Consider the following 227,035-nt stretch of genomic DNA (forward strand, 5'->3'; position numbering starts at 1 on the left):
GAGTTGTTGCTATGGAGCTATATCGATACACTGATTATCAAAGCGCCCCACAGCATTGTGTAAACTATACTTTGCCATCCTTTGGGTATCTGTTATTCTGCAGTCATTTCAGAAACATTTTTTTCCTTCGATGCATTTTTCCAACTACGTATAATACCTGTACGTTTTACAGCGTTTTTTTGTGTGAAACTGTATTCCCATATCTGATGGATCAGTGTTTCGAATAGCTGATGCACAAATTGTTTGGCTGGCTCTGTGTGGCCATGAGGTAAGGCTATATGTCACCAAGGAAAAAGTAGGTTAAGTTTGATTTAAGTAGCACGTCCGTGATGCTGTGTCTTCAACGTCAGTTGTGTATCATCAACGTCAGTGGTGTTGTGTCGTCATCGTCAGCGGTGTTGTTTCGTCAACGTCGGTGGTGTTGTGTCTTCAACGTCAGTGGTGTATTATCAACGTCCGTGATGCTGTGTCTTCAACGTCAGTAGTGTATCATCAACGTCAGTGGTGTTGTGTCTTCAACGTCAGTGGTGTATCATCAACGTCCGTGATGCTGTGTCTTCAACGTCAGTAGTGTATCATCAACGTCAGTGGTGTTGTGTCTTCAACGTCAGTGGTGTATCATCGACGTCCATGGTGTTGTATCATCAACGTCAGTGGTGTTATGTCTTCAACGTCAGTGGTGTATCATCAACGTCAGTGATGCTGTGTCTTCAACGTCAGTGGTCTTGTGTCCTCAACGTCAGTGGTGTTGTGTCTTCAACGTCAGTGGTGTTATGTCTTCAACGTCAATAGTGTATCATCAACGTCAGTTGTGTTGTGTCGCCAACGTCAGTGGTGTTGCATCATCAACGTCAGTGGTGTTGCATCATCACCAACTTGGTGTTGTATCAAGGTCACTAGTGTATCATCAACCTCAGTTACGTATCATCAACGTCACTGGTGTATCATCAACGTAACTGGTGGATAATCAATGGATATATCATCAGCGTTTTGTATTAACATCAGTGGTGTACGCATAGCGTCAAGTCCATTTTCCGTGTTGAAAATGTGTTTTCGTTTGTATATATGCGACCTTAAAACTCACTCATTCACTCACTCCCAGCCAATGATTTTCCCTTTTGTCATGCTTCGATGTTTTAACCGAACAGATCTATACAGACTACTATCTGACTGACAAAGAGATCCGTGCCTTCAATCACCGAGGGCGTCTCTGGGGTGGTAATTGGGTGTGGGGTTGAGATGTGTGGCGGGATTTGCAGGAGAGACGACGGTGGACAATCGGTAAGTACACCCACAGAAATGTATAGACATGACTGATCTTGAGTGATACTGATTTTTAGAAAATGACTCAAAATGGTTAATTTGAGATGTGCGACGATGATTAACATACTATTAGCGTGATATACCTGTTAGGAAACAACCCAAATAACTGAGTTGAGATGTGAAAAAACGATTGACCTAGCGTGACACACTTGTTTGTAAACAACTCAAATGACTGAGTTGTGATGTCTGGTGACGATTGACCTAGTGTGACACACTTTTTTGTAAATAACTCAAATGATTCAGTTGACATGTGTGTTGACGATTGACCAAGCGTGACACACTTTATGTAAATATCTCAAATGATTCAGTTGACATGTGTGTTGACGATTGACCTAGCGTGACACACTTTATGTAAATATCTCAAATGATTCAGTTGACATGTGTGTTGACGATTGACCTAGCGTGACACACTTGTTTGTAAACAACTCAAATGACTGATTTAAGATGTCTGGTGACGATTGACCTAGCGTGACACACTTGTTTGTAAATAACTCATATGACTGAGTTAAGATGTCTGGTGACGATTGACCTAGCGTGACACACTTGTTTGTAAACAACTCAAATGACTGAGTTAAGATGTCTGGTGACGATTGACCTAACGTGACACACTTGTTTGTAAATAACTCATATGACTGAGTTAAGATGTCTGGTGACGAATGACCAAAGTCTCAAACAGGTTAGTAAATAATCCCAACAATGTTATGACTTCAGCAAGCGTACCCAACTGGTTGCTGAACATAAATGTCAACACAAGGGAAGGGACAACCCGCAGCAGTGGGAACACACGGGACATTAACATCACGACCGGACATTCTCATGGCATCTACCTCACAAACAGGATCAGACGCCCGTGCACAGTGGTAGGTACATACTGCTTAACAGGTGTTGGCTAAGAAGGTTTGGGGTGAATAAATAAATGTTGAGGATATCTTTTAAAGAATCTGGCAAAAAGTAATTTGTTCTAAGGATATATATATATATATATATATATATATATATATATATATATATATATATATATATATATATATATATATATATATATATATATATATATAAAGCGTAAAGTTCTAACTCTCAGGCACAATATAGTAATAAATATTATTTATACATATATATATATATATATATATATACATACAGACGTGGTAGGCTGCATGTCCTGAAAACTTGTGTTGTGACATAAATGTTCAGATCCTTGCATGAAACAGTTGACCGTCTCTACACATCTCCCAGAAACCACCTGCACCCACACCTAGAATAATACATGATGGGTCCATAACGGAAATAAACGTCAGCATCTGACTTAATCTCCCAAACATTTGTGATTTCTGAATACAAATTTTGCATCCAATATATGGCATCGTGTGGACCTGGAACTCGCCGCGCCGTGTGAATGTCGTGTTGCATGAAACTTCAGTGGGTCCAAATAACTACCACATGTTGGAGATACTAGTTGCAGTGTGTCAATGCACTCTAATTCCACGTGTTGAGGGACTGAATGTCTGATTAACATTTCATTACAGGAGATTCCGTATCCCTTTCTTAACGTGAATACCCGAGACGGAGTCTTCCTTCACGATGAGCGGGCCAAGTTGGAGCGTCTCGGACGGCGGTCACCGTTCTCTCCTGCTGTCATTGCAATACACCTGAATCTCCCCGATGAGGAACCTTTCAGAAAGGTGTTTCTATTTACACTGAATTACCAGCAACAAGATCCATATTTTCATTTATTTACTGATGACTGTAAATTAAACTTACCCGTCTCGAATATACCTTCGAATGGGTTTGGTAGCAGAGAGGGTCGGTGTAGCAAAGAGTTTGGCTTATTGAGGGCCTGGTGTATTGAGAATGTTTGGATTGTTTAGATGTGCTCGTGTAAACATTGTTGTTGGTTGCCAGAGTGTTGAGTTACAAGGGGTCTTTGTAGAGAGAGGGTTGTTTGTATGGTCTCTTGTGTAGCAATAGTTTTCAGATCCCAGAGGGGCCTGTTAGCGAGGGTGTTATATTACAAAGGGGAATGTGTAGCGAGGTTAAGGGTGACGCGGTGTTTTGTGTCTGGAGAGTGTTCAGTTTGAGGATTGAGAAGGAGTGTTTTGTTAACTGAAGTGTAGAGGAAGATGTAGCGAGGCGTTTGGGTTACATTGGGGTCGGTGTGGCGAGAGAGTTTGAATATAGTGATGGCGTTTTAACAAGAGTGGTGGTTTATTGAGGGGTTTCTATAGCGTGAGTCGTCACTAGTGTGTTGGATTACTCAGGTTGGATTAAAGGGTACACACACAACTGAACAAATATCCAGCCATATAACCGCTTTTTTCGCCTTTATAAAAATACACGTTTCAATAGCAAAGTCTTTAACCTCCAGTTTAAGGACTTGTCAAACCATCTTGCCCGTGTGGTGGAAGAACCGGATGATAGAGGGTTCTTCTTCTGGTTCATCAAACGTCAGAGAGGACAATGGTATACACCAGTTAAAGACTCATCTCTGTATTTCATAGATTTCAACGGGAAACACTTGAAGGTATTTATATTTAGTGAGGATCTTGCGTTGATACTTAACACCGGACACTATTTCACCTGTATGATGGCGGTTTGTAAATAGTCGTGTGTTCGACCCTGCAAGTCAGTCATTGATATTATCAGCCATGATCTTAAAGGATAAAAAAATGATATGTAAAAAATGTACAGCTAAGATCTATCGAAGATGAGTATATTTTTTTATTTGCCCCAAATACAATATTACCCGTGGTATATATCTCGAGTAATATTTCAGAAAAGCCCAACATATATCAATTTATTTATATAACAGTAATGTCCACATTAAACTTTAAATATACCACAGGGGGCATGGGTGGCCCAGTCGTCTAAGGCGTCGCGATTCGCTGTGTAGAGTTGCGTCCCTTGGGCACGCCAGAAACCTATGATTGTGGGTTCGAATCCCGGTTCGCCCTGATTATGTTTCTAGGTTTGTCAGCATCATACCCGTACTTGTGGGTTTCACCGAAGTGGTAAAACTTCTGAGACCTGCATCACTTCGAGCTTTCCTCCCACATTAAGCTGACACGCCGTGATATAACTGGAAAACTGTTAAAAGCGGCGTTAAACCCAACTCACTCACTCATATTTGCCCCCCAAAACGATAATATCCGTGTAAACCACAATATATGTAAATTTATAACAGTAATGTCCACAGGTCTGTATATTGCACAGCTTATCTATGTATGTCTGTCATGCAGTGTTAAGCAAAACAACGTAATTAATAATCAACCGCCACCAGTGAATTGTAGTGTATACTATAAGCTTGTGGCCTTCCAGTAAAAGAAGATACATGATTGACATTGAATCCCTGGGTGACAAATATATTTTCTATGTTTACAGTACAAGATACACGCTGGGGATTGTATCAAGTTTGAAGTAGTGTGAGTAACAGTAGTGTGGACCATCTCTCTCGACACTATAGTGGGATGACACTATACATGCATCAACATGGTCTATCCTGGTATTATATACACACCTGGTTTCATTCTCGTGAGTTGAATCTACTCATAACATACATTCAATCACTTCAATCTTCTGAGATACATTAAACGATACTGTAGATGAGCTTCATGTTTCTTTAAAGGATCAGTGAGAGAAATCCTTTGTCTTCTCAAAGCTTTTCATCGACGCCTTCTCCAACTTCTCAACCTCGTCGTTCCAGGTATCTTCATCTTGTCTTCATCCTAAATCTGACGATGTGTATGATAAATCAAGCCGTATTTTACCTCACCTCCACTGAAGGTTTAAGTGAGCGTAAATCAGGGCGGGTTTTACTTCATCTTCATTATTGTTAAGAATTTTGAAATTGTCCCGTTAACCTCATTATTTCACACATGTATCGTTGTGCTGATTAACTACGGTCTGCATGTATGTAGTGTTAAAAGATGTGATATCACGTATTTGATATTTTACTCTTTTATGACCCCTTGCTCTGATGCGGCCCCTTTGATCGAGTGACGATTTAGCAACCATGCTTGTCGTAAAAGGCGACTATGCTTGTCATAATAGGCGACTAACGGTTGACTTGGTTGATGTATCGCATCGAATCCCAATTGCGTAGATCGATGCTGACACAGAATAAATCACTGCATATGGATAAAGAATTTTTGATTAAAATGAAAATATTTTTAACGATTGAACCTTTATGTAAATTATAGTGATTATAAGTTTCTGCTATAGTAACTATCATTTGCACTCATTATTGGTCTCTTTGTTCACTATGTCGGGACAACACATTATCTCAAATCCCCAAAACTGATCTACCAAATGGGATGATACTGAGAACTGATGTATAATATTTGTCTTCTCCTGATGCACATGATGAGCAACAGTATGTGCCACGACGGCCTATTTAATACTTTCTTATTTACCATTGTATGCCCTTTATGATTTACTTTGCAATTAGACTGGAAACACTTACATTTCTTTTATAAAGGTTGTAGCCGTTTAGGAGATGTGACGATTACATGTATTAATATATTTAGTTATTCTTTCCTTCGACCGCCTCCGTGGTCTAGTGATAGAGCGTCCGCCCGGAGAGCGGAAGGTCCGGGGTTCGATCCCCGGTCGCGTCATACCAAAAGACGTTCAAAGATGGTACTTGTTGTTACCCTGTCTGGCGCTCGGCATTAAGGGGCTCTAACAAGGAATGGGGTATTCATGTTCAACTGCGGCATGATATCTCAGTGGCATCAGTCCGGACTAGTACAAGCAGCCACACACACATATACACACACGTACATGCACGTCGCTATATAAGTGCAATAATCTTGGACAAGACGTAAACCCAATTTCACCTCACCTCACCTATAAAGGTTGTAGCCGTTTAGGAGATGTGATGATTACATTTATTAATATATTTAGTTATTCTTTCCATCATATTTGTTCACAGCTTGGATAAGAGGCATTCTTCACCTTCTCCAGCAACTTCTCCAGCACCTTCTCCGCACCCCCCTCATTCCCCTCATCCTCCAAGGTAATCATTATCTTGTCTTTATCAATACCCGGACAATGTTTATGGGACAAAACTCAGTTGAGTGTTTGCAAATGCTGGTTGATGAACAGTAGCCCTGCTTCCGTTTGACACAACCTTTTCGCCAGCGCCAAAAATTAGAACAACACGTTCAGTTTATACGGGTGGCCCAGTCGTCTAGAGCGCCACATTTCTCTGTGCAGTGTTCCGTGCCTTAGACGTGCCAGCTATGATCGTGTGTTCGAATCCCAGATTTCACTTAGTGATATTTCTAGGTTTGATAGCACGGCACCCGAAATCGTGAGTTTCGCCAAAGTGGTAAACGTCTAAGACCCGTATAATTTCTGACTTTCCTTCACACCATGCTGAGAGGCCGTGGTATATGATACTGTTCAAAGCGGTGCTAATCCATACTCTCTCACTCACCCACTCAGTAAGTCAGGTCTCATGAATGTTTCTAAACCTGACTAGTTTGCTGTGAAGTATCAAAGTTGTATGATTAATGTTGCAGTGCGTCATTTGTGAAAATGAATCAATGACATATGTAGATATGTCCAATTAGATATTTACAAATTGAAATTCGAGATATGTGAAAATGGAGAAGAGGTGATGCTTAACTTTCGTCCTTCATCCTTTATCCTTCATCCTTTAGGTGTATAATTCTACATGTATGTGTTGTGTTGCAGATCTCCCACACGGGACATAACGGTTCAAACTGACCGGTACGTCGAGACGTATCTAGGCCTTGATAATAGAAAATATACTTCAAGTTTGTGCGACACAGATAGTGATCGTTTGCTAACTAACGCATGATGTTTTGAACTCAACAATTATTGTTTATTTTATTCTATTACTTTCTACTTAAGACCTAATTAAGTAATCATTATGCTTTATGGGGTTTTTTTCATGTTGCAGGATAATTACAAAGACCCTACAAAATCAAACAACAGAGGAAAACAGGTGTACTGTTTACTGACGAGTCCCGTTTCCTACTCACACGTGCTGATGGGCGCGCACGTGTCTACGTCGGGGTGAATGTTACGCCCCCAACTGTGTGCAGCAGGTTGTCCCATTTGGCGGGAGTGTCATGGTATGGGCCGGAATTCATCACGGTGGTAGAACGCCTCTCGTGCATGTGGCAGGTGCATTGACAGGTGTGCGTTACAGAAATTTGATCCTACAGCCTTACGTTCTTCCTCACGTCAACGTTCATGGCGGACAGTTCCAGCAGGACAACGATCAACCGCATATTGCACGTGTTTGTCAGGACTTCTTATAGCACAACATCCAGACATTACCTTGGCCAGCTCGGTCACCAGATTTGTCCCCGATTGAGCATTTGTGGGACGAGTTGGATCGACGCGTTCGCAGAAGGAATCAACCGCCCCAAACACTTCCGGCGCTTCTTGATGGACTTCAGCATGAATGGCAGCACATCCAACAGCGTGTTATTGACAACTTGATTGCATCTATGGGTCGTCGGTGTCAAGCGGCGATTGATGCACGTGGTGGGCACAACCGATACTGACATTTTCTGTACCCCTGTGACATTAACTGTATCGTGTACGTGTGTCTGTCTAGGTGACACAATTAATGTTTTGAACATTGTGTACATTGATCTTCAAACAGTGTTTCAATTATGGTTTCTGTGTCCTATTTTGAAACAATAGCATTATATTACATTTTGAAAGTCAGTGTCAAGTTTCTTTTTTTGAAGAGTATAGATTTGAAATCTTGTTTTCTTATCGTGATCAGATTCAAATGTTTAGTTACGGATTACCATCATCTAATAACTTCATCACTTCATCGTCATCATCATCATCATCATCATCATCATCATCATCATCATATCACATTTTCTTTCTCAAAATCGGCCGCCATGTTGTACGAACTTTTCGCCGAGGGATCGGTCCGTGTCTCTACACCATTACTGCCCGAGGTATTATGTAGGTGACGTAGTTTGCCGAGTGGAATTGAATGGACTATACTGCTTGTTAAAACATCTTCTTCTCTGTTTCATCAACGAGTTGTTTAAATGAAACACGATAACAATCGTTGAAGAGCAGTTCCGTTTATTTACATATGGTCAACAGTACATTTGAGAGTATGAACATATCATTGCTACTTCAATCAAGCGGGGTGGTTTTTAAATACAGTAAACTACGGTTATAACGAACTCAAAGGGACCACTAATTTTAGTTCGTTATAGCCGTCAGTTCGTTATAAGCGTGTTCGTTATAAACGTAGATTACTGTATACCAAGTGCTGATAGTATCATAGACAATAAAACCCCGTTAATCCCGACAGTGTGGACTCTAGAAAAAACAACTACAGTAATCTACGGTTATAACATACTCAAAGGGACCACTGATTTTAGTTGGATATAACCGTAGTTCGGTAAAAGCATATATACAGCAAATGCCTGGGACCAACAATATGTTCGTTATATCCGTCAGTTCGTTATAAGCGTGATCGTTATATACATTAGGAATCTTTGGTACAGAGAAACATATCTATATGTTGACGTTTTTTACAGTCCGGTTTACGGGGGGTTCAGTTTATACTTCAGCGGTAGTCATTGGTACAAGGCTCTGTGATTTTAGCCAACAGACTGCGGCGACACGAATGTGGTTAAACTCTGTTATATATACGGCTATTTTATGTACGCTAGGTTTCGTTCTGTCGACTAACCTTCTGAAACCCGAAACCCTCTGCTCTGCTGGTGTTAGTTTGTATATAACTTCATAGGTAGTCTGCAACTTGTGTCATTCGATACCGAAGACCAATGAAACCCATGTTTAATGCCGACCAATCGCATTCTCCAAGAAATAGGCCACGACCAGTTTTACTGGTTGAACTCGTTGGTCTACTGGTAGAGCGTCCTCCCGGAGCGGAAGGTCCGGGGTTCGAACCTCGGCCTCGTCATACCAAAAGAAGTTAAAAGATGGTACGTGTTGTTACCCTGCCTGGCGCTCGGCATTAGGGGCTAAAACAAGGACTGCTCTGCTCGGAGTCAGTGTCTGAGTGGGGTATTCATGTTAAACTGCATTATAGCATCTCAGTGGGCTAGCACTATAAAATCGGCACACACACACATGGTTGTATGCACGTCGCTTTATAAGTGCAATAATCTTGAACACGACGTTAAACCCCATTTCACCTCACATCACCTACTGAGGTAGACAGGAGCCCAGTCAAACAAGCGATGACGCATTGTGTGAGAACACAATGGCGTTGAAGAACTAAAACTGTAGTGATAAATATAATTTGCCAGCCGTGGTAAAACACATTCACTTATTTTAAATATTCTATGATTCAGAGACCCGTGAAGATCTGGATTAGATTTGATCTTCAGCAACCTAGCTTGTCGTAAGAGGTGACTAACGGAATCGGATGGTCAGGCTCGCTGACTTGGTTGATGCATGTCATCGTATCCCAATTGCCTGGATCGATGCTCATGATATCAATCACTGGATTATCTGTTCCAGACTCAATTATGTATAGACCGCTGTCATATAGCTAGAATATTGCTGAGTGTGGCGTTAAACAACAAACAAACAATTCTGTGATTCAATATCATTATCTCCTTTTAACTATTTTTGTTCAGATATTTTTATCAGGTAAATCAGGATCGTGTCTGATGATAGTTGCAGCATTGTTAAGAAATTATCATTGGTGTTAAATATGACATGATGTTATGTATTTTTTTTAAATTTTGTAAAGAAAAATAATAAATTGGTACAATACAGTTTAAATGTTGATAAATGTGTCTCATGTGTATTTTCTTCTTTTTCCATCAAAGTGAGTGAGTGAGTAAGGTTTTACGCCGCTTTTAGCAATATTCCAGCAATATCACGGCGGGGGACACCACAAATGGGCTTCACACATTGTACCCATGTCGGGAATCGAACCCGGGTCTTCGGCGTGACGAGCGAACGCTTTAACCACTAGGCTACCCGACCGCCCCTCCATCAAAGAGGTAAGAGGCGACTAACGGGATCGGGTGGTCAGGCTCGCTGACTTGGTTGATTCATGTCATCGATCCCAATTGCGTGGATGATGCCAATCACTGGATTGTCTGGTCCAGACTTGATTATTTACAGACCGCTGTCATACAGCTGGAATATTGCTGAGTTCGGCGTTAAACAACAAACCAACCAACCAAATCTTAAAAGAGCCCGGGATGGGAGTAGAATAACTGCGTTTAGCGCCGCTTTGACCAGTACTTCCGTCCAATCAGAACGTGTCAGATTAACGTAGAAAACCAAAGTGACGGAGCCCTTTGGAATTTATAGTGAGGAGACCTTGTTTCATAATCGGACAGAAGCAGGGATTCACAACATGAAGCTGATCCTGACTGAAAACTGTTATTGTATCAATTATTGTTATTATTACACGCACAGCTATTAATTTTCAATAGTTATCAAGAGTGTATGTTTGGAATATACAAAGGAAACAACTTTACTGTTGCCCTTACCGGTGTGTACTTGTTTCTCGTCGATCGGTCATTTTTGTTCTACACAATCAACCTATATATACGCCGCTTTTAGCAATATTCCAGCAATATCACGGCGGGGGACACCAGAAATGGGCTTCACACATTGTACCCATGTCGGGAATCGAACCCGCGTCTTCGGCGTGACGAGCGAACGCTTTAACCACTAGGCTACCCGACCGCCCCCTATATATTGAACAGAATGACGATAGAAGGCAACCGCTAGAATTGCAAAACAATTTCTGCAAGAAGAACATCCCAAACCGCCTGCTGTGTAAGTGAAGGAGTTAGATTAACGGCAATATGAACAGTGTCCAAGTAAAATCACGGCGTGTGAGTTTATTGTGTGAGTGAGTTGGGTTTAACGCCGCTCCAGTTACATCACGGCTCGTCAGCTTAATGTGGGAGAAAAAGCCCGAGGTGATGCAGGTCTCAGACGTTTACCACTTCGGTGAAACCCACGAGCACGGGTATGGTGCTGGCAAACCTAGAAACATGACCTGGCGTGCCCAAGGGACGCAACTCTGCACAGCGAATCGCGACGCCTCAGACGACTGGGCCACCCGTGCCCCCGGGAACTGGATTAACGATGACGCGGCATGTGTATGGTGCTGACAGATAAAGGATCCTAATTAGTGTGTATATGGGATTCAAACTCGTGAACAGAGGATCCTGGTATGCTGAGGGACGTAACTCTCCAAGACAACCTCTTTGAGGAATGTGTTTCTTTCAGGGTTAATTCTCAGAAATGTTAGAGTTGCAATTGTTGCGAGTTGATCCCCAAATTGACACACGAAGGTCAACACAGACATGGGTACGCACAGAACTAGCTGGTTCGATTCCCGACATAGGTACAATGTGTGAAGCCCATTTCTGGTATCCCCCGCCGTGTTATTGCTGGAATTGCTGAAAGCGGCGTAAAACCATACTCACTCACTCACTCTAGACGATACTGCCTGAAAAGTAGTTCCTGCCGGAAGTTGATAGCTTGAAACAAGTCAAGCTCATCAGAACGGAGCTCTCCATACCGGTAGGGTAACGGAAGTGTCAAGCGGTGAAAGGAGCTTGCAAGGTCAAGGTCACTATCAACACGTGACATTTAATGAGCGCCTCATTAAATTACTGTTCGTTTCATTCATCATAAAATAAACATACAATATACACTGTCACGCGACACAGTGTATCAATATGGTAATTAAATGTGACACAATCTTTTCCATATTAAAAGAAATCTCTGCAAAACGTACAGTCAATTGCACTAGTCTATCATAAAGACCCTGAAACAAATATATAGATGTTAGATTCAAGAGCACATGTTCATGAATGACTATCAAAAAGTGATGACACCAGGTGTTCGCGAAAAGCTGAACGTATCCAGTCCCAACGGTGGAACACGTCACAAACACATGCAAAGGCAAGTCAATCGTTCACCTGATATAAAAACACGGGAACATATGGTATAAGTCAAAATAGGTAATTGAATAGAGCATCCACATATCCTCCACGTGTCTACCATAAAACGATTGGAAAACTTTACTGGTGTTTTGAATGTTGTAATCTTGATTAAACAACTTTTGAGCAAGAGTCGTGTGACGCTCTTGGAAAACACGCCTGATAAAATTGCAAAGAGGATTGTTATCCCTTTTTCTGCGAACGCTTTTACCAAAAGGTTAAACCACAGCCCCGTTCTTCCTCGTCCGTAACGTTTTACTCTACTCACTATTTTTTTGTATGTTAGGATAATCTGAATGTCTGAAATATATATTTTGTGGCATGATGCTTTTGAAAAATAGTTATGATCATAGTTATAATTAAACTACCTCGGTATGTACAGGTTGTTCGTATGAATTAGATATTAAAAAAATATTTCATATGGAGGCATTTTTAAGGGGCACGACGCCTACCATATTATGTCATAGTCACGTGTATTGTGAAACTAGTGCATCTAGTTCTAATATGGATTCCTCTAGAGATGCTTTCTGAGAGGACATACATGGGATGGAGATGAGCCGAGTGCAACCTAGGCTTAACGAGAGACCTCTTCCTTGTCACTACTGTTGGGGTGATGCTTCAGAAACACCTTCTTCGCCTCAGTGTAGGCCATTTTATTCATCCAGTAACTATCTGTGGAGAGGGCATCCTTTGACCTGAAACCAGAATCAGTGAGTGACAGAGTAGGTGTGTACGCCTCCATACAATACTGCTGTAGCCCACGACGACGAACCTCCCTGTCTTTACATATATACCCATAGAATGGTTAGAACCCTACAGCATGGAGGACGTTTTAAAAGAGGACTTGGCATGGGCAAATTGGCAGTTCCAGCAATGTATTTCAAGTCCCTCGACCCCCACTGCTGGCGTCTCCCAGAAATCAGCAGTCAACAACAGGAACTACACAGAGACAATGTCTCAGTTTCTGCAGATATTAATTACAGAATCTAGAACTCAGCAGACAATGTCTCAGTTTCTGCAGGTATTAATTGCAGACTCTAGAACTCGGCAGACAATGTCTCAGTTTCTGCAGGTATTAATTGCAGACTCTAGAACTCGGCAGACAATGTCTCAGTTTCTGCAGGTATTAATTGCAGACTCTAGAACTAGGCAGACAATGTCTCAGTTTAACGTTATGTCTTATTATAATCAACGAAGGCAAATATGAATTCATTTTGGCTCACAATTAAATTAAAAATCCTTGGCGGAAATAAAACAGCCTTGTGTTTCTGACAAGGAATGTAACTTCACATTGCAAGCGACATTGGTCATGTTGAGAAGCAAACAAGCAGCATCAAGTATTCACATAAAAAAAGAGAATCTATTTGCTGTGTTTTGATGAAGATAGAACTGAATCCGTTATACATCTTCTAGTAATACCTTTCCCTGTTGACAAACAACACGTGGAGCCTTTGACCATCTCCATCTTCGTGGACCCTTGTCACTTCAACCTGCTCGTTCTCCAGTATACGTTACATGAAGCAAATGTTTTAATCTCTGATCCATGAACTTTGATTTGCCTGACAGACAAAATAACCAAAAACATCATACATGGAAATAAAAAAAAGCAGACAAACAAATAAATAAAGAAATACCTTCGGTCGTCGATAAAGACGACATCGAGTACGTCTGCATCTTCACAGGTTGTGACCTTCTTGACCTGACCCGGAAGGAAATGCGCGCTGTCGCTGTCAACGAGTGCCAGGATGTAGCTGCCGACCTTGAACTTGATCATTTTGGTGTAGGTTCCATAGATGTGGATGGACATCTGTTCCCCGCACTGACCATCCGGCCATGTTACGGTGTACCTCTGCTGACATCCTATCTGTTTGTTTACTCTACCTAGAAACGCAATGGTATTTGTTTATGAACCGCCGATCAGTTCGTGGCACTAACAAGGCGCCGATCAATACTGATGTTCTACTCGATAGATCTCTGGGGATCTACCCAGTCTGTGCACCCCTTACTCGTCTCTGGTGACCTACCCAGTCTGTACACCCCTGACGCATTTACTGGTGACCTACCCAGTCCGCACATCCCTGACTCATCTCCTGATGACCTACCCAATCTGTACACCCCTGACTCGTCTCTGGTGACCTACCCAGTCTGTACACCCCTGACGCGTCCCTGATGACCTACCCAATCTGTACACCCCTGACTCGTCTCTGATGACCTACCCAATCTGTACACCCCTGACTCATCCCTGATGACCTACCCAATCTGTACACCCCTGACTCGTCTCTGATGACCTACCCTATCTGTACACCCCTGACATGTCCCTGATGACCTACCCAATCTGTACACCCCTCACTCGTCTCTGATGACCTACCCAGTCTGTACACCCCTGACTCATCCCTGATGACCTACCCAATCTGTACACCCCTGACTCGTCTCTGATGACCTACCCTATCTGTACACCCCTGACGTGTCCCTGATGACCTACCCAATCTGTACACCCCTTCCTCGTCTCTGATGACCTGCCCTGTTTGTACACCCCTGAGGCGTCTCCTGATGACCTACCCAATCTGTACACCCCTGAATCGTCTCTGATGACCTACCCAGTGTGTACACACCTGACGCGTCTCTCGTGACCTACCCTATCTGTACACCCCTGACGCGTCTCCAGTGACCTACCCAATCTGTACACCCCTGACTCGTCTCTGGTGACCTACCCAGTCTGTACACCCCTGACTCGTCTCTCCTGACCTACCCAGTCTGTACACCCCTTCCTCGTCTCTGATGACCTACCCAGTCTGTACACCCCTGACTCGTCTCTCGTGACCTATTCTGACTCGTCTCTGGTGACCTACCCAGTCTGTACACCCCGAGTCTTCTCTGACGACGGCCTCCTTCCCCTTTCAGTGACCCCTGACTCATCTCTGGTGACCTACCCAGCCTGTACATCCCTGACGCGTCTCCAATGACCTACCCAATCTGTACACCCCTGACGCGTCTCCAATGACCTACCCAGTCTGTACTCCTCTGACTCTTCTCCTGGTGACCTACCCAGTCTGTACACCCCTGACGTGTCTCTGGTGACCTACCCAGTCTGTACACCCCTGACGTCTGGCGATCTACCCAGTCTGTACACCCCTGACGTATCTCTGGTGACCTACCCAGTCTGTACACCCCTGACGTCTGGCGATCTACCCAGTCTGTACACCCCTGACTTGTCTCTGGTGACCTACCCGGTCTGTACACCCCTGTCTCGTCTCTGGTGACCTACCCGGTCTGTACACTCCTGACTAGTCTCTGGTGACCTACCCGGTCTGTACACCCCTGACTGGTCTCTGATGACTTAACCGGTCTGTACATCCCTTACTCGTCTCTGATGACCAAACCGGTCTGTACATCCCTAAAGTGTCAGGTGACCTATTCTGACTCGTCTCTGGTGACCTACTCAGTCTGTACACCCCTTCCTCGTCTCTGATGACGGCTTCCTTTCCCTCCCAGTGACCCCTGACTCATCTCTAGTGACCTACACAGCCTGTACACCCCTGACTCGTCTCTGAAGACCTACCCGGTCTGTACACCCCTGACTGGTCTCTGATGACTTAACCGGTCTGTACATCCCTTACTCGTCTCTGATGACCAAACCGGTCTGTACATCCCTAATGTGTCAGGTGACCTATTCTGACTCGTCTCTGGTGACTTACCCAGTCTGTACATCCCTGACTCTTCTCCTGGTGACCTACCCAGTCTGTACACCCCTGACGTGTCTCTGGTGACCCACCCAGTCGGTACACCCCTGACGCGTCTCCTGGTGACCTACCCGGTCTGTACACCCCCGACTCGTCTCTGATGATGGCCTCCTTCCCCTCCCAGTCTTTCTCTCGCTGGCGAATGTCCTCCACGTCCTTGAGATGTTTCTCCCGGTTCCTAGCAGGATACACGTTCCATTTCTCGATGTTTGTCTGATTGTTGTCATAGAACCGGACAGTCAGTTTCTGACCAATCGCTTCTATGACGCTGCCAGGGGCGTAGCTCCAGTAATATACAGGATGGGGGGCCAGCACATGGACACGGTCTCTCTGTAATAGAAAGGGAACTTACGTACTTTATGTTATACTGCATATCACATGCATGCTGCAGATCAGGTTCAAATGAAACACGCAGAAATTACTAAGTAACGGCAAAAAAGACATTTTCAATATGGCTACCGTGGTCCAGGAGACGCCATAGATGGGATTATCCATGCAGCCTCATCAGCACAGGCATTGTTGTCTTAGAGGAGCCGGATGGACGTGCAACCGACAAGGCAGACAATGGACAAACCGCAACGACATAAGCTCACTTGAATTTCAGTATGGTGAGCTAAACACGTATTTGCTCACAACAGACAAATAGATATCACATAGAGGCATTCGCACAACCGGAAGGACAGACATAAGACAACGTACAACGACAAAACCTCACATCAGACAGATACGCACGAACGCTGCACAAAGGAATTATCACATACAGGCATACGCACACATATAAACGGTCACCTTGCATGTTGCACGGGAATAACCCTTATTAAACCCGTCGAGGTATTACCTTGACCGTGGACCCAGCGTCGTAATGGTCAGTTGTCCGGATGATGTGCTTACTACTAATGACGTCACGTCGGCCTGTGACATCCTCCACATAGTAACAGTCCTTATCATGGCGCTGGACAATCTTCCCTGTTTAGATGAAGAGTGAGTGAGTTGGGTTAAACTCTGCTTTGAACAGTATTCCAGTTATATCACGGCGTGTCAGCTTCATGTGGTAGAAAACCCCGAAGTGATGCAGGTCACAGACGTTTACCACTTTGGTGAAGCCCACGGCCATCTGGGCGAATCTGGGACTCAAACACACCATCCTAGGATTCTGGCATGCCTAAGGGACGCAACTCTGCTATGCGACGTTTCAGTACAGATGACAGTATCTTTATCAAGTGGGTACGAAATGGTTAAATAGCAAATATTACATATACACAGAGATTAACAATAGTATCAAGAAGGATGGCAAAATGACAAGGCATGAAGTTTGATGATGACGTACATAGATTAACAAAAGTAGCAAGCAGGTTGGAAAAATGACGCCAAGGGATGAAGCTTGAAGATGAAGCACGGAGATTAACAAAAGCATCAAGCAGGATGGCAAAATGACGACAAGGCATGAAGCTTGAGGAAGAAGCACAGAGATTAACAAAAGCATCAAGCAGGATGGCAAAATGACGACAAGGCATGAAGCTTGAGGAAGAAGCACAGAGATTAACAAAAGCATCAAGCAGGATGGCAAAATGACGTCAAGGCAGGAAGCTTGAGGATGAAGCACAGAAATTAACAATAGCATCAAGCAGGATGGCAAAATGACGACAAGGGATGAAGCTTGAGGATGAAGCACAGAGATTAACAACAGCATCAAGCAGGATGGCAAAATGACGACAAGGCATGAAGCTTGAAGATGAAGTACAGAGATTAACAAAACCACAAGCAGGATGGCAAAATGACGACAAGGGATGAAGCTTGAGGAAGAAGCACAGAGATTAACAAAAGTAGCAAGCAGGATGGCAAAATGACGACAAGGCATGAAGCTTGAGGATGAAGCACAGAGATTAACAACAGCATCAAGCAGGATGGCAAAATGACGACAAGGGATGAAGCTTAAGGATGAAGCACAGAGATTAACAAAAGCATCAAGCAGGATGGCAAAATGACGACAAGGCATGAAGCTTGAAGATGAAGTACAGAGATTAACAAAAGCATCAAGCAGGATGGCAAAATGACGACAAGGCATGAAGCTTGAGGAAGAAGCACAGAGATTAACAAAAGCATCAAGCAGGATGGCAAAATGACGACTAGGGATGAAGCTTGAAGATGAAGTACAGAGATTAACAAAAGCATCAAGCAGGATGGCAAAATGACGACAAGGGATGAAGCTTGAGGATGAAGCACAGAGATTAACAATAGCATCAAGCAGGATGGCAAAATGACGACAAGGGATGAAGCTTGAAGTGAAGTACAGAGATTACTAATAGCATCAAGCAGGATGGCAAAATGACGACAAGGGATGAAGCTTGAGGATGAAGTACAGAGATTAACAAAAGCATCAAGCAGGATGGCAAAATGACGACTAGGGATGAAGCTTGAGGATGAAGTACAGAGATTACTAATAGCATCAAGCAGGATGGCAAAATGACGACAAGGGATGAAGCTTGAGGATGAAGTACAGAGATTAACAAAAGCATCAAGCAGGATGGCAAAATGACGGCAAGGGGTGAAGCTTGAGGATGAAGTACAGAGATTAAAAATAGCATCAAGAAGGATGGCAAAATGACGACAAGGCATGAAGCTTGATGATAAAGTACAGAGATTACTAATAGCATCAAGCAGGATGGCAAAATGACGACAAGGGATGAAGCTTGAGGATGAAGTACAGAGATTAAAAATAGCATCAAGAAGGATGGCAAAATGACGACAAGGCATGAAGCTTGATGATGAAGCACAGAGATTAACAAAAGCATCAAGCAGGATGGCAAAATGACGACAAGGCATGAAAGTGGAGGATGAAGCACAGACATTAACAAAAGCATCAAGGTAGGATGGAAAAATGACGACAAGGCATGAAGCTTGAGGAAGAAGCACAGAGATTAACAATAGCATCAAGCAGGATGGCAAAATGACGACAAGGGATGAAGTGTGAAGATGAAGCATGTAACAACACGATTGTGATAAGGTGATGTTAAGATTCAACGGCTAAAAGTGAGTGAGTGAGTGGGTATGGTTTAACGCTGCTCTTAGCAGTACTCCCTCAGTATCACAACAGGGGACACCAGAAATGGGCTTCCCACATATAATCATTAAGGGAATGGAACCCGGGTCATCTGTGCGACGAGCGATTACTTTAACCGCTATGCTATCCCACCAACCCCCGGCAGCTTATAAATGATACCTGACTATTGCAAATAATTGATTTTTCTTTCTGTATTAATGCGTTCTCCGATATGCTGATAGTTGCAATGAAAACAATATGGTAATTACAAAAGGACGCCTAACTAAAAGTACAGAGGAGAATTGCATGCTGCTTTCTGCAACATCGCTGCACCATATTTACAAATGCACTCAGATGAGGATTCGAACTCAGACATTCTGTTTCAGGGCAAAAGGCACATCCACTATGTTTCCCAAACGTGTTGAAATCAGAACTAGTATCCCTTAAAGATAATAAATTATACAAATGACAACAAATTTATTTAAGGTAGTTTCTGTTCCTGCATAGAAAGAAATCAATCAGGAGTGTATATGTTTCTGTATATGGTGATCATCAAAATATATTTATGTTAATAGTATGATAAACGAAAAAAAGGATGAGTTTTTGCTTCACCTTTTCAAAAAATATGTCATAAAATAACATAAACAGACGGACTAATAATCTGATGGAATTGAGATGAAACATGCAGCATTTTTTATGCTTATGGCATAAATAACAAGTTCACACACACAAAAAGTTAATTTTATTTCACTATTTGACGACAAAACCTATAAACCTAAAAGTTGACTTTTACATTAAGATATGTATATATTTTTAAGATTTCATGTTTTACAGAAATTGAATCTGAATAGAATAATGGTTATAGCTTATCTCATGCTGATGCCGCAATGGAGCTAACTGTTTGCTGACACCAATCCTAACAGCCATGCTTCATACCTTTGTAGTACCATCGGTCATCCTCCCAGCGGGCCAGAACTACCTCATCATCATAAAAGGTGGGATCAAGTACGACAATTGACGGTTCACTGGTTTGTACTTGTTTGTGGTTTTGGATCCTGGAACAAATGATATATTTTTAGAACATGAATTTTTTTTAAAGAGACAATCAGTCCAAATATCCCCACTAAATCTTATCACAATGAGCCATGGGTGAAAATGTCCAAGGAATTATTGACATTAATGTGACACCTCGCACCCTCCATCGTTTTTATTTGTTCTCTGATTTTGGTCTGTATCCTTCTTGTTTGTTTGTTTGTTTGTTGTTTAGCTCCACACTCAGACATGGGGGTATGGGTATGACTGGATGGAAAAATCAATAGATACACAAGGCCGTTTTAAACATGCTTTAAGACATACCTTACACGACATGTACGTTCAGAAATGATATTCTGCTCACTCGCTTTCTAATCAGACAACACATTATTTCGATATCAAATAAACCGGTACCATCGAGTAACAGCCTGAGATCAATTTCGTTGAAACAATTACACAAAGACTAATATTTTCTTGACCCCATATTCATAAATTCTACATTCTAATGACAAATGACAGATATATGATTATCAGAAATTTAGCAATGCACATCTTCGATGCCTTTTGAATTTGAGGATATCGAAACAGCGTTAATAGTGTGTCTACTGTATATGTCACAGTCAAATGGACGCCTTCTACTAGTTATTATATAATAGACCTATAGCTTCTTCAGTATTATGAATAAGTCATGATTGAGAAATAACTTTAAACAGTGCTATAAATATTTTATCTCACACCTGTTTTCCTCTGTCGTTTGATTTTGTAGGGTCTTTGTAATTATCCTGCAACATGAAAAAAAACACCATAAAGCATAATGATTACTTAATTAGGTCTTCAGTAGAAAGTAATAGAATAAAATAAATAGGAATTGTTGAGTTCAAAACATCATGCGTTAGTTAGCAAACGATCATTATCAGTGTCGCAGAAACTTGAAGTATAGTTTCTATTATCAAGGCCTAGATACGTCTCGACGTACCGGTCAGTTTGAACCGTTATGTCCCGTGTGTGAGATCTGCAACACAACACATAGAATTATACACCTAAAGGATGAAGGATAAAGGATGAAGGATGAAAGTTAAGCATCACCTCTTCTTCATTTTCACATATCTCGAATTTCAATTTGTAAATATCTAATTGGACATATCTACATAGGTCATTGATTTCATTTTCTAATGACAAATGACAGATATGTGATTATCAGAAATTTAGCAATGCACATCTTCGATGCCTTTTGAATTTGAGGATATCGAAACAGCGTTAATTGTGTGTCTACTGTATATGTCACAGTACAAATGGACGCTTTCTACTAGTTATTTTATAATTAACCTATAGCTTCTTCTCTATCACGAATAAGTCGTGATTGAGAAATAACTTTAAACAGTGCTATAAATATTTTATTTCACACCTGTTTTCCTCTGTCGTTTGATTTTGTAGGGTCTTTGTTATTATCCTGCAAAATGAAAAAAACACCATAAAGCATAATGATTACTTAATTAGGTCGTCAGTAGAAAGTAATAGAATAAAATAAACAATAATTGTTGAGCTCAAAACATCATGCGTTAGTTAGCAAACGATCATTATCTGTGTCGCACAAACTTGAAGTATAGTTTCTATTATCAAGGCCTAGATACGTCTCGACGTACCGGTCAGTTTGAACCGTTCTGTCTCGTGTGTGAGATCTGCAACACAACACATACATGTAGAATTATACACCTATAGGATGAAGGATAAAGGATGAAGGATGAAAGTTAAGCATCACCTCTTCTTCATTTTCACATATCTCGAATTTCAATTTGTAAATATCTAATTGGACATATCTACATATGTCATTGATTTCATTTTCTAATGACAAATGACAGATATGTGATTATCAGAAATTTAGCAATGCACATCTTCGATGCCTTTTGAATTTGAGGATATCGAAACAGCGTTAATTGTGTGTCTACTGTATATGTCACAGTCAAATGTACGCCTTCTACTAGTTATTATATAATAGACCTATAGCTTCTTCAGTATTATGAATAAGTCGTGATTGAGAAATAACTTTAAACAGTGCTATAAATAGTTTATTTCACACCTGTTTTCATCTCTTGTTTGATTTTGTCGGGTCTTTGTAATTATCCTGCAACATGAAAAAAACACCATAAAGCATAATGATTACTTAATTAGGTCGTCAGAAAAAGTAATAGAATAAAATAAACAATAATTGTTGAGTTCAAAACATCATGCGTTAGTTAGCAAACGATCATTATCTGTGTCGCACAAACTTGAAGTATAGTTTCTATTATCAAGGCCTAGATACGTCTCGACGTACCGGTCAGTTTGAACCGTTCTGTCTCGTGTGTGAGATCTGCAACACAACACATACATGTAGAATTATACACCTATAGGATGAAGGACGAAAGTTAAGCATCACCTCTTCTTCATTTTCACATATCTCGAATTTCAATTTGTAAATATCTAATTGGACATATTTACGTATGTGATTGATTCATTTTCACAAATGACGCACTGCAACATTAATCATACAACTTTGATACTTCACAGCAAACTAGTCAGGTTTAGAAACATTCATGAGACCTGACTTACTGAGTGGGTGAGTGAGAGAGTATGGATTAGCACCGCTTTGAACAGTATCATATACCACGGCCTCTCAGCATGGTGTGAAGGAAAGTCCGAAATTATACGGGTCTTAGACGTTTACCACTTTGGCGAAACTCGCGATCTCGGGTGCCGTGCTATCAAACCTAGAAATATCACTAAGTGAAATCTGGGATTCGAACACACGATCATAGCTGGCACGTCTAAGGCACGGAACACTGCACAGAGAAATGTGGGGCTCTAGACGACTGGGCCACCCGTATAAACTGAACGTGTTGTTCTAATTTTGGGCGCTGGCGAAAAGGTTGTGTCAAACGTGAAGCAGGGCTACTGTTCATCAACCAGCATTTGCAAACACTCAACTGAGTTTTGTCCCATAAACATTGTCCAGGTATTGATAAAGACAAGATAATGATTACCTTTGAGGATGAGGGGGATGAGGGGGATGCGGAGAAGGTGCTGGAGAAGTTGCTGGAGAAGGTGCTGGAGAAGGTGAAGAATGCCTCTTATCCATGCTGTGAACAAATATGATGGAAAGAATAACTAAATATATTGATAAATGTAATCATCACATCTCCTAAACAGCTACAACCTTTTATAAAAGAAATGTAAGTGTTTCCAGTCTAATTGCAAAAGTAAATCATAAAGGGCATACAATGGTAAATAAGAAAGTATTAAATAGGCCGTCGTGGACCATACTGTTGTTCATCAAGTGCATTGAAAGTGAGTTGAGCCATCAGGAGAAGACAAATAATATACATCAGTTCTCAGTATCATCCCATTTGGTAGATCAGTTTTGGGGATTTGAGATAATGTGTTGTCCCAACATAGTGAACAAAGAGACCGATCGTTAGTGAAGATGATAGTTACTATAGCAGAAACTTATAATCACTATTATTTACATAAAGATTCAATCGTTAAAAATAATTTCATTTTAATAAAAAATTCTTTATCCATATGCAGTGATTTATTCTGTGTCAGCATCGATCTACGCAATTGGGATTCGATGCGATACATCAACCAAGTCAACCGTTAGTCGCCTCTTATGACAAGCATAGTCGCCTTTTACGACAAGCATGGTTGCTAAATCGTCACTGGATCAAAGGGGCCGCATCATAGCAAGGGGTCATAAAAGAGTAAAATATCAAATACGTGATATCACATCTTTTAACACTACATACATGCGGACCGTAATTAATCAGCACAACGATACATGTGTGAAATAATGAGGTTAACGGGACAATTTCAAAATTCTTAACAATAATGAAGATGAAGTAAAACCAGCCCTGATTTACGCTCACTTAAACCTTCAGTTGAGGGGAGGTAAAATACGGCTTGATTTATCATACACATCGTCAGATTTAGGATGAAGACAAGATGAAGATACCTGGAACGACGAGGTTGAGAAGTTGGAGAAGGCGTCGATGAAAAGCTTTGAGAAGACAAAGGATTCCTCTCACTGATCCTTTAAAGAAACATGAAGCTCATCTACAGTATCGTTTAATGTATCTCAGAAGATTGAAGTGATTGAATGTATGTTATAAACAGATTCAGCTCATGAGAATGAGACCATGCGTGGCTATACTACCAGGATAGATCAAGTTCCTGCATTTAGAGTGTCAGCCCAGTTACGTCAAGAGAGATGGTCCACACTACTGTTACTCACACTACTTCAAACTTGATACAATCCCCAGCGTGTATCTTGTACTGTAAACATAGAAAATATATTTGTCACCCAGGGATTCAATGTCAATCATGTATCTTCTTTTACTGGAAGGCCACAAGCTTATAGTATACATTACAATTCAATGGTGGCGGTTGATTATTAATTACGTTGTTTTGCTTAACACTGCATGACAGACATACATAGATAAGCTGTGCAATATACAGACCTGTGGACATTACTGTTATAAATTTATATATATTGTGGTTTACACGGATAATATCGTTTTGGGGGCAAATAAGAGTGAGTGAGTGAGTTGGGTTTAACTCCGCTTTTAACAGTTTTCCAGTTATATCACGGCGTGTCAGCTTAATGTGGGAGGAAAGCTCGAAGTGATGCAGGTCTCAGACGTTTACCATTTCGGTGAAACCCACAAGTACGGGTATGATGCTGACAAACCTAGAAACATAATCAGGGCGAACCGGGATTCGAACCCACAATCATAGGTTTCTGGCGTGCCCAAGGGACGCAACTCTGCACAGCGAATCGCGGCGCCTTAGACGACTGGGCCACCCGTGCCCCCTGTGGTATATTTAAAGTTTAATGTGGACATTACTGTTATATAAATAAATTGATATATGTTGGGCTTTACTGAAATATTACTCGAGATATATATTGTATTTGGGGCAAATAAAAAAATATACTCATCTTCGATAGATCTTAGCTGTACATTTTTTACATATCATTTTTTTATCCTTTAAGATCATGGCTGATAATATCAATGACTGACTTGTAGGGTCGAACACACGACTATTTACAAACCGCCGTCATACAGGTGAAATAGTGTCCGGTGTTAAGTATCAACCGCAAGATCCTCACTAAATATAAATACCTTCAAGTGTTTCCCGTTGAAATCTATGAAATACAGAGATGAGTCTTTAACTGGTGTATTCCATTGTCCTCTCTGACGTTTGATGAACCAGAAGAAGAACCCTCTATCATCCGGTTCTTCCACCACACGGGCAAGATGGTTTGACAAGTCCTTAAACTGGAGGTTAAAGACTTTGCTATTGAAACGTGTATTTTTATAAAGGCGAAAAAGCGGTTGTATGGCTGGATATTTGTTCAGTGGTGTGTGTACCCTTTAATCCAACTTCTGAGTAATCCAACACACTAGTGACGACTCTCGCTACAGAAACCCCTCAATAAACCACCACTCTTGTTAAAACGCCATCTCTATATTCAAACTATCTCGCCACACCGACCCCAATGTAACCCAAACGCCTCGCTACATCTTCCTCTACATTTCAGTTAACAAAACATTCCTTCTCAATCCTCAAACTGAACACTCTCCCTACACAAAACACCGCGTCACCCTTAACCTCGCTACACATTCCCCTTTGTATCCTAACACCCTCGCTAAACAGGCCCATCTGGGATCTGAAAACTATTGCTACACAAGAGCCCCTACAAACAACCCTCTCTCTAAAAAGACCCCTTGTAACTCAACACTCTGGCAACCAACAACAATGTTTACACGAGCACATCTAAACAATCCAAACATTCTCAATACACCAGGCCCTCAATAAGCCAAACTCTTTGCTACACCGACCCTCTCTGCTACCAAACCCATTCGAAGCTATATTCGAGACGGGTAAGTTTAATTTACAGTCATCAGTAAATAAATGAAAATATGGATCTTGTTGCTGGTAATTCAGTGTAAATAGAAACACCTTTAGGAAAGGTTCCTCATCGGGGAGATTCAGGTGTATTGCAATGACAGCAGGAGAGAACGGTGACCGCCGTCCGAGACGCTCCAACTTGGCCCGCTCATCGTGAAGGAAGACTCCGTCTCGGGTATTCACGTTAAGAAAGGGATACGGAATCTCCTGTAATGAAATGTTAATCAGACATTCAGTCCCTCAACACGTGGAATTAGAGTGCATTGACACACTGCAACTAGTATCTCCAACATGTGGTAGTTATTTGGACCCACTGAAGTTTCATGCAACACGACATTCACACGGCGCGGCGAGTTCCAGGTCCACACGATGCCATATATTGGATGCAAAATTTGTATTCAGAAATCACAAATGTTTGGGAGATTAAGTCAGATGCTGACGTTTATTTCCGTTATGGACCCATCATGTATTATTCTAGGTGTGGGTGCAGGTGGTTTCTGGGAGATGTGTAGAGAAGGTCAACTGTTTCATGCTGCAAGGATCTGAACATTTATGTCACAACACATGTTTTCAGGACATGCAGCCTACCACGTGTGTGTGTGTGTGTGTGTGTATATATATATATAGATATAGATATAGATATAGATATAGATATAGATATAGATATATAGATATATATATAGATAGATAGATATTAATAATTATAATATTTTTACTATATTATAAGCACAGTAAAGTATATATATATATCTATATCTATCTATCTCTCTCTCTCTCTCTCTCTCTCTCTCTCTATATATATATATATATATATATATATATATATATATATATATCCTTAGAACAAAGAACTTTTTGCCAGATTCTTTAAAAGATATCCTCAACATTTATTTATTCACCCCAAACCTTCTTAATCAACACCTCTAGAGCAGTATGTACCTACCACTGTGCACGGGCGTCTGATCCTGTTTGTGAGGTAGATGCCATGAGAATGTCCGGTCGTGATGTTAATGTCCGGTGTGTTCCCACTGCTGCGGGTTGTCCCTTCCCTTGTGTTGACATTGATGTTCAGCAACCAGTTGGGTACGCTTGCTGAAGTCATAACATTGTTGGGATTATTTACTGACCTGTTTGAGACTTTGGTCATTCGTCACCAGACATCTTAACTCAGTCATTTGAGTTATTTACAAACAAGTGTGTCACGCTAGGTCAATCGTCACCAGACAACTCAATTCATTCATTTGAGTTATTTACATCAAGTGTGTCACGCTAGGTCAATCGTCACCAGACATCTTAACAGTCATTTGAGTTATTTACAAACAAGTGTGTCACGCTAGGTCAATCGTCACCAGACAACTCAATTCATTCATTTGAATTATTTACATCAAGTGTGTCACGCTTGGTCAATCGTCACCAGACAACTCAACTCAGTCATTTGAGTTATTTACATCAAGTGTGTCACACTAGGTCAATCGTCACCAGACATCTTAACAGTCATTTGAGTTATTTACAAACAAGTGTGTCACGCGAGGTCAATCGTCAACACACATGTCAACTGAATCATTTGAGCTATTTACATCAAGTGTGTCACGCTAGGTCAATCGTCAACACACATGTCAACTGAATCATTTGAGTTATTTACATCAAGTGTGTCACGCTAGGTCAATCGTCAACACACATGTCAACTGAATCATTTGAGTTATTTACATCAAGTGTGTCACGCTAGGTCAATCGTCACCAGACAACTCAACTCAGTCATTTGAGTTGTTTACAAACAAGTGTGTCACGCTATGTCAATCGTATGCACACATCTTAACTCAGTCATTTGAGCTTTTAACTTACAAGTGTATAAGACTATGGTCAATCGTTTTTTCACATCTCAACTCAGTTATTTGGGTTGTTTCCTAACAGGTGTATCACGCTAATAGTATGTTAATCATCGTCGCACATCTCAAATTAACCATTTTGAGTCATTTTCTAAAAATCAGTATCACTCAAGATCAGTCATGTCTATACATTTCTGTGGGTGTACTTACCGATTGTCCACCGTCGTCTCTCCTGCAAATCCCGCCACACATCTAGACCCCACACCCGATTACCACCCCAGGGACGCCCTCGGTGATTGAAGGCACGGATTTCTTTGTCAGTAAGATAGTAGTCTGTATAGATCTGTTCGGTTAAAACATCGAAGCATGACAATAGGGAAATCATTGGCTGGGAGTGAGTGAATGTGTGAGATTTAAGGCCGCATACACAGAAATGAAAACACATTGGAAAATGGCCCTGACGCTATGCGTACACCACTGATGTTAATACAAAACGCTGATGATATATCCATTGATTATCCACCAGTTACGTTGATGAAACACAAGTGACGTTGATGATACGTAACTGACGTTGATGATACACCATTAGGATTGATAATACGTAACTGACGTTGATGATACATCATTAAGATTGATAATACGTAACTGACGTTGATGATACACCATTAAGATTGATGATACGTAACTGACGTTGATGATACATCATTAAGATTGATAATACGTAACTGACGTTGACGATACACCATTAAGATTGATAATACGTAACTGACGTTGATGATACACAAGTGACCTGATGCAACACCACAGCCGTTGATGATGCAACACCACAGACGTTGATGATGAAACACCACAGACGTTGATAATGCAACACCACAGACGTTGATGATGCAACACCACAGACGTTGATGATGCAACACCACTGACATTGATAATGCAACACCACCGACGTTGACGACACAACACCACTGACGTTGACGACACAACACCACTGACTTTGACGACACAACACCACTGACGTTGATGGCACAACACCACAGACGTTGATGATGCAACACCACTGAGGTTGATAATGCAACACCACTGACGTTGATGATGCAACACCACTGACGTTGACGACACAACACCACTGACGTTGACGACACAACACCACCGACGTTGATGACGCAGCACCACTGACGTTGACGACACAACACCACTGACGTTGACGACACAACACCACTGACGTTGATGACGCAGCACCACTGACGTTGACGACACAACACCACCGACGTTGACGACACAACACCACTGACGTTGATGATACACCACTGACGATGACGACACAACACCGCTGACGTTGATGATACACTACTGACGTTGAAGACACAGCATCACGGACGTGCTACTTAAATCAAACTTAACCTACTTTTTCCTTGGTGACATATAGCCTTACCTCATGGCCACACAGAGCCAGCCAAACAATTTGTGCATCAGCTATTCGAAACACTGATCCATCAGATATGGGAATACAGTTTCACACACAAAAAACGCTGTAAAAAGTGCAGGTATTATACGTGGTTGGAAAAACGCATCGAAGGAAAAAAATGTTTCTGAAATGACTGCAGAATAACAGATACCCAAATGATGGCAAAGTATAGTTTACACATTGCTGTGGCGCGCTCTGATAATCAGTGTATCGATATAGCTCCATAGCAACAATTCTCACATCGTAAACAAACCTTTCAGCTCACACAAACTTCAGCAGTGCGTGTTCTAGTGACGGCTCGAAAAGCTGAGTGAACATAAACATCCCATAAGAGCAAAGCTGAGCGATTTCATCAATGGGCGTTTGTGATTTGGGTTGTACGCCCACAAATACGTTTAACAAAACAGTTCAGTTCTTGTTGTACGTTCCTCGCGAGTTACACGGCTCTGGTTTCGTGGGCTTGGAAAGAGGAACACTACAATGCGAACGCTATTCACCATATACACTGATATGAAATTCGCGGAACTCGAGTATCTGGTATTGCTCTAAGACAGCTAAAGGACTCGTGACAAAACGGTTACGAAACAATCGGACTCGGTTCGTCCCGTAGTTTGTTTTCGCAACTGTACCTTATATACCGTTAGAATCACTCGTCCTCTATTTTATACATGAATCTTATTTTAACAAGCACATGAATCAGTATACTACAGCTCCCAAATTCGTTTTGTGGAGTTACGTCCCTTGGGCATGCCGGAATTCACTGATCGTGGTTATTCGCCACAATTATAATTCTTGGTTGGTCCGGACCATAACGATGGTGCAAATGGGTTTCACAACAGTGGCGAATGTCTCGTTAGGTTTTCCGCCTTTATAACCATACTTTTCAAAGCGGCTAAAAACTCGACTCACTCACATACTCATCATTGCATTAAATACCATGTAGGATTATTGATGTTGACCACGGACAACATACTCTCCTCTGGATACAAAACACGGGAACTATTCCACAAGAATACTCACTGGCGTTCTCGAGTGCGTCCATATAGCATGGGAGTACAGTCTGACATCCACCATGATGTAGTCTGTGAACAGTTAATGTCCCCCTTTTCTTCAACGCATCTCCTTCGTACAATGAAGCAGCCATACACCGTTTCTACATGTCTGACATCTGTCAGTATCCACAGTACGTTGTCCTCTACAATGACAGATGAAGGAGACAGACCAAGGTGCTCAAATGATTGGATGCAATATTCCGAAACGCCACCCGGGATCTCCCTTCTGATACGAATGAGACCCGTTAAGAAGCCTCATTCCACTCTGTGTTGTCGATAAGTTTAATCGAACAAACAGTATTTCCCCTATTAGACGCCGAGACTCAAATGCACGCCTAAATGTTCCGAAACGCCCACCCTGTTCTGATAAGCATCAGCTCCGTGAAGAAGGCTCATTCGACTGTGTTGCTGCCAGGCTTAATAGAAAAAAACACAATATAGATTTCTACGTTAATAATTGAAGTTGGAACCATGCATTCACAATAAGAGGTATGGAGCAAGGTTGCACAACGTAAAATATAGTATTGATCAGCTCGTTGCGTTGCATGTGATACTGCTGACTGAGCATGTACAAGGGATTTGCTATGACAGGTTTTAACACAATCAGCCCGTCTAAACAAATACATGTCCCCAGTCGAGAGTCGGGTCTTGCATTCTTCGACGGTTTAAAGACTTTCAGACCGCTCCGTGGTCTAGTGACAGAGCGTTCGCCCAGAGAGCGGAAGGTCCGGGGTTCGATCCCCGAAGGCGTCATACCAAAAGACGTTAAAAGATGGTACTTGTTGTTACCCTGTCTGGCGCTCAGCATTAAGGGGCTAAAACAAGGACTGGTCGGCTCGGAGTCCGTATGCTGGTCGGAGTCGGGTATTTATGTTAAAAATATTTTACTTTAATTCAATTATTAAACGGTGGCAATATAAGTGTGTATGTCTTGTTGTATTTAGACAGCACCCAAGTGTCGAAAGTACTTGTGCAAAGATCCTTAACCGACACCGAACTGTCGATAGTAGTTTTGTGCACAAAATTCAAGATCAGCTCTGAACTGAATAATCACAAAATTACCGCCTTTTTAGATTTTAGACACTTCGGGTCGACATCGGGAAACAATAATCGTGGGTTCGAATCCCAGCTCCCCCTGATTATATTTCTAGGTTTGTCAGTACCGCATCATTGGTCCATCGTAAACCTCCAAGACCCGCATCATTTCTGGCGGTCCTCCCACATCAAGGTGACACGCCGAGATGTAACTGCTGGAACGACACGTATTCTTCCAGGACCAATCAAATTAAGCGGCTGCTCAAATAAATACTTAAACAAATTTGCGTACTACTGACATCTTTGTGCATTTTGGAATTGATATAATCCCAGTACTGATGAACAACCATCTCCAGTGTGATGTGGGGTTATGTGAAATGTGGTTTCAAGATTATTGCACTTATAAAGCGACGTGCATGCATGTGCGTGAGTGCGTGCATGTGTGAGTCTGTCTGTGTCTTTGTCTGTGTCTGTGTGCCTGTGTCTTCATACCATCTCTAAACTTCATTTGGTATGACTCGACCAAGTGATCGAACCACCGACCTTACGCTCTCCGGGCATACGCTTTATCCATTTCACCACGGAGACGGTCTATCCATTGAGCGATAGTGTGGGAATTTAGGTAGATTAGTTTCAGGGGGTCACAAACACAATCAAAGACGTGACGTTATTGTCACACAGTTATTCATGTATACAAACTGTCAGAAAGGCACCAGATAATGAAGCGACTATCGATGCATTATGCATTGAGACCCGTACGAGCAGACTTGCGTAATGTATTGATCAACAACGAAAGCTAACAATACCATTTCTTGGAAAACAAGATTCCCTGGAACCGATAACATATTGATTAACGATGAAACATTTATTATCAGGCTGTGGCCACTTCCGTCATTTCCTCAGTATTGAAATAGTTATTTTGTTGAAGCTATTGGGTACTCGCTATTATATTATAGAAAAGTTTATTTTATATGTATGTAAATGGATTTCAAGGTGTCCCCCCCCCCCCCCCCCCCCCCTACACGCAGCCCTGACAGCGAATGGGACTTCTCCCAGGAAGTGCTGCCTGGTCAAACTTTTTCACCAACACTCTAGCCTTCTGCGGGGGCACGGGTGGCCCAGTCGTCTAAGGCGCCGCGATTCGCTGTGCAGAGTTGGGTCCCTTGGGCACGCCAGAAACCTATGATTGTGGGTTCGAATCCCGGTCCGCCCCGATTATATTTCTAGCTTTGTCAGCACCATACCCGTAGTGTGTCAGCTACATCAGTAGTGTGTCATCTACGTCAGTTTCACCGAACTGGAAAACGTCTGAGACCTGCATAACTTCGGGCTTTCCTCCCACATTAAGCTGACACGCCGTGATATAACTGGAATAATGTTAACAGCGGCGCTAAACCCAACTCACTCACTCACTCTAGCCTTCTGCAATACCCAGGTTGTCTGTCAAGCTGTATTCCTGGCAGTAAACCCGGGCACTCTCCCAATGTCAGCCAACAGATTGGGAGGTACCAAACCTAAGGCACCGAAAAGAATGGGGAGTCGGACAACTTGGTACTTGGGATGCAAGCGTGACATTTCGAAAGCGATATTTGCCATGTTTTTCCTCAATCTTGTCAATCACATTAGTGTCAAAAGGGACAGAAAATTCATTTCAGTGACATATATTATTATTTCATTGGACTAATGTAAAAGGATAAGATCCGGTTTGTTGGCCTAGAGAGGTCTGAGGCTGTATACGCGCCTATTCCAAAGAAGTTTATGTTTATCATTTTCCATGACGCCCTCTACATATTCTGGGTCGTATCATGGATGGACCTCTGTGTCAAAACCACAAGCATGGAGAAGATGGTAATAAAAAGATCGAGCTTCGCCATCATATCGCTTAAGATACCTTGTTTGTGCCAAAGTTGGGTATCCACTGACAATGTGTTGGAAAGTCTCATTAAATTCATTGCATAATCTTCATTTCATATTACATTTTGATGCAAAATCACACATTGACGGATAAAAGTGGGAGGTGACTGGTCCCGAGCAGCAAAAGAGTGTTTCACTGTTCAGGCCAGCCGACTTCATCCCAGCGAAGGATTCTGCAGGGTTGCTTTTCATCTAAATGCACTGTACATAACTCGATGCAGTGGTCGTTCAGTAGTGTGTCAGCTACATCAGTAGTGTGTCATTAACGTCAGTAGTGTGTCAGCTACATCAGAAGTGTGTCATCCACGTCAGTAGTGTGTCATCCACGTCAGTAGTGTGTCATCCACGTCAGTAGTGTGTCATCCACGTCAGTAGTGTGTCAGCTACATCAGTAGTGTGTCATCCACGTCAGTAGTGTGTCATCCACGTCAGTAGTGTGTCAGCTACATCAGTAGTGTGTCATCTACGTCAGTAGTGTGTCAGCTACATCAGTAGTGTGTCAGCTACATCAGTAGTGTGTCATCCACGTCAGTAGTGTGTCAGCTACATCAGTAGTGTGTCATCTACGTCAGTAGTGTGTCATCCACGTCAGTAGTGTGTCATCCACGTCAGTAGTGTGTCATCAACGTCAGTAGTGTGTCGTTAACGCCAGCAGTGAGTCATCAACGTTATTAGTGTGTCATTAACGTCAGTATAGTCATCCACGTCAGAAGTGTGTCATTAACGTCAGTAGTTTGTCATTAACGGCAGTAGTGTGTCATCCACGTCAGTAGTGTGCCATCTACGTCAGAAGTGTGTCAGCTACATCAGTAGTGTGTCATCCACGTCAGTAGTGTGTCTTCCACAGCTGTAGTGTGTCAGCTACGTCAGTAGTGTGTCAGCTACATCAGTAGTGTGTCATCTACGTCAGTAGTGTGTCAGCTACATCAGTAGTGTGTCATCCACGTCAGTAGTGTGTCATCCACGTCAGTAGTGTGTCAGCTACATCAGTAGTGTGTCATCCACGGCAGTAGTGTGTCATCCACGGCTGTAGTGTGTCATCCACGTCAGTAGTGTGTCATCCACGTCAGTAGTGTGTCATCCACGTCAGTAGTGTGTCATCCACGGCAGTAGTGTGCCATTAACGTCAGTAGTGTGTCGTTATCGCCAGCAGTGAGTCATCAACGTTATTAGTGTGTCATTAACGTCAGTATAGTCATCCACGTCAGAAGTGTGTCATTAACGTAGGCAGTGTGTCGTTAACGTCAGTAGTGTGTCATCCACATCACTTTTGTATCATCCACGACTGTTATGTGTCATCAACGTCAGCAGTGTGTCATCCGGGTCATATATGTTGTATTATCATCGAAAGTGCTGTATCTTCAACGTTAGGAGTGAGTGAGTGAGTATGGTTTTACGCCGCTTTTAGCAATATTCCAGCAATATCGCGGCGGGGGTCACCAGAAATGGGCTTCACACATTGTACCCATGTCGGGAATCGAACCCGGGTCTTCGACGTGACGAGCGAACGCTTTAACCACTGGGCTACCCGACCGCCCCTTCAACGTTAGGGATGTCATAATCATCATTGGTGTATCACCAACGTCAGTGTCGCTGTATCATCTGAGCCATTGATGTATAATAACGTCATTAATGTATCATCAAAGATAGTGGTGTATCATATCGTCAGTGATTTTGTGTAACCAATTTTATTTGTGTATTATCACGGCATGTTATCATTGACCTCAACGATGTTGTATCTTTGATGGAATGTGTATCATCAACGTCAACGGTGTTTTGTCATTATTTTCATAGGTGTATAATCAACTTCACTACTGTAAAATCAATGTCAGTGCTGTATATTAAACTTCAGTACTGTATATTCAACGTCAGCGCTGTATAATTAACGTCATAGCTGTATAATCAATGTCAGCGATGTATAATCAACGTCATAGCTGTATAATCAGCGTCATAGCTGTATAATCAACGTCAGCACTGTATAATCAACGTCATAGCTGTATAATCAACGTCAGCACTGTATAATCAACGTCAGTATTGTATAATCAACGTCATAGCTATATAATCAACGTCATAGCTGTATAATCAACGTCAGCGCTGTATAATCAACGTCAGTATTGTATAATCAACGTCATAGATATATAATCAACGACATAGCTGTATACTCAACGTCAGCGCTGTATAATCAACGTCAGTGTTGTACAATCAACGTCGGTGTTGTCTACGCAATTGGTGAATCGACGTCATTATAAATCATCTACGTCAATGATCAATGTTGAACTCTGTGGAATAAGTGTTATATCATCAATTAAGACAACACTCTCCAGCCCCCAGCCCCAAGCCCCAAGCTTAAATCACTTGTATTATCTACATTATATATTCGGCTATCATTATTTTGTTTGAATCTAAATACATGCCTCTGTACCCATTCGCTGCCTGGGCTGTGTGTAGAGGGGGGCAAGGGGCCCTGAACTGATGATGAGCCTAACCAGCCTGACTGTGCCAGGGTCACCCAAACCCAAACTCACTCAATAATTCAGTTTTTGAAAATGTTTAAAATACTTGACTGTAATTTAGTGGAAATTGACAAAATAGTATGATAGATTTTGTAGTTTGACATTTGTGAAAATGAAATTGATATGATGTGTAGATAATTCCACTTACATATGTCAAAAATGAAGTTGGAGATATATGAATATAAAGAAGTATAGATGCTTGACCTTTATCCATGTGTTTGGTTCTCTGTGTTGTGTTGCAGACCTCGCACAAGGAACAGGCCGTGGAGACCAGGGTTTGACGAAAGAGAGTAGACTGCATGTACTTTGTTTTTAATTCTTTTGCAGTTTGTTCCAGAAGTACCGTCAGTTGGGTAGGGGATATTCGATTATCTGATATCGTTCAATAACCATCAAAGAGTTAATTCCCTTCCACCGATTTACCCACCTGAACTTGAGGGGAGGTGAGGTGAAATGGGGTTTAACGTCGCGTCCAAGATTATTGCACTTATATAGCGACGTGCATGTACGTGTGTGTGTTTGTGTGGCTGCTTGTCTTGTACTAGTCCGGACTGATGCCGATTTATAGTGATACCTCAATGAGATACCATGCCGCAGTTTAACATGAATACCCCACTCAGACACAGTATACTGACTCCGTGCCGACCAGTCCTTGTTTTAGCCCCTTAATGCCGAGCGCCAGACAGGGTAACAACAAGTACCATCTTTTAACGTCTTTAGTATGACGCGGTCGGAGATCGAACCCCGGACCTTCCGCTCTCCGGGCGGACGCTCTACCACTAGACCACGGAGGCGGTCACCTGAACTAGAAATACAGGAGACCAGTGAGACCGCCTCATCGGTTTCATATTTAGATCTGTGCATACTGATTCAGAGTACAAGACTGTGTGACAAGAGGGATGACCTCAACTTTCCAACAGTCAACTTTCCCTTTCTGACGAGCAATATTCCAGCAGCTCCAGTCCTTGGTGTCTTCAATTCACAACGTTTGAGGTTCATTTGAGCGTGCACTTTCTACAAAGGTTTTAAAGAGCTTTATGCGACGCTTCCTCAAAAGTTGATCAAGGTTAAACATTCAAGGCTTCAGTAAAGTTGGAAAAAGTTGTAGGGTAGAAATGTGGAGGACGTTTAAAAAAATGACGCATCAGTGACAACAATGTTACCCGATGCAATTCCCTTTTTGTGACTTGTACCATATGATCCCGTGTTTTGTCAGGTGCACAATCGACTTTCTTTGCATGTGTTTGTGACGGATGCTATTGTCTATTTCTAATCTTGTACAGAATTCGTACAAAGAAGAAAGTTGCTCAAAGTTCCAGGTAGGTTACTGACAAATGCTTTGATTGCATGGCCTTTTATATTGTCATTTGGTAAATAAAGCAAGAGGTTTTGAACTCGACAATTCCTGTTTAATTTATTCTATTACTGTATACTGAAGAGCTAATTAAATTATGCTTCATTATGTTGCAGGATAAGAACAAAGAACAAGAAAAATCAAACAAGAAAGGACAACAGGTGTGACATGAATATCAATAGCATTGATTTATGTTATTCCTCAATCAATATTTATGTATGATGATGAACAAGCCATGGGCCTTGCTGTACCCTGGCACGGGTTGACTGTGACGTATACAGGTGGACACACTGTTTCAGCTGCTTCGATATCTTCACATTCAAAAGGCATCAAAGATTTCTTATAACCACAATTTCTGTCATTCATGATTGAGATGTAGAATTTATGAATATTGAGGTCAAGAAAATAGAATTCTTTGAGAAATATTTACCCGAAAAATCTTAATCTGTTGTTCGATGGTACTATTACATCTGATATCAAAATCATGGGTTGTCTGATTAGAATACGAGAGAGAGAGAGAGAGTCTCAGAGCAATACCATTTCTGAAAGTACTTCTCTTTTGAGACCTGTGTTCATTCATGTGGAAAACGGCCTAACTAGTGCATCCATCGTTGGTTACATGCAGTAATAAGCGTAGTCACATGCCTGGTGTCTTGTAGTAACGTAAAAAACATGTAATTATTTTTGCGGAGTTCAAACGGAAGAGGGAATGAGGTTGGGCACTTTTCGACGTTTTTTTCTTATGACCCATGGTGATAAAATATTCTCGAATTCAAGACATTAACGATTGACATGGATAGATATTTTTATTTTTACATTTTCTGTCATTTGTCATGAAGATATAGAATTTATGAACGTGGAGGTCAGGAAAATAATATTCTTTGAAAAAAAATATTCGAAATTTATCTCCGTCTGTTTTTCGATGGCACTACTACATTCGATATAAAATGGGTTGCCTTCAAAGTAAATGAAAGAACAGAATTTCTGAAAGTGTTTTTGTTCTGAATTGATAGAACATTTTAAAATTTTGGAACTGTTTTAAAGTGTTGGCAATATAAACATTCAAATATTTTCTCACTTCTTTTGAATAAATTGAGGGGACACGGGTGGCCCAGTCGTCTAAGTCGCCGTGATACGCTGTGCAGAGTTGCGTCCCTTGGGCACGCCAGAAACCTATGATTGTGGGTTCGAATCCCGGTTCTCCCTGATTATGTTTCTAGCTTTGTCAGCACCATACACGTGCTCGTGGGTTTCACCAAAGTGGTAAACATCTGAGACCCGCATCACTTCGGGCTTTCCTCCCACATTAAGCTGGCACGCCGTCATATAACTGGAATACTGTTAAAAGCGGCGTTCAACCCAACTCAATCACTCACTCACTGAATAAATTGATCCTTAACACTTCTTTCGACCTTTGGAACAAATAGGTGAGTATATGAATACTCCTGTCAGTCCGACATTTTTACCGATAATAACTAATGATGTAGTTGCAAAGCTCATTTATGTTTGTTTGTTTGTTTGTTTGTTTGTTGTTTAACGCCGCACTCAGCAATATTCCAGCTATATGACAGCGGTGAGTAAATAATCCCGTGATTGACATCATGAGCATCGATCCACGCAATTGGGACCGATGACATTCATCAACCAAGACAGCGAGCCTGACCACCCGATCCCGTTAGTCGCCTCTTACGACATGCATAGTCACCTTTTACGGCAAGCATGGGTTGCTGAAGACCAATTCTACCCCGGATAGCTCATTTATGAAAGCTGTTTTGATAAAACGGAGATTAACATAACAAGGCTTACCATGTGCATCCTGGTGAACTTAATGTCGACTTAATAATCTTTTATTTGTATACTAATAAGTATACATGTCCAGGTCTGGTTAATATACACTGTGCGCGTGTGTGCGTGTCTGTGCGCCTGCGTGCGTGCGTGCGTGCGTGCGTGCGTGTGTGTATTAATATGCAAAGTGAACAGGATAACGATAAAACCACATTCGTCACCACTCGCCCCTTTCCATAAACTGCAAGAAGACTCGTCCCCTATCGATGAATGTTATGTGCGAAAATACGACAAACCAATCAGAATGCGCGTATGACTTCAAGTTCTTCGTCAAAGAATCCCTCAGGAATAATTTTTGATTTTACATATGTCTTGCATCTAAAAACATACCCAAGAAACAGTTAAATGTGTTCAATCATACTCTATAATTCCGCATGTCCCGATGTGCTTTAAATTGCATCTGAAATATATATGATATATGGGGAAATATGCGTGAACTATTTTGCAACGAGTTGACAATTGTTTTAGGTATGCCCGTTTGCGCTAAGACGGAACCCGGTCACAAAAATGGCTCTGAGAAGGGCACGAGTCGCTATTCGGCTTGTCCCGGAATAACACGAGTTGGTCACGAATGGATTAAACCAATGGGAATAAGGAGGGGGAGAACAAGTAAGCTGTGGTGGAAATATAGTGACTGGAATGGGTGTGACGACTAGGAGATGACTGGGGTAACAATATAACAATAAAACAAATGTGAGGAACAAAGTGTCCATTGAGGTGGGGAGGGGGGAGGGTGGAGGGGGATGTTATCATGATTGATGATGGTCTACACAATAGTTGAGTATATACCAGGTACTGACTGATCAATGGGCTATGGTAATACTATTACAAACATGTGACTATCCATATTTTGGTTAACAGATACTAACAGGCAGAATATACTACATGCAGAAAAAAATATTGATTGTTTTTGAAAACTTGAAGCCATTTTGTTGTTGAGAATACGACTATTGTGTGTCAAATTATGTGTAAGAATGTTTCACATTGAAATATTGGCTTCAAGTGTTAAAAAGTGGTTAGTAATTTTGAGCATTTTCCAAATGTGCATTTCTCCGTAACTCAGTTCATAGTTATTGTTGTATATTGTAGTGCAACAGTTGCTGTTTAACCAGAAAAAAAGGAGAACTTGCAAAACAGTAAAAATGAACACGTAGGAAGAGTTGCTTCCCTTTTTCGAACACCGACAAAATAGAGAGGACTACGTTTACGAAAACGGATTTTTTGACATTTTTTTCCAGTGCGTGATGATAAAATTAAATCATGCAGGCGCACGTATTTATAGAAATTCTTGTTCTTTTTAAAAAAAAGATGCTGTAATTTAGGACTGTCGGGATATGAGGCACTAAACAAAACAGAGTAATGGTTCTATACTAGTTGCTGTAAAGAACTCAGAAATATTTCAGATACATGTACATGTATTTGATTGCGGTCTGAAAATACTCGAATCTGAGCCAGACAATCCAGTAATTGACACAATGAGAACCACGCCTCCGGGTTTCAATACGCGCAATGAACAAGCCTGACCACCCGATCCATTTGGCCGTGCCTAATACAATTATAGGTTGCTAGGAAACTATTCTAACCCCTGGAATCCCCCGGTACTTTGAGAGTGATGTTTGTGAGGCCGCACGCTCTGTGTTTAAATTTCTTCGTATAAATCATTTGATGTTGTGTCGGACGCTCCGCGTGGTGGTAGGCATCTGTTCACATACATCTGACTGTCAACGGGTTCATACATGCTATTTTCGTCCGTCACAGGAGTCTGTATAGAACAATATGCTTCTTCCCCAGGACCTGTGTCGCGCGAGTTCACATCAAGTGTGTCGTACGTCCTGGCTTCAGGTTGACTTCTGTTGGTCCGAGGTTTTGTCTTTTTAGGTTTAACCTTTTTCGATAGCCCTGCATTGTAGTACACAGCTTGGTCGGGACTCTCCGGTTGGCGTCTGTAATAAATAAACATCAATATGTTCAAGGTAGACCACGAGGAACTATTGTCCAATCATTGAAATGGTCAGTTGGACTCGAACTGACCATTTCAGCGATTACACCCAATGGTCATGCAATTCAGCTAGTCAACGTACGGTCAAATATAATGGAAGCATTGAGTAATTTACATTACATCGCGTTAAGATCCCTGTACTTGTTTGAAACAATATATCAAATGTTTGTCCATTTTGATACGGATACAAGCTGGAATTGTATCTGAGATATGAAACTGCAGCTGATTTCGGAATATACCAATAAAATTCAACTCTGGTCTTAGATTAACGACAGTAGATGGTTGACATTTGATATTCCTTTCACAGTATGTCCGATTTGTAAAACAGCGAATATAAGAAGAATATCTTTTCGTCTTCCTTTGCTCTCTTTACAAACAATATCGATCAGATAATTCTTGTAATCGTGTTAATTTAAGATGTACAAATTTAAACATTATCATCAACTGTAAACACCGATTTGACAAGATAATCTCAGTATTTTTTTATTATGCTTTTTTACGAACCATGTCAATTTTTAAAGCAGTCTGTTTTATATATTGTCTAACTTTCACTGTAACCAAACGTGAAATTCTGTACGTGGCTGATGAGTGAGTGAGTGAGTATGGTTTTACGCCGCTTTTAGCAATATTCCAGCAATATCACGGCGGGGGACACCAGAAATGGGCTTCACACATTGTACCCATGTCGGGAATCGAACCCGGGTCTTCGGCGTGACGAGCGAACGCTTTAACCACTAGGCTACCCGACCGCCCCTTCGCTCAAAGAAGTAGCTGTGGAAACCTTATATGACTACAACTGAATCAACCGTCCCTTTATCATATATTTGCCAATGACTTGCAGCCATGTTTGTCTACAAAATCACCAATACTACGTGAAACCCATAGCTAACCTATTAGGGGTATTTAGTCGATACGACCGCCTCCGTGGTCTAGTGGTAGAGTGTCCGCCCGGAGAGCGGAAGGTCCGGGGTTCGATCCCCGACCGCGTCATACCAAAATACGTTAAAAGATGGTACTTGTTGTTACCCTGTCTGGCGCTCGGCATTAAGGGGCTAAAACAAGGACTGGTCGGCTCGGAGTCAGTATACTGTGTCTGAGGGGGGTATTCATGTTAAACTGTGGCCTGGTATCTCATTGAGCTAGCACTATAAATCGGCATCAGTCCGGACTAGTACAAGCAGCCACACACACGTACATACACGTGCATGCACGTCGCTATATAAGTGCAATGATCTTGGACGCGACGTTAAACCCCATTTCACCTCACCTCACCTCACCTCACCTCACCTCACCCGACTAAGTCGAAAACACATTATATTAAGTCAATAGCCATTATGTGATAAATACGATTAGTAAACAGGTCAAGGTTTATAACATGCATTTCAGGAGAACAGAGAACCTTTGTTTCCTCTTCCAGACAACAACTCCAACGATGATGACAGCAACTGCAACCACGGCGGACCCAGTCCCCGACAGAATCAGTACAAGGGTTTTTCCGACCAATGGATTACCTGAAGGGAAATGAGTGACGTTGAATACCTTGACCTGGTATTTTATGTGTATAGTCACACAATATTCTTATCACGAATTCACGCAGTCAAGATAACAACAATTATTCTCTCATGCCTAATTGGCGTTACATTTCTTGATTGTTGATTGGTAAGATTGGATGAGCTTAACACTTAACACTGCTAATAGAAAATATTTGCAACCATATCCGTAAAGAAAAGCCGACGTTTTCTATGAACAATCAAGCAATACTGTGAACAATATTTTTGTAAGGTTCCATCCGGTTTAAACCATTTCATCATTGAACTTTCATTGAAAAAGCCTCCTTTTGAAAATCGATTCATAGTTCCAAACACAACAAATTATCTACACACGCTTTGAATTATCGTCATTCTAGTGAATGTTTCCTGGAAGTATTTATCAATTTTGCACAAAGTTTCCACTTTCTTCATAATTTGTTTTCTGAAGAAAATACTTGTGTTAACAGTGAATTATGTATTTGATACACATTCAACTGAAAAACCCCTCTTATGGATCCAGACATCTTTGTTGAATTAAATTGCATATGGTGCAAAAACTAAATTAAGAAAAAAAATAAAGCATCGTCTTCGGCACTAAGAGTGAAGATCGATCTCGACACCCTGAACAGTCGTGGATGTAGGAATATTCATTATCTGTTTCACCTACATTTTAGCTGTGTATGATCATCTTATATCAGCCAGCTTGAAAACTGACAGACCACGGACAATCAGGCCATGGCATACGCTCATTGACATTCAGCCAGGCGAGCTACCAATAATAACAGAAGTCTAGACCTCAAGGAATTGGTAAATAGACTGCAGAGAGATCAGGTTTGACATACCTTCGGATTTACTGGGGACAGGAGTGTGGTTACACGTCTCCACTCCATCAGAACAGACGGCATCGCTTCTCTGCTGAGCTCCATTATAAGCAACTACCGTTACATAAAACGTTCCACAAGAAGGTGCTGTCCATGAGACCTCGGTAGAGCGTGTTGATTCCATCTGCCGTTAGAAAAATAACACCATATAAATTTCCGCTGTACATGTATACCATTATCGCTGACATGTTAATGCAAAAGTATATATTTCCATTACAATAAATTTCTACATTGAACGATTTTCATAAAATAGCTAGAATATTTTATATGTTGACTGTATTTTTATAGCTACCATTATTACAATCAAACAATGAAGGACTGACGTTTTTGGTTTGATTAAGGTCAAACAGGTCTCCCTGTAAACATCTGGGGCCGAAGGTGTACTGATAAAAGGCGATTGCGCTCTCCCTGTCAAAGAGCCCGTCCCAGTGGGCATGGAGCTGTAGGCTGTCCTGGTAGTCCACTTCCGGTTGTCCAGACTGACCATCGTGGACAATGCCAGAACGAGGGGGGCTCGCATCTATTGTGATCTAAATAAAATAGTTAAAGGTCCATTTTCACCAGCCTATCATGCTCATAGGAAGATATGCTTACATAGCCAAGAATGCATTTTCAGAGAACCTAAGAGCATGGTCAAAAGACAAATCATATGAATTCAAAATACCAAAAAACAAACAAACCCAACCTACTACTATGCTACATGTATGACGAATTTCATTAACCTTAAAACAGTGGCCGATGCATGGCTATAAATTAGATTTGAACCTCTCTCTGTGCACCTTATCGTGATGGTATTATTACTCCTTTTAGTGTAAATGCTAATCCGTATTAATTACCGGATTAAATTTCTTTACAAACACACTGAACATCCTTGGCTCGGGGTGAAGGATACTCGGAGCAAAGGGGCCTACTCGGACGTCCGCGCCTTGTCGCATCTCAGCTATAAAAGTTTATTTCGACTCCTGAACTTCAGTTCGCACGTGCCCCTATTCAAGATCAAAGGCTAGAGTCTGTGAAGACAGCAGCTGGCTACGTAACAGGTAGTTTGAGGCAATGTCTGTGAAACCTGGTTGGACTGGCATCATGGCAGTTGTATAGCTGTGTTAGATTTAACACCTGTGCCAGTTTGAGTTCAACTTGTAACTGCTTACTAAAAGCCTTAAAGCTTCACCTTGGTTTTTTGCTTAGTGTTAATAAATATTAAACTAAAAAAACAGTTTATCTTTGTCAATGCCCCTTGATGCAATCGGTCTGTCTATTTATGTTTTTCTCAATGTCCCAAGTACGTGCGCTATTGATGACCTTTGTGACAATGACGAATCGGTTCCTCTGTAAGTGAAGCGTTACTCTACTGCAGTCTGCGTCATCGTTAGCACAGAACCGTGATATGCGTCATTTCAGCTATGGCTACTGGGGTATACAAGCAATTCAATTAAAGGTGTACTTCGTTTAAGAACTTTGTTAGCCATTTACCTTTACTTCCTGTTCATTTTTCAGTTTAGCATGATTTGTAGCTTTGACCTCAAAACAGTAATCCTTTCCATCAGCTAACTTGACTTTCTTCATCTCGGCAGGGGAGGGTTTCACTTGGAAGTGGGGATGATAGCATCTGGCATGGGGCGTACAATAACAGCTACCATCCCTTGTGTCATATCTGGTGTTACAGGCACCCATAGTCTGAAATCATCATACAAACATTAAATATGTTATCATTTCGTTATATTTATTAGTTCATATTGAGTTCGAAATACAAACATTTTTTGTTCGAAATACAAACGCTAAGAGTACCAGTGAGTGGGTGAGTACAGTTTTACGCCGCTTTTAGCAATATTCCAGCAATATCACGGCGGGGGACACCAGAAATGGGCTTCACACATTGTACCCATGTCGGGAATCGAGCCCGGGTCTTCGGCTTGACGAGCGAACGCTTTAACCACTAGGCTACCCGACCGCCCCTACCCACGCTAAGAGCACATAGAGTTGTGGGGCAAGGTTAGTTAAACTTTGTCATAAATGTCATTTTTTTATGTCATTTTACCATTGACTACCTGATTCCGGATACCAACAGAAAAGAGTGACATACTCGATAGCTTTTAATAGAAATGCCATGAACAGCCAGCACTATGTCTTCATCTTGTTGTTTTTCTACGATTCTCCATTCCACCGCCTCAATTCCACTGTCTCCATCGTATACATTCCACTCCATTCTAGGATCAGAAAGACATGCTAGGTAGATAAAATGTTTCAATATCAATCTAAGGTAGGGTACAGGAATACAATTATTTCTTGAGTTTTCTCACCTATTTGTTTTAACACAATGGTAAAACCTTCAAAACCGTCGATGTTTATTGTGCAGGTCCCTGTTCCACAGAGAGATCTTAGCGCTAAGTCGATCCATTCCCATTCTTCAACACTGAGGGGCGGTCGGGTAGCCTAGTGGTTAAAGCGTTCGCTCGTCACGCCGAAGACCTGGGTTCGATTCCCGACATGGGTAAAATGTGTGAAGCCCATTTCTGGTGTCCCTCGCCGTGATATTGCTGGAATATTGCTAAAAGCGGCGTAAAACCATACTCACTCACTCACTCTTCAACACTGACTAACGACAGTCGTAGCACTAAGATCACTTTGTGGAACGGGTCCCTGTTGTTTAAAGATTAAAATTAATAACTGAAGTGACAAATTGCACATGGGTGAAACTACAATAACCATTCTTACATGACATCATTGAGTTCCTTCACATCATGTACGCTGACGTTGAGGCTGCCGTTTCTGGTGAGCCACAGGCTCTCTATGACTGGGGGTGATGTGTCGATGTGGACTGTCAGACTCTCTTCTTTCGTGCCCGACATTATATCATAGGCACGCACCCAGAAGCGCACAGTGTCCCCATCCACAAGAGAGGGTGTTATAGTTTGTGACTGACTCAGACCTTGACTGGTGAACACCGCTGGTGGACCGGTGATGGACGATCCTCCTTTATGGTCGACTTTGTAAGAAGTACGGAAGCTTGTAATACCTAGGTTAAAAAAATCCAATTTTACATTTGCTCTGGCTGTTTTTCAAGTAGAGTAAACTACGTTTATAACGAACACGCTTATAACGACCTGTCTTTTTTGGTCCCGGCAATTGGTTGTATACATGCTTATTACAAACTACAGTAAAGTACGGTTATAACGAACTCAAAGGGACTACTAAATTTAGTTCGTTATAACCGTAGTTCGTTATAAGCATATATACTGCATTACTAAAGCAAATAGTCGGGACCAAAAAGTAAGTTTGTTATATCCATCAGTTCGTTATAAGCGTGTTCGTTATAACCGTAGTTTACTGTACGGTTATAACGAACTAGAATAAGAACTCCCTTTGAGTTCGTTATATCCGTTGTTTACTGTATCACCAATGCATAGGCAAGACAGAAAACATGGTCAAACCGCCATCTTTAGTTGTATAACTTGACAACAACAAAATCCGGGCAATTACCGTCCACTGTTACTCGTCCTTTGTTATTCGGGCTAAAACCGCAATTTGGCAACGAAACTTCTTGACAGCCAATGAAATCATCATATTGAATTATTCGCTTTTATTGAGGGAAAACCTGTAATCAGTATTGGCTAAGGCACAGTATGATTCTCTCTAAAATTAAAATTTAATGGATCACCTAAGCGAACCACATACCAGCTGACATGCCTCGAATACTATTTTATCATCCAAAACTGGCTCCCACGGGAGATATCGCTGGGATGAGATCAAGCGATATCTACACTGTAGATATCACTGCAATGAAAATGCATCACAATGCTTTGCAGACCATTGTGACGTCACTGGTTACCATGACGTCACAATCAAATGACATCACTAATGGCTCTGCTACTGAAGCTGTTTGCAGTACTTTTTACACTGAAGACACTCCTAATTACTGTCTACAAATTGGAAAGGTTGAAAGAATGATGTTGGATGATAAATAAAATCTCACCCTCGTGTCTTTTGATATCAAATATATCAACACTCGTTGATAAAAGTGGCCAAAATCCTCGGCAAGCCTCGGATTTTTTCACTTTTATCAACGAGTGTTGATATATTTGATATCAAAAGACACGAGGGTGAGATTCTCCATATCCCACATACCTTGAACATTACTGACTTCATCTACACCTCTGCTTCCCTCCTTGTCATCATAGCCAGAGCCGATGTCAGCAAGAGGAGCCACGCTATGGAGCCACTTCTTGTTGTGATGCACTGTGTTGATGTATCTGTCGGTCCAGTCCACTGTCACTGCTGATGATGTCGTTTGCCACACTGACGTTGCTGATGCTGCTGTCGTCACACGGAGTTTTTTATTAGCCTGAGTGGTTACAGACGAAGTGCCATCATATATCAGGATCCGTCTGGCACTCCTGTAATTACCTGCCTTGTCATAGGCAGACAGGACAACAGAGTAAACCCCGGATGTCGACAGACTGAACTTGTCGGTTGTCTGAAATAAGATGCCAGTCAGTCTGAAAAACACGTACAAGAAATCTTTCTGCATCTTTATATGGGCAAACCAGTGAGTGAATGGGTTGCGTTCAATGCTGTTTTAAACAATTCTTCGGGCTTTAAAGGGAATGAATGTGCTGCCAAACGAAAAATAATAATGAGGTAAATTCTGGGGTTGAAACCAACGATCAGCCGATTCTGGTACAGTTGAGAGGACCCGTAAAGATCCGGGGTAGAATAGGTCCTCAGCAACACATGCTTTCCGTAAAAGGTGATTATGCTTGTCGAAAGAGGCGACTAACGGGAACTGGTGGTCAGCCTGCTTATTCGGTTGATGCATGTCATCATATCGATGCTCATGTTTTCAATCACTGGATTGTCTGGTCCGACACGATTATTAACCGCGATCCTATAACTGAAATATTGTTAAACAATAAACAAACAAACAAAGAAACAAACAACTGAGGGATGCAACACGGAGTGTGGCGCGTTAGGCGGTACGATTGGGGCCCCATCGGTATAAATCTGCTCTTATTAAAATTCAACAACACGTTAAAGATGTAAGAAATTAAGCGATTAGTCACTGACATATGGCATGCTACTACCGCCATATTGACGAAGCGCTAACAATTCATTCATCAGATTCAAAACAACCTACATATACAGAACTCCCCACAGAGCTTGTCAACGTCTTCCTGTCAATCCGGCGTTTATCTCTGAGTACATCTCCAACAGCGTGGAGTTCAAACACATCCCTCACAAAGTGGTCAACACCTGCATTGGCATCTGACCAGCCACTCCAGCGGAGATTCACTGTTGGCTGAAAGAAAGATGGAATATATATTTACGAATGCAAACAGACAAAAAGAAGGTTGTAAGTAAACTACGGTTATAACGAACACGCTTATAACGAACTGACGGATATAACGAACTAACTTTTTAGTCCCGACTACTTGCTGTAGTTATGCTGTATATATGCTTATAACGAAGTACGGTTATAACGAACTAAAATAAGTAGTCCCTTTGAGTTCGTTATAACCGTAGTTTACTGTAACTTAATAAGTAACACTGAGGAATACGTACTGTAGTGATGACATTGGGAGCTGTCAACATGCTGCTGATACAGGCAGTATTACCAGTACAGTGATAGGGAGCCACCAGGTCAATGGTCATTGTAAAGGTGCGGGTCTGTGTGGCACCGCTGTAGTAGTGGGTCACTAGGTTCTTTGTCTCCTTGTTCCGTACTTTAACATATCCTCCATTACTGGCCTTATAGGAAAACTCAATACTGGGGAAGAAAAATATTCATTCATTAAAGACAATTATGCTGCTTGTGATATCTTAGAGGCCTGCCCAACAATCTCTACTTCTTTTCTACATTTCGATTCGGAAACGTTACTTTCATATGTGATTGACTTTACCATATTCTAGACCCCACATCAATCACCTTATCCTCAAGTGTGATCAGGGGGCATGGGTGGCCCAGTCGTCTAAGGCGCCGCAATTCGCTGTGCAGAGTTGCGTCCATTGGGCACGCCAGAAACCTATGATTGTGGGTTCGAATCCCGGTTCGCCCCGATTATGTTTTTAGGTTTGTCAGCACCATACCCGTGCTCGTGGGTTTCACCGAAGTGGGAAACGTCTGAGACCTGCATCACTTCGGGCTTTCCTCCCACATTAAGCTGACACGCCGTGATATAACTGGAATACTGTTAAAAGCGGCGTTAAACCCAACTCACTCACTCAATTGTAATAACCCCCCAATATGCATCTCTTCTACAGCATGTTTACTAGCCCCTATTTGTGGCTAAATATTTTGTTCCCTCACACATCTTTGTGTTGGAAGGGTAGAGGTAGGACAGGCGCCCCTTCACATGTGTACAGGCCTGTGTCTGGGCTGCTTCTGCTGGCTCCCCCACAGTTATATCCCTTGGTTGAGACAACACGCAACCCTGGAAGACAAACGGGAACAATAAGTCAACCTGTACCTGTTAATGTATGATTGCAGCATGACTCAACTACTGTAATGTGTATGCTATTGATATTCAGAATGGTACGTAATGACTTACTTCTTTTAAGTTTGAAGGATGCATAAGCGCTGACAATGCCCACCCTGAAGCCTTCAACGAAGGCATGTCTGGATGGAGGTGTTATTTTGTATTCTGACGTAAACTTGTAGTACATTTTTGTTGGAGACTTGATGTTGGACCAGACGGTGGACTGAGATGGGCCACTGTTGATGCTGGGAGGTGCTTGGGCCGTGTCCCCATTGCTGGCAGTCAGGCGAAACAGGTTCAACTTTATTGTGGGTTTCGTTGTTACTAGAAGGTCAAGTAATAAAAAGCACAGAATGCACACAATCCCTGTGATGACATAACAAGAAGTGAGTGAGTGAGTTGGGTTTAACGCCGCTTTTAACAGTATTCCAGTTATATCACGGCGGGTCAGCTTAATGTGGGAGGAAAGCCCGAAGTGATGCAGGTCTCAGATGTTTACCACTTCGGTGAAACCCACGAGCACGGGTATGGTGCTGACAAACCTAGAAACACAGAGCTCCAGATAAGCTTTTGGTGTTGTGGGTATTTTACCCATACATTTTAAAATCATTGGGTATCAGTAATTCTACCTGCGTATTCAAATTTCTGTTACCCACTAGTTTTTACACATGTGGGTATTTAAGTTAAATATTTAAAAACACTATTCATCTAGTCCCTGTAAACTGGTGTCGTGTGGGTTCGAGAGCTTTATAGGACTCAAAAATACCACGATACTTCCACAAAAAAGTGTGATGGCAAATGATCATGATGTAACTGTCATCGTGGAGTTTGGCAAGGTTGACGGAATGCCCCTTTATAATTTCAAAATAAGTTGCTGATTTGCTAATCGAATACGCAGGGTTACTTCACAATATTTTGATGATACGCACAAGTTTTATTTTTGTAGCGTATCTGTAATGTTCGTTGCGTATTTGATACGCTTGGATTATATTTTACTGTGTATTTCTGCATTTCTGATGCGTATTTCACGCAGATACGCAGCTTATCTGGAGGTCTGGAAACATAATCGGGGCGAACCGGGATTCGAACCCACAATCATAGGTTTCTGGCGTGCCCAAGGGACGTAACAGAACAAGAAGGAATGTAGAACTAGAATATACAAATATACGGTAACGTCTTATGCACTGCGATCGCACCATCCACGTCCCCCTTTGATCAAGTTAAAAGCTTACTTGTCTGGCAGTGTTGTCCAGTAAAGCCACTTGAGCAGGAACAGCTACTGGCATACTCGCCCTTGCATGTTCCTGGATAACACCTGGTGCTGTCACTACGCCAGGAACAGGTTTCTGGAAATGGAACAATGCATTTGTGCTAACTGCAAACTATATTTCAGACAAAATGATAAAACCATGGAAGCAATTCCACATTTAAACGGGGCAAGGAAGGTAAAAAGGAGATAATAACGACTGAGGGAGTTTGATGTGCTATTCGTAAATAAGCAGAATGACAGCATACAGATGTAGCAACATGGAACAAGCATTTTTGACTTTGTTTGTTTGGAATTAATATATTCACATTCTGCTTCATCCTGATTGACTTGAAACTTACTTGTACATGATTTCTTGTTTGTGGTAAGGAGATATGCTCTTTTCCCCGGTTCGTGAGACACGACTCCATCACAGCGTGTGCACACCTGGTCTCGATTACTGGTACATTGTTCTGCTTGACAGTTGCTGATGGCAGTGCACTCTGAAGAGGGGGCAATATATGATCACAGTTCATGAGAACACTGCTGGAAAAATATTAACATAAGTGCGGTATTCTAGTCAAAAAGGAAGTATTGCAGTACATCCCATGTGGTGTACAAGCTTCTATCAATGTACACTAGACATACTGTTTTATTGTACCTGCACAGATGTAGATATTGTGAATAGTGGTTATTGCTGTTAATGGATAAATGTGTTGATTCTTTTGCTTTACAATTGACCGGTGATGACAAGTTCATCAAAACAGCCGAAGGCGGAACAAGCGAAACCACTCTACTGTTATCCCGGGTTCGGAACAAAGAATCAGTCAACGAACACTCGCTTCAAGAGTCTGGGCAATGATTGACCATAGATCAGTCAATGAACACTCGCTTCAAGAGTCTGGACAATGATTGACCATAGATCAGTCAACGAACACTCGCTTCAAGAGTCTGGACAATGATTGACCATAGATCAGTCAACGAACACTCGCTTCAAGAGTCTGGGCAATGATTGACCATGGATCAGTCAACGAACACTCGCTTCAAGAGTCTGGGCAATGATTGATCATAGATCAGTCAACGAACACTCGCTTCAAGAGTCTGGACAATGATTGACCATAGAACAGTCAACGAACACTCGATTCAAGAGTCTGGGCAAAGAATCAATGATTGACCACAGATCAGACAATGAACACTCGCTTCAAGGGACATACAGCAGGAAGAATGCAATTATTATACTATTCCAGACACTTCCGTGCTCCAGGAATAGAGCAGTGAAACTACCGAAAAGTCAGCCAGTTGTGATAGGACCACACAAGTGTCACGCAGACCAAGATGATGACTGTGACAGTAACAAATTACATTTGCAAATTGGACAGATATCATTGATCATTCTGACACAAGTACACGCCTGGAACACCACTCAAAAGATAGGTTGTGATACTCAGATGTGTGTCCACGATTCGTTACCATTATTCACGTTTATTTTGTGCTGGTAATGACTGTAAGCTGCGGAAGCCTTTTAGGGTCATTTGTTTGTTTTTTTGGGGGGGGGGGGGGGGGCGGGCGTGGAGGTTTCTTGAAATTTTATGATACATAAGATGGATTTTCAAGATAATGAATTTGACATTTCAACTTAGTATCAAGATCAAGATGTAACGTTGAATTTTAAAGATACATGCTAAGTTGAAATTTCAAGATGAGTTGAAAATTTAAGATTAAAACTTGAAATTTCAACTTAATATCTTGAAATTCCAAGATACCAAGTTGAAATTTCAAGATACTAAGTTGAAATTTCAAGTTATAATCTTAAAATTTTAAGAAAAAAGTGGCCCTAAAAAGCTTCCGTAGTTAGCTTCTTAACTCTTATCTTTGCATGATAACAATTACATGTAACTTCAGATAAAATGAACTCTAATAGATTTTAACATCCAGTTTTAACATAACATTTATCTTCATTCATCAATCACTGTTTCTTGTAAGAAGTGACGCTTGTATCCGAAACATTTTGTTGGATAGCTAGTTTAATGCACAGCAATGATTAATTACAAACATCACAAAACTGTATGAATAAGGAAATTCCTTAACATTTTTTTGGTCAAGAAACTATTGGCCATATTGTAACCTCTTCTTATCAGTGGGCAAGAAAAGACTTGGGTAGAAGCACGTCCAATGTTACGTGGTTTAACATTTAAGACACTGAGCTGAAACAGACTGGTCGTTACTATCACACTCTTCACATTGATTTCACTTGTGTGTGGTGTGGTAATTCCTTTTTCGATTAAGGCCCGGGCATATCATGCTTGTTATAGAGCCGACTTGAATTTGGATAGGATTTTTAGGCTCTGTGATTGGACTGATTATGTGTCATCGTACCACGACGACGTAAGGACCCGTGAAGATCCGGGGTAGAATAGGTCTTCAGCAACCCATGCTTGCCGTAAAGGGCGACCATGCTTGTCGTAAAAGGCGACTATCGGGATCGGGTGGTCAGGCTCGCTGACTTGATTGATGCATGTCATAATCCCAAATGCGTGGATCGATGCTCATGATGTCCATCATTGGATTGTCTGGTCCAAATTCCAATATTTATAGACCGCCGTCATATGGCTGGAATATTGCCGAGTGCGGCGTTAAACAACAAACAAACAAAACGACGATGTAAGATGTTGATCGTGACATCAGCCACTGGTTTATCTGAGCCAGAATAAAATAATGGCATAGCGCCATGACCCGGAGCAGACTTGCTTGAATCAACGAACCGACACTATTTTGTGATGTCCCTATCCTTACAAGGAAGTGAATAGATCTAATAACCGGATGTACAAATTATAAATGAGGGTTGCTTTCGCTCTATCTATATTTAATTAGGAATCCACGCGTGGACGGACTTAAGTCTAGCATTCATCGGACATAAGAAGGAAGTCATGCCGTTGTCCAACTCTGTTACAAATGATGATCACAACCACTGGTGTCACCGGAAGCCGGGCTCACTCTACTGTGTGAGGGCCAAAGTCCGGTTGGTTAAATCATTATTTCTCTGCATCCAAGTATAGTAGATAGTTATTTTGTTGTGAGGCCATTGCAACGCCTTGTCTGATGGTTGGCAAATGTAATGTGTGACCGGTTCATTGGGAGTCACGGTCCCCTGACATCGGAGTTCATTGACTACACTCTTCTCCAAATAAAGCAACTAACCCTTTCCATATCCAATAGAAATATCTGCATAAAGCAATATCGATTGTACGATTCCGACTATATCATGAGCATGGGTTTATGAATCACTTTCAAATATTAATGAAACCAGGTGTTCGTGAAAAGGTGAGTGTATCCTGCCCCACCGGTGGCACCCGTCACAAACGCATGCAAAGGCAAGTCAATTATTCACATGAAAAAGCATGAGCAAGTAAAAATAGGAATTTGCGACATCATTTTTGTCACTGATGCGTCAAATATGGAAATGTCCTCCACATATCTATCATAAATCAATGTGAAAGCTTTACTGAGGCCACGAATTTTGTAACCTTGATCAAACAAATTCTGAGCAAGAGTCGCACGAAGCTCTTTGAAATCTTGGTAAACCATTGGTCCAGAAAGAGTTAACTATTATAGTTCGCCGTGATTTGAATGAATTTGTTTCTTACTATGGCGTAAAACAAGATATGCCCAATGACTTATTGGGTGAGTGAGTGAGTATGGTTTTACGCCGCTTTTACCAAGATTCCAGCAATATCACGGCGGGGGACACCAGAAATGGGCTTAACACATTGTACCCATGTCGGGAATCGAACCCGGGTCTTCGGCGTGACGAGCCAACGCTTTAACCACTAGGCTACCCGACCGCCCCTGTCATACATAGTACTAGCACTGACAAATACACTTTCACATTTGCCCAACACTCACTCAATTGTGAACGCTTTAACCACTAGGCTACCTCACCGCCCCTGACTTATTGGCATTTTATCCTTATAACATGTAGATATAAAAGAGTTGCCTAACTCAAGTACGTTCAGGGATTTTGTGGACAATTGAGTGAGTGTTGGGCAAATGTGAAAGTGTATTTGTCAGTGCTAGTACTATGTATGACAGGGGCGGTCGGGTAGCCTAGTGGTTAAAGCGTTGGCTCGTCACGCCGAAGACCCGGGTTCGATTCCCGACATGGGTACAATGTGTTAAGCCCATTTCTGGTGTCCCTCGCCGTGATATTGCTGAAATATTGCTAAAAGCGGCGTAAAACCATACTCACTCACTCACTATGTATGACAAGTTAATGACGATAAGCTTTGTAGTGTTTCAGAACAGAAGACAGAACTCACTGTATGGACATCCTATATCATCCTCTGATCGATACCCTGCCTTGCATCTGGAAGTCCTCCGCGAATACCGACTGGAATGAAATCGTGTTAAATCTTCATATATCCTATATATGATTTCGTTTGTTGTAAATGTGTATTTTACGTTACGAATACGTTAATATCGGTTGTTCTATATACCATTGCAATAATTGTACAGTCAGCAATCCATGCTTGCCTAAAAGGCGACTATGCTTGTCGTAAGAGAAGACATCTCCTGCCCATGGAAGAGACAAGTATGCGAATCACATCCTCTTCATTCCGAAATATCTGTATTGCGTTTCTTTTTTATATATATTTTTTATATATATACGTTGTTATCACATTAATTCTAAAAAGAAAAAGAAAGGCATTAAAGAACTTAAGGACATTCTCGGCATTAGCATGAATTTGAAGTGATATCAGATATCCACGTCCACAATCTTTTAATGGCAAAGTTACGCTTAAACTTTTCCAAATGACTTGTGTCACAATTACAAATAACATGCATGATGTACATAAATGATGCCTTTTAAATAGAATGTAAAGGTATGACTCTGAAATATCCTCACCTGTATCTGGTACATCGACCAAGCCAAAGGAATCCACATTCAGTTGTGTAACGCCCTTGAGTGTAGGTATACGTTGTTATCACGTTAATTCTAAAAATAAAGGCATTAAAGAACTTAAGGACATTCTCGGCATTAGCATGAATTTGAAGTGACTCGATTCTGATTGGTCAATCAGTGGTATCCTCTCTCGACCAGTGTCGGTAGGTATGGCCAATGAATGAAATGAGTGAGTATGGTTTTCAGCAATAGTCCAGCAATATAACGGCGAGGACACTTTGTACCCATGTCGGGAATCGAACCCGGACGTGACGAGCGAACGCTTTAACCAATGGGCTACCCGACCACCCTCAATGAGATGACAACTATGGATTACAAAATTTCGTTAACTACAATATTCAAAGTATGCTGGCAATATATATTGGGAAGAAAACACAAAAGAAATCGACTGAAGCATTTCAAGATTTGTTTGTAATATTTTGCCCATTTCCATATCCGACAGTAACTTCAGACAATGAGCGGTGTGACGTCATAATTCTGACGTGGAGTGAAACACTGCCTGCAAGACTTGTTTCATTTCCTTTAGGGGTGCCCAGTGCTTGTAAGCTAACGAAGAACACGTGGCTGTGCTACACGCCTTTAATGGCTGTAGTGTAGAAGTGAGGTGTTATGATTGGGGGGGGGGGGGGGGGACAATGTTTGAGCATATCTTGTGTATTGGCTACTGAATATAATCGCCAACACCAAAGAGCTCGCGTTTTATTTTTCCATGTTCATTTGGAGATAGACCTACTGTGTTTTCACTTTAGAGCCAGGTCACATGTCGATTTAACCGTGTTATATTTAAGTGAGTGAGTATGGTTTTACGCCGCTTTTACCAAGATTCCAGCAATATCACGGCGGGGGACACCAGAAATGGGCTTCACCCATTGTACCCATGTCGGATTCGAACCCGGGTCTTCGGCGTGACGAGCGAACGCTTTAACCACCAGGCTACCCGACCGCCCCTTATATTTAATACGGGTAACCTCACGATGCAAATTCGGTTCCAATTCAATTTAGCTCGGTTGAATCCTCAGGTAACTGAAAGGGTAAAAATAACTACCTCTCAGTCGTATCGCCTGCGCCGTTTTAATTAGCCCGCGTAATCACCAGATGTCAATTAGCGCTGAACACACGTCAAACCAGTCAAGATTATAGTCCATGATAACCAAATATTGAATCCGTGATAAAAAAAAACATCCATAGTTCGCCCTTTGATTCTACATTGAAATGGCAGTAATATACAAAAATCAAGCAACTGTGACTAAATGAAAGGTAGCTGTTAAAGGTAGTCATCGACCTCTCGTTTCAATGGTTGTTTGATCTCCAAAAGAGGCTGATATCAACGTGTTATTTTTGGCGGGCGGAAATTGTCTCCACAGCTCCTATCGGCTACTTATATCACGGGTGTCCTGTGCTGAAGGGATTTACATTGTGGCATGTTCCAATATTGAATCGGCCGTGGGAACCACGGATAGTGTAAGATCTCGAAAAGTCTCTTAAGGCACGTGATTTCGTTGGAAATGTTTCTCAATTTAACCCAGCAACGAATGCTTGCCATGGATGACCCTAGCATGCACATTGTTCCGTTAGGGGCGGTGCGGTAGCCTAGTGCTTAAAGCGTTCGCTCGTCACGCCGAAAACCCGGGTTCGATTCCCGACATGGGTACAATGTGTGAAGCCAATTTCCGGTGTACCCCGCCGTGATATTGCTGAAATATTACTAAAAGCGGCGTAAAATCATACTCATTTACTGATCCGTTACTAAGGTGATAATGCCATGCGCTCTGGACATACCTCTCCATCGTGTTGTGTTTTACTCTTTATAGGTGGCATAGTATCAATAAGTCGTCCCAATTAGCTCCATGATTACATTTGGTTTGTTTGTTTGTTTGTTGTTTAACTCCGCACTCAGCAATATTCCAGCCATATGACGGCGGTCTGAAAATAGTCGAGTCTTGGCCGACTATCCAGTGACTGATCTTATGAGCATCGATTCACGCAATTGGGTTACGATGACATGCATCAACCAAGTCAGCGAGCCTGACCCCCCGATCCCGTTAGTCGCCTTTTACGACAAGCATAATCGTCTTTTATGGCAAGAATGGGTTGCTGAAGACCATTTCTACCCCGGATCTTCACGGGTCGATAACATTTTTAAATCTGTGAATGATGATATACTAAGTGTATATAACTTAGAACACGGCCGTCGTTTGAGACATGTTATCATATGCATGTATCACAAATTAAATGGTGAGATAGAATATACTTACGCATTTCGTTGTAACCCTGTTGTAAATTCACACGTAGTTAACAAACAAAGCCAGAGTGAAACAACATTATACACAGACATCATAGCGACAAACACCTCGGAACACGTCTGAACGCATACAACAACTACATGTAGTTTAACTCGACAAGGAAGTCAATTGCTAGTACAGTTAATTTTAACTACAAATGGCCTTGTCAAATAGCTATTCGCGATAGCTAAAACTGTGTATGAATCATAAATTCTATTTATCAACATACGTTAATTCAAAGAAAACCCAATTCAGAGGAAATTATAAACGTATTGAAATTCTATAAACAGTAAACTACGGTTATAACGAACTCAAAGGGACTACTTATTTTAGTTCGTTATAACCGTAATTCGTTATAAGCACATATACAGCATAACTACAGCAAATAGTCGGGACGAAAAAGTTAGTTCGTTATATCCGTCAGTTCGTTATAAGCGTGTTCGTTATAACCGTAGTTTACTGTATGTTATAAAAAACCTAAATAATGGAGGGGCGGTGGGGTTAGCCTAGTTGTTAACGCGTTCGCTCGTCACGCCGAAGGCCTGGGTTCGATTCCCCACATGGGTACAATGTGTGAAGCCCATTTCTGGTGCCCCAATCGTGATATTGGTAGAATCCTGCTAAAAGCGGCGTCAAACCATACTCACTCACTTAATAATGGATACTTTACCCGATGCACACAATTTTGTGTTTTTGTTAATCAAGAATAACAATATTTGGAAAATATATAAATTCGAAATTGTGCTTTTTGCTTCAGTTGAAAGTTTTATACGTTTACTTGGGCTTGATATGGGTGAGTCAGAAAACGATGGAGACTAAACAGACGAGGATATAGCAAGGAAGAAGTTCCGTTCAGACAGTGGTTGCATTGACAGACAGATACAATGCTGATGTGAAGCACTGAGGAGGTTTTCTCACTATTTGGACCACACCCATGCTCGCTGGTTTTACCAGTGTTACAAATGTGTGAGGTCTGCATCACTATGGACTTTCCCTCACGTTAATGTTAAGCTGGGTTGTGCTATAACCTACAAAACTGGCGTTAAAGCCGACAAACACTCGGGAACCGGATAAAGCAGTTATGTGTGACAACAAGAACTGACTTATCTGAATGTATAAATATCTGTTATCACAAATGCTTGTTTCCTGCAGCAGTTGAATTCTTCTTCCGGTGAGTATCAAACAACTCTCTAGTCAAGTTAAACGGTGGAATAGATAAATTATGTATAACTCCTAAGATGCTAGGTATCTGTCAGTGCTAGGCATCTTTCCAAATCCGACGCCGAAGACCCAGGTTCGATTCCCGACATGGGTACAATGTGTGAAGCCCATTTTTGGTGTCCCCCGTCGTGATATTGCTGGAATATTGCTAAAAGTGGCGTAAAACCATACTCACTCACTCCAAATCCGAATGAATCCAAATGTATCAGGAGCAAAATGTCGAGCAATATGCCACCAAACCCTGCATTTGGTGTTTACACATCAGGCCTTAAGTGATCCATCTACGAAGACGTCAAAGAGTGTCATGTGACTCTTGCTAGTTATTTGATCAGGGTTATAACATTCAAGGCTTTAATACAGCTTTCAAAGGTGGGACAGGATACACTAAGCTTTTCATGAACACGTGGTGTCATCACTAGTAGTAGTTTATTGTTTATCACACGAACTTGTACATGTAAAATATGTATGAATACACATTAATATACAATCCAGCCATGAATTGGTTTATGAGACACTCATATTTGTACACGTATAGAATGCATTAAATAGTAATTAAAACGGCTTTAATAAGAAATACCTTATGACATTGTTTAACTTCTTTAAAACATATTAAAAAGCGTTGAAGCTAAAAGTTTAATATCATTCATAAGGCATATAAGCGTTCTTCATCAATAAAATGACAAGATTAAGGATTCTGTACCAATGCTACATTCAAATGTTCAGTGGAGTTAGATATGACATCCATCTTCTTCTATATTAATATTGTTGGGTTAGATAAAATGCAATATTTACAATGCCTCTCGACATGTTGTACTGATAGCCTGACATGTACGACTGTGGTCTCTATAAATACTTTTCACCAGTGGGAGTTACCTAATATTTTCTATTTATGCAAAGCTTATTTCCATTTAGTTTTTCCTTATCCTACTACAAAGAGATGGGCCAATTACATTAATCAGAGTTCATAAAAAACCCATTTAACATCATCAGCACAACGTTGAACTGCCCATTCATTATACGACATTCACAACAGTGCTGTGATAACCGGCTAAAAAATACTGAAGAACATATTTTACTTTTAGACCATTTATGAAGTAACTCTTCGTCTGCTAGGTGTCAAAATGACTGAATCCAAGCGTTTATTACATACCTTGTAAAGTGTGTTTATTACATACCCTGTAAAGTGTGTTTATTACATACCATGTAAAGTGTGTTTCTTACATACCTTGTTAAGTGTGTTTATTACACACCCTGTAGAGTGTGTTTCTTACATACCCTGTAAAGTGTGTTTATTACATACCCTGTAGAGTGTGTTTATTACATACCTTGTAGAGTGCGTTTCTTCCATACTCTGTAAACGGTTTCTTCCATACCCTGTAAAGTGTGTTTATTACATACCTTGTAAAGTGTGTTTCTTACATACCTTGTAAAGTGTGTTTCTTACATACCCTGTAGAGTGTCTTTATTACATACCCTGTAAGCTGTGTTTATTACATACCTTGTAAAGTGTGTTTATTACATACGCTGTAGAGTGTGTTTCTTACATACCTTGTAAAGTGTGTTCATTACATACCCTGTAAACTGTGTTTATTACATACCTTGTAAAGTGTGTTTATTACATACGCTGTAGAGTGTGTTTCTTACATACCCTGTAAAGTGTGTTTATTACATACCCTGTAAAGTGTGTTTCTTACATACCTTGTAAAGCGTGTTTCTTACATACCCTGTAAACTGTGTTTATTACATACCCTGTGAACTGTGTTTATTACATACGGTGTGAACTGTGTTTATTACATACCTTGTAAAGTGTGTTTATTACATACCTTGTAAAGTGTGTTTATTACATACCTTGTAAAGTGTGTTTATTACGTACGCTGTAAAGTGTGCTTATTACATACCCTGTAGAGTGTCTTTATTACAAACCTTGTAAAGTGTGTTTCTTACATACCATGTAAAGTGTGTTTCTTACATACCCTGTAAACTGTGTATATTACATACCCTATGAACTGTGTTTATTACATACCTTGTAAAGTGTGTTTATTACACACCTTGTAAAGTGTGTTTATTGCATATCTTGTAAAGTATGTTTATTACATAATTTGTAAACTGCGAACCTTCTTTGACTATAACCTAGAGTTTATCCACCATGACACTGTCTTGGACTAAGGCTACTTCAGGTGAAAATCAGTTTGAAGATGTCAACTCAATAGCACATACGCAACATCATGAATAGGGCAACTGTAAAGATGTAAGTGGGGTACAATGGCAGTCACTTTAATCAGGATAGCAAAGGCGGAATACAGATTGTAAAGGAGACATTTATGTTCTGACGAGGATGAATTAATCTGACGAAGATGAATTAACTAGTCAAACACTGTTGTGTCGAAGTTGAAAGGACCTTCCTAGATACTTCGAGTTATCCGAGGTTCGACACAACCGAAAATGATGAATAAAGAAGGGAGATTGTTTAAGGTCGACACATCAGTGTTCGACTGTATTTGACAAATAGACCCAGCGTCATGGGTCCTGCTCCACGAAGCTACCCCAGGACTACTTGTATGTTATATAATGTATAACTGAAGATGTTATAGTGAGGATGCAACTGGTTCGGTGGCATATGTCATCCGATGCGGGCGGTCGGGTAGCCTAGTGGTTAAAGCGTTCGGTTAAAGCCGAAGACCCAGGTTCGATTCCCGACATGGGTTCAATGTGTGAAGCCCATTTCTGGTGACCCCCGCCGTGATATTGCTGGAATATTGCTAAAAGCGGCGTAAAACCATACTCACTCACTCACTCACCGATGCAATGCTCGATGTCCCAGGTTGGCTGTCATGTTTTACTGTTTACTATGGGCTGAGGTTTTAGTGATCTTCGTCATCATTTTTATGCAATGTTCTTTTCCATAGGAAACTGACTTTGTTTTCTAGCCGCGAATATCTTGAATATTGCTGATGCGACAACATTTAGTCACTCACTCACTCATTGGCTGTGATGGCTGTCACCTGTACCAAAAACATCCCTGACATCCCTGACATCCCCCCCCCCCCCCCCAAATGGGTACAACCAACACAACCAATAGTAAATCTCACAATACTAGGCCAGTCAGTCCCCGACCACCTTAATTTTGTTTGTTGTTTGTTTGTTTGTTTGTTGTTTAAATAATCGAGTCTGGACCAGACAATCCAGTGACTGACATCATAAGTATCGATCCACGAAATTGGGATACGATGACATGCATCAACCAAGTGACCGAGCCTCCCCTGACATAAATATGTAATTTTAATTATAATCCTGGATATGTTGATCGATCTGATCACGTGACTAATCTCGTACCGTAACAGTATGTCGCTGTACACAATCCTAACAACAGATGATCTTTGGGTCTTTCGCATATGATTTTACAGGAGTATTGGGGAAAAGAGTTGTCATGGATACCTGTGGCGCATTTGAGGCCATGTGTGAGATATTGACGTACGGGACTTTCACGTGTCAACACCCCGGAGTGTCGGTAAACATATTGTTATATCATGAATCGTGCCCATGCTTGAATTTACGCACAAGAAAATTCCTTTTGTCACACAAGCAGAGCCTTGGATACATTAGCTGCACATCACATGCTTGTTTTTTGCAAATTGATAGAAGCATATTTCAAATGACGGAGTAACGGGTGTTTTAGTCAAGGATAGAAGACTACTCCGAGATTGTAAGACCCGAGGGTTGCAGACGCGGGCTTGTAAAGCCAAGAGCCAAGCCCGAGGTTTTACAAGCAAGGTCCATGCCACCCGTCAAAATAATTTAGTCCTGAATCGTGATGTAATCTTGCACATTATCGGGGTCTGACTGAAAGTGAAGCTGTGTTTCTATACAGCGATGCGCGGTATAAGGAGAGAAGCTGCTACAGTGAAGCGGTGTCACTTCTCTAAATGCACGAAGTGCGTTTTGCACGTGCTGATACCGGTACAGTCACGTTCCGAGAAGCACATGGCATTTCAAGCAACTCAGAATGTCCGACGTTATACTATGTTTTTGACCCAAAATAGCTTTATTGTGCTGAGTGACAAGACTGAGCAAGAAAGTCAAGGAAGTAACTTCTAATAACTAATATCTGCGTTTTTAAAGTCCGCTTCATATGAACTGTATGTATATTATTACTTAATTTGACAATAGTCAACCTACTTTATTATAGACTTAATCGGGCAACGCGGTACAGTGAGTGAGTGAGTTGGATTTAACGCCGCTTTTAACAGTATTCCAGTTATATCACGGCGTGTCAGCTTAATGCGGGAGGAAAGCCCGAAGTGATGCAGGTCTCAAACGTTTACCACTTCGATGAAACCCACGAGAACGGGTATGGTTCTGACAAACCTAGAAACATAATCGGGGCGAACCGGGATTCGATCCCACAATCATAGGTTTCTGGCGTGCCTAAGGCACGCAACTCTGCACAGCGAATCGCGGCGCCTTAGACGACTGGGCCATCCGTGCCCCCCACAACGTGGTACAAATGTCTTCAACAAAATAACTATTTCGATACCATTTACTCTTGAGACGACAGAGGTGTTTAGAGCCAAACAATCAATATGTTATCAGTTCCAGGAATTACATTTTCAAGGAAAGGTATTGTCACTTTCGTGTTGATCAATACATTCCGCAAATAGATCTCTTAGTTCAAATACATCGATAACAAGGTTCTGTGTCAGTCAGTGTGCAAAATCAAGCGGACAGGGAGGGTGGTCTGTACTGATGTAGGCGAGGTGGAGAGTGGTGGTCTGCACTGATGTAGGCGTGGTGGAGGGTGGTCTGTACTGATGTAGGCGAGGTGGAGGTTGGTGGTCTGCACTGATGTAGGCGAGGTGGAGGGTGGTGGTCTGTACTGATGTAGGCGTGGTGGAGGGTGGTCTGCACTGATGTAGGCGTGGTGGAGGGTGGTCTGTACTGATGTAGGCGAGGTGGAGGTTGGTGGTCTGCACTGATGTAGGCGAGGTGGAGGGTGGTGGTCTGTACTGATGTAGGCGTGGTGGAGGGTGGTCTGCACTGATGTAGGCGTGGTGGAGGGTGGTCTGTACTGATGTAGGCGAGGTGGAGGTTGGTGGTCTGCACTGATGTAGGCGAGGTGGAGGGTAGTCTGTACTGATGTAAGCGAGGTGGAGAGTGGTCTGTACTGATGTAGGCGAGGTGGAGGGTGGTCTGTACTGATGTAGGCGAGGTTGAGAGTGGTCTGTACTGATGTAGGCGAGGTGGAAGGTGGTCTGTACTGATGTAGGCGAGGTTGAGAGTGGTCTGTACTGATGTAGGCGAGGTGGAGGGTGGTCTGTACTGATGTAGGCGAGGTGGAAGGTGGTCTGTACTGATATAGGCGAGATGGAGGGTGGTCTGTACTGATGTAGGCGTGGTGGAAGGTGGTCTGTACTGATGTAGGCGAGTTGGGGGGGTGGTCTGTACTGATGTAGGCGTGGTGGAAGGTGGTCTGTACTGATGTAGGCGAGATGGAGGGTGGTCTGTACTGATGTAGGCGTGGTGGAAGGTGGTCTGTACTGATTTAGACGAGGCGGAGGGTTGTGGTCTGTACTGATGTAGGCGGGGTGGCTGTGGTGGTTCTTTCGCGTAGGTGGCACAGCCGTATGAATCTGTCCTGTGCTCTAGTAGTGATACGTGGTTGGCCGGATCTGGGAAGGTCCCATGTTGTCCCGTGTGTCTGAAAACGGTTCCACAGTCGTGTAATGGTGCTTGGTGCTACGTGGAAAAAAACCTGATTCTCCAGTTTACAGTCGGCCGACGGCGTCGATGCGTTGGGCTTCCGTCAGTCGTGGCATGTTTTCATTATTCACTTACTGTAATATTGTGATGACATGCCAACGTTTTTTATAGCACAAGAGGTGATATAGTTAACTTGATAATATAAGTGAGCGAGTGAGTATGTTTCTTACGCCGCTTTTAGCAATATTCCAGCAATATCACGGCAGGGGATACCAGAAATGGGCTTCACACATTGTACTTGTTGGGAATCGAGGCCGGGCGTTCGGCCTGACGAGCGAGGGTTTATCGTACAATTAAGCACCACGGGGAGAATAAACCAGCCTTTTTTGGATGTTAATTAAATTTGGAGACTTTTTAAACTGACAAGTGCACTCATTCTTGTTTTCGCCTTGGCAATTATTACTGAGCAAAAGTTAAAAATTATCTCGTATCTTAGGACAAATGTGCTCCAGACAAAGTATGTCGAGGGGGCCTATTGGGCTAACGGGGTCTGCACAAAGCAAAAAAAACTTAATGTAAGACTAAAACGTGCTGAAAAGGCTGAATTTGGAGGTTTTCGTGAAGCAAGTCTTTGACCAGGCTTATTTTCTTCGGAGAGCAGATAAAGGAGAGTGAGTGAATGAGTATGGTTTTACGCCGCTTTTAGCAATAATCCAGCAATATCCCGGCGGGGGACGCTACCCGACCACACCAGATAAAAGGAGAGAACAAAAATGTGGTAAAAAAATTCGGACTTGCTCATGCTTAGTTTTTTACCTTGAAATGGAAAAATCGTTGTGTATTTGCTGAAAGTTAAACCTTGGAAGTGTTAGAAAGAATAAAGATTAACTACCAATTATTTGAAAATGTCTGATGATTTCATTTTAAAATAGCATTATCACAAAGTTTTCCAAAACATTAAAATTTGACTTTTCCAGCGGGGTAAAAAGGGAACTTATCTTACATCAGGGTTTTTGTCCTTACGAAATATTTCTGGATGAACGATTCCTGGAAGGTTTTGTATGGTAATATCCCACGTGTTCTGGTCTAACGGGGTTGAACTGTTTTACAGGTTCACAAAGTCCACCATATACCTACTCGGGGCATCTTATGGAAGCGAAAAGTCCCCCTAGCTGTGGGATGCGGACATCATTGTGGACGAAGATGGTGGGGTGGGGTCGGTGAGTATAGAGTGGTCTGTACTGATATAGGCAGGTGGGGGTGGTGGTCTGTACTGATATAGGCAGGTGGGGGTGGGGGTCTGTACTGATATAGGCAGGTGGGGATGGTGGTCTGTACTGATGTAGGCAGGTGGGGGTGGTGGCCTGTACTGATCTAGGGTGGTCTGTTCAACATTTTCTCATCAAAACATGTTTGATATCTGCTATAGCAGTATTGAAAACCTCATATTTATCTACTTTTTCATTTTTAAAAATTTATTTCCAATGCATAATATATCATTAAAATTAGTTTTCATTGTTCTTCCTTGCAGCGCTTTGTGCAACCTTTCTCGTCTGGATTAAGCGCAACATAAATGACTGTACATTAGTAGTAGTAGTAGTAGTAGTAGTAGTAGTAGTAGTAGTAGTAGTAGTAGTAGGTGTGGTCTGGATATGTGCAAGTGGTCGGTACTGGTTTAAGCGGGGTCTAAGTGAATGGTTAAGCCTTAAAGAGGGAGAATAAATTAGTACCCCTTTAATAATTCTGTCCTCGCCAAAGCATGTGTTTAAAATGTATTAGGAGCGGTGCCCTGCTGCTGTCAAAGAATGCCGAGAGCCACAATGAGGATTCCGTGGGACATCTATCTGAACAGCCGTATAACGAGGCCGTGTAGAACAGTACGTACATTATCCCTGAACTAAGTGTTATATCAACTGAACAATAATCCATATATTGAGGATATTCCGTGTGTCGGGTGAAATATCATGTTTCTCTCATTGAGTAACTGGGTGGAAGGAAATATCTTCTTTTTCCCTGTCACGAGATGAGAAAAACATGATATTTCACCCGACACAGGGAATATCCTATTTATTATATACTTTTCGTGCAGTTAAATAATAAAACATTGAAACGTAAGTTCTCCCTACCTAAAACACAGGGACGGTTCACAACCCCTTGTATTTGCGACTTCAAAGGTAGTTTCGTGTTTCCAAAATCTAAAAAATATATAAACAAAAGTATCAAAAGATATTTAGGGTTACGAAAATTCTGTATCATACGTTTGATTAATATGATGATATACTAATTCAGCTTTAACCAAAAAATATTCTTGAAAACTAGGAGACCGCTATTGGAAGCAAAAGAATACACGCTGGTCAAGTAACAAAAATAGCGCTTTATGAAACGAACAGTCTCGATTGACGAGTTAAGTGAGAAATTTACAGTTTGTAAGGAAACATTATCGAGAGAATAACAAACGGCAAGAAGTGATATTAATTCAATAAATGATCATCTTTCATTATGTTGCCTTGTCAAAGTGGAACTAACGTAAAAAGAACGTCAACAGTTTGTGTACGGGTCAGACACTTACGATAAAAGGAGACCATTTAAGGGGAGGTAACTATTGTATGACAATAGTTCCGTCAAAGTGTTATGTTCGCTGCAATGTAATATCAAGTGTTATGTTCACTGCAAATAAAATATAACTTTTCCCAACTTCAGAAAACTCAGTCTTTCACTCTGAGGTATATAATAAATATTTAAACGTAACAAACTTCATTTGATACCGACCGTCTCCGTGGTCTAGTGGTAGAGCGGCCGCCCGGAGAGAGGAAGGTCCGGGGTTCGATCCCATCATACTAAATGACGTCATAAGATGGTACTTGTTGTTACCCTGTCTGGCGTCCGGCATTAAGTGAGTGAGTGAGTATGGTTTTACGCCGCTTTTAGCAATATTCCAGCAATATCACGGCGGGGGACACCAGAAATGGGCTTCACACATTGTACCCATGTCGGGAATCGAACCCGGGTCTTCGGCGTGACGAGCGAACGCTTTAACCAGTAGGCTACCCGACCGCCCCTCAATTAAGTCAGCGAGACTGACCACCCGCTCCCGTTAGTCGACCTAACAAACACTCCGTCATTTACATGTCGCCGTCATATACTGAGAACGCTGAAAAAAATAATATGAATTTCTTTATTATCCCTTTGTACAGGAGGTGTGGTGTCCCTTGTCACGCGTACATCCGGGGCACGGAGAGTTGTTTTACAAGGGTCCGACGACCACGTGCACGGTGAAGAGTGTTCCCAGAATGTCCAGCCTTCATCCTGCCGTCATCTCCATTCATCTGGACCTCCCTGATGAAGAGCCTTTCGTTCATGTGAATCCTATACAAATTTATTCCTCTATGGCATACTGTAAGGGACATGATCTTCTGGTGGCGTATAGCGATCTCGATCTTTGTGAACGAGCTAAAGATGCAAAAACTACGAAATTGGCCAAAATCTCGCGTTTTAATGTTCAAAGGACATGTTACTTAAATTACTTCATGTTATAAAAAGTAGAGGCCACGCTAAAGCGGCATGTGGACATGATGTGAAATTCGAATTATCGACTTTTCAAATAGTAACAAAAACACGAAATCTCGAGAAAACTACCTTTCATTTACTCGTGTTTGTCCAAATTTCACGTTCTCTACAAAGGTCGAGATCGCGGGAACTCCAGAATGTCACTTACAGCAATCCATACATTTTAATGCCAATACGTGCTGTGTTGCTAGGGTCAATTCATGTGTATATTCCGGATATATTTGTTTCGAATACCACTGATTGCTTTGCAAACAATCTAAAAAATACGAGTTCGAACAATATTCTGTTCACTGGTAAAGACTCATTCTTCTGTAGGCATGACTGGTAGGTGTCATTGTTGATGTTTCAACATTAAGCTTTCAGATTCACCAAGAAATGACAGAGTCCGTTGAAATGGCAAATTGTATGAAAGCTGTGACTTGATATAATTGTTATCGGACGTTCCGTGTCTTGACAAAACCTTTCTTTCTATCATTAACAACTGTTGAACGTATAACATGAGATAAACTGTCAGGCAAAAGGTGAGGTGAAATTGGGTTTAACGTCGCGTCCAAGATTATTGCACTTATATAGCGACGTGCATGCACGTGTGTGTATGTGTGTGTGGCTGCTTGTACTAGTCCTGACTGATGACGATTTATAGTGCTAGCTCACTGAGATACCATGTCGCAGTTTAACATGAATACCCCACTCAGACACAGTATACTGACTCCGAGCCGACCAGTCCTTGTTTTAGCCCCTTAATGCCGAGCGCCAGACAGGGTAACAACAAGTACCATCTTTTAACGTCTTTTGGTATGACGCGGTCGGGGATCGAACCCCGAACCTTCCGCTCGCCGGGCGGACCACAACCCACGTAGGCGGTCGTCAGGCAATAGAAAGTATACACTTGAAAATTGGATTTGACTTTAAAAAATAACAAACGTTATCGAAACTAGCCTGAAATCAGTCGCCGAAATACTGAAAACCTAATGTCCAAAACAACACTGTGATAACCGTATCAAATACATCCCCAACGGACCCGTGAAGATCCGGGGTAGAATAGGTCTTCAGCAACCCATGCTTGCCGTAACAGGCGACTATGCTTGTCATAAAAGGTGACTAACGGGATCGGGTGGTCATGCTTGCTGACTTGGTTGATGCATGTCATCGTGGATCGATGCTCATGGTGTCATTCTCTGGATTGTCTGGTTCAGACTCGATTATTTACAGACCGCCGTCATTATCTGAAATATTGCGGCGGCGGTAAACAACAAAGAAACAAACAACATCCCCAACAATGAAGCATTGGTTTGTTTCATTTTTAGCCACCACCAAACATGGGTGTATACTTTCTGTGGGGCCCGTGCAGATCCGGGTAGAGAATAGGTCTTCAGCAACCCATGCTTGTCATAGAAATGCCACAATGATCTTCGTAAGAGACGACGGAATCGGGTGGTCAGGCTCGCTGACTTTGTTCATGCATGTCATTGTATCCCATTTGCGTAGGTCGATGCTTGTTATGTCAATCACTGGATTGTCCGGTCCAGATTGATTATTACAAACCGCCGTCATATAGGTGGAATATTGCTGAGTGCGTCGTTAAACAACAAACAAACAAATAAAAATAAACATTTCTTTGGCCCGTCTGAATTTGGGGCAAAAGGTTTGATTTGGATCTTCTGATGAACTTTTACCTATGAGTGAGTGAGTGATTATGGTTTTACGCCGCTTTTAGCAATATTTCAGCAATATCACGGCGGGGGGCACCAGAAATGGGCTTCACACATTGTACCCATGTCGGGAATCGAACCCGGGTTTTCGGCGTGACGAGTGAACGCTTTAACCTCTAGGCTATACGACCGCCCCCCCCCCCCCCCCCCCCCCCCTTTTACCTATTAGCAGGTCCACTGCCTAAGAACTATTTCCCCTACTACACAATCTGCCCTTAAGAAAATGTATCCGAGCTTTTTTCTGAATTCTTTACATATAGCTAAAATTTAACTATTTTCATAACAACCTGCAGTTTAAGGAATTATCCAATCACCTAGCTCGTGTAGAGGGGGAACCAAATGGTAGAGGGCTCTACTTTCACTTCGTTCGGTGCTTGACGGGACGACAGTATGTACGGGTCAAGAACACGTGTCTCTACTCCATCAGTCTGCAAGGAGCACACAAAAAGGTATTCACATATATGTACTTATATATGGAATCATCGATTAGCTTTTGACTTATTGTGGAGCAGATAACAGGTGTAAATGTCCAAATGATGATAGAAGCACAAATTTAATGAAAACACTAAATCGGATAATTCAGTGACAAAAATTACATCCGATGCAATTTCCTATTTTGACTCAATTTTGACTCTATAGTGATTCAAAAACACATGCTCGTGATATAGTCGGAATCGTACAATCGACCATGCTTTATGCAGAGATTTCTATTTGGATAAGGAAAGGGTTTTCGCTTAATCATTATTATGATTTTTATCATCATATTATTATTATTATTATTATTAATTTATTATTATTATTACTATTATTATTATTATCATAAAATTTCTCTGACACAAATAGATAATGAATGTGATAAACGGCGGCCATCTAGAAAATGTGGCGGTCAATCTGGATTTTCGGATGGCTAACGTTTTTTTGTCATGGTATAAGCCAGTAAGAGTAAAAAAATATATGTGATATCAACTTCCATGTTTGTATCATCATCCTAACAATTCCTATGTTTTGCACTTTATCTGCACTACTGTTATGCAGTATCGAAATATAATCAAAATAAAACAGCTTGTATTAATCACTTTTTACATTTATTCAGCACCTTTCTACCGATGACTCATACGTCATATTCCAGCGCCTAGATTTTCGAAACGATCGTTGCCATTCGTCACCACTCGCCCCTTTCCGTAGCCTGCAAGAAGACTCGTCCCCCTATCGATGAATGTTATGTGCGAAAATACGACAAACCAATCAGAATGCGCGTATGATTTCAAGTTCTTCGTCTAAGAATCCCTCAGAAATATTTTTTGATTTTACATATGTCTTGCATCTAAAAATATACCCAAGACACAGTTAAATGTGTTTAATCATACTGTATAATTCCACATGCCTCGATGTGCTTTAAATTGCATCTGAAATATATATAATATATAGGGAAATAAATGTGAACCATTACGCAACGAGTTGACAATTGTTTTAGGTATGCCCGTCTGCGCTAAGACGGAACCCGGTCGCAAAAATGGCCATGAGAGGGGCACGAGTCGCTATTCGTCTTGTTCCGAAATAACACGAGTTGGTCACGAATGGATCGTTGCCTCTAACCGTTGGCGGTGGAATGCTTATTACACTATTAATACAACATTAAAATGCACACACATTGAAGGCAGACAGTTACTGTATAAGGAACACCGTATGGCTTCATTTTGTAAATTGCGAGAGTTTTTGTACATTTATCACCTTTCGTAAATGTTTCAGATATCTTTGCATGTTTAGCCATTAGTATTGAATACTGAAAGGACATTGTCGCGTTCTCGACATGTGCGACTTTTCTAAACAGTTGAAAATGTCAAGTGTGTGAAATGACCAAATTGTCTTAATCTCGCGTTATCGCGTTTTGAGAAGACTGTATTTTTCTTCAATGGACGAGAACGAGTGAATGCGTACATTATGTAAATTCTTGGAGCTCGCATTCTCGCATTGTGAAATCATGCGACTGAACAAGAAATCACAAGAACGCGATATCTTATTTCCATGTGTTAAGTCCAATCCTTATCGAACTGTTTGCATGTTGTACTTTTCTTCCAATGTCGAGAAAGCGACACGCGAAATCGCGAGAAATCCGAAACGTCCCTTGCAGTATTCCCTACATTACACCTTTACGTATACCTGTCATATTTCAGCATAAAGTCCGCAGAAAAGATTTCATCAAAATCGTCGTAAACCTGGTGTAAGTATTATTTCATGGTGCTTGATGAACCATTGATCTAAGACGTCACAGCCTTCAGTGCTGATATGCGTTACTTATCCGCCTGGCCCGTTTAGCAATTTAGCAATATTCCAGCAATATCATGGCGGGGGACACCAGAAATGGGCTTCACACATTGTACCCATGTCGGGATTCGAACCCGTGTCTTCGGCGTGACGAGCGAACGCTTTAACCACTAGGCTACCCGACCGCCCCCGTGAAGATACGGGGTAGAAAAGGTCTTCAGCAACCGCGTAAAACAGTAAACCAACAACTCAACAACAAAATATAACATAATGCCGATTACTTTTTTCCCATGGGATTCCCAGTCATTGTGATGATACAGACACGAACAGGGGAAAACAAGAAAAAACGTATGAAATTTAAGAGAAAACGTATGTTTTTTCCAGCTTATTAAGGCTTTTAAGACACCTTTGTGTCAAAAGGTCATGTTATTCAGTCTGTTTGTGTATTTGTTAATGTAGCCATTCTTTAGATTGTGTGTTGTGTCGTCTTGTTTGAACATTTTGTTAAATGTACACTCTTCAAAAAAAGAAACGCACAGGTAGATTTTTAGAAATGTATTGTACCTAATAAAGTCGACATATTTAATTCAATATCATAGATACAAATATGACAGTTTGGACCTCGATAGTCACATATTGTCGTTGTACAAAGGCATTGAAAACTGTTCATTGTCATGTCACATAAGGCCACAATGAACTACATACTACCTGTGCGTTTCTTTTTTTGAAGAGTGTATATTGTATGGCATTTCCTCATAACACACTGTGTTTACAGGAGCAACGCAGACGACAATAACCATGACGACGATAACAAGTATGTATTCTGTTAAAGTTTATAATAATGTTAATGTTAATAACTACATACTACCTGTGCGTTTCTTTTTTTGAAGAGTGTATATTGTATGGCACTTCCTCATAACATACCGTGTTTACAGGAGCCACGCAGATGACAATAACCATGACGACGATAACAAGTATGTATTCTGTTAAAGTTTATAATAATGTTAATGTTAATAACTACATACTACCTGTGCGTTTCTTTTTTTGAAGAGTGTATATTGTATGGCACTTCCTCATAACATACCGTGTTTACAGGTGCCACGCAGATGACAATAACCATGACGACGATAACAGGTATGTATTCTGTTAAAGTTTATAATAATGTTAATGTTAATAACTACATACTACCTGTGCGTTTCTTTTTTTGAAGAGTGTATATTGTATGGCACTTCCTCATAACATACTGTGTTTACAGGAGCAACGCAGACGACAATAACCATGACGACGATAACAAGTATGTATTCTGTTAAAGTTTATAATAATGTTAATGTTAATAACTACATACTACCTGTGCGTTTCTTTTTTTGAAGAGTGTATATTGTATGGCACTTCCTCATAACATACCGTGTTTACAGGAGCCACGCAGATGACAATAACCATGACGACGATAACAAGTATGTATTCTGTTAAAGTTTATAATAATGTTAATGTTAATAACTACATACTACCTGTGCGTTTCTTTTTTTGAAGAGTGTATATTGTATGGCACTTTCTCATAACATACCGTGTTTACAGGAGCAACGCAGACGACAATAACCATGACGACGATAACAAGTATGTATTCTGTTAAAGTTTATAATAATGTTAATGTTAATAACTACATACTACCTGTGCGTTTCTTTTTTTGAAGAGTGTATATTGTATGGCACTTCCTCATAACATACCGTGTTTACAGGAGCCACGCAGATGACAATAACCATGACGACGATAACAAGTATGTATTCTGTTAAAGTTTATAATAATGTTAATGTTAATAACTACATACTACCTGTGCGTTTCTTTTTTTGAAGAGTGTATATTGTATGGCACTTTCTCATAACATACCGTGTTTACAGGAGCCACGCAGATGACAATAACCTTGACGACGATAACAAGTATGTATTCTGTTAAAGTTTATAATAATGTTTCAATATGGATGCTGGATATGCATCAACCAAGTCAGCGACAAGCATAGTCGCCTTTTACGGCAAGCATGGGTTGCTGAAGACCTATTCGGCATTTGATTCATCTGCATTCATGTTGGCTTAAAAGGTGACTGTGCTTGTCGTTAGAGGGGACTAAAGGGATCGGGTGGTCAAGCTCGCTGACTTGGTTGAAGCATGTCATCGTATCCCAATTGCGTGGATCGTTGCTCATGATGTCACTCAATTGGTTGTCTTGTCCAGACTCGATTATTTACAGACCGCCGTCATATAGCTGGAATAATGTTAACAACAAACAAACAAACAAACACAATCTTGGCTTACTCTTCGTAGTTAAAGCACAAAACAGTATAATTAGCGAATCTTGTCCGTTAAATATATGCATGAACGATCAATGCGCTGTAGTGGTGTATCGTATAATACTAATTTTTTTCAGTTGATTAAATACGTTTTTTAAAGAAATTGGATATGTTGTATCAATTTCACTTTTAGGTTATGAAACGTATTACAGGCACCCCGAAGTTACAGTAGGGGGTATTCATGTCACTGTTTCTGCCCTATAACAGTTTTTTTTAACTGATTGATTATTCTCCATCTTATTATTATATTATTTGTTGTATTTTTGTTTGTTGTTGTTTTAGGGAGGGGATTGGAGGTGTTGGGGTGGGGGGTAGTGGGGTGGAGATGTAAAGCATGAGGCAAAATTATTCTTTGAATAAATTTCAAAAATATCGAAATAGTTGATCCCTCATCAATAATTGATAAGTGCCACATAAATATATGCATGTAAATTAAGTAATTCTTCGATTCATGATCGATAACACTCTATTCCATGCATGTAATATTGCTGAGTGCGGTGTTTAACAACAAACATACAAACAAACAAATGTATCAACTTTATCACGTCAAATTGACGAGGGTAAAGTGGCACGTTTCACGGCATCCATGGCGCGAGGAGAGTGACCACTAGATGGCCATCGGATTGTTGTAGTGAATGAAACTTGTCTTAATTGTGGGTGGGTGTGAAGCGTAGTCCGGGTGTCTATGTCTGGCACGTGTCTGTCTGTCCGTATCTGTAAAGTGTCTGTTTACATATCTGTGTCTGCGTCTGTGTCGTGTCTGTAAAGTATCTGTGTACGTATCTGTGTCGTGGTTGTAAAGTATCTGTGTACGTATCTGTATCTGTGTCTGCGTCTGAGTCTGTGTCGTGTCTGTGAACCGTCTGTATCTTAGAAGTGTGTGTTTTTAAGGTTTCTGTGTCAGTGCCTCTGTTTATATATATGTGCTGTGTCTGTGTTCGTATCTGGCGTAACTATGTAATTGTCTGTCTGCGAAGTGTATGTCATTCATCGTTGTTACTTTGCTACTTTTTTTTTCAGCGAGTTTCAATCACCAAACAATGAAGTGGGTATGTATCCAGATTATAAAATCCAAATATTAACAAGAACTTCTCATTAATAAACAACAAGACCCAAACGTTCCTGAGATTCGCATTACCGTATTCGACGTAATAAACGCCACGCTCTAATGAGCGACCATAGCGATAATTGCTTACATATTAGCTAGTGAACAATCCCAATTAGCACCCCTTCCGATTGATCAATGTACACACGACTTATTTATTCGCGTATAATACGCAATTGTGTGTTATATGCACCCTTAATTATGGGCAATTAAATTATGAAAAAATATATCTGTCGTACATAAACATTTCAGGCTGTCTGCATAAACCTCGAAATGTATCTTTCAACTCTGTTTTTTCCACCAAATAATATTCTGATAAGAGCCCCCTATTTGTAATAGAGCGTCCTGGGCGCTTATTACGTCGAATACGGTATGTTAAATGCGTTTAAAGTGAAATATTTTAATACTGAATCACAATTCATTGCAGAGTAACTATTAAACGTCAATGCAAGAGAATAAAGGGTAAAATAGCTGTAAGAATTATATGAATGGAAAGATTATATGACATATGAAATTATATGAATTATATGAAATTATATGAATTATATGAAATTATATGAAATTATATGAATTATATGAAATTATATGAAATTATATGAATTATATGAAATTATATGAATTATATTAAATTATATGAAATTATATGAATTATATGAAATAATATGAAATTATATGAATTATATGAAATTATTTGAAATATATGAAATTATATGAATTATATGAAATTATTTGAATTATATGAAATTATATGAATTATATGAAATTATTTGAATTATATGAAATTATATGAATCAAAGTAACAAGATATGATGGTTGAGAGACATAGGTGAGGATGGAGAGGATGAGAGACAGGTTGATACATTCGTACAGCATGTAGTCTACGGTTCTTTTTGTTGTTTTTCATAAGGATATATTTTTTATTTTTTTTTTTTTTTTTTTTTACATGAGGTGCCACGATTTTACAAACGACCCTACAGGATCACGTGGTTGGCCTAGCCTACAGTTAGGGTGACATTCACCGTAATTTTCATCAGGCTTTCTATAGTAACGTACACATTATCCTTGTTCTTGTTTCATTGGGACATAAAGTGATTACATGTCAGTTGCTCACGAAGAAATCAATATGCGTTTATTGCTTCAATAAACCGAAATTAAAGTAGACCACGCCCACTAGCGGACTACTGTTTCCTGATTGGCTGATCAGAGTGGGTTGGCTTGTGTTGCATTAGTGCGCTGAACGATGTTATTGATTTCGTATCATGATCTACGGTTCTTTTGTGTTCCTGATTAAATAAGCAGTCTCTGAAATTATTATTGTTCACTTATTTATTCATAAGAATTTACTTCAATATATGTTTTGCGTTTACGTTTACTGATGTTTAAACTTCCGTAAATACAAAACATACTAAAGTCAATGCTTAAATAATTGTCTTGTACCTTAAAAACTAAACTGAGTTAACAGAATGAGTAAAGTCTATGGAAACATGATTAGCCCACGCCCACGCCCACGCCCACGCCCACGCCCACGCCCACTGACGGACTTACAGTGTACACACCGTTTTTACGTTAATATCTTGATAAACGCAAAACATTAAATACTTTTAGTCAATTCTTAACTTAGGGACCTGCCACTTAATATTCTCAACAGTTTGAAGCATAATTGGGTTTGTTTTTTAAAAACTATCGGGGACAGTTTATTTTTTTCGAAATAAAAAGATCCCACACACCACACACCACACACACACACACACACCACACACACCACAAACCACACGAATATCAAATGGTCTGACCCTTATTGAAACACCAGCTTACCTTAACGTAGCGGGCGGTCGGGTAGCCTAGTGGTTAAAGCGTTCGCTCGGCACGCCGAAGACCCGAGTTCGATTCCCGACATGGGTACAATGTGTGAAGCCCATTTCTGGTGTCCCCCGCCGTGATATTGCTGGAATATTGCTAAAAGCGGCGTAAAACCATACTCACTCACCTAACGTAGCTTATGACAGGTGTACTGAAAACCGCACAACAGGCAAACACATTTATGTATTTGAAACATACGTTTTACCTGTTACCCAGTGAGCGGCATGGAGGTTCTAGCACGTTGTGATACATGGGTACAATGTGTGAAGCCCATTTCTGGTGTCCCCCGCCGTGATATTGCTGGAATATCGCTAAAAGCGGCGTAAAACCAAACTCACTCACCTAACGTAGCGTACAGGTGTACTGAAAACCGCACAACAGGCAAATACATTTATGTATTTGAAACATACGTTTTACCTGTTACCCAGTGAGCGGCATGGAGGTTCTAGCTCGTTGTGAGGAAGACGGATGGTACTACAGAGGTGAGTCATGATAGTTTGGAACGAGATTTCTCAAAAGTCGTGTCAACAAAAAGACATTCGGGACATGGAAAATGCTTCCAGGCAAAAATATTCTTCCCACCCTAAAAAAGTAAAATGGGTATCATATTAATCACAAAAGCAAATATGCATGCAGTCTATTAATTTTCAAAACTGAAGGGAAAAGAAAATATATTCAGATAACATTTTGAAGAAGAAAAAATTCTTAAATGTAGCTTCCCACCTTGTGACGAGCATTTCTCGCGAGAAAATTAATAAAACCAAAAAATAATAAAAGTGTGAGAGTATTCAGTTGTAACATTCCGAGTCCAGTAGATATGTGTATTTTGCAAGTCAAATGCAGAAAACACTTACGTTCCAGAGTAAATGTTATTTTATATTAACCGCCGTCATATAGCTGGAATATTGCCGAGTGCGGCATTAAACAAACAAACAAAATATTATATATTATTATATTTCCAGGAAGGATACAACAAAAAGAAGGAAGGAAAATCTATAGCGTCATTCAGGATTTCACTGGACGAACTGAGGTTGTCACTGATGAGGACATTCACCCTGTGACAGGATACCTTGGCGATCCTTCGACTACAACCACGGTAATGTGTAGCCTAATGTTGGAACTATTTTCACAAAGATCATAAACGACTTTCTCCATCATTTGTCACCAAAGTCACTTTTTTGTTAAGTGAGTGAGTGAGTTGGGTTAAACGCCGTTTTTTATCGGGTTTTATCGCTTTTAGAAGTATTTCAGCATATCATGGCAGTGTACTCATGCGGTATGTTGGGTATCGATTTGAGGTCTTCGGCGCAAATGTTTTGAGTGAGTGAGTTAGTTTAACGTCGGTTTTAACAGTATTCCAGTTATATCACGGCGTGTCAGCTTGATGTGGGAGGAAAGCCCGAAGTGATGCTGTTCTCAGACGTTTACCACTTCTGTGAAACCCACGAGCACGGGTATTGTGCTTACAAACCTAGAAACATAATCGGGGCGAACCGGGATTCGAACCCACAATCATAGGTTTCTGGCGTGCCCAAGGGACGCAACTCTGCACAGCGAATCGCGGCGCCTCAGGCGACTGGGCCACCCGTGCCCCCTCAACAACCAATGCTTGCCGTAAAAGGCGATTAGCGGGATCGGGTGGTCAGGCTCGCTGACCTGGTTAATGCATGTCATCATATCCCAATTGCGTGAATTGATGTTCATGATGTCAATCACTGGATTGTCTGGTCCAGACTTTATCATTTACATACCGCCGTCATATAGCTGGAATATTGCTGAGTGCGGCGTTAAACAACAAACAAACATGCAAATTTGTACATATATGTCTGACAAAAATATGAAAACCATTCTTCAACAATGACTTTTTGATATTTTATGATCTTTAGAAAGAGTATGGGCGATACGTTTTGGCTAGACATCCCATATATCACTGGCTCTACGCACCAGGGCTGGTGATTGGCGTTCAGAGACATTACGTGAATGTGAGGTTCTATGACGACCAGGAGTCAGTCATTCCCAGACACAACGTGTATCCTGCCAGGAACCGGGTGAAACATCTCAAGGACGTGGAGGACATTCAACAGCGAGAGAAAGACTGGGAGGGGATGGAGGCCGTCATCAGAGACGAGTCAGGGGTGTACAGGCTGGGTAGGTCATCAGAGACGAGTCAGGGGTGTACAGACTGGGTAGGTCATCAGAGACGAGTCAGGGGTGTACAGGCTGGGTAGGTCATCAGAGACGAGTCAGGGGTGTACAGACTGGGTAGGTCATCAGAGACGAGTCTGGGGTGTACAGACTGGGTAGGTCATCAGAGACGAGTCAGGGGTGTACAGACTGGGTAGATCATCAGAGACGAGTCAGGGGTGTACAGGCTGGGTAGGTCATCAGAGACGAGTCAGGGGTGTACAGACTGGGTAGGTCATCAGTGACGAGTCAGGGGTGTACAGACTGGGTAGGTCATCAGAGACGAGTCAGGGGTGTACAGACTGGGTAGGTCACCAGGAGACGGGTCAGGGGGGTACAGACTGGGTAGGTCACCAGGAGACGAGTCAGGGGGGTACAGACTGGGTAGGTCATCAGGAGACGAGTCAGGGTGGTACAGACTGGGTAGGTCACCAGGAGACGAGTCAGGGGTGTACAGACTGGGTAGGTCACCAGGAGACGAGTCAGGGGTGTACAGACTGGGTAGGTCATCAGAGAAGAGTCAGGGGGGTACAGACTGGGTAGGTCACCAGGAGACGAATCAGGGGGGTACAGACTGGGTAGGTCATCAGAGACGAGTCAGGGGGGTACAGCCTGGGTAGGTCACCAGGAGACGAGTCAGGGTTGTACAGACTGGGTAGGTCATCAGAGACGAGTCAGGGGGGTACAGACTGGGTAGGTCACCAGGAGACGAGTCAGGGTTGTACAGACTGGGTAGGTCATCAGAGACGAGTCAGGGGGGTACAGACTGGGTAGGTCACCAGGAGACGAGTCAGGGTTGTACAGACAGGGTAGGTCACCAGGAGACGAGTCAGGGTGGTACAGACTGGGTAGGTCATCAGAGACATGACAGTGGTGTATAGTTTGTTTGTTTGTTGTTTAACGCCGCACTCTGCAATATGATAGCTTTATCACCACGGTCTGTAAATAATCGAATTTGGATCACAAAATCCAGTGATTCACATCATGAGCATCAATCAAAGCAATTAGGACACTATGACATGCACCAACCAAGTCACCGAGCCTGACCACCCGATCCCGTTAGCCGCTTCAGCATTGGTTGCTGAAGACCAGTTTAAACAGGATCTCCGCGGAGTCAGTGACTGGGTAGGTTACCAGACACCTCGGGGTGTATTAACTGGGTAGATCACCAGACACCTCGGGGTGTATTGACTGGGTAGGTCACCAGACACCTCGGGTTGTATTGACTGGGTAGGTCACCAGACACCTCGGGGTGTATAGACTGGGTAGGTCTCCAGACACCTCGGGGTGTATTGACTGGGTAGGTCACCAGACACCTCGGGGTGTATAGACTGGGTAGGTCACCAGACACCTCGGGGTGTATTGACTGGGTAGGTCACCAGACCCTTCGGGGTGTTTTGACTGGGTAGGTCACCAGACACCTCGGGGTGTATAGACTGGGTAGGTCACCAGACACCTCGGGTTGTATAGACTGGGTAGGTCACCAGACACCTCGGGGTGTATAGACTGGGTAGGTCACCAGACACCTCGGGGTGTATTGACTGGGTAGGTCACCAGACACCTCGGGGTGTATAGACTGGGTAGGTCACCAGACACCTCGGGGTGAATAGACTGGGTAGGTCACCAGACACCTAGGGTGTATTGACTGGGTAGGTCACCAGACACCTCGGAGTGTATAGACTGGGTAGGTCACCAGACACCTCGGGTTGTATAGACTGGGTAGGTCACCAGACACCTCGGGGTGTATAGACTGGGTAGGTCACCAGACACCTCGGGGTGAATAGACTGGGTAGGTCACCAGACACCTCGGAGTGTACAGACTGGGTAGGTCATCAGACACCACGGGGTGTATAGACTGGGTAGGTCACCAGACACCTCGGGGTGTATTGACTGGGTAGGTCATCAGAGATGAGTCAGGGATGTACAGACTGCGTAGGTCAACAGACACCTCGGGGAGTATTGACTGGGTAGGTCACCAGACACCTCGGGGTGTACAGACTGGGTAGGTCACCAGACACCTCGGGGTGTACAGACTGGGTAGGTCACCAGACACCTCGGGGTGTATAGACTGGGTAGGTCACCAGACACCTCGGGGTGTATAGACTGGGTAGGTCACCAGACACCTCGGGGTGTATAGACTGGGTAGGTCACCAGACACCTCGGGGTGTATAGACTGGGTAGGTCACCAGAAACTAATTTTGACCGTGTTGAAAAATGTACCTGATTGGATTGGATTTTGTGATCGTTTTGTTGTGTCACGAACGAAATGGTGGTCGATAAACAAATACTATTACCTTTCCAGGTAAAGTTGGAAAACAGATAGGACGTCAGCAGAGGTACACCGTGACATGGGATGATGGCCAGTGCGGTGAACAGATGTCCGTCCACATCTATGGAACCTTCTCCAAGATGATCAAGTTCAAGGTCGGCAGCTACATCCTGGCACTCGTTGACAGCGACAGCGCGCATTTCCTTCCGGGTCAGGTTAGGAAGGTCACAACCTTAGGAGATGCAGACGTACTCGATGTCGTCTTTATCGATGGCCGAAGGTATTACTTTATTTATTTGTTTGTCTGCTTTTTTTATTTCCATGTAGTATGTTTTCGGTTATCTTGTCTGTCAGGCAAATCAAAGTTCAAGGATCAGAAATTAAAACATTAGCTTCATGTAACGTATACTGGAGAACGAGCAGGTTGCGTTAACGCCGCTTTGAACAGTGTTTCAGTGATATAAGCACCCCTTCTCTACTGGTAATCTGTGGTTTGTGATCTTATCATAAACATAGGAATACAGAGATATTTAGGAAGTTACATCAAATAACTAATTATATTTCATCTTTGATTAATTCATAATATACTGCCTTACGAGAAATTTCTACTACACTTGTCCATGTCTGACTAAATTAATCCAAGGGGCGGTGTTTGACAAGAGATTCGTAGATTTTCTTATTTTGTACAAGCTTTTGAGTCCATACATTAAACATATCCCATCCATTGAATTTGTAATATAGCTTATCCACACAAGCAACATTATCTTTTTGACCCGTGAAGATCCGGGTCTTCAGCAACCCATGCTTGCCGTTAAATGGCGACTATGCTTGTAAGAGGCGACTATCGGGATCCGGGTTACAAGGAATGGGAACATCCGGGTACTGCCTTGGTCAGATAAACGTCCGAACCTAACCCCATCTATGACGCAACGTGTGTCGTCGCCTTAAGCGCCTCAACAAACTGTACTATCTCTTTACAAATGACGACCGCCTCCGTGGTCTAGTGGTAGAGCGTCCGCCCGGAGAGCGGAAGGTCCGGGGTTCGATCCCCGGTCGCGTCATACCAAAAGACGTCAAAAGATGGTACTTGTTGTTACCCTGTCTGGCGCTCGCCATTAAGGGGCTTAAACAAGGACTGGTCGGCTCAGAGTCAGTATACTGTGTCTGAGTGGGGTATTCATGTTAAACTGCGGCTAGGTATCTCAGTGAGCTAGCACTTTAAATCGGCATCAGTCAGGACTAGTACAAGCAGCCACACAAACACACACACTTACATGCACGTCGCTATATAAGTGCAATAATCTTGGACGCGACGTTAAACCCCATTTCACCTCACCTTTACAAATGACATAGAACCCGTGAAGATCCGGGGTAGAATTGGTCTTCAGCAACACATACTTACCATAAAAGGCGACCATGTTTGTCGTAAGAGGCGACTAAGGGGATCGGGTGGTCAGGCTCGCTGACGTGGTTGATGCATGTCATCGTATCCCAATTACGTGGATCGATGCTCATCATGTCAATCACTGTCTGGGCCAGACTCAATTATTTACAGACTGCCGTCATATAACTGGAATATTGCTGAGTGCGGCGTTAAACAACAAACAAACATTATCTTTTTCCTCTGATTGTCGATCAGCAAAAAACAAAGGTCGCCTTTAAAAATGACTTCAGCAATGAGTTGTTACTTCCACACAGAATACATTATAATTAGTACTGCTTTTGGTTGGTTTGGTTTGTTGTTTAATGCTGCACTCAGCAATATTCCAACTTTATGACGGTGGTCTGTAAATAATCGAGTCTGGACCAGACAATCCAGTGATTGATATTATGAGCATTGATCCACGCAATTGGGATCGATGACATGCATCAACCAAGTCAGCGAGCCTGACCACCCGATCCCGTTAGTCGCTTTTTTACGACAAGCATAGTCGTCTTTTACGGCAAGCATGGGTTGCTGAAGACCAATTCTACCCCGGAATCTTCACGGGTTAATTAGTACTGGTCATATGGTTGACTGGGCCACACGCGACCTGGGTACCAGCTACAAGATCCAGGTTTGTATGGTTGTAACTTCATGTAACTTCATGTAACAATACAAGTTTTGCACCTCACCAGGCGCAAATCAAACAATATGACGTGAAAGTCCTGCTCGGTACAAGAAGAAAAATCGTTGTATATTTCAATGGATGTACATTTAAAAGACATATAAATCTTACACAAAATCATCCAATCACAGCCTTCAGATATCTCTCGATCTGCTACAAAAACGGCACAGTCACAACTGGTTTTGATTTAGTGTAGAACCTTAATGTTGTACGAGTGCCTCACGTGAGGCAACTAACAATTACCCTCCAACTATATCTACTGCCACACAGCACAAAAAGCATAAATATATAATCTTGGGCTCTATTTCCAGATCCAATACCATCTCCACGGACAGCTACTTGATGAGCAAAATGCTCTACGATGAGGCGGTGGCCTTCTATCGAGAGAATCACTCCGATATGTGAGGGAGATTCTGTGTTAAGACTGAAGAGTAACTTTTATGCCTTGACCGTGCGTCCTTGCTCACCTTTTTCTTAAATGCAGGGTTCCAGTATATACTGAAAAAAGATCCTTTGGTTCTAGCAGAACAAATATTGTTTACTACACATACTAGATGTCCTGAGAAAAATTGGTGTGGTCTCCTGAAGATGCGTGGCTCTGCCTCAAAGAGAAAGAAATATTTTTTGAAGTTCTCAAACAATAATACAATGGGTCTAAACACTCGGATCTGACGGAATACGCAATACAGATTCAAACTCTCTAGATAAGTGTGATGTTAATTTAAGATATTCGTCAGCTATGAATGCATTGCTGTGTGGTGTGTTTTCTTATTATCAGAGCCTTCAAGTTAGCGGTTTCAACTCATCCTTGTGGAATAAAGTAGATTGACACTGGTGACAGAAGTTGGGAATATATCTTTATCCCAGGTGAAAAGGCAACTGACTACGCTTGTCGTAAGAGGCGACTAACGGGACTGGGTGGTCAGACTCGCTGACTTGGTTGATGCATTTTCATCATATCTCAATTGCGTAGAACGATGCTCATTATGTCTGTCACTGGAATGTCTGGTCCAGACTGGATTATTTAGACCGCCGTCATATGGGTGGAGAATTTCTGAGTGCGGCGTCAAACAACAAACAAACAAAAAGACAAACCAATTATCCGATGTGACAGAAATAGTGTTGGGATTAATCCAGGTGACAGAAGTAGAGAATATAATTACCGTTATCCGATGTGACAGAAATAGTGTTCGGATTAATCAAGGTGAGAGAAGTAGGGAATACATCCTTATCCCATGTGACAGAAATAGTGCTGGGATTCATCCAGGTGACAGAAGTAGGGAATTGATCCTTATCGCAGGTGTTTGAAGTAAGGAAACACGAATGACTGACGAGGTGACTATGTTAAACACACCGAAAGGAAATTCTAATGATTGACTAGGTGCTGAACACTAGGAAAGGAAATTCTAATGAATAACTAGGTGCTGAACACTAGGAAAGGAAATTCTAATGATTGACTAGGTGCTGAACACAAGGGAATGACTAGGTGCTGAACACAAGGAAAGGAAATTCTAATGAATAACTAGGTGCTGAACACTAGGAAAGGAAATTCTAATGATTGACTAGGTGCTGAACACCAGGAAAGGAAATTCTAATGAATGACTAGGTGCTGAACACAAGGAAAGGAAATTCTAATGAATAACTAAGTGCTGAACACTAGGAAAGGAAATTCTAATGATTGACTAGGTGCTGAACACTAGGAAAGGAAATACTAATGATTGACTAGGTGCTGAACGCTAGGAAAGGAAATTCTAAAGAATGACTAGGTGCTGAACACTAGGAAAGGAAATACTAATGATTGACTAGGTGCTGAACGCTAGGAAAGGAAATTCTAATGATTGACTAGGTGCTGAACACTAGGAAAGGAAATACTAATGATTGACTAGGTGCGAAACGCTAGGAAAGGAAATTCTAATGATTGACTAGGTGCTGAACACAAGGAAAGGAAATTCTAATGAATAACTAGGTGCTGAACACTAGGAAAGAAAATTCTAATGATTGACTAGGTGCTGAACACAAGGAAAGGAAATTCTAATGAATAACTAGGTGCTGAACACTAGGAAAGGAAATTCTAATGATTGACTAGGTGCTGAACACCAGGAAAGGAAATTCTAATGAATGACTAGGTGCTGAACACAAGGAAAGGAAATTCTAATGAATAACTAAGTGCTGAACACTAGGAAAGGAAATTCTAATGATTGACTAGGTGCTGAACACAAGGGAATGACTAGGTGCTGAACACAAGGAAAGGAAATTCTAATGATTGACTAGGTGCTGAACACTAGGAAAGGAAATTCTAATGATTGACTAGGTGCTGAACACAAGGAAAGGAAATTCTAATGATTGACTAGGTGCTGAACACTAGGAAAGGAAATTCTAATGATTGACTAGGTGCTGAACACAAGGAAAGGAAATTCTAATGATTGACTAGGTGCTGAACACTAGGAAAGGAAATTCTAATGATTGACTAGGTGCTGAACACAAGGAAAGGAAATTCTAATGATTGACTAGGTGCTGAACACAAGGAAAGGAAATTCTAATGAATAACTAGGTGCTGGACACTAGGAAAGGAAATTCTAATGATTGACTAGGTGCTTAACACAAGGAAAGGAAATTCTAATGATTGACTAGGTGCTGAACACTAGGAAAGGAAATTCTAATGATTGACTAGGTGCTGAACACTAGGAAAGGAAATTCTAATGATTGACTAGGTGCTGAACACTAGGAAAGGAAATTCTAATGATTGACTAGGTGCTGAACACAAGGAAAGGAAATTCTAATGATTGACTAGGTGCTGAACACAAGGAAAGGAAATTCTAATGATTGACTAGGTGCTGAACACAAGGAAAGGAAACACCAGGCGGCTACAGAGGCGTGTACTTGTTAGTTGAAACATCTGACAGCCAAATCAGAATCGTCAGTTCCCGAAAGTCATGGTAATATTACAGTTTATGATTGGTTGGTTGGTTTGTTGTTTAACGCCGCACACAGCCATATTCCAGCTATAAGACGGAGTTGGGTAAATAATCGAATCTGGACCAGACAATCCTGGGATAAGATAACATGGATCCAAAGGCGGATTTTTAAAAAGGTGGGGGGAGGGGTCCAAAATATCAAAATTCTTTCTCGCTGGGCGTTTGCCAACAACATACTACATTTGGTGTTCAAAAGGAGGGTCCCGGAGCCCCTGGACCTCCCTCTGGGCCCGTCTATGCGTTCATCAACCATCAGCGACCCTGACGACCCTATCCCGTGAGACGCCTCGTACGGCAATCACAGTAGGGCAGGGGACAGTATAAAGGGGCATAACTCATGCAGGTCTATAGGATGAAGTGCACACTATTCATTGCTGCGCATCAGGGCGATAAAAGAATCACTGCCTACAAATGTCAAACTTCAGACAACCAAACGTAAACCTGATACATCTCCACTAAAAACACATTGGAACACACGTCAACTAAAGTACACCTGTATACGCCAATACTTCAATGAAAGTACACAACTGTGTACGCCAACACGTCAAGTAAAGAGCACATGTGTACGCCAACACGTCCAAAAAAGTACACACATGTGCTCTTTCTGCTAGGACTGCCGCGTGACCCGAGCCTAGCTCATAGTCCCCTTTCTCATTCCGTCTCGTAGAACGGCGTTCAGGTGACAACAGATAAATATATGGTGAGTGAGTGAGGTTTAACATTATTCCAGTTATATCACCCACGAGCACGTGTATTGTGCTTACAAACCTAGAAACATAATTGGGGCGAACCGGGATTTGAACCCACAATCATAGGTTTCTGGCGTGTCCAAGGGACGCAACTCTGCACAGCGAATCACGGCGCCTTAGACGACTGGGCCACCCGTGCCCCCTTAAATATATGGGTATTTGAAGGTTGGTTAAGGTTAAATAATTATATGAATGTTATTTTATGCTATTGTCGGCAGATCTCGGCTACGTCAAGACGTCCTAGAAGAGGACATAACAGGAGATTTAGGGGACAGTTTTAGGTTTGATGTCAAATGCAAAGATTAATTCATTAAGTTGAGAAAAATCCGTGTAGATCCGGATAAGAATTGCAACCCATGCTCGTCGAAAGAGGCGATTATCGGGAACAGGTGGTCAGGCTCGCTGACTTGGATGATGCATGTTATCGATCCCAAATGCGTGGATCGATGCTCATGATGTCAATCACTGGAGTGTCTGGTCCAGACTCGATTATTTACAGACCGCCGTCATACAGCTGGAATACTGCAGAGTGTGGCGTTAAACAACAAACAAACAAATAAATAAAGTCACAGATGAATTTGGGTCTCTTAGTTTTTCACCAACCCAAATATCATTTAATCGAAACCATTAAAGTGAAACCATAAACTACCGAGCAGAAGAAAGTATACACCCATGTTTGATTGTGGCTAAAAGTGAAATAAACAATAAATGGGTGTTCGGTGGTGATGTATTTGCAACGGGAGTCATGAATGTGTTTTTAACCTAAGGTTTGCTGTGTTTCGGCAACTGTTGTCAGCCTTGTAACGTTTTGATAATTTGTATTTTTTTGTCAAATCCAATTTTCAAGTGTATACTTCTTTTGCCCAGCATTTTCAGGAAAGAGTCTACATTTATCTAGAGAATGCCGTGTAACGTGATAGATGTCACTGTCAGTGAGTGTTTACCACAACAGTTTTAAACCTATAAAAGCCAGATGACGTCATACCCTTGGAACAGGTTTAGAGAGGACGCGTTGACGTGTGTTTAAACCAGGGTAGTAGATACAGGCTCTTGAAAATATGTCAAGTTTGAAAACAGCGCCACAAGCTTGGACACAGCTACGTTGCAAGGTGGTGGGGTAGTCTAGCGGTTAAAGCGTTCTGTCGTCACGCCAAAGACCCGAGTTTGATTTCCCACATGTGTACTATGTGTGAAGCCACTTCCTGGTGTCCCCTTCCCGTGAAGATCCGGGGTAGAATAGGTCCTCAGCAACCCATGCTTGCTGTAAAAGGCGACTATGCTTCTCGTTAAAGGCGACAAACGGGATCAGGTGGTCAGGCTCGCTGGTTGATGCATGTCATCGTATCCCATTTGCATGGATCGATGTTTATGATGTTAATCACTGGATTGTCTGGTCCAAACTCGATTACTTACAGACCGCCGCGGCGTTAAACAACAAACAAACAAATAATAGAATTATACCGTTACACAGGACATTAACGCGTCCACATTTTTTCTAAAGTAACACTTTCATGTCATATGAAATTTCATTTCCGAAATTATTTTGTCAACGTTTAAAATAACTTGCCCCCGGATTCTTCACAAGAAACAGTAAAAATGCGACCTTTACAACGAAATAAACAAACAACGTAAATTAGTGAAATGAAAACCAAGGCCCCCTGATCCTATCGTCCAATAATCAAACACGCACCTTCAGCGATACAACTTACTGTCACCTACCCACCTCTGTCCGACTCACGCTATAACAACCTGATGATCTACTCTGTCTGAGTGACACGCACCCCATAGGACTGTGCTGTCGCTAGACAATTTCAAACCGAGAAACAAGAGATTAACTAGCAACCGCACGGTGATAGGCTGAGAGGCGTGCGCTATGCTAAGTATCGCGAGAGTGGATTTAGCGATATAGCGATACAGCACGCGTTGTTTGGCGGTGGTGCTGGATTGAATTAGTGTGACAGCGGGGTTCTCGTCAATCGTACTCTCCACCATAGCGGGGGACAGTTGGAGATTTGCGTTCGTTATTTTACAACGTTGTGTGGGAATTCTGTGGATCACGTGACAGTGGAGGAGTCTTTATTGTTTTAATTCGTGAACATTGATTACAGATTTCATTTAACATATACGACTTGAATTGTGTAAAATTACAGAAGCCGGTTCAAGTTGTGGGACTGTTTGTCTTAAAATAACGTTGGATAATTCACAAGGCTGTGTCAGAATGGATTTCGTTTGGAACAATATTTTGGACATCCGACAAAAATATCCGATGATTGCTGGTAGGTTGGACCGGAACTAATTAAACACAACACTGTGACTTTGGATAAGATTCTTGTGTTGAGGTTCGTTGTGATTTCTCAATCAGTGAATACTTGTTGACTTAGACAACTTGGTGAATTGGATTCGCTCTGGGTTTTATGACATCTCCTTTGGCGTCGTTGTCATCGCCGTGTCAAATCCGGTTCCTCGGGTCGTCAACATGACAAGACAACGCTCCTACCGTTGAATACACAAGCGACAGATCGCCTCACATCAATTATTTCCAAGTGCCGAGTAAATACATCAAATCTAGGAGTGTCGTGTTTGTATATATACTGACGAGAACTCGCATAGTCACTAAGTTGGGGATCCGGTTGGCAAAGACGCACGCAACAAACAAACACAGCGAGTTGTTTTTCTACTGGTCAGTATTTGTTTTTTAAATATATTTATCTAGCAGAGGATTTAATATATCATTTGATCGCACGTCGCCCCAATTCCGATAGTTTATATTTACCAGTATTGGTCGTTAACGTATTGTTCGAACGTGATGTCAACACCAACACCACGCGCCGATTGGCACCGGGAAAGGTCGACATGTACCCCTACGCCAAGGCGTCCTAGACGCCAGGGACTGGTCAGTCTTAGACGAGGGGGGTCAGCTCTCCGGACCAAGAGGCCACGGACAGCCACCGCAAGAAAATCCGACGTCTCCGACACCACAAACTCCACCAATAACACGACGTCGTCGGAAGGGGTGCGTGCCGCTGCGGTAGAAATCAAATATGGCGGCGAGAGGACGCCAACGATCGATAAATGTTTACGTTGGATGGAAGCGCTTCCGGACAAATTTTCAGGAATGCATCTCGTGACTCAACCCCTTGTTCACGTGGATGACTCTTGATGGTGAGATTTGCTGGGGTGTGATGTACTGATGCGCTATGAGATGTACTGAGATGTACTCTAAGCGTCTCAAGGTTGGAGTAACCCTAAGATTCGAGAACGGGAAAGTACACGGATTTGTACTTCGTGATAAGCAATAATTCGAGATGTTGATAGAGTTGAATAATATTTCAGCCATATCGTGACTTCGAGATATTCAAAATGGTATGGAAGTGTAATCGGACATCGGGATAGAGACTGTTCGTATTAACCGATTTCGAGGATGGAAGATGCGGCTTTTTGAAGAGAAACAGCTAATCCGACTTAGTATAATCATCACCCAGTGACCCTGGGTATACGTTATGCTAATAACCCACCCCGTACCTACATGTGAGTAGTGCTATCACATTAATGGCGTCCCAGCAAGACAAGGCACGGGTGGCCCAGTCGTTTAAGGCGAAGCGATTCACTGTGCAGAGTTGCGTCCCTTGGGCACGCCAGAAACCTATGATTGTGGGTTCGAATCCCGGTTCGCCCCGATTATGTTTCTAGGTTTGTCAGCACCATACCAGTGCTCTTGGGTTTCACCGAAGTGGTAAACGTCTGAGACCTGCATCACGTCGGGCTTTCCTCCCACATTAAGCTGACACGCCGCGATATAACTGGAATACTGTTAGAAAAGCGGCATTAAACCCAACTCACTCACTCACAATCCAGCAAGAAAAATGTGGCAAGGACACTAAGACACTAAGACGTGTGATTAGTTTATTTGTACGTGTAAGCATGACTCCTCTCAGCGACGTTCCGGACATGTAACCGAGTACAAAACACAAACACAATGTTGTTCAGAGCTTGCCACTTGGAGTTTGAGATCCACTAACGGATGACTTGTTTGCGACAAGTAAACATGCCTCGTGACATATTAAAGACACCAATGGACAAATATCTTGTTGATACAGACAATGGCTCCCGGAGACGTCTCAACTTATGAAGAAACATCCCGTTGCAATGAATAATGGTTATAGCAACACCAGGCGTATACAGACGATGTATTATCAAGGCATGTCAATGCATCATTTATACAGGTATGTTAGGCTACAAATGCCTATACGCTTCATATGAATTGTGATTTATTATTGAAACGGGTATCGTAAACTAAGTACTGATTTGCGCTATATTGACAATCTTTCCAACAAATGGTTCCAATTTGGACTTCTTTCAGAGAGCTGTTTCGGGTAAGCCGTTGAATATAACCTACCTCAGTTATACAACAGTAGGTGCTCTCCATACGTCAAGTGCCTATAGAACAGACTATCTATGATGGGCGTGTGTTCCTAAACGCTTTCGTGACTCTGATTGATCCGGGCTTCCATAGAATACAATATTCAAGGTTCTCTTTGGCGAAGGGGCGATCAGGTACGTTCGTTACGTCGAAAACCCGAGTTCGAATCCCTTCGTTGTTACTTAGTGTTAGGACTATTTCTTGTCTCCAGACTTGCATAGTGCTAAAGGCAGCGTTAGGGCTTACTCGCTCTCTGCGGTTACCTCGAATCACTGATGTTATGAGGTGAGGTGAAGTGAAATTCGGTTTAACGTCACGTCCAAGATTATTGCACTTATATAGCGACGTGCATGCACGTGTGTGTGTGGCTGCTTGTACTAGTCCGGACTGATGCCGATTTATAGTGCTAGCTCACTGAGATACCATGCCGCAGTTTAACATGAATACCCCACTCAGACACATTATACTGACTCCGAGCCGACCAGTCCTTATTTTAGCCCCTTAATGGCGAGCGCCAGACAGGGTAACAACAAGTACCATCTTTTAACGTCTTTTGCTATGACGCAGACGGGAATCGAACCCCGGACCTGTGAATATGGAAAGGGTTTAGTCGTTTTTATTATGATTATCTAAATGAGGAATACCCTTGCCCGTGGGTTTCACCAACGTGGTAAACGCCAGACCTGCACCACTTCGGGCTTTCCTCACACATTAAGCTGACACACTGCAGTATAACTGGAATACTGATCAATGCGGCGTTAAACCCAACTCTCTCACTCGGGTGGCCATGATGACATTGTGTGACCTGGCATGCATCATCATTGTTCATGCTATCAACCACTGGTTCGCTTGGTCCAGACTGGAGTTTTTACATATACCGAGATATACCTGGACTAGTGCTGACCCACTATGAACACAGTATAGGGAGCCAAAAAACAACAACACGGGAGTCTATAAGGACAAACTGTTACTTTCACATTCGTCACACAAATATCTTAATAATTTTTAAATAATGTTTACCTTTTTTCCATGTGACTAAACTTATTGATTCTGTGCAATGGTATTCAACAGTGCCGTCCATTATCAGTATTATGTGAAAATATTGGCGATTGTAAACAATGTTTTTTCAACGCTACCAATGTATTATATTTTGGTTCAGATTATTTCGCCATTTCCTAAGATCCAATGAAGGATAGAGATTACTCGATGTCACCTCGTTCAATCAAAATTTTTGGTACCATCGACAAAATATACTGAACCTAAAACGTCATGAATATTTTTGGGGATATTTTTCATGAAATTGTGTGCTCAGTCTTTACTGCAAAAATATCCCAAAAAATATTCATGATCCCTAACTTATTTTGTTCAGTATATCGAGTTATCCGTATTTGGCAACGATAATTCCAATAGATGCCCTGTCTGGGCCATAAAGTCAGATCGTCTTCACTTACTTGTATATGTACAGTAAACTACGGTTATAACGAACATGCTTATAACGAACTGACCAATACAACGAACTTATCTATGGTCCCAGCCATATGTTGTATATATGCTGCATATATGCTTATTACGAACTACGGTTTTTACGAACTGAAATTAGTGGTCACTTTGAGTTCGTTATAACCGTAGTTTACTGTATGTCGATTTCGAGTTAACGAGGTTTATTTGTACTTAAATACATTATAATTAACAGGTATTAAATGCTAATTTATTTATTAATATTCTGGTTGTATATGTTCTCTTGTTATCATTTGTGTTATTAATTATGTGTATATAATAACCTGAACTTTTAAATGCTGTTATTAAACTTTTTATATTGTATTTGTATTCTATATATCACTGACTCGTCTTTATTTTTTATATGATAGTTTTCATGCATGTTTAAATGTTGATGTTTGCTGTACGTGTCCTTTCGTAAACTGTATCTGTTATTTCAACTAGACATAAACAAATTATAATCCAAATTGTTTAAGTATTCTTTTATTACTCGTATTTAGGTATGGTTTGTGTTAGCAATAGTCAAATGACCACTTAATCTTGAACACGTGAAGATCTGCGTTAGAATTGGTCTTCAGCAACCCATGCTTGTCGAAAGAGGAGACTAACGGGATCGGGTGGTCAGGCTTGCTGACTTGGTTGATGCATGTCATCGGTCCCAATTGGATTGACTGGTCCAGACTCGATTATTTACAAACTGTCGTCATATACCTGGAAATATTGCTGTACGTGCTGTAAATAAGTGTGGCGTTTATCAACAATCAGACAAACAAACACTTTACCTTGAAAACATCAGGTCTTTTCCAGAGAAGAATTTTTATTAATGAGTGAGCTTTCTTTGAATGATTTCTCTCAAGAGCATACTTCCGCTAAATAATAAAATACACACTGTAATGAAATATTAAACGTTTTTTGTAAGTTTAGACAATAAGTCAGTACTCGTTCATGCTCAGAAATGGTAGAACAGAAGATACTGACAATATTTAAGACATAATCCCTGAAAAGTCTCTATTTCGATGACACGGAGAATAATTTCCTTACCATAAAAATAATCATTGAATGATTGCTTGTTTGTTTGTTTCTGTATTTGTTTGACGCCTCACTCAGCAATATTCCAACTATATGGCGGCGGGCTGTAAATAATAGAGTCTGGACCAGACAAACCTGTGAGTGACATCATGAGCATCGACCATAATATATAATCATAAATCAAGCCACCGAGCCTAACCACCTGATCCGGTTAGCCGCCTCTTACGACAAAAAACGAATTGCTGAAGATGAGTTCTAACACGGGTCCATAAGCATTGTAAAAATCATTATAATCATATTTCTATCGTGAGTCATTTGTCAAATATCCCATTACAGACATTCTATATCATTGTTCCTCCGAATGCATGAATGAATGTATTGGTTCGACTTTCAAAGTTTAATATTTGAGGTGAGTAGGAAATAATGGTTTTGCGCCGCTTACTGCAGTATTCCAGCAACAGCGGATGGACAGCAAAAATGGGCTTCACACGTTATTCTGCATGAGTGAGTGAGTGAGTGAGTATGGTTTTACGCCGCTTTTAGCAATATTCCAGCAATATCACGGCGGGGGACACCAGAAATGGGCTTCACCCATGTCGGGAATCGAACCCGGGTCTTCGGCGTGACGAGCAAACGCTTTAACCACTAGGCTACCCGACCGCCCATATTCAGCATAAGGCCGCCGTGGTCTGTTTGTAATACAATGTAGCTTCCTGAAAGGTCTATGGAACTTGGTTATTGAATAGAAAGTACATGTATGTCTAAAACAAATGGCATATTTGGCCTATATCATCTTCTCATAATCTCGATATGTTAGTTTATCTGTTTTATTTAAGACTAACATGCATGACATTTGTAGAACGTTTACCGCAATAATGGGAGGGATACAATGCTGGTTGGTTAAAACAGATATCTCGGCGACCATAAGTCTGTATAAGCTACTGTCCTCATTAACTATAGTGAGTGAGTATGGTTTTATGCCGCTTTCAGCATTATTCCAGCAATATCACGGTATACCCATGTGGGGAATCGAACCCGGGTCTGCGGTGTGATAAGCGATTAAACCACTCGCCTACCCCACCGCCCTCATTTTCTTAAGAAAGACCGTGTCAATTTTATTTGTTTACTGCTTAACGCCGCACTCGGCAATATTCGAGCTACGTGACGGCCGTCTGAAAATAATCGAGTCTAGACCAGACAATCCAGTGATTGACATCATGGGCATCGATCCACGCAATTGGGAAACGATGACATGCATCAACCAAGTCAGCGAGCCTGACCACCCGATCCTGTTAGTCGCCTCTTACGACAAGCATAGTCGCCATTTTACGGCAAGCATGGGTTGCTGAAGACCCGGATCTTCACGGGTCAAAAAGATAATGTTGCTTGTGTGGATGAGCTTTATTACAAATTCGTTTATCAATTTCAGAATTGTAGTCAAAACATGGTGTAAAATGTAAAACAGGGAATGATTTGAAACAAATATTGTTCATATTGTTTTAAACATGCCTGTGTTAAATAAACATTTTGAGGAAATTATTTTATTGGAAATTTGATTTGTTTGCCATTTTAATAACATGATAACTTCTTGCTACTGTGTCGATGACTTGCATCAAAGTTTTCTTGTACTTCATATTTGAATTGCAACGTCAGAGGGACCTTGACCCCGAGTTGCACGCGGCGGGCGCGTGACCCTGGTTCCCCCATACCTACGACCCTGCTCCATTAAACCAAACGCAGCTAATCTGTGATTGTCGTAACATGAGTAATGTTGAACACGGGACATCCATTAGTACTTGTGGTCTTGTTGATCTTGCCGTCTATAGTTACTATGTATAGGAGCTATACGCTGACAAATGCTTGTTTAAATGTGTATGTTTGTTTATATCACTACTGATTGAAGAGAGGTGAAAGTCAATGTTTAATTTAATACGAGGCAATGTGGTGAACAAAGCTCGTTGAACAACCGCCGTATCGTGCGTCGGTGGAATTAGATGTATTCAAGATGGAGATCTCTTCAGGTGTGTTTTAAGTGTAATAAACATGTGTTATGCTTTGTTTTTATATTAGATCTTATAACTTGCTTTTGTCATTGTCTTAGGTATATATGGGGGTACGTTGTTTCATAGATAGAAGTTTATTTCAGTATAAGACCGCCTCCGTGGTCTAGTGGTAGAGCGTCCGCCTGGAGAGCGGAAGGTTCGGGGTTCGATCCCCAGCCGCGTCATACCAAAAGACGTTAAAAGGTGGTACTTGTTGTTACCCTGTCTGGCGCTCGGCATTAAGGGGCTAAAACAAGGACTGGTCGGCTCAGAGTCAGTATACTGTGTCTGAGTGGGGTATTCATGTTAAACTGCGGCATGGTATCTCAGTGAGCTAGCACTATAAATCGGCACCAGTCCGGACTAGTACAAGCAGCCACACACACACACACACACACACACACGTGCATGCACGTCGCTATATAAGTGCAGTAATCTTGGACGCAACGTTAAACCCCATTTCATCTGACCTATTTCAGTATAAAGGCCACAGGCCCAAGTACAATATAGAAACATGTATTATATACAATGTGGTGGTACAATATCAAGAGGTACAGAGTGCAATTAAAGTACAGATAGGGCATCTTTAATGTATTTAGCACATAATGACAAGGTTCAATGTTAGAAGGTTGTAGTAAAGTTCTGAGGGAGTACTCATTTCTTAAGTTATTATTCGGAAAATGTGTGTCTTAAAATAACCGTTAATTGCTAAATTGAACTACACAAAATACATACATCAATTTGTGTGGTGTTTGAGGGGGAATAGATTAAATTTGCTGGGATTTCAAACAGTCCGAACCTAGTTGTCCTTTTAACCTCTGAAGATTCCTGTCAATCGCATCGCATCGCATCGCATCGCATCGCATCGCATCGCATCGCATCCACCGCATCCATCGCTTAGCGTCGCATCGCATCGCCTCCATCGCTTAGCGTCGCATCGCATCCATCGCTTAGCGTCACATCGCATCACATCCATCGCTTAGCGTCGCGTCGCATCGCATCGCATCCATCGCTTAGCGTCGCATCGCATCACATCCATCGCTTAGCGTCGCGTCGCGTCGCATCGCATCGCATCGCATCGCATCGCATCGCATCGCATCGCATCCTGTTAATGCCTTTCGACAGACACCATGCTTTGCATCTCAATACACCTCTCAGTAGCATCTAGATAAAGCTTTACAGAACCAATCATACATAAATATTTTTCACTCGGTGTGTAGAGGTACTCGGTCCGACTGCTGACTCCTGCCTGCTGTCCGGATTTCTGTTCCGAGTTGCTGTTTAGTGGTCCCTCGGGATCATGGCCATGCAAGTGCGACGACACTCGTTCAACAGTTCCAGCACGCCCCTGTTTCTAGCACGTGACCAGAACGTTCTATAATTATCAATTAATAACATCAAATACATAATCAACAAAAACACGTATTAATAGAATGATGACGTAGTGGTTTAAGCCGTGGCTCATCCTGTCGAAACCATGGGTATAATGTGTGGAGACTATTTTGTATGTGTCCTGTCGTGTTATAGCGGGGTAAATCCCTACCCACTCACTCCATGTGTGGTACAGTGAGGTAACCTAGAAGTAAAATCGTTACTCGTCACGCCCAATGCCAAGTTCGATTCCCCATTGGGCGCAATGTGTGAAGACCATTTCTGGTATCGCTCGACGTGATATTGCTGGAATAGTGCTAAAAGCGGCAAAAAATAATACTCACTCACGCCATGTGTTTATCAATGCGTGTGTTAACCTGAGTATTTGTTAGTGGTTGTGTCTGACAGTGACAATGGGGCAGTAAATTTACCTGCTTACACAACAACAGTGATAGTACAAGCAGGCTGCATGCCACACACTAGTCACATCGCTGATTTATAGACGTGATAGTCTCTGTTACCAATTTATAAGTTCGCTCATAGTTCAGCGGGTAAACAGAGCACACTATTAAGCCCAGTATGCTTGTTATGAAGTGTTATGAAGAGATAGTTGGGTTTTTAAACCAGGTAGTGAAAAATATTGGCATTAGCATTGGCATTATAACGAACGTGGCATTATTACCAGTGAATCGACCACGGCGGAAATCCGTTCTGAGAAAAACATGGCATTATAACTAGGGAGGACATATTAATTACATCGTGTGCGTGCGTGCGTGCGTGCGTGCGTGTGTACCAGTACTGTCTAAGTTGGTTGGTTGGTTGGTGTGTTGTTTTATGCCGGACTCAGCAGTATTCCAGCTATATGACGGCGGTCTGTAAATAATCGCGTCTGGAACAGACAATCCAGTGATTAATATCATGAGCATCGATCCGCGCAATTGGGATCGATGACATGCATCAACCAAGTCAGCGAGCCTGACCACCCAATCCCGTTAGTCGCCTTATACGACAAGCATAGTCGCCTTTTACGGCAAGCATGGGTTGCTGAAGACCTATTCTACCCCGGATCCTCACGGGTTAGTACTGTCTAAGCACCTGGGTAGATGGGTGTCGATGTGTGTACTACTCTAAGACACCTGAGGCAAATGAAACTTTTTTAATGGGATTTTCCCAAACATGACTATGGTACCCGTATCAAACACATCACGTCAAATAACCATTCCCTGTTTGTTCCTTTTCAGAACCATCAAACCTGGGTGTATAATTTCTTTTGCAGTTTTAACACACGGTTGACATTAACGTCGATTTCTATATGAGACGAAGTTACCCAAATCGTAGATGGATATGCCTTTCATGATAAATACTGAAGCATCATGGGATTGAACCCACGACCAGCGGTTCCGGGCAACAAAGGGACATAACTCTGTACATTGGGTAAAAACGCCTCAGACAACAGCGCCATCGGTGACCCCGTTATCGAAAATACGAACGATAATTTATTTCTTTCGTGGGTACTAATCAATTGGTTTTATAATATTTGACACTATTATATATTGGTATACATCTTTCAAGTATTTAGGACGATGTGGGGTAGCCAAGTGGGCAAAGCATTCGCCACGCCACAGACCCGGGTTCGATTCCACACATGGGGACAAACTGGAAGCCCATTTTGGGTATTCCAGCCGTGATAATCTGATATAGAGGCGGTAAAAACTCAACTAACTCACTCACTTTTAATAAGGTGCGCGAAGGAGGCCGGGTAGTTTTGCTCGTCAAGAGTGAGTGAGTTGGGTTTAACGCCGCTTTTATCAGTATTCCAGTTATATCACGGCGTGTCAGCTTAATGTGGGAGGAAAGCCCGAAGTGATGCAGGTCTCAGACGTTTACCAGTTCGGTGAAACCCACGAGCACGGGTATGGTGCTGACAAACCTACAAACATAATCGGGGCGAACCGGGATTCGAACCCACAATCATAGGTTTCTGGCGTGCCCAAGGGACGCAACTCTGCACAGCGAATCGCGGCGCCTTAGACGACTGGGCCACCCGTGCCCCCTTGCTCGTCAAGAGAAAGACACGACTTCGATTCATATCGTCCATACGTACCCACGATACAAAACACAAACAGATCATGCCATGGCTAGAAGTCTCTTTTGACCTCGGTGACCGGTATAACCCAAGCTGACTTCTAATTGATACGGCTGTTAATCTGCGTATTTACATACACGTATTTTCCACATGACAATAACCTATTGACAGAGGTCAGCCACACACTGTGCAAGTATATGGCAGTACGGGAGAAATCCTTGCGACATCAGACTACTTGCTGAGGCGGCGTCGGGATTAATACCACCAAGTGGATTAGTATAATCCGATCGTGTTTATTTTCTCGTGATTATTTACGAGGAACATATTGGATTATTGTATTTGCATAACGCATCAATGAAATCATATTACTTGTCTTGGTGGTTTTCAAAGTAGACAAAGGTTTATGGGTAACGACGTCTTATTACACTGTTATACCGACAGTTCGGTATTGATCCTTATACCGCTGTATAACGAGGTATAGAAATATATTTGGTAGGTGAAGGGTCAACAGTAACAATAATTATCATACATGATTAGTGAGTGAGTATGGTTTTACGCCGTTTTTAGCAATATCACGGCAGGGGACACCAGAAATGGGCTACACATATTGTACCCATGTCGGGAATCGAACCCGGGTCTTCGGCGTGACGAGCGAACGCTTTAACCACTAGGCTACCCGACCGCCCCTACAGAGATTAACATGAGGAGGTTAACTGATAGCAACAGAAGGATAATTCTGTAACACAGAGAACACACGATGAGGAAAGCAATGAACAGGGGCCAATTAAACCGGATTAGATACTTGGGTGGGACGATTGACAAAACTACAGCTTGATGATGAAATGTCCTTGACCTCAGCTGATGGAAGGCTTATGGTGGAGCGCTTCTGTTTCTGCTTGTTTACTTTTAGTGAAGTCATGGAGGTTGTTGGGGAGGATTTGGACGTTTTCCCAATTGATGTTGGGATTGGACAGTTGCTGATATAGTTCGAGATGGCTGATTTACTGTCTGATTTGATGGTTGAAGTTTGTGCTCTTTGACTCTGGTGTTGATGGGGCGGGATGTTTCACCTTCATTAGATTGACCAGTTAGATTCAGTTTTATAAACTACACCTTTGAGTAGACCTAGAGCTATTTTTATGCGGCCTTATGGATTCGGTCTGTGCATTAAAACATTGGATTTTTTCAAGGTTATTGTAAATATAAATGCTTACAGTATTGTACAGCGAAACCCTCTTTTACTGAATACACCGCTTAAGACGATGTAAAACTAACGTCAACGCCAAGGAACTAACAGGTCTCGACCGTCCGACGACACAGATTCCACTGAGCGCAAAAGGCAAAACAACGGTGAAAACAATACGAATAGGTCACTGAAATCAGTCATGACACAAGGTGTCCGCGAAAGAGCGAACTTCGTGGTCCCAGCAGAATCCAACAATCGGCAATCTGCTTGTCTCGAACTACGGGTAAGTCGAGGTGTGTCATTTCCCAGGGCTTATATTTAATGAGGTTGCACTGTGTGTATGTGTGGATATTTATTAGACGCACCCGCGAAGATCCGGGGTAGAATCGGTCTTCAATAACCCATGCTTGCCGTAAAATGCGACTATGCTTGTCGTGAGAGGCGACTAACGGGATCGGGTGGTCAGACTTGATTATTTACAGACCGCCACCATAGCTGGAATATTGCTGAGTGCGGCGTTAAACAACAAACAAACAAACAAACAAAGATTAGGCAATTGTGAACTTTAATGGTTCAGCTGAGGTATTTATCATGATACTCAAACTCACACGTTCGTACCCATTTGTACCCGCGTTTAAAGGCTTGTGACCATGTACGTTGTAAAAAGGTCAGATAATTCGATACCAGATCACATAGTTCGACTTCTGTTTTGCTACCAGACACAACTGACACGAGTTCATGACAAAAAGAGAGAATATATGACCTCTCCTCAAACGTATTCCTACAAATACTGTAAAAGGTTCAAAATCAGATGATTGCATTTTGCTTTTGAGAGCCCACTTTCAACATACTTATATATAATTTTATATTTCTTTACATCTGCAAAATCTCATTTTATGTTAATTATACATCTGATCATTGGCTCGCGACATTAAAGTCTGGACAACGACCATTTAATTTCACTTTCCTGAAATATCAAGACAGTAGTATCGTCAAAGTAGCTGATTGGTGCGACGCGTGTTTCTGATTAACTGAACAGTCGAAATTCTTGCGCTCGTCAAGCCCAACCCTCGACGATACCGTTCCCCTGCAAACTGAAAACACCCCTTGTAGACTTCTTGAGAACTATTACGCCTCCCTAACAACTAGTCAGAAGTAGCTGCAGAGTGACAGGCCCGGAGACGAGTGAGATAATTGTATGTCAAGATGTCTGCAATCACCTCCATGGGAGCCGGCATATCCAAGACGTCCCCGAGTGTCTGCACCCATACACACTCCCAGACACGGACAGACACGGACAGACACAGTATGCCTATAGAATGCAAAGGCTTGGTATTCATGAATGGTTAATAGTTGCTTGAACGAACAGGGAGAGTGGCAGTTCAAGGATAGGTTTCAACGTGTAGGTGTCTGTGTTGAAACATGACAAAGACAAATGTAGCATTTGTTGTCAGACAAGTAGCACCTGTAGGAGGTTTTTATTGCAACACAGCAGGCTAATCACGTTCTGCTCTTGATGTCAATAGAGCAGTTGTAATTTATAACCTTGTGAGGTGCAAATAGAGAATATCGTTAGTTCTTACGATAATAGATAATTCACGTGTGTGAATAAAAAGTAACCCTTGTACGACCTTTGCAAAACACAGCATAAGACCTTCACACAGGATGACTACTAGACAAGATGTGACACCACGTATGGGACAATATAGGTTATTGTAATGGGAAACGTTGGATTATTTACTTGGATAACATATGATTATGTTCCGGGACAATCTATCTTTATGTTCTGGGACAACATATGATTATGTTCTGGAACAATATATGATGATGTTCTGGAACAATATATGATTATGTTCTGGGACAACATATGATTATGTTTTGGGACAATATATCATTATGTTCTAGGACAACATGTGATTATGTTCTAGGACAACATGTGATTATGTTCTGGAACAATATATGATTATGTTATGGAACAATATATGATTATGTTCTGGGACAACATATGATTATGTTTAGGGACAATATATCATTATGTTCTAGGACAACATGTGATTATGTTCTAGGACAACATGTGATTATGTTCTGGAACAATATATGATTATATACAGCAACAACATATGATTATGTTCAAGAGCAACATTTATATATGGGCTAGGATAACATATGTATTTGTGCAAGGACAACATGCGATTATGTTCTAGAATAACAAACGCTTATTTCCTTTGAGTGAGTCAGTGAGTGAGTGTTTAGGAACTGAGATAAAACATGAGGGCAATATATGATTCATACACCAACACAATGCATAAGCATGTACATGACACTGTACAGGACAACATATGGTTATATATATTTAGACAACACATGATTATGTTCTAGGTCAACTAGACAACACATGATTATGTTCTAGGTCAACTAGACAACAGATGATAATATATTCAGACTGTGGGATATTGCGTTGCGATTTATCCTCAACATTCCCGCAGAAAAGTCAAGTATCCAAGTACATGAACATGTAAACATCACTTTGGGCTGTCGTACTTCAATTCATTTCCTTTAGGAGGTGTGGGGGTCCCAGTCGTCTAAAGCGTCGCAATTCGCTATGTGGAGTTGCGTCCCTTAGGCGTGCCAGAACCCTGTGCTCGTGGGTTCGAATCTCAGTTCGACCTGATAATGTTTCTAGGTTTGACGGCACCATACCCGTGCTTGCGGGTTCACAAAAGATGTAAACGTCTACGACCTGCATCAATTTTGGCTTTCCTCACACATCAAGCTGATGCGTCGTGATGTAACTGGAGTAGTTTTAAGCGTTGAAAACCCAAATCACTCACTCATTTTAGACCTCATCAATTTCCTTTGTTGATCCGGATGAGGCGCTGCCGGGTAGCCTAGTGGTTAAAGCGTTCGCTCGTCACGCAGAAGACCCGGGTTCGATTCCCCACATGGGTACAATATGTGAAGCCCATTTCTGGCGTACCCCGTCGTGATATTGCTGGAACATTGCTAAAGGCGGGGTAAAATAATACTCACTTACTGATCATGATGAGCGTGGTCTTAGCGCCAAAATAAACAATACTTTATTCTTTTATCGATAGAAAACACAGACGTAAATTACATTTGTAAATATGAATACACACTTGGAAAAACGTTAAGTACCAACATTCCATATTTTCATACATCAGAACTTCTTTTGGAAAGGTGACATACGTAACATTGTAAACAAATATAAATGTGTTTGTCAACATCTAACAAGAATACAATTTCAAAAATGGCAAATGATTTTGGAAATGTATAAAAACACGGGCAAAAGAAAGTATACATCAATATTTGATGGTGGCTAAAATTGAACCAAACAAGAAATGGTTCCCGACGGGGATTTATTTGATACGGGTATGATAGCTGTGTTTTGAACCTTAAGTTCGAAGTGTTTCTGCGACAGTTTTCAGCCTAGTAACGTTTTGATAACTTGTAATTTATTGGTAAAATCCAATTTTTAATTATATGTTTTTTGCCAGGCAGTTTAGTAAGCTGTTCTTAGTTATCCAGGTATATACCATGTCACAGGCACACGGGGACCCGCCCATATTTGTTTCCATCGCACACAATTCCAGTTAGTGTTTTGTTTACGGAGGCCGTGTTGTTGGCATGCATTTTAGTGGTGTAATCAACTGAGACGAGTCAAACAAGGATCGCCTGCAGGTTGGCATTTAGAACACACCTGAGATCACATAAGCGTACGTGCGCTTAATTTTCAACTCGGTGTTTTTCCACACAGTTAAACTACATTTTCAACCGGATACCCTCCAAATGTGATTTATTACAAAGTCAAATGAGAAAACAAACCGAGCAGAAACATTTGTTACAAAACAGGGTCAGGGTCAAGATAAACGCTATAAATTAAGTACCAAAGCTTTATATTTTTATCTGACTTCCAATGGAGAGCGGCGAGTACGGAATTCGACCGTGATTAGTTTGGCGAGGATTGATAGGCACTGATCTGATATAATTGGCTAATCCGTGGTATATCGAAAAGATATGGGGTTAACTAATGTCTCGCTAATGATATATGTTCTTACCTGGCTTTATCTAGCCTCAGTGAGATAATAAAGTTTAGGTTAGTTTGTTTTGAAACATTTAGTTCACCTTGACCAAATTATGGCGAGTACTTGTTGAAACAGTAGTATTAATGTTAATATCACGATTCTAGGATATTTTAATGTTACTTCAAAATAAAGTGTGTTGATTTAAAATATTTACATGTTAAAAAATGTGCCTATTTGTATTTATGGGTGAGGGGTGAGTTTGGTTTAACGCCGCTTTTAACAGTATTGCGGTTAGTCTGGTCGTTGATATTGGAGTGAGTGAGTGAGTGAGTCCGGTTTAACGCCGTTTTAACAGTATTTCAGTTATATCACGGCGTGTCAGTTTAATATGGGTGGTAAGATCTACGTCGTTGACGTTTACGACTTTGGTCAAACAAACAAGAACGGGTATGGTGCTGACACACCTAGAAACATAACCAGCGCGCACCGGGATTCCAACCCACGGTTATAGATTCCTGGCACGTCAAGGGGCGCAACTCTGCACAACGGATTGCGGCAGTTTGGACAACAGCGCCAATCGTGCCGCATTGTGTTTATGAGTAATGTCGTCACACATTCACATGGGTATATAATAGAAATATTTTTATCAATGGAAACCCAAAAAGCAAAAGAATGGGCCAAACTAGTACAAGTGTGTTTCTTATCAGCGCCAGTGAGAGTGTCTGGATAATTACGGGTGAGCTGACGCCCAGGTGAGACGAGACGGGTAATTCGCGTTGGTCCAGGTATGGATCAGTAGTGAATGTACAAATCTATCATCGATGTTATCTGAGAACTAATTACAGGTGATGTGTGACTTGTCCTGACGGTACCCCAGTGCACGAAAACAATGGCGACATTATTTTACTGGACGTCGCAATTTATTTAAGTCAAAGCAGCTAATTCTAGAAAGCGTCTCTCGTAACATAATATGTCTGTTTGAAATCTAGGCCAGTGATATGTAATATGTTTTATCAAAGGTGTATACACATTTAAAGAACACTAGCAAATCATATAAATAGGTTTTCGGTTTTTTTTGTTTTTGGTTTCTATAGTTTTATTTATTATTTTCCGATGGGCAAAAGAAAATGTACCTAGTTTTGTTTTTTATTAATTGAATTAATTGAAGAACTGTTGTCAAATTTGATTATGTCTATTTAATCATCAATCATTCCTGCAACGTTTTGTAGAAAGTAATTTGTGGTTGGGTCATTTTGTGTAAAAGTAGAATGGTTCAATGAAGACGGGTAAAAATTGAATTTGCAACCACATGACCCCTATGATGTTTGCAGTGTTGTAAATGTGTGCCGGAAAAAAAGCAAATTTAATTGTTTTCAAAGATATCTGAGATACCCATTTTTTTTAAATTTTCACTCAAATTATTTTTTTTTTAAATAAAAAGTATTGTTTATGTGCAGACTAAGCGCCAGTACAGTTAATTTGTTGGAAATAATATCGCAAATTTAAGATATTTTCAATAGAAAATCGAACATATGATAAAATCAACTGAGAGGTAAAGTTTCTTATGTTCCTCGGTTTATGTCCGTTACTGTCATCGAACATTTCTCTCTTTTTTAAACATTAAAAAACGATAAATAGAATTCTTTGTTTTATTAATGATTTGCAGTCTACAGTAGTGCAACCTTCTAACACGAAATATACTGCCAGGGCATTTCAACTTAACGATTTTATCAGGGATAAAAACAAGAAGGCCTATATGTTTGGCTGATAACTTCTTTGTTTGCATTTATACAAGTGTTCATTATTACGTCACCCAAATTTTAATCTGTCAATCAAAGAATTCACCAGGTACTTCAAGAAAAGTTACGCCTCGTCAGTTAATACGTGGAGATGTGGGCGTTTCAGTAAACGGGGATCATTTCCATTTGAGTCAGTGCGCCCTACCGATAGATTATAGTAAATATAGCTAAATACAGCAGAGTTACCTCCCCTAGCGAACTTCCTTTTCACCCGGCATCCCTTGCAACTTCCTTTCAACACATTGCCATCCCTTCGATACTAGGTATATTCACCAACTCAATCTCAAATCTGTTCCCATCTCCACCAATAAACCTATTCACCACAGGGACAAGACCGATAAAGCAACAGTGGTCAATACTGCATTCAATAATTGTGATATTTGTTATTTTTAATCGTAGATTGCTAAGAAAAATACTGACCATTGGACGGTATGTAGCTTACATCTATCGCTAGTACAGTAATTGTAAATACATTCCATAACAATGTTACACACAAGAGGTATTTACTGCCCGTAAAACATCGTTTCCGTTTTATGTACCTATAAGGCTACATGAAAATGATAATTTTCTTTGGCGTAGCTCGAGATTTGTCGTTCAACTTAGAGACAAATCTCAAAATGGCCAGCTTGTTCATTCGTCGCACAGTTCAGGCCTATCAGTTTGTTATTACTATTAATTAAAGTCGCGATTTCACGCAATTTGTGTCTCCGAGTCTAAGGCCTAAATGTATTATGGCCTACAAAGGAACGAAACTGCCCACACGATTAACAATTAGGGCCTACTGGCTATCTACTATTTGTATGAAGAATGATCAGATATGGAGTTCAGTGTGCTAAGCATTTAGTCTTATTTTATTTGGAATGTGTATCAAGATACATGATTGTAACAAATGTTATATTTGGGATAACACTTTCTAAGTAAATTACTTTATATTTCTAGTACTTTATTGGGCTGAGTCCAATCAGGGATTTAAACCTACAATGCCGGAGTGAGGCACCAAATGGCCAGCACACAGTCAGCCACAGAGGCTTCCACAAAATGAAAATCAACAACTGGTAGTCCAGATCACGTACTTTGTGTACCCCTCTGACAAGTGTAAATTGGCACGGCTCCCATGGCCGAAAGCTATTCATACACATTAGGGCTGTTACGATTCACTCGGGTATTCGGTGAATCGAACCGTATCCATTCATGAATTGAATTCGTTTTTTGTTGCCATTAGAATCGAATATTTATGAATATACAAGTATGTGCATTTACATACCCTGTACATAAAAATATCCATAAGAACATATTATATGCATAGACTTCTTCAAAGACAGCACTCTTATAATATTTGATTTAACAGTATTGAGGTCACTGGTCATTGTCGCATTTGAGCAGATACTACTAACTTGATAAGTGCAGTATACAAATGTATAATATATTTATAATTAACAAACCATGTCGAAAAAATTTGTTAATGTTTCACAGAATATAAAAAATAATACATCAACTGCTGACTTGTTATTGTATTCGTGAATTAATATTTGTATCCGTTACCCTATATTCATGATACAAATCGTATTCACCTAATAGTGTATTTGTTGCAGCCCTAATACACATAGCTTTCAGCCATGTCCCATTAGTGGCCAAAACTGACTATAGTTTTCAATTACCTTAGTTCTGAATACATTAACTATCAGCTATGTTTACTGGACTTGTTCATACTTTCTGCAGTCCATTGGACTTGAGGATTAACCTCTTTGGGGGCAGTCGTGTACCCTAGTGGTTAAAGCGTTCGCTCGTCACGCTGAAGACCTGGGCTCGATTCCGGACATGGGTACAATGTGAGAAGCCCATTTCTGGTATCTGGTGTTCTGGTGATATTGCTGGAATATTGCGAAAAGCGGCATAAAACCATACTCACTCACTCATTAACCTCTTTTGACTTGTGTTCCAGAAAATGGCCCCACCACGCAGAAGGGAAAAGAAGAAGTCTGTGACAAATGAGGTGATCACCAAGGAGTGCACCATTCATATTCACAAAAGGATCCATGGCATGTAAGTTGATGGAATGTTCCTTATATAGCTATGGTCCAGACACCTTTGTCATTTTCAACATGTTCAACACATCTTTTCTTAACACCGTGGTGATTCCAGTTAGAAAAGTTCCCTAGCAACAACCTATGCTGGTTGTAAGAGGCAACTTAATGAATGATTGACCGATTGGTTAAGCTCAGTGTCTTGGTTGATTGCATGCCACCATACCCTGATGATGGGATTGTTGTTCATATCAATCGTTGGATTGTGTGGTCCAGACTTGTGCACGTACAGGTGCTGCCATACCTTATTTGTAAATTTTGTAATTTAACTTTCCTTAAGCTTATTTTCAATTTTCAAAGCAGTAGATTTAATGGATAAACTTCCATGTTCTAATTTTATCAGTTCACTTGTTATCAATTAACATACTAAACTTGAGACCGCCTCCGTGGTAGAGCGGAAGGTCCGGAGTTCGATCCCCGGCCGTGTCATACCAAGAGACGTTAAAAGATGGTACTTGTTGTTACCCTGTCTGACGCTCAGCATTGAGGGGCTAAAACAAGGACTGGTCGGCTCGGAGTCAGTATACTGTGTCTGAGTGGGGTCTTCATGTGAAACTGTGGCATGGTATCTCAGTGAGCTAGCACTATAAATCGGCACCAGTCCGGTCTAGTACAAGCAGCCACGCACGCACAAATGCGCGCATGCCCGTCGCTATGTAAGTGCAATAATCTTGGACGCAACGTTAAACCCCATTTCACCTCACCTACTAAACTTGAACAAGTTAGAGGAACATTTTGTCACCAAAGTGAAGTTTGATGTAAGAGTAAATTCAATTATTTCATTGCTAGCATTGTTAAGGGGATAAGAATGGTATGCTAGAGCTTGGAAAGGGGTGAAAATTGGTGAAGGGGATATGACTGTTCAATAAAATATATTCTCAAGACAAGGGTCTGTAAGAGTCTACTATAAATTCAGCAACATGGTAGTTACAATTACTTTACAATTTACAGTGGCTTCAAAAAGAGGGCCCCCAGATCCATCAAGGAGATCCGTAAATTTGCTGAGAAGATGATGGGAACCCCTGATGTTCGCGTGGACACCAGGCTGAACAAGCACATGTGGTCTAAGGGCGTCAGGTAGGTCAACAAGCACATGTCAAAGAGAGTCAGCATGCGCAGCAACCTATGCTTGTCATAGAGGCGACTAAATGGATCGGATGGTTGGGATCTGTGGCTTCGTTGATGCCTATCATCGTATCCCAGTTGCGTTGACTTATGCTTATGTCAATCACTGAACTGTCTGGTCAAGTCTCAATTATTTATGGATAACAACTTCTTTATTTACTGTAAAGGCAGCGTTTCGGTATAGATCCTTAAACCATTGTCAAGCAAACGTTTTACAGTAAATAAAGAAGTTGTTATCCATAAATTGTCTCTACTTTGTCATCTATCAACTTTCTAAGTAATGCCTATCAAACAATTTATGTCATACAGCTGGAATATTGCTGAGTACCGCAAAAAACAACAAAACAAATTATCAGTTGGGTTGGACAAGCCCTTGCTAAAGGAGTCTGGCATGTTGCCATCTTATGAGACAGACTTGGTTTGATTCTCAACAGGGTACAATGTGTAGATTCCATTTTTCATGTCCCCCTGATTTGGCTGGCATAATGCTGAAACAATCTTAAACCCTATTCACTTTCTTGTATTGGGGGAACGAGTGGCTCGGTCGTAAAAGGCACTGCAGTTCACTGGGCAGAGTTGCACCCCTTGGGCATACCAGAAACCCACGATAGTGTGTTCGAAACCCAGATCACCCTGATTATTTTCCTAGGCTTGTCGGCACAATGCCTGTGTTCATGTGTTTCACAAAAGTGGTAAAATTTCACACATAGCTTTTTATTTAATCTATTAAAATTAAATTAATTAATTTTTTTCCCTACAAAACTGTTGAATATTTCTAGATGATACTGGGGACACGGGTGGCCCAGTCGTCTAAGGCGCTGCGATTCGCTGTGCAGAGTTGCGTCCCTTGGACACACCAGAAACCTATGATTGTGGGTTCGAATCCTGGTTTGCCCCGATTATGTTTCTAGGTTATTCAGCACCATACCCGTGCTCATGGGTTTCACCAAAGTGTTAAATGTCTGAGACCTGCATCACTTCAGGCTTTCCTCCCACATTAAGCTGACAAGCTGTGATATAACTGGAATACTGTTAAAAGCAGCGTTAAACCCAACTCACTCCTTCACTCTAGATGATACTTACTCTACAGATCAGTCGAGTGGTGAACTGGAGCCTTTTGATGATTTGGGGATTTTGAAACATTGAACGGCATTTTTCTTGTTCTTCACTGAACTGAAGGTGTCCAATGGCAATGAACCAAAAGTGGGGTAATAGTAGCCAAACTACACCAGACGGAAGAGGGCAGAGATATGTCATCTCCTGAAAACTCTCGTTCACAGAATTATGGCCCTTGCTCCTTGCCTTAGTGCATAGTGTGTGCAATGGGGACAAGTTTTCTCAGAAACCACTGGAGTCATAGACTCTTATGAATTAAAGTTTGCATGTTTATCAAAGTGATACTTGCCAAGACTGAGTTTGAAAATTGGTGCCGTAAATTATTGATGTTTGCAGTTACGGCCCTTGATCCATGTTATTTCACTTAGTGCACATTGTAAGCAATGGGGACAAGGTTTCTCAGAATTTTCTGATGTTACATCCATGAAACTCTGCAAGCTTTTCTAAGACAAACTTATCAATACTGAGTTCGAATTGGTGCCATAAAGTATTTTTTTCCAGAGTTACTTCCCTTCATATGTGTTTACATTTTGAGCATACACAGTTATGACCCTTGATCCATGTTATTTTACAAAGTGCATAGTGTCAGAAACTACTGAAGTTATCTTGTCTAAGAGATATTTATCTTGACTAAGTTATTCATTTCCAGAGAAGGGGCCTTTTGTGTGTATTAATTTCACATTTAATTAAAAAAAATTGACAAAGCGACCCTAGTGCCTCCATGTTCTTAAAGCTTTATGGGACCCTTTTTTTATATTCCCTACTATATGAACAAAAACAATTCTAATGAGCCACATGGCAGGGGATAGTGATAGTTGCATTTGTACTGTGCATCCCATGTCACGTGGGATATTATTCTTGCAACATGACATGCAATATTTCATCGACAGCAACGCCATGTAATGCTCTCCGCAGAACACTGTTACAGAATCTAGTGGTCATGGCTTCAAATCTGTGACTGGCCCCAATGATAATGCTTGGTCTGTCAACATAACACACATGCTCAAGGGTTTCACCACAATCCCACATTTATCTGACTCTGATGGAATGAAATAGAATTAAAAGCAGAATTATAACCAACTATCCCACAAATTATGTAAGGATAGTCACAGGGTTACCAACAGTACCCACGACAAAGAGTCATTTGGTTTTGTCATTGATTTGTTACTTTTCTCAATTCTGCATGGATTTCCTGCAAATGCTACATGTGCATGTGGCTTAAGCAGCTGCTCATCACTCCATTGCCCATTTCTGGTGTCCCCAAGTTGTGATATGATGGGATATGTATAACAGCTGCGTGGAACTTGACTCACTTGCTCATTCCTGGAACTGTCAGGATCCCTGGTTAGAACTGGTCCCCACCTTGTTTGTTGTTTAACACCTTGCAATATTCCAGCTATGTGATGGCAGTCTGCAGTCCAGACAATCCAGTGATTGGTATCATGAGCATCGATCCACAGAATTAGGATGCAATGACATGCATCAACCAAGTCAGCGAGTCTGACACCCGATCCCATTAGTCACCTCTTACAACAAGCACGGGTTGCTGAAGACCTATTCTAACCCGAAACTTCACAGGTGTGCAACCTATGCTGGTTGTAAGACGTGACTTAATGGATTGGGTGGATAGGTTTGGTTGGCAACAGTGTTGACTCTCTTGGCTACTTTACATCACTGCGTGCCAGGTTCAATTCCCACAAGGCTACAGTGTCTGGAGCCAATTTTAGGTGTCCCCTAGTCGTTAGTTGCTTGAAGAGGTGTAAAATCATACTCCCTCATCTGCATGTGCATCTTGATGACTAAAACTCTTTTGTTTCTGTATTTTAGGAATGTCCCATTCCGAGTCCGAGTCCGCCTTGCCCGTAAGAGGAACGAAGATGAAGACTCCACTCACAGACTGTACACCCTTGTCACCTACGTACCCTGTGTGGAGTTTAAGGGTAAGACTTCACATGTGGAAAGCTTGGTTTTATTGTAGATATGTTTAATACATGAAAACATGGAAGCATTTATATTGGGACGGCATGTTAGGACTTCAGTTTATTGACAGATTGATAAACTCCCTGACCACACAATTACATTACTGATAAAAATGTTGAAAGCCCACTCTAAAGGGAAGTAACTCTTCAGGGCTTATTTTCAAAATGGTGCCCCAAATCTTTATTCAGAGTTGTAACTTGCCAGGTTCTGCTGAAGATTGCAGGGTTTTGGTTTGTTTTCAGGGGTGTATTTTTGGTTTTGTTGCTGTTTTTGTCCTTTTGGGGGTTGGTGGTGGGGGTATTTTATGAGTGGAGCTGAAGTGAGAATTGTTCTGTTCATCAAGAAATCTATGAACAGTTAGCACACTCATCCTTTGGATGGAATAATAACTTCACTGAATATCATGTTATCCCATATCCAGTGGTTAAATATTAATTTTACATACTTTGTGTATCTACTATTGCTAAATTTTATAATTCATACAAAAGTTTTGTGGGCAACAAATGCTAAATACGCTTGAATGTAAACTAGTGAAGATTTATTTATATGTTTTTGCATGTTACTGGTAAATAATCATCCTAATAGAGGACATTGTGTGTATTCATAGTTTAAGGGTTTTCCCAGTTATTATGAACTATCAGCAAGTTTTAAGAGTGTGCACATGATATACTCGCCTGTAACTTGTTATTTCTTTGTTTACAGGTAAACAGACCATCAATGTGGATAACGAGTAAAAGTGTACATTTGGGTGAATAAAAAGAAAAAAATCTGACAGTTCTTGTGTTTTCTGCCTTGTGAAATTAGTTGTGCAAGTTGATTGCTGCCCAGACCTAGGGGTGTATAACAGATGAGTGTGAACAATTGTGTTTGTCATCATTCACTCACACATCCTGGGTAACCTATGCTTGTCGTTATAGGCAACAAAGGTCAGTTAATCAGTTTTGGTGACCTGGTTTATTGTGTCATCCAAACAGGAGTGTGTAACAGTGCTCATATTATCAACTACTGTTTGTTTGTTTGTTTGTTTTTTTGTTTAACGACACACTCAGCAATATTCCAGCTATTGATCGTGGTCTGTACACAATCAAGTCTGTAAATAATCAGGGCGCTGGGGTAGCCTACTGGTTAAGGCGTTCGCTCGTCACGCCGAAGGCCCGGGTTTGATTCCATACATAGGTACAATGTGTGAAGCTCATTTCTGGTGTCCCCCGCCGTGATGGAATATTGCTAAAAGCAGCGTAAAACCATGCTCACTCACTGTAAATAAACGAGTCTGGACCAGACAATCAAATGATGAATATAAAAATCGATCCATGCAATTGGGATACGATGACGGATCGGATGTTCAGACTGTAATACAGCTCAAAGCATTGTTCAACCGGACTTGCCCACCCCACCCAGATGGCCATGCTTTGCAATGACGACAAGGAGTATTCGGAAGGAACGCCCTGGAAAGAGGGAATGAGTGAGTGCGAGGTGGGCCATGTTGACTACTGATAGATGATGGCATGGACAACGACCCACGCCATCAGGGCACGGTGACACATAGTCGGTCAGGTCACATGTCCTTGTCAGCTTTTACCCATATAGGGTATTCTCTCGCCGGACGCGCACCACAATCTGCGTCATATATACTCCCAGAAAAAAGTTTAGCACCGAAAACTCTATATGTCGTTATATTTCCATCGCCGATATTGGGACCAGAAACATGACATATGTTTTTAATTTTGAGCGGGGTCTAGTATTCATTTAATATCATAATTGGTGATTGGTGTTATTAACATTACAATAAACCTAAACCAGTGTCGTGTGTTTTAAGGGACCCAGATTTCTGCTGGATCGCTCGGCGCATATTGTTTGTGACATGGTGTCTGACGAATACCAAATATCACAGAGAAACACACTCCTACTGAAATAGAACTCGAAATTGATAATTTAATGCTATGTTTTGTAACTTCCTTATGGCAGTATGTATCGTGATTACTCTTTCATTCAATCATTGCAGTTTTAATTACTCAGTACTTGAGTCTTCTTGGAGAATTTGTTGTCGTATGAGGCGACTAACGGGATAGGGTGTCCAGGCTCGCTGACTTGCTTGATGCATGTCATCGTATCCCATTTGCGTTGATTGATGCTCATGTATTAATCACTGGATTGTCTGGTCCAGACTCGATTATTTACAGACCGCCGTCATAAAGCTGGAATATTGCCGAGTGCGGCGTTAATCAGCAAACAAACAAACAATCCTTCATCAAATGCTTCTTTTGAGTAGTATAAAAGAAAACAAAAAGGGCGGTGCTTTGCTTATAACCAGGTTTACAGCTGATATTTCAGACCGACGCACAAACCCTGTCACCAACTCTAACGTGTCCCCCTTAGTATGTTGGTGACTTTAGACGTACAAAATGCACGCAGACTTGAAATCTCTTCGTATTTGTAAAAAAAAGCTCGGTGACTACCTGACAATGAAAATATTTATCAATCACAGCGGCCAGGTAGATTACACTATTCATAACACAGAACATCCAGGTCGAATTCTATTGATCAGATAACGAGTTTTTTATTCATTTTTATTTCAATTTCAACAGAACCAATTAAGCTTCAACCATTGCGTACAAACACATCACACAGCTCTCAATTGTTCCACAAGTACACAAAACACTAGTCTCTCGCTCTCTATGTGAACAACGTTACCACACATTATCCACCAGACAATATATATTGTACTTCCTAATCTCTTAAAGCTTATGCTTCAATCATATCGATCCCAGCATGGATTACTTATGTCAATTTAATATAGTACCTCGCCCCCCTGACTGGGCCGATGAATTGGGACAGCGCGTAACGCCGGCTCGCGGTGACACGGGGGTTGGGCGGAATGCACAGCAGTGTGGTATAATTGTTTATGACAGCACTGTATGGCTTGAACCGCCCTATAAACGTCATGGATTGTACGATGTTAGAGTTTATGTTTGTTTAAGTTATTGTTGTTTGTGTGGAATAGTTCGGCGTGTTAGACAGCTCTCATAAGATGTCGACATGGCCGCCATTATGTAGGTATTTCAATATATTCGTTTGATTTGATTTTTTCTTTAGCTTATTTGTCTTGTGTATTGATAAAAATGTTAAATTTCAATATATGTTATATCGTATCTATGAAGTAAGCAGTCTAACTGACTCTCGATGAGATTAGATCTGGTAGCTACGGTTATAGAAGTCGATGGCGGCAAAGACTGTCGCGGTAGTCAACGTTGTGAACGAGGATGTGGATGTTAGATGTCTTGCGTCGGTGTAAGGAAATTAGTTATTTCACTTTTCTCCTGAAATACTTTTAGGATCGGTTAGCCAGTTGTATTTAACACTTATACCAGCCAGCTTGTGTCACTAACACACACATTACCCTTAATGAAGGAAACTCTACAACATATCCAGCCACCATTAACTCTACAGCCGAATGTTGACTTCACACATAAACGTCAATTTCAGAGATTAACCAGTCTCGATTATCCCCCGAAAGAGATTCCTGTGGGCGTAAAAGGCAATATAACGGTGAAAATTATATGAATGGATCAATGATAATCCATAGTGACACCTGGTGTTCGCGAAACGGGTAAGCATGTCCTGCCTTGCCTGTAGCACTCGACACTCACACATTTTGCATAACATAGTAAGCGTTTGTTTCGTGATCGAAAACATGTAGTAAAGAGGGATTAAATTATTTTATGCCCGGATTAGAACTACTTCAGCTGTATCAAAGCGGCTTGGTTGGTCCAGGTAAACCATCGGCTAAAAATTCGTAAATTGCCTAAGTGAAAATTTCAGTCATTTGACACTGTAATATATATATATATATATATATATATATATATATATATATATATATATATATATATATCTGTGTGTGTGTGTGTGTGTGTGTGTGTGTGTGTGTGTGTGTGTGTGTGTGTGTGTGTGTGTGTGTGTGAACAAATCATAAAGTATTATTCTGTCTGTGAGCCGTGAAAAAAATGAGATCAATGCAAATATTTTTCTGATTTAGTAAAGGGAAGTACCTCCAAAAGATTAGCTACACTGTCATTTTTTTTATCAGCATTTAAAAACAAATGGCATAATAATTATTAACCAGGGAATTGGAACAGGTATTTTTTCGAAAAATATTGGCATTGGCATTATAACGAACGTGGCGTTATTACCAGGGAATCGACCACGGCGGAAATCCGTTCTGAGAAAAACATGGCATTATAACTAGGGAGGACATATTCATATACATTATATTTGTGTGCCCCGTGAAGATTCGGGTTAGAATAGGTCTTCAGAAACCCATGCTTGCTGTAAAAGGCGACCATGCTTGTCGTAAGAGGCGATGGGGCGGTCTGGTAGCCTAGTGGTTTAAGCGTTCGCTCGTCACGCCGAAGACCCGGGTTCGATTCCCGACATGGGTACAATGTGTGAAGCCCATTTCTGGTGTCCCTCGCCGTGATATTGCTGGAATATTGCTAAAAGCGGCGTAAAACCATACTCACTCACTCACTCGTAAGAGGCGACTAATTGGATCGGGTGGTCAGGCTCACTGACTTGGTTTATGCATGTCATTGTGTCCAAATTACGTGGATCAATGCTCATGATATCAATCACTGGATTGTCTGATTCAGATTCGATTATTTACAGACCGCCGTCATATAGCTGGAATGTTGCTGAGTTGCTTTAAACAACAAACAAACAAACAAACATTATGTATGTATGTGTGCGTGTGCGTGTGTGCGTGCGTGCTTGTGTGTGTGTGCGTGCGTGTGTGTGTGCGTGCGTGCGTGCGTGTGTGCGTGCGTGCGTGCGTGTGTGCATGCGTGCGTGTGTGCGTGCGTGCGTGTGTGCGTGCGTGCGTGTGTGCATGCGTGCGTGCTTGTGTGTGTGTGTCGTGTTGTAAGTACATACTTATGTTGAAGAGAGAACATTAACAAGTGTAGAAGAAATATATCTCGTTATAAATTACATAACCATAGTCAAGTCACGTCGTCACGTTAGCCGATCTTACTGTACACACAAACCACGTGACTGACGAAGAAGGTCTGCCTGTATTGGGCCTTAACATGAAACGGGTGGTCTAGACGCCTTGCTTTCGAGGAATTCTTTGCTGTTTATTCTGGCATATGAACCTTTTTCACCCCAGGCATACTCATGGTCAGTGGTAAGTGGTTTTAAGCTTTACCTGTTTCTGTATGTCTGCTTGACATGGGACGAAAGTTTCACGTGTCACTGATCGTAGGCATTTTCAAGTAGGAGCCACGGGTGGCCCAGTCGTCTAAGGCGTCGCGATTCGCTGTGCAGAGTTGCGTCCCTTCGGCACGCCAGAAACCTATGATTGTGGGTTCGAATCCCTGTTCGCCCCGATTATGTTTCTAGGTTTGTCAGCACCATACCCGTGCTCGTGGGTTTCACAGAAGTGGTAAACGTCTGAGACCTGCATCACTTCGGGCTTTCCTCCCACATTAAGCTGACACGCCGTGATATAACTGGAATACTGTTAAAAGTGGCGTTAAACCCAACTCACTCACTCATTTCCAAGTGCTGAAACCACGAGTAGTGTTATGATGCTGCTGAGGGTCTTAATTGGGATGAATCTTGTCTTCGAACCCATGATCGGGTGATTAGGGCGTAGCTAAGGGACGTAACTCTGCACTGCTCGTTGTGGCGCAATATTCAGTTGTAAGGGACTAACACGTTCACAATGTGCCAATGTTTCCCTGTTAATTTCGTCACTTTTGATAGGTCTATAGTGTTTTAAACTGAGGAGTAAAAGAAACTATTCATCTCAGTTGGTTTAAAACAATGTTAACTTTTAAATACAATATCTTAAGTTAGCGATACTATCCAAAACATTAACTGTACTTTCCCTCGGTCAGCACTCAAAGACTACACGGTTGGGTTTTTTAAAAATATAATTTGATTTAAAACTTTTTAAAAAATAATAAAGATTCGCATAATACACACCTGGTATGGGCATGTTAGACATCTTACCTTTGAAAATCAATAACTTTGTTTGTTTTTCGACTCAAATTTACAACATTTCAAACATGGTAGTGGTCATGTGTTTGTAACTTCTTTGATAGGCATTTAGAAGTTGGAGTACTAATTAAGGATAAGAATTTATGGATGAACAACTTCTTTATTACAATTAAGAGCGACGTTTCGGTGTAGGTTCTAACACCGTTATCAAGCAAGTGACGACTTGGTGTTAGATAACGGTGTTAGAACCTACACCGAAACGTCGCTCTTAATTGTAATAAAGAAGTTGTTTATCGACAAATTTGTATCCTTACTTATGTGTTTGTAAATTCATGTCTTACCTCAGTCTTCATTGAACCAATGTATATTTACGCAGAATGTCCTTCCCACAAACTGCAAGAGTGAGTGATGGTTAAATAAACATAATCAAATGTAACAACAGTTCTTTCAATTTACAATACATAAAAAACAAACTCGGTATACTTTCTTGTGTCTCGTAGTTTATATACATCACCACACGATGAAAAGAGACTCTCTAAGCCCCCTGGAAAATGTCGAATGTGACACCTCGTCAAATGCCACACAGTAATTATTCCTGTGCTCCCAAATTTTTGCAATGCTCCAGGATGTACATATAATCTTCAGAAAGCTCCTCACACTGCGTGTGTAATGGGGCAATTATCCTCACCCATAATGGTAGATTAATGTTATATGTGTCCACTGTACTTCATTGTCACCTTGATCTACGCTGTTATGAGCTCTGGTGTGTTGTCGGGAGTAATGAAAGAAAGTGAACGGACAAACCCACAACAATGATGGCGACGCTGGAATTCATTAAACCCCCCTTACTCCGGGGGATTAGCCATGGCGCTCTCAATGTCCCCATAATCAAATTTTATTATATCTGTGATATTTTCATATGAGATTTGATAGCGGCATGTTGACACAGTCACTGGGCTGTTTAATGGACAGTTACAACACGTCTAAAGAAATGAAGCTGGATTATTTGAGTGGTTAGTGTGTATATTGATATGCATTTTCTTTAGGGAAGTGCAAGGGGACTTGGTTTTAACACAACTATGTGTGTTTGAAGACGGGGTAGCCGGTCCTCAGGGTAAGTTTCTATTACATATGTAGTTCAAGAGTGGTGTCGGGACGCTGTTTTCGGGTGAGGTGAGGTGAAATGGGGACAGTTTTCAACAGTGAGGTTGATGTCAATCATTGAATGCGCAAAATCATCATTATGACCATCACCACTCCAATCACATCAGCTTTAACATCTCATCGCATATATCACACATATATATGCACTATGCACCCACACACACATGGGTGTATGGGTGTGGGTGTGTGTGTGGGTGTGGGAGAGTGTGTGTGTCTGTGTGCGCGTGTGTGTCTGTGGTGTGGATGTGTCTGTGGTGTGTGTGTGTGTGTCTGTATGTCTGTCTGTGTGTGGGGGTGTGGTGTGTGGGTGACAGGGTATGTGTGTGAGAGTGTGTGTCTGTGTGCGCGTGAGTGTGTCTGTCTGTCTCTCTGTCTGTGTGCGCGTGAATGTGTCTGTGTGTGTGTGTGTGCGTGCGTGCGTGCGTGCGTGCGTGCGTGCGTGCGTGCGTGCGTGTGTGTGTGTGTAATGCTACTCATAGTATCAATCTCTCGATTGTCTGGTCCAGACGCGATTATTTACAGACCGCCATTCATATTCAGTGAGGTATTCAAGTGGTTAACACGTTGGTTTGCAATGCCGAAGGCCCGAGTTCAATGTCATACTTAGGTGCGACGTGTGATCTCCCATCTCCCTATCTATCTACGTCATTCATTCATTCATTCACTAGTTCGAGGGAGTGGGGGTAGTGTTTGCTTCATGTTCATTTACTTATTTAACGCACCCAAGTGGGTAAAAACATTCACAACGTCAAGCGCATTTTTGGTGTCCCCCGCCGTGACGAGGCTGGAATTTAGTTTAAAGTGTTGACCATACTCCTTCACCCGTCCATCCGATTATATCGACGTATTCCGCATGTTTGACAATGTTTAAGAATTCTGTATACATTTTTCATTACACCAATTCATAGTCGGAGTGGTCCTTGCGAAAGATAAAAAAGGTACTCCATACAAATTCTTAAAGTTTACTAACAACAGAACTGGATTCCCCTACATAAGCAGATATGTCAGCATGGAGTACATTAGCCGTGTCGCCCGGTGTGTCGACTAGTGTTGACTCCGGGGGTCGGGTTACATGTCTGTATAAGCATAAAAGGGGTTGTTGTGTGACGGACAGGCAATAATATATATGGCATTCTATAAGGGACATTCTCGCGATTTCGCGATCTCGACCTTTGAGAAACAACAAAAAAAAGCCAGATCGAGAAAACGCGAGACTTCAAGAAAATCTTGCGTTTTATAATTGGGGAATACTCTAATGAACATTATCGCGTTCTCACGATTTTATGAATTCGCGATTTGGACCTATGTAAACAAGCCAAAACTGCAAAAAGTCAGCTAAAAACGGCCATACTGGCGCCTTTTCGCGATCTCCATTCTCATACCTTTAGCATCTGTAGCTCGTTTCGAAAGAACGAGGAAGAGAAGTGAACGCGATAACGCGATAATGTCCCTAAGGGTTATATTTGCATTGTCGCATTTGGTTCATTTCTATATGTCTTCCAAATGCCGAGATCGCGATATCGCTAGAATGTCCGTTACAGGTGAGGTGAGGTGAAATTGGGTTTAACATCGCGTTTTTTATTATTGCACTTATATAACGACGTGCATGCACGTGTGTGTGTGACTGCTTGTACTAGTCCGGACCGATACCATGCTGCAGCCGAGCCGACCAGTCCTTGTTTTAGGCCCTTAAGGCCGAGCGCCAGGCAGGGTAACAACAAGTACCATTTTTAACTTCTTCTGGTATGACGCGGCCGGGGATCAAACCCCGGACCTTCCGTCACCGGGCGGACGCGTTACCACAAGACCACGGTGACGTTTGTCCTTTACACGCTTCCATATATAACAGGTGATATCACATAGTACAATATTCCAATACACACGGAGCTTGCCACAAGCACACCTACTTATAAGATATTCCACGTCGTACATGTGCCTATGTGTTACGAGCGTGCTGAGAGGCTCAATAGACGGTCGCGGCCCAGCACATCCCATTACGATAATCAGAAACTCAAACTCGTGCTACCCCTTGCTCGAAATAGTGGCTTTAAAACTACGCTGATCTTTGTACAGCAAATACCTTTTCAAGTGTCGCATACGATAGCTGTTTTATTGAGCTCTGAATGAACCTGACGAAAGCAATCAATACTGAACTTAATGTGTTATCAATATGGCCATTGATCCAAGGGGAGATAACTGATGTTGAGTGTCATGTGTTTTCTAAACGTCTTTGATAAATGTACGGTGGGCTGTATGTTATCCTATGTCAGACCTGTCGGTGGTGAGTTGAGTGTTTATAGTAGGAATCTATATATGACAGAACATACATTGGGTGCAGCGGAGGCCAAGGTGGGGTGGTACTTTTACTATCTTATCATTACTTTTATCATTATTATTATTACTATTAAGTGTCAATGGTGGTATTTCTCATAATGATCATATATTTGCAGATTTTCATGATTTATGTTTGGTTTTGACTAGTTTGTTTTGTTTGTTTGTTTGTTTGTTTATTGTTTAACGCCGCACTTAGCAACATTCCAGCTCTATGAAGACCTCGTCGCCGATGCGATGAAATAATGCCGATGCGACGTTACATTTTACTCTCTCACTCACTCAAAATATGACGGTTTTCTGTAAATAATCGAGGCTGGTTTTCCCAAGTTTACTTCATCTGTGAGGTTCAGGTGGCTGCGATGTGTGGCTGATTGTGTGACGCCATGCGCCGATTGCGTAGACTATTGCTCTTGCTATCGGCCACTAGTTTATCTAACCCAGACTCGATCATTTTCCGTCCGCCGTTCTATCGCTTGGATACTGCTTACTGTGGCGTAAAATAACATTAACTCACTCGTTATTAGTTTTGACCCGTGAAGATTCCGGGGTAGAGTAGGTCTTCAACAACCCATGCTTGCCGTAAAAGGTGACTATGCTCGTCGTAAAAGGCGACTAACAGGATCGGGTGGTCAGGCTCGCTGACTTGGTTGATGCATGCCATCGATCCCAACTGCATTTATCGTTGCTCATGATATCAATCACTGGATTGTCTGGTCCAGACTCGATTATTTTACAGACCGCCGTCATATAGCTGGAATATTGCTGAGTGCGGCGTTAAACAACAAACCAACCAAACAACGTTATTAGTTTATATTTGGAATAGGCATTTCACTGTTGATTATATGAACCATCTGATAAATGTCTCACCGAATGAGTCAAAAAGTATGTACATTTACACAATGTTAGATATTCTGTACTTGCGTTGCGTTCATTTATCTGAAATAGATTGGTTTTTAAAAGTTAAAATGACATCACAGAAATAATCAATATTAGATTTATAGTCCAGATATATTCAGTCAAATATACTTTACAGATACAATGATTTAGTCTTAACAACGTTGTACAAATACAATATTTTTAGAAATATGATAAATTAGTTTTAACATTAACTGTAACGATACAATAAATACAGATTGGCATACACTGTATCAATACATTGACCCAGTTTCAATATACAATTATAGAAGAATGTGGTTCATGTTCTTAGTATTCAATGTCAGAACAGAAAAAGAAAGAAAGAAAAAGCGTGCAGAAATAATACTCAAACTTTGTAATATTTACGCACCTGCCAAACAACAAACTGAAGTTGTAATCTTAAATTACTCAAATCTCCTTATTGTACAGGCGGTGGAGAAGCGTAGTTGTTAAAGCGTTCGCTCGTCACGCCGAAAACCCGGGTTCGATTCCCGACATGGGTACAATGTGTGAAGCCAATTTCTGGTGTCCCCCGCCGTGATATGTAAGGTTGCTAAAGCGGCGTAAAACCACATTCGCTCACTCTTTCTTGCATGGAGGCTGTGGGTTAGCTGTATTCCCTAGTCATACCAAACGCCCCGGTTCGATTGCCTACATGTGTGAAGCACAGTTCTCGTGTCCCCGGACAAAATGCGGCGTAACACTATATTCACTCACTCATGTTAGTCAGTATGCTTCTATTATTGAACGTTTCCTGTTTGCGGGTCTAGAAGCCACTGAATGTTGATGTCAAACGGACTGGATGAGAAGAAAGGATGACAGCTTACACCAAACTCAAGCAACTCCAACTGGAGAGCCTCCACGAGGAAGGTAGGTTGACGTGTGCTATAACCAGACTTATAAATGGTTTATCAACGTGTTTCTTCTTACAACATTACTATTTGTACTTCAAGTTTTAAAAGATTTACAGTTAAAGAATATTTAGCTAAAAAGATTCTTCAGTAAAAATACAGAATTTTGAATTTTAGATTTGAATTTTGAAAATTATGTATAGATCTAACAAATCTTCATTTCAGCCTTGCACTATAATGTAAGATTTAGATGATTGCGTGTATGTGATAAATATGTATAAATTGTATGATATATATATATGTAGGCTAATGGGAAATAAAGGGTATTTAAGAGTGTGTCTGTAGTTTGTTTTTTTTCATTCTGGCCGAAGGTATTTCAGAACGAAATAGTATGCCATTAGAATTTATCCGGTACGATTTGGAAGTAATTTGGTGTTTTGTGGGTCCCTAGTACCCAAGGGAATGTTTGTTATGATTATTCGGTGACAGAACAGGTCCCCAGTACCCCATGCTTGTCACAATGATTTAGTGACAGAGCAGATCCCCAGTACCCCATACTTGTCACAATGATTTGGTGACAGAGCAGATCCCCAGTACCCCATGCTTGTCACAATGATTTGGTGACAGAACAGATCCCCAGTACCCCATGCTTGGAACAATGATTTGGTGATAGAACAGGTCCCCAGTACCCCATACTTGTCACAATGATTTGGTGATAGAACAGATCTCCAGTACCCCATGCTTGTCACAATGATTTGGTGACAGAGCAGATCCCCAGTACCCCATGCTTGTCACAATGATTTGGTGACAGAACAGGTCCCCAGTATCCCATGCCTGTCACAATGATTTGGTGACAGAACAGATCCCCAGTACCCCATACTTGTCACAATGATTTGGTGACAGAACAGATCATCCCCAGTACCCCATGCTTGTCACAATGATTTGGTGACAGAACAGATCATCCCCAGTACCCCATGCTTGTCACAATGATTTGGTGACAGAACAGATCCCCAGTACCCCATCCTTGTCACAATGATTTAGTGACAGAACAGGTCCCCAGTACCCCATGCTTGGAACAATGATTTAGTGACAGAACAGGTCCCCAGTACCCCATGCTTGGAACAATGATTTAGTGACAAAACAGGTCCCCAGTACCCCATGCTTGGAACAATGATTTGGTGACAGAACAGGTCCCCAGTACCCCATACTTGTCACAATGATTTGGTGACAGAACAGATCATCCCCAGTACCCCATGCTTGTCACAATGATTTGGTGACAGAACAGATCCCCAGTACCCCATGCTTGGAACAATGATTTAGTGACAAAACAGGTCCCCAGTACCCCATGCTTGTCACAATGATTTGGTGACAGAGCAGATCCCCAGTACCCCATGCTTGTCACAATGATTTGGTGACAGAACAGATCCCCAGCACCCCATACTTGTCACAATGATTTGGTGACAGAGCAGGTCCCCAGTACCCCATACTTGTCACAATGATTTGGTGACAGAACAGATCCCCAGTACCCCATGCTTGGAACAATGATTTAGTGACAAAACAGGTCCCCAGTACCCCATGCTTGTCACAATGATTTGGTGACAGAGCAGATCCCCAGTACCCCATGCTTGTCACAATGATTTGGTGACAGAACAGATCCCCAGCACCCCATACTTGTCACAATGATTTGGTGACAGAGCAGGTCCCCAGTACCCCATACTTGTCACAATGATTTGGTGACAAAACAGGCCTCCAGCAACCAATGTTTATCACACTAACCGACGGAAATAGGGAACGAGTAAATGATCCGAACTCAGTGGGTGCCCAACTCGGAAGACTGCTGTCTGACCATGTGGTCTCTTCCCGACGGCGTGGCCATGTTCACACTAAGGAAGTCTTGGTACAGCTGCACTGATGTAATAGAGCTCATAAATCTCAACCACGTCCTCAACTTGATTTACCAGGAAATTACGTCAATATCATTTGAGCCAAAATTGTAAAGTCATGTTTGGGTCATGTGATCCCGATCATTTTCATGCCTGCTTTGGTTAGATTTGAATCACCTACGAGGCTGATCAATTTATTGATTACGAGAAATATTAAACGTTCTCCAGAAACGGTTCTCACAAAAACGACACTAAGTCGGAAAAAGCAATCAGTAATGAATCATTCGCGAAGTGAAGTGATCTTGGGCTTTCGGCGTCAAGAGGCATGCCACTACCAATTAGACAACAATATGCTGCCATGTATGCGTTTGTATAATCGAAACTATACGGACATTGCGAGATTCAAAGCCATGTAAGATCATCTTGGTTGGGAGATTTATAATATATGTAGGATATGGCATCGTTTTGAAACACTGTGCTTCAACGTAATGATCAATATCTTTCTGTGGAGTGTGTATTTGTGTCGTGGCAGTGTTAGAGGTTGGTGTCCTGTGATGTGTTGTGAATAGTGGTCCGAGTGCTGCGTGTTTGTTTGTGTCGTGGCAGTGTTAGAGGTTAGTGTCCTGTGATGTGTTGTGAATAGTGGTCCCTGGGCCTGCGTGTTTGTTTGTGTCGTGGCAGTGTTAGAGGTTAGTGTCCTGTGATGTGTTGTGAATAGTGGTCCCTGGGCCTGCGTGTTTGTTTGTGTCGTGGCATTGTTAGAGGTTGGTGTCCTGTGATGTGTTGTGAATAGTGGTCCCTGGGCCTGCGTGTTTGTTTGTGTCGTGGCATTGTTAGAGGTTGGTGTCCTGTGATGTGTTGTGAATAGTGGTCCGAGTCCTGCGTGTTTGTTTGTGTCGTGGCAGTGTTAGAGGTTGGTGTCCTGTGATGTGTTGTGAATAGTGGTCCCTGGGCCTGCGTGTTTGTTTCTGTCGTGGCAGTGTTAGAGGTTGGTGTCCTGTGATGTGTTGTGAATAGTGGTCCCTGGGCCTGCGTGTTTGTTTGTGTCGTGGCAGTGTTAGAGGTTGGTGTCCTGTGATGTGTTGTGAATAGTGGTCCGAGTGCTGCGTGTTTGTTTGTGTCGTGGCAGTGTTAGAGGTTGGTGTCCTGTGATGTGTTGTGAATAGTGGTCCGAGTCCTGCGTGTTTGTTTGTGTCGTGGCAGTGTTAGAGGTTGGTGTCCTGTGATGTGTTGTGAATAGTGGTCCCTGGGCCTGCGTGTTTGTTTCTGTCGTGGCAGTGTTAGAGGTTGGTGTCCTGTGATGTGTTGTGAATAGTGGTCCCTGGGCCTGCGTGTTTGTTTCTGTCGTGGCAGTGTTAGAGGTTGGTGTCCTGTGATGTGTTGTGAATAGTGGTCCGAGTCCTGCGTGTTTGTTTGTGTCGTGGCGTTGTTAGAGGTTGGTGTCCTGTGATGTGTTGTGAATAGTGGTCCGAGGCCTGCGTGTTTGTTTGTGTCGTGGTATTATACTGCGTCAGTGTTATGAAGAGATGTGTCTTGCACTATACATGTCTGTGCCGTGGTATTAAGTGGGGTTATACTGCGTCAGTGTTGTGAACTGTTGTGTCTGGCACAATACATGTTGTGTCGTGGTATTAAGTGGGGTTATACTGCGTCAGTGTTGTGAAGAGATGTGTCTTGCACTATACATGTTTGTGTCGCGGTATTAAGTGGGGTTATACTGCGTTACTATGGTGAATAGTTGTGTCTGGCACTATACATGTTTGTGTCGTGGTATTAAGTGGGGTTAAACTGGTTTAGTGTTGTGAATAGTCGTGTCTGGCACTATACATGTTGTGTCGTGGTAGTAAGTGGGGTTATACTTCTTCAGTGTTGTGAACAGTTGTGTCTGGCACTATAAATGTTGTGTCGTGGTATTAAGTGGGGTTATACTTCTTCAGTGTTGTGAACAGTTGTGTCTGGCACAATACATGTTGTGTCGTGGTATTAAGTGGGATTATACATCTTCAGTGTTGTGAACAGTTGTGTCTGGCACAATACATGTTGTGTCGTGGTATTAAGTGGGGTTATACTTCTTCAGTGTTGTGAACAGTTGTGTCTGGCACAGTACATGTTGTGTCGTGGTATTAAGTGGGATTATACATCTTCAGTGTTGTGAACAGTTGTGTCTGGCACTATACATGTTGTGTCGTGGTATTAAGTGGGGTTATACTGCGTTACTATGGTGAATAGTTGTGTCTGGCACTATACATGTTGTGTCGTGGTATTAAGTGGGGTTATACTGCGTCAGTGTTGTGAACAGTTGTGACTGGCACTATACATGTTGTGTCGTGGTATTAAGTGGGGTTATACTGCGTTACTATGGTGAATAGTTGTGTCTGGCACTATACATGTTGTGTCGTGGTATTAAGTGGGGTTATACTGCGTTACTATGGTGAATAGTTGTGTCTGGCACTATACATGTTGTGTCGTGGTATTAAGTGGGGTTATACTGCGTCAGTGTTGTGAACAGTTGTGTCTGGCACTATACATGTTGTGTCGTGGTATTAAGTGGGGTTATACTGCGTCAGTGTTGTGAACAGTTGTGTCTGGCACTATACATGTTGTGTCGTGGTATTAAGTGGGGTTATACTGCGTCAGTGTTGTGAACAGTTGTGTCTGGCACTATACATGTTGTGTCGTGGTATTAAGTGGGGTTATACTTCTTCAGTGTTGTGAACAGTTGTGTCTGGCACAATACATGTTGTGTCGTGGTATTAAGTGGGGTTATACATCTTCAGTGTTGGGAACAGTTGTGTCTGGCACAATACATGTTGTGCCGTGGTATTAAGTGGGGTTATACTTCTTCAGTGTTGTGAACAGTTGTGTCTGGCACAATACATGTTGTGTCGTGGTATTAAGTGGGATTATACATCTTCAGTGTTGTGAACAGTTGTGTCTGGCACTATACATGTTGTGTCGCGGTATTAAGTGGGGTTATACTGCGTTACTATGGTGAATAGTTGTGTCTGGCACTATACATGTTTGTGTCGTGGTATTAAGTGGGGTTAATCTGCTTTAGTGTTGTGAATAGTTGTGTCTGGCACTATACATGTTGTGTCGTGGTATTAAGTGGGGTTAAACTGGTTTAGTGTTGTGAATAATTGTGTCTGGCACTATACATGTTTGTGTCGTGGTATTAAGTGGGGTTATACTGCGTCAGTGTTGTGAAGAGATGTGTCTTGCACTATACATGTTGTGTCGTGGTATTAAGTGGGGTTATACTGCGTTACTATGGTGAATAGTTGTGTCTGGCACTATACATGTTTGTGTCGTGGTATTAAGTGGGGTTAAACTGGTTTAGTGCTGTGAACAGTTGTGTCTTGCACTATACATGTTTGTGTCGTGTTATTAATTGGGTTAAACTGCTTCAATTACTCATTCATTGTTGTTGGTGTTGTTATCATCATTAGTAGCAGCAGTAGTAGCACCACCATCAGTAGTAGTAAGCTTATTATTGCTAAAAGCGGCGTCAAAACTATAATAATTCTTACACTCAGAATTATTATTATTAGGTTTTTAATGCCATGACATTACATGAGCTAGTTTTATTCAATGTTGTGAATAGCGGTTCCTTCCCTACATAGGAATATTTATAAATTTAAATGATTTAGTTTGTAAATTCTTATGTGATCTGATATGATTGTTTTTCAATGTTGTCCTTGGACTTCCTTTTTTATTGGGCTTCAACACAGGAAACAGAGGATCTCCAAGTAAACGTCCACGGTTCTGTCACTTCTCGCCAGGTGAACAAACATCTCCACCATTAGCGTTACCGCCTCGTGTTAATACCCTATCAGACGCCGATAATAGAAAGTCTGTCTGTTTAGTTGACTGCTTGAGTGGTTCTCATTGCTCCCTTGTTTTTGTCAAGAATCGCTGATCGAAAATCGATTATCGATTTCGCATTTAGTAAAGAAGTACTCCGCCAGTGAACGAGGTGTAGGCATGGAGGTATATGACCAATTGTGTTTTGTTGTTCGTGCCTGTGATTCGAGGATTATATTAGCCGAATTACCCGAATCACTCTCTCTCATTAAATGGGTCATAAACAGTTCACCTGATTTGGTTTTGTTTGCTCAATACGAACTGTTCAAAGGACACTTGAAATCGTGTAATGGCACTTATATAGGCGGAGGAACTAATCGTACTGAATATCACGTCGCATTGAATGGAACATATTGTTGAACTGGATGTCTGTCGTGCATGAGATATGGTTTCAGGCACAGTCGGGATTTTACTGACGCTCTTACTGCTTGTGTTGTCCGCATTTGTCCAAGCGTATTAAATATTGAATATATCGATTTATGCATATATATTGATTTTCAGTGTGTGGTTTAGGAAACTACATTTTCTTGTTCATTTGGCGAAGAACTGATAAGTACGAAAGCCTAATGGTGGCATTAATATATGTTTTTAATCGAAATTTCGAGTTCTTTTTCGTTACTTCGTTCTTTCGATATTCTGTTATTTTCTCGTTATTTCAATTATTTCTCGATATAACGAGGTTTTCCTCGGTACTTCGAATATTTTTCTCGTTACTTCGAATAATTTGACGCTATTTCAAGTATATCTAAAAAAATAAATTCGAATTTTTCTCGCTGCTTCGATTTTTTTCTCGTTATTTCGGTTATTTTCTCGAGAAAATAAACTAATTTCGATTTAAAACAATATATTTGCTACCAAAGTGGCACCAACAGGCCTTCTTAGGTAAGTGATGTTTGTTTCACCACCAGGGAGGAGACTGCTCTTCACATTATCGACCACTAGCCGTTTATTTAGCTATGCTATCGTTGAGATATACCTTGGATATAGCCAGGTTACTGCTGAGATATCGTTTATGTATGACCCTCTTATAGCTGTAACATAGCTTCGATGGTATAGTTGTGACTTAACCTTACAATCGTATGCAGTTTGTTGTTTGTTTTCTCGTTGTTTGACGCGAAGTTCCGCGTTATTTCCTGTTATATGACGGAGGCCTGTAAATAAGTCTGGACCAGACAAACCATTGATTGATATTATGAGCAACAATCCACGACGTCGGGGAGTATGACAAGCAATCAGTTAAGTTTCGGGGTCCGATCCCTTGACTGCGTATGGAAATTTCATACTTATTTTTCCATTATCCATTATTTCTAAATATCACATTGGCACACGTACAAAACAAAATAAGCCTTTGTTTTAAACTGACATATTCCCTTTCGGTACGTCGTCACTACTTCCCATGAAGATCGGGGATAGAATAGGTCTTCAGCAATCCATGCTTGCCGTAAGAGGCGACTAAGGATCGGGTGGTCAGGCTCGCTGACTTGGTTGATGCATGTCATCGTATCCCAATTGCGTGGATCGATGCTCATGATATCAATCACTGGATTGTCTGGTCCAGACTCGATTATTTACAGACCGCGGTCATATAGCTGGACTATTGCTGAGTGTGGCATTAAACAAAAAAACACTACTTCTTGGCCTTGAATACATTACGTTCCTCCAGGACTAACGGTGCTTTCTGTGCGGTGTAGTGTGATGAAGGACCAGTCATCCTCCAATAGAAATGAAGAACTCATCCCAGATTCATATCCTGTTTCTGTACCCCATCCCACGACCGAGTGCATCTTCCATTCTGAAACCAATTGTCCCCGGGTCACAACTGACTGCGTCTTGGAGAAGATCCTGGGTGTACAGTCTATGACAAACGGTCCATTAGGCAGACTCGTCTTCTTGCCATTAATATTTTAGAGGTTTGGAGGAATTCCTGACATCGCGTGTGGAGTTGATAATGTAAAGATGGCCACCTCTCGCAGACAATAGATTAACTGGACAGATAGTCCAGCATGTAATTGTGTTTTTGCACACAACTGATTTTGCTCGTGTTGGGATGGGTAGACAGACTCGCACTCATCTGCCATGGAGTCTATAAATAGTGTGTAAGCGCATGGGGCACGTTTCTATGTCCAGAATAGTGAGTGAGTATGGTTTTACGCCAATTTTAGCAATATTCCAGCAATATCACGACGGGGGACACCAGAAATGGGCTTCACACATTGTACCCATGTCGGGAATGGAACCCGGGTCTTCGGCGTGACAAGCGAACGCTTTAACCGCTAGGCTACCCTATGTCCAGTATAGGAAAATGAGAGTGGTTAAATTTTAACTCCACTTTGAACAAAATTTCAGTTATATCACGACGTGCCAGCTTCATGTTGAAGGAAATGCCAAAATGATATTGGCACTAGGGGAATACCGCTTTGGGGAAGCCATACTAAGGATCATCCTCATCATCAATACCCACAATCTGAGGTTCCTGGTTCGTCTAAGGGACGTAACTCAGTAGCGCGAATAGTTCAGTACAGGAATATTAAGGTGACACTAACAATAGTCTTCATATGTTATTATACTGAGAAAGTCGAACGTAGTCTCATGAGATACGATCGAACGCATTAACCGCTACGCCATCCACCACTACCGTATCTAGAAGCTATCGTTTCTGGTTCAACTGCTGGAAGTCAATAATATTGAAAACCACACGACTTCATATAATCCTTCAGACTAGCAGGTGCGTGTCAATGTAGTCACGCCGACGACCACGCTTCCCAGGCATGAAGCCGTCAATGTCCCAGCTGAGACAGCGTTGTGCTGTTCCGAGTCATTATTGGCCACACGGAGACGCGGGTGATCCTGTTGCCTGTCGTCTGCTGTGAGAGGCAGCAGACGTCGCATGTCTCACCTGGTGGCCATGTTGCCGGGCAATCAGCCGAGCCAGTCACTTCGATCATCGCAGGGCAGTGTCATGTTTTACTAATTCTAGTTTAGTTAGGTCCTCTGGATGATGAGGGAAGAGGTAGGGTAAACTGTCAATGGTGTGTGTGGTTTTCATTCCTGGGAACAAGAAACTGAGGAGGATACTTATCGTGAGGGAGGATCTCCTGCTGGTTAGGTACCATCTATCTATCTATCTATCTATCTATCTATCTATCTATCTATCCTGTCTTTCTGTCTGTCTATCTTTAAGGTAACGCCTGTCTATATATCTATCTATCTACCTGTCTATCTATCTACCTAGCTTTCTACCTTTGTATCTATCTATCTATCCTGTCTGTCTGTCTATCATTTAGGTACACCTATCTATCTATCTATCTATCTATCCTGTCTGTCTGTCTATCATTTAGGTACACCTATCTATCTATCTATATATCTATCTATCTATATATCTATCTATCTATATCTATCTATCTATCTATCTATCTGTCCTGTCTGTCTGTCTGTCTGTCTATCTTTTAGGTACCGCCTATCTATCTATCTACCTAAATGTCTATCTATCTACCTAGCTGTCTACCTTTGTATATATCTATCCTGTCTGTCTGTCTATCATTTAGGTACACCTATCTATCTATCTATCTATCCTGTCTGTCTATCTTTAAGGTACCGCCTATCTATCTATCTATGTATCTATCTATCCTGTCTGTCTGTCTGTCTGTCTGTCTATCTATCTTTAAGGTACCGCCTATCTATCTATCTATGTATCTATCTATCCTGTCTGTCTGTCTGTCTGTCTATCTATCTTTAAGGTACCGCCTATCTATCTATCTATCTATCTATCCTGTCTGTCTGTCTGTCTGTCTGTCTATCTATCTTTAAGGTACCGCCTATCTATCTATCTACCTGTCTATCTATCTATCCTGTTTGTCTGTCTATCATTTAGGTACAACCTATCTATCTATCTATATATATATCTATCCTGTCTGTCTGTCTATCTTTTAGGTACCGCCTATCTATCTATCTAGCTGTCTATCTATCTACCTAGCTGTCTACCTTTCTATCTTTCGATGTATCTGTCTGCCTGTCTATATCTAGCTATCTAGCTATCTAGCTATCTAGCTATCTTTATGTCTGTCTGTATATGTGTGTGTGTCTGTATGTGTGTGTGTGTCTGTCTATCTGTCTGTCCATTCTTTGGATTATTTGTTGAGTGGGTTTTGTTTAATTATTCATGTGTACTTGTTTACTTACTTCATTTGATGATTTGTTCGGGTTAAAATATTTCTTAGTTTGTTGACGGGGCTGCAGTTGCGTGGTAACCGCTCGCAGTACCGTTATATTAAAGTGTTAGTCTATGTAATAGCCCCACATAAAAACATACACTCACGCACACGCACATGCACACGCACACGCACACGCACACACAGCAGTCCATATCATGAATTTTTATAAGGACAGTACATAATTGATTATTTCATTACCAAGTTATCGATATTGGTTTCATCTGAGACGTTTCAAATGTTTCTATCAGTCATGGAGCCGTAAAACGTTATTTACGATCGTTTTGCCCACAAACCACAACAGAATCAACCCAATAGCGCAGAGCCGTGCTAACGGGACAACGTCCCTGACGTCACTGCCTGCATCAAGTGTAGTGTAATTTACTCAGGTAATGAAAACATTCGCCAGAGTACATTTTTTATGTCTCATCGTCTAACAAAAACTATAGATTTTATGGTCATGTTGAAACTATTCATCAAAAGTGAGATTTTTTGTTGCTGTCGTCTTATCAACGTGCAAAATCAATTTCAAACGGCCCACTGGCTATAGACTGGTTTTTAAGTCCTTAAATAGACTCATGTTAAATTGTTCATTAATCGCACTCCCGCCGAGTATAAGGAACAGTGCCCCATTGCAGTGAAGGAAACTGGATCTCAAGTCTACAATACACCTACATTAAGTAATCACTGGCTTCAAAATAAGAACGTCGTGTGTTGAGGGTCGTTCGCGGAACCATCAGACCAAATCCCATCTCAGAACATAAATTACAGTCACTCTTTCAGATTTACGACAAGTGTATTAGGCAGAGCCAGTCAAGCTGTTGGTCTCCTGGAGTGCCACCTACGCGCTTGTATGTCAATTACCCACCCCTGTCACGCTGATTGCACTTAGTCTCAATGTAATGACTAAAACTACATAACTGTGTCAAAAAAACATTACCACTTGCCACTAATGATCTCAGGGCGAGGTTTATTTTTGTCATCACCAGTGTCAAATCATTGTGAAAGTCTGTTGACGTACTGGTTGCTATGGACATCTACAACATACTAGATTGTCGTATGAAGTAATTGTTTTGCATCATTGTTGTGTTTATTCCAAAAGTTGCTAAGACAAGGTCATGCCCCACGCAACCTCCAGTAACAGACCTCCTCTGTGCCGAGGAGTGTCAGAGCGCTCCCATTTACTCTGTGCCGAGGTGTGTTAGAGTGCTCGCATTTACTCTGTGCCGAGGTGTGTCAGAGTGCTCGCATTTACTCTGTGCCGAGGTGTGTCAGAGTGCTCCCATTTACTCTGTGCCGAGGTGTGTCAGAGTGCTCCCATTTACTCTGTGCCGAGGTGTGTCAGAGTGCTTCCATTTACTCTAGGTGTGTCAGAGTGCTCCCATTTACTCTAGGTGTGTCAGAGTGCTCCCATTTACTCTGTGCCGAGGTGTGTCAGAGTGCTCCCATTTACTCTGTGACGAGGTGTGTCAGAGTGCTCCCATTTACTCTGTGCCGAGGTGTGTCAGAGTGCTCCCATTTACTCTGTGCCGAGGAGTGTCAGAGTGCTCGCATTTACTCTGTGCCGAGGTGTGTCAGAGTGCTCGCATTTACTCTGTGCCGAGGTGTGTCAGAGTGCTCGCATTTACTCTGTGCCGAGGTGTGTCAGAGTGCTCCCATTTACTCTGTGCCGAGGTGTGTCAGAGTGCTCGCATTTACTCTGTGCCGAGGTGTGTCAAAGTGCTCCCATTTACTCTGTGCCGAGGTGTATCAGAGTGCTCGCATTTACTCTGTGCCGAGGTGTGTCAGAGTGCTCGCATTTACTCTGTGCCGAGGTGTGTCAGAGTGCTCGCATTTACTCTGTGCCGAGGTGTGTCAGAGTGCTCGCATTTACTCTGTGCCGAGGAGTGTCAGAGCGCTCCCATTTACTCTGTGCCGAGGTGTGTTAGAGTGCTCGCATTTACTCTGTGCCGAGGTGTGTCAGAGTGCTCGCATTTACTCTGTGTCGAGGTGTGTCAGAGTGCTCCCATTTACTCTGTGCCGAGGTGTGTCAGAGTGCTCCCATTTACTCTGTGCCGAGGTGTGTCAGAGTGCTTCCATTTACTCTAGGTGTGTCAGAGTGCTCCCATTTACTCTAGGTGTGTCAGAGTGCTCCCATTTACTCTGTGCCGAGGTGTGTCAGAGTGCTCCCATTTACTCTGTGCCAAGGTGTGTCAGAGTGCTCCCATTTACTCTGTGCCGAGGTGTGTCAGAGTGCTCCCATTTACTCTGTGCCGAGGAGCGTCAGAGTGCTGGCATTTACTCTGTGCCGAGGTGTGTCAGAGTGCTCCCATTTACTCTGTGCCGAGGTGTGTCAGAGTGCTTCCATTTACTCTAGGTGTGTCAGAGTGCTCCCATTTACTCTAGGTGTGTCAGAGTGCTCCCATTTACTCTGTGCCGAGGTGTGTCAGAGTGCTCCCATTTACTCTGTGCCAAGGTGTGTCAGAGTGCTCCCATTTACTCTGTGCCGAGGTGTGTCAGAGTGCTCGTATTTACGCAGCTTTGTGTTCAGTAATGGGTGTATTGTGTCAGTGTGGGGGGACTATTGGCTTGAACATATGAAATGGACCCCATTGTGTTTAATAATGTCTGACCCATTCAGTTAACACCCATGTCCTAAGTGTCCATGTGGCAGCAAGTTAAGATCTGTTCTCCTGATCAGTGTCCTGGAGTCACGACGCCTGGATTTCGCAGCCAGTTCCTAAACCTCCCAGGTCTCGCTGTTCAAGATATCCTCTGATCAATCAGTTTAGGACTCCGGACCATAGATATATTCTCCCTCAGGTCAAGATTCCGGACCATAGATATCTCCCCCCTCAGGTCAGGATGCTAGACCATAGATATCTCCCCCCTCAGGTCAGGATGCTAGACCATAGATATCTTCTCCCTCAGGTCGGGATGCTATACAATAGATATCTCCCCCCTCAGGTCAGGATTCCGGAACATAGATATCTTCTCCCTCAGGTCAGGACTCCGGACCATAGATATCTTCTCCATCAGGTCAGGATTCCGGACCATAGATATCTTCTCCCTCCGGTCAGGATTCCGGACCATAGAAATCTTCTCCCTCCGGTCAGGATTCCAGACTAAAGAAATCTTCTCCCTCGGGTCATGGTTCCAGACCATATATATCTTCTCCTCCCTCAGGTCAGGATTCCGGACCATAGATATCTTCTCCTCCCTCAGGTCAGGATTCCGGACCATAGATATCTTCTCCCTCAGGTCAGGATTCCGGACCATAGATATCTTCTCCCTCCGGTCAGGATTCCGGACCATAGATATCTTCTCCATCAGGTCAGGATTCCGGACCATAGATATCTTCTCCCTCAGGTCAGGATTCCGGACCATAGATATCTTCTCCTCCCTCAGGTCAGGATTCCGGACCATAGATATCTTCTCCGTCAGGTCAGGATTCCGGACCATAGATATCTTCTCCCTCCGGTCAGGATTCCGGACCATAGATATCTTCTCCCTCCGGTCAGGATTCCGGACCATAGATATCTTCTCCCTCAGGTCAGGATTCCGGACCATAGATATCTTCTCCCTCAGGGAGAATAGGTCTGCTTGTCTACAACTACCTCTACTACCATTAATTCAAAGACCAAACCCTGGACATTGTTTTCTCCCTAAATCCAGGAACTCGGACTAAGTATCCCCATGATCAGATCTCCCTGTCCAGCATATCAACCGGTCCCTTACTTTTTAATTAGGACCTCAACCCTTGTAATATCCAAGATCTGATCTCTCTAAGACAGGCTCCACTTTCGATAATTCAGGATACCGAACTGTGGAGATGATTTTACCATCTCATTACCCGGACCCTCAACACGAGGGACGGTGAGGTAGCCTAATGCTTAAAGCGTTCGCTCATCATGGCGAAGATCCAGGTTCGATTCCCGACCTGGCTACATTGTGTGAAGCCCATTATTGGTGTCCCCCGCCGTGATATTGCTGGAATATTGCTAAAAGCGGCGTAAAAACCATACTCACTCACTCACTCACTCAACACGCCCACATCCCTAACCAAGATATCCTCCATTCCTGTTCACGGTACCGGAGCCCACAGATAGTCTATTCTCCTACTTCGGGGGTTCTCAAAGACACATTCAACACTCCCAGAATTAAACGAGAACCTCGCATACCAAAGCTACCTGGGACATCACATTCTCTCCTTCCTCGGTTTAGAAGGATCAGACCCTTTCTACTCTGTTTGACTCCCCATTTAAACCCACAGCGTTAAGTTCCTGCCTCTTCGATGTCCTAGTTTTCATGTTATCTGCTGCCATGCTACTTACTCATCTTTAGTTTTTCTTGCCCTCTCTGTAAGGCATACAAAAACACAATATTCTCCTTGCCAGGGCCAGTTCAATCTTTATGACAGTCTTTTGTTTGCTTTCCTGCTCATTGTTGACATGTGGAAATTCTTTCATATAATATTGTTTTACAATGCATTCAAAATTGTCCTAGATAAATATGCCCGATGTAATCTTACTGGCGTCGCTTGCAATTTGATCAAACGTGTTTTTATGTTGTCGTAAAACTTTGTCCCAATTCCTTACAGCAGGTTTCCAGCGGGTTTCTCAATCACGACACTGGAGGAACACGCAAGTCAATCATAGATCTCATAAAACATTCACCAGTGGATTATTATTCAATACGATATAAAACATGAGAGAGAATATGCAAGCGTCATCTCAAGTTACCGGTTGTTTCCTGTGATGTGCACATGAGAGGCGGATTGTGCAGATTGCCAATGAACTTGGTCACACCTAGAACAAAAAACACCATAAGTAGTTTATTATTCTATACGATATATTACGTGTGAGAGGATTTAAAAGCGCTATGTCAATCAGCCCATTGTTACCTGTAATCAACAGGTGAGAGGCGTGTTGAACAGAGCGTTAAGGAACCGGGTCAAACCGATGAGGAAAACATTCAGAAATGGATTTTTATAATTTACGATATTCGTTGGGATAATACATCGGTTGTCTGAAGTTACCTGTTGTTACCTGTAGATACCTGTTGCACAGGTGAGTTGCGTGTTGTACAAAGTGTTAATGAACCAGGTCACACCTTGGACGAAAACATTCAGTTGTGGGTTTATATTCTTTACGATTTATTACGTTAGACATTGTAAAAAAGGGTTGTCTGAAGTTACCTGTTTTTACCTGTAGATACCTGTTGCACAGGTGAGAGGCGTGTTGTACAGAGCGTTAATGAACTTGGGCACACCTGTGACCGGTAAGGGTGTGTCCACTGTCTGGTCATCTGGATGTGATGGACATACAAACTTCACCTGCGTGTGACAATCCCTTGCCTGACGGCACGAAATACTGGGACCCGTTTTCAAAGACAATCCTGAGCGTTACGTGTGACTGATTAAGATCAATATGCGCTGAACCGGCGGCGCGAAACAATAACAGTTACTTGGATCCCGTGTCGCTTCCCTCGTGTTGGACCAGGTACAAATCACGTTACATATCTCAGGGTAACAATCACAGCACGTGGACGAACGGTGCAGAGAAATCGAGCCCTGATTAATAATACCCGGACTTGATTAATCCTATGTGTTATTACGCCCGATTTGTCCGTGAAACGCCGTTGTTGTGTAGATTAGATATACGTAATACAACAGCGAGCTGACCCAGTCAAACGGTTCGTCATTGGATACCGAACCCTTCAGGGAGAACAGACACCAAGCCATGGCGACTCTACAAGACCGCGAGTTCACGTTACCTTTGATTAAAAGACAGGGATCGGTCAATCGAGTTTCTTTAAGCAGTTCCAATTTAAAATCCTTGGATCTTGGAGGTATATCTTTTGAGGGTGGAGGTGAGAAAGGAAGCTATGGCCACGCGTTGTATGCTGGAGCTGGGGAGATGGAAGAGAGGTTCAGTGAGTTTGGGGCGACGGAGTCAACAGCGTCTTACGAAGACGACACCGCGGAGGGTGGCCGACGACGAGCCGAGAGGGCTGCTGAGTTTGAGGTGGAGCACAACTGGATGCTGAAAGAAGCTGAGGAAAGGCAGTATAAGAAGTTTGACTCTTTGAAACGGAGAGTGGCTATCTATCTTCCAGATGAGGATCCTATCGAGAACATCAACCACCGTCTGGCGGAGATCCAAGCGATGGTCAAGCCACGGGCTGAGATGTCCAGCTTCATCAAGGACTTGGATCCTCAACAGATGGAAAGAATACTGGTGAGTACGATTTTCTTTTAACGTCTGCAAGATGCAGCCTGGTTGAGTGAGTGAATATGGTTTTAGGCCACTTTTAGCAATATTCCAGCAATATCACGGCGGGGGTCACAAGAAATGGGCTTCACACATTGTACCCATGTCGGGAATCGAACCCGGATCTTCGGCGTGACGAGCGAACGCTTTAACCACTAGGCCACCCGACTACCCCTCAGCCTTGTTGAAGGCTGTAGGGTAGCCTTGTGGGGAAAGCGTTCGCACGTCACGCCAAAGAACTAGGTTGAATCTTTATTGGTACAGTGTGTTAAGGTCATTGTATTGGGATATTTATAAAAGCGCTGTATGTATCCCAGCCTACGCAAGGGGACATGTTCTATCTGCAAACGGGTTAGTGATTAAGGTTTACGCCGATTTGGCAATATTCCATGTAGGGATTCGAACCCAGATTTTCGACGTGATGAGCAAACACTTCACCCATGGCCCACTTTTATCGCCCCTGAAACATTTAAGGGAAACACCTGTTATTAGTAGACTGATAGTCGTGTTTTCTTCTATTTTTGAAGTTAATAAATTTAGTTTTGAAAAAAAAAGTAAACACTATTGACATGATACACAAAAATACACTGAATTAATAACTGACCCGATTATTAATATATGTTATCACTACGTGTATCATTTGCATGATGATGTCAATAAAAAAAATCCGACATCATATTTTTTAACAATTATATCAATTATAAGACAAAGTGTACACGCCTGTACACTGTGTTACCGATTTTAAATGTTTCATTTTCGAAGACACTCCAACACTTCTTTGAACTGATGCATATGACGAAAACCTGAATTATTATTGTAATATTACCAAATATGTAAGTGTAAATACAAGGTTCCAGGTTGTGGATATTACTAATCCTTTAATCTGCTAACGATAAGCGCTTAATACAAATCAGATCAACTCTGTCTGGGGTGACTGTCAGATTATATGGCTCGGTGCTATCTACCACTGCCCTGTCCAACCTTTAGGAAATGAATGGTTCGGAAAACGTATAATCAATATCTGATTGATTAGTGATTGGCCCTGCCAATCAGCTGGTCGTCTGAGGTATAACACCATGGTACAATGAAGGTCCTGGGGTATGTGGTATTTGTGTACACAACGTGCGGTCAGAATTCGACCTTTGCGAAACGGCTGGTTGGGTGAGAAGGGATAATGTGTTTCTCCAGAATTTGGATGGTTCCTTTAGACAATTAAAGGGTGCGTTTTGGTAAAAAAAATTATATTCAGAAAGAATAAATCTATGCTGATGAACAGTGTTGTTATTGAAGTTATCCAACGAAAGCAACTTCAAAAATATATTATGTAACAAGAATTATATTATTGTATTTTTACGAAAACAATACAGCATTTACGAAAGATATAAATCACCGGTTTTATTGTTTCATACGTCATCGGATATTGGTGAATTTTGTCATATTTTGATAAACGTTCTCTTCTCCACATGCGGTTTTTTTTTTTTATAAAATGTACCATTTAAATCATTAGTGTCATGGTTATAGGTTCTAATTTTCTTAAATTTAACATAACACTTCAAAGCTTGCAAAACAAGTTTAGAATTCCCATCAACCTCATATTTCTAGAATTAATGAGTAATCCTCAAATATTAGTGAACTTTAATCTTTAATTAAGTGAACTTTATTTCCCATTTTTGTCCATGTAATCGGTCATTTTAAACATACATTTTGTGACAGTTTTCAAATTATACATACCTTTAAATGGTATACAATTTGGCATATATTTGAAGGTTATCATCAATATGTTGGTAAATTTAGAAGAATATTCCTTAAATATTAGTGCTTTTTTCACTTTAATAAGCACATACTTGCACAAGTTAAAATGTAGTGACGAAATAATATGAACGTACAATATCACGTGTATAGTATTACTAAAGCTGGAGGGGGCACGTGTGGCCCAGTCGTCTAAAGCGCCGCGATTCGCTGTGCAGAGTTGCGTCCCTTGGGCACGCCAGAAACCTATGATTGTGGGTTCGAAACCCGGTTCGCCCCGATTATGTTTCTAGGTTTGTCAGCACCATACCCGTGCTCGTGGGTTTCACCGAAGTGGTAAACGTCTGATATCTGCATCACTTCGGGCTTTCCTCCCACATTAAGCTGACACGCCGCGATATAACTGGAATACTGTTAAAAGCGGCGTTAAACCTAACTCACTCACTAAATGGGGTGGTCGGGTAGCCTAGTGGTTAAAGCGTTCGCTCGTCACGCCGAAGACCGGGGTTCGATTCTCGACATGGGTACAATGTGTGAAGCCCCGTCGTGATATTGCTGGAATATTGCTGGAATATTGCTAAAAGTGGCGTAAAACCGTACTCACTTACTAAACACCCCCCAACACCCTTCTCCAGTCTCACTAGCGTCCCTCAATCAAGCGAGAACCCATGAAAAGGTTAAGTCGTCAACATTCCCCGACAACAAGCAGGCATGAAAAAACGAGCTATTGGGTCCGCAAGGCATTATCAAGGACTAGCGTCGGCTTACATTAATGAGCTTATTCCCGATTCATTTATCACGTTGAATGCAAGACAAACCCTGGGAGATCAATGGAGACAAAAACCTTAAGTTGTTGTTATGCTGATAGTTTCCGATACCGCGATATAACGGGGGAATACCGTCCGCGTCGTATAGAGGAAGACACCTGACACTGTACACAACCTGGTGAGTTGTGACGTCATGACAACTAAATACCTGCACTTTAACACACCGTCTTTGAATGTGAATGTTTTTTGGGTAAATTCGAAAACATGATTTAGGAACTATAAGTCCAGAAATGCTTACCAAGTCTGTGATTCGCTGCATATACCGATGACATTGAGTGAGTGAGTGAGTGAGTATGGTTTTACGCCGCTTTTAGCAATATTCCAGCAATATCACGGCGGGGAGCACCAGAAATGGGCTTGTACCCATGTCAGGAATCGAACCCGGGTCTTCGGCGTGACGAGCGAACGCTTTAACCACTAAGCTACCCGACCGCCCCCCGATGACATTGCAACTGTTCTGTGCATATGCCTGTATAAAAAGGTACCAATGTCCAAGTTAGATATCCCGATGCTATTGAAGCTTTTCGATAATTATCCTGATCAAATATTTTGAAAACGATGTGACGGTTTCATAAATATTCCGATAATGATGTTGTAATTCGATAATTATCCCGATAAAGATGTTCTGATTCGATACATACCCCGATAACGGTTTTGACATTCGATAAATATTCCGATAACGGTTTTGTTTTTTCGATAGCTATCCCGATAATGGTTCTGTTATTCGATAGATATCCCGATAACGGTTTTGTGGTTCATTAAATATCCCGATAACGATGTTGTAATTCGATACATACCCCGATAACGATGTTGTAATTCGAAAAATACCCGATAATGGTTTTGACATTCGGTAAATATCCCGATAACGGTTTTGTGGTTCAATAAATATCCTGATCAAATGCATAGTTTGAAAACGGTGTTTCGGTTCCATAAAATATCCCAATAACGATGTTATTCGATAATTACCTCGATAACGATGTTGTAATTCGATAAATATCCCGATAACGACGTTGTAATTCGATAAATACCCCGAAAACGATGTTGTAATTCGATAAATATTCCGATAACGGTCTTGTAAATCGATAAATATCTCGATAACGGTTTTGACATTCGGTAAATGTCCCGATAAATGTTTTGTGGTTTCGATAAATACCCCGATAACGACGTTGTCAGTCGATAGATATCCCGACAACGGTTTTGTGGTTCAATACATATCCTGATATTTGTTTTGTTATTTGGTGAATAGGGAGGAATTCAATTAGTTCAAGGCTAAGTCATCCATTGCAGCCATGGCGACAACAGCCTCATGCACAGGTGCATTGTCCTAATGGAACAACACACCTTCAGTATATATAATAACATTGATATATCTCACGCAGTTGCCTAAGCATAATAATGACCATTAATAGCCTGACCTATCGGCGTCAGTCCACCAGTGGGATTCCTTTGGAATCTCCAAGAAAACCGAATCTATCATCTTGCGCAGCTGATGGAACAGGAATTTGCCTTCTTCGAAACGCCAGATGTTTCCACTGTTTTGACTGTTGTTTGGTCTCTGGAGGAGATGTACCTGAGAATTACCCATGGTTACAAAGCGCTCTGCAAAAAAACAGCTGGGTCTGCGTCAAACGACTCAAATTCTCACGGGGGATGAGGAACCTGTTGAAACCTTGAAACCCACGGGGATGAAACCTTTATCATGCCCAGTTAATTCCTCAGAAAATGCTCAATTTTCTCATGAGTTGTTGTTTTACGCCGCACTCAGCAATATTCCAGCTGTATGACGGTGGTCTGTAAATACGTTTACCACTTCGGTGAAACCCACGAGCACGGGTATGGTGCTGACAAACCAAGTAACATAATCGGGGCGAACCGGGATTCGAACCAACAATCATAGGTTTCTGGCGTGCCAAAGGGACGCAACTCTGCACAGCGAATCGCGGCGCCTTAGAAGACTAGGCCACCCATGCCCACCCCCCCCCCCCCCCCCCCCCCCCCTCGCTAAGCTGAGAAAAAGATACAGGTTGAACAAATGTAGTAACGGGTATGTGACTGACTTGATACATGATGAAATGTCATGATGACATATATAGCACCTCTCGTTCTCATGCCATAACGGGAGCTCACGTTATTTTGGTTCTGGCAAAATTCAATTATGCAACGCGAATGATTTGGTGAATGCCCATTCATCGGTCAGTCAACGCTTAGTTATTATTACGTCCGAAAAATACGAGAGCGTCTTTTAGGGGCAATACGGCATTCATCATAACAGAAATACATAAAAATATACTGCATTATCGAGGATGCGCCAAGGTCAAGGTCAACGTGTTCAGCCCATCATCCTCGCCCGCCTCCGTGGTCTAATGGTAGAGCGTCTGCCCGGAGAGCGGAAGGTCCGGGGTTCAATCCCCAGCCGCGTCATACCAAAAGTCGTTAAAAGATGGTACTTGATGTTACCCTGACTGGCGCTCGGCATTAAGGGCTAAAACAAGAACTGGTCGGCTCGGAGTCAGTATACTGTGTCTGAGTAGGGTATTCATGTTAAACTGCGGCGTGGTATCACAGTGAGCTAGCACTATACATCGGCATCAGTCCGGACTAGTACAAGCAGCCACACACACACAAACACGTGCATCCACGTCGCTATATAAGTGCAATAATCTTGGACGCGACGTTAAACCCCATTTCACCTCACCTCACCATCATCCTCGAAATCCGCACGTGATCGGTGTCCTACATACGGGTACGTGTGTGTAGAACAACACGATCATTTCGTGCTGTTGTTAGCTGACCCGAGTTCACCTCATCAGCAACACATTTACTTACTCTCCATCTTGTTTAACACTACAATTCACAATAGTCTTTACCTCGCTGCTTCTGCTGGTCATATTGTATTATCTTCACGCCTGATTCATCTTAATATTCTCAGTGAGTTATTATTAGCTGTTATCTTCATTAATCAATTAATAGCAGTCCCTGGGCTGATCTGCCTGGGTAAATATTGCGTGATGGACAGTAAACTTCACAACCTGACTATACGACAGCATGGCTGCTTTGATTACTGTTACCCACTCCGGCGATCTTACTAAGAGATTCGAGGGACGGTGGGGTAGCCTAGTGGTTAAAGCGTTCGCTCGTCACGCCCAAGACCCGGGTTCGATTCCCGACATGGGAACAATGTGTGAAGCCCATTTCTGGTGTCCCCCGCCGTGATATTACTGGAATATTGCTAAAAGCGGCGTAAAATCATACTCACTCACTAAGAGGTTCTCGTTTTTCGTCGCTAAAAAAATATAGGGATTGGTAGGTCTAATTATGGTTTATTTTTTATTATTTTCTGAACGACTCAGAACGTATTCACAATCGTGCTAAATGAAAACAAAGATGTAGTTAAGTAGTAAATAGGTCTATGTGGCTTCTGTTAGAAAATATATCAGGAATGCAATGACTTTTTGCCATGACGGGTTACGACAAAAAGTGCAACTTCGAACATATTGAATGCGAAACCGGATTAAGAATGCATTATGTTTTTAATCTTTCGGGTCGGTCGGTGACGGGAAACAAAAAACTGTTGATATGGAATCAAAAACACTATTACAGTGCGTGAGTTGGGTTTAACGCCGTTTTTAACAATATTCCAGTTATATCACAGCGTGTCAGCTTAATGTGGGAGAAAAGCCCGAAGTGATGCAGGTCTCAGACGTTTACCACTTCGATGAAACCCACGAGCACGGGTATGGTGCTGACAAACCTACAAACATAATCGGGGCGAACCGGGATTCGAATCCACAACCATAGGTTTCTGGCGTGCCCAAGGGACGCCACTCTGTACAGCGAATCGCGGCGCCTTAGACGACGGGGCCACCCGTGCCCCCCGCTATTACAGGAAGAATACACTCTCAAGCACGCACGCATGTGTGTTTATTGTACACATTCCATTCAAGATGACATTACAATTATACTGTTTGATTTAGCCATGTCTCCAGTTGACAACGACAGGAAGTAATCTCGTCATGATTTATGACGTGTACACAAGACATTGAACATGTATCACCTGGAGATGGGTTCAGCCTGTTGGCTGGATAGGCGCCGCACATCAAAGTACACAGCTATTTAACAGCACTTTACCGTCCGATCTAAGCCTTGTTAAACTGACGTCATGTGAACCTACTCATGAAACCTTGGTGATTTTGCGTGCTTGATCGTTGGTTGGTTGGTTTTTTGTTTATCGCCGCACTCAGCAATATTCCAGCCATATGAAGGCGTTCTGTAAATAATCGGGTCTGGACCAGACAATCCAGTGATTAATATCATGAACATCGATGTACACAATTGGGATCGATGACATGCATCATCCCCTCTGTACAGGTGCGCGTCTTAGATTTCGAGTGACTGACTTTGGTTTTTCGCCGCACTGAACATTATTTCAGTTATATCGCAGCTTGTCAGCCGTTGGAGGAAAGTGATACAGGTCTTAGACGTTTACCACTGTGGTGAAATCCACTTTGTGCTAACAAACCTAGAAACCTTATCATTCAGAACCTGGGATTCGAACTCACAATCATAGGCTTCTGGCAAGTGTAAGGGACGTCTCTTAGACCAGTAGGCCACACGTGCCCCATTGTGATTTAGGGAATTAAAGGAAGCTATCGATCGATACCAAAAGGCTTGAAGACATACATTGACACCTGATCTAAATATCTGTTTCAGAAGGTGACAAATACAGACGCGCAGAAGATACGGGAGGAGAGACGCAAAGGATGGCGGGTGAGTGAGTGTGGAAACGTGTTTCACATAACGTTATGTGAAGGCGACGTACTACCTACATTTTTCCCGTGTTCTAATAACAAAACGATATAGATCTGTGATAATCTAGTTGTTTTACTGTCCCTTGTTTTTTATGATCAAACTGTATGCTTTATTACTGTATAACTTGATTTAGTCATGATGTGGCTGAAATTTTGCCGATGTGACTATAAATATTCACTCACACACTTACTAATAACAAAGGTAGTCAATTCAATCACTGGATTGTGTGGTTCCCCCCACCCACCAAACCCACCCACCAAACCCACCCCCCTTACATGATCTACACTACCCCACTGAGGCGGCCGGGCACCAAAAACAACGTAGACCTAGAATTCAAATGATTACCGTAAAAAAACAACTTTAACTCAAAAGGAATCGAATGTGTCAATTCATAGATACCCTTTCTTTAACTACATCTAAATTAATATATTCAATGTATATATATAGTGTGGTGTTTTTAGTATAAACTGTAATTTGAAATAAAAGAAAATGAAAATTGGAATTCTATTCAAATGAAGACGTGTATGTGTTTGCAGCCCGTGGATCGCTTGGCCTATGCCGTCAATATGGTGGGACTGATAGCGCGGTCAGCCGTCCCCAGGAGGAGGTACGTATGTACTGTTATGTGTGCGTTGTAGTCTAGTTAAAAGAAGCCATTGAGCTCGTGTATAAAGCGCTTAATCCACAAACGATCCTTTCGTTATTTTTTGGTTTTCTTGGTGCGCGTAGTTGTGGTTATAACACCGTCTATTGTGCAGAAAGGGATTCCATTGTGACGTATTTAGAACAGGTGTTGCTTCAGGTCTTCTGGCCTTTTGGTATCGATGGATGTCTTCATTTTACTATCCTTTCCTTTACCTCTGGTGTATAGTGTTTTGTATAAAAAAATAATGGTCGCGGCCAAGATTATTGCACTTATATAGCGACGTGCATGCACGTGTATGTGTGTGTGTGGCTGCTTGTACTAGTCCGGACTGATGCCGATTTATAGTGCTAGCTCACTGAGATACCATGCCGCAGTTTAACACGAATACCCCACTCAGACACAGTATACTGACTCCGAGCCGACAAGTCCTTGTTTTAGCACCTTAATGCCGAGCGCCAGACAGGGTAACAACAAGTACAATCTTTTAACGTCTTTTTGTATGACGCGGCCCGGGATCGAACCCCGGACCTTCCGATCTCCTGGCGGACGCTCTACCACAAGACCACGGAGGCGGTCTGGTTATATATAGAGTGGATGAAAGAGCAATAAACGTATGGAGTGAGTGAGTGAGTGAGTTGGGTTTAACGCCGCTTTTAACAGTATTCCAGTTATGTCGTGGCGTGTCAGCTTAATGTGAAGGAGGAAAGCCTGAAGTGATGCAGGTCTCAGACGTTTACCACTTCGGTGAAACCCACGAGCACGGGTATGGTGCTGACAAACCTAGAAACATAATCGGGGTGAACCTAGATTCGAACCCACAATCATAGGTTTCTGGCGTGCCCAAGGGACGCCACTCTGTACAGCGAATTGCGGCGCCTTAGACGACTGGGCCACCCGTGCCCCCTATACGCATGGAGATAAGGCGCATTCACATATTCAAAATACGCTTTTATTCAATAAGGTGATGTTACCTGTTGTGATTGTATTTATACGTGTTGTGATGTTGTTGTTTTCGCATGGTTTTGCCTGAAGACACACAGCAATAATGCCCGGTCATCTGTTCCGAATAGACTCTGACATTCTTCGCCGTTTCATTTGCAGACATTTTAACGACAAGGATCCGGAAGTGTCCACTTCAGTTCTCAGACGAATGCGACGGAAACAGGGCACTAATGGCCAACCGAAAACAGCGTTCAAGTCTAGTGTAAGTAACAGTCCCATGTTCCACGAGTGAGTGAGTGAGTTGGGTTTAACGCCGCTTTTAACAGTATTCCAGTTATATCACGGCGTGTCAGCTTAATTTGTGAGGAAAGCCCGAAGTGATGCAGGTCTCAGACGTTTACCACTTCGGTGAAACCCACGAGCATGGGTATGGTGCTGACAAACCTAGAAACATAATCGGGACGAGCCGGGATTCGAACCCACAATCATAGGTTTCTGTAGACGACTGGGCCCCCCGTTCCCCAGGTTCCACGAATCAATCCTAGTACTAGATCTAGTGACCCGTAAAGATCCGGAGTAGAATAGGTCTTCAGCAACCCATGCTTGCCGTGAAAGGCGACCATGCTTGTCGTAAGAGGTGACTAACGGGATCGGGTGGTCAGGCTCGCTGACATGGTTGATGCATGTCATCGTATCCTAACTAGTACGTGGACCGATACTCATGATGTCAATCATTGGATTGCCTGGTCCAGGATCGATTATTTACAGACCGACTTCCCGTAGATGGAATATTGTTAAGTGCGGCGTTATTGAACAAACAAACATATAGCTGGACTATTGCTGAGTTTGGCGTTAAACAAACAAAATTAGGACTAGTACTGACTTAAGTCGTAACAGTCGTAGAGCTACGATCGCTTTGTGAACCAGGGTCCACGGTACATGACAGTCTGGCATTTCGACGGTACCATAGTCATATGTGCTTTATCACATTATACACAGAACGCGGTATGACTTTCATAAGTACACTCCCGGGCAAAAGATAGTTACACACACATGTTTGATTGTGGCTAAACTTGAAACAGCCAAGGAATGGCGAAGGCCTTGAGCGTCTACCTTGGTGAAAAAGACGAGCACGGATATGAGGCACACAATCAAAGTGAAACTGGGATTCGAACTCACTCATAATCTTAGGATTCTTGCACGTCTAAGGGAGACAACTGTACACAGTGAATTGCGGCGCTATAGACGAATGTCCCCTTCTTTTGTAGAAGAGCAATTAACATGGTAAAACCTTGACATGTATGTAAACAATATATTTTCGCTTTTGTTTTCAGCTCAGTTTTGACATGCAGTTAGCTCTTACAACACAACCCGAATACAGGAGTAATTACCACCTGAAGAGGGTAAGTTCACAATCCATCGCATTTATAGAGTTATTATCTATAGTTGATATCAGTTTAACGCTGTTTAACGCCTCTTCTGAAGCCTTCCAGTTAAATCGCGGCGTGTCAGCTTAATGTGGGAGGAAAGCCCGAAGTGATGCAGGTCTCAGACGTTTACCCCGTTGTTGAAACCCACGAGCACGGGTATGGTGCTGACAAACCGGGACCCCAAGTCATATGTTTCTGTCGTGTCCAAGGGACGCAACTCTGCACAGCGAATTGGGGCGACTGGGCCACCCGTGTCCCACAATATCATGTGGATGACAATGGTGACTTTGCTAATTCTGTGGCAACGTACCCCAGCGACGAGTAGCGTTGATCACACTATACTTTCAAGCACAGATGTACCTGACGACACCCGATTAATTACAAACTGCTTAACTGTAGCAGAATTATTGCTGACTAGCGTACATGTTTAACGTCAACGCCAGATATTACAAGCTCGTTAATCAGGCGAAATCACTGGGCGTATAAGGCAAAATTGGGATGAAAGCTATCTGGGTGTATCAAGCTAAAATCAACTCACTAAAAGCTTCGTCAGTATTAGGAAGACTTACACGATGGGTGCACCAAGCCTTGTGGGTCTCTTACCACTTTGGACACGTCCATTATTTCACAACATGTGACCAACCCAGAGATAAGGGACTTTATGGGTGAAAAATAACATTGTGACTTCTAATTATTTTTTAAAATTACATTAAACCTCTGCTACCACAGAAATACAATTCATAAGTTTCAATTCACATTTATTACAGCGTAACATGGTATCAAACATTTGGACTCCCAAATGCAAAGTCCCATTTTCACACACGTTTTTATAATTGCATCTTTTAGATATAATGTTTGATTATTGAAAGTAGACATATATGCTGAAATGTTTTGAAATATTGTTATTACATTACGATCTAAGGGGTGAAAAATATAATAATTTTGTGCAGTCTGCACACATTTTTTAACGGAAGTAAGCTGACGTCACACGTGTTTCTTAATGACGTCATATCTCAATTGTATCCCAGCACCCATAAGGTTCCTTTTTGCCTGGTCACGAATTATGCCTGTCAGTCAAATAGAAGACGTCCCTCCCTCTCTCAGGGGCGGTCGGGTAGCCTACTGGTTAAAGCGTATGCTCGTCTCGCCCAAGACCCGGGTTCGATTCCCGACATGGGTACAATGTGTGAAGCCCATTTCTGGTGTCCCCCGCCGTGATATTGCTGGAATATTGCTAAAAGTGGCGTAAAACCATACTCACTCACTCACTAACTCACTCCCTCTCTCAATGCAGGTGTCGTGGGTGCTGCGCGCCACCAAGGCCTTCAAGCATCTGTTCCCATCGGAGATGGAGAGGGAGCTAGCCCGAGTTGTCGCATACGAAAGGTGGGTGTCCCTTGTCCATTTCCCTCTCTGCCCAAAGAAGGGACAAAAAAGAGTTGTAAGCCTTTAATTTAACTAAACAGCCGGGCAAAAGAAAGTAAACACTTGGAAATTGGATTGGGCCAAAACCGCACCAAGCCGAAAACTGGCCCCGAAACACTGCTCAAGGTTCATAACACAACTATATTACTCGTATCAAATGCATCACCATCGGGTAACCAATTCTTATTTGTTTCATATTTACCACCAACAAACACGGGTGTGTGGTTTCTTTTGCCAGGTATTTGATCGTGATAGTGATTCATAAACACATGCTCATGATATAGTCGGAATCGTACAATCAACTCTGATTTTAGCAAAGATTTCCATTGAATATGAAAATGGTTTTGTTGTTTATATTTCAGTGATCTACGCAACACATACACTGTCGGCGTCAGCGTGTTGTGTTGATTTTACGTTTATGTTGTTTTGTTTTCACGTTTATGTTGTGTTGATTTCACGTTTATGTTGTGTTGATTTCACGTTTATGTTGTGTTGTTTTCACGTTTATGTTGTGTTGTTTTCACGTTTATGTTGTGTTGATTTCACGTTTATGTTGTGTTGTTTTCACGTTTATGTTGTGTTTTATTCACGTTTATGTTGTGTTGTTTTCACGTTTATGTTGTGTTGTTTTCACGTTTATGTTGTGTTGATTTCACGTTTATGTTGTGATGTTTTCACGTTTATGTTGTGTTGATTTCACGTTTATGTTGTGTTGATTTCACGTTTATGTTGTGTTGATTTCACGTTTATGTTGTGTTGTTTTCATGTTTATGTTGTGTTGTTTTCACGTTTATGTTGTGTTGATTTCACGTTTATGTTGCGTTGTTTTCACGTTTATGTTGTGTTGTTTTCACGTTTATGTTGTGTTGATTTCACGTTTATGTTGTGTTGATTTCACGTTTATGTTGTGTTGATTTAAGTCCTTCTCAAACATGATCGATGTATTTGAAAGGTATTTCATGTTGTGTCAGTTATGTACGTTTATGTTGCCTCGTATAACTATGCTGAAAGTAGACGAGTCGATGTATTGTTGAATATTGATATAATGATGTATCACAGGTACGATGACAATCGCCATCTCGCCTACCAGGGCCGGGCGCCGGAGAGATTCTACTATATCCTGTCTGGAAGAAGTAAGTTGGTTATAAGGTTTATAACGATGGTGATTTGATCACTGGGCTACCTGTGTCCTGCTTGAAGCTGGAGTCTCGATGGGAAATGGCACATCATCATATAAAACATGTTTCTCTTTCTAGTGAGTGAGTTAACAAGTTTTGCGCCACTTCTAGAAATATTCCAACCATATGTTGGTGTGGAGGGACACCAGAAATGGGCTTCACATATTGTACCCATGTGGGAATCGAATCTAGGTCTTTAAAAGATTACGAGCTAACGCTTTTACCAGTCCACCCCTACCCCCGTTTCTCTTCAATCCCTGAGGTTAGTCCAATTGTTAATGTTTTGCCTTTTAAAATAGTCCGAGTTAGATTTTTTGGTATGAGTTGCGACACATGCCCCCTCCCCCAAACCTGTCTAAAATATGAATGTTTCAGCAGATGAACGGGAGATGAGCGAGTGGGGGGATAATATGCATGTACATCTAAACACGCAATGTTTCAGCAGATGAACGTACTCAATGTTTCAGTAGATGAACGGGTGGATGATTGAATGGGTGGATATTATGCATGTACATCTAAACACGCAATGTTTCAGTGGATGAACGGATGGTTGAGTGAGTGAGTGGATATTATGCATGTACATCTAAACACGCAATGTTTCAGCAGATGAACGTGTGGATGAGTGAATGAGTGGATATTATGCATGTACATCTAAACACGCAATGTTTCAGTAGATGAACGTGTGGATGAGTGAATGAGTGGATATTATGCATGTGCATCTAAACACGCAATGTTTCAGTAGATGAACGGGTGGATGAGTTGAGTGAGTGGGTGAATAATATGCATGTACATCTAAACACGCAATGTTTCAGTAGATGAACGGGTGGATGAGTGAGTGGGTGGATATTATGCATATACATCTAAACACGCAATGTTTCAGTAGATGAACGGGTGGATGAGTGAGTAGGTTGATGAGTGGGTGAGTGGATATTATGAATATATATTTGTGAGGGAGTGTGTGGATGACATTTTGGGATAATCATAATAATCACAATAATTCATATTGCGCTATAATTCAACACCACACAGGAGTATGCTCAAAGCGTTACACTATTATTATACCGGTCACTGGAACAGTCTGCACTCGATTGTATTTTCAGCTCCCTAGGGAGTATGATGATTGTAAGGCAGTGTAATGAGGGTACATGCTGAGTTCGTGGGCATGCGTTTATAAAAACAACATGTGGTTCGTGTGTGTGCGTGTAGGTATAAATATAGGTGTGCACATGCATACGTATGTATCTAGGTATGCGTGTGTAGAATGTATAGTGTGCATGCATACATCCTTATATGCAAGTATGGAATGTATTTGGGTTTTTGTATATTCTATACAGTGTTACTACGTTTATAACGAACACGTTTATAACGAAACATGTTTTGATTCCGTTCGTTTGCTGTATATATGCTGTATATATGATTATAACGAACTACGGTTATAACGAACTAAAAGGAGTGATCACTTTGAGTTCGTTATAACCGCAGTTTACTGTACCTATATTCCAGTCCAGCGACTTAGGGAGTACCGACTGACGTCAGGCTGTATAAACAAATCCATGGGTTTCCTCAGCAAGGGAATGACGTCAAACGTGAGTATTAATTTTATGAAACTCCATCCTCGTAGATCGCGGGTATGTTTGTCTTCGTCCTGATTACTACCCTTAGATCATGTTGACAGCAGAGTTTTACCACCGCCATGGCTAGAGTTTGGTTTATATATTATACGAAATAGACGGCAATGCAACAAAATACAAATTAATCGTTTAATTGCGAAAAGAAAACTGTTTTAAGTTCCACTTTCATCACGAAAGCAGAAAACAAAATATGAATGTAAAAAAGAAAAGTAAAAGCGACTATTCTAATGAATAAGCTATCGTTCCTACACATTGAAAGGAAATGTAGCTTAACTCAAACCAAAATCGAAGCCCCGTTAATCAAGTGTGGTGGAATGGGGTTTAACGTCGCGTCCAAGATTATTGCACTTATATAGCGACGTGCATGTACGTGTGTGTGTTTGAGTGGCTACTTGTACTAGTCCGGACTGATGCCGATTTATAGTGCTAGACCATGAACATGAATACCCTACTCAGACACAGTATACTGACTCCGAGCCGACCAGTCCTTGTTTTATCCCCTTAAAGCCGAGCGCCAGACAGGGTAACAACAAGTACCATCTTTTAACGTCTTTTGGTATGACGCGGCCGGGGATCGAACCCCGGACATTCCGCTCTCCGGGCGGACGCTCTACCTCTAGGCCAGGGAGGCGGTCCCGTTAATCAAGAGTATCGTTCCTATAGAAATGTGACGGATTAACAATGTAACAAACAAATACTTACGTGCCCAACGTGCTTTTCCAAAACGTTAATTGTCCGGCCTAACGGGGTTTCGCCCGATAAAGTAACGTAGTTTACACTTTTGTTGTTCATATTACGATCCAGGGTGCCGTTGTACAAAACAACCTTAGCGCTGCGACTGTCGTAACTCTAACCTTAAGGCGTGGGAGTTCCGATCACCTTAGCGCTAAGATCGCTTTGTACAGCTGGCACCACCATATACAGTGAAACCTCTTTTCCCAGGACCCTGTTAATCATGGACGATCTTGTTGGGAACATATGTGCATATACAAGGGAACATCACCCCCATAGTCGTGATTCGTTCATCCGGACATTGGTCTAACCAGACGATTACAATGGCAAGGTACCGTCCAGATTAACGAGGTTTCGCCGTAATCACGTGTCATGTGCATCATTGCATCTGTGCTCCTTTGTTTTCAGCCTGAGGATGTGGAGGGCACCTTTCCCAGTGAGTTTCACCTGGTTGCCAAGGGACCCGTTGAGGTTTTGATGTTACACAGAGATGTGAGTAACCATAGCAACACAGTACATGACTTTTGATCCAAACAGCTACCCATGTCAGAGTCGTTTCTAATACAACTGGGTTTGACTCTGAGATACTGAGAAACTCTGGTCAATGTAAATTCAAGTAGGCGAGTGAGTCGGCTTTTACCAAGGTATTGACAGTATCCAGATATTGATCCCTCGTTTCAGGGGTGTTAGTATGTGCATAATGATAAAGCTCTGTATTTTTTATCCGAATATTAACATTGCTTCCATAGAAAAATAAACAGAGATGTTTTACTTTCAGGATTTCATCCGACTTCAGCACACAACCCAGAGCCCACCTATAGACTTTCTATGGTAGGTTACCAGTAGCATACCCGTAACGTGCACGTACTATTCCCGCAACATACCCGTTACATACCCGTAACATACCCGTCACGTTCCAGTAACATACGAGTAATATTCCCATAGCATTCCCGTAACATAGCCGTAACATTTCCCAGACATAGCCATAACATTTCCTTAATATTCCCGTAACATAGCCGTAACATTTCCCAGACATAGCCGTAACATTTCCCAAACATAGCCGTAGCATTCCCGTAGCATACCCGAAACATTTCCTTTATATTCCCGTAACATAGTCGTAACATTTCCCAGACATAGCCGTAACATTTCCCAAACTTAGCCGTAGCATTCCCGTAGCATACCCGAAACATTTCCTTAATATTCCCGTAACATACCTGTAACATTTCCCAAACATACCCGTAACATTTCCCAAACATACCCGTAACATTCTCGTAACATAACCGTAGCATACCACTAGAATACCTGTAACATACCCGTCCCAGTAGCTTACTGATATATCTGCATACAGCTGCCAGGAAGAAGTAGCTTCAGCTAATCTTGTTAAGGTTGCCATATACATAACAATATATGAAACAAACATATAGTCAATGTCAATAACATAAATACACTTTATTACGTCATGCGACGATGTTAATTTTGTTATGAATAAGCTTCCTAGGATTTGCTGTCATTGATTATCACCACAGTCAATATTCATGGTGACATGTTTCTCTCCCAGGTCACTGGACCTGTTTAAAGAGTTCCCCTGCGACCAGTTCCTGCACAACCATGACGCCATAGAGTTCACCTACTACGGGTAACACAAAGTCAGCCAACTGAGGCTTATTACATGAGACCTTACCGGTGTAGATCCGGGTTAGAGTAGGTCTTCAGCAACCCATGCTTGTCCTAACAGGCGACTAACGGGATCGGGTGGTCAGACCCTTTGACTTGGTTGATGCATGTCATCGTATCCAAATTGCTTAGTTCAATGCTCATGATGTCAATCACTGGATTGTCTGCTCCAGACTCGATTATTTACAGACCATCGTCATATAGTTGGAATATTGCTGAGTGGGGTGTTAAACAACAAACAAACAAACATGAGACCTAATCGGCCTCATTGACCTGAATAAGTTAGTCAGTTGGGTTACTGTTGGAAACGTCAACTTCTATACAAGGGGGCATAATTCCCAACTAAAGATTTGTTATTTGGGAAACAGTTAAAAAATCGATTGATTTGTGTGGACCGGATAAACGTTTTTATTTCTATTTTCGGGGCAGAAAACTGAGGCCAATGAGGTTACTGAAATGTAAATTTTCTATATATTTGCTATGTACAATCAACGAATATCATCAATGACAGTTTTATTTCGGGGGAGGGGGGTATATATATATATGTAATCAGACAATCAAGTCACTGAGCCCGACCACCCGATCCATTTAGCCACCTCTAACGACCAGCAAATAGTTGTCTTCTAATGTGTCTTATCAGAGAGTTCATATTAACAGCACGTTTATGTATTTTCGACTTGCCAACTTTTTTGCGATATAACCTGTTAAGGATTGAGTGAGTGTAGCACGGCTTTGAACAGTTTCCCAGTTATATCACACCGTGTCAGCTTAACGTGGGAGGAAAGCTCTAAGTGATGCAAGTCTTAGACGTTTACCACTTCGGTGAAACCCACGAGCACGGATGTGGTTCTGACAAACCTAGAAACATAATCGGGGCGAACCGGGATTCGAACCAACGATCATACATTTCTGGCGTGCCCAAGGGACGCAACTCTGCACAGCGAATGGACCTATTAATGATGTGTATGGTAATAAGCATGTGTAAGTATCGCCCACTGAAGGTCATTTGTTCGTGTTTCAGTCAGAATCGAGTAATAGCGAAGGATGCTCACAATTCACCTTGGATTTACGTTATAAAATCGGTAAGTACAACTTCACATAGACTTTGTTACGTTCAAGGTTAAACACAACCAAATATTTTCCCATAGGCTTCTATAGTAACGTTAAAATTTTTTTTAAATAACTAAGCATTCAACAGCTATTACCTGTACGTGTGTTCACAGTTTGGCCTTAGAGCAGCAAGAAAAGAAGAAAAAAAATGACTAGCTTAGCCAGCTCCTTTTCCGAGTACAGGAAGCTAAACACACCGACCCCAGTTTCGCACCAAATGTCACATACTTGAAAATAGCTGTGGTCACATTCAGCATAAGTCATCATGTTGAAAAAGACAGTACTAAATAAAGAAAAACATGGTCAGTTTTAATAACTGGATGGATGTACATTTAAAAGACATAAAAATCTTACACAATATCCTCCAATCACAGCCTGCAGATATCTCTCGATCTGCACTGAAGGCTCGAAAACCGCACAGTCACAACTGGTTCTGATTTGGTGTAGTAGAACCTCAAGCAGCTTTCAACAATATTCAGTAATACCACACTGTGTTAGCATGATGTGGGAGCAAAGCCCCAACTGATGCAGATCTAAGACGTTAACCACTTTGGTGAAACCCACGATCTGAACGATCAATATTCAGGGAAATTCTGGGACTCCAACCCACGACCTTAGGTTTGTGACATGCGTATAAGGGACGCAACTCTGTATAGGAATCGCAGCGCCTTACCCGACTGGGCTCGTGATCAAAGCGAATTTTGGATTCGAACACACGACAGCGGATCCCGTCACAGTGATCGCTTCGTTTTAACGCGTTATCATTTGACTTCATATCGTAATCGTCAATATTTCAGCAATACAACGATGGCTTCCACTTTGATCACTAGCGACCCCCACTGTGGTCTAGTGGTAGAGCGTCCGCCCGGCGAGCGGAAGGTCCGGGGTTTCATGCTCAGCCGCGTCATACCAAAAGACGTTAAAAGATGGTACTTGTTGTTACCCTGTCTGGCGCTCGGCATTAAGGGGCTAAAACAAGGACTGGTCGGCTCGGAGCCAGTGTACTGTCTGAGTGGGGTATCCATGTTAAACTGCGGCATGGTATATCAGTGAGCTTGCACTATCAATCGACATCAGTCCACACTAGTACAAATACCCACACACACATGTGCATGCACGTCGCTAGATAATCTTGGACGCGACGTTAAACCCAACTTCACCTTACCTTGATCGCTAGCAAACTAGCCCCGGCATCGGTATTGTTATTATGAAACCCCCGATTGCTGTAAACCATCCACGATTTACCAGGGTGTTGTACCTTCATTCTGTTACGATATATTCTCTGGACCCATTCAGAAGTGACGTCACTATCTTTATATGCAGCTCTCTGTCAATGCCTCAGCACAGAATTCGGTTCGTTTATTTTATCATCGTGTTATTCAAATCGGTCTCAAAACGAAGCTCTGGGTCCAAGGTATATATCGTAATTGAATAGCGATATAATACCCGGGACTATCGAGGATGGCTGTGCGTAATGGTGCATCACCAGATCGTTCATCGGCGGATGGGGAGCCTTGTGGTTAAAGCGTTGAAATTCATTTATTTTTTATTTTTCAGGGGAACGTGAAAGTAGTTCGTGTTCAGTTCGTGGTGGACGTGCGGAATGATACAATGTTCGCGTCACAGAACACAGAGGAACTAGGTTGCGGAAGGGCATTTAGCCACGCCTCTGGTAAGAGTGAGTGAGTGAGTTGGGTTCAACCCCGCTTTTAACAGTTTTCCAGTTATATCGCGGCGTGTCAGCTTAATGTGGGAGGAAAGCCCGAAGCGATGCAGGTCTCAGACGTTTACCACTTCGGTGAAACCCACGAGCACCGGTATGGTGCAGACAAACCTAGAAACATAATCGGGGCGAACCGGAATTCGAACCCACAATCATAGGTGTTGTGATACCTCGGATCTTCGAAATCAAAATGAAAGAGGCATGATTTGGAAGACAACCCGCGTATCCATATCAGATATCGATGTGCCATGATACCCGGGATGGGTGAGAGAGTTGTATTCAACTTTGCTTCTCACAGTGCAATGTTCTAGGGATTTAGTTAAGAATTGTAAATATCTGCTCGTACAACATTGCTGCTGTATATTCGTCAGATATGCTTGGACTACTGGCTAAACAGCGGAAACTGAAGGGTCAGAGTGACATCAATCTGCCCGAGGTGAGATGTCAGGCAGTGAGGGTGTGTGAGTGTTGTTTTACGCCACAATATTTGATATTACGTGGTGGCACGTGGTCCTGTGTACAGCGCATAGTTAAGCCACGTTGGTGGCGGTGAGTGGTTGGATGGGTGACGGCTTGACTCTGAGAGTTTCTTGAGCTTGGGCCCTGCCCCACATATGTAGCACATGTGGTGTCTCCTTAGGCAAGTGACTTTGTTCGAAATATGCCTATGTTCGTGCAGTTTTGAATGGGTACCAGGTAGGATGACGGTTAACCTTCTACCGCCTCACAGGCAGCTTGAGTTGCATACATCCGAGGGAGCTGAGAATGAAATCGAGTGCACACTGATCCAGTGACTGGGGTAATAGTGTAGCGCTTTAAGCATGCCCCTTGTGGAAATATAGCGCAATATAAATGGTGAGTGAGTTGGGTTTAACGTCGCTTTTAACAGTATTCCCGTTATATCGCGGTGTGTCAGCTTGATGTGGGAGGAAAGCCCGAAGTGATGAAGGTCTGCAATATAAATGGCCTAGTAGTAGTAGTAGCAGTAGTAGTAGTAGTAGTAGTAGTTTTATTAATGATGTTGTGGTTGTTAATAATAATAATAATAATTATAAATGTTGCTATTGTTGTTGTAATTATTGTTGTTGTTGTGCCCACAGTCATCACACATTGTGAATCTCTGATACACATTATAGTTAGCTTTTACAAGCACAGGACACGCGAATCCGACTGTAATTCTAAGCTATAACTTCCATTTGGAGCATGTATACACGCACTCAAGTAGGTAAATAGTCAGTAATGTGAAATTAACTTTTCACTTTGAAATCTTAAATTACACTTCTTAAATAGGACACATTTAGTGGAGATTTGCGAGTGAGGGAGTGACTGGGGATAGTTTTAAGCCGCTATGAACACCATTTCTATAATGTCTCGAGCACGGTTATGAGTGAGTGAGTATGGTTTTACGCCGCTTTTAGCAATATTCCAGCAATATCACGGCGGGGGACATGAGACATGGGTTTCACACATTGTACCCATGTGGGGCACGGTCATGGTACTGACAGACCAAGTATCAAAAAGCTGGATCTGGAATTTGAACCCACAACCAACTGATCCTGGCTTGGCTAAGGGATGCAACTCTGCGCTGTGAATTGCGTCGCCTTAGACTTGTAGGCTGTCCTGCCCCATGTCTTGTGACACACGGGACAGTAAGAGAACTGTTACGTGCGCTTCTCGTGACGCTGCAGTCCCCAGCAGGAATACGCTAATGTTGAATAAAGTTTGAATACGTTTCAGAAGCTTGATTTGTTTTTACATTCACCCATCTATCTTTGTAGTTGATGAAGAGGCGGAAGTTGAATGGACGTCTATCAGCTGGGTCTCTGACTGACAGATCACACAACCGCAAGAAATCAAAATCAACCACTTTTATGGAGAAAGGTACAATTAAGGATTGCCTGTGTATTTTGTTTCGGTTCATAGAGGCATGAATCGTAAAACCGATGCGCAGACTGAATGTTTGTTTGTTTGTGTTTAACGCTGCATTCCAGCTTTATGACGACGGTCTGCAAATAAGCGAGTCTGGACTAGACAATCCAGTGATTGGCATCATGAGCATTGATCTACGCAATTGAGATACGATGACATGCATCAACCACGTCAGCGAGCCTGACCACCCGATCACTTTAGTCGTCTCTTACAACAAGAATTGTCACCTTTTACGGCAAGCATCAGCCTGGTTCCCTGAGTATGCTGCGCGGGCGCTACACTGGGCCAGCGCAGCATACCCAGGGAACCAGGCTGGGCGAGCATGGGTTACTGAAGACCTATTCTACCCGGGTTGCTTCTTCACGGGTCGCAAACTGAATGAATCCCCGTAGAAAGACAATAATACAATGACGATATAATACGCTAGATGATCGAGGTTAGTATCTAAAACATGTGCACTGATTATATTTTGTTGAGCACATTTTCTTGAGAAGTGACAACCATGATAGCTAACTTTATTACTCCAGAGGCTCCTGCTGCTGAACCTGAACACGTGACATCCAGCCCCACCTCAGCCTGCCCCACCCCCGGCTCTACCACTCCCTCCACCACCCCAGGGGGACAACGGTCTCCGGGGTCCTCACCCACAGACTCTCCAGAAAAGGTATTAAGCTTTCAAATAAATGTAGGAATGTATTCAATCAATCAGTCAATAATGTGTGCATACAATAATTATTACTGACAATTTTCCATTTTTCTGCTTGTTTATATTTGTCTTCATATTTTGCGAAATATTGATTGAAAGACGGTTACATAGAATAATCTTACACGTTGGGTAACTGTACTTTTTTCACAAAGACTTTTACTGTAATGTTATTGCATTTATGTCCAGATGCTTTTCTTCATTGCATATATGTATACATATTCTACTGGAATAGGACCGCCTCCGTGGTCTAGTGGTAGAGCGTCCGCCCGGAAAGCGGATGGTCCGGGGTTCGATCCCCGACCGCGTCATACCAAAAGACGTTCAAAGATGGTACTTGTTGTTACCCCGTCTGGCGCTCGGCATTAAGGGGCTAAAACAAGGACTGGTCGGCTCGGAGTCAGTATACTGTTTCTGAATGGGGTATTCGTGTTAAACTGCGGCATGGTATCTCAGTGTGCTAGCACTATAAATCAGCACCAGTCCGGACTAGTACAAGCAGCCAAACACACACACATACACGTGCATGCACGTCGCTATATAAGTGCAATAATCTTGGACGCGACGGTAAACTCTATTTCACCTCACCTCTACTGGAATAAAGGGCACGGGTGGTGCAGTCGCTACGCAGAGTTGCGTCCCTTGGACACGCCAGAAACCTATGATTGTGGGTTCGAATCCCGGTTCGTCCCAATTATGTTTCTACGTTTGTCAGCACCATACCCGTGCTCGTGGGTTTCACGAAGTGGTAAACGTCTGAGACCTGCTTCACTTCGGGCTTTCCTCCCACATTAAGCTGACACGCCGTGATATAACTGGAATACTGTTAAAAGCAGCGTTAAACCAAACTCACTCACTCTAATGGAATATTAATTCATTGTCTTTATCATATATATAAGTGGCTATATAAAAGCAATAATCATGGATGCGACGTTAAACCCCATTTCACCTCACCTCACCTCACATATATAAAGATCTAGGGTAGAATAGGTCTTCAGCAACCCATGTTTGCAGTAAAAGGCGACTATGCTTGTCGTAAGAAGCGACTAACGGGATCGGGTGGTCAGGCTCGCTGACTTGGTTGATGCATGTCATCGTATCCCAATTGCTTGGGTCGATCTCATGACATCAATCACTGGATTGTCTAGTCCAGACTCGATTGTTTACAGACCGCCGTCATATAGCTGGAATATTGCTGAGCGCGGCGTTAAACAACAAACAAATATAAACTGCCAGCAGAAGAAAGTATTCACTCATGTTTGACGGAGGCTAAAAATGACACAAACAAAAATGTTTTTTCGAGGATCATGTATTTGATTCATAAATACTATATGGATCTTACGTTTACAGTGTTTTGACACAAATAATTCAGCCTAGTAACCTTCTGAAAAACGTTTCTAATTTTTTGCTCAAATCCAATATTCAAGTGTACACTTTCTTTTGCTCGGCAATTTATGAATTCATGTTTTCTATCAACCCTATAATTCCCATATTACTCATCTACTCTTTCAGAAAAGCAAAGACCATTTCCAGCTTCCACCAATAGTTGTAACCCACCCCACCCCTAAACAGCCGGGGACAAATCCCCGGGGTAGTGCCACCTTGGCTAAGTCCACTCCGGGGGTGGCAGATCACATGACCCCTCACGGTACGTTCCTCACCCGTGAGAAGACGGAGTTTGATGCTGGCCTCTCCCCTAGAAGAAAGAAAGACCTGATCCAGAGGAGGGCGTATCTTCAGCTTGACACCCTCAGCCCGGGGGACGTGTTTGTAAGTGGGGATGTGTGGGAGCGGGGAGCTAACATCATGTTTGCTGTTGTATAACATTATTGCTAAATTTGTTTTTGAAGTTTATTCGTCCTTTTATATATATAAAAAAAAGTCAAGATCGTCCGTTTTTATTCCTTTCACAAAGAACCTTTGTGTCGAAGAGCAATGTTTAGTAAATTAATTATTGTTAATTATTTCATTTTTAATCAATGTTGTTGGAGTTATTTCTTTGTATTTCTTCGCCAATATTGTAGACAGTGTTTGACTTATTTCTCGCATATGAAAAACCAGCCATAACAAAAAGACAATTTATTTTTCAAAAAGCATTTTTTCAAATATCGGTACAAATTGAAACATGTGAGTTTTGTTAACATAACAATGTGTTTTAACCTAACCAATTATAAAGCATGGTTTGGATGTGTCTATGTATTTCAAACACACGTCACTTTTCTATAAGTCTTCATTTGCAAAAATGATGCATATTTATTACCGAAACAGTACAAAAACCGCATACAAATATACCCTTTCGAATAGTTCGACCTGAATTTAGTTCACCAGCTCAGGTTCAACACCCACCTAAAGTCTGTTGACGTACACTTAAGGTAATCCCCGCTTATCTCTTTAGTGATGTGTGTTATTACCTATATTTTATTTGCAGTTTGTTTATTTGCTTGTTGTTGTTCCTAACGTGTTGTGACGTTTATACCTAACTATAGGGTCTGGACGATATCGCTGTAAAGTTCAGATATCAACCCAAGGATGATGAGGTTTGTATGACGTCATCAAGCTATGACGTCATATGGTTATTGGGTACGCCGTGTATCCTTTGGTGACGCTTTGGCAGAGATTGTGAATGCATGTTGGTTTTTTTAAATTTCTTAAATCCAAACCCTGCAAGGGTTATAAACGTAGTAAAACAAACTTTTTAAAAATGAAAACAAACGACCATTCGATAAAAGGTCATCTTTGATAATTAAACAAACACAATTATTGGAACTTCCTTTCCAAAATAGCACATGCACATATTGAGGCGTCTCTTAAGAATGTACGGCATATGATTAGCATGCTAGTATAGAGCATGACCTGTCTAAATGCTACTATAACATCTCTCTCTCTCTCTCTCTCTCTCTCTCTCTCTCTCTCTCTCTTGAACATTTGGGGGGTACGGGTGGTCCAAAGCATGGACCAAAGCGCCACAATTAACTGTGAGGAGTTGTCTCCCTTATCCGTGCCCGGCTACGCTACTGGTTGGTTCGAAACCCAGATAAGCCCTGGGTATGATCTATGGTCTATCAGCACAGTGCTCTTGAGTTCCACAGAACGAGTAAGCGGGCTGTCGTGACATGGTTATTTGTCTCATGGATTCCATGTAAGTGTTAAATACCTTCGACTTGCTTCAGTTCGGCGCGGGATATGATTTCTGGGTACATCACCACCATACCATCGATCATGGTGTTCACTAAAGGGGTTCGACATTTTGGACAGTTCTCCTGATGTAAATGTAAAACTGAAGTCCAGTTCAAAACAATATCAACTCACTTGTCTCACCACATTGCCTGTGCTTACCTATACTCACTATTAACTGCGTGCTTGTTTAGCTACTTATTACATACCAGTAAAAGTGTATCATTTTTATATGTATACAGTGTTCGAAATAAGCGCCTGCATGTAGATTTCGAGTCAGGCCGTAGTTTCAAAGTTGAATGGTTTCTTGTAGCCTGCAGTAAATTAACGTGTCAATTCATTTGTCACAGTAAGATGCAATATTTTTAAAATTTCCTAAAGAGTTTCGTCAGGGCCTGCAGTTTCTAAAGTCTAGTGGTCCTGGTGGCAGCCTGGTATTTGGTTTTATTTCAAACACTGTATGTTTACCTACCTATTGCGATCTGTCACAACTAGACCGCCTCCGGGGTCTAGTGGTAGAGCGTCCGCCCGGAGAGCGGAAGCTCCGGGGTTCGATCCCCGGCCGCGTCATACCAAAAGACGTTAAAAGATGGTACTTGTTGTTACCCTGTCTGGCGCTCGGCATTAAGGGTCTAAAACAAGGACTGGTCGGCTCGGAGTCAGTATACTGTGTCTGAGTGGGGTATTCATGTTAAACTGCGGCATGGTATCTCAGTGAGCTAGCACTATAAATCGGCATCACGAACACACACACGTACATGCACGTCGCTATATAAGTGCAATAATCTTGGATGCGACGTTAAACCCCATTTCACCTCCCCTTTCACAACTAGCGTGTCCTGGTACACGTCCTGACTCTCTGGGACTATATCATGCATTATAAACCCATACTGCACTGACTATAGAATGTTAGATAAAGAACTGATGTCCATTTTCAGAACAGTGAAACCTCGTTAATCCGAATGGTAGCGTTCCTAAAGAATCTTCCGGAGTAACGCATCATGGTTACTAAGTAATGTCACAGACTCGCTGACTTGGTTGATGCATCCCATCGTATCCCAATTGCGTAGATCGATGCTTATGTCAATCACTGGATTGTGTGGTCCCGACTCAGGTATTTACAGACCGCCGTCTTATAGCTGGAATATTGCTGAGTGCGGCGTTAAATAACAAGCAAACAAAACTTTGTCTTCATTTAATTGTTCCAAAAATAAATCGTCCGGAAAGTGGGGTGTCCAGACTACCGAGACTACTCTATAGGACTAGACTTGTGTGAGATGTTATTACTATGTAATCAGTAATCATCCAAACCCAACGTAGCAATCAAGATTAAATACTGCCAAAAACTAAGGACGAGCTGCGAAACACCTGCGTCCACACCTCGCTCAATTCATACCGACATGCGTCAGAGAGTGTTTCCGGTGAATTGGTAAAACGCGGACATATCGCGTGAACGGCATGAGCGGGTATGCGGCCGCACCACAATATACCTAATAAAATTTGAGTGAGTGAGTTTGGTTTTACGCCGCTTTTAGCAATATTCCAGCAATATCACGGCGGGGGACACCAGAAATGGGCTTCACACATTGTACCCATGTCGGGAATCGTACCCGGGTCTTCGGCGTGACGAGCGAACGCTTTGACCACTAGGCTACCCGACCGCCCTAATAAATTTTGTGTTTGCAGAATATCAGAGAGGTGTTTAAATGGTCTGACTCAAACCCACGAGGACTCGCTTTGCTCGACTCTAGACCCCCATTTTAATAATATTTAACATCGTGTCGATTTTCGAACAGGAATCATGCTTTTATATCTGTTCATATTGTATCATATGTTCCATCGTCATTTCCGAAACACAAAAATAAACCACTGCAGAATCTGTAAATAGAAACAAGGAAATGTATTCCCAAAGCAACAGCTGTTCGTTCTAAGTTCTGCAGAACAACATTGTAAAATATGTCCATGCTTAGTACAACGGTCGTCTTCGTGATGTAGTGGGTTGTGCGTCTGCCCTGAGAGCGGAAGGTCAGCGGTTTAATCCCCCGGCCGCGTCATACTTAACACCTGAGAAAAGTTAAAAGGTGGTATTTGTTGTTACCCTGCCTGGCGCTCGGCATTAAGGGGATGAAAGAAGGGCTGGTCGGCTCGGAGTCTGAAGTATGTGGGGTGTACTATATGAAGTATAGTAAATGAGGTATATGCAACACTTGTAAATTAAATACGTGCTATGTACATCATTAGTGAATAATATGTTTGTAAGTATAACAGTTATATACTTAAATCCATTTAATTTCTCGTATCATCACACATTTTAGTATCTGTGACATAATTTTACATGCAGACCTGTTCCTCTCCCCCAGGGCCTAGAGAACCTTGACCCTCCCCCCTTGGCGTACATGGAGGGGCCTGCCATCAGTCTAGTAAGTCTTGGATTAAATAATAATAATAATAATAATATGACATTTTAGACTATTACTCTGTTTGCTTCGTTCGTGTGTAACTAATATGATATTTATTATTTATTTTTATTTCTATAATTATTATTGTTGTTATTATTATCTAAGTATTATTATTATTATTATTATAAATGATAATAATTATAACAATAAATAGTATCTTTCAATGTTACATCCTTTAAAATATTGTTTAATCAAATAACGCTTGTTCTCTAAATATCGGGGGGACACTTAACAGGTGTGTATATAGCTTGTGTTGATCGCAGGTGAGCGACGGAGCAGAAGTGGTGAAGATCAGCAAGAGGTTCTTCCTTCAGTTCGCCCAGAACAACACCATGTTGAGAGTGGAGACTATGGTAAGTATAGCGCACCAGGAGTGAGTGAGTTAGTTTTATGCAATGTGACACGAATACAACCCGACACCAAAAAGGAACTTTGTACCATGTGAGGAATGGAACCCTGGTCCTTGGCATGACTAGCGAACACTTTAACCACTTGCCTACCACGCCGTCATTATGGCACCATGGCCCAACCCCACAAAGGGATCTTAGCGTTACGACTGTCGTAAGTATATGTCGTAAAATATTGGAGTTAACATCGTCTTTGCGCTTATGTCGCTTTGTGGAACGGGGCCTTTGAGTGGTTGACCTCAGAGTTGCGTGGCTCTGTCCAAAGGGTAAATATTCCACTCTGGACGTAAATTGACTTCCGTACAGGTGATAGACACGTTGGAAACAGTGAAACCTCGATCATCCTGACGGTAAAATCAGGATGAATAAATTGCCTGATTGAGGGAGCAGTTATTGGATTTAAGGACGAATTACTATTCAATAATGTTCCTTTAATGATCTATAGACGTGCTCAACAGTAACCATCTGGAAAACTAGGTTTCATTGTATTGTCCAGATAACTCTTACACGTGTCATATTTCTATAAATAAACGTACCTGGTGAAGACGAAAAAAGTTCCTATATTTTCTTGTTTCGTAAATAGCTTGGATTTTTAATTAAGAATTGGCTTTCACTTTGTGTGAGTTCATTGGAGTTTGAACCTTCATAGTGTGAGATACCCGTGCTCGTGGGTTTCACCGAAGTGGTAAACGTCTGAGACCTGCATCACTTCGGGCTTTCCTCCCACATTAAGCTGGCACGCCATGATATAACTGGAATACTGTTAAAAGCGTCGTTAAACCCAACTCACTCACTCACTCATAGTGTGAGGGCCAAACTGTATAAAGTTTACCATAATCTATGTTTACGCCATTTCAAGAACACGGTCTCGTCAAAAACGTACGAACGTCAAATTGTGTCATTCCTATACTTATGATGGTCAATTTGGCGGTCATGTGACCGACCTCTCGTCCAATGGAAAAGCCGTATGTCGTGTAAACTTCAAATTTATAGATTATCATCATAACACCGAACACTTACATTTCAGCAACGCGAGTACATCACGACTGATGAGGCTAAAGACGTGTTGTACAACAAGGAGACTTGGAGGCAGTACAAGAGCGTGTTGATGGAGAGGTTGGTCGGAAGTGTGACCTCGCGGACATAGTCAACACTTGGGTAGGGGTCACGGGACACAGACAGGGACGAAAGCCGCCAAATTGGGTGGAAGATGTGACCGCCACTTAATAACTTAATACATCCTAACTTGAGATTGCCAAGGATGGTGTGAGAGGTTCCAAGGATTGCGACTTTATACCATGAGCTTCTGTTGCACGTTTGTCGAGGATGTTGTAAGAACTACAATGGATGGTGATTTTGTAACGTACGCTTCTCTTGTGAGTTTGTCGAGGATGTTGTAAGAATTATAATGGATGGGAACTTAATACGATAAGCGCCTGTTGCAATGTTTGTCAAGGATGTTGTAAGAATTACAATTGATCGGAACTAAATAAGATAAGCGCCTGTTGGACGTTTGTCAATGATGCTGTAAGAATTACAATGGATGGGAACTTAATAAGATAAGCTTCTTCTGCACGTCTGTCAATGATGGTGTGAGAATTGGCAAATTGAGAAAAGGATTGTGACATACGCTTCTGTTGTGAGTTTGTCAAGGATGACCTTATGACATACGCTTCTGTTGTGAGTTTGTCAAGGATGAACTCATGACATACGCTTCTGTTGTGAGTTTCTCGAGGATGACCTTGTGACATACGCTTCTGTTGTGAGTTTCTCAAGGATGACCTTGTGACATACGCTTCTGTTGTAAGTTTGTAAAGGATGACCTCATGACATACGCTCATGTTGTAAGTTTATCAGTTTTATGAAATTTACTACGAACGGTTACTTTGTAACATACTTTCCCGCCTGGACAACTAAAGTGCAATGCCCCGGATGCTTGCATTATTCCATCTACTCCCGTACTGCAGGTGGATAGCAATGAACTCTCATCCATATTCTCGTGTGGTATTGGAATTTATGTGAATTCAAGAGATCTCAAGACCACGCAGAGGCCACTTCACACTGGTGTATGTTACCCAGTGCTCCTGGGTTTCAACAGCGTCTCTTGAACAATGTTAGTCCTTCACTTCCGGTCCGCCATTTTGGAAAGTGAGATGTGTTTGGAAGAGAAGATGAAAAGATTCAGCAAAGGGACATCTTAAATGCAATGTTCGAAAAGGTTGTATTGATCAAATCTTGTATCGCATTTCATTTGCAGCTACTGGTTGTCAGTATAAACCACGCTTACCTAGTTTCCAAAACTAAATTTGAACACTGCTTGCAACTTGAAACATAACAATACTAACTGCGACGTAAATTAGCTACAGAGGCTCCTGCATATGTCAAACAATGGATAAGGTCGACTCAAAACTTTCAACTGCATTCTGTACAGGCAAGATATAACATGGAGAAAGAATGGTCCCGATTTCAAAAGAATTTGATGGCCTTAAATGGAGACGTCCTGACGCACCTCAAACATGACCGGACCTTCGTCGAAAACATTCTGCTGCGTTGTACAGGCTTTTCCAATCTCCTTATATTTAGTATTATTGGTGTGTTCCATACATTTAATCTGACCGAATGACCCAAGTTCGTCAAAATTATTCCACCGTCGGATTATATTTATTGATATTGATGTGTATCTGTGATACGTGTTCAGTATCTGTGATAACGCCATCCCGAGCTGTCATACCCATATCTGTGATAGCGTTAAGATCTGTCAGGCCCAAGATATATTTTGTACATTGTGTAGATACTATTTTGAATTGTTTTTGACAAATTTGTTGTTTTTATACTGAATTAAATCACATTATGTTTTGACTTCCTCACTGATGATTGAACAGTAGGTTGAACTACTCTTTACTAAAACAACTTTTCTACTTTACTAGTACAGTGCGGTAAATATTTTTAATAGATTATGTTCATTGGTTGGGCTGTGATGTAAATAACACGTGACAGTGGGTGAGTGAGTGAGTGAGTGAGTGAGTAGGGTTTTAAGCCGATTTTAGCAACATGTTCGTAATAGCACTCCGAGAGACACCAAATTAATGCTCCAGACATTGTATCCACGAGGAGAGTGAGGTGAAATTGGGTTTATCGTCGCATCAAAGATTATTGCACTTATATAGCGACGTGCATGCACGTGTGTGTGTGGCTGCTTGTACTAGACCGGACTGATGCCGATTTATAGTGCTAGCCCACTGAGATACCATGCCGCAGTTTAACATGAATACCCCACTCAGACACAGTATACTGACTCCGAGCCGACCAGTCCTTGCTTTAACCCCTTAATGCCGAGCGCCAGACAGGGTAACAACAAGTACCATCTTTTAACGTCTTTTGGTATGACGCGGCCGGGGATCGAACCCCGGACCTTCCGCTCGCCGGGCGGACGCTCTACCACTAGACCACGGAGGCGGCCCATCCATGAGGAGAAACAAACCCCTTGGTGAGCGAACGCTTTAAACATCCGTGTCACCGACTGCCCCACGTGGAAATGGGGTCGAGAAACAGCTTAACTTGTTTCATAATTGCTTTTATGGACAATCGCCGGCAGAGAACCAGCCTATCTTGTGAATGCTGCTTGTAAATACTTGAGTCTTGGCCAGACAAACCAGTGATTGATTAGCACCACGTCATCGTGGCGTGATGACACACGACCAGACAGAGCATCCATTGTGACTTGTTCTGTCCAGAGAAGCATTTGATCCCAGCTAAGAACTCAATAATTCATTATACGTATAACACAATTTATTATACTTAGTGTACATAAAGTAAACAAGAGAATTATTCTTTGGTAAAGAAAATTGATTATACTCAGAGATAAAAACACGAATATAATTGTCAAATTCTTTTTTACCCTTTCACAAGCGTATATTTACACACAAGGAATCTGACAAAAAAAACAATAGGGGCAACTGTGAAAAGGAAAAACACGAGATATTATCACCGCAGTTCGTAAGAAATGGTGAATAATCAATATATAGATTTTTATTCTAATAGAAAAATAAGAACAATGAGTTATCATTCGTTATCGTTTCTCAATCGTGATGATGTGACGTTCGAGTTTTTCATTCATGTGTACAGTATTTATCTGGAAGTTCTTTTTTTATGATATTTTCCACAACCTAAATTAAACTTTCAGGCCAAACCGTATGTAAACCGACAAATAAAAACAAAAGGCCAAACATTTGTATATAATCGCATAGTGAGTGAGTGAGTTTGGTTTTACGCCGCTTTTAGCAATATTCCAGCAATATCACGGCGGGGGACACCAGAAATGGGCTCCACACATTGTACCCATGTCGGGAATCGAACCAGGGTCTTCGGCGTGACGAGCGAACGCTTTAACTACTAGGCTACCCGACAGCCCCGTATATAATCGCATAGCTGTTACCCACATACGATTAGACAGCAGTCTATTAAGATCGCTGAAATTACACTTACAAACATAAATAGTAACCATGTATGATTATGGCTGCGAGGACCAGGGTCGGCCCGTAGTCCTAGCAAACATATACAACTCAAAAGAAGTTAAGGAATACCCGATTCGTTTATATGACTACAGTTAGTGCCATAGTGCCCGTGAAGATACGGGTTAGAAAAGGGTCATCAGCAACCCATGCTTGCCGTCAAAGGTGACTATGCTTGTCGTAAGAGGCGACTAATGGGATCGGGTGCTCAAGCTCGCTGACTTGGTTGATGCATGTCATCGTATCCCAATTGCGTGGATCGATGCTCATGATGTCAATCACTTGATTGTCTGGTTCAGACTGGAGTGCGGCGTTAAACAATAAACACAAACAAACTAATATAGCATGGGCATGACAGATTAAGTATAGTCTTAACTTCTTTTGAGTAGTATATTTTATGTGTCCCATAGGCTGGATTCACTCTACGACCCTAAAGTTAGAGCGATGTATATTGAAATGCGATTCAAATGCGGTGCGTAAGATAAAAACGAAAATATACACTTTGGTTGATGGTTGCTAAAAATAAAACAAACAGTGAGTGAGCATGATTTTACGTCGCTTTTAGCAATATTCCAGCATTATCACGGCGGGGGACCCCAGAAATGGGCTTCACATATTGTACCCATGTCGGGAATCGGACCCGGATGTTCAGCGTGACGAGCGAACGCTTTAACCACTAGGCTACCCGACCAACCATAACACAAACAAGAAATGGTTATTCGATGGTGATGTATTTGATATGGGTATCATAGTTGTGTTAGACATTAAGTGTGTAGTGTTTCAGCCTTGTAACGTTTGATAACGTTTGTAATTTTTTGGTCAAAGTGTACACTTTCTTTGGCCAGGCATCAGGTGCATCAGACCCTGGAAAAAAATGCAACTCATGTTTGAAATTAAGGATTGTATTTGGTGGTTTTTTGTGTGTTTTTTGTTTTTAGATTTCTGGGACTATAGAGAGAATCTCATCCGATTGTCTTTTGATATCAAATATATCAATACGAGTTGATAAAAGTGGAAAACTTCCGAGGCTTGCCGAGGATTTTTGCCACTTTTATCAACGAGTGTTGATATATTTGATATCTAAAGACACGAGGGTGAGATTTTATTTATCATCCAACAATATTTTTTCAACTTTTTCAATTTGTAGACAGTAATTAGCAGTGTCTTCAGTGTAAAAAGTACTGCTAACAGCTTCAGTAGCAGACCATTAGTGATGTCATTTGATTGTGACGTCATGGTAACCAGTGACGTCAAAATGGTCTGCAAAGCATTGTGATGTAATTTCATTGCAGTGATATCTACAGTGTAGATAACGCTTGATCTCATCCCAGCGATATCTCCTGTGGGATCCAGTTTTGGATGATAATTATAGAATAACCCACGAAGTACGAGTGATTACGGAAAATATGTCACGAGTGAAATTAATGTAATCACTCGTACCTCGTGGGTTATTCTATTTATTACCCATATTCATATTAAAGACATGTTTCAAGAAAAAAACAATCAACTGTCGCCGATCAAGAATCAGCTGTTTTGTATCAATTCGCGTGTGAAAAAACACTGTCCACTCATTCCAACCGCATTACTCAATTAACGTGTTGTTACGCGTGAAAAATATAGTTCTGTTAAAAAATTGTAAAGATCACATTATTGCAGTTATATTTCTGTCCGATTTACACAGCGCACACTATCTAGCATTGATAAAGAAGACAGGTTTCCAAAATGGTTCATCAGGTTTTTCAATCAAAGCTTGTTTTGACAAGATCTCGTCACTGACAGACAGCCCCCGTCGTGCATCGGCAGATAAATGCATTTCACATGGAGAAGAGGAAACACGGAAAACCTGTCAATTTTTTTATGTGTCATTTGACAAAAATGCCAAAACCTATAACAACAACATAGATGTAATGTACAGAAGTCTTGTTTGTTAGAGAAAAGTTACGAAAAGAAGCTAAACTTTGAAAAGTACGATTGCTGTCGCAGTGTCGGAATGAATTACCCGACTTGACCCAGATATGAGACAGCCGAAACCAGGAATGACAAGAGAACCGGTTACAGTTTAATCCGGACAACAAGTTTAATTAACATCGTGTGTGATTTGAGACAAGTGTCACTGATGGGAAACATGTGCATGTGGGATTTCAGGAGGATTTGTCAAACGCGGAGTGGACACAGTCAGATGACGGCAGTTTGTTGATATTTTGATGTGATTCATAATGGTCGAATACCTGTTGATAGACAAACACGGTATCTGGAGATTTGGTGCTAAGCTGTCCGCATTCACGGAGTTCATTTAGTTCGATATCGGACACAGGATCAGCTCGCTGGGGTAAGTTTTCAGCTCGCTGGGGTATGTTTTCCTTTCCTTGTATTTTTTATTATTTTTGTTTTGATTTCAAAACCTCCGAGTTCAGCAAAGTGCGTCGATTTTGCAACCAGATGCTGGTAATCATGTCGCTAAGGTAACACTCTAGGCTACCCTTGATCTCCTTCAAAGTAGACAGTTCGAATTCTGAACTGCCTGATGTGCATGCCGAAATGATAAATTTGCGAATAATAATGTTGCACCTTTCCTGTGTCATTAACCCTCATAGTCATAATTATGGTCAGCGGACGTCAGTCAGAATGCATACCGCTCAGCGCCGTACTTTGCAGACGTCGCGGTTACGAAAAACGTATACATTGTATAAAAAAGTGTCACGTCCTCATTTCTTCACACAACTTTACAAAATTGTACGAAATAGTGTATCTTTATGATGTCTTTCGGAAAGTCTAAATGTCGTTGCAAAATGAATTTGTTTTTATTCTCATGCCATCGTTGAAAGTGTGAGAAGTTATATTTTTCGTGCTTTTCTTACCTTTATACATTTGTGAACTAAGTTCATGTCAACTTGTCAAGTTTAGACTTTTTCATTGTGTTTTCATTTTCATTGGCAGTTATCGATGCCATCATCGTCCACAAAGGCAAACCTGTCTATACAAAGTCCGGTTTTTGGATTCGGGTGGTCGAAAAATTCATGACACAGCAAGCCCTCTAACACAGACGCAAACCAGGACTTGATGGTGATGATCTTGGCGCCCTAGGAACAGTTTCTGGCAACATCAAAACTCTGAATCTTGGAACTTCAATCTGGCCATATGCAGTTTTGACAACAAAGACATTAAATGTGTTCAGAGGTTGAATTATACGAATAACTTTTCATGTCAGTCAGATATCCGTCCGCTTTAACGAGGTCATTTACTTTGACAGGTCTCAAAGGGCCAGCCATGTTTGTTTACAAACGGGGACGTAGTTTTGGTTTTTACTGTAAAATGAAAATCATGTGAAATAAAAGGAAAAATTGATAATGTGAAATCATGTTGTTAATATGAAACTATGTGTCTTGTCTTAAAAATCTCGAATCAGTGAGATTGTAGCACGTAAAACATCTGAAGGGAAAGGCGTGGATTTGTGAATGAATGGGATGAGAAAAAAATAGTTCCGTTGTCCAATGAAAATTGATCTTTGTTCCACTGACAAATCAGCTTCGAGAATCACTAATTGCACACTGTGCAAATATCAAAAAGTTATTACACTGCATATTTGAGCCCATATGGGTAATAATTACAGTTCTCGACCTAGACTGAAATGGGCACCTGAAGCAGCCATTCTCATTTAACGGTTAAGTTGGGGTCAGTGTGAACAATGCTGGAGGTCATCAAGAGCCGTCATATCTGGACGTCACCTCGCTCACCAGGCCGCGTCTGTACTTGATCCAGTCACGGTGAACTTTGACCTGCTCGCGGATGAATACCTGTGATGGGTAGCTCATCACCTTTAAAGGACAAAATAGACCCCCCTTTCAAAGCAGTCTACCAACGCACCTACACCTCACAGATTAAGTCGTAGCAAATCAATTTTGAAATTAAATACTGTATAACCATAGTTACAAAATATATGGTATTTGTACACAAGTAAATTATTACGTGAGTTTTATTTTTAAGTAATCCCCAAGCAACATCACAGGGGAAACATTCAGGTACATAGTGGTCATTAGTTAGGATTCAAACCAAGGTCTACCCGAAAGAAAATGTCTATTAGGATTAACTTGTCTGATACATCCAAGGACATGGTGAAAACAAAATAATTGAATCTGGACCAGAAAGACAAGTGATTGATATTAGGAGCAACGATCCACGCCGTCGATACGTTGACACGCGATCAACCAAGTCACTGGCAACCCATCCTCCCGAGGCAAGGGTGTTAACTGACTATAAAAGTCCTGTTTCCACCCTTGCCGAACTAGGCTGGAATTTCCAGGATCGATCGTAGAGCCAGCAGTGGCTTTTACGAGTTATATCCCTTCTATGTTCCTCCTATTGACCAATCAGATTCCATCTCTCATATAACGCTTGTATTTGCTTCAAACAAAATGGCGGTACCCAACCGATCTGCTCGATGATCAAGATCTATCTTGTAATAAAACGGGTCTCATCCCGCAAAGTGCATCAAATCACGTGTGCACCTTGATTAAAAACATGAAAGAATTTGCACAATATCTGTCGACGACCAGTTGGCTGTATCTTTGCAAATCCTGTAGTCGACCGTAATCTGCACGTTGAAATCCATGTTGTTTACGAACCGTTCGTTACGCGATTTTGATTGGACTATGCATAGACTCGTTAGTCCAGCCAAAATGTAATAATTATTCTATTATTGCAGCTTAATTCGACAAGGGTGGAAACTGGACTTTTATAGTCAGTTAACTCCCTTGCCTCGGGAAGATGCTGACAACCCGATCCATTTAGAAGCCTCCCATAGGTTGCTGGTCAATTCTAACCCGGAATCCCAGCTTATAACTGGCTATAGCAGGCGTCCAAAGTTGGAGAATTTGTACCCAATCCCATTATGAACAAGCATGAAATACTCATATCCCCCGCCAATATGTCATGTCCGGTTGTGTGGACCATTTTCAGTTTAAGTCAAAGTCGTTGCTATGGACTCTCGAAAAATATAAAAAAAATTAAATCCCAAACTATCAAAAGCCACCAATTAACCATCTTCCCGAGGCAGAGGAGTTAACTGACAACAAAAGTCCAGTTTCCACCCTTGCCGAACTAGGCTGGTATTATGGAGTTACGTTTTGTCTGGACTAACGAGTCTATGCATAGTCCAATCAAAATCGCGCACCAAAATCAAAATCCAATTCGTAAACTGTCGTGCAGATTTCGATCGATTGCAGGATTTGCAAAGCATGTGCATCGCCAATTCGTTGTCAGCAGATATTTTCCAAATCCTTTCATGTTTTTGATCAAGGTGCTCACGTGATTTGATGCATTTCGCGATGTAAGTCCCGTAGGAGAGGCTTAGAAGGGACATAATTGGTTAAAGCCACTGGTGGCGCAACGATCGAGCCCAGAAATTCCAGCCTAGTTCGGCAAGGTTGGAAACTGGACTTATAAAGTCAGTTAACTCTCTTGCCTCGGGAACGGAAACGAAACGTGGCGGACGGAATGACCGACAGACAGCATCCATTTCTATATCCCCTTCCACTGCGTGGCAGGGGATAATAATATATATTTAAACCCACTGACCATATCACTAACGACGCGCAGAGTCTTGATGTTTGCTTCCTGCAAGAAGAGTTTCTTGGAGACAAAGAGGCACTCTGCCCCGTGGCTGACCAGGGTGAGGGAGGAGGCGGGGCGGTGTACCAGGGACTCCAGGCCCTGGGGACAGGATTCAGGGGGTCAGATCAATACAGATATGATGTATCAGTGAGTTCGTGTAGTAAGGATTTGGTTGGCTGGTTGTTTGTTTAACGCCGCACTCACTCATATTCCAGGTATATGGCGGCGGTCTGTAAATAATCGAGTCTGGACCAGACAATCCAGTGATTAATATCATGAGCATCGATCCACGCAATTGGGATCGAGTGCATGCATCAACCAAGTCAGCGAGCCTGACCACCCGATCCCGTAAGTCGCCTTTACGTAGTAAGGAATGATGGACAGAGCTCTATGCACGATGCAGACCTCGTTTGGTTGTTTGTTTGTTTGTTGTTTAACGTCGCACTCAGCACTAGTAAAAAGAGAATAAGGTCAGTATTGTCTGTTTCCAATAATTTCATTGAGAACAGATTGATTTTGTTTTGTTCGTTGTTTAACGCCGAACTCAGCAATATTCCAGCTGTATAACGGCGGTCTGTAAATAACAGAGTAAGGACCAGACAATCGAGTGATTGACATCATGAGCATCGATCCACGCACGATGATATGCTTTGTTTGTTTTACATGCATCTACCAGGTCATCGAGCCTGACAACCCGATCCCGTTAGTTCGTCTCTTAAGACAGGCATAGTCACCTTTCACGGCATGGGTGGCTGAAGACTTATTCTACCCCGGATCTTCACGGGTATGCGGAGCTTAATCTATTCAATATAACCTACATCTCGTTAATCTGATTCTCGGTAGTGCGAACTTGGATTGCCGGACCTCGTTAATCTGGACGTCATTTATTATAACCCCAATAGTCAGGATCTCGTATATAGAGCAACCGGTGGCCCAGTCATCTGTGGCGACGCAGTTAATTAGGCTGGCCAGAAATATTTGATCGTGGGTTCGAATCCCAGGTTCGCTCTGATAATGTTTCTTGGTTTCATGACACCACCATGCCCGTGCTCGTGGGTTTCACCAAAGTGGAAAACGTCTAAAACATGCTTCACTTCGGGTTTTCCTCAAAAATCAAGCTGAAACGCCGTAATATAACTGTAATACTGTTCAAGGCTGCGTGAAACCAAACTCACTCCATCGAACCCCAAATGTTGGGATCTCGTCAATCTGCATCTTAACAAGTCTAAACCTGACAGTCCGGATCTTGTTAATCTGAATAGTCTGAACCCCGACAGATCAGATCTCGTTCATCAGTAATTCGGTAATCCAAATCTTAACAGACTTCGCTAGTCTTGACCCTCGTTAATCTGGAAACCTTGCTTTACATTTTACATACGCGTAACTCGGTATGCGGGCGCTTTTTAATGAAGCCATTATCCAAAATAAAGTTTCACGTCAAGGTGGCACTTGTCACAAACACATGCAAAGACAAGTCATCATTTGGGTTTACCACAAACGTGAAGAAACAATCTATTTTTCACCAAGACTCTACTTCTTCGTCACATTCATAGCACTGGACCTTTAACGTTGTGTGTCAATCAACGAAAAATCCAATGTTCCTGTTTTGTGAACTAGTACTAGAATTCGACTCGGACGAGGCAATTACTCGAACAGAGGAACTGGACGAGGCCATTACTCAAACAGAGGAACTACTGTGGCGATAGCAGGGGAGTCACAATTAACAAATAATTGAGTGAAGATTGTTTTTCGCGACAGTAAGCGGTATGACAGCCATTGTGCGACATCCTGTAAACAATCGCGCGAGTACGGTGGCCCATAAGGGACATGGAGTCTGTTTTTCAATATTTTGATGTTTCACTTACTTTTATCGTAACCTTTTGCAAATTAACACAATTTGTCATATATGTGATATATCATGTATAAAAACAACCGAAAACATGGAAAATGTACTTTCAAGTAGGTATTGAGAAAAACTAAAATGGAAATGTCAAAAACCAAAACGAAACTGTCACCGCGGTCACCTCGGTGGAAATAGTTTTCTGTATTTTCATTTTAGTTTTTGACATTTTCGCTTTTGTTTTTGACATATTCATTAATTTTAGTTTTTGACATTTTCGTTTCACTTTTCAGCGATTCAGTATCTTCTTTACATATGATTTATCACATATTTGTAAGACAAATCGTGTTAATTTGCAAAAGGTAACGACAAAAGTAAGTGAAATATCATATGAATATTCCAATAAACAAGCGGCCGGTGATACTTACAAATACAGCACCCTGCTTGAGCTCTGCAACTTGAGCGAATGACACGGAATCGTTTTCTCGGAGAAAGTCCAACTTCTTCATCTAACATAAAATATTCACCATACATTATACAACATACAAATACCCACTATACGGTGAGATGAGGTTAAATGGGGTTTAACGCCGCGTCCAAGATAAGTGCACCGACTAATACCGGTGTTATAGTGCTAGCCCACTGAGATACCATGATCCAATTTTACATGAATAAGTTTTTGATTGTACCGTATGCTTGCATTACATTATCACCACTGTCTGGAATGTGTCCAAAACACGTTAAAAGCTGGTACTTATTGATGCCCTGTCAGGCCCTCGGCATAGAGGGAATAAAACAAGGAAGAGGTATCCATATTAAATCGCAGCGATGCATCTCAGTGGGCTAGCTTTAAAACCAGCATAAGTCCGGAACGTCAACCAGCCACACACACACACACACACACACACACACACACACACACACACAGACAGAAAGAGACAGCCACACACACACAAACAGCCACACACAGAGACACACACAGAGAACAAAGATAAAAAAAAAACTTTTACGTAACCAGACTGAAATGCAATGTAACGTTTCTTTCCTGGAGAGTATATTTCTTGGATATCCCAAATCTGTCATGTGAACACTCAAAGGTCGTTAGAGCACACTCTCAAGCACCAGTGTATCTTAACTGGTATTCCCAGATAAGACTTACGTTTTGTGCAGACGTTGCTCTGTTGTTCGACCTTGACCCTGCCAGAAATAATACGTATAAATGATGAAATAATGTCGTGACAGCCATTCGCATGGTATACGCGTATTTCATAGTCTATTTCCTCTGCCAGGTCAACCTTTTACTTTCAGCAGATGGACACGTGATGAATATTAATGAAATGACCCATGGAGAACCCATCTTCCCGAGGCAAGAGAGTTAACTGACTATAAAAGTCCAGTTTCTACCTTTGCCGAACTAGGCTGGTATTATGGAGTTACGTTTTGGCTGGACTAACGAGTCTATGCATAGTCCAATCAAATTCGCGCACCGAAATCGAAATCCGGTTCGTAAACTGTCGTGCAGATTTCGGTCGATTGCAGGATTTGCAAAGTATGTGCATCGCTAACTTGTTGTCAGCAGATATTTTCCAAATCTTTTCATGTTTTTTATCAAGGAGCTGACGTGATTTGAGGCATTTCACGATGTAAGACCCGTTTTATCACAATATAGATCTTGATCATCGATCAGATCGTTTTGACTGGGCGCCACCATTTTGTGTGAAGCAAACGCAAGTGATACGAGAGGTGGAATCTGATTGGTCCATAGGAGAGGCTTAGAAGGGACATACCTGGTAATAGCCACTGGTGGCGCTACGATCGAACCCAGTAATTCCAGCCTAGTTCGGCAAGGGTGGAAACTGGACTTTTAACTCTCTTGCCATGGGAAGATGTGGAGAACCCGGCATGGAACCAGCATTTTTTGTTACATTTTTTGTTACTTTTTTTGTTATTATTAGTAATGATATTACGTCATACATTTTATATTTCGTAATCAATGTATTTTTGTTCAACAAACACAACATTACATTCCGAATCATTCCAACGAATGTATAGTCAACAGTAGAACAGAACAAATTAAAAAGAGTCATGTATCCTAGTATTTAGGGTTTTCGAGCCCCGAAGTATTATTTTTTATTACGTGTCTCATGATGATCCCAGTACACTAAACTTTTGAGAAAATTTATTTCTGTTAACACCTGGATGGTCAAAAGACCATGTCTTCTTAATTTAAAAGCGATGATACGTCGTCGAGCGAGACGAGTCGATCAGTTGCCATTTTGTTATCGTCACCTGATTTTGAGCCCCTCCATTACAGCCAAGTTAAAAATAGATGCTCACCATGGTCACGTGACATTACAGACAGGAAGTTTACAAACAACAGCTGATACATAATCGGTACATACGATTGTTACGATGCAAAATTATCATCAGTATAAAAAAGTAGGTTTTCAGGTATGTTTTCATTACTTATCGAATAGCATTCCTTGTGTGGCTTAATTTGCAATACAACTTCAACGGCAGGTGGCGAACAGTTTGATGTCTTCAGAGGGCTTGGAATGGTCTACCGTGATTACGTCACAAAGCGTGTGGTCACACATTTATATCTCCATAGACGCAAAAAATATTGTATAATATATATATATAACAATAATTACTTCACTGCTTTTTAATGATAAACACACACAAAAATGTAGACAACAGTACGAAATCAGTGACATTGTTTAGCCCAATAATTAAAAAACAAGCCCCGCCCATACTATTATCAGCCAATCAGGAAACAGTAGTGTCTAAGTGTCCGTGCCTAATACTTATTCGGTTTATAGAAACATAAATGAAAGCAAGTATTGGTTAGCCAATCAAACACCAAGGTGGCGCTTGCAATTTATGTATTTTCGATTATCCGGTACTCCAATATTCGTAATCCTGACAATAATAAGAGTTCGTCTAGCGTGAAAGATGGTTAGGTTGGTTACCAATTCTCCTCTTGCTCATCATCTGACGGAAGGACGGTCCTCTCAGCCTCATCGCCCAGAATGTGCTCTCTCCATCCTCCCCGCCCTGCAGGGGAAACAGTACACAACTCAGTGTTAACCCGACACATTCGTCACCACTCGCCCCTTTCCGTAACCCGCAAGAAGACTCGTCCCCCTATCGATGAATGTTATGTGCGAAAATACGACAAACCAATCAGAATGCGCGTATGATTTCAAGTTCTTCGTCAAAGAATCCCTCAGAAATAATTTCTGTTTTTACATGTCTTGCATCTAAAAATATACCCAAGACACAGTTAAATGTGTTCAATCATACTGTATAATTCCGCATGTCCTGACGTGCTTTAAATTGCATCTGAAATATAGATAATATATAGGGAAATATATGTGAACCATTGCGCAACGAGTTGACAATTGTTTTAGGTATGCCCGTTTGCCCTTAGACGGAACCCGGTGGCAAAAATGGCCACGAGAGGGGCACGAGTCGCTATTCGACTTGTCCCGGAATAACACGAGTTGGTCCCGAATGAACCCGACACTGCATTCCGTGTCCGTCTGATGGTTGAGTGAGCTACATCAGCACATGTAATTGATGTAGGTTTTGTTTGTTTGATGTCTGCACTCAGCAATACTCCAGATATTTGACGGGGGTCTTTTAATAATCGAGTCTGGATCAGCCAATCCAGTGATTGACATCATGAGCATAGATCCACGCAATTGGGATACAATTGGCATCAACTAAGTCAGCGAGCCTGACCACCCGATCCCGTTAGTCGCCTCTTGACAAGAAGGGGTTGCTGAAGACCTATTCTACCCCGCATCTTCACGGGTCGGTATCCATATTGCGGAGATCGATATTCATGTCAATCACTGGATTGTCTGGTCCAGACTCGAATATTGCTGAGTGCGGCGTTTAACAACAAACAACATCAGCAATAGGGATACGATGACATGCATTAACCAAGTCAGAGAGAGCCTGACCACCCGATCCCGTTAGTCGCCTCTTACGACAAGCACGGTCTCTTCTTAAGACAAGCATGTGATGCTGAAGACATATAACCCGGATCTTCACGGGTTTGTTGTAGGTGGTCTGGTGAACAATGCCGCAGTCATAACATGAAACTCAGACACAGTGTACTGGCTCAGTACTTGATTTATCCCCTTTACGCCGAGCGCAGGGAAGGGAAACAACAAGTTCCATCTTTTAACGTCTTTTGATGTGACACCGACGCTCCGCTCTTCGGACAGGCGCTCTATCCACCAAACCACGGAGCCTCCGTATCAACGTAGAAGGAAAGCTTGGTGGACGCTTACTTTGGAGGATGTGCTGACAGTAGGGTCATAATAGTGCGAATCCAGGATTCGAATCCCCGATAAGCGGATCCTGGCAAGGCGAAGGGAGACGACTGCATAGCATAGCGCCTTGGGTTTCTGGGTATCCCTATGGGAGCAGAATATGCCTCAAGTAGTGAATCATGGCTGCAAGACGGCGTGTGTTATTGCTCATGCTATCAATCACTGGTTTGCCTCGCCAAGATGAGATAACGTACAGATCTATCTGATCCCGGGGAATACTGCGACATAAAACAACATCCACTCACTTTATCATCCTCGATTATCCAGTGTATTTATTGTATCTCCATTATATTATGACACGTAGGTATAACACCCTTCAAAATCGAGGATGTCACTTCACCTACCATACTTCGTCGCCTGTCTTGCTCCACACTGTCGAAGAAGTTGCTCATGGTCATACTCTTCTGCAATGGAGGCGGACGTTTCACAGTTTGTGAGTTCCTCCCACCCGCCGTCCTCTGTAAATACCGATACACAAATGAAACCAAGGGAGGTTTTTCTATATTGAGGTCGTGTTCGTGAATGAAACTTTTGACACGCGAAATGAGGCTTTGAAAGCACATTTTGCTTGATGTATATTTCAAAGCTCCAGTAAAATGTTCCGATGACGGATGTAGGCGGCACACAGCTGTGGGGTTTGTTCCTAACTCTCACCGGAATGACCCACCTCCGCATCCTCTACCCACCTCCCCACCCTCTACCTACCTCCCTTCCTCCCATTTCCCCTCTACCTCCTGCCCACCCACACCCTCAACCCATCTCCACACCCTCGACCCACCTCCACACCCTCGACCCTCGCTCCACCTCCACACCCTCGACCCTCGACCCATCTCCACACCCTCGACCCACCACCACATCCTCGACCCTCGACCCACCTCCACACCCTCGACCCTCGCTCCACCTCCACACCCTCGACCCTCGACCCATCTCCACACCCTCGACCCACCACCACTCCCTCGACCCTCGACCCACCTCCACACCCTCGACCCACCACCACTCCCTCGACCCTCGACCCACCTCCACACCCTCGACCCTCGACCCACTTCCACACCCTCGACCCTCGCTCCACCTCCACACCCTCGACCCACCTCCACTCCCTAGACCCTCGACCCACCTCCACACCCTCGACCCACCACCACACCCTCGACCCACCTCCACACCCTCGACCCACCACCACACCCTCGACCCACCTACACACCCTCGACCAACCACCACACCCTCGACCCTCGACCCACCTCCACACCCTCGACCCTCGCTCCACCTCCACACCCTCGACCCACCACCACTCCCTCGACCCTCGCTCCACCTCCACACCCTCGACCCACCACCACACCCTCGACCCACCTCCACACCCTCGACCCACCACCACACCCTCGACCCACCACCACACCCTCGACCCACCTACACACCCTCGACCCTCGCTCCACCTCCACACCCTCGACCCACCTCCACACCCTCGACCCACCTCCACACCCTCGACCCTCGCTCCACCTCCACACCCTCGACCCACCTCCACACCCTCGACCCTCGCTGCACCTACACACCCTCGACCCACCTCCACACCCTCGACCCACCACCACACCCTCGACCCACCTCCACACCCTCGACCCACCTACACACCCTCGACCCTCGCTCCACCTCCACACCCTCGACCCACCTCCACACCCTCGACCCACCTCCACACCCTCGACACACCTACACACCCTCGACCCTCGCTCCACCTCCACACCCTCGACCCACCTCCACACCCTCGACCCACCACCACACCCTCGACCCACCTCCACACCCTCGACCCACCTACACACCCTCGACCCTCGCTCCACCTCCACACCCTCGACCCACCACCACACCCTCGACCCACCTACACACCCTCGACCCTCGACCCACCACCACTCCCTCGACCCACCTCCACACCCTCGACCCACCACCACACCCTCGACCCACCTACACACCCTCGACCCTCGCTCCACCTCCACACCCTCGACCCACCACCACTCCCTCGACCCACCTCCACACCCTCGACCCACCTACACACCCTCGGCCCACCTCCACACCCTCGACCCACAACACTCTCGATCCACCTTCACACCTTCCACCCACCTGGCCTCTCTGATGCTCTACCCCACGTTCCTCCAGCTGTCTCTTGTCCAGCACCCCTGTCAGCAGCCCCACCTCTAGGGAGTCCCGGAAGTCGCTGGCTGACCTCTCCAGGGCTGACCCCGTCTCTGCAATCACAACATGCACGTCACGCTTTCTGAACCGTTGGGACTGACCTGTACAGATTCGGGTGCACGAATGGCCAAGTCGTCGCAATTCGCTGTTCAAAGTTGCGTCCCTTAAGCGCGCCGAAAAGCAATGGTTATGGGTTCGAATCCCATATTCGCCTGATATTCTTGATTTGTCAGCTCCGTGTTTGTCATACCCTTAGCAAAGGTCACTTGCGTCACTTTGGCATTTCCAGCCACATCAAGCTGACACGTCGTGATAAAACTGAAATGCTGTCGAATCGGCGTTAAAAACTCACTCACTCATTCACGTCAAGATCAAAATTCGATATCGTACTTGGTCTGTTGTTCAATTTGCGCTTCTCGGCGTAGTAAGGAAAGGCTCTCTCTAAGTCAGCCCTTATGCTGACCGGTCTCTCCTTATGCTGGCTCGACTCTTTGAACGGTGCCACCAAAGAGCATTTGCCCTAGAAAAATAGCAATGAGGCATTCGTCACCACTCGCCCCTTTCCGTAATCTACAACAAGTTGCGTCTCCCTATCGATGAATGTCATGCGCGAAAATACGACAAAACAATCAGAATGCGCGTATGATTTCAAGTTCTTCGTCAAAGAATCCCTCAGAAATAATTTTTGATTTTACATATGTCTTGCATCTAAAAATATACCCAAGACACAGTTAAATGTGTTCAATTATACTGTATAATTCCGCACGTCCCGATGTGTTTTAAATTGCATCTGAAGTATTTAACATAAGGGGAATTATTTGTGAACCATGACGCAACGAGTTGACAATTGTTTTAGGTATGCCCGTTTGCGCTAAGACGGAACTCGGTGGCAAAAATGGCCACGAGAGGGGCACGAGTCGTTATTCGGCTTGTCCCGGAATAACACGAGTTGGTCACGAATGAGCAATGAGGCACTCTCATAATGTTTGCGTATTCATACGCAGTGAAAAGTCCGGGATATCCTGCATCAAATCCCATTTAACAACGGGTGTTTTTCAGCCAATCATAAAACAGTACACACTCACATTCAGGTTACAGCGGATTTCACAATGTCTATAAAAAATAAGTTTTTTTCAGATTTGCTGGTGTATTAGAGCATTCCGAATTGGTCCTGACTTTGATTTGTAAAAGTGTTTTTTGATCAAATACTTACTGATTTAACAACGATCAGATATCGGCATTCGCGACTGTCTCTCACGATAATTGAGTCGCTTCTAAAAGAAAAAATGCATACGATTAAATAAGCTTACAGTGTTTCAAGTTGATAGATAGATAGATAGATAGATAGATAGATAGATAGATAGATAGATAGATAGATAGATAGATAGATAGATAGATAGATAGATATACTGCAACATTGATAAAATGCAATGATGTCATCGTAAAACTGTAATTGTTAAAATAACCAAAAATATGTTGTTTTCTAAACTATTTGCACCGAAATTGTAATTTCTTTTGTAGATGTATAAAATGCAATATACTATAACGGCAAACATCATCATGCCCAACAAACTGATTATTTGTTTAACTCAAATCGTTCTTTGTTACGTGAGATTATTGTGATGGCCACCATTAATTGATTTCAAAGACTAAAACATATGTTTTTTGTACGTGTTAATATCTCGTTAACTAGTGAAGCAGATATAATATCCTTTTCATGATTAGAAATTCAATACCGACATTTTTTTAAAACCTAAATTTAAATCAAAATCAACAAATAGGTTATCTCAAATCACGGTGTATTAAAATGGCCGTAGGTGACAATTTTTAGGATCTCGGTAACATGGACATGATGCTCAAGGCCCCGTTCCACAAAGCGATCTTAGTACTAAGGTGATCGTAACTCCAATACTTTAACATAGGGTTAGGGTGGTCGTAACGCTAAGATCGCTTTGTGAAACCGGGCCCAGGTTCTTCTCTTGACATGGTGTAGCTTGGGTGGTCCTCTTTGTCAAAGAAATATGCGTTTTTAAAGGTTAGGTGAGGTGAAATTTGGCTTAACGTCGCGTCCAAGATTATAGCGACGTGCATGCACGTGTGTGCGTGTGTCTGCTTGTACTAGTCCGGACTGATGCCGATTTATAGTGCTAGCCCACTGAGATACCATGCCGCAGTTTAACATGAATACCCCACTCAGAAACAGTAAACTGAGCACAGTGGTTCTAGCTGGATGGGAGTTATCAGATGCGGGTTCTAGCTGGGTGGGGGTTATCTGATATGGGTTCTGGCTGGGTGGGATTTATCTGATGTGGGTTCTAGCTGGGTAGGAGTTATCCCCTGATCCGATGCGAATGTCCAGTGTGATCCTCCTCTTGTACATTCTGTCGGGTATCCCTGAATTCATGTCACTTGCACCATCACTAATGCAATCAATTTATCTTATCCAGGCAGGCCCGGTACTCCCTGTAAGCTGAGAGCAAACATTCCCCACCCTCATGTTCAGGTAGGGTAGTACCCTTACTCCCCTTTCCAAACAGCCAGATTCTGCCATTCCACACATCCCCTGAATCACTGAGCAATAACATTCCCCACCCTCATCTTCAGGTAGGGTAGTACCCTTACTCACCCTTTCCAAACAGCCAGATTCAGCCATTCCACACATCCCTCGTTGATAAAAGTGGGGGAAAAAACCTCGGCAAGCCTCGAAGTTTCCCCACTTTTATCAACTCGTGTTGATATATTTGATATCAAAAGACACGAGGGTGAGATTCTCTATTTCTCGTTGTAAATCTAAAAGGAAACACGGGAATTTTTCTTCCCTTTTGGCAAAGTGTTCTTAGGCTGCGTCGTATCATAGAGAAGCGATTGTCATAGTGCTAAGATCGCTTTGAGTGTTCGGGCACTGGGCTCACTTTTACAAAACAATCTTAGTACTAAAACTCACATACTAAACATGACCTTACAACCGTAGCTAGTCCTGCACCATGACGGTGGAATATATTTATTTTATGAAAAAAACATAATCTAGAAATGCATACAAAAGCAAGTCTAGCCAGCTCAAGCTAGCTCTATTCCACAGCATAGGGAATTTTTTTTTTTAGAGTCAAGAAGTAATATAAGATTTCAGAGACTAAATGTTAGTCTAGACCGTAGCACTAACAATGCTTTGTAGTAAGGGGCCCAGGGCTAACTAAAAGCTCAAAGCAATCTTAGTGCTACGAATATTACCCATTATTTAACATGGTCTTACTACCACTGCTTTGTGCATATGTGTGCTGCAGATGTGCGATAGCCTTAGGTATGTTTGTTTGTTTCTTTGTTTCTTTGTGGTTTAACGCCGCACACAGCAATATTACAGCTATATGACGGCGGTCTGTAAATAATCGAATCTGGACTAGACAATCCAGTGATTGACATCATGAGCATCGATCTACGCGATGACATGCATCTACCAAGTCGGCGAGCCTGACCGCCCGATCCCGTTAGTCACCTCTTACGACAAGCATAGTCGTCTTTTATGGCAAGCATGTGTTGCTGAAGACCTATTCTAACCCGGATCTTCACGGGTCCCTTAAGTATGACACTCACGGGATGAACTGGTAGAAGAAATCATCGGGCTCTCTCGCAAACACGTCGCAAGGGAAGTCCTCAAACAACACAAGGGATCTGAAACAGTAGTCATATATGCCATACGTGCCATTGCATAATTAATTAAATAAAACACAAATAAGAAATAAATTAAGTGTAGCCATCACGCACTCAACCACCGACGCGCTGCTTAATAAAAAGGTTTATATTACCATGTTTTGTTTGTTGTTGTTGTTGTTGTTGTTGTTGTTGTTGTTTTTGGGGGGTGGGGGTGGGGTGTGTGCATAAAAGGTTTTCTACGCATAAGTACGAACACTTTTTCACATTATGTCACTTCCGGTTTGAAAGCGAGGCTTGGTGTGCATAAGGTGAAGGCTGGATAGTACATGGCGCATATCGCATGTCAACAAGGCACGCAAGCGCGCCAGCAGTTTGTCCGCCGCGATTTGGCCGCCGTCATTACGTATGCAAAAGCTCGCACTGTTATCGTTGTCAAAATATTCTGGTGTCGTCATGTCTCCTTATTGAAATAATAACACTGGTGTTCTGTGCAGGAAAGGCATTCCATTGTCATGTATATCCAGGCTTGTCTTCCAGCCTTTGAGTATCGCTCACTGGCTTCCTCTAACTGACCAACTCGTCAACATGCTTGATTGTGTGTCATCGTCATCGTGTGGACGTTGCTCATAATATCAATCACTGGGTTTCCAATTACAGCTGGAATCTTGCTGACCGCGACACAAAACACAAATAGAAATACCAAGACGAGAGTGCCAAGAATAAGTAGCCCATTGTGCACAGAAACCACAAGCCTAAGTGTACGTCACATTAGCGATGGAAAATCAAAACAAAAAATCATTTTCCGTCAAACTCAATCAGTGAGTGTGTTAAACCCAAGAGCACGGGTATGGTGCTGACAAACCTAGAAACATATTCAGGAAGAACCTGAGATTCGAACCCACGATCGTCTCTTAAGGTAAAGGGACGCAACTCGGCACAAGGAATCGCGTACCTCAGGCGACTGTCACCCCTTGCACAAACAAATCAATTATTCACATTTTTCCAAAATGTCCTATTACTATAATCAATCTGTCCTGCCACGATTTAAAACAGTAGTCGTATAAAAGAAAGGGGTGGCCATTTGCTGTCTTAAGCAGTATGGATACTTGGGTATAGTGGTAATGGTCACAAACCCGGTAACATCCACACTAATCCGCCATTATGTCCACTTAATCCCCATTTAGGCCCCTTTACGACAAATTCGTGCTAAGGTCCCACCTATGGAAGCGTATTAGTGCCACAGTCTAAAAACATTTATCATCTACGTACGTAATACTTTAATGTAGTTTCATCTACGTAGATGAAAGTAGTATTCCATAAGTTAATACAAAAAGAGTAACATGAGTTGATTAATGACCAAAAAAAACATATACTCTTCCTGTGTGGGTTTTGTTAGGCCCGTTTTAATCACGCAACTTCCTTCGGGCCAAGTTCACAGTATAAAGAATATACTTACTGACAAAACCGTATGTGAGTCAGCCGTTGGCGAATTAAAGGCTGGCGGATAATAATGTCGTAATCCTGAAATATATCAAGACGTGCTATCAATTAAAAACATGTTTACAATATTTCGTTTTAACTATTTTCCTTTAAAATTGCTCACCTTGAAGTGATAGTGAATTGCAAATTCTAGAACCGCCATTTATCATTACAAAACGAGCATTATTATTATTCGGTTATGGCATGGCGTGCCTAGGTTGGTCTGATATTACCGTATTCGTTCAATCAAATGCCGGACTTTATGAAGATTGAGTGAGTTGGGTTTTACGCCGATTTGAACAGTATTCCGGTTATATCATAGCGCGTCAGCTTACTGTGGGAGGATATCTCGAAGTGATGCAGTTCCCAGGCGTTTACCACTTTACATAGGAATACAATCGGGGAATACTGGGATTCGAACTCTCGAGCATAAAGAGTAGGACCCAGGGTTAAGATTCTGATATAAAAACGCTAAGCATTTTATAAGGGGCGGGTCAGGTATTTTAAAACATAATATCTGACATTAATATTTGAATACCATAAATTTTATTATATAAGTCATACCACAGACACGAAAGAAATACGGCTTGATTTCTAATAAGAACCGACCTCCTTTGTGTACCGGGCTTGAAAGCCTCAAAGTTCATATAGATTAATGATTGAACTAGGGAGGCACAATGATATACCAAGATATCAGAGATTGTGTACGCAATCTCATCTAAATTCAATGGAGGATGAATATCACTTTTTATTAGTATGTACTAAATATATTAACATGAAAAGCCCGTACTATTTATTTCATCCCAATATACATACATTTGTTTCTTTGATGAAGTTAGTCAATACAAATATTTTTTTTATGATGTTATTTCTTTTTGGAGTACAAAAACAATAAGTTTATAGAATATAGTTCGCATGCAGTCTTAAATACATACAAGTTACAAAGTATATCTATGGATAATAACAAACAAAACTATTCCACTGTCAGGATGCTACGACATCTGTGTTGGAATTGTGTAAGTTTGTAAAATTGTGGGTCTATACGAATAGATGGTGACAGAGTGACCAAAATGACATTAATTGTGTGTATTTACATTGTGAATATCATATATTTCTGTCGGTGTAATATGAATCGGTTTTTTCTTGTTTGATGTGTTGGAAATTTGGTATCGATTCGGAAATGTTTGATTTAAATATGTTTTACTTCGTTACATTGATGATATGATTTAATACATCATTTTTTTTGTTAATATCCTAATAAGATTTTCAATTTTGAAAATTCTAGTTCTATTCCAGTTTTGTCTTTGATCTATTTTGCGAGGTTGTTCCAGATATGTTTTACAATTTCACACTCAAAGAACATGCGCACTAAGGTTTGTCTTTCTCGTTTACAAAAATAGCAAAGACATGATTCTTTGAATCCTATTTTGTACAGTAACTCGTTTGTTGGTATACTTCTATGAATAATACTGTATTGGTACCATTTTTGTTTTGAGGACACGTTATATCTGTCGGGGCTACGATTAATCGTTTGCCAATCTATTTCCGTCATGTTAAGGCCAAGATCTCGTTCCCATGTTTGAATGTATTTTTGGGATATCATATTGTTGGATACTTTATATAATATATCATAAAGTATTCTACAGTTTCTCAATACAAATATTGTTTGTAACATATCAATATCAGTTAGAAATTAATCTTTGTGTTCAGCCTCTTCGCAGGAGCCTGTGGCCTTTCAGCATTGGAATAAAAAACTATCATAACAAACCAAAGACTAACAAATAATTCAGTGTATTATATTGGTGACACAAAGATATTTATTTATTTTACGAGTATCGATCGAACTACTGATCCACTGCAACTGTCTCTGGGAGGGACCGGGAGTGTAACGAAGGAGGTACGCGCTGGGAGGAGCTTGGACACTAAAGATAAAGGGAGGTAACTCTTGTAAGACAATAATACCGTCAACGTGCGATGATCACTGCAGTTATGTTCACTGCATTGAAATATCAAGTGTTGTGTTCGCTGCAATGACAATATCAAGTGTTGTGTTCACTACAATGACAATATCAAGTGTTGTGTTCACTACAATGACAATATCAAGTGTTGTGTTCACTACATTGACAATATCAAGTGTTGTGTTCACTACATTAACAATATCAAGTGTTGTGTTCACTACAATGACAATATCAAGTGTTGTGTTTACTACAATGACAATATCAAGTGTTGTGTTCACTACAATGACAATATCAAGTGTTGTGTTCACTACATTAACAATATCAAGTGTTGTGTTCACTACAATGACAATATCAAGTGTTGTGTTTACTACAATGACAATATCAAGTGTTGTGTTCACTACATTGACAATATCAAGTGTTGTGTTCACTACATTGAAATATCAAGTGTTGTGTTCACTGCATTGACAATATCAAGTGTTGTGTTTACTGCATTGACAATATCAAGTGTTGTGCTCACTACATTAACAATATCAAGTGTTGTGTTCACTACATTGACAATATCAAGTGTTGTGTTCACTACATTGACAATATCAAGTGTTGTGTTCACTACAATGACAATATCAAGTGTTGTGTTCACTACATTGACAATATCAAGTGTTGTGTTCACTACAATGACAATATCAAGTGTTCTGTTCACTACATTGACAATATCAAGTGTTATGTTCACTACATTGACAATATCAAGTGTTGTGTTCACTACAATGACAATATCAAGTGTTGTGTTCACTACATTGACAATATCAAGTGTTGTGTTCACTACAATGACAATATCAAGTGTTGTGTTCACTACAATGACAATATCAAGTGTTGTGTTCACTACAATGACAATATCAAGTGTTGTGTTTACTGCATTGACAATATCAAGTGTTGTGTTCACTACATTGACAATATCAAGTGTTGTGTTCGCTGCATTGAAATATCAAGTGTTGTGTTCGCTGCATTGAAATATCAAGTGTTGTGTTCACTACATTGAAATATCAAGTGTTGTGTTCACTACAATGACAATATCAAGTGTTGTGTTCGCTGCATTGAAATAGCAAGTGTTGTGTTCGCTGCATTGACAATATCAAGTGTTGTGTTCACTACATTAACAATATCAAGTGTTATGTTCACTACAATGACAATATCAAGTGTTGTGTTCACTACATTGACAATATCAAGTGTTGTGTTCACTACATTAACAATATCAAGTGTTGTGTTCGCTGCATTGACAATATCAAGTGTTGTGTTCGCTGCATTGAAATATCAAGTGTTGTGTTCGCTGCATTGAAATATCAAGTGTTGTGTTCACTACATTGAAATATCAAGTGTTGTGTTCGCTGCATTGAAATATCAAGTGTTGTGTTCGCTGCATTGAAATATCAAGTGTTGTGTTCACTACATTGAAATATCAAGTGTTGTGTTCACTACATTGACAATATCAAGTGCTGTGTTCACTACATTGAAATATCAAGTGTTGTGTTCACTACAATGACAATATCAAGTGTTGTGTTCGCTGCATTGAAATAGCAAGTGTTGTGTTCGCTGCATTGACAATATCAAGTGTTGTGGTCACTACATTAACAATATCAAGTGTTGTGTTCACTACATTAACAATATCAAGTGTTGTGTTCGCTGCATTGAAATATCAAGTGTTATGTTCACTACATTGAAATATCAAGTGTTGTGTTCACTACATTGAAATATCAAGTGTTGTGTTCACTACATTGAAATATCAAGTGTTGAGTTCACTACAATGACAATATCAAGTGTTGTGTTCACTACATTGACAATATCAAGTGTTGTGTTCACTACATTAACAATATCAAGTGTTGTGTTCACTACATTAACAATATCAAGTGTTGTGTTCGCTGCATTGAAATATCAAGTGTTATGTTCACTACATTGAAATATCAAGTGTTGTGTTCACTACATTGAAATATCAAGTGTTGTGTTCACTACATTGAAATATCAAGTGTTGAGTTCACTACAATGACAATATCAAGTGTTGTGTTCACTGCATTGAAATAGCAAGTGTTGTGTTCACTACATTGACAATATCAAGTGTTATGTTCACTACATTGACAATATCAAGTGTTGTGTTCGCTGCATTGAAATATCAAGTGTTGTGTTCACTACAATGACAATATCAAGTGTTGTGTTTACTGCATTGACAATATCAAGTGTTGTGTTCACTACATTGGCAATATCAAGTGTTGTGTTCACTACAATGACAATATCAAGTGTTGTGTTCACTACAATGACAATATCAAGTGTTGTGTTCGCTGCATTGACAATATCAAGTGTTGTGTTCATCGCAATGCCAATATCAAGTGTTATGTTCACTACATTGACAATATCAAGTGTTGTGTTCGCTGCATTGAAATATCAAGTGTTGTGTTCACTACAATGACAATATCAAGTGTTGTGTTCACTACATTGACAATATCAAGTGTTGTGTTCACTACATTAACAATATCAAGTGTTGTGTTCGCTGCATTGACAATATCAAGTGTTGTGTTCGCTGCATTGAAATATCAAGTGTTGTGTTCGCTGCATTGAAATATCAAGTGTTGTGTTCACTACATTGAAATATCAAGTGTTGTGTTCGCTGCATTGAAATATCAAGTGTTGTGTTCGCTGCATTGAAATATCAAGTGTTGTGTTCACTACATTGAAATATCAAGTGTTGTGTTCACTACATTGACAATATCAAGTGTTGTGTTCACTACATTGAAATATCAAGTGTTGTGTTCACTACAATGACAATATCAAGTGTTGTGTTCGCTGCATTGAAATAGCAAGTGTTGTGTTCGCTGCATTGACAATATCAAGTGTTGTGGTCACTACATTAACAATATCAAGTGTTGTGTTCACTACATTAACAATATCAAGTGTTGTGTTCGCTGTATTGAAATATCAAGTGTTATGTTCACTACATTGAAATATCAAGTGTTGTGTTCACTACATTGAAATATCAAGTGTTGTGTTCACTACATTGAAATATCAAGTGTTGAGTTCACTACAATGACAATATCAAGTGTTGTGTTCACTACATTGACAATATCAAGTGTTGTGTTCACTGCAATGACAATATCAAGTGTTGTGTTCACTGCGATGACAATATCAAGTGTTGTGTTCACTGCATTGACAATATCAAGTGTTGTGTTCACTGCATTGAAATATCAGGTGTTGTATTCATCGCAATGACAATATCAAGTGTTGTGTTCACTACATTGACAATATCAAGTGTTGTATTCATCGCAATGATAATATCAAGTGTTGTGTTCACTGCGATGACAATATCACTTTTATCAACTTCAGAAAACCCAGGCTTTCAAACTGCAGGATATAATAAAATGTAAAGGAAACTGGTGTAAGAGAATGTATGTATTACACTCGCTCTTGCTCGGGAAATGCAACAATTCTGATACTCGTTTCGTAAAATCAGTATCACACCTATTCGTACAACCATAGGGGCGGTCGGGTAGCCTAGTGGGTAAAGCGTTCGCTCGTCACGCAGAAGACCCGGGTTCGATTCCCGACATGGGTACAATGTGTGAAGCCCATTCCTGGTGTTTCCCCCGCCGTGATATTGCTGGAATATAGCTAAAAGCGGCGTAAAACCATACTCACACACTCACTCGTACAACCATCTCTATTTATCAACTGTCGCGTATTACTATAGTGCTCGATAGTAACCCCTGTTCATCTAAATTACGCAGCAGTAAGCGTATTCAGCATAACTATGTGGTCCTACTTTGTTTCAACAGTCAACAAGCATGAAATACTCATCTCCCCGCCGATACCGCCATTTTTCAGTCTCAGTCAAATACCCCGTCTACATGCGCCTCTATATACATATGTGTGTGTATGTGCATACGTGTGTAGAAATAAAAACGGGAGTTTACTTGTCATGTGAACGCGTTTACTCATGTGTGTATATTTACACCGGGAGCAAATTTGCATCATGTCTGGAGCAGGTGCAAATGTAAATGTAAATTTGCACTGGGTGCATATGCTGCAATGTGAACGTTTACATTAACGTAAGAGGATGATCTAATTAATATCTGTTCTTTTGCCAACACCAAACAAATTGTCAACAGTTGCCAACTTTTATTCGTATATACAGAGTTGAGCGGACGATGTTTTCTTTTGGTTTCAAGGAGTCAAAACTTTCAGTATAAATCAAACACATGTTGCTTCACGCGAAATGTTTCGGTGAAGTAACACTCTTCTCATTCAACTTGAGTTGAAAGTCGTAAACAGACTGACGAATATGTGTGCCTTACACAATTTACATACTTTATTTACACACCTAAGGTGATTTTCATGTGAACGCATAGTCAATTTACATATACACACGTATGTATAGTTACACATGTGCAATGTTACGTTAGTAAATGTGGTGCATGTGAACGGGGCAAAAGCCGTTGCCATGGAAACTCGAAAATATTATTTTTCTTAAATCCCAAACTTAAAAGGCACCAGTTCACCACTAGACCTATCTATGCGCCAAGTTTAGTTAAGATAATTATCTCTCATGTTTTTTACAGTTCTGCTCCGGAAACGAAACGTGACAGACGAACGGACGGACAGCACCCATTTCTATATCCCCCTTCCACTTCGTGGCGGGGTATAATAACCCTACCTCTTTGAGCACGACCAGCAGTTCCACGGTCGTCTTGCATATGACGGTCGCCGTACGGGTGCTTCTCTCCAACAGAGCCAGTTCCTGCAAGTCAAGGGGTTCGGGCAAGTAGCAGAACACTGTAGTGAGTGAGTGAGTTGGTTCATTGGGTGAGTGAGTTTGGTTTATCGCCGCTTTTAACAGTGTTCCAGTTATATCACGGCGGGTCAGCTTAATGTGGGAGGAAAGCCCGAAGTGATGCAGGTCTCAGACGTTTACCACTTCGGTGAAACCCACGAGCACGGGTATGGTGCTGACAAACCTAGAAACATAATCGGGGTGAACCGGGATTCGAACCCACAATCATAGGTTTCTGGCGTGCCTAAGGGACGCAACTCTGCACAGCGAATCGCGGCGCCTTAGACGACTGGGCCACCCCTGCATTGGGTTTAACGCTAGTAGTATTCCGGGTTAGAATAGGTCTTCAGCAACCCATGCTTGTCGTGAAAGGCGACTGGGCTTGTCGTAAGAGGTGACTAATGGAATCGTGTTGTCAAAGGATTGTCTGGTCCAGACACGATTATTTACAGACCGCCGTTATATAGCTGGAATATTGCTCACTGCGGCGTTTCTGGCCCAATCTCAGCGAGCCTGACCACCCGATCCCGTTAGTGGCCTCTTACGACAAGCATAGTCGCCTTTTCCAGCTTTCACACCATGCTTGAAATTATTAACAAAGGTCCTCACAGTCGGGTTATGGTTATTCGTAGTCAGCAAGTCCTGGGCCCACTTGCACAAAGCGATCTTAGCGCTACAACTATTATAAGCCTATGTTAAAGTATGGGAGTTACGATCATCTTAGCGCTAAGATCGCTTTTGTGACCGGAATCCCCACAGAGCCGGAGACAAAGGAAGATGTAAATACCCCAAAACAGTCTCCTGCTGTAAGTTCTGATACCGTCCTGGTAAACTTCTTGCCGTTGTTGGGGTTGATGTCTTCGATGTTGACGATGAGCGAGCCCGTGAGGATGAAGTAGAAGGCGGAGGGAGGATGCCCCTGTTTCAAGAGGATGCGTCTGTCTTCGTATCTGGGAACATGTGATTAAATCCGAATGACTGATGATGATGATGATGACGACGGCGACGACGACGACGATGTTGATGATGATGATGATGATGGTGGTGGTGGTGGTGGTGGTGATGATTGTAAATTAATTGAACGTCTAGCTATGTATATCTATCAAGCGATGTCACTTCGTAGTACATTACTGTCACAATAATAACAGCTGTGTACATCACGTCTATTGTAATACAAATGTAACTATGGGCCGATGGCCTACACTTACGAAAATAAACCGAATTGAATTGGTGGTGATGATGATGACGACGACGACGATGAATATGGTGATAATGACGACGATGACGCTGATGATGATGTAACGAGTATGTTATGGTAACTTATCTCATGGTGCTTTATCATCCCAACTCCCACTAAAGTTAACAGTTTTAAATGCGAATCCCCCTTCTTTAGATAAAAGTAACTCGTGCTCTGCCTCTACTCTTGGCATGTATTAGTTGGAAGCGCTTTATGACCTCCCGGGCGTGACACGGGGCTACCCCATGAAGTGCCTTCCAAACCCAACACAAGTAGATTGAAGGCTATTCTTTCCTTGACTTGGCGCCAGTTGAGACATTTCAGTTCTTGGGTTGCATGCAAAGGATAAAAACGTCCTTTGTTCTTGACTGAGAATGTAAGCCTGGGGAAGGAGGGAAAATGGGGAGAGCCAAGGGGAGAGGTCGGGCTTTTTATCCATAAACCGAACGAAAATAATAAACAGCATTTATCACCAATTTTGTGTTTCAAACATTCATGCCATTAACCTTAGGAAGCGGACGTATAATATTTCTTCTTGGCGTACATGTACTGGGGCAGAAAATAGATTTTTATGGTTTATCAGCGCCTGTGGGGCAAACTGGTTCTGTCACTAGGCTACAGATACGAAGGTTGCATGTTCTCTACTTAAATATGTAGAAGACACTTGTCGTTTGATTTTACACCATTCCGCACATGCCTTTTCTCGTGCTGTTGTGATCACATGCAAAATAATCTGCAGCGAGGGACATTTTATACAAAATCCATGTGACAGAGGGACGTTCTGTAGAATATTCTTGAGACAGAGGGACTTTCTATAGAATATCACCGGGGCAGAGGGATATTCTGGAGAAAGTCGCTGCTAAAAGGTTATTCTACGAAATGAGGACGTACAAACAATGGGTTGATGTTACTACAGGTTTATCAGTCGTGTTTCCGAATATGGAGATCACTCAGAATACTGCACTCGCACTGTTTCTTATTTTGAACCAGGCAACAGATCATTGTGATCTCCTGTAGTAGTGCGGCCGAAAGGCTATCAGGTCATTGACGAATGACTGGACAGTTGTTCTGTTAATATCTACTGATATACCTGATATATGTCTCATGTGAAGGTATAGTTTGTGCTCAAATTGTATGTGAGACAAAACGGAATTGAATATGACGAGAATTCTCACACACTGGCTACGTGCACTCATACCGCCAGTTACCTCCCGATAAGACAAGGGTAACCCCTCCGTTGCTAAAAATAGAATGACGCGCAATAAAATAGCAAATGTTTCATCCAATCAGAACTGTTATAACATGTCGTGGACGGTGTGTGAATACATGAACTTGCCGCCATTTTTATGTCGATTTGGCGAAATAAAACGCATTTACAATCACCAGTTATATCTACAAGTCTAAACAACCGGCAGATACCTTGTAGGTTAGATGTTTAGTATATAAACGTAATTGATTGACCCTACAAAACAAACGCGACCTCTACATTTAGGTAACAGTCGATTTATCGATTGATGCGCGTACGAGTTACTTCCCTTCCCATATCACTTCCGGGACAGTTATGAAACGCCATGATTGGTCAGACGTCTTAAAAAGCTATGGGCGATCTGATCAGCCATGGAATCCCTAAGTTATGCCTTTATCATAGATTGATGAACTATATCCATGTACAATAATGTTTATGGACCCCTTATACTTACTTCTGGTATAACATACATTTGCACATGTGTATTTGAACATCAGCAGGATAATCATGAATGGATGCGTGGCCTCGGATGTACGCCAGAATCTGAAGAATAACAAAATCTATATATCTATATATTAAATTATGACTGATATTGATATTAATTTCATCCTGGTACACACATATCGTGGTAAACACGGAAAATGATAACTAGTCAAGCGGCAAAATAAAATTTGTTAGATATTCTCAGTGAAATTAGGAAATAAAATAAATGCTTGAATTTTCCAAGTTTGGTTTCCACTCTAAAATATTAAATATAATTGGGGGTTTTATTTTTCAAAAATGTAATAAAATTACATGATAACTGCGTATCAATTTGAGTGAGGAAGTGAGCTTGAGTTTGTAGTGTTACATGTATATATCACAACATAGCTTACAGTGTAGTCGGGCATGTACAAGGCAATGTGTTTTAGTGCATGGACGATAGTTGAGTGACGATTTGCGACTCTAGGAAACATGCACCCTGCGTTTATCTCTGCTGGGTGCCGTTGTACAAAGCGATCTTAGCCCTAAGGTGATCGTAACTCCCACACCTTTAACTAGACCTACGACAGTTGTAGCGCTTAGGTTGTTTTATACAATGGCACCCTGGTCAAAAATCCAAGAAGCATTGAGGCTATACACAGCAGCCATTTTAACATGAGGGTGCCGTTGTACAATACAACCCTGGCGCTATGAGATCGTAAGTCTACATAAAGAGTCGTCGCTCACATAAGATTCCTCTTTACAACGATACGCTCTCCAGCTCTTATGAGCGTCGGGGTGGCCTTGTGGTTAAAGCGTTCGCCCGTCACTCTAAAAGTCCAGGTTCGATTCCCTCCACAATACGTGAAGCCTATTTCCGGTGTCCCCGATAAGTCGGCTTAAACCTAAATTCATTCATTTACTCTTATGACAAGTGGTCCCGTGGTCTCTGATGTATACATAGATACATGTCTTACCATTTTGATATCCTTTGCAGTTCTCTCCGAGGGTGGTGTTTGTAAGAGATGTTCTAACCTCTCCCCTTTCCGTGGCTGAAACAGTCCCAACAACAATCTGCAGAAACAGTTACGTTCTTATATAAAGTATCTATATGTTATTAATTAGAACAGATACCGTCGTGGTACTCAATATAAAGCGAACATTCTACAGAAGAATCTCCTGGCTAACATATTGCGTTAACATGATACCTGTGTATATGTTACCCCTTTTATATGTTTGGTGGTTGTTGTTGTTGTTGTTGTTGTTGTTGTTGTTGTTGTTGTTGTTGTTGCCGCACATAGGAATATTCCAGCTATGTGACGGCGGTCTGTGAGACATCGAGTCTGTACCAGACAATCCATTGATTAATATCATGAGCATCGATCCACGCTTTTGGGATACGATGACATACATCAACCAAGTCTCCGAGTCTGACCACCCGATCTCGTTAGTCGCATCTTATGACAAGCGCAGTCGCCTTTTACAACAGGCATGGGTTGCTGAAGACCTTTTTTAACTCGGATCTCCACGGGGACCTTGATATGTCAGTTACCCATTTCACCATTGTTGTCTGTTTGCTATACTTATGGGACCCATACATGCCATCACTGTTACCTGTGGTACTCCTAATACCTTCACTGTTGCATTATGTTACTCGTAATACCTTCACTGTTACAGGAATGTTACCCGTAATACCTTCACTGTTACATGAATGTTAATCGTAATACATTCACTGTTACATGAATGTTAATCGTAATACATTCACTGTTACATGTATGTCACTAATCATACCTTAAATGTTACATGTATGTTACTCGTAATACCTTCACTGTTACATAAATGTTAATCGTAATACATTCACTGTTACATGAATGTTACCCGTAATACCTTCACTGTTACATGTATGTTACGCGTAATACCTTAACTGTTACATGTATGTTACTCGTAATACCTTCAATGTTACATGTATGTTACTCGTAATACATTCACTGTTACATGAATGTTACCCGTAATACCTTCACTGTTACATGTATGTTACTCGTAATACCTTCACTGTTAAATGTATGTTACTCGTAATACCTTCAATGTTAAATGTATGTTACGCGTAATACCATCACTGTAACATGTATGTTACTCGTAATACCTTCAATGTTACATGTATGTTACGCGTAATACCATCACTGTAACATGTATGTTACTCGTAATACATTCACTGTTACATGAATGTTACTCGTAATACCTTCACTGTTGCATGTATGATACTCGTAATACCTTCACTGTTACATGTATGTTACTCGTAATACATTCACTGTAACATGTATGTTACTCGTAATACATTCACTGTTACATGTATGTTACTCGTAATACCTTCAATGTTACATGTATGTTACTCGTAATACATTCACTGTTACATGTATGTTACTCGTAATACATTCACTGTTGCATGTATGTTACTCGTAATACCTTCAATGTTACATGTATGTTACTCGTAATACCTTCAATGTTACATGTATGTTACTCGTAATACATTCACTGTTACATGAATGTTAATCGTAATACATTCACTGTTACATGAATGTTACTCATCATACCATCACTGTAACATGTATGTTACTCGTAATACCTTCACTGTTGCATGTATGTTACTCGTAATACCTTCAATGTTACATGTATGTTACTCGTAATACATTCACTGTTACATGAATGTTAATCGTAATACATTCACTGTTACATGTATGTTACTCGTAATACCTTCAATGTTACATGTATGTTACTCGTAATACCTTCACTGCTACATGTATGTTACTCGTAATACCTTCACTGCTACATGTATGTTACTCGTAATACCTCACTGTTACATGTATGTTACTCGTAATACCTCACTGTTACATGAATGTTACCCGTAATAACTTCACTGTTACATGAATGTTACGCGTAATACATTCACTGTTACATGAATGTTACTCGTAATACATTCACTGTTACATGAATGTTACCCGTAATACCTTCACTGTTACATGTATGTTACTCGTAATACCTTCACTGTAACATGTATGTTACTCGTAATACATTCACTGTAACATGTATGTTACTCGTAATACCTTAACTGCTACATGTATGTTACTCGTGATATCTTCACTGTTACATGTATGTTACTCGTAATACATTCACTGTTACATGAATGTTACTCGTAATACATTCACTGTTACATGAATGTTACCCGTAATACCTTCACTGTTACATGTATGTTACTCGTAATACCTTCACTGTAACATGTATGTTACTCGTAATACATTCACTGTAACATGTATGTTACTCGTAATACCTTAACTGCTACATGTATGTTACTCGTGATATCTTCACTGTTACATGTATGTTACTCGTAATACCTTCACTGTTACATGTATGTTACTCGTAATACCTTCACTGTTGCATTATGTTACTCGTAATACCTCACTGTTACATGAATGTTACTCGTAATACCTTCACTGTTACATGTATGTTACTCGTAATACCTTCACTGTTACATGAATGTTACTCGTAATACATTCACTGTTACATGAATGTTACTCGTAATACCATCACTGTTACATGTATGTTACTCGTAATACCTTCACTGTTACATGAATGTTACTCGTAATACCTTAACTGCTACATGTATGTTACTCGTGATATCTTCACTGTTACATGTATGTTACTCGTAATACCTTCACTGTTACATGTATGTTACTCGTAATACCTTCACTGTTGCATTATGTTACTCGTAATACCTCACTGTTACATGAATGTTACTCGTAATACCTTCACTGTTACATGTATGTTACTCGTAATACCTTCACTGTTACATGAATGTTACTCGTAATACATTCACTGTTACATGAATGTTACTCGTAATACCTTCACTGTTACATGTATGTTACTCGTAATACCTTCACTGTTACATGAATGTTACTCGTAATACATTCACTGTTACATGAATGTTACTCGTAATACCTCACTGTTACATGAATGTTACTCGTAATACCTTCACTGTTACATGTATGTTACTCGTAATACCTTCACTGTTACATGAATGTTACTCGTAATACCTCACTGTTACATGTATGTTACTCGTAATACCTTAACTGCTACATGTATGTTACTCGTGATATCTTCACTGTTACATGTATGTTACTCGTAATACATTCACTGTTACATGAATGTTACTCGTAATACATTCACTGTTACATGAATGTTACCCGTAATACCTTCACTGTTACATGTATGTTACTCGTAATACCTTCACTGTAACATGTATGTTACTCGTAATACATTCACTGTAACATGTATGTTACTCGTAATACCTTAACTGCTACATGTATGTTACTCGTGATATCTTCACTGTTACATGTATGTTACTCGTAATACCTTCACTGTTACATGTATGTTACTCGTAATACCTTCACTGTTGCATTATGTTACTCGTAATACCTCACTGTTACATGAATGTTACTCGTAATACCTTCACTGTTGCATTATGTTACTCGTAATACCTCACTGTTACATGAATGTTACTCGTAATACATTCACTGTAACATGTATGTTACTCGTAATACCTTAACTGCTACATGTATGTTACTCGTGATATCTTCACTGTTACATGTATGTTACTCGTAATACATTCACTGTTACATGAATGTTACTCGTAATACATTCACTGTTACATGAATGTTACCCGTAATACCTTCACTGTTACATGTATGTTACTCGTAATACCTTCACTGTAACATGTATGTTACTCGTAATACATTCACTGTAACATGTATGTTACTCGTAATACCTTAACTGCTACATGTATGTTACTCGTGATATCTTCACTGTTACATGTATGTTACTCGTAATACCTTCACTGTTACATGTATGTTACTCGTAATACCTTCACTGTTGCATTATGTTACTCGTAATACCTCACTGTTACATGAATGTTACTCGTAATACCTTCACTGTTACATGTATGTTACTCGTAATACCTTCACTGTTACATGAATGTTACTCGTAATACATTCACTGTTACATGAATGTTACTCGTAATACCTTCACTGTTACATGTATGTTACTCGTAATACCTTAACTGTTACATGTATGTTACTCGTGATATCTTCACTGTTACATGAATGTTACTCGTAATACATTCACTGTTACATGAATGTTACTCGTAATACCTTCACTGTAACATGTATGTTACTCGTAATACCTTAACTGCTACATGTATGTTACTCGTGATATCTTCACTGTTACATGTATGTTACTCGTAATACCTTCACTGTTACATGAATGTTACTCGTAATACATTCACTGTTACATGAATGTTACTCGTAATACCTTCACTGTAACATGTATGTTACTCGTAATACCTTAACTGCTACATGTATGTTACTCGTGATATCTTCACTGTTACATGTATGTTACTCGTAATACCTTCACTGTTACATGTATGTTACTCGTAATACCTTCACTGTTGCATTATGTTACTCGTAATACCTCACTGTTACATGAATGTTACTCGTAATACCTTCACTGTTACATGTATGTTACTCGTAATACCTTCACTGTTACATGAATGTTACTCGTAATACATTCACTGTTACATGAATGTTACTCGTAATACCTTCACTGTTACATGTATGTTACTCGTAATACCTTCACTGTTACATGAATGTTACTCGTAATACATTCACTGTTACATGAATGTTACTCGTAATACCTTCACTGTTACATGAATGTTACTCGTAATACCTCACTGTTACATGTATGTTACTCGTAATACCTTAACTGCTACATGTATGTTACTCGTGATATCTTCACTGTTACATGTATGTTACTCGTAATACATTCACTGTTACATGAATGTTACTCGTAATACATTCACTGTTACATGAATGTTACCCGTAATACCTTCACTGTTACATGTATGTTACTCGTAATACCTTCACTGTAACATGTATGTTACTCGTAATACATTCACTGTAACATGTATGTTACTCGTAATACCTTAACTGCTACATGTATGTTACTCGTGATATCTTCACTGTTACATGTATGTTACTCGTAATACCTTCACTGTTACATGTATGTTACTCGTAATACCTTCACTGTTGCATTATGTTACTCGTAATACCTCACTGTTACATGAATGTTACTCGTAATACCTTCACTGTTGCATTATGTTACTCGTAATACCTCACTGTTACATGAATGTTACTCGTAATACATTCACTGTAACATGTATGTTACTCGTAATACCTTAACTGCTACATGTATGTTACTCGTGATATCTTCACTGTTACATGTATGTTACTCGTAATACATTCACTGTTACATGAATGTTACTCGTAATACATTCACTGTTACATGAATGTTACCCGTAATACCTTCACTGTTACATGTATGTTACTCGTAATACCTTCACTGTAACATGTATGTTACTCGTAATACATTCACTGTAACATGTATGTTACTCGTAATACCTTAACTGCTACATGTATGTTACTCGTGATATCTTCACTGTTACATGTATGTTACTCGTAATACCTTCACTGTTACATGTATGTTACTCGTAATACCTTCACTGTTGCATTATGTTACTCGTAATACCTCACTGTTACATGAATGTTACTCGTAATACCTTCACTGTTACATGTATGTTACTCGTAATACCTTCACTGTTACATGAATGTTACTCGTAATACATTCACTGTTACATGAATGTTACTCGTAATACCTTCACTGTTACATGTATGTTACTCGTAATACCTTCACTGTTACATGAATGTTACTCGTAATACCTTCACTGTTACATGAATGTTACTCGTAATACCTCACTGTTACATGAATGTTACTCGTAATACCTTCACTGTTACATGTATGTTACTCGTAATACCTCACTGTTACATGAATGTTACTCGTAATACCTCACTGTTACATGAATGTTACGCGTAATAACTTCACTGTTACATGAATGTTACGCGTAATACCATCACTGTTACATGTATGTTATCCGTATATTATATCACTGTTATCTGTATGTACCCGTGGATATGTTACCTCTGTGTCGCTTATGTAATGTCCCCGTGTTACCATGTTACCTACGCATGTTACCCGTGTGTTACTCATGACTATGTGTTACCCTCTGTTGCCTGCACACGTGACCACCTAGTTACCCTTGTGTTACCCGTGTGTGTGATGTTAAGCCGCATCTTACCGGTGCCACCATAGTGAAGTTGAGAGGGTTGAAGGCCAACTTCTTGTTGAGGTCATCCTGCACGTGCAAGTACATCTCCACCGATGACCACGTGCGAGTGTCATTCTCCGACACGTGTCTGGACACAGAAACAGAAGAAGATCGTAATTACATCATAACATGACTCCAAAAATTACTGTGTACAATCGGATACGAGGCTCGTCCAATTTCAACGGGTTTCTTGACCTGTCCCCAGCATTTTGACCTGTTACATGATTCAACGAGTGCTTCAAGAGGACTTGATTTCGCACTGTTGAGAACTAAACTTCACGTAGACTAAAATCTAGTCTCTGAAATGAACATATCGTACATAAAAACAGTTGTTCAGTTATCTTAATAAAAATATAATAAAAAGGAGCCCAGTGACTCTCTTCATTTTCAGATACTGCAGTGATCTAGACTTGCCAAACATTATAGACTTGCATGGGCTGTATTTGATATATATTTGTATCAGGGTCTGTAAGACAGACTAAACTTCACGGTCTGGTGCCCCTTACGACCCTAATCTATATGGTGTGAGTAGTGCTTTGTGTCAGATTGAGACACTATGTTTATTTTATTAGGGAATTCATTTACTGTTGGAATAACCAAGCTCATGCTGACGTGTGAAGTGTCCTTTGACGGGACTGATTTGGACATTAGTTGGTCGTTCTTTTGCTTTAGCAAAATCGAGAACTACATTGTTTCCGAACCTTGATGTTGTAGATGAATTTCTTGTCATACCATACTCAACCTTTGTAAACTGACGGCCAAAATAAGCTTTATCATAGTAAAGGTAATATAGACTTGCCAAACATTATAGACTTGCATGGGTTTTATTGGATATGTTAGTTTCAGGGTCTGTGTGACAGACAAGGGCGTTCTTCTATAGCGACGTGCATGCACGTGTGTGTTTGGCTGCTTGTACTAGTCCGGATTGATGCCGATTTATAGTGCCAGCTCACTGAGATACCATGCCGCAGTTTAACATGAATACCCCACTCAGACACAGTATACTCCGACTCCGACTCCGAGCCGACCAGTCCTTGTTTTAGCCCCTTAATGCCGAGCGCCAGACAGGGTAACAACAACCATCTTTTAACGTCGAACCCCGGACCTTCCGCTCTCCGGGCGGACGCTCTACCACTAGACCACGGAGGCGGTCACCATGGATATGACGGTGCCGATGTATATGGTAGATGGCAAAGATGATTGGAAAATATGGCTGCACCAGAAACACACTATGCACCAATTCTGCAGTGCAGTGTTTTCAAGGACACGTAAAGGTTGACCACGCTGGTGAAATAGAAAGCACAAATAAAGTTACCTTTTGAGAGAGTTACAGACGCTGGATATGATCTGGACAGCCCGACCTATACGCTGGAATCGAGCCATGGGCTGTAGATGTATAATGTTAGAACATTCAGTTCGCATTCCTAGGACAACGTCAACACTTATACATTAAATAGTATACATTTCGAATATTGCATGAACAGATAGTTCGAAAAAAATGTCTTTTCAACGAGGTCTCTGATTATTTTTCATTTTTTATGTTGTTGTTGTTGTTGTTGTTGTTGTTGTGTCGCACTTAGCAACACTAGGGCTATATGACGAGGACTTGTAATAATCTAGTCTGGATCAGCCAGGCCAGTGATTGATATGACGAGCAAAGTTCCGCGATATCGGGGTACAATGACACGCAATCAATCAAGTCACCGAGCAGACAAACCAATCCCAACCAAGAATCACAATAAGGGCGAATCTGGGATTTTAACAACGGCTATCGGATTCTGGTACGACAAAGGGACGCAATTCAACGACGTGAACTGTGCTGTCAACGTTTGTTTGTTCGGACCAGAAAGAGACCGTGCCTCTTTATTGTCCTTTGTCCAAACTCATCTACTTACAGGGGACATGGATGGTCCAGTCGCTGTGAAGAGTAGCGTCCCTTAGGCGTGCCAGAAACCTATGATTGCAGGTTTTAATCTCACACAGATTCGTCCACAGAATGTTTCTAGGTTTTCCAGTAGCAAACATGTGTTCGTGGGTTTCATATAAGTGGTAAACGTCAATCTTTACCCGTATCGCTGCTTTCGCCTCCCATTAAGCTGAACCCGTGGGGATCCGGGGTAGAATAGGTCTTCAACAACCCATGCTTACCGAAAAGGTCGTAAGAGGCGACTAACGGGATCGGATTGTAAGGCTCGCTGACTTGATTGATGCATGTCATCGTATGTGTGGATGCTGATGATGTCATGATGTCTATTATTTACAAACCGCCGTCATATAGCTGGAATATTGCTGAGTGCGGCGTTAGAAAAAAAAAATTAAGCTGACGCGCCGTGAAATAACTAAAATGATGAAACAGTCGATTATTTCCAGGCTGCCAACATATTGCTGTGTTATTGCTGGCTGATGGCATAAAACAGCGGGTTACTCAAATAAGACCTTTATCTACAAATAACATATTTCAGGCTCGCAATTTGCACAATTCATAAAATATAATCGACTTACATCTACTTTCTAAAATGCAAACAGATTACAGAAAAAAAATATCTTATGAAATGTAGTAAAAAGGAGCCCAGAGACTATTTTCATTTTCAGAAACTGCAATATAAATTTGAGTTGCATGGGCTGAATTGGATATATTTGTTTCAGGGTCTGTATTAGACTAACATCTAGTCTCTGAAATGAACATATCGTACAGAAAAAACAGTTGTTCAATTATCTAAATACAAATATAATAAAAGGGAGCCCAGAGACTCTCTTCATTTTCAGATACTGCAGTAATCTAGACTTGCCAAACATTATAGACTTGCATGGGCTGTATTTGATATATATTTGTATCAGGGTCTGCAAGACAGACAAGGTCTGTATGACAGGCTACGAAGTAAATAATACCTCTGTTGTAACACATAAGAGTTACATTGGACAGTGATAGAAACAATGTTAAAGCGACCCTTACCGTTTCTTCTGTGATGTAACTCCTCGGCGGAAGGATCTGTAGTGACCCTTTACGGCTATCCCTCCGCCGTCTGAGTGACGTAATTCCAAAACGAGGCGACACTTTCACGCGACGGTCCTTCTGAAAGACTCGGGGATAATTATCTGCACTTGTGTCTGAACTCGTAGTGGATAAATCTGTATCAACAAATTCCCGCTGGATAATCCTGACATAACTCTCTTCCGTTCTCGCCAAAGAGGCGCCAACTCGAACGCTGAAGTCAATTTTCCGCTTGGTTGGATCTTCATGGTTCACGGGGTCACGCAAAAGTGGGATCCTGAACGTTGCATCGATGGCATGTAACGGGTCTGCTGATTGGTCAGAATCACCTCGATTCATAAGAACTGTTTTCTCATTGGTCTGTTCTTTAAGACTGGTTTCTCCTTTACTGAACTCATTCACAGATGGTAATGATGAGCTTAGTTCAGTAACTGCTGGTGCGTCCATTTCTTCTTTATTTAGCAGTGCTTGTTTCTTCGCCCTCACTGGTCAGCTGTCACTTATCAACTAACGTTACTGGACCACATCGCTTGGATTTCAAGACACTTTCCCTGTAACATCACGAGTGAGTAAGGGTCATTCAAATATATCACGGCGAGGAATGAGTGGAATCGAACCCTGGCCGTCGGCGTGATTAGCGAACACTTTAACCACTAGACCAATCCCGCCCCAATACACAAGAGTTGATGAAGCGGAATATGCTATCGCCAGCTTCACCATCTTTCTAGGCCAATGTATTAAAGTTAATAGTTGGAAAGACTCAAGTCAAATATGTTTCTCATTGGCCAAAATTTGTACATACATAAATGCGCAGCAGGCTCTCATTACGCATGTCAGAAAGATTCAATACAAACACATGATCCATGAACCCCTGTTAGGGCAGACATGGGTTGCTGAGAACCTATACGATGACATGCATTAACCAAGTCAGAGAGCCTGATCAACCGATCCCGTTAGTCGCCTCTTACGACAAGCATAGCCGCCTGTTAGGGCAAACATGGGTTGCTGAGGACCTATTCTAACCCGGATCTTCACGGGTCACGTCCATATAAACTGAGTGTAACTGTATTTAGTTTCTAAGACACAACAAACACTTCCATCAATATAGTGTTGATAACAACAAACTTGTAAAATATAATGCCAAAGCCGGAGAATAACCAGTCTCGATTATCTGTCGAAACAGATTCCACTGGGCTTATAAGGCACATAGTGGTGAAAAATATTACGTCAGTGGATCCCTGAAAATCAGTGAGGACATCAGGTGTTCGCGAAAAGGATAAGCATGTCGTAATGTACAGATAGATCCCACCTAACACACAATTTTGTTAGTTTGTTAGTTGTCTTACGCCGCACAGCGAGGGACCCGTGAAGATCCGGGGTAGCATAGGTCTACTTAAAACTACTTAAACTAGTAACGTAGTCAGGGCGCACAGGGATTCGAACCCCGATCATAGGTCTCTGGCGTGTCTATGAGACGAGACTTGACACAAGGAATTGCGGTACTTTACATGACTGGGCCACTCGTGCGTCTCTTGGGATTAAAGCTCTTTCGGATAATTAATATCAGTTATACATAAATATTGTTTAAAGTTTGAAAAACCATTAAACTCATACATAGGTACCTTACCTGTTTGTATCCTGACTTTTCTGAAGGGCATACCTCTCTTTATACAACCCTTCCCTTCTCAGGTCGTGTATGCTCTCATTTGTAGAACTGCCTAGCGGTCTTTGGCAAGTTACTGATAGCCAGCATACAGCTGACTTCAACACCTCGTGACACACACTGTTGTGCTGACAACAATGTGTTGTGACAAATTGCCTACATACCGAGGCTACTAAATACGTTAAGTAAAACTTTACAATTAATTAAACTCATTAAATGCACATACATTATGTCTATGCTTCAGTCGTTTTTTATTTGTGACAGGTAAGCATTTCAACATTTTCTGAAGAGTCTTTTTTTGGTACTTTTAAAGGGCGTAGACTATAAAACACTAACATTACTATTTTTGGTAAAAGGTGACTATGCTTGTCGTAACGGAATCGGGTGGTCAGTCTCACTGAGTTGGTTGATGCATGTCATCGATCCCAATTGCGTAGATCGATGCTCATGATGTCAAACACTGGATTGTCTGATTATTTACAGACCGCCGTCATATAGCTAGAATATTTCTGAGTGCGGCGTTAAACAACAACCAACTGTAATTATTTGAGTCTGGACCAGACACTGCAGTGATTGACATCATGGGCATCGATCTACGCGATTTGGACATGCATCGCCAAGCCAGTGAGCATCACTCGCTAGTCACGGTTGCTGAAGACAAATTCTAACCCTGACCTTCACGGGGCCGCTTATTTGTCAAGTTGAATGAGCGCATGGACAAAGTTGAATGAGGTGAGGTGAGGTGAGGTGAGGTGAGGTGAGGTGAAATGGGGTATGGGGTTCACGTCGAGTCCAAGATTATTGCACTTGGACTGATGCCGATTTATAGTGCTAGCCCTCTGAGATACCATGCCGCAGTTTAGCATGAATACCCCACTCAGAGGCAGTATACTGACTCCGAGCCGACCAGTCCTTGTTTTAGCCCCTTAATGCCGCGCGCCAGACAGGATAACATCAAGAACCATCTTTAACAGTCTTTTGGTATGACGCGGCCGGGGATCGGGCGCTCTACCACTGGACCACGGAGGCGGTCCAAGGTTGAATGAACACATGGACGAAGTTGAATGAACGCATAGATGCAGTGAATGAACGCATATATGCCGTTGAATGAACGCGTGTGTGTGTGTATATATATAAATATGTATATTCACTGTGATAGTGTTCAATTCTCAACATGTTTTTACCCGTGGTTACATTAGTAGGTGTCTTTTTTCATGTACCATAAAAGGCGACTATGCTTGTCGTAAGAGGCGACTAACGGGATCGGGTGGCCAGGCTCGCTGACTTGGTTGATACGTGTCATCGTATCCCAATTGAGTGGATCGATGCTTATGATGTAAATCACTGGATTGTCTGGTCCAGACTCGAGTGCGGCGTTAAACAACAAACAAACAAACAAATCTTATGGACATATTTTAATATCATATAGTTTCTTATTTTCATATTATAGTGCTAATTAACTGTACAATATGGATTTCCCTTGGGATAATATAGTTTGATTTTATCTTATATCTTATCTCTTATCTTTTAAGATGAATGAACGCGTATACGTAGCTGAAAGGGTGTGTGAATGAACGCTTTGGCGAAGTTGAATGAAGACTTGGATCCTCGAATAGAGACAGCTGAATGAACGCTTGGATCCTCGAATAGAGACAGCTGAATGAACGCTTGGATCCTCGAATAGAGACAGCTGAATGAACGCTTGGATCCTCGAATAGAGACAGCTGAATGAACGCTTGGATCTCGAAGGGATGCAAGAACGTAGTTGAATGAACGCTTGGATCCTGCAATGGAGTAGTTGAAAAAAGGTATGGGCATAGCTGAGTGAACACTGGGGCGTATAGTTGAATGAGCTTTTAAAATAAATAAAATAAATGGCCCGGGTTAAACACCCTCACATTTAAATAATGTTTATTTTTGCCGGATAGTAAACCTGCCTATAGGCGTCTCAGAGTCGAACCAAAGCGGACCCTCTGTGAAAGACTGTGGAATTATAATCCAGGTGTTTAAATCCATTCCCAGATACACCTTAGCACTCACACATTTTGTCCAGAGCAGTTTTTGTTCAGTAACCGGGAGTCGTGTTTGTATTCGCTGACAGAGGTAGATTATTTGCCACCCTCCATTCAAACTATAACAACACGGTTCTTTCAGCGTCTTATTAATCACCTCAACAGGGAAACCACTGTTGGGTTATCGCATGGTCAGTATATATCAGCGCGATTATACTTTCGCCATTTGGGAACGTTCCAAAATTCGAATTAAAGGCTTCTGTTGGGCCAGCGAGAGAGCGCGTGGCCACTATTTCACGGTCCGGTGACCCGGGGTCAAATTGCTCTTTGTGTTGTATATGAACTTGTCCGCGTGTCGCGTTTGTTTAGCGGAGTTGATCGCCTTCGTTATAAAGTGATGTTGGTGACATTGAGTGTATGATACGGGAAACAGAAGAATGGCGGAGTGAAGAGATGGGGCAGCTGTACATTGGGTGGGTGTGGGAGTGTGTGTGGATTGGCGGGAAGGTGTGTGGATGGTTGAATCAGTGATGTGTGTATACGTGTGTATGTGTGATGTGTGACGGGATGTGTGGCTTAGTGGATGAGCTTGTTGGTAGTTGCTGGAGTGGGTGGGTGACACGGCTCGTGTGACGGACAATGTGCGTTTAGGTGTGTGTGTGTGTGTGTGTGTGTGTGTGTGTGTGTGTGTGTGTGTGTGTGTGTGTGTGTGTGTGTGTGTGTGTGTGTGTGTGTGTGTGAGAGACAATGTGTGTGTGTGCGTGTGTGTGTACGTCTCTGTGTCTGAGTGTATATGTGATTGTGTGTGATTGTTTGTGTATGTGTGTGTGACTGTGTGTATGTCATTGTGTGTGTGACTGTGTGTATGTATCTGTGTTTGTGTGTGACTGTGTGTAAATGATTGTGTATGACTGTGTGTATGGCCCTGTGTGTGTGTGTGCGTGTTGTGTTGTGTGTGTGTGTGCGCGCGCGCGTGCGTGCGTGTTGTGTTTTGTGTGTGTGTGTGTATGGTTGGTGTTCCGGACTTGTGCTGGTTTTACAGCTGTGTAGCAGTGTGTGACTGTGTGTGTGTATGTCTCTGTGTGTATGTGACTGTGTGTCGGAGTGATGTGTATAGGTGAAGTGAAATAGTATTAAACGTCGCGTTGAAAATTATTTCACCCCACTCGGCCACAGTATACTGACTCCAAGCCGACCAATCCATGTTTTATCGCCTAACAATTATCATATTCTGATGTCTTGTGGTTTGACGCGGCGAGGGGATCGAGCCCCCGACCTTCGACTCACCAGGCAAACGTCCTATCCACTGCACCACAGAGGGTGCCCTCGTGCGCTCGTGCGTGGGAAAGAGAGGGGATACATAGGTGAAGGCGTGCAGGATATATAGGTGAAGGCGTGCAGGATATATAGGTGAAGGCGTGCAGGATATATAGGTGAAGGTGTGCAGGATATATTAGTGTAGGCGTGTAGGATATATAGAGGGAAGTGTGGGGGATATATAGAGGAAGGTGTTCAGGATATATAGGTGAATGCGTGCAGGATATATAGGTGAAGGCGTGCAGGATATATAGAGGAAAGCGCGCAGGATGTATAGAGGAAAGCGTGCATGATACATAGGTGAAGGCGTGCAGGATATGTAGGTGAACGTGTGCAGGATATGTAGGTGAACTTGTGCAGGATATATTAGTGAAGGCGTGCAGGATATATAGGTGAACGTGTGCAGGATATGTAGGTGAACTTGTGCAGGATATATAGGTGAAGGCGTGCAGGATATATAGGTGAACGTGTGCAGGATATGTAGGTGAACTTGTGCAGGATATATAGGTGAAGGCGTGCAGGATATATAGGTGAAGGCGTGCAGGATATATAGGTGAACGTGTGCAGGATATGTAGGTGAACTTGTGCAGGATATATTAGTGAAGGCGTGCAGGATATATAGGTGAACGTGTGCAGGATATGTAGGTGAACTTGTGCAGGATATATAGGTGAAGGCGTGCAGGATATATAGGTGAACGTGTGCAGGATATGTAGGTGAACTTGTGCAGGATATATAGGTGAAGGCGTGCAGGATATATAGGTGAAGGCGTGCAGGATATATAGGTGAACGTGTGCAGGATATGTAGGTGAACTTGTGCAGGATATATTAGTGAAGGCGTGCAGGATATATAGGTGAACGTGTGCAGGATATGTAGGTGAACTTGTGCAGGATATATAGGTGAAGGCGTGCAGGATATATAGGTGAACGTGTGCAGGATATGTAGGTGAACTTGTGCAGGATATATTAGTGAAGGCGTGCAGGATATATAGGTGAACGTGTGCAGGATATGTAGGTGAACTTGTGCAGGATATATAGGTGAAGGCGTGCAGGATATATAGGTGAACGTGTGCAGGATATGTAGGTGAACTTGTGCAGGATATATAGGTGAAGGCGTGCAGGATATATAGGTGAAGGCGTGCAGGATATATAGGTGAACGTGTGCAGGATATGTAGGTGAACTTGTGCAGGATATATTAGTGAAGGCGTGCAGGATATATAGGTGAACGTGTGCAGGATATGTAGGTGAACTTGTGCAGGATATATAGGTGAAGGCGTGCAGGATATATAGGTGAACGTGTGCAGGATATGTAGGTGAACTTGTGCAGGATATATTAGTGAAGGCGTGCAGGATATATAGGTGAACGTGTGCAGGATATGTAGGTGAACTTGTGCAGGATATATTAGTGAAGGCGTGCAGGATATATAGGTGAACGTGTGCAGGATATGTAGGTGAACGTGTGCAGGATATATTAGTGAAGGCGTGCAGGATATATAGGTGAACGTGTGCAGGATATATTAGTGAAGGCGTGCAGGATATGTAGGTGTACGTGTGTAGGATATATTAGTGAAGGCGTGTAGGATATATAGGTGATGGTGGGGTGGATATATAGAGGAAGGTGTGCAGGATATATAGGTGAATGTGGGTAGGATATATAGAGGAAAGTGTGGCGGATATGTAGAGGAAGGTTGGGTGGATATATAGAGGAAGGTGTGGCGTGTATATAGAGGAGGGTGTGAAGGATATATAGAGGAAGGTGTGGATGATATAGAAGTAAAGGCGTGCAGGATATATAGGTGAATGTGGGGTTTATATATAGAGGAAGGTGGGGTGGATATATAGAGGAAGGTGTGGAGGATATATAGGTGAAGGAGTGCAGGATATATAGAGAAAGGTGTGCAGGATATATAGAGGAAGGTGTGCGGGATATATTGAGGAAGATGTGCGGGATATATAGGTATAGGTGAAGGTGTGGAGGATATATATCTGAAGGTGTTGACATATCGAGGAAGGTGTGGAGGTTCCCCCCAGTTAACCGTTAAATCATTCAAAGAGTGAGGGAATGGAGGTTATGGTGATTCGCGCCAAGGCGACTTGACCCACAAAGGCAGTCTGTCTGCGGCCCTCTGGCGATTTTACCCAAGGCAGAGTTGTCTACCTTATGCTGCACAAAATTAGCCTATATCCCCTTGTCTCCGAAACACTGAATATTGAGACACTGAACATTTGCTGTTTCTTTAGTAGACGCATGGAGCGGACGGGGGCGTAATTAGGGGGAATTAAAATGTAAGCAATCATATTGCAGTACTTATTTTTCTTAAACAATCATAATCAAACACGAACACAATCAGGCCAGTGCAACATATCTAAAACATATATCACGAAATATCCTAACCACCACGTTTTTTTCATAATACATATAAAGTATTAAACAGTATGATTATTTGGACGAGACCCAGCTATCTCCATAAAAATAAATCGCCAAAGAATAACCACTCTAGATTATCCACCGAAACAGATTTTTTAAGCACTTGCTTTTTGTGCTACGTGGAAGCTACGCCATTGGCGGACAAGCTACACGATGTAGAATGTGTGTTTCGGACACTGGTCTTTTAACTCAATATCTGTCTTCTATTACAGTCTGTTTTTACACGTTAATGCGACGACCATATCACATCTATTACCCCGTTTGGGGCGGTCGGGTAGCCTAGTGGTAAAGCGTTCGCTCGTCACGCGAAAGACCCGGGTTCGATTCCCGACATGGGTGCAATGTGTGAAGCCCATTTCTGGTGTCCCCCGCCGTGATATTGCTGGAATATTGCTAAAAGCGGCGTAAAATCATATTCACTCACTCACAAATAAAACCCTGTTCACATACACCACATTTACTAACGTAAGTAATTTTACACATGTGTAACTCTACATACGTGTGTATACGTAAATTGACTATGCGTTCACATGAAAATCAACTTAAGTGTGTAAATAACGTATGTAAATTGTGTAAGGCACACATATTCGTCAGTCTGTTTACGACTTTCAACACAAAACAGCTTGTTTTCCAAAGTTGAATGAGAAGAGTCTTACTTCACCGAAAAAAATTCGCGTGAAGCAGCATGTGTTTGATTTAATTTGTACACAAAGTTTGGACTCCTTGAAACAAAAAGAAAACACCGTCCGCTCAACTCTGTCTATACCCATAAAAGTTGGCAACTGTTGACAATTTGTTTGGTGTTGGCAAAAGAACAGATACAATTACATCATCCTCATGCGTTCACATAAACGTTCACATTGCAACATATACACACAGTGCAAATTTACATTTACATTTGCACCTGCTCCAGACATGATGCAAATTTGCTCCTGGTGTAAATAAAATGTATACACACACGAGTAAACGCGTTCACATGACAAGTATACTCACGTTTGTATTTCTACACGCGTATGCACATACACACACATATGTTTTGAGGTGCATGTGAACGGGGTATATGACTACTGTCCTTGATAATTGTTTGGGTTTTTTTAGGTCATGACTTTATCTGATATGTCCTGCATGTTTTATGTAGTGGGAATATTTTGCTACGGCAACCATCGTTTGGGATAACTTGACGATAGGACTATAACGATTGTCGTTATCGGTGTATCGCGATATTTTTCTTGCTACAACACATGATATTGATGTGTGTCGCTGAGTTATGTATGAGGGGGGCCTGTTATACACAAGTGTTGTTTTGATACATGTGTACCGTATCGTGTACCGTGTTGTGTACCGCGTTGTGTACTGTATCGTGTGCCGTATCGTGTACCGTATCGTGTACCGTGTTGTGTACCGTATCGTGTGCCATATCGGGTACCGTATCATGTACCGTATCGCGCACCGTATCGTATACCGTGCTGTGTACCGTATCGTATACCGTATCGTATACCGTATCGTGTACCGTATCGTGTACCGTGCTGTGTACCATTTCGTGTACTGTATCGCGTACCGTGTTGTGTACCGGATGATGTACTATATTGTGTACCGTATCGTGTACGTTGTTGTGTACCGTGTCGTATACTGTATCGTGTACCGTGTTGTGTACCATTTCGTGTAATGTATCGTGTACCGTGTTGTGTACCGGATGATGTACTATATTGTGTACCGTATCGTGTACGTTGTTGTGTACCGTGTCGTATACTGTATCGTGTACCGTGTTGTGTACCATTTCGTGTAATGTATCGTGTACCGTGTTGTGTACCGGATCATGTACTATATTGTGTACCGTATCCTGTACCGTGTTGTGTACCGTGTCGTGTATCGTATCGTGTACCGTGCCGTGTACCATGTCGTGTACCGTGTCCTGTACCGTGTTGTGTACCGTATCGTGTGCCATATCGTGTGCCGTATCGTGAATCGTATCCTGTACCGTGTTGTGTACCATGTCGTGTGCCGTATCGTGTACCCTATCGTGTACCGTACCGTGTACCGTATCGTGTACCGTATCGTGTAACGTGTTGTGTACCGTGTACCGTATCGTGTCCCGTGTTGTGTACCGTTTAGTGTGCCATATCTTGTACCGTGTTGTGTACCGGATCATGTACCGTATCGTGCACCGTATCGTGTACCGTGTTGTGTACCGTATCGTGTACCGTGTTGTGTACCGTGTACCGTCTTGTATCCCGTGTGTTGTGTACCGTATAGTGTGCCATATCGTGTACCGTGTTGTGTACCGGATCATGTACCGTGTTGTGTACCGTATTGAGTACCGTACCGTGTACCATATCATATATCGTTTTGTGTACCGTATCGTGCACCATGTACCGTATCTTGTATCGTGCTGTGTACATTATCGTGTACAGTGTTGTGTACCGTATCGTCAACCGTTTCGTGTACCGTATAATGTACCGTGTTGTGTGCCGTATCGTTTACCATATCGTGTACCGTGTTGTGTAACATATCGTATCGTGTACTGTGTTGTGTAACGTATCGTTTACCGTGTTGTGGAGCGTATCGTGTACCATGTTGTGTACCCTATCGTGTACCGTACCGTGTACCGTATCGTGTACCGTATCGTGTAACGTGTTGTGTACCGTGTACCGTATCGTGTCCCGTGTTGTGTACCGTTTAGTGTGCCATATCTTGTACCGTGTTGTGTACCGGATCATGTACCGTATCGTGCACCGTATCGTGTACCGTGTTGTGTACCGTATCGTGTACCGTGTTGTGTACCGTGTACCGTCTTGTATCCCGTGTGTTGTGTACCGTATAGTGTGCCATATCGTGTACCGTGTTGTGTACCGGATCATGTACCGTGTTGTGTACCGTATTGAGTACCGTACCGTGTACCATATCATATATCGTTTTGTGTACCGTATCGTGCACCATGTACCGTATCTTGTATCGTGCTGTGTACATTATCGTGTACAGTGTTGTGTACCGTATCGTCAACCGTTTCGTGTACCGTATAATGTACCGTGTTGTGTGCCGTATCGTTTACCATATCGTGTACCGTGTTGTGTAACATATCGTATCGTGTACTGTGTTGTGTAACGTATCGTTTACCGTGTTGTGGAGCGTATCGTGTACCATGTTGTGTACCGTATCGTGTACAGTGTTGTGTACCGTGTTGTGTACCGTATCGTGTACCGTGTTGTGTAAGGTATCGTGTACAGTGTTGTGTACCGTGTTGTGTACCGTATCGTGTACCGTATCGTGTACCGTGTTGTGTACCGTGTTGTGGAGCGTATCGTGTACCATGTTGTGTACCGTATCGTGTACAGTGTTGTGTACCGTGTTGTGTACCGTATTGTGTACCGTATCGTGTACCGTGTTGTGTACCCCATCGTTTACCGTATTGTGTACCGTGTTGTGGAGCGTATCGTGTATCGTGTTGTGTGCCGTATCGTCTACAGTGTTGTGGAGCGTATCGTGTACCGTGTTGTGTTACCGTTAGTAATATCGCGTATCTCTGAAGACGCTTCCAGACGACGCTGCGTCGCGGCGTAATGACAATGCATAATTGATCAATACCCAGGGTTTAACCACACCAGTCGTGGCGGCATCAAAGCATCCACAAACCTTCACAACCGCGTCAGCAGTGGCCGTTGTTCTCCTCATGGACAAATCAACATTTGAGTTAGATTTCCATGTTTCAGTTCTTTCCAAGAGTCTGATGAAGTTATGGTCTCAAAAGCATTGCATTGGTGACATTGTGTTTCTTCACTTAAAATAGTATAACAGTGTTAGGAAATATATGCGCCACAAAATGATCAGTTGCAGGGAGCTCTCGAAGCTTGTAACATATTTTTAATATTAATATTTATTCGTATGATAAATTCAGGAATTCCTGTCAACGAAAGGCGCACAGTCGTCTAAGGCGCCGCAATTCTCTGTTATGTGCAGTGTTTCGCCCCTGGGACACGCCAGAAACCTATGATTGTGGGTTCGAATCCCAGTTCGCCCTGGTTTGTCAGCACCATACCCGGGTTCGTGTTTTTCACCAAAGTAGTTAACAGCTGACACAAGGGCCCACTTCCACAAAGCGATCTTAGCGCTAAGATGATCGTAACTCACATACTTTGACATAGGCTTACAATAGTTGTAGTGCTAAGATCGCTTTGTGCAAGTGGGCCCTGCATCACTTCGGGCTTTCTTCTCACACGCCGTGATATAACTGAAATATTGAATTGGTCTTCATCAGCAACCCATGCTTGTCGTAAGAAGCGACTAACGGGATCGGGTGGTCTGGCTCGATGACTTGATTTATGCATGTCATCGTATCCCAATTGCGTAGATTGATGCTCATGATGTCAATCACTGGATTATCTGGTTCAGACTCGATTATTTACAGATCACCGCCACACAGCTGGAATATTGCAGAGGCGTTAAAGAAGCAAATAAACAAAACTGTTCACCGCTTCCAGTACCCAGTACTCACCTAACGTGATTTGAACGAACGGAGGGATTAGGGTCCTGCTCCTACTCCCACTTGAAAAGGTTGCATAAATAAATGCTACTTCCCGCAATATCCGCAAATTTTAACACTCCTCCTATTTGTTCTTTAAAAATTACAAGTTTCTCCACTGTTATATTTTAGCAGCACATACTTTGGGGTGATAATTGTAAGTATGAGTATCAGAACACTCCGTTAGTATGAGCATCAGAACACTCCGTTAGTATGAGCATCAGAACACTCCGTTAGTATGAGCATCAGAACACTCCGTAAGTATGAGTATCAGAACACTCCGTAAGTATGAGCTTCAGTACACCCTGTAAATATGAGGATCAGTACACTTCGTAATTATGAGCATCAGTACACTCCGTAAGTATGAGCATCAGTACACCCTGTAAGTATGAGCATCAGTACACTCCGTAAGTATGAGTATCAGAACACTTCGTTAGTATGAGCATCAGAACACTCCGTTAGTATGAGCATCAGAACACTCCGTTAGTATGAGCATCAGAACACTCCGTTAGTATGAGTATCAGAACACTCCGTTAGTATGAGTATCAGAACACTCCGTTAGTATGAGTATCAGAACACTCCGTTAGTATGAGCATCAGAACACTCCGTAAGTATGAGTATCAGAACACTCCGTAAGTATGAGCTTCAGTACACCCTGTAAATATGAGGATCAGTACACTTCGTAATTATGAGCATCAGTACACTCCGTAAGTATGAGCATCAGTACACCCTGTAAGTATAAGTATCAGTACACTCCGTAAGTATAAGCATCGGTACATCCCGTAAGTATGAGCATCAGTACATTCTGTAAGTATGAGCATCAGTACACTCAGTATGTATGAGCATCAGTAGACCCTGTAAGTATGAGCATCAGTACACGCCGTAAGTATAAGCATCAGTACTCTCCGTAAGTATGAGCATCAGTACACGCCGTAAGTATAAGCATCAGTACACGCCGTAAGTATAAGCATCAGTACACTCCGTAAGTATAAGCATCTGTACACTCCGTAAGTATGCGCATCAGTACACGCCGTAAGTATGAGCATCAGTACACCCTGTAAGTATGAGCATCAGTACACGCCGTAAGTATAAGCATCAGTACACCCCGTAAGTATAAGCATCAGTACGCTCCGTAAGTATAAGCATCAGTACACGCCGTAAGTCTGAGAATCAGTACACTCCGTAAGTATAAGCATCAGTACATTCCGTTGGTATGGTCATCAGTACACTCCGTAAGTATGAGCATCAGTACTCTCC

The 227,035-nt window shown here is 41.8% G+C and overlaps 6 protein-coding genes across 7 annotated transcripts; 3 read left to right on the plus strand and 3 right to left on the minus strand.

Annotated features, from left to right (window-relative positions):
* Positions 1–12,131: 12,131 nt before the first annotated feature.
* On the minus strand, positions 12,132–30,695 carry LOC139449556 (uncharacterized). The gene is made up of 19 exons (XM_071231008.1): positions 30,351–30,695; positions 28,076–28,208; positions 26,983–27,131; positions 26,091–26,246; positions 25,250–25,405; positions 24,361–24,401; positions 24,082–24,159; positions 23,114–23,209; positions 22,408–22,443; positions 22,171–22,215; positions 21,737–21,772; positions 21,499–21,543; positions 21,070–21,105; positions 20,831–20,875; positions 19,998–20,116; positions 16,860–16,987; positions 16,089–16,351; positions 13,916–14,158; positions 12,132–12,976 (listed from the first exon to the last, which is right to left on the minus strand). Exons 1-19 carry the CDS (start codon positions 30,402–30,404, stop codon positions 12,856–12,858), a joined length of 1,980 nt encoding a protein of 659 aa, XP_071087109.1. The 5' UTR covers positions 30,405–30,695; the 3' UTR covers positions 12,132–12,855.
* A 9,532-nt stretch (positions 30,696–40,227) lies between these two features.
* LOC139449558 (uncharacterized) lies at positions 40,228–58,466 on the minus strand. The gene is made up of 17 exons (XM_071231010.1): positions 58,387–58,466; positions 56,075–56,164; positions 55,488–55,558; positions 51,534–51,674; positions 51,158–51,271; positions 49,998–50,249; positions 49,757–49,880; positions 49,012–49,216; positions 48,587–48,748; positions 47,578–47,926; positions 46,168–46,468; positions 45,536–45,659; positions 44,926–45,129; positions 43,776–43,982; positions 43,414–43,576; positions 42,442–42,553; positions 40,228–40,986 (listed from the first exon to the last, which is right to left on the minus strand). The coding sequence occupies exons 1-17, from the start codon at positions 58,464–58,466 to the stop codon at positions 40,683–40,685; spliced, it is 3,003 nt and encodes a 1,000-aa protein (XP_071087111.1). The 3' UTR covers positions 40,228–40,682.
* Positions 58,467–62,975: 4,509 nt separating this feature from the next.
* Positions 62,976–85,497, plus strand: LOC139449559 (uncharacterized). Its single transcript, XM_071231011.1, has 13 exons — positions 62,976–63,142; positions 66,443–66,551; positions 67,111–67,208; positions 68,526–68,720; positions 70,904–71,059; positions 72,785–72,831; positions 73,811–73,849; positions 76,237–76,265; positions 78,610–78,663; positions 79,144–79,277; positions 80,068–80,329; positions 82,668–82,914; positions 85,054–85,497. Exons 1-13 carry the CDS (start codon positions 63,005–63,007, stop codon positions 85,145–85,147), a joined length of 1,602 nt encoding a protein of 533 aa, XP_071087112.1. The 5' UTR covers positions 62,976–63,004; the 3' UTR covers positions 85,148–85,497.
* Positions 85,498–108,139: 22,642 nt separating this feature from the next.
* Positions 108,140–115,016, plus strand: LOC139449706 (large ribosomal subunit protein eL31-like). Its single transcript, XM_071231215.1, has 5 exons — positions 108,140–108,202; positions 109,882–109,982; positions 110,975–111,100; positions 114,092–114,204; positions 114,947–115,016. Exons 2-5 carry the CDS (start codon positions 109,885–109,887, stop codon positions 114,976–114,978), a joined length of 369 nt encoding a protein of 122 aa, XP_071087316.1. The 5' UTR covers positions 108,140–108,202; positions 109,882–109,884; the 3' UTR covers positions 114,979–115,016.
* A 2,223-nt stretch (positions 115,017–117,239) lies between these two features.
* LOC139449806 (uncharacterized) lies at positions 117,240–173,028 on the plus strand. 2 transcript variants are annotated; one of them, XM_071231344.1, is made up of 22 exons: positions 117,240–117,297; positions 125,431–125,530; positions 141,563–141,684; positions 149,004–149,060; positions 149,639–149,709; positions 150,850–150,952; positions 152,025–152,093; positions 153,415–153,506; positions 154,605–154,678; positions 156,227–156,309; positions 157,495–157,578; positions 157,865–157,917; positions 158,645–158,722; positions 159,782–159,842; positions 161,428–161,542; positions 161,965–162,029; positions 163,372–163,474; positions 164,050–164,186; positions 165,738–165,995; positions 169,760–169,819; positions 170,122–170,211; positions 171,293–173,028. In XM_071231344.1, exons 2-22 carry the CDS (start codon positions 125,476–125,478, stop codon positions 171,410–171,412), a joined length of 1,950 nt encoding a protein of 649 aa, XP_071087445.1. In that variant the 5' UTR covers positions 117,240–117,297; positions 125,431–125,475; the 3' UTR covers positions 171,413–173,028. The 2 variants fall into 2 exon arrangements, with proteins under 2 accessions (XP_071087445.1, XP_071087444.1); XM_071231343.1 differs by lacking the exons at positions 117,240–117,297; positions 125,431–125,530 and having other exon boundaries at positions 141,080–141,684.
* Positions 173,029–178,474: 5,446 nt separating this feature from the next.
* Positions 178,475–214,290, minus strand: LOC139449455 (uncharacterized). The gene is made up of 18 exons (XM_071230864.1): positions 213,805–214,290; positions 212,167–212,237; positions 210,822–210,939; positions 204,559–204,633; positions 203,574–203,662; positions 201,424–201,586; positions 200,520–200,603; positions 193,849–193,913; positions 192,333–192,410; positions 189,958–190,018; positions 189,135–189,264; positions 188,673–188,797; positions 186,908–187,030; positions 185,199–185,283; positions 183,386–183,423; positions 182,655–182,735; positions 180,351–180,485; positions 178,475–178,591 (listed from the first exon to the last, which is right to left on the minus strand). Exons 1-18 carry the CDS (start codon positions 214,288–214,290, stop codon positions 178,475–178,477), a joined length of 2,124 nt encoding a protein of 707 aa, XP_071086965.1.
* Positions 214,291–227,035: the final 12,745 nt, after the last annotated feature.

Source organism: Haliotis cracherodii, unplaced genomic scaffold (genome assembly GCF_022045235.1).
Source record: "Haliotis cracherodii isolate W230 unplaced genomic scaffold, xgHalCrac1.p SCAF_8, whole genome shotgun sequence".
NCBI classification, from domain to species: Eukaryota; Metazoa; Mollusca; class Gastropoda; order Lepetellida; family Haliotidae; genus Haliotis; species Haliotis cracherodii.

Excerpts from the sequence above, each read along its gene's own strand:
- LOC139449706 (XM_071231215.1), top strand. The coding sequence starts at position 109,885 with ATGGCCCCACCACGCAGAAGGGAAAAGAAGAAGTCTGTGACAAATGAG. Across the intron at positions 111,101-114,091 it reads ATGTGGTCTAAGGGCGTCAG|GAATGTCCCATTCCGAGTCC; the intron begins GTAGGTCAACAA and ends TCTGTATTTTAG. Across the intron at positions 114,205-114,946 it reads ACCCTGTGTGGAGTTTAAGG|GTAAACAGACCATCAATGTG; the intron begins GTAAGACTTCAC and ends CTTTGTTTACAG.
- LOC139449455 (XM_071230864.1), bottom strand. The coding sequence starts at position 214,290 with ATGGACGCACCAGCAGTTACTGAACTAAGCTCATCATTACCATCTGTG. Across the intron at positions 193,914-200,519 it reads TGCTGGTCGTGCTCAAAGAG|GATTACGACATTATTATCCG; the intron begins GTAGGGTTATTA and ends GATATATTTCAG. Across the intron at positions 182,736-183,385 it reads GAGCAACGTCTGCACAAAAC|ATGAAGAAGTTGGACTTTCT; the intron begins GTAAGTCTTATC and ends ATTTTATGTTAG.
- LOC139449806 (XM_071231343.1), top strand. The coding sequence starts at position 141,187 with ATGGCGACTCTACAAGACCGCGAGTTCACGTTACCTTTGATTAAAAGA. Across the intron at positions 150,953-152,024 it reads AAACAGCGTTCAAGTCTAGT|CTCAGTTTTGACATGCAGTT; the intron begins GTAAGTAACAGT and ends TTTTGTTTTCAG. Across the intron at positions 158,723-159,781 it reads ATAGAGTTCACCTACTACGG|TCAGAATCGAGTAATAGCGA; the intron begins GTAACACAAAGT and ends TTCGTGTTTCAG.
- LOC139449558 (XM_071231010.1), bottom strand. The coding sequence starts at position 58,466 with ATGTCTGTGTATAATGTTGTTTCACTCTGGCTTTGTTTGTTAACTACG. Across the intron at positions 47,927-48,586 it reads CTGTGGGGAGTTCTGTATAT|ACAACCGACAAGTTCAGTCT; the intron begins GTAGGTTGTTTT and ends ATCTTATTTCAG. Across the intron at positions 46,469-47,577 it reads TGAAGTCAGTAATGTTCAAG|GTATTACAAGCTTCCGTACT; the intron begins GTATGTGGGATA and ends TTTTTAACCTAG.
- LOC139449559 (XM_071231011.1), top strand. The coding sequence starts at position 63,005 with ATGATCTTTGGGTCTTTCGCATATGATTTTACAGGAGTATTGGGGAAA. Across the intron at positions 66,552-67,110 it reads AAGATGGTGGGGTGGGGTCG|GAGCGGTGCCCTGCTGCTGT; the intron begins GTGAGTATAGAG and ends AAAATGTATTAG. Across the intron at positions 68,721-70,903 it reads TACAAATTTATTCCTCTATG|TTTAAGGAATTATCCAATCA; the intron begins GCATACTGTAAG and ends AACAACCTGCAG.
- LOC139449556 (XM_071231008.1), bottom strand. The coding sequence starts at position 30,404 with ATGGTGGATGTCAGACTGTACTCCCATGCTATATGGACGCACTCGAGA. Across the intron at positions 24,402-25,249 it reads TCAACGGGAAACACTTGAAG|TACAAGATACACGCTGGGGA; the intron begins GTATTTATATTT and ends CTATGTTTACAG. Across the intron at positions 16,988-19,997 it reads TGACCGATGGTACTACAAAG|GGAAGATTGTCCAGCGCCAT; the intron begins GTATGAAGCATG and ends TCATCTAAACAG.